The sequence below is a fragment of the Lygodium microphyllum genome, chromosome 22, assembly GCF_053477565.2.
Source record: "Lygodium microphyllum isolate KBCC chromosome 22, Lygodium_microphyllum_v1.1.10, whole genome shotgun sequence".
Taxonomy (NCBI): domain Eukaryota; kingdom Viridiplantae; phylum Streptophyta; class Polypodiopsida; order Schizaeales; family Lygodiaceae; genus Lygodium; species Lygodium microphyllum.
In genome coordinates, this window is record NC_141156.1 from 11,298,750 (window position 1) to 11,587,107 (window position 288,358).

Here is a 288,358-nt window from a genome sequence, read left to right on the forward strand (position 1 = left end):
GCCGTTCTTCAGTCACTCCTGATGAAGTGGACGCAACCCTCTGTCCCCTCAAACCCCCCCTCTAGCCTTGATCTCTTATCCTCTATTTTCCACTAGCGACAATGGCGAGGTTGGTCTTGACACATGGTCTTTCCACCATTCCCTTGCTCAATTTGACGAAAAAAAAAAACAAAACATATCGGTCATGGGAGAAAAGGACTTAGGTCCCTGTCATGCCGACCTATTCTTCGAGAAAAGGTGGAAACACCCTCAGGAATAGGGGAAAACAAGAAAAAGAGAAAGAAAAAAGAAAAAAGAAAAAAAAAATCTGTTATGAGAGAAAAGGAAGCAATTCCCTGTCATAGCAGGCCTCGTTCCAAGAAAAGGTGGTAAACATCCTTGGGCGGGAAGCTGGCTGTGGAAAAGGTGGTAACACCCAGCAGTCCAGAAAGTGGATTCATTAATTGATATTCCTAGGATCCAATTCCGAAGCTACCTCCCTTGGTACGCTTTTTCCTGGGTCTCTCTGTAGAGTGTCTAACTGTCCTCTAGCAGACGACATGTTCCTGTCCAATAAAACGTTCGATTTGATAGCTACCTCCATGGGTACGCCTCTTCAACAACTGATGACGCGATCTTCATCAACAACCCCTTGAGTGATGTGAGCTTTCATCCTAACTGGATGGGTAAGTGAGTATGGTTGCCCTCTATAATTATCAACAGAGCGTGAGACAGAGGATGGGGCGAGAGACCAGTCTTTTCCCTTCAAATCAAATGAGAGGTGAGTAGTGTGAATGAAGTGTTGCACGCACGGGATGGGCCTCTCAATGCACAAAGCACAATTTGTTTCTGTGCACTGCATCATAAGGCTCCCTAGCCTTCCTTCTTGCACCGTATGCCGGCACAAGGCGGGATGCACTGTTGCACCATCAAATGCGCACAAGGCATACAACCTTTGCACAAGTGACCGTGAGGATTACATCAATGGGTTTCAGGAAAAGGCTGCCCTCCTGTAACTATCAATAGAGAGTGAGACAGAGGGTGGGTTGAGTGTGACTGGAGTTTCTTCAATCAATTACCGAGAGGTGAGATTGAGGGATGTTATGACACTTGGAGTCAGGTATGTTCCACTTTCCCTGTGCACCCACGGGATGGGTCTTTCCCGTCATCACAAGACACGTCACCCTATTCTGTACACTGCACTATAAGGCTCCCTTGCCTTCCTTCTTGCACCTATGCCAGACGGGTTGGACGCACTAATGCACCATCAATTGTGCACCCTGGCATACTCCTTCTGCACCATTCATCCTTGTCGATTCCTTAACCAGGTATGAGATAGGGGTTTCCATTTTTATTCCTTGAGTGGTATTAGTCATGGGGCGAGTGACTGTTCTTTCATTCCAATTGAGTGACTGTGAGTTGGGTGTAGTATCCCTCATCATCATCGACGAATTTCCTGCGATTCCTTCAACCAGCTACCTCCCTGGGTGCTGTCGCGTGGCCCCTGCCATGACAAACGTGTGCCGAGAAGATGCCTTGGTCCCTCCAGCACCGACAACCACACTGGACGTGCCATCGACGCTCAACCTTGCTTTTTGACGAAATAGGCCAAGTTTTTCTAACCCTACAACTTCTGTTTCTTAGTGATGTTCATGTTTTAAGTGTGGGGTAGTTAGTGGATGGTCTGTGGCGTGGTCCTAGGTCCGTGTTGCTCGGTTAACCCTATCCGTTAAGGTCTTAAGTATGGGGACGCGTCCCTGCGCGTCTATATTGCATACCCCTTTGCATATGCCTTACCTTGCTCATGCATGTATGCCATGACTTGCTTTTACCCTCATGGGGTCCCTTCCCACCCACCCGGTTATGTTCCACCCACCTTTGGGGCTGTTCCCTTGCAGTTTTCCTTCATTCCTTGATTTTGAGGTCCTACTATGTGAACGCACCCTACGTTCACTGAAGTCCAAATCCAACCTTATAGCCCTGTTCCTTCCTTTGCACTGACCATTTTTCCTTTTTACCTACCCTTGTTCCGGTGCACGGTTTTTGAGTTATTAATTTTTGAAGCATTTTGCGCAATTTAGCCGGTTTTCCATGTGAACGCGCTTTTCTTGCTTCCGAATCATGCTCTGACGTCATAGCCCTGACCACCACTTTTTCCCTGACATTTTTCCTTTTCCCTCTGCATCATTCCAATACACGGTTTGTCCGTTATTAATTTTCCGGTTTTTTACAACCTTTTTCGTGCGTATTTTTGACATTTTTCCATGTGAACCTGCCCTGTTTGCATCGAAATTCCAATTTGATTTGACAGTCGTGTCCCCTGTGCCTTCCCCCACCTTTTTCCTTTTTCCTCCACTCTCTTTCGACTTCTGGATTTATTATTATTAATTTTTAAATGTGTTTTCGGGAGTATTTTTTGTGTTTTTCACATGTGAAGCCCTCCTATTTCCACCGGAACTGCGATTTAACGTGATAACCCTGTGTTCCCCATTTTTGGGACATTTTTCCTTCTTACTGCATGTCATTCCGGTGAACGGTTCGTCCGATATTAATTTCTGATCCCATTTTCGGGTTTGTTTTTTGGGTTTTTCCCATGTGAACGCATCTTATCTCTGTCGAAATTATGTTTTGATGTGATAGGATTGTCGGACATATCTTTTTGCATAGTTTTCCTTTTTTCTGCACCTCATTCCGATGCACGGATTTTTTTATATTAATTTTTAATTGTATTTTTGGTTTATTTTTTGTGTTTTTTGCACGTGACCGCCCTTTCCCCCTCCCGAAACCTCCGTCATATATTTTTCTTGTTTTCCATCTGTTGTCCTACCCACTTTTTGTTTTTACGCTATTTCATTTTGACGTCCGGATTGGGAGTTATTAATTTTTCTTTATTTTTACGTGTATTCGCGCACCCGTTTTGCGCATGAACGCGCCCTTTTTCGATTTTACGCATCTCCACGCGCCCTGGTCGTGTGCGCATGACCCGTACCGTCATCCCAGCGCCATTTCAATCCCATCACGGCAAATTTTTTTACCCCGCCCCGTGCACGTGCGCGGGACGAGGATACGTGCCCTTTTGGCCCTGCCCACCCCCCTATTCCCCTTGACCCTGCCCACCCCAACCCTTTGACCCTGCCCAACCCCCTATTCCCCTTGAGCCTGCCCACCCACCCTGCCCACCCCTTCCCCCCAACCACCCGACCCCTTCCCTACAACCACCTCCCTCTCCTTGCGTCCCTGCGTCCCTCCCTCCTCTCCCTCCCTCCTCCCATCTTCATCCTCTCCCTCCCTCCTCTCCCTCCCTCCTCCCACCTTCCTCCTCCCTCTTCCTCCTCCCCTCCTCCGACTCCTCCTTCCCCTTCTTCTTCCTCTTCTTCCTCCCTCTCCCGCCTCCTCCCACCTTCCCCTTCTTCTTCCTCTTCTCCCTTCGTCCCCCGCCTCCTCCTCCCTTCCCTTCTTCCTCCCTGCTTTCTCCTTCTTCCTCCCTCTCCCCTCCTCCTCCTGCATTCCCCTCCCCCTCTTGCATTCCCTCCTCCTCCTACTCCTCCTTCCCCTTCTTCTTTCCCTTCTTCCTCCCACTCGCCTTCTCCCTCCCCTCCATCTTCTCCTCCTCCCTACTCTTCCCCTCCCTCCCCCGCCTCCTCCTCGTCACTGTGCCGCCGAGCTCCCTCCCCCGCCTCCTGCCCGTCACTGTGCCGCCTCCCTCCCCCGCCTCCTCCTCGTCACTGTGCCGCCGACCTCCCTCCCCCGCCTCCTGCCCGTCACTGTGCCGCCGACCTCCCTCCCTCGCCTCCTGCCCGTCACTGTGCCGCCGCCGTCGTTGTGGACCGCGCAGCTGCCGTGTGGACCGCCTGCTGCCGCCTGAGTAGAGCCACCGACCAGCCGACTCGCCGCTGTCGCCGCCGGAAGCTGCCCGTTCGTCGCCGCCAGGAGCCGTGTGGACCGCCGCTCGCCGGCCGTGCCACCTGCACCTCCACCTCCACCTCCACCTCCTCCACACCTCTCTCCTCCTCCTCCTCTAACCACCACCTCCTCCTCTAACCATTCCCAGGTTAGCCCTAACCTTGGTTTAGTTAATCACTAACCTAAGTTAAGTTAAAACTAACCTAGGTTAGGTTAACAAATAACTTAACTTTAGTTAGCCACTAACTTAACTCAAGTTAACCACTAACCTCACTAAATCCCCTTTAGTTATCCTAACCCCATTAGAGTTAACCTAACCTACCTAGGGTTAGGACCCCTAACACTAACCCTAACCCTAACCCTCACTAGGATCCCACTAACCCTAACCCACCTTAGGTTACCTAACCCCCTTTAGGTTAGTTTCTACTAACTGGACTTATCTGACTTATCCAACCTGACTAACTTGACTTAACTTGACTTCCTGTGACTTACATGACTTACCCAGACTAACCAAACTTAACTGACTTACTTCTAACTGACTTATTTGATTACCATGATTTATGTGATTTCATTAATTTCTACATTAATTTTTCAATTGAAAAAATTCAAAAAAATTTCTAAAAATTCCCTTTGCTTTTTGCCAATTTTTGGGAGTTTGTTCGCTGGAAATTACCCACCCTACAATTTCTGAAAATTAAATATTTCCTAAATTTACCTCTAAATTGCCAATAAATGTAGAAAATTTATTTAAAAATAGTAAAAAATTCTAAAAAAATTCTCAAAAATTATAAAAAATTTCCCTCACCTCCCTTGATCATTTTCCATTTATTCAACCATAAATAATCACAACTTAACATAGAAAAATAAAAATTAAAAAAATAAAAATAAAAAACCAACACAAACCAAATCCACACATCCGCTAAGGTGTTGTCGTTGTTGTTTCATCAGTGGTCTTTAATTTTCCTTTACTGGATTCACTTCTTTTGGGAGACTCTTCCGTGCGCATTTCTGCATTACATACATACCCCTTCCAGGTATTTATTTTATGTGTTTTATTTATTTTTATTTCCCCCTTAATCACAAATTAATTGTTAAAATGAACTCTTTAATTCACCCACAGTTTCCACACGCATTCGCGCTCAACATACACATTCTTTTTAATTAAAATAAACCCGCCGTTCACTTAGCACGTGCTACGTGCGCTACAGAGGCACTTTAACTTTTTATTTAAAATGAACCAGCCGTCACATGAGCTCGCGCTGGCAAAAAAGCGCTCCACATCACTTTAATTTGTAATCAATGAACTTGCATTTAGAGACCCAGTCGGGTATCGCAGTCCAGGATTCGAATAAAAGTACTGTTTTAACCTAATAATTGGTAATTAAATTTATAATAAGGAACCGTCGTTTTCTTGCTAAGTTTTATCACCTAATAAAAATTCACCCATTCTTAATAATTTATTAAAATCAACCCTTCATTAAATTAATTCCCCCTCACTACACTTAATTCCCCTTTTTAATGAACCGTTTCGTGGGATGGGTATGCGCAGTCATTAGAGTTATTTTCCATGGTCCAGTCTTGGTTTATCACCGACGTAGTATTGATATGTGTCGGATATGGTATTGTTTTGGTTTACTGTCTTTGTTTTGGTTACGGGTATGGTATGCAGTTTTTTTTTCTTTTATTGCCTGTTACGGGGTTCTAGGTATTTGTTTGATGCATCGCATGAAGCTTTCGGTCGCATATGTCTCAAGGTCATGTCGAATTTTTTCTAGGATGTGGTTTGCTTGGGGTTAGTTGGTCGAGTCACATTTTATTGTTTTGATTGTTTTCTTATCCTTGGTTTTTGTCTGTTGCTTTGCAGGCATTCTCCTTGATTGTCTGTTTTTGTGGTGTGTGTGTAACCATCTGAATGGTGCCTTCTCATGCTCCTCCCCCTATCCAGTACGTCCCACTAGTTAGTAGCGATTACTCTTCCCTACTTACTTTTGAGCCTCTCACGAAGGCGGGACTTGCTGCTTTTGTGGCTACTCCTTTTCCCCTACTTCCAGAGGATCCGTTGTTATGTGATGAGTTTCTGGCCTCTTACAGCAAGAAGACAGGACTAGTCCAGGGACTTTCTATGACTTTGACACCTCGAGGCTTAGGGAAGGCTCTGTCTCTACCCTTCAAAGGTGAACCTTTTGTGACCACTCGTCAGCTTTTCTCTAATGAAGAGATTCTAAAGCTGTTGCAAAAGCAGACAAGGGAAATCCTCGATGTTAAGAAGGTGATAAAATCTTCAGGAGTTTCTTTTTCTATGATCACTGATCCTGTATGGAAGACGATCTGCCAGTTTCTTCAGGATAGGTTTATGTCTGCCAAAACGCCATCCCACTATTTGTCCAAAGAGCTTTTCACAGCTTTCAGGATGGTGCTGAAAGGAGTTGCTATTGATTGGAGCACTTACCTCCTCACTAAAATGGATCAGCATTTCGTTAAAGTCACTAGGGGTAATGTTACCAATGTCACATATGGATCATATTTGTTTGCTTTCTTGACCTATTCAGGTTTACAGAAGACTATGCCTCCACCTCCTCCATCAGATCCAGTACCTCCTTCTCCACCTTCAGATGAGTCAGAACCCATTGACATAGAGGATGATGATTCTCCGCCTCCCCTGGTCATACAGCGCAAACGCTTGAAGAGGGTAGCGGATAAAGCTCCTTTCGTACTTCCTTCAGTGCCCATTCCTGCTACTTCTGGCAGTGAACTCCCTGGGTATCTCACTTGTACTAACCTATTCAGAGCACATCGAGAAGGATCATTGGACATCTCAGTTCCCTCCCTGAACAATCTAGTCTCAGGAGATGCCATTCCTTTCCTCTGTAAAGATATTCAAAGTTCCATTGAATTGTTAGTGACAGCCTGTGTTCAACAGTTGTACGTGTCCTTTTATGAAGAGCTCATGCAGTCTAAGGACCAGTTGCATAAGGCAACATCTGAGTTAGCTTCTGTTAAGGATACCCTAGCAGATTTATTTAAGCAAATGGAACAGCAAACCCAACTGGTTGCCACTCAAAGCGATGAAATTTCTTCTTTGAAGGTCCAGTTACTAGAGGCTCAATCCCAGGTTACTAGCCTTTCAGAAGAGAAGGAGAGGATGTTCAGAGAAGCATAGGAATTCCAAGCTATCTTAGATGACAAACTTTCAGCTTTACAGACTACTAATGACACAGTGGCCAACCAAGCCTCCCAAATCCAGCAGTTGCAAGATCAACTGGCAAAGTCCCGCTCTGTTCCTCCAAGCCCTAATGTTCCATTGATTCCTTCTCTTTCACAGCAGGACTTGGCTGCCCTTCAGAGACAGGCTACTTTGTGCCCTCTATTCCAAAATAAAGTGGAAAGATTGCAGTCCCGAATGGACTTGTTATGGTCTACATTTGAGCAGTTTTAGGAATATGTTCTACCAGACCATTCTTTCGTTGTCCACTACCACTTACAGAAGTTGGTCTTCTACATGAAGCTTTCCACGATGGATTTACCTTTTCCAAAGGATGGCTGAAGTGGGGCTTGGTCTGCTGAGTTGTTGACAGAGGTAGTCAGAATGGTCTTTGAAGATTCTGTCACACCAGACACCATGTTGATGTCGTACATGTATCTACGAGGAGACTTGTTAATTCCAGATGAGGTGGATATGGCATGGTATGTGGGAGATGTGGTCTTACAGGCTGTTTTGTATGTCAATCATTTGGAGTTGCGCATAGCTGACATGTTCCAAAGTTATTCCTCCAAAGTAGCTGATTGTCATGATAATTCGTGGCATCCCATGATTGATTCTGTGGTCCTAAATCAAAGACAAAACACAGCTCCTACCTTTGCCCCGAGTACTAATCAACTGAGGATGGATCTCTTAGCCTATCTTTCAAAACATAATCCGTTTGAATCTACCTTCTTTGATGCCTATCATAGACGATCTCTCTTAGGACCTTCTGTTCCTACCCTCCTCTATTACCAACAAATGGCTCACCGCTATGCTATATATCTTTCCCTTTGTCAATCTAATTCCACAATTATTTTACCCCATCTTTTCCAACCTTCATCTTTCCCTCAAATTCCTATTTTCACTTATTGTTCCTTTATTGAGGATAGGGTATTTTCCCCTTCTCCACCCTGTCCTTCTCCCTCCATTAATGTACCCTCCACATTTCCTATTTATCAGTTAATACCGTTCCTTAGTGATTCCCTCCAAATTTTTGCCACTCCTTCTTTAACCTTTTCTTCTTTTTATGATTTTTCCTATCCTTCCCTTCATCCACTTTTCCTTATTCCACTACCCTCTCCTAACACTTCTATATCTCAACCACCTCAGTTGGTTAGTGACTGTGACGGGTTTGATAATCAGATTTCCAAAAGAAGGGGATGGAGTTTGGATGATTGCCTTACAAGACCGCAGATCAATTGGCCAGTAATTCCAGGAGAATGGACAGCTTCCAGTCAAGCTTATCAGAACTATGTTCATTTTGCCCAGCAGTATTCACAGTCTACAGATCCTTCAGTGAGATTAACTGCTCACTTTGCCTGGTACCTGGCGTACATGCATAGGCACTCTCATAATGATTCCAAGCCTATTCCAAAGTTGTGCATGAATGTCAATGTAAGCATTGATTCCCAGTAGCTGGATATATTGTATTTTCATGCCCTCTGTTTGCCTAGCAGATACCTGGTCCTGTTGGAAAGGATGTGCTGTCTCTAATTTTTTCAAAATCCTCCCAAAAACTTTGTAGATGAATCCTTATCTATGGATCGTTTCCGACAACATCAATCTTTCAAGAGGGATCATCTTCATTGATACCTTTTCAATGTATGGTGGAAGCTTTTTAATGAAAATCTCTCTTTTTGAAGGAGTCATTCAGATGGTTGTGTTGTGTGTAGTGTTTGTGTTATGAGTTCATTTATGTCAAACGAACGTGGTGGTTTCTTATTGGATTGGATTTCGTGTACGAGCTACATTTTTGAGATTTGTGGTGATGGGGTTGTGGATGCAGAATTGAAGCACATGCAACTGAAGAAGAAGAAAATTTTTATATCCTTTACAAATTTGTTGTGATTTTTTGTTTGCTAAGAGGTGTTAATGAATAAAGGGTTTTCCTTTCTTTGTATTTTTATATTAGAAACAGATTCTAAGTTGGGGTCGTGGTGGATGGATTATTTTTTAGAATATATTGAAGATCAAAGTTGAGCTTTTCCCTGAACTTGTATTCCCTTTTTCCTGGGTCGCGAGGACGCTTCCTTGTTAAGTGTGGGGATATGTTGAGTGTTGAAATGACATATTTTTTGGCTCATTTTTGTTGTTTTTGAGAGCTGAATGGTTGATTTTATGAGATGATTGATTGATTTGGAAGTAGTTTGAGAGTGTTTTGGATGATAATGATGGTGTTTTGAAAGTTCATGATGTTTATTGGTGGTTATATGATGTTCTAATAGGTTCTGTATACCTTCTGTTTTGTTCTGTTTTGCTCTATAAACGTGGGGCGTCTATAAACGTGTGTAATTGTATATGCGCAGATAAAACATATTACACGCGCTGATAGATGTGCAATTACAATTAAACTTATTAAATGCTAGCTTATGGTTGTTTTTGGATTAACATAACTTTCCTAGTCTTTCAATATCAAAATGTTTATCTCCATGTTGTGAGTATCAAAATATTTAGGGAATATGACATATATACAAAATGAAATCATATATGTCCTTATGATTCAGGTGTAATTATGTCGTCATCTTCTACTAGTATGGGACATGCTGAGCAAACAAACAGTACATCCTCCAGTGAGGAGGAGACATTGCATCTTCATAATCGAGATGCTTGGCTACGACGGAAAATCAAATGCATGTGTGATCGTTGTCGAGGATGTTTTTTTTCGAGCATGTCGAATCATAATGTCACACCTCAGCATGTATGGACAGTGGGACCAAGAAAAATACCCAGTAATTTTTAATACTTTATTTGCACAAATATTGTTGGTCTATGTTGCATCTTTGCCATTAAACAAAACCTCATTTTTTTATTGAGCAAGATGTGGTACCACATCCTCAAATGGTCCCTCCAGGGCGTGGAGAGGCTGCGAAGCGTTGATGCGAGAAGGCAGAGTCCCTAAAAAGAGTAAAGACTGATGACAACGATAGTAGCCCTCTTCAAATGCCCCATCAAGTTTTGGAGGAAGAGATTTTGGACAACATGGTGCATGATGTATTTTCCCATGAGGTTCTGGGGGAGGGTGCCACTAGAGAGACAAATGACCCGCTGCACATAGCGTCAGAAACTCTATTGTACGAAGGTTGCACATCTTCCATTCTACGTGCATCTCTCAAGATACTGAACTTACAAACCATTTATGGATGGAGTAATGCTAGCTTGAATGCATTATTGAAGTATGTATCATTCGATATTAATTCATAAATGGTTCTAGACAATATTCGCGGTTTTGTTAACTCTGTTTACACAATATATGCAGGTTATTGTCACAAATGCTTCCAAATGGAAATAAATTACCAACTAAAAGGGAGCAAGCAAGGCATTTCTTGACATCTCTTGGAGGTCTCAATTACGTTAAAATCCATGCATGTGTCAATGATTGCATCTTGTTTCGTGGGGATCATGCATCTGCACGACAGTGTCCTATTTGTGGTGAACCAAGATACAACTAGGAGATGAAATCAATGGATGTGCCTCCTAAGGTTTTGCGACATTTTCCTATCATTCCACGTATTCAAATTATGTCTAAGTGTGAATCTATTGCGAGACTCATGTCATGGCATGCTAGTCACCATTCAAGTGATGGAAAGTGAAGAATTCCTTTAGACACACCAGCTTGGCAACACGTAGACAATTTGTGGCCTACTTTCAAAGAAGAGCCGATAAATTTGACATTTGGTCTAGGATTAGATGGAATAAATCCATTTGGCATCAAAAGCACCTCATATAGTGTATAGTCAGTGGTATTGGTGAACTATAATATCCCTCCATCCATGGCAATAAAAAAAGACATGTAATGTTGTCCCTTTTGATTCCTAGAAAACACAAAGTAAAAAACATGGATGTTTACTTAGAGCCTTTGATCGAGGAGCTAGAAATGCTAAGGAGAGATATTGGTGCAAGATGTAAGTGCATCATTTTCCTCTAGAGATTTCAATTTAAAGGGCATGTTGTTGTGGACCATGCATGACTTTCTAGGCTATGGAGAGTGTTCAGGTAGCTGCATACTCTATTTTATTAATTCTTACCCTTAATCAAATATATGTCATCATTAATCCACTTGTTTTTACAGGTTTAACTACATCATGATATCATGCATGCCCAATTTGCAGTCCCTCTCTAGTTTCTTATAGAACGGCACTCTTGAAGAAGGTTAGCTATGACAATCATTATCGTTTTTTTTCTATTGACCACCCTAAATATGCACCCCCCACTAATGGAAGAACTCCACAATCTCTGACCATTCAAGATTGGAAGGACACTTGGACACATGCCAATGATCATCCTCCACTCGGCATGAGTCGGGTAACTAGTTTACTTCTTTTGTTTGTCTTTAAAGTACACTCCATTATGAGAACGAGAAATAATATACTGTTTGTGCCTTAGATTCTCTATATTTTTTCATCTCCCATATTGGACTGAACTCAAAATCAATCACCTATTGGATCCCATGCATATATTCAAGAATGTTGCCTCTACATTATGGGATCATTTAATCGCAGCTCCTGATTCTGTCAATGTAAGGGAGGATTTACGTAGCATTGGATGTATGAGACGAGCTTGGCCACACATCAGACCGAGAGGAATGATCGAGTTACCGCATGCACCTTGGATGTTGTCAAATATCGAAGAAAAGATGGTGAAGCAGTAGATATGTAGCTTTCGAACTCCCATACGATATATGAGATGCCTCAAGGGAGCCTTCATAAAGAAAAAGAAAAGAGGCGTGGAGCAACTATCCGGTGTGAAGTCTCACGATTGGCACAAAATGATTCAAGTAAGGATTTTCATAGCCATAAATATATTAATTAGTGGAGTAACTACGTAGACTAGTTAACAATGTAAGAATATTTACATATAGTTCATCCTTCCTACTAGCATATCTCATTGTGTTTTGAAAGATGTGCATGATATCATTTACAAGATGGGTGAGCTCGCGAGGTATGTATACATTATACTTATTTTTTAGTTTATATATTACGCACATCACATAGTAAACCCACTTGAATTTATGGACAAAACTAATTATCATTCTCAATTTCATGTTGGTGGATTGTGAGTTTGAAGGAAATCGATCCAAATACGTTGCAAGAGGCTCGAGTCTTGTCCATTGAGGTGGTTTGTTTGGTGGAGGAAACTTTTCCTTGCTCCATTTTGACTACTCAAGTACACTTATACATCTGATTGATGAGATCGCAATTTTTGGGGTAGTTCATGGAAGGTGGATGTTTTTTCTAGAGTACTTTATGAAAACCCTAAAAGATTTTGTAAGAAAAAATGCACGGCCCGAGGGAAGCATGGCTGAGGGTTGGTTAGTGTAATCATCCCTTGTATGAATCTCTGAATATCTTACTAAAGTGGACCCCTCTTTACCAGGACTATTGAAAGATGATGAAGATTTGAGGTTGACCTCTATAATACCTCAAGGAAAAGGAAGGAGCAAAGTGCTAATGAAAGAGGAACTTCCTAAGTTAAATGTATTTTGTGTGCTTAATAGCGAAGTAATGAGCAAACGCGTGACACTATATAAAGAAGTAAGGGTAAGAAGAGCAAGCAAAAGACGAGCATTTCGTGCTAGACATGGACGTAATGTCCCATATCCAGAACATTTCAGTGTGCTTCCATGTCATATTGATATATATTGGCTACATGATGAAATGGAAAATATGGAAAAAGAGGAGGCGATGGATATATCGCAAGAGGAGTGGGAATACGCACGAGCTTGCTTATCAAAGGTGAGACATACTTATAATTAAATTAGCTTTAGTTATATATGATGTAATAATTTCACATGTTTCATATTTAACTAAATCATTAATATGATCTCAATAATGTACTACCAGTGTACATTGTTCAATACTATTTGGTGTGAAGGCAAACATTTTCGAACTCAATGTATAGATGATAAGAGAAATACCGAGGATTGTGGTATCCTTGCAAACTTCTAGAATACCAATGATGGCACCATGGAAGATTATTGTGGCTTGATCCAATATATTTTGAAGCTTGACTTTAGGCGATTTTTTCATATATGTACTAGATGTGAAGTGGTTTAAAGTAGTAAAAACGGGTGAGCATTGCACAATTAGACGTCATCCAAGTGGTTTTGTAGTGATTGACTCTACAAAATTTCACCAAGGTAAGAATGATACATTCATACTACCTCAACAATGCGAGCAGGTATATTAGAAGCTATTTATTTTCATATATATTACTTCTTGATACATTCTGAAAATACAATAAATATCTAAGTTGCTTACTTTTTGTTTTTTAAATGCAGGTTGTGTATCACCCAATGGTCAACAATAACCGATGGTGGCATGTCATCCCCATATCTAATCATTCAAAACCAATATATGGCAATGCTATCAACATAGAGATAGTTGATGATAATCCAACAATCAATGATGATGCACATGATGATGCCATGATTGATGATATACATGATGCAGTGCAAGATGATCCCCGCAAGAATGTTTAAGGAAGTGCAGAAGAGGATAACAGTATGGTTGTAGACGATGATGAAGAAATTGATCATAGCAATACAACTGACAAAGGGATAAACTTATTTGTTTCATTGCCTATTGGTAACAAAGACCTATAGGTAGATAGTCTAGCAAGGGCCGATCTAATTGAAGATGAGATTGATCATTCATTGTAGCATATAATTAGCTTTGAATGATTGGATATATATTTGTAATAATAAAAAATAAGTAAAGTTGGTAATGTATTCTAGAAAATACTAGCTGTTAAGATGTTTGGTCGTATTTTGGGACTTTATGAGAAATAAAAATAAACGCACATATTTTTCATTTCTCATAAAGTCACTAAATATGACCAAACATCTTAACATCTTACATGATTTAGTTAAAGATGAAACATGTGAAATTATTATATCATATATAACTAAATATAATTTAATTATAAGTATGTCTCACCTTTGATAAGAAACCTCGTGCGTATTTCCACTCCTCTTGCGATATATCCATTGTCTCCTCTTTTTCCATCTTCTCCATTTCTTCATGTAGCCAATCTATATCAATATGACGTGGAAGTATACTTAAATGTTCTGGATATGGGACATTACGTCCATGTCTAGCACGAAATGCTTGCCTTTCGCTTACTCTTCTTGCCCTTTCTTCTTTATATAGTGTCACCCATTTGCTCATTACTTTGCTCTTAAGCACACAAAATGCATTTAACTTAGGAAGTTCCTCTTTCATTAGCACTTTGCTCATTCCTTTTCCTTGAGATATTATAGAGGTCAACCTCAAATCTTCATCATCTTTCCATAGTTGTGGTAAAGAGGGGTCTACTTTAGTAAGATATTCAAAGATTTGTACTAGGGAAGATTGCACTAACCAACCCTCAGCCATGCTTCCCTCGGGCCGTGCATTTTGCCTTATAAAATCTTTTAGGGTTTTCATAAAGTGCTCTAGAAAAAACATCCACCTTGCATGAGCTACCCCACAAATTGCGATCTCATCAATCAGATGTATGAGTAAGTGTACTTGAGTAGTCAAAATGGAGTGAGGAAAAGTTTCCTCCACCAAAAAAACCACCTCAGTGGACAATACTCGAGCCTCTTGCAACATATTTGGATTGATTTCCTTTAAACTCGCAAATCTACCAACATGCAATTGAGAACGATGATTAGTTTTGTCCATAAATTCAAGCGGGTTCACTACAACAAAAAGGCCTCATACACGCACATTTAGACGTGATTTTTGAATACAGAGAAAAACTTACGGGTGTGTCTATCCGCCCGTCTATTTGCGCGTCTATCATTACGCATCTATAATCACATGTATCAATGAATTTACACGCACAAATAGACGCGCAATAGACGCACATATACACGCGCATATAGACACGCTTTTAGACGCGCTTTTATAAGCACTGATAGAAATGTATCTTACGGGCACGACAATTGAAAGTGAAAGTCCATGTATTCATTATATATCAAAGCATTTACAAGGGAAGTTTTGAGTGCTTGCGACCTAAAGTGTGGCCGCAAGCAGTAGGCTCAAAGAGATATCATACATATACAAGAAAAGAAGGCCTCATGAGGAGGTATGGTGCTCCTCTATGAATCTAAAGAGGAAACATCCTCGCTAGTACCACCATGGCTACTAGTAATGCTATCCCCCTCCTTGCTGTGCTCCACATCCGGAATCGCCTACACACACAAAAGATCAGGGTTGCTTACATAGACAAGGTGGAGAAAAAGTTATAATTAGTTATACTTTTAATAGGAAAGTAAGAAAAATATATCTCCTCTGGCTGTCGAATCCTCATGGCCCGGTTGTATTGGTCCTCAGTGATGAGACCCTCCTCATAAAAGTGAAGCCATGTCGCTGCGCGATTATGGCCTCGATGGTAACCTACCTCTCTAGGGGTAGGTGTCCTACCAACAATGGTAGTCTACAAAACATTTAGAGATATACAAACAATTAGATGTCACAATATATTAGACTAAAATATATAAAGAATTTAAAGAAATATACATTTAAAACAACTAGAAATCAAAATATACTTACAAACTCCGCCTCCCACGACTCTCTGCTGCCCGATCCGTACTGCGACGATCCCATAGTTTCCATTTGGATCCGTCGCGCCTCTGTGTGCTGGCGACTCTTCACTTTCTCAACTGCTTTCTTCTTGGCTTTCTTCCACTCTATGCGGTGGCACATAGATGGTTGGCTGTAGGCTCCACGCCCCTCCTCCAGCCTCAGCAGTAAGTCCCTGGCCCGTGTCATGAGATGGGATCTTTTGTTGTGAAGCATATCCCTCACTTTTGTACGTCCCCAATCATCCGAGAATCATTGACCCTCAAGATTTGGGTACCTCCTATGGACTGCCCTCAACACCTTTTGCCACAAGCCGCTTTTCTGATTTTTGAAGGCAATGAAATAATCTTTATACGTCGCATGCATGACGCTCCTCATGTACGCCATTACATCCCTTCCCTCGTCATCATGAAAGATGCCACCGACATCTGTAACTCTATAGTAATGGTGTACAACCTCCTCTACATGATCTATTTGTGAGGGTGATCGCTTGCCACCTCCTAGGCAACCCCCACACAACCCTCTTCCTCCCCCTCGACTCTCCCTCCTCCCTCTCTATCGACTGTCCTCTGCCTCACTAGGCGCATGAGCTTCTGTAAATACACGTGCTTCTGTAGATGCTTGTGCTTCAGACGATGCACGTGGAGCACGTGGAGTACTTGCAAATGGAGTACCTACATATGGAGTACCTATATGTGGAGTACCTGCATGTGGAGTCTGGGAAGTAGTGCCAGGAAAAGACGCTAGAGGCATCCCAGACATGACACTGAACACCTCGTCCGCTGTGGGAGAGCGGCCAAGGTGTCTGGTCATCTCTCCCATGAAGTCTTTCCTACTAGGAAAACCTCCAAAAAATACATTGACCCCCTACCAAAGGAGGCCAATATATCATTCATGCGATCCACATCTGGGTCATTGCTAGATGAACCATGATACCACATCTGCAAAAAAAACACAGGAAAAAGACAAATTTATTTGCATACAAAAAATATAGGAGGATATTGTGCAGTACAAGCAACTCATGGATGAGGGGTGGAGGTGACTATCTATTTTGACTACTCAATTACATTTACTCATACATTTGATTGATGAGATCACACTTTGTGGGGCAGTTCATGTAAGGTGGATGTTTTTTCTTGAGCGCTTCATGAAAACCTTGAAAGATTTTGTGAGGCAGAAAGCACGGCTTGAGGGAAGCATGGCTGAGGGTTGGTTAGTGCAATCATCCCTTGTTTATATCTCTGAATATCTTGCTGAAGTGGATCCCTCTCAACCACGACTATGGAAAGATGATGAAGACTTGAGGATGACCTCTATAGTACCTCAAGGAAAATGAATGAGTAAAGTGCTAATAAAAGAAGAACTTCGTAAGTTAAATAGTTTTTGTGTGCTCAATACTGATGTTATGAGCAAATGGGTGACACTATATAATGAAGCAAGGGCAAGAAGAAAAAGCGAAAGACAAGAATTTCACACTAGATATGGATATAATGTCTCATTTCCAGATCATCTAAATGCGCTCCCACGTCATATTGACATAGATTGGTTACATGAGGAAATGGAGAGAATGGAAAAAGAGGAGGAAATTAATATATCTCAAGAAGAGTGGGAATACGCACAAGGTTGCTTATCAAAGGTGAGACATACTATCAATTAATTTGTTTCTATAAGTTTTATTTTATATAAATAATTGACATGTTTGAACTTTTATCTTTTACTACTACTGCACATTATTCAATGCACTTTGGTGTGAGGGTAAACATCTTCGAACTCAACGTATAGATGAAAAGAGAAATACCCAAGATTGTGGTGTCATTGCTCACTTCGAGGCTACCAATGGTACCATGGAAGGTTATTGTGGCTTGATCCAAGATATTCTGAAGCTTGACTTCAGACAATTCTTTATATATGTAGTGGATGTGAAGTGGTTTAAAGAAGTGGTAACAAATGGTGAGCATTGCACAATCAGACGTCATCCAAGTGGTTTTGTAATCATTGACTCTACAAAATTTCACCAAAACAAGAATGACACATTAGTACTACCTCAACAATGCGAGCATGTATATATGCAAAGGCTACTTTTTTTATATGTATACATGTGATACATATACACAATATAATAAGTACTTAAGTTTTTCGCTTTTGTTTTTCAAATACAGGTTGTGTATCATCCAATGGTAAACAATAACCGATGGTGGTATGCCATCCCTATATCTAATCGTTCAAAACCAATATATGGTAATATTATCGACATAGAGATAGCACATGACAATCCAACAAATAATGATGATGTGCATGATGACACCATAATGGATGATATGCGTGATATAGTACAAGATGAACCTTGCGATGATGTTCAAGGAAACACAGAACAAGACAATAATGTGATTGTCGATGATATTGATGAAGTTATTGAGCAATATAGCAACACATCTGATAGTGGGATAGACTTATTTGTTTCGTTACCTCTTGGTAACATGATAGACCTAGAAGTAGATAGTTTAGCAAGGGCTGATCTCATTGAAGATGAGATGGATCATTCACTGTAACATACTTAATTTTCTTATTGATTCAATATATGTGTATTCCTAATTCTATGCTTTTTATCATGCGCACACGTGCATATTCAAGAATCAATAGTCAATTTTAAAGCAAGCATTGAATTTTCCATAATAAAAAGGAAGTATCTTTTATCATCTTCAAGTACATAGAGAAATTACGAGATACATATTGCAATGCTTGCTACTAATTGTAAGGTTTCTGTCGCTTGCCGCTAATTACTTATATCAGGCTTGTCAACTAGAGGAACTGCCATTCATTAGAGAGCAATGAAAAAGTAAATATTAACTCTATTTTTTTAATTCAATGATTCAATCTGTATTCTTAATTCTATGGTTTTTATCATGCGCACATGTGCATGCTCAAGAATCAATTTCAGGTGGTTAAATAATTATTAACTTTAGTTTTTCAATTATGTGAATTGCTAATTTTAGGTGGTTAAATAATTGTGTATCTAATAGAGCATCTATATTAGCGTCTATTTGCACGGATATATAGACGCAAAATTCGTGTCTATTTACACGCACGTTTACACGCATTTATAGACGCTCTGATAGACGTGCCCGACTTTGCGCATCTAACGTGCACGTCTATGCCTCGTTTCTGTTGTAGTGGTTTACTACGTGATGTACGTAATATATAAACTAAAAAATAAGCATAATGTATACATACCTCACGAGCTCACCCATCTTGTAAATGATATCATGCACATCTTTCGAAACACAATGGCATATCCTAGTACGAAGGATGAACTGTATGTAAATATTCATACATTGTTAATTAGTCTGCATAGTTACTCCACTAATTAATATATTTATGGCTATGAAAATCCTTACCTGAATGTAATATTTCTACCGAAAATATATTATGAGGCCATGTGAATTCTCGGCAAAAGACAATGCCTGCATTGGGTCCCGGACAGTACGAACTTAGATACAATGTATTATTATCTTCTTTGGCAAAAACCGGGACTATGAAACCGCATATGTCGCATGAATCCCCTCTTGGGAAGAGGTCATGGGGATAACATTTGAATTGGATAATGGAAAATTTTATTATTATTATTCCCCTTACCCCCCAGCCGACTGTCGTATTCCCCTCCCCTCACCTATTTAATCTACACAAGAAGGAGAGTGAAGGGAGGTGGAAAAATGGAGAGATGTTGATTCTAAAAATTGAGAAGGCAATCGTGAGAGGGAGTAGTAAGTCGGTCGTCGCTGCAGTCCAGAGAGAGGCCGTGAGGTTGGGAACATTGCCACCAACCATCCACCAGTTGATGCACAAAACACCATCTGGCACCAGTCGCCATCTGCCGCAGGTCGCCACGTGGGGCTTTCACGTTAATTCATAAGCTTAGAAGCTTCTTAGGAAGCTTCTAAAAGCCTCCTAAGAAGGTCCCCCTCGTATGGCCTACTTAAGACCCTCCCCCCCCCCCCCCCCCCCATACAAAATTCCCTCCTAAGGGCTCTTTAAGCCCCTTTTTTCCTTCCCACACAAAATCCCCTATTTCCTGTGGGTCTTAAAAAAGCCTTTCAAAGTGGGTCTGATAGATTCCCCTCCTCGGGACTTAAAACCCATCTCGTGGGTTTACCCCACCCACCCCAATCCAAAGCCCCTTAATCCTTTTCTTGTGGGCCTTTCCCAAAAGCCCCTATCATGGTTCTTATACCCCCTGCCCTTTGGGATTTTTCCACCCATTTCCATGCAAATTCCACCTAATCCCCTTCCCGTGAGGTTTCCCACAAGTCCTCAAAGCCTTATTGTGGATTTTTCCTCCCTTAGTCGGTTTTAAGGTCTTCTAAAGCCAACTCAGAAAGGGAGTTGAGGTACAAAGGAGACGGACAAGATCATAACTCTGCGTCCAAGGCGAAAAGGGTGAATTCGCAATGGCTCCTAAGAAAGCACAAGGCACAGCCGTAGGAGGATTGTCTCCTAACATCCATGTGGACATTTCACCACAAGTCCAGGTTCTTCTTACTAAAGTTGATTAACGTCATAATATTTTAAATTATGCATGGATAATTTTTGGAGATAGGATGCATTTTTTTATTTCAATACTTTGGTTAATTTAAAAAAAATAGCTCACGATGGAAGAGTTCGGTCATTAGTATATTTTTCAAAATTTTTTAAAAATAAAGCAAGCATAATATTTCTATGCATTTCTAGCAAGTGGCTTTATGCATTAATTAGATTGATTAATGCCCATCCTTACAAAAAGGAATTTTGATAGTGCACTTCGACTAGGCATGGGAGTATAAATTGCATATCGCATTATTAAGACATACCTTCTTCGCAATGAGTCATTATAGTAGGTGCTAATAATCTGTAGGAAATTGCAAGGCATGAAATGGTTCTTGAGCTGCATAAATTTAGTCAATTGGTATAAATATCGTTTCAACTGTGTAATTATTAGAAAAGGCTGCATGGTTCAAACAAAAAAACGCTAAAGTTTAAAAGCATGAATGCATGCTATAAAGAGGTCAAATAGAATTATGCTATAACTTATCATATGTTTTGATTTTAATCCAAAAAGATAGGGTTGTAATTCAACTTATATGTAGGCAATGAATCATGTGGTTATGAAAATGGCAGCATAATTATCTTCAAGAATAGACAAGTTGGTTTAAACCTAAACACCTAAAAATCGCGAAGGGACTCATTTAGAAAGAGTTAATTCAATGCAAGATATTCCAAAGAACTAACTAGGATTTAACACGTGACCTAGTCGCTCGTATTGCCAAAGCTAAAACTCCTATACCCTAAAGACTTGTCCACATTCACAGAATGTAGGGGCATTGGAACATAGTTGCGAGAAGTGATCTAGGGTTTTCCCTAAGAATCTCTCGCTAAAAAGATGGAAATTGGAACCCTAGGACTGACAATGTTAGCCTAATGTAATCACGAACAAATTGTTTCGTGACTCCATTCGATGGGTAAATAATCCCATAGCTTGATGCGACACTAGTGCAACAAGTAGTAGAGTCGCACGATCTTGTGAATTGATCACAAGGGAATGGCCAATTTCTCAGAATGAGATTGGCAGATTCTTATGCAAGTTTATCTTGCAAGAGAATGAATAATTGTCATGATATAGTACATTTCTTAGGTAAAGATAATTGCTTGGAAGCAAAAGACCACTCAATAAATTGGAATAACATATGAACTTAAGGTATTGATAAAGTTGGGTTAATAGGATATGGCCCTAACCCATGATATAGGGGATCTTGCCAGGTCGCAATTAATCCCGAATCGAGTGCTAGATGCATTCGGAAAGAAGGATTCACTCCTTAGTAGTTGGCCAAAAATAACGACCAATAGAATTGTTTGTGCTTGTAACAATTTTAAGAGCATTGTTTTGCTTTGTTTTCTCAAAGAATTAAAGGATAAATGGATATCTAATGCTTTAGGTTAAAGGCCTGAAGGGAGAGGCAGCTTCTGTTACCCCCGACTGCCTGCCTGACCCTAACCAATGGGGTTGTTAACCGCGCCGGGAAGGTGGACTGAACCCGCTGCGAGAGGTCTCTCCATTGAGTGTTACTTGGACCAGGATGACGCTTGGGTACCAAGGGGGCTCTGGCCGTAAATCCCTCGCCTTCCAGGCCTTGCACAAGAGGCCAACGTGACTCGAGATTGGATCTCAAGGCCCGCATACTAGTTTACGAGTGTAATCTTGGATTGGTGAGCCCTATGGATTGCTGGATAGCCTTCAAGCGGACTTTGGATAAGCCTACGGGCTGGACTTTATGTATTTCAAAGATAAATATGATAACCTGTTAAAAAGGAACTTGTTTGACATTTCTTTTCTATGTCAAGTGCTATGACTACGTGAAGGAACCAGTGCCTAACGGGCTAATTAAGGAAGCTGATTGATACATGTCCAAGTAAATGTGTTAGGTAATTAAATAACTAAAAAACTTGAGGAAAGTGTGAGGGACATGGCCATAGGTCCGTCCTATGGATGGGTGGTTCCGATTGGTCGGGAACTTTTCTCAAATCACGATGGACAGTAGGAAGGTCGTTCAAAGGACACAAACAGCAAGAGCGTTGACCTAGAGTCTAAGTTATAAAATCCCGATTTACGTTGTTTTAGGGGAATGGAATGGGACTATGCCTTATGGCAGAGAGGTTGAGCTTCGCATCCCTCTCGTTTCCCATTCTCCCTGAACCAAGTGCAGCGTGAATCTGCTTCAGACCTGGTGTTTCTGCGTAAAGTAGTTCACTCACGTTCGACACTAGTTACCGTTAGGAAATGACCAGTAGGGAAAACCCTAATTCAAGTCGAGTCCTAAGTCGAAACGGCTGAAATAATTCCGCTACATGGCAGACGCGGAGAGTCCTAGATCACAAACCCCGTAACATTCCATGGGAGCGCCGGCTGGAGCTTTCTAGACATCCTTTCCGATGGGTTGCTAAGACGTGTCCTGAAGATAACAGGTGGACACGTTACAGTGAATCATTTTGTGCCAATCGTGAGACTTCAAACCGGATAGTTGCTACACACCTCTTCTCTTTTTTTTAATGAAGGCTCCCTTGAGGCATCTCATATATCCTGTCGGAGTTTGAAAGCTACATATCTGCTGCTTCACCATCTTTTCTTCGGTCTTCGACAACATCCAAGGTGCACGTGGTAACTGGATCTTTCCTCTAGGTCTGATATGTGGCCAAGCTCATCTCATATGTCCAATGCTACGTAAATCCTTCCTTACATTGATAGAATCATGAGCCCCGATTAAGTGATCCCGTAATGTAGAGGCAACACTCTTGAATATATGCATGGGGTCCAACAGGTGATTGATCTTGAGTTCAGTCCAATATGGGAGACGAAAAAATATAGAGAATCTAAGGCACAAACAATATATTATTTCTTGTTCTCATAATGGAGTGTACTTTAAAGACAAACAAAAGAAGTAAACTAGTTACCGACTCATGCCAAGTGGAGGATGATCATTGGCATGTGTCCAAGTGTTCTTTCAATCTTGAATGGTCAGAGATTGTGGAGTTCTTCCATTAGTTGGGGGTGCTTATTTGGGGTGGTCAATAGGAAGAAAACGATGATGATTGTCATAGATAACCTTCTTTAAGCGTGTCAGTCTAGAAGAAACCGGAGAGGGACCGCAAATTGGACATGCATGATATCCTGATGTAGTTAAACCTGTAAAAACAAGTGGGTTAATGATGACATATATTTGATTAAGGGTAAGAATAAATAAAATAGAGTACGCAACTACCTGAACACTCTCCATAGCCTAGAAAGTCATGCATGGTCCACAACAATATGCCCTTTAAAGTGAAATCTCTAGAGGACAATGATGCACTCACATCTTGCACCTCAATACCTCTCCATAGCATTTCTAGCTCCTCGATTAAAGGCTCTAAGTAAACGTCCATGTTTTTTACTTCGTGTTTTCCAGGAATCAAAAGGGACAACATTACATATTCTTTTTTTATTGCCATGGACGGAGGGATATTATAGTTCACCAATACCACTAGCCATACAATATATGAGGTGCTTTTGATGCCAAATGGATTTATTCCATCTAATCCTAGACCAAATCTCAAAATTTTGGGTTCTTCTTTGAAATTAGGCCACAAATTGTCTACATGTTGCCAAGGTGGTGTGTCTGAAGGAATTCTCCACTTTCCATTACTTGAATGGTGACTAGCATGCCATGACAAAAGTCTCGCAATAGATTCACACTGAAACATAAGTTGAATACGTGGAATAATAGGAAAATGTCGCAAAACCTTACGAGGCATATCCATTGATCTCATCTCTTGGTTGTAACTTGGTTCACCAAAAATAGGACATTGTCATGCAGAAGCATGATCCCCACGAAACAAGATGCAATCATTGACACATGCATGAATTTTAATGTAATCGAGACCTCCAAGAGATGTCAAGAAACGCCTTGCTTTCTCCCTTCTAGTTGGTAATTTATTTTCAGTTGGAAGCATTTGTGATAATAACCTACATATATTGTGCAAACCGAGTTAACAAACTATGAATATTGTCTAGAAGCATTTATGAATTAATATCAAATGATACATACTTCAATAATGCATTCAAGCTAGCATTATTCCATCCATAAATAGTTTGTAAGTTCAGTCTCTCAAGAGATGTACGTAGAACAGAGTATGTGCAACCTTTGTACAATGGAGTTTTTGACGTTATGTGTAGCGGGTCATCTGTCTCTCTAGTGGTGCGCTCTCTTCCAACCTCATGGGAAAATAAATTTTGCACCATGTTGTCCAAAATCTTTTTCTCCAAAACTTGATGGGGCATTTGAAGAGGGATGTTATCGTTGTCATTAGTCTCTACTCTTCTTGAGGACTCTGCCTCCTCGTGTCGACGCTTTGCAGCCTCTCGATGGCCTGGAGGTACCATTTCAGGATATGGTACCGCATCCTGCTCAATTAAAAAAAGGAGGTTTTGTTTAATGGTGAAGATGCAACATAGACGAATAATATTTATGCAAATAAAGCAGTAAAAACTACTGGGTCTTTTTCTTGGTCCCACTCTCCATACATGCTAAGGTGTGACATTGTGATTCGACATGCTCGAAAAAAACATCCTCAACAACGATCACACATACATTTGATTTTCCGTCGTAGCCAAGCGTATCATACTAGTCTTCACAGAGGATCCAATATGAAAAAGTTTTGGTCATTAAATGATGTCGTGGATGATCCTCTTCAGGGGAGTATTTGATCATTAAAGGATGCCGTGGATGATCCTCTTCAGTGGTGTGTCGTTATTACAAGAGGAGCATCCACGGCATCAATTCATAAATACTTGGCGGTGTGTCGTTATTTGTTCATATAATTGTTTCCTTATTAGGCATGTAATAACGACACAATTTCATGCTTCATGGATGATCCTCTTCAGCGGTGTGTCGTTATTTGTTCATTTTCCTCACTAGAGCATATTTCCATTATTGTGAAGATGTAATTTCTTGTCCTCACTAAAGGATGTATTGTTTGTTGACTCAGCATGTCCCATACTAGTAGAAGATGATGACATACTTACACCTGAATCATAAGGACATATATGATTTCATTTGGTATATATGTCATATTCCCTAAATATTTTGATACTTACAACATGGAGACAAACATTTTGATATTGAAAGACTAGGAAAGTCATGTTGATCCAAAAATAACCATAAGCTAGCATTTAATAAGTTTAATTGTAATTGTACATCTATCAGCGCGTGTAATATGTTTTATCTGCGCATATAGATACGCAATTACACACGCTTACAGACGTGTCACGCGAATATATATATATTTTAAAAAAAATTGTGGCTTTCTTTTCAAACAAGTGCTTTCCCACGTTTTTTGCAGGTTTCTTGCAATTCGAGCTCGGCATCACTAATCATGTCTATCTATCATTTCATGAAGACAATGAGGAAAGGAAATTAGAGTAAAAAGAGGATAGGAGGAAGGAAGAGCCAGAGAGTAAATAACAAGAGCCAAACAGCAAGGAAGAGAAGAAGAATTAAGCAACCTACCAAGGGAAGGGAGAAGGAGGACAAGGAGCTTGCCACCTAGCCACCACCCGTCGGAACAAGCAAAGAATGTGAGTTCTTCTTCTCTCTCTCAATCTTATTTTCTTTCTCTTTGTCTGTTTGTCTCTCTCTCTCTCTCTTTACATGCTTTAGACTGTCATCTATGGAGGTTTTTTGCGCGTTTTTTATAACAGTTTGCAAAATTTGGTCCGACTTTGTGCATCTCTGTAGACGCGTCTAGATGACAGTGTAGACGCATTTTTAGACGTGTATACAAATGCACTGACAGACGCGGATATAGATGCATGTATAGATGCAGTGTGTAATATGTTTTATTTGCATAAGGTAGTAATGGATGTTTGCTTGTGTAGATATGGAATCTTGGATCTTCCAGCATTGATCCTGAGTTGGAACGCATGAACAACACCTTAGTGGAGTTTTCTAGAGGTGTTAGTGGTTTTTTTGGAGGATTTTTGAACAAGGAGCAATTCATGGGGGAGATGACCAATTACCTTGGTCACCCTCCCACTCCAGAGGAGGTTTTTAGTATCATGTCTGCCAAGCACTGCTGCACAAACACCAAACGTTGGCACACCAAACCTTGGTACACCTCTACTAATAGGTACTCCATGCACTATGCATACACACAGATCAGTTGATGCACAGGGATCAGCTGAAGTACATGGATCGGCCAAAGCACGTGCATTTGCAGAAGCACGTGCATCAAGTGAGGTAGAGGATAGTGCCCATCGAGGGAGGAGGGAGAGTCATGCAGGAGGACGAGGAGGTTGAGGGCTTTGTGGGGGTTGCCTAGGAGGTGGCTCTCAATCACCCTCACTAGGAAATGAGAGAGGTGACCCTCCACAAATGTAATACTCTATCAGAGATGTTGGTGGTATCTTGTATAACCCTCAGGGGAGGGAAGTGATAGCCTACTTGAGGAGTGTCATGCATGCCACATATAAAGATTGTATGATTCTCTTCAAGTACCAAAAGAATGGTTTGTGGCAAGAGGTGATGCGGGTAGTACATAGAAGATACCCTAATCCTGAGAATTCACGATTCTCAGATGATTGGGGATAATCAAAGGTGAGAGACGTGCTTCATAACAAGAGGTCTCACCTTATGAAGCGTGCGAAGGAGTCACTGCGGAGATAAGAGCAGGGACGCCCTTGATATGGCCAACCACCCAATTGCCACCGCAGGGAGTGGAAAGAGGCCAAGAAGAGAGCAGCAGAGAAAAGGACAAGTCGCTAGCATACAAAGGTGCGACGTATCTAGATGGCAACCATGGTTCGTTACATTATGGATTGGGTGGCAGGGAGTCATGGGAGGCTGAGTTTGTAAGTATTATTTGATTTTTTTTTAAATTAAATTTTGTAATTTGTTTCAATTCATTATATAGTGTGTTCTAATACGTTGTATGTTAAAATTGTTTTGTAGTATCATATCATTGGTAAGATGCCTACCCCTAGAGAGATAGACTACCATCGAGGTCATAACCGGGCGTCCAGTTGGCAGCATTTCTATGAGGAGGGACTGATCATGGAGAAGCAATATAATCGTGCCTTGAGGATTCCACAACTAGAAGAGGTATGCTTTAGTTTTTACATGAAAAGTATAGGCAACTCTAATTTATTGTTTGTAATTGTATTTATATACCTTAATCCTTTGTGTAGGCGAACCCTGATGTAGTTGAGGATAGTGAAGGGGGGACTAGCAGTAGCCGTGGTGGCAGCGACAACGTCATCGACATCGGTGGTAGTAGCATGTATGCCTCCCCTTGGCTTGTAGTTTTCATTTTTGATATGTATTACTTTTAGCTAGTGCTTGTGACCATGACCATGCTTGAGGTCATAAGCACTAGAACTCATCATGTAAAAACATTTCATCTATATATATGAAATTTTGTGTTCTACATATATTGTTTTTTTTTTTAGTACAAAAATCTTCGAAATATGTACAAATGTTTCAGCACAGTACACTCATCATGTGTTATTATCAATATATGGACTTTGGCTCTCCACATTCTTTTGCTTTCAGTAAAATAATCTTTCTCTGTTTTCCCTAAGCATACAATTTGATGTTGATGTGGAGAAAAAATCCAGAGAGCATGTGGCATGCAAAGCCACATGCTCTCTGGTTCTTTTTTCATCTCTGTTTTGCACGTCTATCTGCGCGTCTAGATTGTAGGAAAAATACACGTCTATTATCGTCAAAAAATTACAGGGTACACGCCTTTTTAGACGTGCAGTTACACGTGTGTATAAAGGTAGAATATGAATATATCTACTTTTTAATAAATATGATAATTTTTTACGAAGCGTGTCAATAGGCACGTCTATATGCGCGTGTAGTTTTCAATATAAGTACACTTGTAGACGCGAAATTTTAGATGCACCAATAGACGCGGTAATAAACGTGCCCGACATTTTCAAACACAGTTCGAATATTACATCTACAAGTGCATCTATGGAGCCTTTTTATTGTAGTATGAGAGAATGTGCCAGGTGGCTTTTTTTTTTCTTGATGTGTTGTAACAACTTCGAAATCCGAAATTCTCATACGAAAGCCCTCATAGGGATTTTTTTTTTGAATTAAGCAAATTTTTTTAAATTATTCCCTCCTTGCACTAGCTGATTGTTGTGCTCGGGGAGAGGGAGGAAATGGTGGATGACTAAGCATCCTTGTTGGATGATCTGGAGGGAGAAAGCTCATGCCCACTGCCACGTAGGGGAGGGAGGATCCCCCTCCCCTTACCTATATAAATGGGGGGGGGCGGGGGGGTGCAAGCAGAAGAAGAGGGAGGCACTGCCGTGAATGCTATAAGGGGAGGCTACCGAACGGCATAAAGAGGGAGAGAGGAGGCTCTGTGGGTAGGAATCGTGAGGGAGGGAGAGGTCAAAGAGGTCGCCGCCCTGTGCTACTGCTAAAGATAAAGCTGTGACGTTGGGCGAGAGAGAGAGAGGTGGACATCGCTCTGCTGGGAGAGGCCGTGAGCTACAATAGTAGCGGACACTGGTTGCCATCGAGGAAGATCGTCGCCGCCTGAGTCACACGCCATCCCGAGAACCCATCTCTCATCTGTCCCCCCCCACACATGATCTCTAGAAGCTTCTAAAGCTTCTAAGGGGGGCTCTATAAGCCCCGTTTCCCCCCAAAGTTTCCTTGAAAGGCCTTAAGTAGTCTTTAAGGCCCTTTTTTTTCCCTCCCCCCCTCAAATTTCCCCCTTGAAGCTCTATAAGTCCCTTTTTCACCCAAAAGATGTTACCTTAAAGCCTTTTTCTTCCCGGATCTTAAATCCCCTTAAGGGCCCCCTTAGGCCATGCAAAAATAACCCTTCTAGCTCTCTCATACCTTGTTTCCCCCCCCCCCCCCCCACACGTAAAAGAAAAGAGAGTGTTAAGGGTTTTTTAACACCTTCTTTCCCCATACAAAAGCCCTCGTAAGGGTTCTACACCTTTTATTTCCCGTTCTTGTGAGTCTTTAAAAGGCCATTAAGCCTTTCCCATGGCTTTAATGGGACTTATTCGTGAAGGATTTTGAACACCCCCTTTCCGGTTTTGAACCCTTTTCGTGGTTTTTTCCCTCCTCCACAAGTATCCCTTCAAAGAGCTCCTACGAAAGGAAAGAACAAAAGACTCATAAAGGATAGTGGTATTTCAAAAAGGGAATTCACAAAACTGCATCCACGATGGAAAGGCTGCATTCACGATGCCTCCTCAGAAAGCCCAAGGCGCAGCCGCCACAGGAGGATCGTCTCCTGACATCCACGTGGACATCTCACCACAAGTCCAGGTTTTTCAAAAAGGGAATTCACAAAACTGCATCCACGACGGAAAGGCTGCATTCACGATGCCTCCTCAGAAAGCCCAAGGCGCAGCCGCCGCAGGAGGATCGTCTCCTGGCATCCACGTGGACATCTCACCACAAGTCTAGGTTTTTCTTCCAAATTTTATTTTACGTCCTTATAATTCAATTGGACATAGATGATTTTTGGAAATAGGATGCATTTTTCGTCTTAATGCTTTAAAAAAAAAAACAAAAACTCGCGAGCGAAGGAATTCAGTTATTAGTATTTGTAATAAAATGAACAAAATAAAGTGAGCAGAGGATTGATATGCGTTCCTAACAAGTATTTTTGTGCATTCAATGAGCTAAACTTAGATTATTGTCCATATTTACAAAATAGAATTAAGATAATGCATTCCGTTTAAGCATGAAAGCATAAAATCATGTCGCATAATTAGGTCATATCTTCTTCGCAATGAGTCATCATGGGAAGTGCTAAGAATTCATAGGAAAGTGTAAGGCATGAAATGATTCCTAATTTGCGTAAATTGATCAAATTATTGTTTGTGAATTGCATAATTATTAGTAAAAGGTTGCTTGTTTAGCATGAATCTTGTTCGCAAGTTATAGGATGATTAATTGGAATTAGGTTATAACCTAACCTATGCTTGATCTTAAATTGATAAGTTAGGGTTGAAAATCAATGTACGCATAGACAATGAGCCATGTGTTTATGGAAATGATAGCGTAATTATCTTTGAGGATTAAACAAATTCGCATAAACCTAAACACCTAAACCCGTGGAGTACTCGTTTTAGAAAGATTTAATTCAATTCCAAAGAACTCACTAGGATTTAATACGTGCCCTAGTCGTACATTGCTAAAACTGAAACTCGTATACTCTAAATACTTGCCTCCATTCACCGAATGTAGGGACAATGGAATATATTTGAGAAGTGATCTAGGGTTTGTCCCTAAGAATCTTTCGCTAAGAAGATGGAACTTGGAACCCTAGAACTGACAACGTCAGCCTTATGTAATCGGGAACAGATTGTTTCGTGACTCCATTTGATGAGTAGAATAGTCTCATAGTTCGATGCGACACTTGTGCAACAAGTGCGGAGTCATATGATCTTGTGATTGGATCACAAGGGAAAGGCCAATTCTCTCAATGAGGTTGGCACGTCCTTACGCAAGTTATCTTGCAAGAGGATAAATAATGATACTAATAAAGTATCTTTCTTGAGTAAAGATAATTGCTTGGAAGCAAAAGACTCGCCGATAAATTGGAATATTGTATGAACTTAAGATTTGACCAAGTAGGGTTAATAGGATACGCCCTAACCCACGATATAGGGGATCTTGCCAAGTCGCAAGTCATCCCGGATCGAGTGTTGGATGCATTCAAAAGGAATGATTCATTCCTTAGCAGTTGGCTAACAATAAACAACCAATGGAAGAGCACTATTTTACTTTCTTTGACCAATGAATTAAAGGATAAATGGATATCTAATGCTTCAGGTTGAAGGCCTGAAGGGAGAGGCAGCTTCAGTTACCCCTGAATGCTTGCCCGACCCTAACCAAGGGGATTATTAACCACGCCGCAAAGTTCGACCAAACTCGCCGCGAGAGGTCTCTCCATTGAGCGCTACTTGGAGTAGGAGGACGCTTGGGTGCCAGGGGGGCTCTCGCCGTAAATCCCTCGCCTTTCGGGCCCTTCAAAAGAGGCTAACGTGACTTGGGATTGGATCTCAATGCCCACATACTAGTCTACAGGCGGAATCTTGGATTGGTGATCGCTGTGGATTGTTGGATAGCCTTTGGGTGGATTGTGGATAAGCCTACGGGCTGGACTTTTTTTGTATTTCAAAGATAAATATGATAACTTGTTAATAAGAAACTTGTTTGACATTGCTTTTCCATGTCAAGTGATATGATTATGTGAAAGAACCAGTGCCTAATGGGCTAATCAAAGAAGCTGATTGTTATATATCCAACTAAATGTGTTAGGTAATTAGATAACTAAAACAACCTGAGGAAAGTGCGGTGGATATGGACATAGGTCCGTCCTACGGATGGGTGGTCCTGGTTGGCCAGGAACTTTTCTCAAATCACGATGGACAGCAGGAAGATTGTCAAAGAATACAAACAACAAAAGCGTTGACCTAGAGTTATGATTGATCCCAATTTATGATGTTTTAGGGGAATAGAATGGGACTATGCCTTAAGGCAGAGAGGTTGAGCTTCGCATCCCTCTCTTTTCCCATTCTCCTTGAACCAAGTGCAGCGTGAATCCACTTCGGACTTGGCGTTTCTGCGTAAAGTAAATCGCTTGGATTCGACGTTAGTTGCCATTAGAAAATGATCAATAGAAAAACCCTAATTCAGGTCGGTCCTAAGCGGGAATGGCCAGAATACTTTCGCTACGTGGCAGACATGGAGAGCCCTAGATCGCAAACCCTCTAACATTCCATGGGAGTGCCACGCAAAGCCTTCTAGATATACTTTCCGATGGACTGCTAAGATGTGTCCTAAAGATAACAGGTGGACCTTGAGGGCTGAAATGATGAACGGGTTGCCTCTTACCCATCCAACCTCCAATCCTCACTAAGAGAACTAAAGAGGGGCACCACCTAGCCAAAGGGAGGATGGGCTAGGACATCCTTTTTCTCAAAGAGAATCAAGAGAACCAAGATACAAATTTACAAGAGAGAATATATGTACTAGACACCATATTAGAATATGAGAGAGAGATGAGAGGAGAGGGAGATAATAGGAGAAGAGATAGAGGAAGCTTGCCATTATGCTACATGAAATGAGAAGATGAGAAGAGAGGGAGATAATAGGAGAAGAGGTAGAGGAAGCTTGCCATTATGCTACATAATAAAAGAACTCACTCATAGCTCACCTCAAAGAGATGAGGGTATTCTAGAGTGCTCTCATGGGCTTGTCATTGTAGAGCATACATAAGCCATAGTAAGGGAAGGAATTGCATAAACTCATGAGAGAGAATGGGGAAGGCTCAATAGGGCTGAAGAAGGCCTCTTGGCTCTCTCTCTTCTTGCAAATTACAAAGGAGAATGCCTCTTTATATAGGCCTTGAGGGTGTTTAGGAAGGAGGTTAAGATATAATAGGAATTAACACCACCAAAGCTGCATTAAGGCGGTTCCACCAATGTGGAAGCTCTATCTAGATGTTTTATTGACCAATTTGTACTTAATCAAGCTCCATCATAGGTGAGTTGTCTCCATTCTCCCCCCCATAGATTGAGTCCAAGAGCTCTCCTATAAAAAAATATAGAGAATCTTCATAAAATAAGATCATATCTAGAAATAATAGAGAGAGAGAGTAATGAGAGGTGGTCTCCACTGTAGTTGGAAAAAATTGGCATCCACCATTTTGGCCATATCTCCCAACTCGTAGCTTCAAAAAAGTATAAAAAAATACCAGCCAAAATTTCAGCTCACGACCTACAACTTTGATGTTGAAAAGATTTTTTGAATTCGAGTGGAAGTATTTTTTAAAAATTATACAAAATCATGTGCCTGATTTTTCTTCCACTAATACTTCCAAGAAGGGTCCCATTTGGTTGAATTATCATAAGGCTCCAAAGTCATGACATTATGAGCCTCACATGCCCTTTGGATGGCTCCAAATCCATTTCATATCTTTCCTTTTCACATTATACATTTTCCCTTCACCTTCCACCATTGATCTTTACTATTTACCCCCCTTGGTAAACCGGTCCATGAAATATTTTCATGCAGTGATTTCTTGGATTTCCCAAGAGGTTGTTCCCACCCTCTTCTTTATTTCAAAGCTCCAAATGTACAAAAAATCAACAAAGTGTTAGACAAATATTTTTTTGTGATTTTATCGGATCATATAGCCCCCCCAACATGGCTAGAGGTATTTATGCCTGTAGACACTCTTTGGTATCTTGAGCTAACCCCACCCTGATGTGATAGGGTTTTAAGTGCCATCCATTTACCCTAGTCTTGTGAACTTTTCCCTCAATGTCTTGAAGTTTGTGGGAGCCATTGTTGAATTTTTTTGTGACAAAAAACGGTCCCTCCTATCGGTAGAGAAACTTGCCATCCTTTCTTTTATCAAAGTGATTGTCATATCGAAGCACTAAAGATCCCTCCTTGATGTTTTTATCTGTTAGCTTCTTGTTGAACTTTTCTCTACGCTTCTCAACTTCCTGGGAGTAGTGGTTGATTGCTTCTTTACGATCCAATTGTAGCCTCTCTAGGTCCAGTAATCTTTGATGTAACTTCTCCTTTTGAGAGCCTACTGTGCCACCTAATACCCGAAGGCTAGCTAATTTCACCTCAATAGACAAAAGAGCCTCTTGTCAATAAACTAGATGAAAATGTGTGAACCCTACAATGGTTTTGAAGGAGGTTCTGTAAGCCCATAGAGCTCCACTAAGGTGCTTGTCCCAATCCCGGGGCCTTGAATATACCTGTTTGCTGATGATTTTACAAATCATTCCATTTACCTTTTCCACCAATCCATTGCATTGAGGGTAGTAAGGGGTAGAGTGTCGTCGTTGAATATTTAGCTTTTTCTTGAGTTCACCCACCACATTAGCTCTAAACCCTGGTCCTCTATCTGATAGTATTTCAAGAGGGGTACCAAACCTACAAATGTGGTCAAAGATGAATTTACTCACTTCCTTAGCAGTGATTCTTCTAGTTGGCATAGCCTTGGCCCATCTAGTCATGTAATCTACCCCCATGATAATATACTCTTTCCTGATGGAGTGCGTGGTAGAGGCCCTATGGCATCAATTCCGCACTTCTCAAAGGGTTCATAGACCTTGATTGGGGTTTGGGGTTCTGCTATGAGCCGTCGTGGTCCTGATTTCTGACATTCTTCACATGTTTGACACCAATATTTGACATCTCGGTGTAGACTGGGCCAAGTAAAGCCGGCTTGTAGAACCTTTCTACTTGTGATGTCGTGTGCAAAGTGGCCTCACACACATCATCATGGCAAGCTTTTAAGATTTCTTCAATTTCCCATTTTGAAGGCACTTTCCTAAGCACACCATCCTTACCAAGACAATACAAACTGCCATTTACCATGCGATATCTTGTACCCTTCTGAGCTAGCTACTATCTTTCTCCCTTAGTCAGGTGTTTGGGAGCTTCTCCTTGGTCTAAGAGATTTAGAATATCTTCTAAGTCTTCCTTACCTTGTTGAAGTGGGGGTTTGATAGCCACTGCTCCCACCATTGACTCATTCAGCTTTGATGATGCTAGATGGTTGGTATCTCTGTTCTAGTCTCTTGGCACATGATGTACTTGTGCCTTCCTAAGTCTTCTCATAAGAGATTTGGCCTCTCTCATTTTACTAGAGAGGTTTGTATTTTTGCATGCCCATGTACCTTGCATCTGCCTTACCAATAGCATGGAGTATCCAAAAGCATTCAATCTCTCGATTGAATTACTAAGACACCAACAAAGACAATGAATTAAAGCTTGATATTTTGCCTCATTGTTAGAGTGGACACCTTCCAAGACGATTCCTTCACAATAGATTTTCTCTCCTAAAGGAGAGAAAACAACGATGCCTGTGGTTGCCTTATCCTTAATTCTCTTCTATGCACCATCAAAGTAGACGCTATAAGCATCTACAAGAGTTTTTATGGATGGGGGTGGTGGAAGTTTCTTTCTTTTCACCATGAGATTTTTCTCATAGCACCTATTTGTCAAAATATCAGCCAAGCATGCCCAAGTTGTTTTTTCAACCTACACTGTATAGTCAAACTCTTGAAGTCGGACCACCCACTTTGCTATTTTGTTAGAGATTTCCATATATTGTAGTGCATAGGGAAACATATCCTCCACAGTGATGATCAAAAACCTCTTTGGAAGAAAATATGGCCGAAATTTGGTTACTGCAAGCATGAGGGCCAACACTAGTTGTTCCATGGAGGTGTAAGCCTTCTCTGAGGCTTTCATGAGGCGGCTCGCAAAATACACAGGCCTCATGAAGGATGTTTTTGGATCTTTTTGTAGGAGAGCAGCACCAATGGCCTCTTTTCCCACACTAGGGTTTACAAAGAATGTTTCTTCCCAACAAGGTTGGAGGATTATAGGAAGTGACCCCAACATTTTCTTTATCTCCTTAAAATATCCTTCACTTTGTTCACTCCATACAAGTGTTTCTTGGCGTGTTAGTTGCTACAGGGGATATATGGCCTGAGAGAGTAAGTGTATAAATCTACCCAAATATCTTAGCTTTTGTAAGAAGGAGACCAATTGTTTGATGGAGGTTGGGGAAGGTAGAGCTAGCAATGTTTCTACCTTATTTGGATCTACCTCAATTCCTTCAATTGACACTACATGCCCTAGTAGTGTAACCTTGCTTTCCCCAATGTGACATTTATCCTTATTTAGTTGTCTACCCAACCTAGCTAAGCGAGTAAATCCTTCATCAACCTTGCGTAGATGTATGTTCCTTGAGCTGTAAATACAAAAGTCATCTATGAAAACCCTTATGGACTTTCCAAAGTAAGGTTGGAAAACCATATTCATGAATCATTGAAAGGTTGTTGGGGCATTTGTAAGACCAAAGGGCATGACCCGAAAGGCAAAACAACCCCATGGTGTGATGAAAGTGGTCTTCTTTTGATCCTCCTCTGCAATGCAAATCTGGAAGTAGCCAGAGTAGCCATCACACACTGTATACCGCTCATGTCCTGCTACTTCATTCAAGATCTCATCTTGAAATGGGAGAGGGAAGTGGTTTCTCTTTGTTGCAGCATTTAGTGGCTTGTAATCTATGCATACTTGCCACTTACCATTTTTCTTTGGCCTCACTACTACTGGGGAGACCCATTCTGAATCTTCCACTAGGTATATGAATCTTGCATTCAAGAGTCTCTTCACCTCCATCAATAGTGCATCCTGTTGCACAACTCCCAGTCTTCTCAATCTTTGTACTACAGGTTTGCTTCCTTCTTTGAGTTGGATGTGATGCTTCACTGCAGTGACACTTGTAATGTGCGTATAATCAAAAATAAACAATGATGCATGCTTCTTGAGAACATTCACATAACCCTACCTTTCTTCATCCTTTATATCCTTGGATATCATCTTCTCTAGGCAAGCATCCCACACATCTTCTCCTTGGATTCTTGGGTTGTCTTCTGATGAGGTAGGTTCCTTAAAGGTGATGCCCATAACTTCGAGAGTGCTATCACTCTCTCCACTTGAACTATCTTCCTCTTCTACCGATGAGGAACATCCACTTGAGCTCCACTCATCGGCAGACGTTTCTAGTTCAAGGTTCTCTTGACGCCCACTCTTCAAGTTGTAAACCACCTTTTGATCGTGGCCACCCACCTTATGTGGCCTCAACTCTAGATCTCTTGTTGCTCAATCTTGCCTAGCTCCGATGCCCATAAGCCAAGGTCTCCCTAGGATGAGGGGATATCCTTCCCCCTTTACTAGCATCACATAAACATCCACTTCTGTAGTGATTCCAAAAATAGAAACTCTCAAATCTTTCACTACACCCACACATGTGACCACATCATTGTTGGCCATCTTTGCCCTGAAGGTTGAGGATTCCATTACTTCTAAACCTAATTGATGCATAAGCTTTTCTGTCATGACACAAACCCTTGCTCCACTATCGATGTATGTTTTTCGAATCCGTTGACCTTTAATTTGAGCCTTCACTATAGGCACTATATCTTTGAGTCATATGCCTTGATTGCACTAACCATTTTACCTTGCCTTGCCCTTGTGCTTACCATTTTTTACCATTGTTGCCGTAGTTTTGGAGAGACATGAAGTAGTTGTGGCCAAGTAATTTTTGGCCCTTGAGAGCTCACATCTGCTACCAGATCATAAGGTTGTGTTCGAGAACCCAAAGGGAAGTCGGAGATATCAAGTTTAGACCTAGCTCGAGTCTTTCTCTTCTTCCCTTCATCTCTAGGTGCCCGTGATGTACTTGCCTCATTGGTTGCTTCCTTGCTTGCCTCAGTCTGGACACGTACCCACTTGATAGGCATGGTCTCTACTACATCTATCTTCATCTTATCTCTTGCTATTTCTTCTTGGAGCCTGCTATCCCTAACCACCTCCTTTTTTATGACATTAACATTTGGTTGAACATCAGGGGTTTCAACTTGAACATAAGGTGGTTGTAAAATTGCAGGTCGTGACCGCTCTTTCTCTTGAGTCCTAGCATGAGGAGGGCTTACTTGTTATTGAGGACCTCTGGCAGGGTGATCATATCTTCTAGGGTGAGGACAATTGTACATGCCATGTCCATTTTCTCCACAATTGTAACACAACATCTCCCTTGCTTGTCGCTGCATTTGTGGTCGATTCCCACCATTCCCTTCAATAGGTCTTCTTACACCTTGCATAAGATTCAATCTCAAACCCTCTAGTTGATTAGTAAGATTTTTTATTTGTTGGATCATGTCTTTTTGACCTCTAACAAGGCCTGGTGCACTAGATACATTTGGGGGAACTTGAGAGGCCTCCATAGTTGTGATGTTGTTTCCCAAAACTGCTTGGCTAGCTTTGGCTTGGTACAAAATCTTTCGATTCTTTTCCCTAGTGATTCTCAAAACATCTTCAAAAGTGTTTGAAAATTTCACCTTTACCTTCTCGCTGAGCAAGGGATACAAACCTGAAATAAATTGATCCTTTTAAAGGCAATTTGGAGCTCTCTCTCTAGGGTTCAGTGAGTCTGACCATTGTCCCCAAAGCTTCAAAAACCCTTCCTCATAAGTTGCATAACCATAAGGATCACTTTGATGGAGGGCCAAAAGTCGTTGCCATAACTCTTCAACTGAGTTAGTTTGTTGAAATCTCTGCAAGAAAGCTACCTTCAATCCTTCCCATTTAGCTCTTTGGGCCGGATTTAGAGTTTGGAACCACATTCTAGCTTCTTCCTTGAGCACCAAAGGAAAAGCCCTCAACTTTAATGCTTCATCATCCCTCCCAGAGACAAGTAAGGCCATCTCAAGGTTGTCCAAAAAATCCACTACATTTTTTTCATTGCGCCCAAAGAAGCTTGGAAATGCCATGTTGCCTTAGTAGAGTACAAAGATGAACACGTCTAGACTTAAGTTGTATTTTATGAGGGGAAGGATGAATGGGTTTACAGATGCATTGATTTCAGCAAGACGCCTAGGCCCCAGTATGCTTCTAATAATGCCTTGGAATCTAAGCTTTGTGCTGGCTACAATATGCACAGTTTGCATAGCAAGTGGCCGGATAGGTCTATACAACTCGTTGTGATTCATGAGAAACTATTATAATAAGATAAAAACATGTACATTGAAGGATGCATTATAGTCTAGCATTGGGAAGATTATAGGTTTTGGTGATACAAGAATCTCCCTTAATCTTTTAGCCCCAAAGTACATGACAAGACGCTGTTGGAAGAAAATCTTCCTACTGATGCATACATTAACTTGGATGTTTTGTACAGAGTGGAAGGTGTAGAAATTAGGGCCACTATTATTATTCATGAGTAGAAACTACTTAAGGGAGTAGAGGGAATGCACTTTCTTGAATTATGAAGGATTTTTCCCAAAATGTTTCTTTCTCGAACACACCAACTTTTCTATATGGCGAATTGGCTCACCAGTGATTGTTCTTGCCTTAGTGTGTCTATCCTCAGTGACATATATTTCATAAGGTGTGATGGCCACATTTTCAACCACACCCAACCTTCGAGCTAATAACAGTTGAAGCTAGTCTCCACACTTGCACTTCTACAAAACTCTACACCGTTCATGCATAGTTGTCCTCCTTTGATGTGGATTAGGCCAGAGAGAGAGAGGGATTTGATGATTTGGAGACGAGGACCTCCTGGAAGGGCCTTTACTTTGTTTGCAAAACACTCACCACAATTATGAGAACCTAGCAATTGATGGTAACACGATTTTTTCCGTTGTGAGAGAATGGAATTTCTAAGGTGAATACCTTTTACCCGCACATGTGCCGTCATCCGATAGGCATACTTCATTTCTTGGGATTCCTTGGGAGACCATTGTGGGAGTTGTGGACTTCGACCAGCATAAGAAAGAGTTGGTGAAGGCATTGGAGAAGAGACACTTTGAGTACTTGTTGTAGAGGATGCACCACCATGTGTTGTATCGTCCCGCATGGATGAGAATGTCCTAAGCGGGGGCACCAAAAATGAGGGCTGAAATGATGAACGGGTTGCCTCTTACCCATCCAACCTCCAATCCTCACTAAGAGAACCAAAGAGGGGCACCACCTAGCCAAAGGGAGGATGGGCTAGGACATCCTTTTTCTCAAAGAGAATAAAGAGAACCAAGACACAAATTTACAAGAGAGAATATATGTACTAGACACCATATTAGAATATGAGAGAGAGATGAGAGGAGAGGGAGATAATAGGAGAAGAGATAGAGGAAGCTTGCCATTATGCTACATGGAATGAGAAGATGAGAAGAGAGGGAGATAATAGGAGAAGAGGTAGAGGAAGCTTGCCATTATGCTACATAATAAAAGAACTCACTCATAGCTCACCTCAAAGAGATGAGGGTATTCTAGAGTAATCTCATGGGCTTGTCATTGTAGAGCATACATAAGCTATAGTATGGGAAGGAATTGCATAAACTCATGAGGGAGAATGGGGAAGGCTCAATAGGGCTGAAGAAGGCCTCTTGGCTCTCTCTCTTCTTGCAAATTACAAAGGAGAATGCCTCTTTATATAGGCCTTGAGGGTGTTTAGGAAGGAGGTTAAAATATAATAGGAATTAACACCACCAAAGCTTCACTAAGGCAGTTCCACCAATGTGGAAGCTCTATCTAGATGTTTTGTTGACCAATTTGTACTTAATCAAGCTCCATCATAGGTGAGTTGTCTCCATTCTCCCCCCCATAGATTGAGTCCAAGAGCTCTCCTATAAAAAAATATAGAGAATCTTTATAAAATAAGATCATATCTAGCAATTATAGAGAGAGAGAGTAATGAGAGGTGGTCTCCATTGTAGTTGGAAAAAGTTGGCATCCTCCATTTTGACCATATCTTCCAACTCATAGCTCCCAAAAATTATAAAAAAATACCAGCCAAAAGTTTAGCTCACGAGCTACAACTTTCATGTCGAAAAGCTTTTTTGGATCGGAGTGGAAGTATTTTTAAAAAATTGTACAAAATCATGTGCCTGATTTTTCTTCCACTAATGCTTTCAAGAAGGGTCCCATTTTGTTGAATTATCATAAGGCTCCAAAGTCATGACATTTTGAGCCTCACATGCCCTTTGGATGGCTCCAAATGCATTTCATATCTTTCCTTTTCACATTATACATTTTTCCTTCACCTTCCTCCATTGATCTTTACTCTTCACCCCCCCTTGGTAAACCGGTCCATGAAATATTTTCATGCAGTGATTTCTTGGATTTCCCAAGAGGTTGTTCCCACCCTCTTCTTTATTTCAAAGCTCCAAATGTACAAAAAATCAACAAAGTGTTAGACAAATATTTTTTTGTGATTTTCTTGGATCAACACGTTACAGTTGGTATTAGAGCGCGAACCAACAAGAATTGTTTTTATGAAATCTTAATAAGATAAAGTAAAGCAAATATTGTTGTTCGAAACATTTCCTTACTTTCAATGTTGTCTTGCAGAATTACGAAGCATGGAACAAGTTCTTAGTGTTTCGAGTCATGTTTATGATTGCGATGCATTTCCCTGATTATCGACAAAGGGTTGAGATGATGAACATCCTAGAGTGAATCTTTAATCGATCGCCTTTGTACATGGAACAAAGATGGACAGGTGCCTTAAGAATCTACTATATAGCTGCCCACTGGTTCGCATACCTCCAGACCAACCTAAAGAGGATCAAGTGGTTGGAATACCTAAAAGTCGTGAAGCTGTTTATTTTTGTGGAAGCTTACATAAATTCAACTTTACATATTAAAGGTCGGAGGGTTGAACTGAACTCATATGTATATGAGGAAGTAACCCATACTGTCGACAAGATTAAAGTGTTGGGGCGCCATGAGAAGAATGGGTTCCAATGGAAAGGATACCCTGAACATCCAATGACTTACCGATTCCTGAAGATCCATGACCCGAAACCATACTATTATACAGTTCCTGTAGATAAATGTAATACAACGTTATTCTTCCCAAACTAAATGTAACAGTTGGCTTCTCATCGCAAGAAATGTTGTATTCCGAAAGGGCTATGCCCATATAAATACCAATAAGACTTCTTTTTATCAATATCTGATTGTGCATGAGAATTTAAAAAAAGTTAAGTAGTTAGATTGCATGGATGATAGCGGAATTGAAGATGTAATATAAATCAATAACGATTATCATACAGTAACGTTAAGAAACCTTTATCCAGGCACAACCCCAGGTACAGATTCCTAGTTTCCCTCCTACATCAAGTACTGCTATAATCCAGGAGAAGAAGTTTCTTCTCAAACAGATTAAGCCGCCCGAATTTGACGGGAGAGGCAAGTTCGTCCAAGCAGATGCTCAAATTTGGATTGAATCGAATCCATGGAGGATTACTTCAAAGCAGTCAGTAATGCACCCGCCAATCAATCAGGCTATGCTCGCCAAGCTAAAGTTCATCGGCGAAGCCAGGCTTTGGTGGAAGCAATGGTGCAGGGATCAAGGGATTGCAGAAGGATCCGTTACCTGGGAGAAGCTGAGGAAAGCTGTGCAAGGAAGATATTTACCACCTGCATATCGCAAGCAGAAAATGAATGAGTTCTATGAGCTAAAACAACAGGGACTCACTCTTGACGCATACTACTCCAAATTTGTATCACTTTTAAAGTATGCGCCGTAGATAGACATGACATAGCAGGTGTCCAAATTTTGTGCTGGTTTAAACCCACCAGTGAATACCTGTCTCGAATCTATGCGCCCATCAGATCTTCAGGACGCTCGCATTCAAGCTGCGCCTATAATTTAGGAGGTGCATGCTAGACCAAGGGGTAACAAAACTTGGTCTTATAATGACCCAAACAGAGGAGCATTCAGGCCTCAAATGAAGAGAGTTTAAGGTCAAATCAGGGACAAAGAAAGAAAGCAAGAACTAACAATATCAACAACTTTGTTCCTACTCAAAGCAATGGCCAAAACCTCCGTTGTTTCCATTGCAATGAGCCCGGTCATTTCAAGAGGAAATGTCCCAAACTTGGTGGAGGACATCACCAAGCGCCTTTCCAAGGAATGGGCCATGGTTAAGGAGCCGCTATGCGAGGCAGAGGAAGAATTGCTTGCATTGCCAATAGGCAAATGTGCGAAGAAGAAGCAGAAGAAGATCCGACCATGGAAGTAGAGTTTGAAAGGGCAACAGTCCATGCCACTCTAAACAAGAAAGGCCCGAATCGCCAACTCTCGGTGATTTAGACACCGTCGGCTGGACTATCAAGGTAAAAGTTTCAAGACCTTGATTGATTGTGGTAGTACACATTCCTTTATCTCACAAGCTTGTGCAAAAAGGTTAGGAATGGCCACAATAGAAGCATGTACCTCGCTTCTGGAATTGGCAAATGGTCGTGAGGTTACTTGTACCAGGGCAAATTGCTAAGGTGGAATTCTTTCTGGGAGGAAAGATGACTTCAGTCAAATTTAGAGTCATGAATTTAGGTATCCATGAGTGCCTACTCGGAATGGATTGTCTTAAGCCTAATGACGCCCACATTCATTGTGGAAAGGGTCAAGTTTCCTTTCCGAACTCTGAAAGGGAATTAGTCACAACTCAAGGAGAGGCTGGAGTGCCAAAAATACAATTGGCCAAAGCATCTCGGATCATAAAAGGAGTCAGAAAAGGACTACCTGTCTACTTGATTAAGCTCAATAAGTTTGATCAGAAGAATGAGTCTAGTGAAGGACCTTCTTGGCTAAAGGAATATGCCGATGTATTTCCTGAAGAGTTGACAGAACTCCCGCCTCAAAGAGAAGTGGATCATGAGATCAAGTTAGTACCAGGAGCTGCGCCAATTGTAAAGAGACCTTATAGGATGTCTATACCGGAAGCAATTGAGCTGAAGGAACAATTCAAGCAACTGCTAGATCATGGCTACATCCGTCCTAGCAATTCACCATGGGGAGCTCTAGTATTGTTCCAGAAAAAGAAAGATGGAACACTTGGACTATGTATTGATTACCGAGGGTTGAATCAATCAACTATCAAGAACAAGTATCCTATTCCTAGAATAGATGAGCTTCTTGATCGTCTTCAGGGGGCAAAGATCTTCTCCAAGATTGATCTCAGGTCGGGTTACTATTAGATAAGGATCAAGGAAGAAGATATCCCCAAGACAACCTTCAATACAAGATATAGGCACTTTGAGTTCCTAGTTATGTCATTCGGGCTTACGAATGCACCTGCCACTTTCAACAGGTTAATGCAGGATATCTTTAGGCCATATCTTGATGACTTCGTGCTCGTCTTCTTTGAGGACACTTTATTCTATTCTAAACAGGAAGAAGATCATGAACCCCAACTTTGGATTTTCCTTGAGATAGTGAGGTCACATAAGCTATATGTTAAAATGAAGAAGTGTGCATTCTTCAAGCATCAGATTGAATATTTGGGATTCATAGTATCAGCGGAAGGAATCTCAGTGGAACCAGCCAAGGTCAGAGATGTGCTAGAATGGCCAATACCAACATTTGTCAAAGAAATACGTAGCTTTCTTGGATTGACAGGATGGTATAGGGTCTTCATAAAAAACTATGCTTTGATTGCAGCACCTCTGACGGACTTACTAAAGAAGCAAACTTCCATTGCATGGTCAACTCCCGAACAAACTAGCTTCAATAGGTTGAAGTAGAGTTTGGTATCAACACCTATCCTGAAACTTCCAGACCTCAATAAGGAGTTCGAGATAGTAACTGATGCTAGCACACTTTCCCTAGGTTGTGTGCTCATGTATAAAGGTCACCCTGTAGCTTACTCTTCAAGGAAATTGAAGAGTCATGAGAAGAATTATGCCACACATGATCTGCAATTGCTAGCTGTCATCCATGCTCTAAAGCTTTGGAGACACTACACGTTGGGTAATAAGTTTGCTCTAAACTGATCATAAGAGTCTCAAGTGGATCTTTACCCAGAACGAGCTTAACATGAGGCAACGTCAGTTGATTGAAGTACTAGAGGAGTATGACTTTGAAATCAAGTACTGACTTGGAAAAGAGAATGTAGTTGCCGATGCATTTAGTCGCAAGGCATTCCTTAATTCCCTAATCTTGCAAAATCCATCAACAGCTAAGTCCCTAGCTACAAAAGTATCTATGTCAAACAATCCAATACTTGAGTTAGTTAGAGAGGATGCATGCCATGATCCAGCCTACCAAACAATGCTAAGGAAAATCTCTATCAAGGATCACGACCAAAAGCTCCAGGACAAGTATCATTAATTATCTGTCCATAGTGGACTTGTCTACTATAGAACGAGGCTGTGTATACCGACAAGCCTGTCACTTAAGCAGAAGATATTATGGGAACCTCATGATTCCCCTTTTTCAAGACATCCTGGCTATGCCAAGACTCTCAATACAGTTAGGAAGAGTTACCATTGGGAGAGGCTTAAATGTGACATTCTCAAATATGTCACCGATTGTTTGTCTTGTCAATGCATCAAAGCCGAACATGTCAAGATACCAGGGAAGCTGCAACCGCTTGATATTCCCCAAATGAAATGGGAATTCATCAGCATGGATTTTGTTGTTGGTCTACCCCAAGTTCAGGGAGGATACAACTCCATCATGGTTGTGGTTGACATGCTTACTAAGGTTGCCCACCTTATTCTAGTGAAGACAAACTATAAAGCCTCGGACATTGCAAGATTGTTCATCACGGACATATTCAAGCTACATGGGTGACCCAGAAGAATCGTTAGTGATCTTGATTCTCTCTTCAAATCATACTTCTGGAGAGCCATCTTTGAAGCCATTGGGACTCAACTCTCTTTTAGCACAGCTTACCATCCCCAAACAGATGGCCAAACAGAACGAGTCAATCAAGTCATCGAGGATATACTTAGGGCATACTGCTATCGTGAACCAAAAAGGTGGATTCAATACTTGGCTTTGGTTGAATTTTCCTACAATGCTTCTTACCAACAAAGCATTCAAATGACCCCTTTCCAAGCATTGTATGGTCATGGCTGTCGAAGTCCCCTAAACTTCTCAGATCAAACCTTGAGGGTTTAAGCTTCAAGGCATATGTTGGAAGAGATGGATGACCAAATAAAGTCAATAAGATAGGACATTCAAGCTGCCAAGGATAGACAAAAGGCCTATGCGGATTTGAAGCATCAAGATAGAGTCTTCAAAGAACGAGACATGGTCTTCATTCATGTACACCCAAAGAAGAGTTCCCTATCCTTAGGAGATTGCAAGAAGCTAAGTCTAAGGTATTGTGGATTGTACAAGATCCTCAAGTGCCTAGAACTTAATGCTTATAAACTGCAACTCCCTGAGAACCTAAAGGTTCACAATGTATTCCATATTAGTCTATTGAGAAAGTATATACCTAATCCTAACCATGTACTTGATGACCAACAAGTTGTAATGCCTAGTCAAGGAGTCCTTGAACTAAGGCCTGACAGGATCTTAGATGTTAGGGAGAGACAAATGAGATCCAGAATCTTGAGAGAATGCCTCATCTAGTGAAAAGACTATCCTGAAGAGGATGCCACTTGGATAGATGAAGGCACTCTCAACCATCAATATCCCCAGTTTATCTCGAGATGAGGACATCTCGATTCCTCTAAGGGGGAGAGAATGTAATAACTTCGAAATCTGAAATTCTCATACGAAAGCCCTCATAGGGATAATATTTTTTTTTGAATTAAGAATTTTTTTAAAATTATTCCCTCCTTCCCCCAGTCGACTGTTGTGCTGGGGGAGAGGGAGGGAATGGTGGATGACTAAGCATCCTTGTTGGATGCTCTAGAGGGAGGAAGCTCATGCCCGCTGCCACATAGGGGAGGGAGAAGCCCCCTCCCCTTACCTATATAAATGGGGAGGGAGGGTGCAAGCAGAAGGAGAGGGAGACACTGCCATGAATGCTATAAGGGGAGGTTTCCCAACAGCATAAATAGGCAGAGAGGAGGCTCTGTGGGGGAAGGAATAGTGAGGGAAGGAGAGGTTAAAGAGGTTGCCGCCCTGTGCCGCTGCTAAAGATAGAGCTATGACGCTGGGCGAGAGAGAGAGAGGTGGACATCAGTGCTGGGAGAGGTCATGAGCTGCAGTAGCAGCGGACACTGGTCACCATCGAGGAAGATCTCCACCACGTGAGTCACATGCCATCCCGAGATGCCATCTGTTGTTTGTCCCCCCCCCACACGTGATCTCTAGAAGCTTCTAAAGCTTCTAAGGGGGGGCTCTATAAGCTCCCTTTCCCCCCAAAGTTTCCTTAAAAGGCCTTAAGTGGTCTTTAAGGCCCTTTTTTTTCCCTCCCCCCCTCAAATTTCCCCCTTGAAGCTCTATAAGCCCCTTTTTCCCCCAAAAGATGTTACCTTAAAGCCTTTTTCTTCCTAGATCTTAAATCCCCTTAAGGGCCCCCTTAGGCCATGCAAAAATAACCCTTCTAGCTCTCTCATACCTTGTTTTTTCCCCCCCCACACGTGAAAGAAAAGAGAGTGTTAAGGGTCTTTTGACACCTTTTATTTTCTATTCTTATGAGTCTTTAAAAGGCCATTAAGCCTTTTCCATGGCTTGAATGGGCCTTATTCGCAGAGGATTTTGAACACCCCCTTCCCGGGTTTAAACCCTTTCCGTGGTTTCTTCCCTCCTCCACAAGTATCTCTTCAAAGAGCTCCTACGAAAGAAAAGAACAAAAGACTCATAAAGAACGGTGGTATTTCAAAAAGGGAAGTCGCAAAACTGCATCCAGGACAGAAAGGCTGCATTTATGATGCCTCCTAAGAAAGCCCAAGGCACAGCCGTAGGAGGATCGTCTCCTAGCATCCACGTGGACATCTCACCACAAGTCCAGGTTTTTCTTCCAAATTTTATTTTATGTCGTTATAATTCAATTGGGCATAGATGATTTTTGGAAATAGGATGCATTTTTTGTCTTAATGCTTTAAAAAAAAACTCACAATGGAGGAATTCAGTCATTAGTATTTGTAATAAAATGAACAAAATAAAGTGAACAGAAGATTGATATGCATTCCTAGCAAGTAGTTTTTGTGCATTCAATGAACTGAACTTAGATTATTGTCCATATTTACAAAACAGAACTAAGATAATGCACTCCATTTAAGCATGGAAGTATAAAATCATGTCGCATTATTAGGTCGTATCTTCTTCGCAATGAGTCATCATGGGAAGTGCTAAGAATCCATAGGAAAGTGTAAGGCATGAAATGATTCCTAATTTGCATAAATTGATCAAATTATTGTTTTTCAACTGCATAATTATTAGTAAAAGGTTGCTTGTTTAGCACGAATCTTGTTCCCAAGGTATAGGATGATTAATTGGAATTAGGTTATAACCTAACCTATGCTTGATCTTAAATCGATAAGTTAGGGTTGAAAATCAATGTACACATAGACAATGAGTCATGTGTTTATGGAAATGATAGTGTAATTGTCTTTGAGGATTAAACAAATTCGCATAAACCTAAACACCTAAACCCGCACAGTACTTGTTTTAGAAAGATATAATTCAATTCCAAAGAACTCACTAGGATTTAATACGTGTCCTAGTTGCACGTATTGCTAAAATCGAAACTCGTATAGCCTAAATACTTGCCCCCATTCATCGAATGTAGGGACAGTGGAATATATTTGAGAAGTATTCTAGGGTTTGTTCCTAAGAATCTTTCACTAGGAAGATGGAACTTGGAACCCTAGAACTGACAACGTTAGCCTAATGTAATCGGGAGAAGATTGTTTCGTGACTCCATTTGATGAGTAGAATAGTCTCATAGTTCGATGCGACACTTATGCAACAAGTGTGGAGTTGTATGATCTTGTGATTGGATCACAAGGGAATGGCCAATTCTCGCAATGAGGTTGGCAGGTCCTTAAGCAAGTTATCTTGCAAGAGGATGAATAATCATACCAATATAGTATCTTTCTTGAGTAAAGATAATTGCTTGGAAGCAAAAGACCGGCTGATAAATTGGAATATTCAATGAGCTTAAGGTTTGACCAAGTCGACTTGATAGAGTACGCCCTTACCTAGGATATAGGGGATCTTGCCAAGTCGCAAGTCATCTCGGATCGAGTGCTGGATGCATTCGAAAGGAAGGATTCATTCCTTAGCAATTGGCCAACAATAAACGACCAATGGAAATGTTTGTGCTTGTTAGATATTTAAAAGCATTGTTTTGCTTTGTTTGACCGATGAATTAAAGGATAAATGGATATCTAATGCTTCAAGTTGAAGGCCTGAAGGGAGAGGTAGCTTCAGTTACCCCCCACTACCTGCTTGACCCTAACCAAGGGGGTTGTTTACCGCGTCGGGATGGTGGACCGAACCCACCGCGAGTGGTCTCTCCGTTGAGCACTACTTGGAGCAGGAGGACCCTTGGGTGCCAGGGGGGGCTCTAGCCGTAAATCCCTCCCCTTTCGGGCCCTACACAAGAGGCTAATGTGACTCGAGATTGGATCTCGAGGCCCGCATACTAGTCTACAGGCGGAATCTTGGATTGGTGATCCTTGTGGATTGCTAGATAGCCTTCGGGCGGATTGTGGATAAATATGATAACGTGTTATTAAGAAACTTGTTTGACATTGTTTTTCCATGTCAAGTGATATGATTACGTGAAAGAACCAGTGCCTAATGGGCTAATTAAAGAAGCTGATTATTTCATGTCCAACTAAATGTGTTAGGTAATTAGATAACTAAAACAACCTGAGAAAAGTGCAGTGGATGTGGCCATAGGTCCGTACTACGGATGGGTGGTCCCGATTGGCCAGGAACTTTTCTCAAATCACAATGGACAGCAGGAAGATCGTCAAAGAACACGAACAACAAAAGCATTGACCTAGAGTTATGATTGATCTTGATTTACACTATTTTAGGAGAACGAAATGGGACAATGCCTTAAGGCAGAGAGGTTGAGCTTCTCGCATCCCTCTCATTTCCCATTCTCCTTGAACCAAGTGCAGCGTGAATCCACTTCAGATGTGGCATTTCCACGTAAGGTAGTTTGCTTGGGTTCGACGTTAGTTCCCATTAGAAAATGACCAATAGGAAAACCCTAATTCAGGTCAGTCCTAAGTGGGAACGGCCGGAATACTTCCACTACGTGGCAGACGCGGAGAGCCCTAGATCGCAAACCCCTTAACATTCCATGGGAGTGCCGGGCTGAGCCTTCTAGATATACTTTTCGATGGATTGCTAAGATGTGTCCTGAAGATAACAGGTGGATACGTTACATGTGTGTTCATGTATTAGATACAAGTAAGAAATACTTTTACCCTGAACTAGTTGGTTATGTTTAGAGTATGACATGTTGATTTTGTTTTTATGTTTTTTAGATAGCTTTGATCTAAATGAAAAATGTAAGCTAAAATCTTTTCCTATTTTGGTTGATTGTGATATGAATGTATGCATGAAATTCATGCATGACCTAGGATATTTCCATGTGGGGGTATGGTATGTAGAGATATTTATATATAGAATGGGTACATTGGATGAAAAAGCTTGAAAAAAAATAATTTATTGTAAAAATAAATAAAATGAAAGCTCACAAAAATAAAATCCCCATTATACATCTTTGTCTTATCCATGTCTAGTCTCAACATGTATAGAAGTCTATAGGATGAGAGATCTTGCATGAAAGCAAATAACCTAGCTTTTAGGTTTTCTATTTTTGAACTCCTCAATGAAGCAACCATACTTGTTGAAGCTTAGTTGTAGCCCTTATTCAACCATTTGAGTAAGTAAATCAAAGTTTCTAGTGACAGTAGGTACATACAAGATATCCCCAAGCTTATTCTCTGTCCTATCTTTAGTCATAAAAGGAACACTACCAATATGAGTTGTCTTATGCAATATCTCATATCATGTAGCCACTTACTCTTTAGTTTGCATTTTTTGCTTTCTATCAAATAATTTTTTATGATGTATTATATTGTTTGTACGTCTTGATTCCAGAAACCAATCATCCTCTCTAATAGGATGCATCATACTCCTAAGTACATGTTCCATGGCAAAAAGATGACCTCTAGAAGATGAACCACCTCTAGAATCATAGCCATCACCACTATATCCACCTAGATAGTCCTCAAACTAGGTTCTTTCTCAACTCCTAAACGTAAAATTATGCTTATGAAAGGACACTCTCTTAGACTGACCAAATTTCCCATAGTAATGACATGCACCACCTCTATGTGGACTAGAACGTCCTCTACCTCAAGTAGGATCTCCTCTTATGTGTCAGCATTAAATCACCACATCCAAAGGTTCTCTAACCATGTGCAAAGCTATTTTCACAACCATATAATGATACCTTAAGTTTACAGGAGTTGCCATGACCTCTCTGATAATAAAATACATTATCTTGACTGACGTTCTTTCCATTGCTCGATGCATTGAGACCAAACTTAATTTCTTATGTAAGCAACGAAGCAATAAAATCTTCAAAGTCAAGCATAAATCCTCCTCTAGTAGAAATGGAGGTGTTAAGAGACTTGTATGTAGGTCCAAGTCCATTTTAAGTAAGAGATACAGAATCATCATCTGTTGCAACTATTGAAGTAAGATCCTCTTAACCTATCTTATTTTTGTCACATTGTCACTGATGCTTCTATTTTTAGACCACCATGCACCATGCAACCTCTACTTTAGTTATATGTTTTTGGCCTCTATGAAAGTTTCACACACTTTCTCAATAATCTTCCAAGCATATTTAATGCATGTACTGCCTTTTTTACTATGTAGAATCAATGTCTTTGAGATACATATAGATATCCAATGTAAGACCTTTCTATTTTCACATGTGCAATCCTTGTATGCTTTCTTTTTTCCTTGGTAGGCTCATCACTATGCTCATTGCATGTATATTCACCTCTAATAAGATCCTATAGATCTCTCCCCATAAATAGCTCTCCATTTGGTAAGAGCATCATATACTATAACTCTCCCTAGTCGATTTGTCACCCACTATTTTCATAATTTATGCAGTTTTTGACATTATAAGAGTTGTAAATTCTGAAAAAACTAATAGTAACACCATATTGGGGAATATGGGAATTTCCCATTAGTTTAGGACACGTGGTCAAATCTTTGGATTTGTCATAACTTGAAAACTATAACTCCAAATCGAGTGCTCTAATTCCATTTTCAAGTGCTTTGCAATGATAGGTCACATCATATGGTTTTGAGAAACTTATGAGTATGTTATCCGAGTGCCACATTTTTAGTATTCAAAAAATGGAAATTGGGATATTCCCAAACTCACTAATATTGTGTTTAGTATGTAATGTACCAAATCACTATTCAAGTATGTGAACAAGTCTAAGTGTCAATCTCTCAAAGCCAAGATCAAAAAGCATTTAAAAATACCCAAGACAATATACATAAATTGAGCTCCACTACTATGGCTGTCACACCAATTGTTGTTACATTCAATTATACATCATGCCCTCAAGCGGTTCTTGTAGAATCCAAAAAGCATCAAAATATGGGTCTTCAATTAATCATTTTTCCTACTATTTTTCTATAGTTTTTCATACAAGAAATGAAGTTTCATGGAAGCTCAATCTAGAGTTATTTTCTTGGAATTTTTTAAATAAAAATTTGCCTTCAAATTGGCACCCAAAAATGGCATAGAAACTAGCATTTTACCTTTGAAACTAGTTTAATTTGATTATAATGTGAACACAAATATTTTGAACTACTTCATGAAATAAAAATTTCAAGCTTTTCGTAGTGTGAAACCAGAGTTGAAAATAACTGAATCTTCTCTTCTCAGTTTGAACACTCAAAAATGAAAACTAGTTCAACATTGACCCATGTGAAAAGGGTTAATTGTGTTGAGGATTAGCATAAGACTTAATAAGCCTTAGTAATGAATATATTTGGGGCTAGAAGGGACATATCTTTTCTCCTGAAGCTAAGTTTTATTAGGCCTTGAGGTCGTATTTGATGCCCTTGACTAGATTGAGAACATATTCTTGTCCCATTCAATGAGATTCAAAGCTTTAAACTCATTCTTATCCCATTGACTTGAGGTCATTTTTTATGCCATTGATTAGATAGAGAACCTATTCTTGTCCCCTTTGATAAGATCTGAAGATTCAAGCTCATTCTTATGGCCAAATCACAAATCAATCTCCTTATCTATCTTTGTTAAGTAAACCCCCCTCCCTTTCTTTGAAAGAGGCCATGGACTTATTCCACAAGTAGTCCTTATGCTTTAATTTGGGCTCAAGCAAGCCTAAAGCTAAAGCCACCCCCTCGCTTTTGACAATCGATACATGAGTCAACCCAAAAGTAAAACCAATCAAGACCTTGCTATCATACCTCCATTTGCAACCTTTGATGGCTTCTAAAATGCATTCAAAGTGAGCTCAGTAGCTCCCAAATCCAAGCTACAATAGCTCTTGCATCTATGTAGTTACTTTTGGATGGGATTAGATGAGGATTTATACTTGATTTAATGGCAAATAGTACGCTTTCAATTTGATATAGACCTTAATTTATCACCCTCCTTGATCTAATATTTTGTTCCTACACTTACACTTTGATACCAACTCAAAAGAATCAAAATGAATAGGCAATGGATGGGAAAATGGCATAAGATATGGAGGCTCAAGTAGTCTTTTTATTTTTCATTCTACTTATTCTCTTTCTTCCATTGTTAATAGTTTACATACGAAGTATATTCTTTTGACCGTTAAGTTTCTTCACACATAGCCTCAACTTTATTTATGCATACATAACATTTGGACTTGACCTATGCCTTATTTCTCAACAAACCACACACCCCTCTCTAAATCTCTTATTCCCCCCCCTCAATCTCCCACTCAAGTTCATTGTGTCTCACTCTCATTTAATCTTTCTTTTATATGCTCAATTTCATACCACCTCCCTCTATTTTTGTCTCTCTAATCTTATCTGCCTTCTTCAATGATATCTCTCACCTCTTTTGTATACATTCTACACTATAACATAGCTAGAAATGTTAAAGAAAGCAAAGGTTAAAAATATAGGAAGCATTAAATCTCTCCCCTTATTTCTCTCTTTCCTCTCATCTTCTTTCTCTCTAAGATACAATCTACATCAATGTCAAAGAAAAAATGGTGTAGAATAGCTTATACTGATATTTCTCCTTCTTCGCTCAATCTCATATACTCACACATACTTCCTAACTCAAACTATAGCTCTCATGAGCATGCAAGCTAGTATCTATAGATAAGGAACTCTACATGGAAGCCATGCTTTCTTTACAACAAAGTTTGGAAGAAAGAGAATAAGTTGGAGATAAGCAACAAGACAAAGTGAGAATCAATACAAAATGGACAATGACAAGATGCTCTTATCTCAATGTTTTTATTGTGCACACCTACCTCCTGACTCACGGTATACTTTTGTCCAAAGACCGTGCAAAGAAATGAGAAATTTTAGCCATAGTGTTATTATTGCATTGGTATATGTATTGGAACAAATGTCACTATTTGCATTCGTATAGGCACTAGTATGTATCTTTTAGAGTACATTGGTATTTGCATTTGCTATATATATCAAGGTTATAGCAATACACCTATTGGTGCATATACCCACATCTATCCTAAAACGATTATATTGAGGAGTATACCAATGCCTGCTTCTTTTTGGAAGTAGGATTGAAACCTAATGCCTGAATACCCCTCATCCCTTGTAGTGATTTCATGTGTCATAATGAATATTCTATCAACATTCTACACTATATTTGTTTATAAATTGCATCATGTGATGATGGTGATATCATATTGCATGTGATAAGATCTTTTAATACTTTCCATTGTTTTCAAGATCACACTATGTTTTTAATTCCACTTGAAATTCATGATATGATAGTCCATGATGGTATGGATACATCATATGCTATTGAGCAAGCATTTTTTTGTTGTGGGATCATTATTAGTACAATGTAAAATATGGACATTTGAAAATGTTATTTATATAATAACAACACTTGAATAAAGATAAACGATACATCGGAAAGTGGTTCTTTTGTCTTTGTGTAGATAGGCATAATCTATATGTTTTCTTTATTCATTAAAAATGATGGGTGCAACATGGTCTTTCAAAATGTTGTATTTAGTATTAAGTTAATCTATTCTAATTTTCTAGCTCTATGGATGTCATCTATTAATTGTAGTATTTCATAAGTTAAATCATCTTTGAAGGGCTTCTATGATAATATATGATGGCAATATTGACAAGATTTAAGATGTGATTTGTGAAAACTTATTTGACAATGTCAAGCCATGCCATTAGAATATGCATTGACAAAAGTTGTAAATGTACCCATGTGATCCATTGTTTGACATCATTAGGATATTTTGGGGATCAGTGTGATGATGTATTGAGTGTATTCATGTGACGTATGTTTAGATGGGTATGGGCGGGTATGTAATTCTTAAGACTACAAGTAAAATATGTTCTAGAGGCCATGGTAGTTTAGCTCTCAAGGGGAGCCTAGTGTTATGGTATGGTGACATAGTCACCCATATGTTTAAGAATCTAATATCTTGGCTTTGAGATTTGTAAATGTTGGGTTAGTAGTTAATACGTTATACTTCTACATATATGTATGTTTATGTGTGAATACATATACTTATGCCTTGTCTATACATATAGATGCACAGACATGCAATATAGATGTATCCACATAAGTAATGCATAACTTATGTGTGTGTGTATGTGCATACCTATACATATGCATATGCAACATATAATTCAATATGTATATCATCATAAACATTGATGTAAATACCACTCAATATCAATTCTAAATCATTTAAAACCATGTGAAAGACCACATTCACTATCTAGAAAAAACCCATTCTCTACATGAACTCGGTGACCAAAATCTTATTTCTCAAATCATTAATAAAGGAACAAAGATTCATAGTGTAACGTGTCTACATGTTCCCTTTCAGGACATGTCTTAGCAGTCCATCGTGAAGAGAGTCTAGAAGGCTCCACCCAGCACTCCCATGGAATGTTACTGATCCGAGAAAATCACAAAAAAATATTTGTCTAATACTTTGTTGATTTTTTGTACATTTGGAGCTTTGAAATAAAGAAGAGGGTGGGAACAACCTCTTGGGAAATCCAAGAAATCACTGGATGAAAATATTTCATGGACCGGTTTACCAAGGGGGGGTGAAGAGTAAAGATCAATGGAGGAAGGTGAAGGGAAAATGTATAATGTGAAAATAAAAGATATGAAATGGATTTGGAGCCATCCAAAGGGCATGTGAGACTCATAATGTCATGACTTTGGAGCCTTATGACAATTCAACCAAATGGAACCCTTCTTGGAAGCATTAGTGGAAGAAAAATCAGGCACATGATTTTGTACAATTTTTTAAAAATACTTCCACTCTGATCCAAAAAAACTTTTCAACATGAAAGTTGTAGCTCGCGAGCTGAAATTTTTGTTGGTATTTGTTTATAATTTTTTGGAGCTATGAGTTGGGAGATATGGCCAAAATGGTGGATGCCAACTTTTTCTAACTGTAGTGGAGACCACCTCTCATTACTCTCTCTCTCTCTATTATTGCTAGATATGATCTTATTTTATGAAGATTCTCTATATTTTTTTATAGAAGAGCTCTTGGACTCAAGCTATGGGGGGGAGAATGGAGACAACTCACCTATAATGGAGCTTGATTAAGTACAAATTGGTCAACAAAACATCAGGATGGAGCTTCCACATTGGTGGAACCGCCTTAATGCAACTTTGGTGGTGTTAATTCCTATTATATCTTAACCTCCTCCCTAAACACCCTTAAGGCCTATATAAAGAGGCCTTCTCCTTTGTAATTTTCAAGAAGAGAGAGAGCTAAGAGGCCTCCTTCAGCCCTATTGATCCTTTCCCATTCTCCCTCATGAGCTTATGCAAGTCCTTCCCTTACTATAGCTTATGTATGCTCTACAATGACAAGCCCATGAGAGCACTCTAGAATACCCTCATCTCTTTGAGGTGAGCTATGAGTGAGTTCTTTTATTATGTAGCATAATGGCAAGCTTTCTCTACCTCTTCTCCTATTATCTCCATCTCTTCTCATCTTCTCATTCCATGAGACATAATGGCAAGCTTCCTCTATCTCTTCTCCTATTATCTCCCTCTCCTCTCATCTCTCTCTCATACTCTAATATGGTGTCTAGTACATATATTCTCTCTTGTAAATTTTTGTCTTAATTCTCTTGATTCTCTTTGAGAAAAAGGATGTCCTAGCCCATCCTCCCTTTGGCTAGGTGGTGCCTCTCTTTAGTTCTCTTAGTGAGGATTGGAGGTTGGATGGGTAAGAGGTAACCCATTCCTCATTTCAGCCCTTAGTTACGAGGTTTGCAATCTAGGACTTCTCGAGTCTGCCACGTAGTGGAAGTAATCTTGCCATTCCCACTTAGGAACTGACCTGAATTAGGGTTTCCCCCTAATGGTCACTTTCCTAAACAACAGCTAGCGTTGAATCCCAGGTGAACTACTTTATGCAAAAATGTAACCAGATTTATGGTACACTTGGTTCAAGGAGAATAGGAAACGAGAGGGATGCAAAACTTGACCTCTCTGCCCATCGCGGGCATAGTCCCATTCTGTTCCCCCAAAACAACATAAATCGGGATTATGGTAACCTAAACTCTAGGTCGGCGCCCTTGCTGTTCATTTCCTTTGAGAAGAGCTCCTTTCTGTCCATTTCAATTGAGAAAAGTTTCGTGGCCAACCGGGACCACCCATCCGTGGGACAGACCCATGGTCACATCCACCGCACTTTCCTCAAGGTTGCTTTAGTTGTCTAATTACCTACCACATTTAGTTGGACATGCATCAAGCAGCTTCATTAATTAGCTAGTTAGACACTGGTTCCTTCATGTAATCTTAGCACTTGACATAGAAAAGCAGTGTCAAACAAGTTCCTTTACAACACGTTATCTTATTTATCTTTGGAATACATCCATAAAGTCCATCCCACAGGCTAATCCCTAATCTACCCGAGGCAATCCATAATCCACCCGAAGGCTATCCATAATCAACCCGAAGGCTATCCAACAATCCACAAGGATTACCAATCCAAGATTCCCCCCGTAGACTAGTATGTGGGCCTCAAGATCCAATCCCAAGTCACGTTGGCCTCTTGTGCAGAGCTTGAAAGGCGAGGAATTTACGACCAGAGCCCCCCTGGCACCCAAGCATCCTCCTGCTCCAAGTAGTGCTCAACAGAGAAACCTCATGTGACGGGTTTGGTCCACGTTCTGGGCATGGCAAACAACCCCCTTGGTTAGGGTCAGGCAAACAGTCAGGGGTAACTGAAGCTGCCTCTCCCTTCAAGCCTTCAACCTGAACCATTAAATATATTTCCATCCTTTAGTTCCTTGAGCAAACAATGCAAACACTGCTCCTAAACTACTACAAGCATAATCAATTCTGGTGGTCGTTTATTTGGCCAACTGCTAAGGAGTGAATCCTTCTCTCCGAATGTATCCAGCATTCGATCCGGGATCAATTGCGACTTGGTAAGATCCCTCAAGGGTTTGTTTGTTTACCCTTTTGTCCTTGGGTTAGGGCCATACCACGTTAACCCAACTTATCCAATACCCTAGGTTCATAAATTAACAGGAAATTTTGGCGACCATGTCGCTCTAATTGATTGATCCTTTGCTTCCAAGCAAATACCTAACTTTCCTTAACTTTGCAACTTTCTCAAAGAAAGGTGAGGTAATAGGATGATTATTCATCCTCTTGCAAGTTAAAATTGCGCAAGAACTTGCCAATCTCATTCCAAGGAATGGCAAGACTCCCTTGTGATCAAACCACAAGACCGTGCGACGTTGCAACTTGTTGCACAAGTGTCGCGTCTATTCCAAGAAATCATTTCTCCCATTGAACGGTGTTTTCTGGTCAAGGAATTATGATTATACAAGAAGCAGGGTTTAGAGTGTCTTCTTACCCAACCTAATCCTAATTGCACTAGGCCGACAAAGGTCCTAGGGATTCCAAACTCAAGCTGAGCTTTAACATTTGAACGGATGATCCTTAGGGTAGAAACCCTAGATCGTTACTTGCATGAGCATCCAATTAACCCAACATTCCACGAATGTGGGTAGGACTTTTTGGGTTTGAGGGTTTCAACTTGGCAACTAGTGCGAGACTAGGCCAAAACGAGCTAAACCCTAGCTAGTGCTTGGGGTATTTATTGTGTCGATTCAACCATGCCTATATGAATCCCTTGCGGGTTAGGTAATTCAGATAATTCAATCTACTTGTCTTACGACAAGGATGAACCATTTCTAGAGATGTTAACTTGATCTAAAAGGAGAAAGCTAGTTGCAACATGTCACAATTCACGTAAACATGCGATTCATTGCTTCTACGTACCACTAAATTTGCAATAACCCTAACTTTACTTGTTACAATCAAATCGCATGATAAATTTTAGAATAACTTCCATTGAACCTACTAGGACTTAAATTCAAGAATCATGCCCGCAATTCTTTTTCTAAGCTTTTAAGATTTCATGGTTTAATAAACCATGCAACCTTTCCCTAAATACCACTCTTGATGAATGAAAATTTTCTTTTTTTGCGCATGACGAATGTGCGACATGCAATCCTTTCCTAACTACAACATAGTGAAATTCATGCCAAACAAAGCTGGAGTTAACCTATTCCAATTTACAAGCACATGCCACACACAAGTTCATAGAATCATTTCCGCGCTCTACTATTTCCTACGGGGGTTAACGACTTTCCATAATGAATCACTACAATGAAGATTTGTCTAAAAATGCAACCTACGCTTAATCTTTCCATGTCTAGTCAAAGGTGCACTTAATAATTCAACATTATAATGATAGGCAATAAGTGTTCTAGGCTTGTCACTTTGAAATGCACGAAAGGGCTACTATTGATAAGGTCGTGAGATGCATAGACAATTTACGTTTTTTCGTTCATCATCTTGAAAATACCAATGACCCAATTTCATGTCATGAATTAATTCTAGTAATTGTTCAAATAGTTGATTTATTTCCAATTGCATTTGACATGCATAGGTGTTTCCTAGTCCATGAAGTTCTCATGCTTAATGCATTACTTTTTGCGTGAAATCAAAATAGTTAAAACCTGGACTTGTGGGCTCAGGGAAATGTCCACGTGAATGTTAGGAGAAGATCCTCCTGTAGGCATGCCTTGTGACTTCTTAGGGGCCATCGTAGGCATAATTACAGACTTTCGGTTTGGCCTTTACCCTTACACAATCAGTGAAACTCCTTAGCCTTCGCAAGCATCCTCAAGATCTTTCCCTTCTCCCCCGTACCTTGGGGATCCCTTCCGAAGTGCGGACCCTTGAGAATACCGGTCTTGCGGGATTTGGGCTTATGGGAGGCCTTGTGGGGTTGGAGTTTGGATTGTGGAGATGGGCCTTTTATGAGAGAGTTGTGGGAATGGAGGCTTTATGAACTTCTTCTTCTTCTTTTAAAACGCGGGATGGCTAGGAATGGACTTATGAAGGCCTTGTGGGAATGGGGTGTAAGAAAGCCCCCTTATAAGCTTCTTAAAAGAAGCTTCCAAGAAGCTTCTGGCTATGGTCAAAACCCACGTGGAAGAGGGAGGGGGTAATAATGAGGTGGAAGATGACGTCGATCTAGGGGGAATTGAATTTGTCAGGGAAATGGCGGCGGCTTTACAGCCTATGGCAGCCCAAGGCGGCGGTGCTGGCAGACTGGACTGGGCAGCGACCTCCACGGCTGGTTCACCGTCCTCCCCTTCTCTCCCTATTTGTGACATGGCAGCTCCTTCCTCCCCTTGTGCAGCATGGCATCAATAGCAGCTTCCCTCTCTCTCTCCACACCCTCATCACGGTGTTGTCCTATGATCTCTCCCTTTCTCACCTAAGCTAAGGGGGATTTATATAGCCCTTAAGGGGTGGGAGGAGAAGCTCCCCAAGTGGCATCTTCATGGCTTCCCCCCCTCCTCATGCAGCCTACATATCCACCTAGCCCATCCCTCCCCACACTCCCTCTCCTCCAACCATGCATCCGCTGGGGGAAAGGGATAACCATAAAATATTTTGTATTTAAAATTATCCATTTTGCCCCTCCCAAGATGGTGTTTCCCTGCGATTATACGGATTTGAACCCCTGGGCTCTCTTTGCCAATGCAAAGGTCTGGATTTCACCCATGCGGGTTACGGATTAAAACTGCCAGCAATACCAATATGAAAGATAACCTTTGCACGAGTTTTATGCGGCATGTGGGGAGTCAGTTTTAGTAATATTTTTGAGCAAGAATATTATATTCTCTCCCCCTTGGAGGAATCGAGATGCCCTCATCTTGAGAAGAACAGGGGGTATTGTTGGTTGAGAGTACTTTCTTCCATCCAAGTGGCATCCTCCTTGGGATAATCCTTCCACTGGACGAGGCATTCTCTCAAGGTTGTGGATCTACGTTGTCTCTCCCTAAAATCTAAGATCCTATCAAGCTGTAGCTCAAGGACTCCTTGGCTAGGAATTAAAACTTGTTGGTCATCAAGTACATGGCTAGGATTAGGTACATACTTCTTCAGTAGTCTGATATGGAATACATTGTGAACCCTTAGGTTCTCAGGGAGTTGCAGTCTATAAGCATTGGGTCCTAGGCACTTGAGGATCTTGTATGGTCAACAATACCTTGGACTTAGCTTCTTGCAATCTCCTAAGGATAGGGAAATCTTTTTTGGGCGTATGCAAATGAAGACCATGTCTCCTTCCTTGAAGGTTCTATCTTGACATTTCAAATCCGTGTATGCCTTCTATCTATTCTTGGCGGCTTGGATGTCTTGTATTATTGACTTCATTTGATCATCTATCTCTTCCAGCATCTGCCTTGAAGGTTCAACCCTCAAGGTTGGATCTGAGAAGTGTAAAGGACTTCGATAGTCATGCCCATACAATCCGTGGAAAGGGATCATTTGAATACTTTGTTGGTAAGAAGCATTGTAGGCAAACTCAACCAGTGGCAAGTATTGAATCCACCTTTTTGGTTCACGGCAGCAGTGTGCCCTTAGCATATCCTCCGCTTTCTTATAAAGACAAATCATTTGTTGGTTCGCTCTGATACCAACTGTAACGTGTCTACTTGTTCCCTTTCAGGACACGTCTTAGCAGTTACTCAGGAAGAGAGTCTAGGAGGCTCCGCCCGGCACTCCCATGGAATGTTACGGGGTTTTCAATCTAGGACTTCCCGAGTCTCCCACGTAGCAGAAGTATTCTAGCCGTTCCCACTTAGGACCAACCTGAATCAGGGTTTCTACCTAATGGTCACTTTCCTAAACAATAGCTAGCGTCGAACTACTTTACGCAGAAATGTCACCGGATTTATGCTGCACTTGGTTCAAGGAGAATGGAAAACGAGAGGGATGCAAAACTCCACCTCTCTGCCCATCGGGCATAGTCCCATTCCGTTCCCCTAAAATAGCATAAATTGATATTATAGTAACCTAAAATCTAGGTCGGCGCCCTTGCTGTTCATTTTCTTTGAGAAGAGCTCCTTTTTGTCCATTTTGATTGAGAAAAGTTCCCGGCAACCAGGACCACCCATCCGTGGGACGGACCCATGGCCACATCCACATCATTTTTGTCAAGTTTTCTTTAGTTTTCTAATTACCTATCACATTTAGTTGGACATGCATCAAGCAGCTTCATTAATTAGCTAGTTAGACACTGGTTCCTTCATGTAATCTTAGCACTTGACATAGAAAAGCAGTGTCAAACAAGTTCCTTTACAACATGTTATCTTATTTATCTTTGGAATACATCCATAAAGTCCAACTCACAGGCTAATCCATAATCCGCCCGAAGGCAATCCATAATTCACCCGAAGGCTATCCAACAATCCACAGGGATTACCAATCCAAGATTCAGCCTGTAGACTAGTATGCGGGCCTCGAGATGTAATCCCGAGTCACGTTGGCCTCTTGTGCAGGGCTCAGAAGGTGAGGGATTTATGGCCAGAGCCCCCTGGCACCCAAGCATCCTCTTGCTCCAATAGTGCTCAACGGAGAGACCTCACGTGGCATGTTCAGTTCACATTCCCGACGTGGCTAACAACCCCCTTGGTTAGGGTCAGGCAGACAGTGGGGGGTAACTGAAGCTACCTCTCCCTTCAAGCCTTCAACCTGAAGCAATAAATATCTTTCCATCCTTTAGTTCCTTGAGCAAACAATGCAAATAATGCTCCTAAACTATTACAAGCACAATCAATTCCAGTGGTCGTTTATTTGGCCAACTGCTAATGAGTGAATACTTCTCTCCGAGTGTATCCAGCATTCGATCCAGGATCAATTGTGACTTGGCAAGATCCGTCAAGGGTTTGTTTGTTCACCCTTTTGTCCTTGGGTTAGGGCCATACCACGTTAACCCAACTTAACCAATACCTTAGGTTCATAAATTAACAAGAAATTCTAGTGACCATGTCGCCCTAATTGATTGATCCTTTGCTTCCAAGCAAATGCCTAACTTTCCTTAACTTGGCAACTATCTCCAAGAAATGTGAGGTAACAAGATGATTACTCATCCTCTTGCAAGTTAAACTTGCGCAAGAACCTGCCAATCTCATTCCAAGGAATGGCAAAACTCCGTTGTGATCAAACCACAAGACCATGCGACGTTGCAACTTGTTGCACAAGTGTCACATCTATTCCAAGGGATCATTTCAACCATTGAACAGTGTTTTCTGGTCAAGGAATAATGTTTAGACAAGAAGCAGGGTTTAGGGTGTCTTCTTACCCAATCTAATCCTAATTGCACTAGGCTGATAACGATCGGTCCTAGGGATTCCAAACTCAAGCCGAGTTTTAACATTTGAACGGATGATCCTTAGGGTAGAAACCCTAGATCGTTACTTGCATGAGCGTCCAATTAATGCAACATTCTGCGAATGTGAGTAGGACTTTTTGGGTTTGAGGGTTTCCACTTGGCAACTAGTGCGAAACTAGGCCAAATCCTTAACGAGCTAAACTCTAGCTAGTGCTTGGGGTATTTATTGTATCAGTTGAACCATGCCTATACGAATCCCTTGTGGGTTAGGTGATTTAGATAATTCAATCTACTTGTCTTACGACAAGGACGAACCATTCCTAGATATGTTAACTTGATCTAAAAGGAGAAAGCTAGTTGCAACATGCCACAATTGACGTAAATGCGTGATTCATTGCTTCTACGTACCGCTAAATTCTCAATAACCCTAACTTTTCTTGTTAAAATCAAATCGCATGATAAATTTCAGAATAACTTCCATTGAACCTACTAGGCCTTACATTCAAGAATCATGCCCACAATTCTTTTTTCTAAGCTTTTAAGATTTCATGCGTTAATAAACCATGCAGCCTTTCCCTAAATACCACTCTTGATGAATGAAATTTTTCTTTTTTTGCGTATGAAAAATGTGCGACATGCAATCCTTTCCTAACTACAACGTAGTGAAATTCATGCCAAACAAAGCTGGAGTTAACTTATTCCAATTTACAAGCACATGCCACATGCAAGTTCATAGAATCATTTCCGCGCTCTGCTATTTCCTACGGGGGTTAACGACTTTCCGTAATGAATCATTACAATGAAGATTTGTCTAAAAATGCGACCAATGCTTAATCTTTCCATGTCTAGTCAAAGGTGCACTTAATAATTCAACATTATAATGATAGGAAATAAGTGTTCTAGGCTCGTCACTTCGAAATGCACGAAAGGGCAACTACTGATAAGGTCGTGAGATGCATAGACAGTTTACGTTTTTTTGTTCATCATATTGAAAATACCAATGACCCAATTTCATGTCATGAATTAATTCTAGTAATTGTTCAAATAGTTGATTTATTTCCAATTGCACTTGACATGCATAGGTGTTTCCTAGTCCATGAAGTTCTATGCTTAATGCATTACTTTTTGTGTGAAATCAAAATAGTAAAAACTTGGACTTGTGGGCTCAGGGAGATGTCCATGTGAATGTTAGGAGAAGATCCTCCTGCAGGCGCCTTGTGACTTCTTAGGGGCCATTGTAGGCATAATTATGGACTTCTGATTTGGCCTTTACCCTTACATGATCGGTGAAACTCCTCAGCCTTCACAAGCAGCCTCAAGATCTTGCCCTTCTCCCTCGTACGCTGGGGATCCCTTTCGAAGAGCCGATCCTTGAGAATACTGGTCTTGTGGGATTTGGGCTTATGGGAGGTCTTGTGGGGTTGGAGCTTGGATTGTAGAGATGGGCCTTTTACAAGAGAGCTACAGGAATGGAGGCTTTATGAGCTTCTTCTTCTTCTTTTAAAACTCGGGATGGCTAGGAATGGACTTATGGAGGCCTTGTGGGAATGGGGTTTAAGAAATCCCCCTTAGAAGCTTCTTAAAAGAAGCTTCTAGGAAGCTTCTGGCTATGGTCAGAACCCACGTGGAAGAGGGAGGGGGTAATAAGGAGGTGGAAGATGACATTGATTTGGGGGGAATTGACTTTGTCAGGGAAATGGTGGCAGCCTGACGGCCTATGGCGGCCCAAGGCGGCGGTGCTGGCGGATTGGACTGGGCAGTGACCTCCACGGCTGAGCGGCAGTTCACCATCCTCCCCTTCTCTCGCTATTCGTGACACATTAGCTCCTTCCTCCCCTTGTGCAGCATGATGTCAATAGCAGCTTCCCTCTCTCTCTCCACACCCTCATCATGGCATTGTCCTCTAATCTCTCCCTTTCCCCCTTAAGCTAAGGGGGTTTATATAGGCCTTAAGGGATGGGAAGAGAACTCCCCACGTGGCATCTGCATGGCTTCCCCCCTCCTCATGGAGCCCACATCTCCACCTAGCCCATCCCTCCCCACACTCCCTCTCCTCCAGCCATGCATCGGCTGGGGGAAAGGGATAACCATAAAAAAATTTGTATTTAATATTATCCATTTGCCCCTCCCAAGAGGTTGTTTCCCCGTGATTATGCAGATTTGAACCCCTGGGCTCTCTTTGCCAATGCGGAGGTCTCGATTTCACGCATGCAGGTTACGGATTAAACTGCCGGTTATTCCAATACGGAAGATAACCTTTGCACGAGTTTTACATGGCGTGCGGGGAGTCGGTTTTAGTAATATTTTTGAGCGGTAATATTACACATAGAACCAAAGTAAGAAGACTCCATACCTCTAAGGTGGAAGCGAATGGCTACTTCTTGCTCACCAAATGCTCTCTCTCTCTCTCTATGTGTGTGTGTGTGTGTGTGTGTTTTCACTTTTCTTTGTTTATTTATCTTTTATGTTAAAATTCCATGGTATCTCTCGAGTTTTAAAATTGGTCATAGATATATATGCATTTATTTTTTCAAAAGAAAAGCCATTTTCAACCATGGATATGCTCATGTTTACAAAATTATGATTTTTTCATTCCATTCCATAAAGTTTAATGAGATTTTCCATGCAGATTTTGATGCTTGTGCACAGATTAATGGGCTTTTACACACAAACTTTGACATGCAAATAAATTTGTGCTACGCTTCCATGTCTCTGATTCAATTCTATTGTAGTGTACAAGGGGATGATTCCCTATTTTTCTTTCTTTGTGTCCTTGGTATATGCATCAATAAGTTTTCCTACACATGTTGATATATGCATTGGTAATATCTTCAATATATGCTTAGCCTATGCATTATCCATGCATGTAGAGTACATAGCCTAGCCTATGTATGGCCAATGCATAGCTTATGCATGGCCCAAGTCTGCACATGGGCTATGTATAGCCTATGTATGGGCTATAGTGAATATATTGCATGTGTGTAAGATATGTCTATTTGGGCTATATCCTTGTACATTATGTTTGTAACATATGCATATATGCATACATAATGTTATGCTACTAACTCTATTGAAAATATTGATATGGATGGTATTTTCATCTCAAAATCCTGGCCCTAACATTAACAAAGAGAATGCAGCTCGTGAGATATTCATGACATTTGTTAATGCAAATATTGATATGGATGGGATTTTCATCTCAAAATCCTGGCCCTAACAATAACAAACAGAATGCAGCTCGTGAGAAATTCATGACATTTGTTAATGCATTTTTAGAATGAACCCCTTTTTTATCCAAGTTTTGAGTATATGACTAGTCGACCTTCTTAACCCCACAAAAAGCTTCATAGTCCCTAGCTAGATAGACTCATACTAACTTGTCAATCTCCTTTTTATCAAAATTGTGGAATACAACTTGAATAGAAAAAAATAAAGAAAAAACATTGGCTAATTTTTCATTAGAGGACCACTTATGCCCGAAGGCTCCCCTTTAGAATCTATACATTTCTTATCAACCTATAGCTGACACCCAACATCTTCCTCCTTTCCATAATAGGGAAGAAATCAAGTAGGCTCTTCTTTGGATCAAGACCCCGCTAAGCTCCAAGTTGTGATTTCTCTTGTGAATGAGAAGTCTTCTAATCCCATGCGTTTGAGATTTTACTAGTGGTCACAAGAAAAGGTTCAAAAAAACATTGCTAACAAGAGGGACTTAGTTAAAACTAGAGTAGTAGAAAAGAAGAGGTGAAAAGAACAAGGCTTAGGTCCTATATCTATGCTAAAATTTGCATATGGTCAAGACTCAATTGAAGCAAAAAGTAAGGTGGAGCATGGGGTCTTCAGCTCATAATTGAAGGATGCATGATGAATCCAAATGGGGTGATTTGGATCATCACATTTTGGTTCAGGAGGTGTTGATACATAGGAGGTGGAGTTTATAAGTATTTATATTTGGTCTTAAGTTTTCTTGGGATTGAATTTGCAATTGGTTTTATCATTACTCATGGTGTTTTTATTTTTTATTTTAACATATCGAAATCCTACTCGCTATGAGACAACCTATACATGGCATCACATCAAGCTTGACATATGGAGACACTTATATGTAAAGGGAGTCATCACTAAGTGGATGTGCAAAATAATTACTATACTTAGAAATAAACCCATAGTGATTCAAAAAAGTGAGATACAAGTACTATATTTGAAAGCACCATACATATCGATGTAGCAAAGAAATGCTCCTCTGGACTACAACATCCAGAAAATGTAAAGCCTAAGTAGAGTACATAAACATATTTTATGGAAATGACAGACCGGGTGCAAAATGGGAATGGATTAATAGTGGAATGCCAGAAGGAACTTGATAATAGAATAACCTGTAAAAATTACACGGTGCAATGAACAGAATCTGAGAAAGAGATAGAGATCGAGAGTACACAATAGATAATAAGAGAATTAGAAAATGTCTTTAGCTCCAAAAAACTAATACAGAGATGGCTTTGTCCACCCGTGCTCTTCGACAGTGAAGCTTACATGGAGATCTAGATAGAAGATAGGTGAAGAGCTTAAGGCTAGCTAAAACAAGTCTATTTGGGTGAAAGATAGATGATCGATAGCTATGAAGGGGTTTAGCTTTTATAGCCTATGAAGGAAGTTAGGTCGGCATGAGCGACCTACCATATGAGCCTCCACTAGTTGACCAGGAAATATTCCCTTTACTGTCGGCCAGGGGGTGCTGCCCCCGAACCCCCGCCCGCCCCCTTGCAACCCCTCAACCAGGGGCTGCTTTCACAGAACTAGACCCCAAAATAGGGGCCCCTTTTAACTCCCTTACCCTCTAACTCGATGCAATGTGCCTCGAGTTGCTACCAGCTTAAGTACTCAGTCCAACCCAAAGATTAGACCAACAATGGTCACCTTTTTGCCATCCCGTCACATAGACCTCATCTGATATACAAGTCAGGACTCAGCCAATGTCTGGGCTCACATTTGGCTTCTCCTTATAATGGGGGCCTTGCAACTTTGAGCACCATGGATCATTGGTGGCACCTTATGAGGGTGGGGCATTGAGCATATCTAACACCCCGCCTCAATGTTCACCCATAGGTAAACTATCTCCTCAGCCCAATGCTGAGTCTCTCAAGATGAACTTGAAGCACATCCTTCGTAAGTGCTTTGGTGAAGATATTTGCTCCATTCTCCTCTATTGGACAATAGACCAGTTCCACTATCCCATCCTCCATCAAATCACGCACATAGTGATACTAGATCTCTATATGTTTGGTGCGTGCATGGAAACACTAGATTTTTGGCAATGGTGTTGCAACTCTGATTGTCACATCTCAACACAGTTGGTTCTTCATCCTGCACTTCCATATGCCATAGGATCTTTCTCAATCATACTGCTTCACACGTAGCAAAATAAGCTGCATATACTCTGCTTCGGTAGAAGACCATGCCACTGTTGGCTGCTTCTTACTAATCCAAAAGGAAATTCCTGAACCTAAAGAGAAACAATAACTAGAAATTGACTTCCTAAAATCATTGTCTCTTGCCCAATCTGAGTCACCATTTTCTACAAGAGAATTTTCGGAACTGTATGTGATACCATAGTCAAGAGTTTCCTTCAAGTATCTGAGCACTCGCATCCCAGCCTTCCAATGACTCTCATGAGGTTTGTTTGAGAAACCACTCAAAACACCAACAGAAAAGCTGATATTTGGTCTGGTATTACACAAGTAGATCAGACTCCCACCATCCTCTTGTACCTCCCAATGTCTGCCAGTGCTGATGTATCCTGAATGGATTACTTTGCATTCACCCCCATAGGTTTAGCTATCTCACACTCGGTCATGCCAAATGCCTTCAAGATCTCCCATGCATACTTCTTCTAAGAGATGAAGATCTTTCGTGGCTCTTGCCAGACTTCAATTCCCGAATAATAGTGTAGCAAGCCCAAGTCTGTCATTTCAAACTCCAAACTCAAAGCCTTTCGAGTTTGGTTGATGATATCTTCATAGTCACCTGTAATAAGAAGGTCGTCCACATATAAGACAATCACTACAGATTTTTCACCATTCCTGTAAACATATAAGTTAGCATCTGAGGCACATCTTTTGAAGTTTAAACTTAAAAAGAACTTATCTATCCACCGGTATCATGCTCTAGGGGCTTGTTTCAACCCATACAATGCCTTCTTCAGCTTACACACTTTGTTCTCTGAATGGGGGGCCTCAAACCCTAGTGGTTGAGCCATGTAAACCTCCTCCTTAAGGTCACCATTTAAGAACCCTGACTTAACATCCATTTGGTAAACTGGCGCCCACTACTTGTGGGCGGCCACTACAAGTACTATGCAAATAGTGGTCATTCTGGTAGTTGGGGCAAATGACTCTTAAAAATGAAACCCTTCAATCTGTGAAAAACCATGTGCAACCAATCTAGCTTTGTACTTTTCTAAATTACCATCAGCCTTGTACTTTACCTTCCAGATCAACTTGGTGCCAATAACTTTCCGCTTTGCTGGCCAATCCACTAGTTCCCAAGTTTCATTCTTCATTATGTTGTCATCCTCGACTTGCATAGTTGCCTTTCATGCTAGATCTGTAAGTGTTTCCTCTAAATCAGTTGGCTCCTTTACTTCTCTCATAATCTTAGCCATCAAGGTCATATTGACTATGTGATCAGAAGCCCTCCTTTGCTCCTCTATTCTCTGAGACCTCCTTGGTTCGTCTACCTTCTCCTCAACAGATGTGGACATAGGATTATTGTGGTTATAGAGCTGCTTCACCCAATGTGGCAATGGCTTTTCCGGTGGGGTGATGTCAAGTTGGTGAACTTTTTCCTCATCATCTGAAGATGATGCTTCCTCCTCCTTAAGGATAGGGACAATTCTCGAGACAGGTTCATAGTGGACTACTTCTTTGCTTGATGATAAAGTGGAAGAACTTGCCTTCTCCTCCTCCACGGTATGTAGCTGCTCCTTAAACACCACATCACGGCTCATGATGATCTTCTTTGCCTCTTGGTCATATAATTTGTAAGCCTTCTACTCATCACTATAACCCAAGAAGATACATTTTCTACTTTTTGGTTGTAACTTGATTATCTTCTTATCTAGAATATGTGCATAACATTCATATCCAAAAATTCTGAAATGTGAGATAGATGGTTTCCTACCAGCGTAAGCTGCATCAGGTGTTTTTCCCTTCAGAGCCTTTGTGTACCTCCAATTGAAAATGTAGACTGCAGTATTAACAACTTTAGCCCAAAAATGGTTAGGCAATCACTTACCCTTTAGCATGCATCTTTTCATCTCCACAATGATGCGATTCTTGCATTCCACAACACTGTTTTGCTGAGGAGTGTGAGGCATTGTCAATTGACACTTGCTCCCTTTGCTCTTGCAAAAGTCTTAAAACTCCTTTGAGTTGAACTCACCACCACCATCTATTCTTAATTTCTTCACACTTTTCCCTGTTTCATTCTCAACAAGTGTTAGCCATTCTTTAAACTTACCAAAAGCTTGAGCCTTATCATGAAGCAAGTACACCCACATCAACCTACTGTAGTCGTCGACAATCAACATAAAATAAGAAGATCCCCCCAAGGCCCGTATAGGCATCTTTCCGCACAAGTCAGCATGCACCAACTCTAGAGAAGCCTGTGCTCTATTCTTGCTTTCTTGTGGAAATGCATTTCTTTGTTGCTTGCCCATCATACAAGCTTCATAGGGTTCCTTCAATTCAGTCATTGTAGATAGGTGAGTAGCCATACCTTACTTGTGCATCTCCTTCAACACTGCAAATCCAATGTGTCCAAACCTTTCATGCCAAAGCTTACTTGTGCCCACTCCAACATTGGCTGTAAGAGCACTTAGCTCACATAGGTTGTTTCTTCTTTCTCCTTTGCCAACAACTTTGCCATCAATGTCAAGAATTTTTGCACTTGTCTTCTTGAACCTCACTTCATGACCAAGATCAATTATGGCAGCAACTAATAACAGATTTCTCGTAATTTCGGGAACATACAACACATTTGAGAGCTTTTTGACATCACCATTTGCAATAACAAATCAAATAGTACTTGTGCTTGTAGCAGGGCATTTTGCATCATTTCCAACCATCACAGTGATGGAGTCTTGTAGAGGTTCCATAGAACTGTATAGACCTTTCTTGTTGGTTATGTGATGGGAGGCCCCACTATCCAACATCCATGAGCCAGTGGTACATTCTTCTTGCGCTGAGGAGCACACCTCCTCAATGGTTGCCATGAATAAATCCAACTCTACTTCAGTTGTATTGGCTGTCTCTTTTCCTTTACTTTTAAGGGTACCATTCTTTTCATTTGCCTTCTTGACATGACAATCTGCGATTGCATGTCCTTTCTTCTTGCAGTAGAAGCACTCTCCTTGAAACTTATTCTTACTGCCCTTCTTCTTTTTGTCACCATCATTTTTGGTGGAGGAACCACCTTTGCCTTTTTCATTGGCAGAGAATGCAGCATCTCCATTGTTGCTTCCTTCTTAGGCTTTTACTCTCAAATCCTCCTCCGTCAATAATGCACAAACTCCTCATAACTCAAAGCTTGAGGTATCACCTGAGTATTAAGGGCAGTTACTAGTCCATCAAACTTTTGTGGAAAAATGATAAGACACCTCCGAGCTAGCGCTTTGCTAGTCTTTTTTATCCCAGTACCAGCCATCTGGTAGAGCAAATTCTTAATTCGAGTGATGAATGCTTCAGCTGTCTCTCCTTTAGCAAACTTCTCCATTGCTAGTTGATTCTCCAAGTTTTGAATTCTTTTTTGGTTTTGTGTTTCATACTGACTCCTCAATACATTCCAAGCCTCTAATTGGATTGTATGCTGAATCAAAGTCAAAACACTATTAGAACAACTTGTAACTAAGGCACACAATACATCTGCATTCCTTCGTTTCCAAGCTCGTAGAAGATCTACATTCAGAGGAATCATCACACTAGGATTTGATGGGTCGGGGATAGGTTGTGGTTCTACATGAGTCCCCAACACATTCTCCAAAAGCTCATAAGAATCAACGATAACTGTAATTTTGAACTTCCACAAGGTATAGTTTGTACCATCTAACTTGTCTTCACTGAAGGTTGGTCGATAAATTCTCAGTGTTTGAATAGCTGGTACAACAACACCACCTCCTGTACTGCTTCTTGATGTGCCCAATCCGCTTCCAGAAGACGACATTGTTCATCTTTATTGTTGAAGCCTTTTTCTCTTGCACTCTCCTCATAATGGGGGCCTTACAACTTTGAGCACCACCATGGATCATTGGTGGCACCTTATGAGGGTGGGGCATTGAGCATATCTAACATAACCTTACTTGCATATATGGCTCTACATGGTGACCTTAGCTATTTGAATAAGAAATTTAAGAATTTTTTTGAATGACCATTTATATTGAATGAGCACCAATATGTTTATATGCATTACCCATAAAATGACTATTGTACTCGCACAATATATGTGTCAAGATTAGTTTGAGGAGGTTTATTGAATTCCCTCCTTCCACACTCAAAATTGTGTAAAAATCATAGAGAAAGATAAAGCACTAGAATCAAAGGTACAAGGACGAAGTGAGTATTTCAAGAAATGGTATACTATATGATCTTTCATTGTAACTCAGAGCTTGATTAATTATTATCATGGAGAGAAAATGAGTTTTTTGAGATTCTAGGAATTGATTGAATGTATGTATCTCCCACTTCATATGAGTAATGTAACTATACGAAATGTCAAATTAAGCAAGCCTCCCTCACTAAGGTGAGATTACTTGTATATGAGCTTTTAAACTTGCCACTTTTAGGCACCCAGATCCAGGGGTTTCCCTCGTAGTATCCTTGTGCTCGCAAGAGATCTTTGGGGATCCATCGCAGCGTGGTTGTGTGTCTACGTCGATAGCATCTAGGCTGCCTCTTAGGCCATGATGGCTGATTATTTTGGCGTTTAGAATCACGTTTGGGTGGTCTACCGGGATGTGGTCTTTGCCATTTTGGCACCCATATAAGCTTGGACTCCTTGGCCTTGTGAGCACTCTTGGTGGGTTTGGGCCTAGGGTCGAGAGCCTGGTGATCCGGTTTTTTTACAACCCGGATTATTACCACAAAATTTGACCAAAGCCCCTATCAAGAGCTTACCATATCACTTTGGATTTACTCTTCAAGCACTAGGTATGCTACATTGCTTCTCGATTATGATAACTCTAGAAAATGGGGGGAACAAGCTCTTAGGAGGCATGTCAATGTAAAGGGTAAAAGGGATGATTATCTTAGTGAAGATGAAAATGGATTACACCTAGGAGTTGAGTGAGTGCATAGATTTTTCAAAGGACTAGCCTCCAACTACACATGGGCTCCGCCTACATCACTAAGATTTGGAATCTATCGCCATCATTAGAGGACACCTCACCCTAGCACACAAGTCAATATCTACATCATGGTGTCACTTGGATCTTGCACAAAAGCTTACAAGCATGGACCTCTTCTGTCACATGCTTATATGCATTTATATATATATGGGAGACTAAAGTCAAAGCAGCTTTTGAAAGCCATTTTTTATAATCTCAATAACTCCCAAGAAAAAGCTTATTTCAAGAAAATTCCCGCTATCCTTGATCGGTTTCGACCTGGTCTACAAAGTTGCTAAAGAAACTTTTTTCAAATTCTTCACGGATTTGAAGTTAGGAAGGCACAGACTATTGGCTATATGGGATTTGCTTCTCTCTTTCACCACACTAACTTTCCACTCTATCCTTCTTGTAAATATATTATAATAATGTGCATTGGGCACTCATCTCTTGTAATCTAGCTCCATTTCTCTATTTTGTCTACCACCACCCTTGGCTTCTTGCATGATGACCAAGGTGGGGACTTGTCCCATCCACTATTCTCCATATTTTCAAAGATGCCATATATCATCTAGGATTATGTTAATCAAGAAGATTAGCTTAATATAATCCCTCATGGAGGCTATATAAAGAGCCCATGGAGAATGAAGAAAAAGGAGGAAGAAGAATGACAAGTCCATGAGAGCACTCTAGAATACCCTCGTGCTAGTCCATCTCTTTGAGGTGAGCTATGAGTGAGTTCTTTTATTATGTGGCATAATGACAAGCTTCCTCTACCTCTTCTCCTATTATCTCCCTCTCTTCTCATCTTCTCATTCCATGTAGCATAATGGCAAGTTTCATCTACCTCTTCTCCTCTTGTCTCCCTCTCCTCTCATCTCTCTCTCTCATATTCTAATATGGTGTCTAGTACATATATTCTCTCTTGTAATTTTGTCTCTTGGTTCTCTTGATTCTCTTTGAGAAAAGGGATGTCCTAGCCCATCCTCCTTTTGGCTAGGTGGTGCCGCTCTTTGGTTCTCTTAATGAGGATTGGAGGTTGGATGGGTAGGAGGCAACCTGCTCATCATTTCAGCCCTCATTTTTTGTGCCCCCACTGAGGAGTTCTCAAGCTACGCTCTACAACTTCCATGAAGAAAGAAACATCTAAGGAGTTGTCCTCTTGTTCAACAAGTGTTTGTCAAGAAATCACTAAGGAGGAATCTTCATCAAACCCTTTTCAAGGGATTCACCGCTCAAGAGTACTGCTATGGTCTCCAAAAGAAGCTCAAGAGAATAAGGATCTTTATCGACAAACGGCACGTATGCGGGTAAAGCAAGTTAATTACACACATCCTTCTTTGCTTCATAAGAAATATTGCTCTCATCAAGTCTCTAGGTCAAGTCATTGTGTTGAGTGCTTGGTGTCTAGTGTAAAGACACTCCCTAAAGAGCTTCTTCTTCAAGTGGTGAAGGTGCTTTCAAATTCCAGGATTAATAAGTTTTTGGAAGGGGAGTTACACATCAATGGTGTGCGGTATTGGCGAGAGGCTTCATATGGTGATGCGCTTCAACTACTACTAGCAAGAAGACTCAAAGTAATTGAGAAGGTAGGTATCGAAGCCTATGAACTTTATAAGGCTGATGATGGTCACACAAAAGCTATGCTAATCAGGGTGAGCAAATCCTTCGCATCTCTCGAATGGTGGGATCTAAGAGGCCATAGCTTCAACAACACGCTTCATGAAAGTTTGTAGTGAAAATTTGTAGTTAATGCATAAATGACTACTCCTACTTTCTACAACTTTCAATCGGTTCAAAACATTCGGGTGGATGTGTGCATTAGTAGAAAGATACATTTTCAACAAAGATTGGTCTTCTATTTTGAAGCTGAGAGGTTGAGAGAGATCTTGTTGTCCCCTGATCCCATAATACTCCCTATTTTGGATTATAACATCTCCTTTAATGTGCACATATTCATTCTACTCTAATTATATCCCATGAACCATAGGGATTTGTACGGATCTATCCATCCACTTGCTAGACAAATCGTGCATATAATCGTTAGCACAAAGCTCAGGTTTCAAAATATTATAAGGGAGCTTATTGGGCCCTCGTCGTCTTGCTGAGATTAATGCATCTATAAATCCATTTATTCTACCCTTAATAAGATATGACTTGGGCCTAGACGTGTTCATCTTTATTTTTTATTGAGCTAGATCAACATCTTCCTATCATGGCTTTTCCAAGTTTTTTTGGGAACAAAGGGGAGAAATATCTCAACTTTTTGGATGACTTAGAAATGGCCTTTCTAGTCACAGGCTAGGATGATGAAGCAACCAAAGTACGGGCCTTCCCTTTAGTTCTAAAGGGTGATGCTCGAGTGTGGTATCAAGCTCTCTCGGAGGCTACAAGAGGTAATTGGGAGGATCTCAAGACCGCATTCATGCAGAAGTACCAAGATACAGAGCCACCTGAAGATATTTGGAGACAACTCTTAGATCTTCGCCAAAACTTACCACGGGAGTACCAAGCATATGAAGGCATGTTTATAAAATTGTGGGATAAATGGACAACCTCCTTAGCCGAGGGAGAAAGAGTACCTGATTGCCTCAAGAAAGATTGTTTTCTAGCTGGACTTCATCCTCTACTAAGGGAGAAGGCAAAGGAAAGTTTCCCACATCCTATGAAGAATCAGTCACTTATACCAGGGAGAAATATAGAAAATTTAAGTATCAAGCCCAGTTAAAGGGGGGAGTTGAGCCAATGCACGTTTTACCAACCATGCCAAGGTCTAGAGAAATAGTAGAGGCCCCACCTGAACCGAAGATGCCACAACAAGAGCTCCTACAATGCATTACTAATCAACTTGAAAGCCTTTCGTTAAATTTGGTGCAAGGAGTACGACCCCCTCCCCTCATAAATGAAGGCAATCGAGGTCCAAGGAGACAAGAAAGAGAGTATGTTTGCTATAATTGTGGGGAGACTGGCCATGGTATGTACTTTTGCCCTCATCCTAGGCGTTTTCCAAGAAATGGGTTCCAACCAAGAAGGAGGGGACAACAAGTGACACCACCTAGGGAAATGTTTGTTCCACCAAATCCAGGGCCTCCACCACCAGTTCAAGTTCTCCAGCATCCTCGACCACGCCCTTGCCTGTCCAGCCGCCAGAGAATCATGATGTCAGGATAATTAGTTTAGATGAGAGTGATGTCAAAGGGAAGGCCAAAGTAGTAGAGGTTGAAGCAATGCCGGTGAAGAAAGCCCGTAGAATTGAGAGAATGGAGCCTACACCACCAAAGGAGGTTGAAAATATGGAAGAGGAGGCAGAGTCATCAATGGCTGCAAAGACACGCAACATTTAAAAGAGGAGGGCTCACTCACCTTGACACATTGAGCCAGATGATTTTTCCCTGGGTAAAGGTACTAGAGTTTATGATTTGCTTGCTGGTGTGAGGAATCAAGGGCCAAAAATTCCATGGCCACAATTACTACATCTATCTCCAACAGTGCGGCGACAATGGCCCAAGATGGTAAGCATTAGACCCATGAAGAATAGACATGTGAATGCAATCCAGGCTAGAAAGATGAAAGATATTGTGCCTCTAGTGGAAGCTGAAATCAATGGGCAGAGAGTGTCAAAGACATATGTGGATAGAGGTGCAGAGATTTGTGTCATGACAGAAAAGTTGATGCACAGTTTGGGATTAGAGGTAAATGAAACTACTAAATTTGGGGCCAAAATGGCTAACAATGTAGTAGTAAATTGTTTAGGAGTTATAAAGAAAGTCAAGGTAAAGGTGTGTGGAGTGCAATTGGAGCTTGATATGTATGTGATGCCAATGAAGGGGGATGGCTATCCACTCATTCTTGGGCGACCATGGCTAATGGGAATGAAAACCAGACAAGATTGGGAGACAGGGGCTTTAGAGCTAAGGCCACAAAAGGGGCTGCAGAAAAAAAGAAAGAGCACTATCTACAACATGAAGGAGGGCTGACATGAGGATCTTGTGTTAGAGACCACCATTGATGAATGAAGTTCCAGTGAGGGTTGGTCATCTATGACAGAGGGAGAGTCTTCTAATGAGGAGGAAGAAAGCTCTCTAGAAGTGATGGGGATTACATTAAACGGGCCTTCTAGTAGTGAAATTCCAAAGCAGCTTCCAAAGGTCGAGAATGAGGGGTTAGAAAAAATATTGGCTAAGGATCTATCAGTTAAGGAGAAGGCAACCTATATGGAAGTGGTGATAAAACACTCTGCACTTTTTAGTTATGATTATAAACACATCACAGGTGTGATAGCAGTACAACATCACATTAATCTAAAAGAGGGAGCACGGCCAGTGGTACAGCGACTACGACGATTGGGAATAGTTCAACAAAACGCTCTACTCACTGAGGTGCAACGACTTTTGAAGGCATGCTTCATCTATCCAATAGGGGACTCAGAGTGGGTTTCACCTGTGGTGGTGATACCCAAGAAGAATCGAAAATGGAGGATTTGTGTGGATTACAAGCCGCTAAATGCTGCAACAAAGAGAGATCACTTTCCTCTTCCCTTTCAGGATGAAATACTCAACGAGGTGGCCGGGCATGCGAGATACACTGTTTGTGATGGGTATTCAGGTTATTTCCAGATCCAAATAGCTGAGGAGGATCAACTGAAGACCACCTTCATTACACCTTGGGGTTGTTTTGCTTACAAAGTAATGCCCTTTGGATTAACAAATGTCCCAACTACCTTCCAACGATTCATGAATTATGTCTTCCAGCCATATTTTGGGAAATCCATCAGGGTCTTTATTGATGATTTTTGTATTTATAGTTCTAAGGCTCTACATCTAGGGAAGGTGGATGAAGCTTTCAACCGACTCGCACAAATGGGGGGGCAATTAAACCATGAGAAGTGTTGCATTGGCAAAAGCAGTGTAACTTTGTTAGGGCATGTCGTAAGTGAGAGGGGAATTAAAGTAGATCCAAACAAAGTTAAGGCCCTATTGGCGGTGCCATCACCATCTTCTGTGAAGAAACTAACCTCTTTCATTCAGAAGGTGCGACATATGGGGCGGTTCATTCATCTCCTCTCCCAATTAATATTTCCACTGCAACAATTAACCCACTCTGAGGAGCTCCTGTGGAGTGATGAAAGCGAAAGGTGCTTTCACGAGGTGAAGAAGGCTCTTAGCACCCTTCCTATAATTTTACAGCCTTGCTGGGATCAATAGTTTTTTTTCACCCCGAGTTTTGGGGAAGATGCTCTAGGGGCAGAACTAATACAAAAGGATGCTAAAAATGGCCTAATGAGACTAGTTTACTTTTCTAGTAGAGTAATGACAGCATCAGAACGAGGGTACAAGATGGTCGAGGTGATGGTTTTGTCTCTAATGTTTGCTATAAGAAACTTTCATCCTTATCTTCTCCCTAGGCCATTCATAATGATCATGACAGAAGAGCATTTTCCCTATGCCTTACAGCACATGGATGTTTAAGCCAGAATCGCTAAGTGGGTGATACAACTCCAAGAGTTTGACTACACTTTCAAGGTGGAGGATTCTACTTGAGCTTGCCTAGCTGATTTGTTGACCCATAGATGTCATCAAAAGAAGGAAAAAGAGAAGAAAAAATTAAAAGAGGAGACACCTCCTCTTGAGTAGCCGCCACGGGTGGAGAATGCCCATGCCCTCTACTTCAATGGGGCCTACAAGTGTATTAAAGATAGAGCGGTAGTAGGAATAGTGGTGTTCCGTCCCGAAGGTGACAAACTTTATGGAGAAGGCATCAGCTTGGAGGATGTCCATTCTAACAATGAGGCAGAATATCAAGCCTTGATTTTAGGTTTGAGGTGGTGTCTTTCACATGATATCATACGACTTATTGTTTTTCGGGATTCTATGCTAATTGTTCATCAAATGAAAGGAATGTGGGCTTGTAAAAATGATAACTTAGCAGTGAAAATGAGAGAAGCTAAAATTCTCATGAGAAAGCTATAGAAAGCCCAAATCTATTTTGTGCCAAGGCGCACAAATGGCGATGCAGATGCTCTAGTAGCTGAAAAATTGAAAGAGGTAATGGTGGGCATCATTGTAGTAAAGCTTCCCTTGTTTCAGGGTAAGTTTCAACTACAAGATGTGCTTTATTTTCTTAAGCATGGTGAGGCGCCTACACATATGAGTAAGAGTGAGAAAAGATGGTTGGCTACTAAGGCCACTAAATACCACTTGATAAATGATGTGTTGTATTGCAAAGGAAAGGATGCATTGCTTAGAAGGGTGCCAACAGCAAAGGAGATTATGGATGTGATTAAGAGTTGCCATGAGGGGGTTTGTGGCTGACATTTTGCTCAAGAAATAACCAGCAGGAAGATTCTCCAAGCCGGTTCTGTGTGGCCTAGTCTACATCGAGATGTGCAACATTGGTGTCGCACTTGTGATGATTGCCAAACGGCTGGACCAAGGAAGCTAGTGCATGAGGAACAAAATCCCATAACTACATATGGCCCATTTGAGAAATGGGGGATTGATGCAATAGGGCCACTCCCATGAACTCAATCTGGCAAGGAATACATCATAATGGGTGTGGACTACATGACGAGGTGGGCAGAGACTTCAGCAACTAGTAGGATCACAGCCCAAGAAGTGGGAAAATTTGTGTTTGAAAATATTTGTTGCAGGTTTGGCACACCTTTGGAAATTATCTATGATCGGGGTCCTGGTTTTAGGGCGAACCTAGTAGGGGAGCTAATGGAAAGGCTAAAAATCAAGCAGAGGCACCCACAGTGTAATGGTTTGGTCGAAAAAGTGAATGGGCTGATTTGTAAGATAATTACCAAGCAAGTACACATGCACCCTAAGCACTGGGATAAAAAATTGAGTGCAGCTCTTTGGGCCTACAGGACTTCATTTAGAACCTCACTTGGCTATACTCCATTTCACCTCATCTATGGCCAAGAGGCTTTACTTCCTATAGAGGTGGAACCGGCCAGTTTGCGTGTTTTAGTATCCAGTCAAGAGAAGAATCAAGATAAGAAGTTAGAGGAAAGGATCTTGGATCTAGAGAGGCTGGAGTTAGACAGAGAAGTAGTATTCCAACACTATTCCATGCAAGCTGAAGAGAGAAGAAAGACATTTAATAAGAAGCTGGCTAGCAAACGCATAAGGGAAGGATCACTTGTGCTACGTTATGATAACCACTTTGATAACAAAAAGGATGCTAAACTTGTGTTCAAGTGGGAAGGGCCATTCATGGTCATAAGGAGATATCCAAATGGCAGCTATAAGCTAGGGGACATGGATGGGAAGGTTCACAAGACAAGGGTAAATGGATGGCGAGACTGAAGCCTTATTGTCAAAGAAAAATGAACACTTTGGAGCAGTCATTCAATGAACAGCCACCAATGAGGGGGTGTAGTCCTCCTTGCTCTATTGGACCATCATTATCAAGCTAGAGGCATGAATACCTCTAGCCTAAGGGGAGGGCTAATGATCCAGGTTTTTTACAACCCGGATTATTACCACAAAATTTGACCAAAGCCCCTATCAAGAGCTTACCATATTATTTTGGGTTTACTCTTCAAGCACTAGGTATGCTACATTGCTTCTCGATTATGATAACTCTAGAAAATGGGGGGACCAAGTTCTTAGGAGGCATGTCAATGTAAAGGGTAAAAGGGATGATTATCTTAGTGAAGATGAAAATGGATTACACCTAGGAGTTGAGTGAGTGCATAGATTTTTCAAAGGACTAGCCTCCAACTACACATGGGCTCCGCCTACATCACTAAGATTTGGAATCTATCACCATCATTAGAGGACACCTCACCCTAGCACACAAGTCAATATCCACATCATGGTGTCACTTGGATCTTACACAAAAGCTTACAAGCATGGACCTCTTCTGTCACATGCTTATATGTATTTATATATATATGGGAGACTAAAGTCAAAGCAGCTTTTGGAAGCCATTTTTTATAATCTCAATAACTTCCAAGAAAAAGCTTATTTCAAGAAAATTCCTGCTGTCCTTGATCAGTTTCGACCTGGTCTACAAAGTTGCTGAAGAAACTTTTTTCAAATTCTTCACAGATTTGAAGTTACGAAGACGCAGACTGCTGGCTATATGCAGTTTGCTTCTCTCTTTCACCACACCAACTTTCCACTCTATCCTTCTTGTAAATATATTATAATAATGTGCTTTGGGCACCCATCTCTTATAATCTAGCTCCATTTCTCTATTTTGTCTACCACCACCCTTGGCTTCTTGCATGATGACCAAGGTGGGGACTTGTCCCATCCACTATTCTCCATATTTTCAAAGATGCCATACATAATCTAGGATTATGTTAATCAAGAAGATTAGCTTAATCTAATCCCTCATGGAGGCTATATAAAGAGCCCATGGAGAATGAAGAAAAAGGAGGAAGAAGAATGACAAGTCCATGAGAGCACTCTAGAATATCCTCGTGCTAGTCCATCTCTTTGAGGTGAGCTATGACTGAGTTCTTTTATTATTTAGCATAATGGCAAGCTTCCTCTACCTCTTCTCCTATTATCTTTCCTCTACCTCTTCTCCTCTTATCTCCCTCTCCTCTCATCTCTCTCTCTCATATTCTAATATGGTGTCTAATACATATATTCCACTAGGAGATGAACCCCCTACAAGTGTGCCTTGTGACTTTTTAGGGGCCATCGTAGATGTGATTTCGGCTTCTGGTTTGCCTTCACAGTTTACAAACTTACTCGCCTTGGTTTGCAGCCTTAAGATCTTTTCCCGTCTCCCTCGTATGCGGAGATCCCCTTTGAAGTACGGATCCTTGACATAAGTACCAACTTGCGGAATCTGGCTTATGGAAGGCCTTAGGGTTTGGAGGTTGGGCCTTCTTTTTTTCGGAAAAAGAGGGGGTTCGCGAAAGGGTTCTTGTGAAGGGCCTTGCGTGAATGGGGACTTTAAATCCCGGGCTAGGAATGGGCTTGTGGGTGATTGGTGGGAAGGGGGATTTATAAGCTTCCTCTTCTTCTCTTCAAAGTCTCGAGCTAGGGATGGTGGGCTTGTGGGGGATTAGTGGGAAGGGGGCTTTATAAGCTTCCTCTTCTTCTCTTCAAAGTCCCTGGGGGGGGGGGGGGGGTAAGGAATGGAATGTATCTTGGTTCTCTTGATTCTCTTTGAGAAAAGGGATGTCCTAGCCCATCCTCTCTTTGGCTAGGTGGTGCCCCTCTTTAGTTCTCTTAGTGAGGATTGGAGATCTGATGGGTAGGAGGCAACCCATTCATCATTTCAGCCCTCACCTAGCATGAGGCCTTAGTTTTCTTCTATTTAAACTTGGGCTGAAGCATGGTCGTAGGGATTTCTACCGGTTGAATTGTTATGGTGGAGGAGTTAGGATAGCCCTTGCTGAAAGTCGTCACTATACGCACAGTGCCTATAGCAAGATGAATGCGGTTTAAGTTGTAATCCACATTACAGTTCATTTGCTAACTTTCAGACTCGATAGAAATGACTACCTTGCACTTCCCTAGGAGTGAATAAGCATTACCCCCAAACAGGGTGAGTTTGGCATTAGTGGGCTGTAGTTTCGGTTGACCAATGCATGTCCAATGGTCATGCATTAAGATGTTTTAGTCGGAACCTTCATTAATCAAGGCATCGATAGAATACGTCGCTCCTACTATGATTGTGATTCGTAGATACGCCGGTGCCACTACTTCTTCGTCCTGATATGTAAGGTTGGTTATAGTAGCCATGCAGACATTCATTGGGGGTTCTAGCATGGGTGTCTCATGTAATGGATGGGAAGGAGGATAGTACTTGTTTATGCAGCTACCATTAAAAAAGCCTATTTCTCTGCCTTCAAGTGTCTCTAACTCAACATTCCCTGTTCTACCAATCATGCATACTCTGAAAGGCCCTAGCCCCCAAAACTTCATCTTCTGTTTATGTCATTTTACAGAGTATAGCAGAACAAGGTCCCCTTGTTCAAAGTCTCGCTGTTTGACATGCTTGTCAAACCACATCTTTCGTGGAGCCTTCTCACAAATCAAAGAGTGAATGGCGAGGAGTCGGTTAGGCGCTCTAACTACACTAAGCGATTGGTCCAAGCCTCTCTTCCCTCCCAACGCTTCTGGACTGCTATCCTTAAGCTAGGGATGAAGAATTCTAAGGATAAAATGGCTTCAGTTCCGTACTTCAGCCTAAAAGGCGTCTGTCCTACAGCCGTTTTATAAGCTGTGCGATAGGCCCACAAGGCCGCCATTAGCTTGTTGTCCTAGTCACTTCTTGAAGTGGACACTACCTTTGTAAGCACGTTGACTACGATTTTATTCATGGATTCGGCTTGGCCATTAGCGTGAGGGTAATAGGGAGAGGACTTCCGATGAATTATTAGGAAGGTAGAGAGCAGGTGGGAAATCACCTCATTAATGAAGTGCGTGCCTTGGTTTCTTATAAGTTCAATTGAACAGCCAAACCGTGAAATGACCTACTCCCACAAGAACTTTACAGTGGTTCTAGCATCATTCTTCCTTGTGGCTCGTGCCTCTGCCCACTTCGTTAGATAATCGGTTGCCACTATGATGTAGCGATCTTGGGAATATTGTGCCGCAGGACTGATAGGTTCAATAAAATCATTGCCCCATTTTTCAAAGGGTTGTCGCGCTATGACAGGGGTTAACTCCATCTTGTCTTTCCACACAGGCACTTTGGTCCTTTGGCACTCATCGCAGTGCTTTACGAATTTAGTTGCATCGCGGAAAAGGGTGGGCCACCATAGTTGGGATTGTAGCACCTTTCGGGTTGTTGTGTCCCCGTTAAAGTGTCCTCCAGTGATTCCACCATGTGCTTCTTTCAATGCATCGTGCATCTCATGCTCACATATGCATCTTCGCAATAAACCATCTCTTGTCCCAACCTGCAGAGTTGGCTGGCTATCAATTGGTATGGTTGAATTTTCAGGATAAGTCTTCTCAGCCTGGCCTTCTCAATGGGTCTCTCATGTAGTCCGCTCTCTAGTACTTGCACTATGTCATCGGCCCAATACGGCATCAGATGAGCTTTAAATAATTCTCTCTTGCTAGACAGGTTAAACAAATGAGCATTCAGTAAATTTCAAGTATGCCTTGTCCAGCGGCTTCTTCTGTGGGTATGCGGGACATGTGGTTAGCCATGTAATGCTGCTTTTCTTTGCGTACAACCACAGAGAAGTCAAACTCTAGTAGAAGGAGTAACCATCTAGCTATGCGTCCCGTAGCGCAAGGCTTGTTCACAAGATATAGCAAGGTTTGATGGTCAACAAAGAAGACAAAGGGAGTGGCCAACAGGTAATGCCTAAATTTCTTTACCGCAAATACCATGGCCAACCCCTCCCTTTCTGTCGTGGAATAGTTCATCTCGGTCTCTGTGAGCTGCCTGCTGGAAAAACTCATAGGGTAATCTAAGTTATGTTCACTAGACTGGCATAGCACGACTCCAATAGCGAACTTAGAGGCGTCTATGTGTACATGAAACATTATGTTCTAGTCTGGGGCTTGTAATATTGGTGCAGTAGTAAGATCCTTTTTCAACTCCTCATATGAGCGTTGGCATTCCTCAGTCCACTCGAATACTATCAACATCTTGTACAATGGTCTAGCAATTAGTGCGTAATTTAGTACAAAGCGTCGATAATATCCAGTGTGTCCTAAGAAGCACTGAAATCCCTTGTAGTTATCGGGTGGCGATAAGTCAACAATGACTCTAACTTTAGAAAAGTCAGAGGAAATGTCATTCCTTGACACTATATGCCCTAAGATGCATCCGTGTTTCACCCAGAACTGGCACTTTAAGGGGTTCAACGAGAGGTGGTACAACCTACACCTTTCAAAGACAGCTCTCAATTTCTCTAAGTGTTTGGCCCAACTAGAGTGTATGCATAAGTCGTCTACAAACACTTCTAGTTCCCGCCTAAGCATGTCCTTAAAGATAGTGCACATTAGGCGTTGAAAAGTCGCAGGTGCATTCATTAGCCCAAAAGGCATGACAATGTAGGAAAATACACCCCATTTCGTGGCAAAGGCGGTTTTGTGCTTATCGTCGGGGTGCACTTGCACTTGATTATAGGCCGAGAAACCATCCAAAAAACTGTAGGCTTCTTTACCTGCTACCCTCTCAAGCATGTGCTCGGTGTAAGGTAAAGGATAGTTATCCCTCTTTGTAGCCGCATTCACTTTCTTATAGTTCACGCACACTTGGATTTTTCCATTTTTCTTCATGACAATCATGATAGGCGATACCCAGTCCGTGTGCTCGATCTCATATATGAATCCTGCCCTCATAAGTTTATCAATCTCCTCTTTTACTGCATGGGCGTGTTTGGGATTCATGGGGTAAGGTCATTGTTTCATTGGCACTACATCAAGGACCATTGGGATATTATGAGTCACAACCCTAGGGTAGACTCCCTTAAGTTCATCCAATGTCCAGGCAAATACGTCCCTTTTCACCTTTCCCAACCAAGTTAACTTCCTTGACTTTGGCGGGTCCCTTGATCGGTTCACTAGTTTGGCCTTGTCTTTTCGCACCTAGCAGAATCACCACTCTGTCACCCTTTTTAAATTTTGTAAACCGTTTGGGTAGATCCTGCAGTTTCTTTTGCCTTTTTGCTTCTGAGTCCTTTGCTTGCTTCCTAGCCTCCTCCTTTAGCCTCCTGCGTCTTAGGTGGATTGGCAAGTCTCCCTTGGTGCGTTTGACTTTAGAAGGTTGTGGTATCTCGAGATCACTCTCAGTGCTGACTTCCAACTCTGAGTTAAACTCGCATCCCTCACTTGAGGAAGGTGTTTTCCTAGGGGGTCGTAGTTCAGTAGGTGCATCCGTCTTGAGCACTGGGATTACCCATGGTCGTGCCACTCCGGCTTACTCGTAATCCATGGCTCCTATGTGTTCTAGCCAGGATCTATCACACTCCATTCGCATGACTCCTTTTTCATTCTGACTGATCCTTTCTCTCCTAGGCCTTGAGTCTGCCCTAATTTGTTCTATCGCTTTTCCTTCCATGTCATATTCTATTCTATCTGTCTCTTCTTCACTCTCCTCTCCCGTAGAGCGACAATCCTCATACTCCTCGTCATCAGAGTCCTGTCCTTCAGACTGCTCATCATCACCTAAGCTTTCCTCTCCAATCTCCTTGTCATCAGTAACTAAAGCCCAGTTATATAACAAATTCAGGTCGTGGACCTTGGTCCATTTCCATTCTGGCTTAGCTAATAGATGACATAGAGGTTTTAAGTTAGCAACCAAGTTGCCTTCCAGTTTATTGGTCACATACTCTACGATTTCCTGAAGCTCTAGTTTGTTGTTAGGGATATGGAATGAGGCTAGTTTGCCTGGGTTGAGTGAGCTTCCTGCCATCATGCAGAGTAACACAATTGGCTCCTCAATTGGCATGGTTGCGGCTTTAGCAGCCTGTCGATATAGTTCTTCCTCATCCGAAAATGGTAGGTCAATGGTTGCCAAAAGGTGCATCCAATCCCTCTCATCCTCAGGGCAAGGAATATATTTAGTGAGTGATCCATAGGGTTTGGTCGTTTGAGTATCGCCTTTCAGCATAGTTGAGATGGCATCTAGGTCAACAGGGGTCATCTTCCAAGTGTCCATCTCTACCCTTATTGCACTAGTTCTGTTCCCTAGGAAAATCAAACCATTTTCCTAGTCCTCAATGACACGCGCATTCCTCATCCAAGGTTGGCCTAATAGTATGTTGTAATTCACTCCCTTCATGACAATGAAGTTTACGGAAAATTGCACACCGGCAATCTTTACTGGCCAATTCTTTAAGACCTCGAATGGTCTTACCTTTATTCCATTTGCTAACGTGATGTTAAACCTGGCACTTCCCCATGCCTCTAAGAATGCATGGCTTAGTACACTAACACCTATGCCTGTGTCTAAAATTCCTTTTCGCATCATATCTCCTAAGGCTAGGATGGGCAAAACTGCATGCATTTCAGTGCCTTCCCAAAAAGTATTGATGTGCAAAGACTTAGGAGTTGAGTGTAGAGTTAGACTTGGGATCTGTGTAACCGCATCATGATCTTGCAGATCAGCATCCGCAAGTCCTGTGTGTCCCTCCATCAAGTCTTTTAACTTCTGCTATAAGGAATGATTTTGCCTAAGCAGGTCTTCCAAGCTTAGAGTTACTGGAGTAGACAACAAGGTTGTGAGGAGGCTACTGGGCTCTTGTCTTCCCCTAAGGCTAGTCTAGGCCATGCATTCTATCTGCCCTGGCAAGTTTCCCCTTGGCCTTGCTGTTGAGTTGCCCCCAGTGATGCAGGTATGCCCGCAGCTTGTGGTTTTGAAGGTGAGACTGGTGTGCTCACGCTGGAGAAATCGTCAATAGGATCTTCTAATATGGGTTCCGCATCCTTGAGGTGCTTTTGGGTGTGCTTGACCCACTCCTTGACCTTAGCTATAGCCTCGAGGTGCTTTTGGGCATCTTGACCCAATTCTTGACCTTAGCTATAGCATTGAGCTGCCGTTTGGGATGGGGATATTCCCATACCTTGGCACTCCCTAGCTCGGCAATCTTCGGAGCCGAGGTCTCCGCCTTTGCGTCTGTGATCCTCTTTCCCGTTACTAACGTAGTCACTTCCTCGGTTTTAAGAGTTATCTTTGCATCGGTTCTCTTTTTCCGTCTCCTCCAGCTTTTCTTTCCTATTGAGGTTGCGTCAAGGTTACTTGGCCCTGGCAAAGAGATGCCTGCCTAAGCTCGCGTCATAACATGTAGTGGGATGGGTGTATCCTCACTGTCAAAGGTTTCCACTCCAAAAAGCCCCAAAGGCACTGATGGCATGTTGGCAGAGCTGGTTGATGGCTTCTTCCTAGGACAGTTAGGAAACACATGTGTGATTCCACACTTTGTGCATCGGAGATCCGCTTTGTCCTTGATAGCTTGTTCTCGTTCTGGGCAGCGTGATGAGATGTGGCTTGGGTGGCCGCAAGTCCAGCATGTGACTAGATCTTGGCTTGGCCCTCCAAAGCCTCTGCCTCTTCCTCTTCCTAAAGCCATCACCAGCACCGGCCGATAGTCCATCAGGACTGGTTTTCCCTCCTCGTCATAGGATATGTACGGGTTGACATATGTTTCTTCCTCATTAGGCTCCTCCACAAAGTGAACAGGAGCATCGCTAGATGGGTGGGTTACAAAAGGCCTTGGTGGTCTGGGTATACCAGTTGGGTTCATCTCCAGCCTAGGCACGACAGGTCTTGAGTCAGTCAGTGTTGGGAGAGCTAACTGGGCTCCCCTCCCAAAGAAATTGGGTGGCCTATTACCTAAGTATGGAGGGTTGTACTGCTGCGCATATGGAAATCTCCTCGGCATTCTGCAATGCACTGCATCATGCCTGAATCTACCGCAATTTGAGCACGACCGAGATCTAAGATCTTGGCACTCAACCGGAAGGTGATTACTGCCGCAGTATATACATTGTACATGCGATCTCACAGGCTTTCTTACCAGCTCTTGCAACCGTGCAATCTACATTCTCATTTCTGCCATCCCCTGGTCATGGTCTACACTCTTTCCCTTATCCTGCACACTAGTAGTTGCTTTCCCCCCCGAAGTAGTTGATCTCTCAGGGTCCCTCTGGTTTGCACTCTCTAGGTTGGTAGTCCTCATGTTGTGTTCCCTGAGTTGATCATCTACACGTATTGCCTCCTCGAAAACTCTAGCTAGCACATCTCATTGCAAGGTGGAGTTACTGGCCAAAGCCTTCTAGAGCTCCTCACTCTGAATCCCGTTCATGAACATTGTAGACACTGCCCTCTCGGTAGGTCGCTCATTGGCAGGGATTCTCTTGTAGAGGCTACGCACCTGAGTGACGTAATCCCTAACGTCTTCCTTATTCCTTTGACTGATATTCATCAACCTAATGATGAGGTTATCCGAATACCCTACCTCTGAAAACCTCTTGATGAAAAGGCCCTTTAGGTGAACAAAGTTTGTACGTTTTGCATCATCTAGACTAGAATACCAGGTCCTCCCCTTATCGCCTAAGCACAGGCCGAAAGCTTGAGCTCGCTGCGCAGGGTCAGTAAGACCGTTTGCCTCACATACTTGCTCGAACTGCTCCATGAAGCTATACGGGTCACTGCTAGGTTCGTATCTAACTAGTTGTTTTTCTATGATGGGGATTCTAGCCTGCCCTTTAGCCCCTTGCGTGACTCCCAATCCCGATAGTAGTGCAGTGGCTAGGGCAGTAGTGCTTTGTTCAACGGACGTATTGTCCAAGAGTTGCTTTGCTACCAGTTCGCTCAATGTCATGTCAGCCTGTGCTACCCGTTCCCTCTCTACATTCGGTCTAGATTTGGCTGCTCCAGCTAGGTCTAGCACTCGTCTAGCCTCGTACATATCTACATCTTGATGTAGCCTTCTAGCCCTTTGCTCATGGTTGTAGGCAATTATGCCTTCTAGCGCTCTCTTGATTGCTCTTCTCTCTTCTTCCAGGTTTGGTACCACTTCCTCTATAGGTCTGCCCTGGATCACAGTCCTAGTGAGTTGATCATAGTTGTGGACCAGTTCCTGGACTAAGGTTGGAAATTCTTCTAAGTCTAATTGGTCCTCTCCTTGTTCGCCTCTTGATCCCGACATTTTTTCTGCTTCCAGCTCCATGAGGTTGTCAATAAATCCAAGCAGCTCTGGCAGTGTCCAATCCTCTATATTGTTGCTTTCCGTGTCTTCGTGTCTTCTCCAGGTCCTACTAGTAGGGCACTCAGGCACCTGTCTAAGTCTTGGGGTCTTCTCCTACTAGTGGGTTTCTTAATTTTATTAGATATCCTGATGTGTTCCTTGTTATTTGAAAGCAGCTGCAATCCTTATTCACACGTTCACACATTATGCTTAGTGCTTTCGTGGTGCTTGGTGGGAAAACAGGCTTTTCTCTTTTCTTGTAGTGCAAACTTAGTGGAACACAAGAGTGAAGTTCTAATGCAGAAAGCGTTTAATGCAAACTCCACTCTGTTTCTCTCCACATTCTTAGCCTGATTTGAGTTCTAAGCTCGGTTCCCGGCTATTCTATGGTCTTTCTGAAGGTATGTACTGTGTTTTCTATTTTTCTCTAAGTTCGATTGGTCTTTGAGGTTCTAATGGTCAAATTGGGTCTTGGGGGTGTTCAGGGTTGTGTCCTGGGGGTCAGGTCTGTGGCAAGGTTAACTAAAGATCCTTATTTTTCCTTCTGGCAGGATGGTCCGATTCCCAGAATCGGACTGTCTGATTTTGTGAATCGGACAGGGCTAGTCTGACTCTAGTAGTCGGACGGTCCGATTCTTGCAGTCAGACAGAGTGGTTCGAGTCTAGTAGTAGGACAAGGCTGGTCCGATTTCTAAAATTTGATGGTCCGACTATGATGGGCAGTTCGAGTGCCACGTGGCACGTCAAATTGGAATGTCCGATTCTGGGAATCGAACACGGCTGGTCCGACTCTAGTAGTCGGACGGTCCGATTATTGAAATTGGACGGCGGTTTGACTCCAGGACTCGGGTGGTCCGATTCTAGGAATTGGACCAGTGAGACCTGGTCTGACTGCATCTAGCGGCAGGCGCGATTTCAACGCGTTTCGATCCCACTTGATGCCTGCTACACACAATCACAAGAGACTTTCCAAATATGATTAGGGCACTACTAAGAAGCACCAGACTCACCTGGAGTAGCACAAATCAATGGCACCTAGAATCGTGATAGCGGTCCCTCTTCCTGGTAACCAAAAGCTCTCTCTCTCTCTCTCTCACAAAGCTAACTAGTGAAATGAGGTTTACCCTGGCCTCCCAAGTCTCTTAAGGTCCTTTCCTAGCACTACAAAACCTTAAAGCGAGTTTCCTTTTCCTTGTTTTACCCAGAAATTTAAATCTAGTCCCTTGTTTCCCTATTTCCAACAGCAGCCAAAACCTTTTGTTTTCTCTTTTCTTAACCTAATCTAACCTTAACCTAGTACAGCCAAAATGCAAAACAGAGATGCATAATGGTAGTCCTACACTAATGCTTCCAAGAAACCAAAACACTTACTTGTTTCACGGATTAAAATCTCCTTAATCTCCTAGCTATCTCGAGCACCGGTTCGGGCTGCAAACCCTACTTCTATACTCGATTTGATGCGCGCGGCACTCAAGGCTCGATCCCGTCTATCCCGGCAACGGAACCAAAATGAAGGGGAACTACAAGCTCTACCCCAAGACCTATAGACCACTTATTGCTCAAGTGTTTCGAACCGAGTGGCCATGGCTACCTCTCACATAGCCGACGCTCAATGCCTACCTTACGGGTGTAGTGAGCTTACCTTGATGCTCGATCGAGTACCCTCCTCTTTCTTGCACACCGGTAGCTCCATGATCCTTGAGGCAAGCTCAAGCAACCTCAATCCCTCTCCCATGAGCTTCATCCTCCATAGCCACGTGCAAGACAAGAGAAGAGAAGAGAGGAGGGGAAGATGAAGAGAGAAGATGGAGAGCTTCTTCTCCAAGATCCCTCACTCTCACACAATCACTCCCTCACTCTCTCACACTCTCTCAATCCCTCTCTCAAGCACAAGCAAGAAGGCAAGAAACAAGAGAAGAAGAAGAAGAAGCTTTGGCCACACACAATAATGATCAGCTCATTCACTTTTTGAACTTTATATACATGCCCTACTTTTCATGGGCGGTCATTCCCTTTTTTACATGGCCGGCCATTAGCCTAGGCCCATTTCTCATTTCCCACCGTTCTAATCTATCCTATTCCCAACTAATGCATACAATTTGCACAAGAGTGAGCCTGGCGCTCTTTTACAAGGATTCGGGAGTGCTTTCACACTTAATGGTGCGCTTTTGACTCTTTTACTTTCCTTGGGTGACTCTAAGACTTCCTAAGGGTCGTGCCCGTGCTTTTAATTTTTTCAGGGTCTGGTTACCGGTTAAGGTGCCTTTTTCTTCCTTTTGTCCTGCACCTTTTGCTATTTCCTTTTTTCCATTTCCCGCTCCTCTGTGTTGCAGTTAAGGCGCCTTTTTCTTCCTTTTGTCCTGCGCCTTTTGCTATTTCCTTTATTCCATTTCTCGCTCCTCTGTGCTGCGGTAAACAACCATAGCTTCTCCATGATCATATTTGAGCTATAGTGGTTTAAAGTGGTATTTTAAGGATCTGGAACAACCATTTGGTGAGTTCCATCTGGATTTGTAAAGCTAGATTTCGAGAAAAGATGAAATGATCTACATGACACATTTGTCTTGGCCGGTTCATTGTGAAAAAGTGTATGACCTTTTTTGTTGATTTTTCCACAATATAAGATTCACAAATATTGATTCACTCTTTACGACACACTTATACATGATATTGAACATGTGATCTTCTATCCCAATCCCTAGCAACCTTGATGGTGGTATGTTTTGTTGTCAATACCTTAGAGCATGTGAGTGCATGATGAAAGCAATGTCCCCAATGTGGGTAAGGAGACTATTCAGGTAGAGGAGTCCATGGTATGGAGGGTGGAGGGTGAAGCGGGCTTGGAGCATGTGGGGAAGACATACACAGGTAATGTAGATGAAGAGAGAGAAGGCCAAGAATTTTTCGAGAATGAAGTGGACTTATGTGTTTATGGAGACCTATGTATAGGCCTTCTAGTGTACGCTAAGCTATGCCAAGAGCTTGACATGGAGCCATAGGCCTGGTTGTATTTGCGTTTTCTTGCTTATTTTGTTGATAATTTTCTTTTAAGAGTACTTTAGTATATGTGTTTTAATTAAGATCCTTTTTTGCAGAGTTATGTTTTTATACTTTACCTAAATACTTATACTGATTATGCCAACATGGTTTTGTGACTATGCAAGTTATCTTTGATGATACCCAGAGAGCAGGATGAGTCAAGGAATGACACATGAGGAGCTACAGGAGATCTCTGATGTTGCTAATCAGACAAATGATTAAAAAGTAAAAATTTTGGGGCATTAAAAAAAACACCACTCCCCCTCTTCCCAAGTTTCGTGAAATGGTGCATCTTTTCATTCCTAAGTTAAAACTAGCCTAAGCTTTGATTTTAAAAGTACCTATTCAAATTTTAAAAGAACCTGTTCAAATTTTTGTGCTCACACTCTTTGCCAAGTGGTTTTTTTAAATTTCAAAGGGGCAAACGAGCTCGGATTTGAGATCCGTCTGACGACTAGCTTTGTGGCACTGAAATCTATAAACTTTCCACCGTCATGAACTTTCTGGCTCCCATATCACATAGATGCTCCATAACATAAAACCTTGCGAGGATTAAATGGGGAGTCAAATGGACTCCAATATCGATGAACCGAGACTCGCATTGGGTTCCTGGCATTAGACTCCATCTAGGAAAACTCTAGCACATTGATCCGCAACCGTTGCATTTTGCATGAAAATTTGGTCTTTTACGTATTGTGGAATAATTTCTTACTCACACTACATGAATACATGTCATTCTTGTTGAATACGAAGTTCAAATTAAGTAGGCCACAAGTTGTTAAGGACTTCTTCACATAATGCTTCCCATGAAAGAGGGCAATAAGCTCTCTTGCAAGTAACATCCCACTAAAGTAAAGCTTTGTTGATGAGGTAATAAGAAGCACACTTAATTTTATCACTTTCAAAATATTTTTTACTATCAAAATATGACTCAAATTGACTGGACCCATGACAAAACCTTGTGACTATCTCTAATGCCATCATAAGTATTAAATTTGAAATTACACTTTCTTATGTTTGCTTCCTTTCAAAGAGATTGAGCTTTGAGTGTGGCATTGATGGTGTGGATCATGGAATCATTATCCAAAGAAGAAATTTATGAGGCAAGATGCTTTAGGGATGAGATTTCTTACTCAAGTTGCACTTGGTATTGATGTTCTTCATCTAGTTGCATGGCTAGGAGATCCATATACTACTCTATAGTTGTCTTGGGAAGCGATGCAATTGAGTCAAAATTTGTATTGGCCAACAATCCTTCTTGGGTCATCTTGGTTGCCCACAAATAGGTTCATAAACCCAATTAAGAGAAACTTGTTACCATTAAGCCAAAGGATAAAGAGTTGCCTTGACTATGCAATGAGTCCAAATTAAGAGAGAAACTTTGTGAAAAAATATGGATGTTGATTGAGAACAATTGCATGACTTTTTAATGGAGTTCTAGCAAAATTTAAAAGACCTACGTAGATTACACATGAACCACCTCTTATACAGACATTAAGTCAATATTGACTTATGTAGACCAAGAATATCCATGTGGGACATAGTGTGAAGGAGGGTTAGTTTGAGAAGTAGGACAATAATTAGCTAAGGCTAATAAGCATTTTGAAAAAACTTGAATTTTGGTAAATAAGTATGCCATGCTATTGATCGTCGAAAAAAAAGTCCCCCCCCCCACAAAATTGATGGAGAGCTTAAGCTCTCTTAAGCTTAAGCTTAAGCTTAATTAGGTAAGCTTAAGTAAGCTCTCTTTGGCCTTAAAGCTCCAAGATGAAGGTGCCATGAAGTAGGAAGGGGAGATTTCAATGTCAATGGAAATTGAGAAATTTCCACGCATGGATAGGGGGTTTTGGGGTTTCGAGATGCCAGGAATTCATTTGTGTAGTTTGTTTTTAGACTGTAGATTTTGATTGCTATAGAGAGCTTATCTTCATGCAAGAGGGTAGGTGATTAGAAGCCCCAAAAATAATCTAGCTCTAATACCAATGTTGCATAGATGAGATGCAAGATGCTCACATAGCCAATGAAAAAAGCTCTCCCTCTCAATCTTTTCCAATAAAATAAATAGCACGAGTCACATAAGCCAACATTAGACAAAAGAAGACAAAAAAAAGTAAAGTAGAATGAGATGACATAGTATTGGGAACAATTTTCCCCCTATACATAGAGTGGGCTACTTCTCCATGTATATATTTATAATATTTTTATAGAATCTGAATTTGCCCACAAAGTAGGCCCTTTATAACACTCTTTTGGTAAAAGATTCTAAGTTTACTAAATCAGACGTTGTTACTAGTTGCATATCCCTTTAGCATTGAGAGCTCTCCATTTATAAAATATATTCATACAATATCTAATCAATCTAACATATCAATAAATAACTACAAATGATTGTGCACATGTCATATGCTAATTGATGATGTGGCTTATCAAACAAATACTAAATAAGAAAGTATCCTTTAGATGAAATTGCATGTGCCATGCATATCTAGTTTTCATATTTGCTCTCCACATTAGTAGCTCTCACAAATTCAAAATTTTATTGTTAGTAAAATAATTAGCTAAATTAAAACAACTAATTATAAATCACCAATAATGAGAATTCCATTAAATATCAAAACATATAGATGTTAACACTTGTGATGTTGATATTATGGAATCACCTAGACATATCCACCTGTGTTCACACCTTCAAGTCTCACACCTAGAAAGCATAGGCATCCCAATCAACCTTCCACTTAAGAGGAAATGCATCCACTCTCTTAAGAACACACCTTGCATTGAAGGATAACCATTTAAGGTTCTCATTACTTCAATGTGCACATAAGGGAGAACCATTTAAGGCACTCATCCCCTTGTGTAAGTGCTCCCTAGAAATAGAGCGTAGGTGGACAAGGCATCACTAAATTATGAAATATCAAGAGAAGAAAGTGCAAGCATGTATTCGTCATCAAAATCAATCTACATGATATTAATCTCTTCAAACTTGACGTTGGAATTGCTAGGAACGATAATATGATCATCAGAGTTATCCTACACTTTGCCATTTTCCTTTTCCTTGTGCTTGTCATCATGCATTTTATGGCATTGTGGGAAAACATGACCCTACTCCACAATACTGGCAAGAAAATGCAAACTTATGGCCATGGGACGTACTATGAAATTATTCACATGATTGGGAACAAGACTTTCAAGAATCTCTCCCATGATGGTCATTAGCACTCCTACCATTATTACCTCTGATGACCAAAGCATGAAAGGTGCGGGAAGCATCTATCTTCTTTGAGTTAACCTCTTCATTCAATAGCGCACCCTCTACATCTGACAATTTCTATCCATGGACAAGCATATTTGTATACATGGTAGTATGGAATGTGTCCCATGAATCACGTATGTAACCAACAAGAACATGAAAGGAAAATTGTCTTTAAAATCAATTCCCTAATACAAAGACAAGTGGCAAAAAATATAATGAAACTCATTCAAGTGGAGGGACATTGAGGTCCCCTCCTTTATATGAAGGTTCATAACTTGCTTCAGCTTATACACTTGAGAGGTACCACAACATTCTAAATCCTATCCCATAACTCCCATATACTTTTCCCGTCAGAGACAACATTACAGTAGTTTTGTTTAGAGAGTGAAAAAATGATTGTATATTTGCATAACTCATCTAGTTCAACCCAATCCTATGCATCAAAGCATTCATGCTTTACACCCTCATGTCTCAATGGCTTAATCTATAATTTTCACACTAGAAATTGTCAGATTTGTGCCTTCCAATAGCTGTAATTTGTACAATTCAACTTCTCAATGTGAAAGATAGCATTTTCATATTGGAGAAGTTAGTATATGTATATACTCTATATCATGTGCATTCAAGGCCTTTCTATAAATATCCTTATCTGTGAATTTTTCCTAAATAAAACATAACCTTTTTCTATTCAATCTATAAATAACCCCTTAATATTACACTCTTTTGTATGTAAAAATTGTATAAAAATGGTATTTTAAAAATACCTTGTTTTGAACCCAAATGATGCACACATATATTCATGATTAACTTACCCAATATTTTCATTCAATCCACCAACCATAATGCAAGATTTGAAAGCGTAATCTAAGATAAACAAGGTATTGTAAATGATAGCAAACTAGTCCCAAAATCACTGCCAAATCAAGGGATAAGTAAGAGAAACTATCAAATGATGCACTGCTTGGAAATTATAATTAAGTAACTATAAGATTCAAGTGAATACCCTCAGATAGAATGCATAAAACTTAAATGACAAGCTACTGTAATAAACTAGATTAGTATGCCAATAACCAGCTATGAGCACCCAAGGAAGAAAGACTACGAATAACTAGCAGTAAAAACTATCACAATTGTAGTGTGTCAATAAGCTTACATATAGTAGGTGTAGGCATCATGTACATAAAAGATCTCAAGGTAAAGAGAAGAGAATTTCCACATGCATAACTCACTAAGTAAATCTTAATATATAACCCATAAGCATATAAGTATCACTAATAACACATTGATATACATAAGTTCCAGGTTCCAAGTAATCAATTTAGCCCACTGTAAGATAATTGTATTCAATATGTATCAAGAGAGCATGTACATGAAGTAAGTGACCCACAGTCTTACTAAAAGTAAGCTCAAGCTCAACTACATAAATCTAAAGCTCTATGTAACATCCAAAATAGTGTAGGTAACTACCACTAGAACAAAATCAACTGCCAAATGACCAATGCAAGCTCAAAACATCAAGCACATGATATCCGAACATCCAAGATACATGAATCATAATTTGAGAGCATAAAACCTAATAGATTTTTCAAGCTTGTAACTACATAAGCCACTAAAGTAACAAGGCATGTAACCACAGCCAAGATCAATGTAATGGAGCCCAAATTTCAACTCAAAATCTCGGAGGAGTCCACCTTAAAGAATATGTAAGATCTCACTTAAATTTAAAGGAATTGGTATTTTATTTAGTAAAATTTACATGATTATATTTATGAAATATATTTTTAAATTACAAATTGAAAAAATCTATAAGTTTAGTAAAATCAAAGAGGTCATTTTATGGACTTATAGCATGTAAAAAAATGATATTTCTTAATATCCTTTGAATGCATGTTATATGGATGATTTTTTATAGATGTGCCCCTAAATTCAAAATCATTTCATAGCATATCAGAAAGTATACATAATAGTTAAAGTAATGGTATATCCACTGAGTCATCTTATAAAGCATCAATGAGTATTCAGCATAATATTTTTGTTGATAAATGTTTGCTTCCCTATTATTATAGCATTGAAATGTTAATGAAAACTAAGCTATTTCAATATCAAATTAGTCTCAAAATCATAACCATACCATTTGGGCACCAAAATAGTATCCTTGAAGCATCAAACATATATTATGAAATTTATTATTTGTTGTTCAAATCACAATTATTGTATTTTGTGTAAAATAGAGAATAGAAAAAGTTAGAGCCCAAGTGGAAGCACATAAGCAAAAGAAAGAGTAAAGAAAGAGCTATGGTGGACAAAGCAAGAGAGAAAGAGAGAGAGACATCGTATGTGGGAACTCCAACAATCATAATGTGTGACTGGCCTTCTCTTATTAAAATGTCACCTAAAGAATAAATAATAAAGTGATAGTGATGGGCTCCCACTACTTGTAGTGTGTATGCATGCGAGTATTGTCAATGTAATGAAAACACGGGTTGTTAGGCACAAGTGCCTTTACCCCCAACAAGAACCCTTTAGCCTATTCTCTAAGTGTAACTCAGCTCTAAAAATTTAAATCCATCTCTCTCTACTCTTACTGTAGATAATACATTATGCCAAATGTTTCATACACTTCTTTCTTAAGAAATGAATATGATTTTACCATTCCACAACAATAATTATTTTTTGTTCCATTAACTTCTTCCTCAAGCATATTACACAAAGCTTTTCCTTTTTATATGTCCCTTTGTTAGGACTCCAAAATGCTCATTAGTTTTTTATACTCCACATGATTTTGGAATCTATCATTTCATAGCACATTAGGTTGACTTTTGTGTGTCATTCTATAACTCTAAATTTAGAAATGTATATCATAGCTTCTCTATGTTCTATTCATAATCACATTAATTCTTCAACTAAATCCCATGTATTTTGAGCATTTATTGAACTATCTCTGTCTCCTCTAGTCATTACTAATGTACTTACTCAAAGAAAACATATATTCTTAGAAATAAACCTAGAAATCCTCAACATTAGTCATCATGAACATGAAATATACATAATTGGAGTTATGACCTTGTATTAACTATCAAGGAACACAAAAAAACCATTCTCCATATCTAAAACTAATAAATAGATAATGAATAAAATAACATGAGTGAAAAAAAATTATAGCAAAATAAGTCTTCTCATTTCAATTGGAAAGTCAAAAAACTATAGCTCAATGGAATGGTTCACATATTTACTGTAAAGAAGAAAATACCCATCCAACTATGCTCCTAGAGTATCTAGTCACATGCATAAGCAACAAGCCTTCATCTCTCATCAGATTTGTCTCCAAATAACGAGAAGAATAGGATAACCTTGTCTTTTGCCATTGGTGGATAGCTAGTTCATTTGAGATTGTTTGTAGCACAAGCTTGCCTCTTTCAACACTATTCTGTTTACCCTAATAAGAAGCAACTTGCCATTGGATGTGTAGGCTACACTTCAATGTCTTTGAAGGTTTTTGATCCAACTCGGTTTGTGATTTGAATGCTTTAGTTTGCTAGAGCTATCAATTGTTCCATATATTGTCTATCCTAGTGTACCAATCCTACCCCCCTCCAAATCTCATTAATTAGTCTTGCCACTTTCTTCCTCTTGCTTGTAGTAGTTTTCATCCTATATAGTTGAATTTTCTTAAAACTAGCACATGGCTTGCATCAACATTTATTCCATTAGCATGTTGATTGGAGATTTCACTTGCCAATCATCTCAGATCATGGATCCTTGAGCACACCCCAATGTCCCTCTATCCTTTACAAGCCAACAACTTTTTCTCCTTACAGCAAATGTGTACACAAACAATTGCGTGTGTAGTGCATTTTTGTAACATGCCCGCCCCTCAAATGGAGGGACATGTCTTAGTAGCCCATCGAGAAGAGGGTCTAGAAAGCTCCACCTGGCACTCACAAGGAATGTCATAGGGTTTGCGATCTAGGTCTTCTCGAGTCTGCCTTGAGTGGAAGTGTCCGTCCATTCCCACTAGGATCGATCTGAAGTCCAGGTTCCTAGTAGTCAGGCTCACCTAACAGCCTTCTAGCATTGGTCAAGAGATGCTCCACTTTGTGTGGATACAACTGGACCAAAGCAGACTCATACCGCACTTGGTCAAAAGAGAGTGGGAAACAAGAGGGATGCATCACTCGGCCTCTCTGCCCTTAGGGCATAGTCCCATTCCGGTCCCCTAAAATGGTATGAATCAGGGTTCTAACCAACATTGTCTAAGGTCATCGTCCAAGTTTTTCCAATATTTCTCCTTAATATTTCCTTTTAGGAAAGCTCTCGGCTAACCTAGACCACCCTTCCATAGGATAGACCCATTGGTCACATCCACCACGATCCCTCGAGGGTTGTTTTAGTTATCTAATTACCTACTACATTATGTTTGACACATAAAAGCAGCTTTCTTAATTAACTTGTTAATCACAAGTTCCTTTACGTAATTTAGGGCACATACATGAAGACAAGATAACAAGATCAAATACTTCCTTAACTTATCTTCAGATTAATGTTTGTCTCCTGCCCATACAGGAGAATTAAGTGTCCCTTTGTGCCGTTGCAAAAAAATCCTTCCATCTCCTGGCAATAAAAACCGGAAGGTTTATCCTACCAAGATTCTACCTTGTAACTAGTATCAAGGCCTTGAGATCCTATCTCGAGTTACGTAGAACACTTGTGTAGGGTTCGGAGGCATTGGGATTTACGACCAGAGCCCCCCTGTCACCCAAGCATCCTCCTACATCAAGTAATTTCCAGGGAGAGACCTCTCGCGGTAGGTTCGGTCCACATTCCTGGCATGGATTCATAACTCCCTTGGTTAGGGTTTGGCAGTTCACGGGGGGTAGCTAGCGCCATCCTTCCTTAATTATCCCTTTAGGAAATCATCCACAGCTGAAGCAACTAGCCCAATAACATTTTCCAAGGAAACATCCCTTTTGTTCCCATGGCAATTTATCCTTACAATTCCCGCCATGAAAATATAATCACTTGGATATTCATCCAAAACCACAACCAATCCTTAAGTATCCTTTCGGAAACAATCAAGCTGAAACAACCAGCCTAACATCCTTTGACTAGGAAATCATCCTTTCCTAATCTAGCAAGTAACCACTCTGCCTAGCAATCACTTTTTCCATCTTTAGCAAGATCAACCTTCGTTGGAACCATTTCAATAGTTCCCTTAAGCCACCATTGCATTGGAGCTTAGCTTATCCCTATTAAATCATTTCCATCCTTGATATGCCACCTCCCTAGGGTTTACTCTCCCCCTTGGGATCTAGGGTTGCTCAAGGGATAAGTTTAACAGTTATCTTCTATATCTTTTTAATGATCTATATGATTTCACCTTGGCCTTTGTTAATCAAGGCTACCTATTTAGGGTAAAAGATCAACCCATCTTAAGCCCTTTAATAGCGAATACATGCACTTATGTTTTTCGTGATATGTCAGATTAGGTCTAACTTGCCCGTCTTCTCTCTAAGACAACTTATAACTTTATCCTACAATTTCAAGCCTATCATACAAAACTTGAATTTAGGCACTTCATTGGACGTTAAAATTGATGCAATCTTTCTATGCAACCTTGACATGCTTCTTGTTATACTTTATGCAATTTTCCTTCAATGCATCATGTATCGTTACTTGCTTTTTGGTCTCCTTTCCTATTCTCATCTAATGTAATACTAATGAATTTTACCTATTTTATGCATGCAAATCTACCTCTATTTAAGAATTTAAGATGCGTGAGAAGAATCTAAGTCTTGGTACAACCTAGATATGAACTAAAGTTGCCAGAGCGTTGGCGGTATTCATGTCTTTGCTTGCTTTGGATATGTTCCTAGCTCCTTTTGCAACTTTTGCACTTGTGCTCCTTGTAACTCATCTCTTGGGTGCCATCCTTGTGCCTTCTTCGTCTTGCAACCCTTGAGATAAATCGACTACTCTTGCATTGGCAAAAGGAAGTGGTACGAGGGTTCACAAGGAATCTAAGGCCAATCAAAGTGATTTCAAACATACATAACTCTTCTCCTTCTCTCCCTCTTCTTCTCATTCTTTCTTCTCTCTCTCCCTCTACTTCTTCTTCTTCTTCTTCTCCTTCGCTCTCTCTCTCTCTCCCTCTTCTTCTTCTTTTCTTCTCTTCTCCTCTTTTCTTTTCTCTGTCTCTCCCTCTTCTTCTTCTCTTCTTCTTCTCCTTCTCTCTTCTCCTTCTTCTTCTTCTTCTCCTCTCTCTCTCCCTCTCCTCTCTCTTCTCTCTTCTTCTCCTTCTTCTTCTTCTCCTCTCTCTCCCTATTCTCTCTCTTCTCTCTTCTTCTCCTTCTCTCTCTCCTCCTCTTCTTCCTCTTCTTCTCCTTCTCTCTTTGCCTCTACTTCTTCTTCTTCTTCTCCGTCTCTCTCTCCTCCTCTTCTTCCTCTTCTTCTTCTTCTCTCTTTGCCTCTACTTCTTCTTCTTCTTCTTCTCTTTCTCTCTCTCTCTCCCTCTCCCTCTTCTTCTTCTTTTCTTCTCTTCTCCTCTCTCTCCCTCTTCTTCTCCTTCTTTCTCTCCCTTCCTCCTCTTCTTCTTCTTCTTATCCTCTCTCTCGCTCTACTTCTCTTCATAGCCAAGGGGCACTGAGATTACCAGTGGGGGAGAAGCTTGATGACGCAGGCTAGGGAGGAGAGGCTGCAGCCTGGCACGAAGGGGGGGAGGGATCTACACTGTTGCTGTTGATCACGGGGGCATCCTGGCTGTCGACGAGGGGGGGAAAAGCTTGTTGAGGCCAAGAGGTGGGGAGGCGGTGTGCTCACCAGGGAGGAGGGGGTATTGTTCTCAATGGAGGGAGGGGGGAGGCTCCTATAAGGTGGGGGGAAGAGGTGGCTTATGGGGGGGGAGATGGCGCATCTTGCCATCTGGGGGGGTTGCATGCCCCCCCCTTCTCTATCTCTTACTCACTCACTCACACACACACTCTCTCTCTCCCCTCCATGCACACGCCAGGGGGAGAGAGAGGAAGAATTAAAAAAGTTGCAAAAGAGTTTAAAAATTTTGAGGGGGGGTTCTCATGGGGGAGGCACAGGGGTCAAGGGGGGCAGGGAGATGAGGGATGAAATGATGAATGGGTTGCCTCTTACCCATCCAACCTCCAATCCTCACTAAGAGAACTAAAGAGGGGCACCACCTAGCCAAAGGGAGGATGGGCTAGGACATCCTTTTTCTCAAAGAGAATCAAGAGAACCAAGACACAAATTTACAAGAGAGAATATATGTACTAGACACCATATTAGAGTATGAGAGAGAGATGAGAGGAGAGGGAGATAATAGGAGAAGAGATAGAGGAAGCTTGCCATTATGTTTCATGGAATGAGAAGATGAGAAGAGAGGGAGATAATAGGAGAAGAGGTAGAGGAAGCTTGCCATTATGCTACATAATAAAAGAACTCACTCATATCTCACCTCAAAGAGATAAGGGTATTCTAGAGTGCTCTCATGGGCTTGCCATTGTAGATCATACATAAGCTATAGTAAGGGAAGGAATTGCATAAACTCATGAGGGAGAATGGGGAAGGCTCAATAGGGCTGAAGAAGGCCTCTTGGCTCTCTCTCTTCTTGCAAATTACAAAGGAGAATGCCTCTTTATATAGGCCTTGATAGTGTTTAGGGAGGAGGTTAAGATATAATAGGAATTAACACCACCAAAGCTGCATTAAGACGGTTCCACCAATGTGGAAGCTCCATCTAAATGTTTTGTTGACCAATTTGTACTTAATCAAGCTCCATCATATGTGAGTTGTCTCCATTCTCCCCCCCATAGCTTGAGTCCAAGATCTCTCCTATAAAAAAATATAGAAAATCTTCATAAAATAAGATCATATCTAGCAATATTAGAGAGAGAGAGAGTAATGAGAGGTGGTATCCACTACAGTTGAAAAAAGTTGGCATCCACCATTTTGGCCATATCTCCCAACTCGTAGCTCCAAAAATTTATAAAAAAATACCAGCCGAAAGTTTAGCTCACGAGCTACAAGTTTCATGTGAAAAGTTTTTTTGGATTGGAGTGGAAGTATTTTTAAAAATTTGTATAAAATCATGTGCCCGATTTTTCTTCCACTAATGCTTCTAAGAAGGGTCCCATTTGGTTGAATTGTCATAAGGCTCCAAAGTCATGACATTATGAGCCTCACATGCCCTTTGGATGGCTCCAAATCCATTTCATATATTTTCTTTTCACATTATACATTTTCCCTTCACCTTCCTCCATTGATCTTTACTCTTCACCCCCCCTTGGAAAACCGGTCCATGAAATATTTTCATCTAGTGATTTCTTGGATTTCCCAATAGCTTGTTCCCACCCTCTTCTTTATTTCAAAGCTCCAAATGTACAAAAAATCAACAAAGTATTAGACAAATATTTTTTTGTGATTTTCTCAGATCATATAGCCCCCCGCAACTTGGCTAGAGGTATTTATGCCTCTAGACTCTCTTTGGTATCTTGAGCTAACCCCACCCTGATGTGATAGGGTTTTAAGAACCATCCATCTACCCTAGTCTTGTGAACTTTTCCCTCAATGTCTTGAAGTTTATAGGAGCCATTGTTGAATTTTTTGTGACCCAAAACGGTCCCTCCCATCGGTAGAGAAACTTGCCATGGTTTCTTTTATCAAAGCGATTCATATCGAAGCACTAAACATCCCTCCTTGATGTTTTTATCTGTTAGCTTCTTGTTGAAATTTTCTCTACGCTTCTGAGCTTCCTGGGAGTAGTGGTTGATGGCTTCTTCACGATCCAATTGTAGCCTCTCTAGGTCCAATAATCTTTGATGTAACTTCTCCTTTTGAAAGCCTATTGTGCCACCTAATACCCGAAGGCTAGCTAATTTCACCTCAATAGGCAAAAGAGCCTCTTGTCCATAAACTAGATGAAAAGGTGTGTATGCTAACATGGTTTTGAAGGAGGTTCCGTAAGCCCATAGAGCTCCACTAAGGTGCTTGTCCCAATCCAGGGGCCTTGAATGTACCTGTTTGCTGATGATTTGACAAATCATTCCATTTACCTTTTCCACCAATCCATTGCATTGAGGGTAGTAAGGGGTAGAGTGTTGTCGTTGAATATTTAGCTTTTGCATGAGTTGACCCACCACATTAGCTCTAAACCCTGGTCCTCTATCTGATAGTATTTCAAGAGGGGTACCGAACCTACAACAAATGTGGTCAAAGATGAATTTACTCACTTCCTTAGTAGTGATTCTTCTAGTTGGCATAGCCTCGGCCCATCTAGTCATGTAATCTACCCCCATGATAATATACTCTTTTCCTGATGGAGTGCGTGGTAGAGGCCCTATGGCATCAATTCCCCATTTCTCAAAGGGTCCATAGACCTTGATTGGGGTTTGGGGTTCTGCTATGAGCCGTCGTGGTCTTGATTTCTGACATTCTTCACATGTTTGACACCAATATTTGACATCTTGGTGTAGAGTGGGCCAAGTAAAGCCGGCTTGTAGAACCTTTCTACTTGTGATGTCGTGTGCAAAGTGGCCTCCACACACATCATCATGGCAAGCTTTTAATATTTCTTCAATTTTTCATTTTGAAGGCACTTTCCTAAGCACACCATCCTTACCAAGACAATACAAATTGTCATTTACCATGCGATATCTTGTAGCCTTCCGACCTAGCCACTGTCTTTCTCCCTTAGTCAGGTGTTTGGGAGCTTCTCCTTGTTCTAAGAGATATATAATATCTTCTAAGTCTTCCTTGCCTTGTCAAAGTGGGGGTTTGATAGCCATTGCTCCCACCATTGACTCATTCAGCTTTGATGATGCTAGATGGTCGGCATCTTTGTTCTGGTCTCTTGGCACATGATGTACTTGTGCCTCCCTAAATCTTCTCATAAGAGATTTGGTCTCTCTCATTTTACTAGAGAGGTTTGTATTTTTGCATGCCCATGTACCTTGCATCTGCCTTACCAATAGCATGGAGTCTCCAAAAGCATTCAATCTCTCGATTGAATTATTAAGACACCAACAAAGACCATGAATTAAAGCTTGATATTCTGCCTCATTGTTAGAGTGGACACCTTCCAAGATGATTCCTTCACAATAGATTTTCTCTCCTAAAAGAGAGAAAACAACGATGCCTGTGGCTGCCTTATCCTTAGTTCTCTTGTATGCACCATCAAAGTAGAGGCTATAAGCGTCTACAAGAGTTTTTATGGATGGGGGTGGTGGAAGGTTCTTTCTTTTCACCATGAGATTTTTCTCATAGCACCTATTTGTCAAAATATCAACCAAGCATGCCCGAGTTTGTGTCAACCTGCACTATATAGTCAAACTCTTGAAGTCAGGACCACCCACTTTGCTATTTTGTCAGAGATTTCCATATGTTGTAGTGCATAGGGAAACATATCCTCCACAGTGATGATCACAAACCTCTTTGGAAATAAATATGACCAAAATTTGGGTACAAAGTAAGGTTGGAATACCATATTCATGAATTGTTGAAAGGTTGTTGGGGCATTTGTGAGACCAAAGGGCATGACCCGAAAGGAAAAACAGCCTCATGGTGTGATGAAAGTGGTCTTCTTTTGATCCTTCTCTGCAATGCGAATCTGGAAGTAGCCAGAGTAGCCATCACACACCATATACCACTCATGTCCCGCTGCTTCATTCAAGATTTCATCCTGAAATGGGAGAGGGAAGTGGTCCCTCTTTGTTGCAGCATTTAGTGGCTTGTAATCTATGCATACTCGCCACTTACCATTTTTCTTTGGCCTCACTACTACTAGAGAGACCCATTCTGAATCTTCCACTAGGTATATGAATCCTGCATTCAAGAGTCTCTTCACCTCCATCAACAGTGCATCCTATTGCACAACTCCCAATCTTCTCAATCTTTGTACTACAGGTTTGCTTCCTTCTTTGAGTTGGATGTGATGCTTCACTGCAGTGACACCTGTAATGTGAGTATAATCAGAAATAAACAATGATGCATGCTTCTTGAGAACATTCACATAACCCTCCCTTTCTTCATCCTTTATATCCTTGGATATCATCTTCTCTAGGCTAGCATCCCACACATCTTCTCCTTGGATTCTTGGGTTGTCTTCTGATGAGGTAGGTTCCTTTAATGTGACGCCCATAACTTCAAGAGTGCTATCACTCTCTCCACTTGAACTCTCTTCCTCTTCTACCGATGAGGAACATCCACTTGAGCTGCACTCATCGGAAAACATTTCTAGTTCAAGGTTCTCTTGACGCCCATTCTTCAAGTTGTAAACCACCTTTTGATCGTGGCCGCCCACCTTACATGGCCTCAACTCCAGATCTCCTGTTGCCCAATCTTGCCTAGCTCCGATGCCCATAAGCCAAGGTCTCCCTAGGATGAGGGGATATCCTTCCCCCTTTACTGGCATCACATAAACATCCACTGCTGTAGTGATTCCAAAAATAGAAACTCTCAAAGCTTTCACTACACCCACACACATGTGACTGCATCATTGTTGGCCATCTTTGCCCTGAAGGTTGAGGATTCCATTACTTCTAAACCTAAATGATGCATAAGTTTTTCTGTCATGACACAAACCTTTGCTCCACTATCGATGTATGTTTTTCGAATCCGTTGACCTTTAATTTGAGCCTCCACTATAGGCACTATATCTTTGAGTCCATATGCCTTGATTGCACTAACCATTTTACCTTGCATTGCCCTTATGCTTACCATTTTTTACCATTGTCACCGTAGCTTTGGAGAGACATGAAGTAGTTGTGGCCAAGTAATTTTTGGCCCTTGAGAGCTCACTTCTACTATCAGATCATAAGGTTGTGTCCGAGAACCCAAAGGGAAGTCAGAGATATCAATTTTAGACCTAGTTTGAGTCTTTCTCTTCTTCCCTTCATCTCTAGGTGCACGTGATGTACTTGCCTCATTGGTTGCTTCCTTATTTGCCTCAGTTTGGACACGTACCCGCTTGATAGGCATGGTCTCTACTACATCTGTCTTCATCTTACCTCTTGCTATTTCTTCTTGGAGCCTTCTATTGATGACCACCTCCTCTATTTTTATGACATTAACATTTGGTTGAACAGCAGGGGTTTCAGCTTGAACATAAGGTGGTTGTAAAATTGCAGGTCGTGACTGCTCTTGCTCTTAGGTCCTATCATGAGGAGGGCTTACTTGTTGTCGAGGACCTCTGGCAGGGTGATCATATCTTCTAGGGTGAGGACAATTGTACATGCCATGTCCATTTTCTCCAAAGTTGTAACACAACATCTCCCTTGCTTGTTGCCGCATTTGTGGTCGATTCCCACCATTCCCCTTGATAGGTCTTCTTGCACCTTGCACAAGATTCACTCTCAAACCCTCTAGTTGATTAGTAAGATTGTTTATTTGTTGGATCATGTCTTCTTAACCTCTAACAAGGCTTGGTGCATTAGATACATTTGGGGGAACTTGAGAGGCCTCCATAGTTGTGATGTTGTTTCCCAAAAGTGCTTGGCTAGCTTGGGCTTCGTACAGAATCTTTCGATTCTTTTTCCTAGTGATTCTCAAAGCATCTTCAAAAGTGTTTGAAAATTTCACCTTTACCTTCTCCCTGAGCAAGGGATACAAACTTGAAATAAATTGATCCTTTTGAAGGCAATTTGGAGCTCTCTCTTCAGGGTTCACTGAGTCTGACCACTGCCCCCAAAGCTTCAAAAACACTTCCTCATAAGTTGCATAACCATAAGGATCACTTTGATGGAGGGCCAAAAGCCGTTGCCATAACTCTTCAGCTGAGTTAGTTTGTAGAAATCTCTGCAAGAAAGCTACCTTCAATCCTTCCCATTCAGGTCTTTGGGCCGGATTTAGAGTTTGGAACCACATTCTAGCTTCTTCCTTGAGCACCAAAGGAAAAGCCCTCAACTTTAATGCTTCATCATCCCTCCCAGAGACAAGGAAGGCCATCTCAAGGTTGTCCAAAAAATCCATTGTATTTTCTCCATTGCGCCCAAAGAAGCTTGGAAATGCCATGTTGCCTTAGTAGAGTACAAAGATGAACACGTCTAGACTAAAGTTGTATTTTATGAGGGGAAGGATGAATGGTTTTACAGATGCATTGATTTCAATAAGACGTCTAGGCCCCAGTATGCTTCTAATAATGCCTTGGAATCTAAGCTCTGTGCTGGCTACAATATGCACAGTTTGCATAGCAAGTGGACGGATAGGTCCATACAACTCATTGTGATTCATGAGAAACTATTAGAATAGGATAAAGACATGTACATTGAAGGATGCATTGTAGTCTAGCATTGGGAAGATTATAGGTTCTGGTGATACAAGAATCTCCCTTAATCTTTCAGCCCCAAAGTATATGACAAGACGTTGTTGGAAGAAAATCTTCCTACTGATGCATACATTAACTTGGATATTTTGTACAGAGTGAAAGATGTAGAAATTTGGGCCATTATTATTATTCATGAGTAGAACTACTTAAGGGAGTAGAGGGAATGCGCTTTCTTCAATTATGAAGGATATTTCCCAGAGTGTTTCTTTCTGGAACCCACCAACTTTGCTATACAGAGAATTTGCTCACCAGTGATTGTTATTGCCTTAGTGTGTCCATTCTCGGTGACATATATTTCATAAGGTGTGATGGCCACCTTTTCAACCACACCCATCCTTCGAGCTAACAACAATTAAAGGTAGTCTTCATACTTTACACTTCTACAAAACTCCACACTGTTCATGCATAGTTGTTCTCCTTTGATGTGGACTAGGCCATAGAGAGAGAGGAATTTGATGATTTGGAGATGAGGACCTCTTGGAAGGGCCTTTAATTTGTTTGCAAAACACTCACCACAATTATGAGAACCTAGCAATTGATGGCAACATGATTTTTTCCGTTGTGAGAGAATGGAATTTCTAAGGTGAACACCTTTTACCCGCATATGTGCCATCATCTGATAGGCATACTTCCTTTATTGGGCTTCCTTGGGAGACCATTGTGGGAGTCGTGGACTTCAACCAACTTCAAAAAGAGTTGGTGAAGGTGTTCGAAAAGAGCCACTTGGAGTACTTGTTGTAGAGGATACACCACCATGTGTTGTATCGTCCCACATAAGGAGGTAGAGAATTGTGGTTGAGAATGTCCTCAGTGGGGGCACCAAAAATGAGGGATGAAATGATAAACGGGTTGCCTCTTACCCTCCAACCTCCAATCCTCACTAAGAGAACTAAAGAGGGGCACCACCTAGCCAAAGGGAGGATGGGCTAGGACATCATTTTTCTCAAAGAGAATCAAGAGAACCAAGACATAAATTTACAAGAGAGAGTATATGTACTAGACACCATATTAGAGTATGAGAGAGAGATGAGAGGAGAGGGAGATAATAGGAGAAGAGATAGAGGAAGCTTGCCATTATGTTTCATGGAATGAGAAGATGAGAAGAGAGGGAGATAATAGGAGAAGAGGTAGAGGAAGCTTGTCATCATGCTACATAATAAAAGAACTCACTCATAGCTCACCTCAAAGAGATGAGGGTATTCTAGAGTGCTCTCATGGCATTGTAGAGCATACATAAGCTATAGTAAGGGAAGGAATTGCATAAACTCATGAGGGAGAATGGGGAAGGCTCAATAGGGCTGAAGAAGGCCTCTTGGCTCTCTCTCTTCTTGCAAATTACAAAGGAGAATGCCTCTTTATATAGGCCTTGAGGGTGTTTAGGGAGGAGGTTAAGATATAATAGGAATTAACACCACCAAAGCTGCATTAAGGCGGTTCCACCAATGTGGAAGCTCCATCTAAATGTTTTGTTGACCAATTTGTACTTAATCAAGCTCCATCATAGGTGAGTTGTCTCCATTCTCCCCCCCATAGCTTGAGTCCAAGATCTCTCCTATAAAAAAATATAGAGAATCTTCATAAAATAAGATCATATCTAGCAATAATAGAGAGAGAGAGTAATGAGAGGTGGTCTCCACTGCAGTTGGAAAAAGTTGGCATCCACCATTTTGGCCATATCTTCCAACTTGTAGCTCAAAAAAATTATAAAAAATACCAGCTCATTAGCTACAACTTTCATGTGAAAAGTTTTTTTGGATCGGAGTGGAAGTATTTTTAAAAATTTGTACAAAATCATGTGCCTAATTTTTCTTCCACTAAAGATTCCAAGAAGGGTCCCATTTGGTTGAATTATCATAAGGCTCCAAAGTCATGACATTATGAGCCTCACATACCCTTTGGATGGCTCCAAATCCATTTCATATCTTTTCTTTTCACATTATACATTTTCCCTTCACCTTCCTCCATTGATCTTTACTCTTCACCCCCCCTTGGTAAACCGGTCCATGAAATATTTTCATCCAGTGATTTCTTGGATTTCCCAAGAGGTTGTTCCCACCCTCTTCTTTATTTCAAAGCTCCAAATGTACAAAAAATCAACAAAGTATTAGACAAATATTTTTTTGTGATTTTCTGAGATCAGGAGATATTACAATTTTGCATGGATAAGTAATAATAACTCTCAAAAGTCTTGATCATCCCTCTAGCATAGGCATCCACCCTTTTTTTATGTGTCTTCTTTGTTAGACCTCCCTTTATGATTACTATGACTTGCAATGAAAGAAAAAAAAAGAGATGAGTGCTTGTAGCATGGTTTGAAGCCCTATTATACTTGTAGCACTCTAGCTGAAAATCCACCTCCTCTCCCAAATGTCAATGTGATTCCCTTTTCCAAGAAATTGAGGCTTCCCTGAAGCAACCCAACTCCATCTTCGTCCATGACCTTCCTTCCTTTTTTCCACATTATTGCATGGAACCCTCTTTTATTGTGGATAATATGTACTTTAGGCCTTATTCACACCCATGCTCAAACATATGCATATACACAAATGGGCACTCACATAGGCATAAAAGCATTTATACATATAAACCAATATACATATATCATTATCAAGGCATATGAGTTTGAGTAGTAGTTGTTGGGGTTAAAGGTGCATGTGCCTATGTTGACCTATATTTACTTTACACACCATGAGTGCACACTTGTAAATCTTGAAAGCTAGTACAACCTGACAATGAAGGAATCATAGACAATCCTTGACTCAAGGAATCTTTGTCATCCTTGATAGTTGAGTGAACAAAGGTTATTCCCACCTCTTCATCAATCCTAATCTCTTGGACTAGCGATAGATAACCACGCCTTGTTTCCCCCACGATGATTGATTCTTTTGTTTTGTGCTTCACATCCCCCATCTCCATGGCCACAACTAGGCCACATAAGTGATTAATGTGAGAAAGTGGAGAAAAAGTATCATTTTTTAGGAAAGATATGAATTGATAATTGATTTGAAGAGATGGCACACTTGGATCATAATGCAAAGGGATTTCATAAAATGTCACCCTTGATTGTTGGGTACTGCCTCTCTAATTGCAAGATACCACATATTTAGCTAGAGTGTCTAACAAAACCACCTTCTTTATCCTACATCTGTTAACTTCATTCTACGGAAATTTATCTAAAAAATCATATAAGACAAAGGTACCCTAGCTCACATCTTAGTGACAATATAGGGACTAGAATAGTGAAGCTTTAATTTACCAAGGTATCTACCAAGCTTGGAATTACAAAAATACACAAAATCACCCCTCTCTCTCATTAAACCAAGTGTGGTGCTTGCCTATCTCAAGACTATGGTTGAGTGTGCAATAGTGATCCATCGTAGCTTGATGCTAGATTTCCCTTAGAGACCTTAGTCGAGTCTTAGAAACCCATAGGTTAATTCTCAAGGAATGAAGCTAGAACACGTTGCTTGTGAGGTAGACCTAGCCTGGGATCCCTAGTTGTCTAAATCTAAATGTGCATTATTGCAAATAGAGTAAGGATGACTCTGGGACTAATTCCCTAGAGGACTATCTATAGTCATGACCTCTTATCATGGGTTTCTATGTTTCAGGAGGGCTCGATATGATTTTTTTTTTAGTAAGGCTATATCTATCCTAAAAATTTCCAGAATGGGTCCTTACATGACATGAAAGTAGCAAATATAGGCATGCAAAAAAAGTATCTATAGAACTTGTATTTTGGGTACTTATGCATTAGATGGCATTTCTTCATCGTGTGATGCATGGCACGAGCACAAAGCTAATCATTGATCTTCTCATTGCTCGTGATCTCTAACAATACATCAATGAGTGGACATTTAGTTCACTACTTGTACCAAACCATTGAAGTTTGACATTGTACCCTTTTTTGGCTTCAATCAATTGTCCCTCAAAATCGAGTATAGGGTGGATATGCCATCACAACTAGCATCTAATTACTGGATAGAAAACACCTAAGAGACACAATGATATAGAAGGAAGGTTCTTTGCAACTAGTGCTTGTGTTTAACTAGTCTTTTGTAGGAATAGAGAAGATGAACTTGAAGATAACTCAAGCATAAGATTGATACTTGAGGTATGTTCTTTCTATCTATGAACCTAGCACCCACTATGATTACACTATGCAATTGATTACACCTAGTATTTTATGCATTAGCATAGCACAAGGCCCACTCAGGCTATATCTAGTAAAGGCTTGGATGCATGTGTACATGACAAAGCACTATCATATTACACTCTGCTTTGGCATCGTACATTGGGATATACTTTTATTCAATAGGAACCCTGGGAAATATATAGAGGGGAAAGGGAGAATCGAGGGCCATGGAGGACTCCATCAACTGAGAGCAGGATTCTATTTACTCAAATTATCATCACGAGTGTTTGAAAGAGTGGGGGAAAAGTGCCATTTTTTGATCCTATGAGGGGTAAGTGCTTTAGAGTATTAAAGGAATATAACCTAATCAAAGAACCTACATGTATACATTGATGCATAGGGCACAAGCACAAGATTAAGCTAGGCACATGATCTTCTTTGCATCCATATTTTCTATGTTCATCAAATGATTGAAGTGCACTAGCATATATTTCATAATTTCATTATCTCTAAAGCATAAGTGACTAGAGCACTTCCTTCAGCTCAAAAGCAAGTAAAGATGTTTCACATGGTGGACTAGCAACAACACAACATTCACCCCTATGAATCTACATATCCTCTTGATGTGACACATCTACTCATATCAATACTTTTTACTTGATTCTTAGCTCTCTAGTTGTATTTTTGTGAATCCTTGAAGATTAGACCAATTAATTTTCAATCCATGCAGAGTACACTCTGCCCCTTTCCACCACTTGGTAATTTATAATAAGTCCCATTTTTGTTTTTGAGGACAAAAAAATTTGAGTAGAGATGAATTGTAAAGATGGAATCAGGGGCATATAAAAGGGAAAAGGACATATGTACAAGCTATCAATTTTTACACAATAGTACAACTTTGTTCTTCTTCTCTCTCTTTGTGTCCTTTTATGGATTCTAGCCATCTCTCTTCTTCTTTCCTATCTTTCTCTCTCCTGATCTAGAATTTCTCTCTACTCTACACTCTCCTTCTCTCATTCTTGCAATATCCTCTCTCCTCTCAAGTCCCTTCATGGCACTTTTATGTAGATATTTCAGTCTCTTATCAAAAGGTTTCTCATATGTCAAAAACTATCGTGTAGTACATGTGCAAAAGGAGAAAGATATTCAGGGAGATAGGTACTTTACAAGATGATGAGGATATAGATGGCTTGTTCGATGTTTTATCTTATGCAAATACAATTGTAGAACTTGAGGCCATGCTAAAAACTAGTGACTTGGTGTAATGTCATTGTGCACTCTTTGGAGATGTACTATGAGATTATTACATTAATGTAGGTAGAGGCTGAGATAGCTCAACCAAATGAGAATTGGGATATCAATTTTCAAAACATAGATTTTTATGGAATTCCACATTATATGAGAGGACAAGAACAGATAAATGCTAGGGTATCCACTAAGTGTAAGATTGTGGATAAGAAAGTTAAACCTGTTGCAAGTTCACTACCCTTAGATAGTGAGGATCTGAGGAAGGCCATAGGACATCCAAGTTTGTGATATCTTAGACACATTGGTCAAAAGTTCTCAATAAAGACTTTACCAGATTTGAAAATTAGAAATGATGAGTTTTTGCTTCTTGTAGAGAAGCAATGATTAATGGATATGTTGGAAAATCATGGTAGAGAATTTGCCTTTTTGCCTAAGTAGATGGGGTGTGTTGATCTAGAGCTAATAGCTCCGATGATTATTTTTAATATTTTCCATATTCCCTATCATCTTTGGCCCATTTGAGTGCCAAAGTGAATCTACCAAAGTTGATCGAGTTGTTGAATGAGAAGATTTGAAGGGGCATTCTTGAACCTACTTCAGTGCCCTATTTGAATTAATGGTTTATTGTTCCTAAAAAGAATGATGCTTTGAGATTCATATAGAATTTGTAGCCAGTAAATAAAGTGATGATAAGGAATGTTGGTGCTAGTGTAGTTGCGGGACATTGTAAAGGCTTTTGCTACATGAGCTATTTATTCTCTTGGAGATTTAGATTTTTGATATGATCAATTTGAGCTTGCTTTGGAGAGCAGAGACTTGACCACTATGAAGACACCATTGGTCCTATTTTTAGATGTGTACTCTACTATAGGGAGTCACAAATTTAGTGGCTCATGTGATGAATGCCATGAACAAGGTCATGTGTGACTTCATTCCATATCTAAGTATGCCTGTTTTGGAGTCAATGAGGTGCTCATAGTTGGACATATGTGTGGTGATTATGGCAAGAAGCCATCTCTAGCTAAGATGGTTGCCATAAAGAAGATTGTAAGTTTTTGAACATTAGCTTCTATGTTGAGAAGGTTTCTTGGTGCATGTGTGTTTTATATAATATGGATTATGCATTTTGCATTTGTTGCAAATGTCTTGTATGAGGTTCTTTACAAATGAGCAAAAATTTCTTTTGGACTGAAAATCATGCTAGAGCTATGAACACTATACCAGGGAATTTGGGAATCTCCATGCACGTTGGGGACCCCCAATACCATTATTATTTGAAAACATGGTCAAATATTATTGTCTTACTTAAAGGTGGAGTCTATCCCTGATACTATCTAAGCTACCTTTCCAAATCATACTTTCAAATATGGATCAAGATTTAGCCAGGTGGTCAAATATTTTTCATTTGTTTGAAATTAGGACTTGGGAAATTTTCAAATGATCTAAAATAATGTTTATGAGAAAACTCAAAGTTATTGCAAGTGGCTCCAACACTTAGGAAGATAGATTATGCTTGTGGGAGACCTATCATTGTCATAATTTACACTAGACCTATTGGGATAGGATGGGCTATCGGCTAGGATGATGAGGAAGGATATAGGTATGCAATTCACTTTGGAGAAAATGTCTTGAATGAAAGGCAACGTAGGTATCCACAAATCAAGTGTGACCGTTGGAGTACTGTCATCACACAAATTTTCATAAGGAGTAGTGTATTGATGCTTCAGTGGTTATCGAAAATGATTTGTTGCCTCTTTTGCAAAAGATTACTAATTATTCTACTCCCTATATAGTGACACTTTGTTGGATTGCCTACATCAAGTCGGTCAATCTAGAATTCAAGCACATTGCAGGAAGAGAGAATTGAGTGACTGAAATGCTTTCAAAAGCCACGTTTGATTATGAGGAATTACTTGTTATCAAGGATAAAGAGGCTAAAAATTAAGCTAGGGTTCATCACTCGTGCACTGTATCTTCTTTTAAGGGTTTTGCAAGAGAGCTATACTCAAGTGAGTGGTTACAAATTGGATGGTATTTGAGTATGCACACTGAATTTGATGCAGAGTACATAAAGATTAAGTGTAAGGCCTATGGTTATTTTTGCAAAATGGATTGCTTTGGAAGCATCCTAAGAAAAGAGGTGGAATTCCTTTGTGTAATCTATGACAAAGTTATGCAGTTGCAATTCATGCATGAGTTTTATGAAAGTGTAGGTCATAGAGATGTATGGGCTACTTATGAGAAGATTATACTCTTCAATGTGGCATAGGGATGAATTGTAGCCAATGTATCTACTTTGTATGCACTATAAGTAGGTCATTGATTTGATTACCATGCTAGTAAGACTTTGGAAAATGAGATATATTGTGCTTGCAAGGGAGGATCTTACCAATCGGGAGGATCTTTTATAGATATGGCTGTGTGGGTGAAATCACTGTTGATTGTGGAGAGTTGGATGTAGATGAGGTTAGAGATTTTTTCTTTAGACATGGTATTAAACTTGCTTTAACTTTAGCATATAACTCATAACAAAATGGGAAGAGTGAGAGAGCTCATCCACCTGTAGTAAAGGCTTTAGCCGAAGCTTATGGTGGAAAGATTGACTGATAATGTTGCCTAATGCTCTTTGGGTGGATCATACTACTCATGATGTTACCAGAGGTTATTGTAACGTGTCCACTTGTTGTCTTCACGACACGTCTTAGCAGTCCATTGGAAAGGATATCTAGAAAGCTCCGCCCGGCACTCCCATGGAATGTTATAGGGTTTGCGATCTTGGACTTTCCGCATCTTCCACATAACGGAAGTATTCTGGCCATTCCCACTTAGGACTGTGACCTGAATCAAGGTTTTCCCTATTGGTCATTTCCTAAACGGCAACTAGCATCGAACCCGAGTGAACTACTTTACACAAAAACGCCAGGTCCGAAGTGGATTCACGTTGCACTTGGTTCAAGGAGAATGGGAAACGAGAGAGATGCAAGGCTCGACCTCTCTACCTTAAGGCATAGTCCCATTCCGTTACCCTAAAACTGCGTAAATTGGGATTATTATAACTTAGATTCTAGGTCAACGCCCTTGCTGTTCGTGTCCTTTGAACGATCTTCTTGCTGTCCATCATGATTGAGAAAAGTTCCCAGCCAACCGGGACCACCCATCCATAGGATGGGCCTATGGCCACATCCTCCGCACTTTCCTCAGGTTGTTTTAGTTAATTAATTACCTAACACATTCAGTTGGACAAGTATCAATCAGCTTCCTTAATTAACCCATTAGCCACTTGTTCCTTCACGTAATCATAGCACTCGATATAGAAAAGCAATGTCAAACAAGTTCCTTTTCAATAGATTATCATATTTATCTTTGAAATACATAAAGTCCAGTCTCGTAGGCTTATCCATAATCCGCCCGAGGGCTATCCAGCAATCCACAGGGATTACCAATCCAAGATTCTGCCTGTAGACTAGTATGCAGGCCACGAGATCCAATCCCGAGTCACGTTGTCCTCTTATGCAGGGCTCGGAAAGCACAGGATTTACGGCTAGATCCCCCTATAGCACCCAAGCCTCCTCTTGCTCCAAGTAGCACTCAACGAAGAGACCTCTCGCGGCAGGTTCGGTCCACCTACTCGGCGTAGTTAAAAACCCCTTTGGTTAGGGTCACGCAAGCAATCGGGGATAACTGAAGCTGCCTCTCCCTTCAGGCCTTCAACCTGAAGCATTAGATATCTTTTCATCCTTTAATTCTTTGAACAAACAAAGCAAAACAGTGCTCTTAAAACTGTTACAAGCACAATCATTTCCATTGGTCATTATTTGGCCAACTGCTAAGGAGCAAATCCTTCTTTTCGAATGCATCCAGCACTCGATCCGAGATCAATTGCGACTTGGCAAGATCCCCAAGTGTTTACTTGTTAACCCTATATCCTTGGGTTAGGGCCGTACCCTATTAACCCGACTTAATCAATACCTTAAGTTCAAATAGCAGTACATATGTTATTCCAATTTATTGATTGGTCTTTTGCTTCCAACCAAATATCTAATCCGCGTATCTTGGTCACTTTACCCAAGAAAGGTACTAAATCAGGATGATTATTCATCTTCTTGCAAGATAACTTGCGTAAGAATCTACCAATCTTATTCCGAGGAATTGGCCATTCCCTTGTGATCAAATTACAAGATCAAGTGAATCTACAACTTGTTACACAAGTGTCGCATCAAATATATGGGGCTATTTACCCATCGAATGGAGTCTTATAATCACGAAATCATGATTAGATATAACGATCCGTTCCTGATTGCATTAGGCTTGACATTGTCGATCCTAGGGTTCCAAGTTCAAACCGAGTTCAATCTTTTTAGCGAGAGATCCTTAGGGTAAAACCCTATATCATTTCTCGCAAGTATGTCCTAATATCCCTACATTCAGTGAATGTGGGAAAGTCTTTAGGGTATAGGAGTTTCAGCTTTGGCAATAAGAGCGACTAGGTCACGTCCTCAACGTGTTAAATACTAGTTAGCTCTTTGGGATATGTTGCATTGAATTAACCCTTCTTAAACGAATCTCTCGCGGTTTTTAGGTGTTTAGGTTTAAACCAATTTAACTTGTCTATTCTTGAAGATAATTACACTACCATTTCCGTAACCACATGATTCATTGCCTACGTATAAGTTGATTTACAAACCCTAACTTTTCAGGTTAAGATCAAAGCATTGGTTAAATTATAGCATAATTCCAATTGATCATCCTATAACATGAAAACAAGATTCATGCTACTAGGCTTTAGGATTTTATGTTTAAATATGTAGCCTTTTTCTACTTTCATTTCCGAATGAATTTGTCTTATGCAAAACTTACAAAACCTTTCGTTGATTTGAGTTTTTAGGCCACTTGCCTAGAGTTAAATCTTCTTCATGCAGCCTAGCAATTTCCTACGGTTGCTAGTAACTTTCTTTTTAAGAATCATTTCTAAAAAGATATTCAATAATGCGATATGTGGTTTATTTCTTCCATGCTTAATCGAAGTGTACTATCATAATTCCGTTTTGTAAAAATGGACAATAATCAATCTAATTTCATTTCTTTGCAATGCATAAAAACCACTTGCTAGAAATGCATAGGAATCTTATGCTCACTTTATTTTGTTTGTTTTATTGAAAAAAAATACTAATGACCGAATCCCTCAATTGTGATCTATTAGCCAAAGTATTTTCAATCTAAAAAGCATGCATCCTTATTCCTCAAATGATCCATGCATAATTGAAATATTACGACGTTAATCAAATTTAGGAAGAGGAACCTGGACTTGTGGTGAAATGTCCACATGGATGTTAGGAGACGATCCTCTTGCGGTTGCGCCTTGTGCTTTCTTAGGAGCCATCGCGAATGCGGCCTTTCCGTCTTGGATGCAGATTTATGATCTTGGCCAATCTTCTTTGAACGCGAAACTCCCTTTGTGGCCGATTGCACCGTCTTTCAGAGTCGGCCTTAGAAAGCTTAATAGGTTTCCTCCTTAAATTTGGCTAATGGGAACTTGTGGGGAACCTAAGGGGGGAAAGGGTGTTTGTGAAGGCCAATAGAAAGGGGGTTCTAAGGGACCCGAAGGTTAAGATGAACCTTTCTGTATGAACACAAGGGGGGGAATAAAAACTTAATGGGGTTATAAAAGCTTGGATGGGACAACAGGAGGAAAGGGGGCTTTGAAGGAGGCCCACAAGAAAGGATTAAGGAGGCTTGCAATATGAAAGGGGCTTAAAGGACCGTAAAGCATTTTGTTGGGAAAAGAAAAACCCAGGGGGAGGGTTTTAAATCCCGGGGAGGGGGGTAGAAAAATCTCTCAAGAGTAAGGCTTATTAAAGCCACGGGAAGGGGGCTTTTTTGGATCCCGAGGGGGGGGTACAAATTCCACTTAGAGAGGGCTTGTGGAAGCCCACAAGAAGGGGGACTTCCTTAGGGGGCTTTAGAAGCTTCCTAAGATTCTAGAAACATCCTAGAGATCCCATGTGGTGGGAGAGGAATTGACTAAGGGCTTACAGGCGGCAGCAATGTGGACGGTGCTGGAGCGACCTCTACCTTAGGCGGTGACGCGAAAGCAGCAGAAGCTGGTGGCCTCAATCTCCCTCTCCACGGCATCGTCACGTTCTAGCCCTCCTTTCTGCTCATCGTCCTGTCTCTCTCCCTTACAAGGTTTATATAGGGAGAGGGAGAGGTACCTCCCTCCCTCCACGCGCCATTACGCATGGCCTCCACCCCCTTGCAAGCTCTAGCAAGGAGCTTAATTGCCCTTGCTATTTCCTTCTCCTCCAACACGACAGCTCGCTGGAGGAGAGAGGGATAATTAATTTAAAAAAATTGCCATTATTCCCCCATGAATTATACTTTTGGCCTCCTAAGAGGCGGCTCATATGAAGAATGTGTGTTTTTAGAAAATCAGGAATGTAACATTCTGTCCCCCTTGGAGGAATCGAGATGTCCTCATCTCGAGATAAACTGGGGATATTGATGGTTGAGAGTGCTTTCATCTACCCAAGTGGCATCCTTCTCAGGATAATTTTTCCAGTGGACGAGACATTCTCTCGAGGTTCTGGATCTCAGTTGTCTCTCCGTAACATCTAAGATCCTGTCACGCCTTATTTCAAGGATTCCTTGACTAGGTATTACAACTTGTTGGTCATCAAGTACATGGTTAGGATTAGGTACATACTTCTTCAATAGGCTGATATGGAATACATTATGAACCTTTAGGTTCTCAAGGAGTTGCAGTCTATAAGCATTAGGTCCTAGGCACTTAAGGATCTTGTATGGTCCACAATACATTGGACTTAGCTTTTTCCAATTCCCTAAGGATAGAAAACTCTTCTCTAGACATACACGAATGAAGACCATATCTCCTTCCTCGAAGATTCTATCTTGATGCTTCAAATCCGCGTATGCCTTTTGTTTATCCTTGGCGGCTTGGATGTCATGTCTTATTGACTTTATTTGGTCATCCATCTCTTCCAACATCTGCCTTGAAGCATCAACCCTCAAGGTTGGATCTGAGAAGTTTAGGGGACTTCAACAATCATGACCATACAATGCTTGAAAAACATCTGAATGCTTTGTTGGTAAGAAGCATTGTAGGCAAATTCAACCAAAGGCAAGTATTGAATCCACCTTTTTGGTTCACGACAACAGTGTGCACTAAGCATATCCTCGATGACTTGATTGACTCGCTCTGTTTGACCATCGGTTTGGGGATGGTAAGCTGTGCTAAAACAGAGTTGAGTCCCAATAGCTTCAAAGATAGCTATCCAAAAGTGTGATGTGAAGAGAGAATCATGATCACTAATGATTCTTCTGGGTAACCCATGTAGCTTGAATATCTCCTTGATAAACAACCTTGCAATGTCTGAGGCTTTATAGTTTGTCTTTACTAGAATAAGGTGTGCTACCTTAGTAAGCATGTCAACCACAACCGTGATGGAGTTGTATCCCCCCTGAGCTTGGGGTAGGCCTACAATAAAGTCCATAATGATAAATTCCCATTTCATTTGGGGAATGTCAAGTGGTTGCAACTTCCCTGGCATTTTGACATGTTCGGCTTTGATACGTTGACAAGACAAACACTCAATGACATATTTGAGTACATCACCTTTAAGCCTCTCCCAATAGTAGATCTTCCTAACTGCATTGAGAGTCTTAGCATAGCCAAGATGTCCTGAGAAAGGGGAATCATGAGCTTCCCCCAATATATTCTACTTAAGTGATTGGCTTCCCGGTATACATAGCCTCGTTCTATAGTAGACAAGTCCACTATTGATAGAGAATGCATGATACTTAGCATGTAGCTTTTTCTCCTAGTCCTTGATAGAGATTTCCTTTAGCATCATTTGATAGGCTCGATCATGGCATGCTTCTTCTCTAGCCAGCTCAAGTATTGGATTATTTGGCATGGACACCTTTGTAGCTAGAGATCTAGTTGTTGATGGATTTGGCAAGATTAGAGAATTAAGGAATGCCTTGCGACTGAGTGCATCGGAAACTACATTCTCTTTTCATGGTCGGTATTTGATTTCAAAATCATACTCCTCTAGCACTTCAATCCACCGACGTTGCCTCATGTTGAGTTCATTCTGGGTAAAGATCCACTTGACACTCTTATGATCAATCACTAGAGTAAACTTGTTACCCAATAGGTAGTGTCTCCAAAGCTTTAGAGCATAGATGACAGCTAACAATTCTAGATCATGGGTAGCATAATTCTTCTCATGACTCTTCACTTTCCTTGAAGAGTATGGTACAGGATGACCTTCCTATATGAGCACACATCCTAAGGCAAATGCGCTAGCATCAACTATTACCTCGAACTCCTTTTACTGAGGTCTGGAAGTTTTAGGATAGGTGTTGATACCAAACTTTGCTTCCATCTATCAAAGCTAGTTTGTTCGAGAGTTGACCATGCAATGGAATTTTGCTTCTTTAGTAAGTCCGTTTGAGGTGCTACAATCAAAGCATAGTTTTTTATGAAGACTCTATACCATCCTATCAATCCAAGAAAACTGTGTATTTCTTTGACAATTGTTGGTATTGGCCATTCTAGCACATCTCTGACCTTGGCTAGGTCCACTGAGATTCCTTCGAGACATTTCCTCATGTTCTTCATCTTCCATTGCTCCAAGATAGTTGATATGGACAGGTGGCTTCTTCGATTGGCAATTGGCTGCGAGATGTCCAAGTTGATGGCATTTGTAACACACTATAGGTTTGGCTTTAGATACATTGTTTGCAATGGTAGGAAGTCTAGGAATATTAGGATTTGGTTGTGAAGATGGCTTAGTGTTTTGATTTGTATTTGATGGCAAAGCAGGTGGTTTTGTCCAAGACTTACGGAAAGATGATGAGGGAAATCGATTTTGATTGAATGTTCTAAAATTTGAATTGAATTTCTTAGAACCATAGTTATCATCTGCTTGAAATTATTGTGGATGCTTGTCTCTTCCTCGAATCTTGTCTTTAGTGTCATGAGCTAAAGAAATTGCATCTTCAAGAGTTGCAAGCTTGAACATATTGACTTCAGTGTAGTAATGCCCAAGTAATCTAGACATATACTTGCGCTTGTGAGTCGCTTCAAGTATGTCTTCAAGCATGCGTAACTGAAGTAAGGCATTCCAAAAGCGTTCGGTGTACTAGGAAATAGGCTCACAATCTCTTTGCTGAAGAAGGTCCCATTGCTTTATGGCTTTTTCATGAAATTGTGGAGGAAGGAAATTCTGCATAAACTTCTTTTTGAAACTCTCCCAAGTAGTGGGACAATCTATGCTCTTACGAACCACGGTCCACCAAAGAGATGCTCTATCCACTAAATGATTAGTGACACACTTGATTTTATCTTTTTCAGCATATATCTCTTCATGAAAGTAATCATCAAACTGACTGATGAATGCAATAACAGTTTTTCCATCTCGAATGCCATTGAAAGTACGAAATTTAAAATTTCTTTTACTTATCTTTGTTTCTTTGCGGATGGATTGAGCTTCGAGAGTCGCATCGATGGTTCGTCGGATAAGATCTTCGGGTTGTGGTCCATCTTTGTCGGTAGTCGATCTTTGTAAATTGGCCAATTGAACTTGCAATGCTTGCCGGGCTCTTCGTTCTTCGTCCAACTGCATTATAATTAAATCCAACTTTTGTTCCATGGTAGGTTCAGGAAGATCGCCTTCAACCATTAAATCATCCATATTTTGTTCCGTCATCCTGTAAAAATTCAAAAGACCTCACACTCTCAAAATCCAATTAGCGGGATTAGCGTAGCTCAAAGTCGGGTGTACAAGGCTTATAGATTTTTGTTTGGATTCCACAGTCTTTGACTTTTGCGGTTGTGGGATTTTGAAATCTTCGTAAAATTTGTGTATGTCCTTCTACATGTGCTAAAATTGGTTTAGCAAGTCTGCGTATGCGAACAGAGTCTTCCAGGGATTAACTTTGCAGTTGGTAGAAGGCGAATTGGTAGAAGGAGATGTTGACATGGTCTTCCGCCGTTTTAGGCCGGTCCTTCGCGATCAAAGGTTGTAAACAAAGGTTCTTAACCACCAGGAATCCACATGTATTGACCGTTTGCGATGAGAATGACCGTAGAGCTCGATTGTTCCAAGAGCTCCTTCGCATAAGATGGGTAGCGATTGGAAGCTCTCGATCTCAGCTTCGCTCTGATACCACTGGTGCACAGATTGGATGTTATATGCTCACGTAGTGAACGCTGGAAGGTACCCAAGAACAAAAGAACTCTACTTTTCGCACAAAATATGCATGACATGAACAAGAGACCAATTGGGTGCAATCTCCCCCCCATGCCTTGTGTGAGCGCTCCACAAAGCATGTATTTTATCTATTAATCATCTTCAAGCTCAAATAATAGCCCAAATTACAAAATAGCACGCTTTTGGTTTTTGAGTTTGCTTTAGCACAAAATAGAAATAAAGCTAATGGGCAGACGCCCAAAGAGTCAGGCATACCCAATACAATGTCCAAATATAAATATCATAATCCTGCACCCATGCACATACAAAATAATAAATAAATATCCAACGCCTTAATAAATAGGCGAGACAAAATATAAGCGCCATACCTAAGGTATGCGCCCATCAAAATATAAGTGATAACTCGAATACACGCTATCCTCCAATGCTTTCCTCCACCACTGCTACTGTCTCTACACATCAACTAAAGCATTCACAATCATTAGTAAAATAATACAATTAAATCGATAAAAGTGAATACCTAGCAGTCTTCAGCTACATAAATAAATCAACTGGTTAAAAATCAATCCTAACCTTAATTTATCATGAGTGCGTACTCCAAACTCATAAACGTTTATTAATTTAATATGTATTTTGCGGAATCACCCATGTACACACTAAATTAATGAAACGCCCGAAAAGAATACACGTCCCCATCAACTTCTCGCACAAAGAATCCACTTTGTGTATGAGCCCCGTTCAACAAAGTTTACGGAATCCAGCGTGGCACGAAATCCACCATGAAATATGCCTCATGGCATCAGAATTTGACCAATGTTGTCTTTCCTCCTAGAAAGAATTCCACCTTAGCAGTTTGCTTGGTACAAGTAACCTCACGACCATTTGCCAGTTCCACAAGCAAGATAGGTGCTTCTACTATGGCTATTTCTAATTTTTTGCACAAGCTGGTGAGATAAAGAAATGTGTACTGCCACAATCAATCAAGGTCTTGAAACCTTTACCTTGGTAGTCCGGCGATGTCTGAATCACCAAGAACTGGCGATTCAGCCCTTTCTTGTGAAGAGCGGCATGGACGGTTGCCTTTTCAAACTCTACTTCCATGGTCGGATCTTATTCTTCATTGCACATTTGCCTATTAGCAACGCAGGTGGTTCTACCTCTGCCTTAGGTAGCGGTTCCCTGACCATGGCTAGTTCCTTGAAAAAGTGCTTGGAAATGTCCTCCTCCAAGCTTGGGACATTGCCTCTTGAAATGACCGGGCTCGTTGCAGTGGAAACAACGAAGGTTTCGACCATTACTTTGAGTAGGAACAAAGTTGTTGACATTGTTAGTCCTTGCTTTCTTTCTTTGTCCCTGATTGTGACCTTGAACTCTCTTCATTTGAGGCCTAAATGTTCCTCTGTTCGGATCATTATTATAAGACCAAGTTTTGTTACCTTTTGGTCTAGCCTGCACCTCCTAAATTATAGAGGCAGCTCAAATGAGTGCATCCTGAAGATCTGATGGGCACATAGATTCAAGACGGGTATTCACTGGTGGGTTTAAACCAGCACAAAATGTTGACACCTACTGCGTCATATTCATCTCTAGCACATACTTAAGAAGTAAGACAAATTTAGAGTAGTATGCGTCAAGAGTGAGTCCCAGCTGTTTTAGCTCGTAGAACTCATTCATTTTCTGCGTGCGATACGCAGGTGGTAAGTATCTTCCCTGCACAGCTTTCTTTAGCTTCTCCCAGGTAACGGATACTTCCGTGATCCCTTGATCTATGTACCATTGCTTCCACCAAACCCTGGCTTCGCCAATGAGATTTAGCTTGGCGAGCATAGCCTGATTGGCGGGTGTAGTACCGGCTACTTCAAAGTAATCCTCCATGGATTCAATCCAAATTTCAGCATTTGCTTGGACGGACCTGCCTCTCCCGTCAAATTCAGGCGGCTTAATCTGCTTGAGAAGAAACTTCTTCTCCTGGATTACAGCAGTACTTGATGTAGGAGACAAACTGGGATTCTGTACCTGGGGTTGTGCCTGGATAAAGGTTTCTTAACGTTATTACTCATTAAACGTTACGATTTATATTTCATCTCCATTTCAACTATCAACCAAGCAATCTAACCACTTAACTTCTTATCAATTCTCATGAACATAATAGATATTGATAAAAATAAGTCTTATTGTATTCATATGGGCATAGCCCTTTCGGAATACAACATTTCTTGGGATGATAGGGAAACTGTTTACATTTAGTTTGGGGAGAATAATGTCGTATTACATTTATCTACAAGAACTGGATAATAGTATGGTTTCGGGTCATGGATCTTTAGGAATTAGTAAGTCATTGAAAGATCAAGGTATCCTTTCCTTTGGAACCCATTCTTCTCATGGTGCCCTAATGCCTTGATCTTGTTGGCGAGGATTACACAGGTCACTTTCTCATATACATATACTTACACTACAACAGAAACGAGGCATAGACATACATGTTAGACGCACAAAGTCAGGCGCGTCCATCATAGCGTCTATAAGTGCATGTAAACGTGCATGTAAATAGACGCGAATTGTGCGTCTATATATCCACGCAAATAGACGCCAATATAGACGCACCAGCAGACACACAATTATTTAACCACCTAAAAATGCTATTCACATAATTTAAAAACCAAATTTAATCATTATTTAACCACCTGAAATTAATTCTTGAGCATGCAGGTGTGCGCATGATAAAAAACCATAGAATTAAGAATACACATTGAATCATTGAATTAAAAAAATAGAGTTAATAATTACTCGAAGTAGCATTGGCATCCTTGAAGTGACCAAGGACACCACAATCTTGGGTATTTCTCTTTTCATCTATACGTTGAGTTCGAAGATGTTTACCCTCACACCAAACTGCATTGAATAAGGTGCACTAGTCGTAAAAGATAAAAGATCAAACTAGACATGCTGGACCCTCACGAGGTGTTCAAATAACTAGACATGCTGGACCCTCATGAGGTGTTTGTAGCAAAATATACTGGGTAGATGAAAGAGCCCTTAAGCTATGGTACACTTACTTGGGCCTTAAAACAAAGATCAGCATTACTCCTACTCTAGACTTGGATAAAAGTGCCAGTGAAGACTCCAGTTTTTTATGGCTCGGGACTCAATCTATGAATGGAAAAACATCATGTCTACATCTAGGTTCTATCCCACCCTTCAAGTTCAAAAAGGGCATGGGGTTTGGAATTCCTGGCTTTTTTAAAAGCAAGCCAAAATCATTGAATAGTTTGATGGAAGGCCCTCCCTTTTTCTATTTTGAAAATGTTGAGAACGTTCCCAATTCAAAGAGGGAGACCATCAAATGGCATTTTAATGGCATAGATCTAGAGTTAAGAGACTCTAGATATTTTTCAGCATGCTTTAGGCTGAGGTGGTATGTTTATAACCTTCCAGTAGATGGAAGAAGGTTGATCCTTCCCCGTGCTCCCATGACAATCTTTGAGGTGCTTCCGAAAACAAAGAAGTCTTGGCCCCCATGGGATCCGAGAGAGAAGCTGAATTGCATAAACACACGGGGTGCCCCTAGCACTATATGTGGATTGATAAAAAAAATATTTTCTTCCCACAAAGAAAGCAAGATACCTTCTTATCTTCAACATGAGATTGTCCTAGCATGCAAAATATGGAACTTGGTTTGGGTCAACCCAGGCCAACCTGCCCCACTTGAACCCCATGAGATTGAGTTGGTGCTTGGATATGATCGTGACCACACTTGAGGCTACTCTACCCTTTCAGATCGGTATGATGCATTAGGCAACTCATTTCAGGTCAATACTATTGCGTACAGTCTTTTACCATTGAAAGGATTATATCCGCAAGGTTTAACAGTTCTGTCCTTATTCTCGAGCCTTGGTGGGAAAGAAGTGGCATTGCACAAATTGGGTATAATTTTGAAGGCTGTTGTTATTGTGGAGATCAATGATAAATGCAAAAACATAATAGCCAGCTAGTGGAACAAAACCTTCCAAACAGGCGGATTTCAAATGGAGGATGATGTTAGAGATCTTACTGATGATAAGTTGGCTGAGATTGTGGATGTAGTGGGAAAGATTGACCTCATTATTGGGGGAAGCCCCTGCAACAATCTCTCAAGCAACAATAGGGTAAGCAGGGTAGGCTTGGGTGGCAAAGAATCCTATATTTTCTTTAAATTTCCCAAGATTCTGAGTAGTTTAAAACATATCATGCAAGCAAGAGGTTACCTGAATATGACCAAACCTCTTAACAGCTAGTATTTTTTTGAATAGGGCATGATTGGATAGGGCATGATGATTGGATGTATATATAAATCAAAGGTTGACTTTTGCATTTGCAATATATATATATATATATATATAGAACTGATCAATACACTCACATGTCTCATTTAATGTTGTGCACTTAACCTAGCCATGCATGCCAATTCATAGCATGAGTAGATTGATGTAAATCTGTTGGCTTATGCATATGCAAGCTATTCCAATCATGTCAAGGTGCACTTATAGCTCACATATCTGTGATTGATTGATGGATAATATGCCTTTCTCTATCTCTTTCATGTACACCTTCATTGCATTATCTTTCTCTAGCTAAAAACCATTCGTGCTTTATCCACCTATTGATACGTAAGTGGGATAATATGCAATTGTAAGTGGGATGGTCTAGTAAGTCACTACATATATATGTGCCAATTGACTTGCCAATGTGTTATCTCTTATCCTCAAGCTTTGTTATATATGTCACCACATAGGTCAATTGATTCCCTAAATGCATGCATTGATTTCTTAAATTGTTTCTGCGCGTCTATAAGCACGTGTAATAGGAATTATATGCGCATATACACACGCTATTACACGCACTGACAGACACGCCACGCAAGTATAGAAAAATTTAAAAAAGTTGTGGCTTTCTTTTCAAACCTGTGCTTTCCTGCGTTTTTTGCGTATTTTCTGCAGTTCGAGCTCGACATCACTACTCGTGTCTATCTATCACTTCATGAAGACAATGAGGCAAGGAAATACGAGTAAAAAGAGGACAGGAGGAAAGAAGAGCCAAAGAGTAAAGAACAAGAGCCAAACAGCAAGGAAGAGAACAAGATTGAAGCAACTTACCAAGGGAAGGGAGAAGGAGGACAAGGAGCTTGCAACCTAGCCACCGCCACTCGTTGGAACAAGCAAAGAAGGTGAGTTCTTTTTATCTCTCTCAATCTTGTTTGGTTTCTTTGTTTATTTGTCTCTCTCTTCTGTCTCTTCACATGCTGGATCTTGTCATCTATGGAGGTTTTTTAGCTTTGTTTTTTAAGCAAATTTAAGAGGAAATGATGCAACTGTGCACGTCTGTCAGCGTATCCAGATGACAGTGTAGACGCAGCTATAGACACAGAAATAGACGCACTAACAGACGCCCACAGAGACGCACTGACAGGCGCTCACAGAGACGCAGGTATAGATGTGCACAGAGACACAGGTATAGACGTACGTAATATGATTTATCTACATAGGGTAATATGATTTTTCTTATGTAGATGTGGAATCTTGGATCCTCCAGCACCCCATTCAACAAGGAGCAATTCATGGGGGAGATGACCAATTATCTTGGTCACCCTCCCACTGCAGATGAGGTTTTCAGTGTGATGTTTGGGACACCTATCACATCTTTGCCTACACAGGGATCAGCTGAGGTACATGGATCAGTCGAAGCACGTACATCTGCAGAAGCACATGTATCGAGTGAGGTAGAGGGTAGTGCATGTCGAGGGAGGAGGGAGAGTGGTGTGGGAGGATGAGGAGGTTGAGGGCTTTGTGGGGGTTGCCTAGGTGGTGGCTCTCGATCACCCTCACTGGAAAATGAGAGAGGTGAGCCTCCACAAATGTACTACTCTATCACTGATGTTGGTGGTATCTTGCATGACTTTGAGGGGAGGGAAGTGATAGCCTACTTGAGGAGTGTCGTGCATGCTACATACAAAGATTGCATGATTTCCTTCAAGCACCAAAAAAATGGTTTGTGGCAAGAGGTGCTGCATGCAGTACATAAAAGGTACCCTAATCCCGAGAATTCATGATTCTCAGATGATTGGGGATGGTCAAAGGTGAGAGACGCGCTTCATAACAAGAGGTCTCACCTTATGACGCGCGCCAAGGAGTCATTGCCGAGACAAGAGCAGGGGTGCCCTGGATATGGCCAACCACCCAATTGCCACCACAAGGAGTGGAAAGAGGCCAAGAAGAGAGCAGCGAAGAAAATGACAAGTCGTCAGCATGCAGAGGCGCGACGTATCTAGATGGCAACCATGGGAATGTCGCATTATGGATCGGGTGGCAGGGAGTCATGGGAGGCTGAGTTTGTAAGTATTATTTGATTTCTTTTTTTAAATTAAATTTTGTAATTTGTTTCACTTCATTATGTAGTGTTTTTTAATACGTTGTATGTTCAAATTGTTTTGTAGTATCATATCGTTGGTAGGATGCCTACTCCTAGAGAGGTAGGCTACCATCGAGGTCATAACCGGGCATCCACTTGGCAGCATTTCTATGAGGAGGGACTCATCACGGAGGAGCAATATAATCACGACATGAGGATTCCACCACTAGAAGAGGTATGTTTTATTTTTTGCATGAAAAGTATAGATAACTCTAATTTATTGTTTGTAATGGTATTTATATACCTTAATCCTTTGTGTAGGCGAACCCTGATGCAGTTGAGGATAGCGAAGGGGGGACTAGCAGTAGAGATGGTGGCAATGGAAGTGGCATAGGCAACGGTGGTGGTAGCGATGATGATGCCTCTTCGGAGGAGATATAGAGGAGCCCCATGCATGCATGCCTCCCCTTGGCTTGTAATTTTCATTTTTGATATGTATTACTTTCAGCTAGTGCTTGCGACCATGACGTCACAAGCACTAGAACTCATAATGTAAAAACGTTTCATCTATATATTTGAAATTTCGTGTGCTACATACATTGTTTTGTTTTCAGTATCCAATCTTCGAAATAATCTTTCTCTATTTTCCCTAAGCATACAATTTGATGTTGATGGGGGGAAAAAAACCAGAGAGCATGTGGCTTGCAACATGCTCTCTGATTTTTTTTTCATACCTCTGTTTTGCGTGTCTATCAGCGTGTCTAAATTGCAGGATAAATGCACGTCTATTCTCGTAAAAGACTTTCAGAGTAAACGCAGTTTTAGACGCGTAGATACATGCTTGTATAGACGCACAATATGAATATGTCCACTTTTTTATAAATATGATTATATATTTACGTAGCGCCTTTATACGCGTGTCTATAGGCGCATCTAAGTATGCGTGTAACTCTGATCATAAGTGCGCTTTTAGACACGATTTTGTAGATGCGCAAATAGACACGTTAATAAACACTTTCGCCATTTTTTTTCACAATTCAAATATTGTGTCTACAAGCGCTCTATGAACCCTTTTTGTTGTAGTGATATGAGTTCAGCTCAACCCTCCGACCTTGATCCTGTCAGTGGGAATTATACAGGTCACTTCCTCATAGTAGATTCTTGAGGCACCCGTCCATCTTCGTTTCATGTACAAAGGCAATGGATTATAAATACGATCTAGGATATTCATCATCCCAAACCTTTGTTGATAATATGGGGAATGCATCGCAGTCATAAAGATGACTTGGAACACTAAGAACCTGTTCCATCTTCATAATTCTGCAAAACAGCATTGAAAGTAAGGAAATGTTTGGAACAACAACATTTGCTTTACTTCATCTTATTAAGATTTCATAAAAACCAATCCTTCTTTGGTTCGCTCTAATACCAACTCTAAAGTGTCCACCTGTTGTCTTCACGACATGTCTTAGCACTCCATCAAAAAGGATATCTAGAAAGCTCCACCCGGAACTCCCATGGAATGTTATGGGTTTTGCGATCTAGGACTTTCCGCTTTTGCCACGTAGCGGAAGTATTCTGGCCGTTCCCACTTAGGACAGACCTGAATCAAGGTTTTCCCTATTGGTCATTTCCTAAATGGCAACTAGCGTCGAACTCGAACAAACTACTTTACGCAGAAACGCCATGTCCGAAGTGGATTCATGCTGGACTTGGTTCAAGGAGAATGGGAAACGAGAGGGATGCAAGGCTCGACCTCTCTACCATAAGGCATAGTTCCATTGCGTTCCCCTAAAACAACGTAAATCAGGATTATTATAACTTAGATTCTAGGTCAGTGCCCTTGTTGTTTGTGTCCTTTGAACGATCTTCTTGCTGTCCATCATGATTGAGAAAAGTTCCCGGCCAACCGCGACCACCCATCCGTAAGACGGGCCTATGGCCACATCCTCCACACTTTCCTCAGGTTGTTTCAGTTAATTAATTACCTAACACATTTAGTTGGACATGTATCAATCAGCTTCCTTAATTAGCCTGTTAGCCACTTGTTCCTTCATGTAATCATAGCACTTGACATAGAAAAGCAATGTCAAACAAGTTCCTTTTCAACAGGTTATCATATTTATCTTTGAAATACATAAAGTCCAGTCCATAGGCTTATCCATAATTTGTCCAAAGGTTATCTAGGAATCCACAGGGATTGCAAATCCAAGATTATGCCTGTAGACTAGTATGTGTGCCTCGAGATCCAATCCTAAGTCACGTTGGCCTCTTGTGCAAGGCCCAGAAGGTGAGGGATTTATCGCCAAAGCCCCCTCTGGCACCCAAATGTCCTCCTGCTCCAAGTAGTGCTCAACGGAGAGACCTCTCATGGCGTGTTCGGTCCACCTACCCGGTGCGGTTAAGAATCCCTTGGTTAGGGTCGGGCAGGTAGTCGGGGGTAATTGAAGTTACCTCTCCCTTCATGCCTTCAACCTGAAGCATTAGATATATTTTCATCCTTTAATTCTTTGAACAAACAAAGTAAAACAGTGCTCTTAAAATTGTTACAAGCACAATCATTTTCATTGGTCGTTATTTGGCCAATTTCTAAGGAGCAAATCCTTCTTTCCGAATGCATCCAACACTCGATCCGCAATCAATTGCAACTTGGCAAGATCCTCAAGGGTTTATTTGTTAACCCTTTATCCTTGGGTTAGGGCCATACCCTATTAACCCGACTTAATCAATATCTTAAGTTCAAATAGCAGTACATATGTTATTCCAATTTACTGATTGGTCTTTTGCTTCCAACCAAATATCTAATCCCCATATCTTGGTCACTTTACCCAAGAAAGGTACTAAATTAGGATGATTATTCATCTTCTTGCAAGATAACTTGCGTAAGAATCTACCAATCTTATTCTGAGGAATTGGCCATTCCCTTGTGATCAAATCACAAGATCAAGCGAATCTACAACTTGTTGCACAAGTGTCGCATCAAATCTATGGGACTATTTACCCATCGAATGGAGTCTTATAATCACGAAATCATGATTAGATATAACCATCCGTTCTTGATTGCATTAGGCTTGACATTGTCGGTCCTAGGGTTCCAAGTTCAAACCGAGTTCAATCTTTTTAGCGAGAGATCCTTAGGGTAAAACCCTAGATCATTTCTCGCAAGTATGTCCTACTATCCCTACATTCAGTGAATGTGGGAAAGTCTTTAGGGTATAGGAGTTTCAGCTTTGGCAATAAAAGCGACTAGGTCACGTCCTCAACGTGTTAAATCCTAGTTAGCTCTTTGGGATATGTTGCATTGAATTAACCCTTCCTAAACGAATCTCTCGCAGTTTTTAGGTGTTTAGGTTTAAACCAATTTAACTTGTCTATTCTTAAAGATAATTACGCTACCATTTCCGTAACCACATGATTCATTGCCTACATATAAGTTGATTTACAAACCCTAACTTTTTGGGTTAAGATCAAAGCATAGGTTAAGTTATAGCATAATTCCAATTGATCACCCTATAACATGCAAACAAGATTCATGCTACTAGGCTTTAGGATTTTATGTTTAAGCATGCAACCTTTTTCTACTTTCATTTTCAAATGAATTTGTCGTATGTAGAACTTATACAACCTTTCGTTGATTTGAGTTTTTAGGCCACTTGCCTAGAGTTAAATCTTCTTCATGCAGCCGTAGCAATTTCCTACGGTTGCTAGTAACTTTCTTTAAGAATCATTTCAAAAAAGATGTCCAATAATGTGATATGCAGTTTATTTCTTCCATGCTTAATCGAAGTGTACTATCATAATTCCGTTTTGTAAAAATGGACATTAATTAATCTAATTTCATTTCTTTGCAATGCTTGAAACCCACTTGCTAGAAATGCATAGGAATCTTATGCTCACTTTATTTTGTTCGTTTTATTGAAAAAAATACTAATGACCGAATCCCTCAATTGTGATCTATTAGCCAAAGTATTTTCAATCGAAAAATCATGCATCCTTATTCCTCAAATGATTCATGCATAACTGAAATATTACGACATTAATCAAATTTAGAAAGAGGAACCTGGACTTGTGGTGAAATGTCCACATGGATATTAGGAGATCCTGTAGCGGTTGCGCCTTGTGCTTTCTTAGGAGCTATCGTGAATGCGGCCTTTCTATCTTGAATGCAGATTTATGATCTTGGCCGATCTTCTTCGAATGCGAAACTCCCTTTGTGACCGATTGCACCGTCTTTCAGAGTCGACTTTAGAAAGCTTTATAGGTTTCCTCCTTAATTTTGGCTAATGAGAACTTGTGGGGAACCTAAGGGGGAAAAGGATGTTTGTGAAGGCCAATAGAAAGGGGGTTCTAAGGGACCCCGAGGTTAAGATGAACCTTTGTGTAAGAATGCGAGGGGGGAAAAAGAACTTAATGGGCTTATAAAAGCTTGGATGGGACAACATGGGAAAGGGGGTTTTGAAGAAGGCCCACAAGAAAGGATTAAGGGGGCTTGCAATATGAAAGGGGCTTAAAGGACCCTAAAGCATTTTGTGGGGGAAAAAAAAACCAACGGGGAGGGTTTAAATCCCGAGGAGGGGGGTAGAAAAATATTTTGAGAGTAAGGCTTATTAAAGCCATGTGAAGGGGGCTTTTTTGGATCTCGAGGGGGGGGATACAAAACCCACTTAGAGAGGGCTTCTGGAAGCCCACAAGAAGGGGGCTTTAGAAGCTTCCTAAGAAGCTTCTAAAGCTTCTAGGAACTTCCTGGAGATCCCACGTGGTGCGAGAGGAATTGACTAAGGGCTTGCAGGCGATAGCAATGTGGACGGCACTGGAGCGACCTCTGCCTCAGGCGGCGATGCGGAAGCAGGAGCTCTAGCGGCCTCAATCTCCCTCTCCACGGCAGCGTCACGTTCTAGCCCTCCTTTTTGCTCATCGTCTTGTCTCTCTGCCTTACAAGGTTTATATAGGAAGAGGGAGAGGTACCTCCCTTCCTCCACGTGCCATTACACATGGCCTCCACCCCCTTGCGAACCCCAGCAAGGAGCTTAATTGCCCTTGCTATTCCCTTCTGCTCTAGCACGACAGTCAGCTAGAGGAGAGAGGGATACTTAATTTAAAAAAATTGCCATTATTCCCCCATGAATTATCCTTTTGGCCTCCTAAGAGGCAATTCATATGAAGAATGCATGTTTTTAGAAAATCGAGAATGTTACAGTTATATGCCTTTAGAGTCAATGTATGGAAAAAATTCAATTATGACGATAGAAGTTTGTACACTTGGAGTGTTTTACCCCCATGGAGTCCACCTTATAGAATATGTAAGATACCATGTGAGGTCAAAGAAAATGGTATTTTGTTTAGTAAAATTTATAAGATTATATTTACAAAAGAAAATTTCAAGTTATAATTCGAGAAAAAACTTATAAGTTTAGTAAATTAAAAGGGGTCATTTTATTGCTCTATAGCATGCAAAGAAATTAATTTTTTAATATCCTTTAAAGGCATATTATATAGATGAATTTTTATAACTGCACACCCTAGGGTTTTACCTTGGTAGTGAGAGCTGAAATGATGAACGGGTTGTCTCCTACCCATCCAACCTCCAATCCTCACTAAGAGAACTAAAGAGAGGCACCACCTAGCCAAAGGGAGGATGGTCTAGGACATCCCTTTTCTCAAAGAGAATCAAGAGAACCAAGACACAAATTTACAAGAGAGAATATATGTACTAGACCACATATTAGAATATGAGAGAGAGAGAGGAGAGGAGAGGGAGACAAGAGGAGAAGAGGTAGAGGAAACTTGCCATTATGCTACATGGAATGAGAAGATGGGAAGAGAGGGAGATAATAGGAGAAGAGGTAGAGAAAGCTTGCCATTATGCTACATAATAAAAGAACTCACTCATAGCTCACCTCAAAGAGATGGACTAGCACGAGGGTATTCTAGAGTGCTCTCATGGACTTGTCATTCTCCTTCCTCCCCCCTCTTCATTCTCCATGGGCTCTTTATATAGCCTCCATGAGGGATTAGATTAAGCTAATCTTCTTGATTAACATAATCCTAGATGATGTATGGCATCTTTGAAAATATGGAGAATAGTGGATGGGACAAGTCCCCACCTTGGTCATCATGCAAGAAGCCAAGGGTGGTGGTAGACAAAATAGAGAAATGGAGCTAGATTACAAGAGGTGGGTTCCCAAAGCACATTATTATAATATATTTACAAGAAGGATAGAGTGGAAAGTTGGTGTGGTGAAGGAGAGAAGCAAATTGCATATAACCAGCAGTCTGCGCCTTCGTAACTTCAAATCTGTGAAGAATTTGAAAAAAGTTTTTTCTGCAACTTTGTAGACCAGGTAGAAATCAATCGGGCATTGTGGGAATTTTCTTGAAATAAGCTTTTCCTTGGGAGTTATTGAGATTATAAAAATGGCTTCCAAAAGCTGCTTTGACTTTAATCTCCCATATATACATAAATACATATAAGCATGTGACAGAAGGGGTCCATGCTTGTAAGCTTTTGTGCAAGATCCAAGTGATACCATGATGTGGATATTGACTTGTGTGCTAGGGTGAGGTGTCCTCTAATGATGGTGCTAGATTCCAAATCTTAGTGATGCAAATGGAGCCCATGTGTAGTTGGAGGCTAGTCCTTTGAAAAATCTATGCACTCACTCAACTCCTAGGTGTAATCCATTTTCATCTTCACTAAGATAACCATTCCTTTTACCCTTTACATTAACATGCCTCCTAAGAACTTGTTCCCCCCATTTGCTAGAGTTATCATAATCGAGAAGCAATGTAGCATACCTAGTGCTTGAAGAGTAAACCCAAAGTGATATGGTAAGCTCTTGATAGGAGCTTTGGCCAAATTTTGTGGTAGTAATCCGGGTTTTTAAAAACCCGGATCAGTAGTAGAATATGTCTAGAAAGGAGCACTTAGCTGTTTGCATTTAGTGGCATAAGTGAAGGTTGAAGAATATACAAAGTGTACTGGAAAATCTCAAAGACTTTAGGTTGTGAAATAAGGAGAGATTTGATTACAAGAATAGTGTAAGATGTCCGCTCGTCCGCTTGTGTGACACGTCTTAGCAACCCATCGAGAAGAGGGTCTAGAAAGCTCTGCCTGCTGGCACTCACAAGGAATGTCATAGGGTTTGCGATCTAGGTCTTCCTGAGTCTGCCCCGAGTGGAAGTGTCTAGCCATTCCCACTTAGGATCAACCTGAAGTCAAGGTTTCTTTTTTATCATGAAGGTCTCCTCGAGCTCCAAATGAACCACTTTGTGTGGGAACAACAGAGTCGAAGCAGATTCATGCTGCACTTGATTCATGGAGAATGGAAAACAAGAGGGATGCGAAGCTCAACCTCTCTGCCATAGGGCATAGTCCCATTCCTTTACCCCAAAATAGCATAAATCGAGATTCTAAATCTACTGATGCTAGGTCTTCATAGTCTGGCTATCTCGTCTTTTGAGAAAAGTTTCGAGCTAACCAGGACCACCCTTCCGTAGGATGGACTCAAGTCACGTCCACTGCACTTTCCTCAGTTTGCTTAGTTATCTAATTACCTACCACATTACATTTGACATGCAAAAGAAGCTTCCTTAATTAATCCATTTAATCACTGGTTCCTTCACATAACTTAGGCACTTACACAAAAAAAATGTCAAGCAAGTTTCATTTTCTCAAATATCTGATCTTTATTTATCATAATCCTAGAGTACATCAAGTATCATGCCCGAAGGCTATCCCAGCAACCTACAAGAGTGTTGCTCCAAGTTTCGCTTGTAGACTAGTACACAGGCCTCGAAACCCCATCTTGAGTCACGTCGGCCTCTTTTGCAGGATTTGAAGGCAAGGAATTTATAGCTAGAGCCTCCCATGGCACCCAAGCGTCCTCTTGCTCCAAGCAGCATCCGCGAAGAGACCTCTTGCGGCGGGCTAGGTCCATATACCCAGCGCAGCTAACAACCCCCTTGGATAGGTCCAGGCAGACAGTCGGAGGTAACTGTTCCTACCTCTCCCTCCAAGCTTTTAACTTGAAGTATTAAGTGTTTTTCCTTAAATTAGTTCCTTGAGAAAAGGAGTACAAATAATGTACCTAAGTGTACAATCCGAACATTTGAGAGGCCGTTTGCACGACTAACTACTCAGGTATGATTTCTTTTTTTCGGATGCTCCCAGCATCCGATCCTGGATCATTTGCGACTTAGTGAGATCCCAATAATCTCAAACAAGATCATGCAAGCAAATGTTCTTGGTAAGTTAACTTATTTTGACTGGCTTTTTTCCTTGGGTTTTACCTTATGGTATCTTAACTGTACTCAAAGCATTAACTGGACAATCCAAGGCAATGGACATGCCTTATTCACAACCCAACCAAGGGTCTTTTATTCTTCCAATTCTTTACTCATCTCCCTCCAACCAAGTTCAGTTAACACACTTGGAAACTCAAGACTCTTCATCTAGGCCTTCAAGATACAATCTAGATGCATGCGTCCCTTCCATCTCTCTTAGTGTGGTACTATGCAGAATTTTCCAATCAAACTTACCCATCATGCACATAGTGCGTTTAATATATTAGTATATCCTAAATGACCTTTAACTCTCTTAATACCTAGAAATGAATACTTAATCCTAATGCACTGGATCTCATGTGCCTTGCACATATGAAAGTCTAGGTTTCTATCCATTAGTGCAATTGCACCCTATAAACGGAACTAACATTTCATGTGTTTATTTTAACCACATTTGCGAAGCATGAATTCTAGATGGCTATTCATGCACTGAACTAGTTTAAAAGTATTATTTTATGTGAAATAATGCAAAAACCTTATCATTCTATGTGTGTAAAAGCTATCATTCTATGCATATAAACTTATGCGAACTCCATGCTCTACCATTTCATGCATGCAACCTATCACTTGGAGTAAACAAAAATCCTAAGGCTCGTTCTTGTTCCATGCATGTAACTACCACTTTATTTCTTCTTCTTGAAATAATACAGAATTAATTATAAATCTTAGGATATCAAAAGAACTTGGGTTTGATTCGTGATCGTAGGGCCATTTGTTGCATTGGTCACTTTGCTCAGCTCTCTCGCATTAATGGTACCATTGGTAGCTCTAGCACTTACACTTCCCGTAACTCTCTTTTTGGGAGCCATTTACCATGAGGAGTTTGGATAGTCCGCACCTTAACGGGCCTTCAAGATGACAAGCTTGGAAAGGAAAGGTCATGAGTAAGGTGACCTTCGCCGATGAGGGGGTGGCTTGAAAAAAGATGGCTTCTCGAACCGGCTCCTCAAACACGGCTCTCAACACCTTCTCTACTCACCAACTCTCTCTCTCTCTCTCTCTCTCTTCTTCTTCTTCTTCTTCTTCTTCTTCTTCTTCTTCTACTCTTCTCCTTCTCTCTCTCTCTCCCTCTTCTTCTTCTTTTCTTCTCTCCTTCCCCCACTCTCTCTATCCCTCTTCTTCTTCTTCTTCTGTTCTTCTTCTCCTTCTCTCTCTCCCTCTCCTTGTCTTCTTCTCCTTCCCTCTCTCCCTCTCCTTCTCTTCTTCTCTCTCTCTCTTTTTCCTCTTCTTCTTCTTTTTCTCTTCTTCTCCTTCCCTCTGTCCCTCCTTCTCTTATGCTCTCTCTCTTATTCTCCTTCCCTTTCTCCCTCCTTCTTCCTCTTCTTCTTCTTCTTCTCTTCTTCTTCTCCTTCTCTCTTCTCTCCTTCTTTCTCTTCTTCTTCTTCTTCTTCTTCTTCTTCTTCTTCTTCTTCTCTCTTCTCTCTCTCTCTCTCTCTCTCTCTCTCTCCCTCTCTCTCTCTCTCCTCTCTCTCTCTCTCTCTCTCTCTCTCTCTTCATGGGGGGGTGTCTTCGCCTAACAAACGAGGAGGGGAAGGGGGTTCTTGACGAAAGCCCAGGCGAGACGGGGGTGTCTTTGCCTGACAAATGAGGAGGGGGGGTGTCCTAACAAAAGTCGCTGGGGGGGGGGGGGGTCTCCGCCTGTTGCGACAATGGAGGGGGGGAGGTGGCGAAGCACAAGGGGGGATAGGACCTAGCTGCAAATGACTAAGGGGGCGCTACCTAGACCAAGGAGGGAGTCTCCTATGGTTGCCGCAATGGAGGGGGGAAGTGGCAAAGCACGAGGGGGGGAACGACCTGCCGCGCTTAGCGCAAGGAGGAGGGGGAGCCTCCCTTATATGGTGGAGGGGGGGAAGATGGCCACCACCCCCCTCCCACTTGGGGGTTGCATGCCCCCTTGAACACACACTTCACTCCCTCTCTCTCTCTCTCCCCGACGTGCTGTCAGCGGGGAGAGAGAGGAATAAAAAAATTTTGCATTAAAATTAGAAAAAAAAATTAAGGGGGGGTATATTACATCCTCTCCCCCTTACAGGAATCGAGATATCCTCATCTCGAGAAGACTTGGGGGTATTATTGATTGAGAGTACCTTCATCTATCCAGGTGGCATCCTCTTTGAGATAATCTTTTCACTAGATGAGGTATTCTCTCAAGGTCCTTGACCTCAAATGCCTTACTCTAACATCTAGGATTCTATCAGGCTGTAGCTCAAGGACTCCTTGCCTAGGCATTACAATTTTGCTGGTCATCAAGTACATGATTCGGATTTGTAATATTCCCGCTCAAAAATATTACCAAACTTGACTCCCCGCATGCCGCGTAAAACCTGTGTAAGGTAATCTCCCGCATTGTATTTACCGATAGTTAATTCGTACCCTGCACATGCAAAAACTAGGCCTCCGCATTGTGAATTTGAACTGGGTTTCAAAACTACCTAAGTGCAGGAAAACACCCTTTTTGAAGGGGGAAAAATGGATAATTATGATAATAAAGTAATTTTTTTTTACTAATTCCCCTAGCCAATGTATGGCTGGAGGGAAGGGAATGGGAGAAGGAGGAGATGTGGTGAGTTGGGTGTATGGGGGGAGAGCCATGCACCAACCACGTGGTGGCTCCCCTCTCCCCTCCCTTGGGCTATAAACCCCCCCCTTAGCCTTGGAAAAAGAAAAAAAAAAGAGGGAGGGCTGCGTGGAGGAAAGGAGGATAGGCTACCATAGCTGCCACCGTGCTACGTGAGGGCTGCCACCTGTTGTGGAGGAGCATCAAGGTCGCCACCAGCTGCCGACACAGCCGCGCTGCCGCCATTACAATCCTCCTCTCCATCATTATAATCACCATGTCTTCGTTAATATTCTCCCCCCCCCCCTCCCCTCTCAAGCATTACCCACATGGATCCTGGAAGGTCAGAAGCTTCTCTAAGAAGCTTCTAAAAGAATAAGGCTTGGGCCTTGTTCCTACCCACCCTCCCCAGTTTTTAAATCGGGCTCATAGAAGCCCCAAATCCCACAAGCCTGCTCGCAAAAACCCAAATTCCGGCAAGCCCTCATAAAGCTCCGATTCCGGCAAGCCCTCGCAAAGCTCCTTTCCGCAAGTTCTCGTAAAGCCCCCATTCCCATAAGCTTTTTCGAAAAGCTCCATTCCCACAAGCTTCCTCGTAAAAGCCTCATTCCCATAAGAAAAGCCCCATTCTCACAAGCCCTCCCATAAGCCCAAATCTCACAAGCCCTGGTATTTTCTAAGATCCGCATTTCGGTGAAGGTATCTCTTGCATACAAGGGAGAAGGGCAAGATCTTGAGGCTGCTTACCAAGGTTGGAGGAAATTCACTAATCGTGTTGTCATGATGTTATCACGACATAGTGTGAAAATCTATGGAATGCATCATCATCCGACTTCTCTATTGATCTAGAGAGTCAATGTGATCTGAACCATTAGTACTAGTGCGAGTTGCATGAATTATCCAAAAATACTAGATTTTTGGATAATTTTAGTCTATTTTTTATATTATTTATTGTTAAAATTCGAAAAAATTTAGAAAAATATCTTAGATTAGGATGGCATGCAAAAAGCTAGTTGCTTTTTCAGCCAATTAGGTGATTTTCACAAGAAGGACAGATTGATTTTTCTGAGCAGCAGAGAAAGAGTTGATTTTTCTGATCCACGTTTTTGGTCTACGAAGGAGCTCCAGGAGAACTAATGCCTGGAGTTTGCTTCTGAGTAGAGCAAAGATTCCAGGTTCTTTCAATACATATTGTTTCAATTCATTGTGATTTGTTTTTGTCATGTTTACCACTTCAGTATTCTCTATCTCTCTTCCATCTCCTATCTCTACTTCCTTCTACTTCTGATCCCTGGTGGATTCGACCTTTCGACAAAAACCCCTCTGACATTGGTGAACCAGACGTGAAAGGTTGTCATAGAAGAAGGAAAGATAAGATGGGAGAACCTTCAAATACAATCTCCAGTGATGTTTTGCAACAGTTGGTGCAAAATATGAATATGCTTATGCATGTACAACAATAACAATAGGTGATGCAAGCTTCAACTCAAACAGAAAGTGTTGTGATGAATGCTTTGCAAGCAGTTGAGCGTGAGGTGAAGTTATTCAATGGCAGGAATGTATATGCATATGTACATACCTATGCTCAGAAGATGGAATTCTTTGGAGTGGCTCAATCTGCATGGAACTGATATTTTGTACGTGTTACTGTTCATGAACTGAAAGCATGGATTACTAAATTATACTTGCACGATGCTAACTGGGTAGCCTTCAAGAAGACACTCAGGGAAGAATTTTACATTGAGGACACTAGTTTGATTACGTGCAAGACTTTTCAGGAGTGGGTTATACAACCCAATAACGGTCTTGTGGCTACATAATTTTTAAGAGAATAGAAAAGTAGATTTGAGCAGTTGGATCTTGCAGCAACAAGCTCTTGCAAGTTAAAAAATTGAATTGTTTCTACAGGCAGCTGATCCTGGGCTTCAAGAGAAGCTTGATGATTTTTTGGAGGATTAAACTACAAAGTTAGGTTTGAAAACAGAGTGGCGACATGTCAAGGAAGCTGTTACTGCACTTGTGAAGAAACATAGAAGAAGAGAAAGATTGCATGTCAAAGGGATGCGCGATATTCAATTGAAGGTTGCAAAATTGGATGAAAAAGGACAAGAGGAAAGGGGACGGGCAGTAGCCCCTAAGCCTGGAAAAAGATGTATGTGGTGTGACAGTTTGTAGCACAAGAGAAAGGATTGTGCTGCCTATCAGGAGGCCTTGGCACCACAGCTTATCTTTTGGAAAGATGGCCAGATCCATGCATAAGAAACAGGATTGCCTCTTGCTTTGAATTTTGAAAAGGGAGGTATGCAGAAGTTGTTGGAAGACTTGGCTGTGTGAAATACTTATGTAGCGGTACATGCTTTTTCTTTTGGTCTACAGTTGGATAGAAATGCATGGCCAAGTGATGGTTGGTCAAAAGGCTGAAATATGGACACATGCTTTACATGTAGCTGAAAAGAGAAAGATCACTGATAGTGAAATGTCTCATGCAAGGCAAGACATTGGTTGCATAATTGGTTGGGAATCACCGGTAGATGCATATTCAGTGTATGCATATTTAGCAAAGGTACAAAACACGGATGTACTTGTGAAAGAAAAATGAAAAAGAGATGAAGATATTGCAGCGACATCTAAAAGAATTACAAAAAGAAGTATAGATCAGCCTAAAGCTGCAAATCAGCCACCTCCTGAGCATGATATGGAAGAGGTCAGTCAAAAGAAAAAACAGGATAACAAACAAGAGGGCAAAAAGAAGGGCAAACAACTAGGATATAAGATGCAATCTGACATTGAGACAGCCACAAATCTTAAGAAGGTTCTTAAAGAATGGATCTTAAATAGTCGGGTGGAATTTACCTTGAGAGAGGTGCTTGGCATTGCCAAGCAAGAATTTCATGATGAGATCATTGACATAATTAAAAGGAAGCGTTAGTTTCTTGGTGATACCACTAGTGCATTGCTACAATTTGAAGAGGAAACTAGTTTGTTGGGTATTCGGCTGAATATGAGCATGAAGTAAGTACAAGATTGTCTATGCAGGATGCTACTAATCAATGGACATCAAGGGAAAAAGAGAATAAAGTGGATAAAAATGCATTGTCTTATAGCAATATGCATGGTGGAGTAAGGCAAATGCAACAATATAGAGAAGAGACTCTAGGATTTATTCCTTGAAGTCACTACACAAGAAATCATTGGGCTAGAGCTACCACTGAAATGGTAGTGAAAATAGGGGAGCGTGAAACTCCTTGTGTTGCTTTACTTGACCATGGGTTTGAGATAAATGTCATTGAGCGGGGATTGTATGAAAATGGTGCATGGCCTGTGGACACTGATCATGGTTGGCGTATGAGGACTGCAAATGATTCTTCAAGGGAGCTCTATGCTGCATGTCCTAATGTAAAAGTGACGATTGGTGACGTACAAGAAGAGCAACACTTCTTTGTACAAGATAATTCCTCATATGCAGTGATTTTGGGACAACCCTATATTATAGGTGTGCATATGGAAACAAAGATACTTGATGATGGTTCTGCTTATGCAAGAGTTAGAAGCAAAGATGGGAGGAAAGCAGTCCAATTTCTTATTGTTTGTGTTAATCATCCTAGAGATTGTGATACGCTTCAAGAGACTCCTTTGGTTCCAAATGGCGCAAGGGAATTCAAAGACCTATATTTTCATTAAGCACTGCTATAATGCGGGGCTACAGTAGTGTTGATCAGAGGGTGTACTCGCCTCTTTATGAAATGAAGCATGTATTTACTATTGGTAATTCTCAGTTTACAGCAAACAGTTCATGTTGGTTTAAGCCTATGGAAGCTATGTGTAGGGATGAACGCATATCTATGAAACGGGTTATTAAGAAACTGAGATCTTTGGGGATGTTAATTGAAAATGATGGCATTTTAGACATCTTTTATGGGATGAATATTATTGACACTATGGCTGAAATTTCAACAACTATACATACGGAAAATGAGTCTAAAAATAGAGTGTTGTCAATATGTTCTTTGGATATGTATGATGTTATAGCATTGTTTGCTCAGCAGGAAGAATTACAATGGGCTTAAGCACTTGTGGAAACAAAGTATAAGACAATTGACAAAAAGGTGAAACCAATTGCTTTGCCACTTCCACCAGAGAGTGAGGGTATGTATGAAAAAGTGTCAAGGCAGACAAGCTTACGGGATCCTAAAGATATAGGTCATCAGTTTACATATGAAACATTACAGGAATTGAAAGTTGGTGCATAAGGGTTTCTTTTGCCTGTTGAGAGAAACTGTTTTATGTAGATGTTGGCTAGACATGGGAAGGCATTTGAATTTTAACCAAGTGAAATAGGTTGCATGGATCCAAATGCTATCTTTCCTATGGTCATATTTACTGTGCCACATGTACCATGGAACTTGAGGCCTATTCCATTGCCTAAAGCTTACTTGCCAAAGCTGATGGATTTGCTAAATGAAAAGATTCGCATGAAGATCTTGGAGCCTTCTTTAGCCATGTACTCAAATCTTTGGTTTACTGTGCCCAAAAAGAATGGGGCTTTGAGATTTATTCAAGACATGCAACCAGTCATTAACGTGACCATAAGAAATGTGGGTGCAGGTCCTGCGGTTGATAAATTTGCAGAGGCTTCTGAAGGCAGAGCAATCTATTCTTTGGGTGATCTTTACTCGGGGTATGATCAGTTTCAGCTTGCAATTGAAAGTAGGGATATCACAACCATGAAGACTCCTTTGGGGTTAGTACGGATGTGTACTCTCCCATAGGGTGCAATAAACTCAGTGGCACACATGACAAATGCTATGAATAGGGTACTCAAGGATTTTATACCACAATTGACTATGCCCTTCTTGGATGATGGTCCAATAAAAGGGTGTGCAGTGGATGAAAAGAATGAAGAGATGGATGCTCATGGATGCAGAGAGTTTGTTGCAGATCATATTGTGGATTGTGAGAGGATTTTGACACGTCTAGAAGAGGTGCATTTAACTCTTTCTCAGTCTTTGGAATTGAGGAGGTTTTGATTGGTGGGAATATGTGTGGGCCTTATGGGCGAAGTCCATCACCAGTAAAAATAGATGGGATTGATAGAATGTGAGATGTATGCACGAATGTATCAAAGGTCCGTAGATTCTTGGGTGCATGTGTGTTCTATTTGATATGGATTCCTCACTTTGCACATGTAGCTGATGCTCTTTATCAGCTTCTAAGGAAACGTAAAAAATTTCATTGGGAAAGGAAGCATTAGAAAGCAATGAAGAAATTGAAGCAACTCTTAAAATCTGCTCCAACATTGAGAAAGGGTGACTATTCACATGGAAAGACTATCATTATTACTGTTGATACAAGCCCAATCGGGATTGGATGGGCAATTGGGCAAGATGATGAGGAAGGGCAAAGATATGCAATATGCTTTGGTGCAAAAGTATTGACTGAACGACAGAGAAGATATCCATAGGTAAAAAGAGAATTATGGGGAATTGTGACAGCCCTTAAATGTGATAAGGAGTATTTTATGGGTGCTCATATAGTCATTGAGACTGATTGTTTGCCAGTATTGGATATGATTACTAGTTGTGCTACCCCGGATATTTCTATGCTCTGGTGGATTGCATACATCAAATCTTTGAACCTTGAATTTAAGCACATTGTAGGAAGAGATAACCCAGTGCAGACATGTTATCTTGAGCACGTTATGAGAATGAAGATGGGATGATGGATGAGGAGGAAGAAGATGACTTTCTTATGGTTGAAAATTATGTTGCAAGAGTGAATTTAGTAATGCAAAGTGTTGCTACAGCATTAACAGAAGCTTGGACAACAAAGAGAAGGCACTTTAGATGTTTTGCATCTTGTGCAGAAGTGTTTCTGGAAGACAAATATGCAGGAAAATGGCTGAGAATTCATCAATATCTCAGTACATTAACAAAGAGAAATGAATGGTTAGATGAGGAGTTTAAGAAGATCAAGAGGAAAGCCTATGGATTTTTCTTAAAAGATGGATACTTATGGAAACATGCTAAAAAGAAACAGGGTATGCCATTGCGAGTTTTGGGTGACAGAGCTTCACAAGTAAAAGTAATGCAAGAATTTCATGAAAGTTTGTGGGTTGGTCATAGAGGTGTTTGGGGTACTTTTATAAAGATCAAAGAAAGATATTGGTGGCAGGGTATGTATAAGGATGTTGCTCACTTTGTGGAAACACGTACGACATGTCAAATGTATTCAACTATGAGACATCGGGATGGATTGCAACCCACATATCCATTGTCTCTTCATTTTAAGTGGGTGATGGATTTGGTCACAATGCCTACATGTCTTTGGCAAATGAGGTATCTTGTGCTTGCTCATGAAGGCTTGACTAATCAAGTGGAAGGGAGAGCTCTACATACTAAGACGACAAATGCTGTATGTACTTTTCTCTTAGAAGAGATCTTTTGTCGATATGGCTGTGGGAAAAATTATAGTAGATAGGGGTGAGTTGGATGCAGATGAAGCTCATGATTTCTTTGCACAGTTGGGGAAAAATCTTGCTTTAACTTCAGCCTATAACCCTGAAGGAAATGGCAAAAGTGAAAGAGGTCATCCACCTATTGTAAAGGCATTGGCAAAAGCATGTGGAGAGAAGATAAAAGAAAGGCCACGATTGCTCCCTTATGCTTTGTGGGTTGAGAGAACAACTCATAGTGCTGTTACAGGATATATGCCTGCAGAATATTGATGTATGGTCAAAAACCTATCATGTCAATAGTGTAAAATATTACACGGCGCAGCGAACAGAATCTGAGAAAGAGATAGAGAGTACACAACAGATAAGAGGAGAATCAGTAAATTCTTTAACTCCAAACAACTGATACAAAGATAGCTCTGTCCACCCGTGCGCTTCCACTGTGTGAAGCTTAGATGGCGATCTAGAGAGAAGATAGGTGAAGAGCTTAAGACTAGCTGGAATAACAACTCTGACTGGGTGAAAGATGAGTGAGTGATGGCTGCGAAGGGGTTTAGCTTTTATAGCCCGCGAAGGTCATTAGGTCGGCCTACTGACGACCTACCATATGAGCCTCCACTAGTCGGCCAGGGAATATTCCAAGGAATATTCCCTTTACCATCGGGCAATGCGCCTCGAGTTGCTACCAGCTTAACCACTCCATCTAACCCAAAGATTAGACCCACAATGGTCACCTTTTTGCCATCCGGTCACATAGACCTCATCTGATATACAAGTCAGGACTCCACCAATGTCCGGGCTCACACTTGGCTTCTCCTCATAATGGGGGCCTTACAACTTTGAGCACCATGGATCATTGGTAGCACCTAATGAGGGTGGGGCAGTGATCATATCTAACAAATAGAAGAGATGACTATCACATAGAGTGTGTTACCTTGGGAGGAGGAGTTGAATTGAGAGGAGTTGTTGGCCTTACGCATTAGATAGTTGGAAAGAAAGTCAGAAGACATAAAGGCAGCAACTACATAGTTAAGGGTAGCAAGGATACATAACAAGAAACGGTTTGACAAAAGACATAGACTGAGACCAAGAACCATACAAGATGGGGGTTGGGTATTGGTTTATGATAGCAGTTTAGATAACTAGCATAGTGCCATGCGTAAAGTTTCCAATAGATGGTTTGGACCCTATGTGGTAAGACATGTGTTTGATAATGCTACTTATGCATTAAATGAGATAGATGGGACAGCCATAAAACTTTTGGTAGCAAGGAAAAGAATCAAATTATTTAAAAAAAGGCAGGAATCTACTGCTTATGAGTTGCCAGAATTGGAAGAAAATAGTGGCCATGATACAGGGGCTAGCCAGGAAGATATGGAAGATGAAGAAGTTAAGCATATGGTTGCAGAGGATAAGGAGGACTTAGAATCTGGTGACAACTAGGATTTTGGCACATATCAGAGGATGTGCAGGTTCAGAGGGGGTGGATGTTGTGATGTTATGAGGACATAGTGTGAAAATGTATGGAATGCATCATCATCCGACTTCTCTATTGATCTAGAGAGTCAATGTGATCTGAGCCATTAGTACTAGTGCGAGTTACATGAATTATCCAAAAATACTATATTTTTGGATAATTTTAGTCTATTTTTTATATTATTTATTATAAAAATCCAAAAAAGTTAGAAAAACCTTCTAGATTAGAATGGTATGCAAAAAGCTAGTTGCTTTTTCAGCCAGTTAGGGGATTTTCACAAGCATGACATATTGATAAAATCGCGCACATCGTGATCGCTGTAAACAGGCTGAAAACTGCAGATTGAATAGAAAGAAGAAGGAGTGATCTGGGAGATCCGTGAGCATGTGCCCTGTAGTTTTACCCCCTTTCGGAGTCAATGGAGCCATCAAATTTGGGTTCCGAGCAGCAGAGAAAGAACTGATTTTTCTTATCCACATTTTTGGTCTACGAAGGAGTTCCAGGAGAACTAATGCCTGGAGATTGCTTCTAAGTAGAGCAAAGATTCCAGGTTATTTCAATACATATTGTTTCAATTCATTGTGATTTTTTTTTGTTGTGTTTACCACTTGGGTATTCTCTATCTTCTCTTCCATCTCTTATCTCTACTTCCTTCTACTTTTGATCCTCGGTGGATTCGACCTTTCGACAAAAACCCCTCCGACAGCGTAAGGGTAAAGGCAAACCAAAAGTTTGTAATCATGCCTACAATGGCCCCCAAGAAGTCGCAAGGTGCGGCTGCGGGAGGTTCTTCTCCTAACATTTAGTGGGCATCTCCCCGAGCCCACAAACCTAGGTTTTTACTATTTTTGATTCCAAGCAAAAGTAATGCATTAAGCACGATAACTTCATGGATTAGGAAGCACCTATACATGTTCAAATTCACCTAGCCTAGTTAAATGCAATCGGAAAAATTTTGAGTATTTGAACAATTACTAGAATTAATTCATAACATGTAATTGGGTCATTGGTATTTTCCATGTGATGAACGTAAATTGTCTATCCATCTTACGACCTTAATAGTATGTTGCCTTGTTGTGCATTTCAAAGTGACGAGCCTAGAACACCTATAACCTATCATTATAAGGTTGAAATTATTAACTGCACCTTTGATTAGACATGGAAAGATTAAGCGTATGTCGCATTTTTAGGCAATATATTCATTGTAATGATTCATTAGGGAAAATCATTAACACCCATAGGAAATAGCAGAGCACAGAAATGATTCTATGAACTTGCATGTGGCATGTGCTTGTAAAATGGAATAGGTTAACTCTAGCTTTAATTAGCATGAACTTCATTTACCTACATTGTAGTTAGGAAAAGGTTGCATGTTGCACATTCGTCGTGCGTTAAATTCATTCATCAAGAGTTGCATTTAGGGGAAGGTTGCATGGTTTATTAAAGCATGAAATTCTAAAGCTTAGAAAAAGAGTTGTAGGCATGATTCTTGAATGTAAGTCCTAGTAGGTTCTATGGAAGTTATTCTGCAAATTATCATGCGTTTTGATTTTAACAAGAAAGTTTAGGTGTAACGTGTCCACCTGTTCCCTTCAGGACACGTCTTAGCAATCCATCCAAAAGGAGGTCTAGAAAGCTCCGCCCGGCACTCCCATGGAATGTTACGAGGTTTGCGATCCAAGAATTTCCGCGTTTGTCATGTAGGGAATTATTCTGGCCACTCCCACATAGGATCAACGTGAATCAGAGCTTCCCCTAATGGTCATTTCCTAAATGGCAACTAGCGTCGAACCCCAAGTGAACTACTTTATGCAGAAATGATAGGGCCGAAGCGGATTCATGCTGCACTTGGTTCAAGGAGAATGGGAAACGAGAGGGATACAAAGTTAGTTAGCCTGTTAGGCACCGATTGCTTCACGTAATCTTAGCACTTGACATAGAAAAGCAGTGTCAAACAAGTTCCTTTTCAATAGGTTATCATATTTATCTTTGGAGTACATTTATAAAGTCCAGCTCGTAAGCTTATCCATAATCCGCCCGAAGGCTATCCAACAATCCACAGGGATTACTAATCAAAGATTCCACCCATAGACTAGTATGCACGCCTCGAGATCCAATCTTGAGTCACATTAGGCTCTTGTGTAGGGCCCAGAAGGCGAGGGATTTATAGCCAGAGCCCCCCTGGTCCAAGTAGCGCTCAACAGAGAGACCTCTCACGGCGGGTTCCGTCCACCTTCTTGTCAAGATTGTGGGAGAGAAGGAAGGAGTCTCACTTGAAGCTTTCTTGCTTGCACAATGGGGGAATACACACAAGGGTGGAGGCTGAAAACAATTTTTCTCTTCTTAGTTGTGTAAGCCAAAAGAACTCAAGTACAAAGAAATAGAAGAACCCTATATATGGGTCTCAAACCAAACTCAACTAACTAAGGTGGCATACTAACTGAGCCACGAACTAGAGTAGATAAGGATAGCTATCATGTAGCTATTATTCATGGGTGGTGTACCAACCGCGTCTGCAACTGACAAGTCGGTGACATAAATACACAACGGTCACCCTGGTGTATCACGAGTGGAGCTCGATATCTCAACACTCCCCCTCGAGCTCAATCCCAATTCCTGCACACCAAGCAGGTCTCTAAACTTGCGCAGCTTCTCTGCGCCCAATGCCTTCGTGAATATGTCAGCTACCTGATCCTCTGTGCTGACATAAACTAGATCAATAAGACCTAGTAAAACCCTCTCTCGCACATAGTGATAATGCACCTCAATGTGCTTTGTTCTAGCATGATAGACTGGGCTATTTGCCAAGTGTATACTACTCATGTTGTCACAATAAATGACAACTGGCCCATCTGTAGACTAATGCATATCATAAAGTAGCTTATGCAACCAAGCTACCTCACATGCAGCCATTGCTGTACCCCTGTACTCAGCCTCTGTGCTCGACAAGGCAACTGTAGGCTGTTTCTTGCTGCTCCAAGTGACTGTAGCACTCCCAAAAGAGAACACATATCCACTGGTAGATCGTCTATCAGAAATACTACCAGCCCAATCAGCATTAGTGTATCCATGCAACTGTATCTGAACCCTAGTCTCATAAAATAGTCCATACTGCAATGTGGACTTCACATACCTGAGTATGCGTCTAGCCGCATCCAAATGTGGTTTCCTTGGAGCCTGCATATACTGACTTACCAATCCAACATCATAGCTCAAATCTGGCCTAGTAATAGTCATATAAATCAAACTTCCTACTATGCGTCTGTACATAGTAGGGTCTTCTAGAAGCTCACCTGCATTTGTGCTCAGCTTCACATTCTGCTCCAAAGAAACTGAAATAGGCTTACAGCCTGTCATCCCATATTTGGACAGCATGTCCAATCCATACTGCCTCTGCAAGAGCTGTATCCCACTTGGTGATCTAATCACCTCAATGCCCAAGAAATAACGCAGCTCTCCCAAATCCTTCATCTCAAACTTCTGCTTCAATAGCATTTTCACATGAAGGATATCTTCATCACTGTCACCTGTCATAATCAAATCATCAACATAAATGACAAGTAGCATAATACATTTCTCTGTTTTTCTCACATAAAGTGAGAAATCTGCCTTGGAAATTGGAAAGCCAATAGTGACAAGATACTGTCCTATCTTGTCAGACCATGCTCTAGGTGCTTGCTTCCCCAAACAAGGCTTTCTTCATCCTGCAAACAAACTCAGGATGAACATCATGCACATTACCTGGTGGCTGCTCCATATAGACCTCTTCTTGCAAATCACCATGCAAGAAGGCATTCTTTACATCCATCTGATGTACAGACCATCCCTTTGATGCAGCCATAGCAATGACTGCTCTTACGGTTGCCATCCTTGCAATCGGACTAAATGTTTCTTCATAGTCAATGCCATATGTTTGTGCATACCTTTTGACTACTAATCTTGCCTTGTATCTGTTCACAGAACCATCTGCATTGTGCTTCACCTTATAAACCCACTTATAGCCAATTGCATTTTTACCTTTAGGCAAAGGTACCAATTCCCATGTAGCATTTGCTTCCAAGGCATCCATTTCTTCATCCATGGCTTTCTCCCATTTTTCTTTTCCCATGGCTTGCTCAAAAGAAGTGGGTTCTGGTTCCTGTATCACTTTGACCATATATGCATAGTGAATGGCTGTAAATCCATCATATTTCAGCCTATCCACAGGATACCTAGCTCTCGTAGACCTGCGCAAAGTAGGTTCACTCCCAGGTGCTCTCAAAACATCCCTGGTCTTCCTTACTCCAGGTGTAACAATAGAAGGAATACCCAACTCATCATCAATGCTCTGTTCTAAGCCACTGGATTCACCATCCACATAAGAGTGACCTGCATTCACATCAAACATAGGCTGATCAACCTTCTCTTTTCCTTTTCGTGATACATGCATACCACTATCTGCATTACTTTGAGAAGATTCTCCTAATCTCAATCTGCCTGTCCGTGGCAAAGAATGTGAACCACTGCTAGAGGACGCTCCAGGTCCACTAATATTTTGTGACTGCTGTGAATTCTGTGCAGCATTACCATTTTGTGCATCTACATCATCAATCACATTTACTGGTTTATACCAGCTACTCATCTCATCAAAAACAACATCTCTGCTCACTGTAAACTTACGAGTAGAAGGGTTATAGCATCTATACCCTTTTTGCTGCAGAGAGTAACCAATAAAGATGCACTTCTCAACTTTTGGATCCAACTTGGATCTCAACTCATCTGGCACATGTGCATAGGCAATGCAACAAAAAATTTTCAAATGAGAAATATCTGGTTTCCTATCAGTATACCTCTCCTCTGGAGTCATTCCATGTATTGCTGCAGTGGGAGTCCTGTTTATTATGTAGACTGCTGTAGCATGTCTACATAATAAAAATCTAGTAAGTCTGGCAAGTCTTTTTCGTTGAGCATGGCACGAGATACCTCTCCAATATGCCTGTTTTTTCTTTCTGCAACTCCATTTTGTTGCGGGGTATGACTGCATTTATTTCATGCTCCTGCAGGAACCTTGCAAACTCATTTGAGAGGTACTTTCCCCCTCCATCTGACCTTAGGCATTTTATTTGCAGGCCTGTTTCTTTTTCAACCATAGCTTTAAGAGTTTTGAAATGCCCAAAAACTTCACTTTTCTTTTTCATAAAATACACCCAAACTTTTCTGCTATAGTCATCAATAAAACTGACAAAATAATGACAGTCTCCAAGAGATGCAGCTTTAGTAGTCCACACATCAAAGTGGATTAATTCCAATGGCTTCTTACTCTCTTGAACATGTCTAGGAAATGGTTTCCTTGCCTGTTTTTCAAACTGACATGCTTCACATACCTTATACATTTCTGCAACCTTAAATTTTGGGCAATCCTGCAACAATATTTTGGGCCTGCATTGATTTAAGTCGCTGTACATTAACATGACCAATGCGTTTATGCCAGATATCAATATCTGCAACTACACCGGTCCCATGTGCAAACATTGCTGCACTCAATTCAGACATGTCTGCATCCAACGTAAACATTCTGTCCTTCTTCTTTCCTTTTGCTATCAAGCGACCTTTATTTTTCATATCCTCAACAAAGCATCCATGAGGATTAAATCTGACCTGCAAGCCCTGCTCAACCATTTGACCAACTCAAACCAGATTCTTGGTGATATTCGGGACATGAAATACATTGAACAAGTATTTCTTTTTCCCATCCTGCATAGACAAATGAATTTTTCCAATCTGCACAATAGGATGTGCAGTATCATCACCAGTCTCCACAAATCCTGGTTTTTCCATTTTTTTTGCATCCTCCATCCATTTTGCATGACCTGTCATGTGGTTTGATGCACCTGAGTCAACATACCATACATAATTGCTTTCTTCTGCACTTGTCACAGAATTGTTCATGTGCTGCACCATAAACAAGTGCTCATTTCTGTCATCACCCTGTCTACTAGAAGATGCATAATTCCCTTGTTGCAGTTTTCCATTCATGATGTCATTCTGCTTTTTATAGCAGTCTTTAGCCATATGACCCATTTTACCACAGTAGTAGCATTCAACATTACTGTTTGCATTTTGGCCTCTTTGCCATCCACCACGACCTCTTTGGCTCCCCCTGCCTCTAGAGTTACCACGTCCTCCTCCATAGGACTGGTTTTCTTGAGTTTGCTACATATTTTGATTTCTGCCACGGCCTCCAAATCGGCCTCCTCTATGTCTGCCTCTACCTCTTCCAGCATTTGAGTAGAAGACAGCTTCTTTTGAAGTTCCTCCTGAAGAAGATACACCACCATTTCTCTACTCCTCAGAAATTAGAAGAGCAATCAACTCGTCAAAATCAGGAGATCTTTCATGGATGGAAATGGATGTTCGAAACTGTGCATAATCCTTTCCTAGACCATTCAAGGCCACGGAAACTAAATCATCATCTTCCACTGGCGACCCAATGGAAGCAAGTGCATCTGCAATCTTCTTCACCTTCATGTGGTAGTCGTTGATGCTCATACTTTCTCTTTGCACATTACACAACTCTTGCTTGAGCTGCATTTTCCTCGCTTGCGTATTTGTGCTATACATTTTTGACAAAGTATCCCATGCCTCCTTTGGCGTACTTGCATCCTGAATATGCACAATCATAGAGTCTGAAATACTGATAGACAGCCAATACATAACTTTCCTGGCTCTCTCATGCCATGTTTTGAATGCCTGCATTTGCTGTTGATTGGGAACATCAGGAAGAACTGGTTCTTCTTCATTTCCTGCAACAAATTCCCAATATCCTTTTCCCATAAGGAAATTTTTCATTCTAAACTTCCATGCTTGGAAGTTGTTCTTGTCAAGCTTTTCAGTGACAATCTGTGAAAGAGAATCAGACGCCATTACAGAACACTGCAAAAATTCTGTCACTGCAAAGAACACAGCTTCAGCCTCACAAGGGCAAATCTGCAAAACTGACGGAAGTGGTATTTGACCACACAGTCACTTCCTAGTGACGATTTTGCATCAACAAGCAACAGGGATGATTCTGTAACTCCCAATGTCTCTACGCATAGGCATACAATACAATTTCTACAGTAACTTTTCACCGACCTGCAGAACAGTGGTCGCACAGCATAAAACTGGGCATTTTTCTGAGTGCGTGCAGAAAACTTCCGCCTCCAAAATAGGCCCCGAAATGGCCTCAAATCAAAAAAACAAGGTCGCCAGGGGCTAAAGCCTTCTCCTGCCGCATATACTGCCCTCTTGCTTCACCGCGAAGGGCGTCTCAACCTGAGACAATGCACTCATGCACTTTCCGACTGTGCTACCTACAGAGATCTGCTCCCAAAACAGAAAATGAAAGCAACACTGCTCCTCTTACCAGAACACCGCGAGCTTGGCTTGCTTTCTTGAGCTCCTTACCACGAACAAGGCTCTGATACCATGTCAAGATTGTGGGAGAGAAGGAAGAAGTCTCACTTGAAGCTTTCTTGCTTGCACAATGGGGGAATACACACAAGGGTGGAGGCTGAAAACAGTTTTTCTCTTCTTAGTTGTGTAAGCCAAAAGAACTCAAGTACAAAGAAATAGAAGAACCCTATATATGGGTCTCAAACCAAACTCAACTAACTAAGGTGGCATACTAACTGAGCCACAAACTAGAGTAGATAAGAATAGCTATCATGTAGCTATTATTCATGGGTGGTGTACCAACCGCGTCTGCAACTGACAAGTCGGTTACATAAATACACAACGGTCACCCTGGCGTATCACGAGTGGAGCTCGATATCTCAACACTTCTCGGTGTGGCTAACAACCCCCTTATTTAGGGTCAGGCAGATAGTCGAGGGAAACTGAGGCTGACTCTTTCTTCAAGCCTTCAACCTGAAGCATTAGATATTCTTTCATCCTTTAGTTCATTGAGCAAACAAAGCAAACAATGCTCTTTAAACTGTTACAAGCACAATCGTTTCTAGTGGTCGTTTATTTGGCCAACTACTAAGGAGTGAATCCTTCTCTCCGAATGCAGCCAGCATTTGATCTGGGATCAATTGCAACTCGGCAAGATTCCCAAGGGTTTGTTTGCTAACCCTTATGTCTTTGGATTAGGGCATTACCTTATTAACCCAACTTAACCAATACCTTAAGTTCTATTAATATGTTGCTCCAATTTATTGGTTGGTCTTTTGCTTCCAAGAAAATATCTAATCCCCTTATCTTGGTCACTTTTCCCAAAAAAGCTGCTATATTAGGATGACTACTCATCCTCTTGCAAGATAAACTTGTACAAGAATCTGTCAATCTCATTCCAAGGAATCGGCCATTCTCTTGTGATCAACCACAGGATCATGCAACTCTGCAACTTGTTGCACAAGTGTCGAATCTAATCCATGGGACTATTTTACCCATCAAATGGTGTCTTCTAATCACAAGATTTACTATGTTTTCATATCCAATCCATTTTCGATTTCACTAGGCCGATATCGTCGGTCCTAGGATTCCAACTCAATCCAAGTTTCATCTTTTTAACGAGCGATCCTTAGGGTAGAAACCCTAAATCATTTCCTGCAAGTACCTCCTATTGTCCCTACATTTCGTGAATGTGGGCAGGACTTTAGGGTATGAGAGTTTCAATTTGGCAATAAGTGCGACTAGGTCACGTCATCAACGTGCTAAACCCTAGTTAGCACTTGGGGTATGTTGCATTGACTTAACCATCCTAAGAGAATCCTTTGTAGTTTAGGTATTTTGGGTAATCCAAATTACTTGTCTTACAACAAGGAAAAACTATTCCTAAAGATTTTTTCTTGATCGAAGAAGGGAAAAACTAGTTGCATTACGTCATAATTCATGTAAGCATGCGATTCATTTCCTCTAGATTCGCAATCCCTAACTTTTCTTGTTAAAACCAAGCACATGTTAAAATTTGCATAACTTCTATTGATTCTACTAAGACATGCCTTCACAATTCATGCCACTAAGCTTTTATGGTTTGTTAGAATATCAAGCTCATTTAGTGTGTGTTGACCGACATGAGCTGGACACAACTAGTCTAGCCATAGTAGTTAGATACGTCAAATAAGTCGGTGCCTTTGGTGTGAATGGTCTTATGACCATAGGTTGTATCTTTCACTATTGAGTGTGGTATGAATAATGGAGTGTGAGAGAGAAAGCTAGTTGCTTCACTCTGTTTGTCATCTATCTGCCTCTTTGAATTTGAACATGGTATCAGAGCCATGAATGGGCTCAGTGGTGGAATGCACTCAATAAGAAGACTTGAAGAGTGAACTGAAGAGCTGAAAAAAAGAAGAGGACTGACTGTCATTTCCATCAAAGGTCACACTAGAGGTATGTACTGTGAAGCATTGGAGTCTCATGGCTTGAAGAAGGGTTGTGGCTTGCTGAGAAGTCTTCCAAGGACTGATTGAGCATCACTGAGTGCATCATTGTCATGGTAATGAGCAAGATGTGCAGCAGCACAGATCTGCCCAGCCAGCGTGTTTGCGCCTGTTTCCAGGCTGAACTCCATGGCTGAGATTTAGCACATGGACTGCTTACCAAGGCTCTATTGAGCATCACCAGGAGTGTAACTTGTCTGGAGATTCACCAAAGCTCTGTTGAGCATCAACAAGTGGGTAAATCTAATCTGAATGTACTCTGAACAGTCTGTGTGGACTGTACCTATGAACAGGCTGCTCTCATTGGCTGAGATTCAAGGAGTATAGTACTTGTTAGGTGGCATAGAGCTTGGATGCATACCAAGGAAGGTTCTTGAAGGGTCGATCTTACTATTGCTCTTGTGGGAGCTCATGTGGAAGCTGTAATAGAGGTGTACAGATCTGAATACACAGGGCTGAACTGTCAGTGAACTTACACTGACATTGTACGCTTGGGAAGTTTGCATATTTGGATGCTCTTTGGCATGTACATTGAACTTGGATGTAGCACTTGATGCTTGGTAGAAGACATGTCATACTTCTTGGGTATTTTGACATAAACTTGGAGCTTGAAATGGCCTGATCTAAGAGCCTGTGATAGGCTGAAAAACTGGAAAAAATTTGCAGACATAAAGCACAAATTGGTTATTTCTGAAGAACTAGTTGGCTGGGGTTGTTCCACAGGTACTTGAAGACTTGGTCTATGACTGTTGAATGCTTGAGCATTGGAAACAGAAGTAATGCAAATGGTTTATGGATATTTGGGACTGAAATTAATCCCTGTTGGCAGTGCATTGGCTATTTGAAATCTGGGAATTTATTTACAATATTCATATATGCTGGTTATATACTATTTTGAGGTTCTATGCCTATGCATGGCTTGACACATGTACCCGCAGTCAACTAAGCAGTTTTGGAACATGCATTACGTGTATCCAGGTAGAGTTTGACTTTGGAAAGGCTGCTGTAATTGCAGTTTACAGGTTTGGACTGCATGCTTTTGGACCCTGGTAGTGGGTCTGCAGGAGTTAAATCTGAACCGAACATCAGGCATATGTATTGGCAGTTGTCTTTATGAGTTGAATCAACCAATTGTGACTTTTTTTGGGCTGATATTTGACTAAAATTTACTGGTTTTTTTCTGCAATTAATTGCAGAAAACTGTCATAAACAGTTCCGGACTGAAGTTGAACTGTTAAGAAGATCTTGGATTGCAGGTAGCCAAGCAAGGTCTGCAACATGGAAAATGCTGATAGAACTGATAATGTAACCCAGATTGTGGGAGAAAAGCTTGATAGCAACAATTATGCAATATGGAAGTTCCGCATGGAGAACTTTCTGATAGGCAAAGGATACTGGGACTTACTGACAAGTGTTGAGGCTGAACCTGAAGTTCCAGATAGGAATCCTACAGCTGATCAAAGACGAGCGCATTGAGCTTGGACGGAAAGAGCTCGTAGAGTTTTACATTGGCTATCATTATGTATCTCGGATGCTATGGTGATGCAGATCATGAACTGTAAATCCCCAGCAGATGCATGGAACATATTGGTCAGGTACTATGGCACAACTACGAGTGCCAGGAAGATACAACTAAAGCAAAAATTCAACAACATAGAGAGAAAGAACAGATCCATACAGGACTATGTCACGGAGATTAAAACCTTAGCAGATCAGCTCGCATCTGTTGGCTCACAGGTAGAAGATGAGGATATGGTTGCAGTGACCTTAAATGGCTTGGGTCCGGAGTACAAGTCTTTTGACACTTCAGTATCTGTGTGGGCTGAGATGCCTAATTTTAATGAGCTGGTTATGTTATTGATTCATGAAGAGGTGAAGCTTGGCTTAGTTACAGGGTCAAGCAGCTCAAAGAGTAAGGATGCATTTTTTTATTCAAATCAGCGTGGTCATGGTAGCCGTGGTAGAGGCTATGGATTTGGCAGAGGAGGCCAGCAAAATGCATCCTATAGTAATAGCAATCAGCAGTCATCAAATGCAAGAGGTAGTGGCAACTTTCGAGGAAGGGGGAGATCTAACTCCCGTGGCAGAGGCTCATGGCAGCAGCAGTGTCAGTCAGACAATCCAAATAAAGATAAGGATTGTCACTACTGCGGAAAGTATGGGCATATTGCAAAGGATTGCTGGAAGAAGTAGGAAAATCAGAAGGGCAAGCAGCATGGACATTATGCTACGTCCAGTCAGGCAGATGACTCTGGTGATAGACTGTTTGCCATGCAATATGTCAAAGATAAGGCTGCTGAAAAATCATCTGATGATGTAGTGTGGTACATTGACTCGGGGGCGTCGAATCACATGACCCCTCATGGTGATTGGTTCACGGATATGGTGGCTGAAAAGCATGGCTATGTATGCACAGGTGATGACACGCAGCATAGCATTGAGCATAAAGGCAAAGTGCATCTGGTTGTACATGATGGCAAGAAGAAGAATCTTCATGATGTTTTGCATGTCCCTTCGATTACGAAGAACCTATTGTCTGTGGGCCAAATGACAGAGCAGAACTTGCAGGTTCGCTTCAATAAGCATGGCTGCTTTATTGAAGAGTTTGGCAATGGATGCAAGTTGATCGCGAAAGGCCATAAAAATTGAAGAATGTTCACTCTTGATGCTACACTGCCAGAGCTGAATTCCGCTATGTTTGCCTAGGGTTTTGGCACTATCAAGGACCTAGAGATTTGGCACAAGAGAGTGGGGCATGTCAATTTGCAGAGGCTGCAGACCATGCAGAAGAAGCAGCTGGTAACAGGGTTACCTAGATTCCAATATTCAGATATTGGTCATGTATGCGAGGCTTGCTAGTTTGGTAAGCAGTCACGATTGCCGTTTGTCAGGCATGTAAGACAGAGTACACGACCACTATAGTTACTGCACTCTGATGTTTGGGGACCAGCTCATAATGCATCTTTGGGGGGTTCCAGATACTATGTATCTTTCATTGATGACTACAGTCGATATACCTGGCTTTACATATTGAAAACAAAAGATGAGGTCTTTGCTGTTTTTCAAAAATTTAAGGCACAGGTTGAGAAGGAATTTGAGTGTTACATCTCTTGCTTGAGATCTGATAGCGGTGGGGAGTATGTCTCCAATGAATTTGCTGATTTTTTAGCTGAAAATGGCATTCGTAGGCAGCTAACCTGCAGCTACACTCCGCAGTAAAACGGAGTAGCTGAAAGGAAGAACATGGTTCTGATGGAAGCTGCTAGGGCCATGATGAATGAGAAGCATATGCCGCTTTACTATTGGGCAGAGGCTGTTGTGATAGTCGCATATATTCTGAACAGGACTCCCACTGCAGGCATTCATGACATGACACCGTTTGAGAGGCTCTATGGCTATAAGCCGGATGTAAGACACATGAAGGTCTTTGGCTGTCTTGCTTATGTGCATATTCCAGATGAGAAAAGGAAAAAGCTGGATCCCAAAGCGCATAAGAGTGTGTTCATTGGATACTCGCAGGAGAAGAAGGCATACAAATGTTATGATCCCTCTACCAGGGAGACTTTGGTAAGCAGGGATGTCATCTTTGATGAGCTGGGCTCTTGGTATGTCTCACCAGTTGCAGTGCCATCTGATCTGCCTTCCACTCATGTCTCTACAGTTGATATGCAGCAGAGCACTGCTATGACAGGACCTATCAGTCAGACAGTATCCCCATGGACAGGAAGATTGAGGAGCTCACCGTCCACTTACACGGGTATGTCAGTGAGGGGGAGACATGATGTCTTGGATAGCAAAGGAAAAGAGAAAGCTATTGAGGATGGTATGATGACACCTGGCAAAATGACTTCGGGCTATGAGTCTAGTGATACTTTAGACAGCGAACTTGGTATTCCGACTGTCTATACACCTGGCACGAGGCAGAACAGGTACATTCCACCTCATGAGAGAGGTGAATCGAGTAGTGCACCACAGCCTAGACGATCGCAGAGGGTCAGATACCCTGTTGACAGGTTGACGTACTCTGGTTATTCTGCAAAGAATTATGCATACATGACAAAAGTGATGGAGATCAAAGAACCAGGTACTTATGCTGAAGCAGCAAAGGATGAAAATTGGTGCATGGCTATGGACGAAGAAATGAAAGCCTTGGCTGAAAATCAGACTTGGGATTTGGTACCACTACTTGAAGGGAAAAAGCCTGTTGGCTGCAAATGGGTTTATAAAATCAAATGTAAGTCTGATGGCAGTGTGGAAAGGTACAAAGCAAGGCTGGTCGCTAAAGGATATGCTCAGCAGTATGGGTTTGATTATGATGAAACATTCAGCCCGGTTGCAAAAATGGCAACCATACGAACTGTTATTGCCTTGGCTGCTGCAAAAGGCTGGAAATTGCAGCAGATGGATGTTAAGAATGCATTCCTCAATGGTGATTTAGCAGAGGATGTATACATGGTTCAGCCGGAAGGGTATGTGCACCCTGATTTTCAGCATTATGTATGCAGGCTGAAAAATGCATTATACGGGCTGAAACAGGCTCCGAGAGCCTGGCATGCTAGGATCAAGAGTTACTTGCAGAGTCTTGGATTTGTTGTTGGCAGGGCTGATCACAGCCTGTTTACAAAGAAGACTGACAGTGGCTTGGTAGTGCTGGTCATATATATTGATGACCTGATAATCACTGGAGATGATGACATGGGAATTCAACATGCTATGAAGATGCTGAAATCTGAATTTGACATGAAAGATCTGGGAGATCTGAAGTATTTCTTGGGTATTGAGGTCATACCAGCTGAAAATGGCTTATGGCTGATGCAGAAGCACTATGCCATGGAACTGCTTAAGAAGTATGGCATGGCTGAATGCAAACCACTGGATACACCTCTGGACCAGAATGTAAAGCTAGACGTGAACACTAGGGCTAAAGTAGAAGATGTGACTATGTACAGGCAGATGGTCGGTAGTCTGATTTACTTGACCATCACTAGGCCTGACTTGAGCTATGCAGTAGGGCTGATAAGCCAATTTATGCAGAAGCTGAGGAAGCCACACTTGGATGCAGTTAGACTCATCATGAGGTATGTTAAGTCTACTGTAGACTATGGGCTATTCTATGTCAGAGATAAGCCCTTGATACTGATTGGATACACAGATGCAGATTGGGCAGGATGCTCAACTGATAGACGATCTACGAGCGGCTATGCCTTTGTCTTTGGTAGCGGCATGATCAGTTGGAGCAGTAAGAAGTAGCCTACGGTTGCTTTGTCTAGTACTGAGGCAGAGTACAGGGGGGCTGCATTGGCAGCATGTGAGATTGCTTGGCTGCTCAAGCTTATGGCTGACTTGGATATTCAGGTTGATGCTCTAGTGAAACTGTTATGTGATAATCTGAGTAGTGTACTCCTGGCCATGAATCCTGTTTACCATGCCAGGATAAAACACATAGAGGTACACTACCACTTTATTCGTGAGATGGTCCTTACAGGAAAGGTTGATCTTATGCATGTGAGGATTGATGAGCAGGTAGCAAATATCTTTACCAAGTCTCTGGGTAAAGATAAGTTCTGTGGTTTTAGACAGCTACTTGGAGTACATATGCTGTCTTGAGCTTGAGGGGGAGTGTTAGAATATCAAGCTCATTTAGTGTGTGTTGACCGACATGAGCTGGACACAGCTAGTCTAGCCATAGTAGTTAGATACGTCAAATAAGTCCGTGCCTTTGGTGTGAATGGTCTTATGACCGTAGGTTGTATCTTTCACTATTGAGTGTGGTATGAATAATGGAGTGTGAGAGAGGAAGCTAGTTGCTTCACTCTATTTGTCATCTATCTGCCTCTTTGAATTTGAACAGGGTTTTGGATTACAACGAACCATGCAGCCTTTACTAACTACACCGCCATTAAATGATATTTGTGACAATTTAAAACTAGAGTTATCCTACTTCATGCAACTCTAGAATCATTCCATGCTTTGCAAATTCTATGGTTGATAATGAATTTTTAATGAATCATTACTAAGAAAGATTCTTCTAATAATGCGACATGTGATTTAATATTTCCATGCAGAGTCAAAGGTGTACTACAATAATTCTAACTTTGTAATGATAATCATTAGTTGTTCTAGATTCGTTACTTTGCAATGCACAGAAGAAACTTGCTAAAAAGGCATAAACATCCTTTGTTCATTCCATTAAAAAAATACAATTGACCAATCTTCATTTGTGAGTTATTTCCTTTAAAATAGCCAATGTATTTCAATCGCAAAAGTGCATCCTAATTCCATAAATTATCCATCCATAATTGCAATATTTCGACGTAAACCAAAAATAGGAAGAAAACTTGGACTTGTGGGTTTGGTGAAATATCCACATGAATGTTAGGAGATGATCCTCCTGCGGTTGCGCCTTGTGCCTTCTTAGGGGCCATCGTGAATTTGACCTTCTTGCCTTAGCCGCAATCTTATGATCTTGGCCCATCTCCCTCCCACGCACAGTTCCCTTTGAGGTACGACTTCCTTGACTGAAGCACCATCTTGCGGAATCGGGCTTTGGAAGGCCTTAGGGTTCGGAGCTTGGGCCTTCTTTCTTTAAAAATCTTGGGATTTTAGGGAATTTATGGGAAAAATCGAGTGGGAAGGGCTTTGTAGCTCCCTCTCCTTCAAAGCCCTAGAAAAACGTATTAGGGAACTAATGGGAAGGCCTTATAGGCTTCCACTACGAAGATTAAGAGGGAAAAAAAAGATTTGGGCTCTTGAAGGGTTCAAAAGAGAAGGGCCTTTAAAATCCCGATTACAATGGACTTAATAGGGTCTCCACGAGTAGGGCTTTAAAAGAAAACCGGGATAAGAAGGCTTGTGGGAGTTGCAATGGGAAGGAGGACTTTAAATCTGGAGGGTAAAGTGGACTTAAAGGAGATTCAATGGGAAAAAGAGGGGTTAAAACCCGACTAATATGGCTTTATGTGAATACATGGGAAGGGCCTTTAAAAACCCGGGGTTAAAATGGCTTAAAAGGGACTTGTATGGGAAATTCCACAGGAAGGGGTGCTTGGAGAGCCCCCTTAGAAGCTTGTAGGAAGCTTCTGGGGGCATGATGTAAGACCACGTGGACGAAGAGGAAGGCACGTCGATTTGGCAGTTGGCGGCGTGTAGATGGCTTTTGACGATGGCATTGGCGGCCTTAGGCTTTAGGCAGTGGCTCCTCCAGTACAACAACAGCTGGCGCAGCACCACGACAGCATCAACACCTCCACAGTCGGTGTCATTCTTCCTCTCTCACTCCACAGTCTTTCCTTCCTCACGACTCAGAATCCTCCACTCTCTCTTCCTCCAACCCTTAGAAGGATTCCTTTCTTCCACCTCCAACCCTTAGAAGAATCCTCCACTCTCTCTTCCTCCTACATGGCCCCCCTGCATCGATTCCTTTCTTCCACCTCCCCCATTGCGCAAAATAGCCCATTCCCTTCCCTCAGGTGCGCATCGTCTTGGGGAAGGTAAATAATTAAAAAAAATTGCAATAAACCTATTATTATCCTTTTGACCTCCTCCCAAGAGGATGTTTCCCTATGGTTATGCGGGTTTTTAAACCTCGGTCCCATTTGGCCAGTGGAGAGTCATGATACGTCATGTAAAATTTAAAGATCAAACGGTCCGTAATCTCAATGCCGGAATTGTCATTGCATGAGTCTCACGCGGGCTAGTAATATTTTTCAACAGGAATATTACATTCTCTCCCCCTTGGAGGAATCCAGATGTCCTCATCTCGAGATAAACTAGGGATATTAATGGTTGAGAGTGCTTTCATCCATCCAAGTTGCATCCTCCTCAAGATAATCTTTCCACTGGACGAGGTATTCTCTCAAGGTTCTGGATCTCAATTGTCTCTCCCTAACATCTAGGATCCTTTCAGGCTGTAGCTCAAGGACTCCTTTGCTAGGCATTACAACTGGTTGGTCATCAAGTACATGGCTAGGATTAGGTACATACTTCTTTAGTAGGCTGGTATGGAATACATTATGAATCTTTAGGTTCTCAAGGAGTTGCAATCTATAATCATTGGGTCCTAGGCACTTGAGGATCTTGTATGGTCCACAATACCTTGGACTTAGCTTCTTGCAATCTCCTTAGGATAGAGAACTCTTCTTTGGCCATACGCAAATTAAGACCATGTCTCCTTCCTCGAAGATTCTATCTTGACACTTCAAATCCGTGTATGCCTTTTGTCTATCCTTGGCGGCTTGGATGTCCTATCTTATTGAATTTACTTGGTCATCCATCTCTTCCAGCATCTGCCTTGAAGCTTCAACCCTGAAGGTTGGATTTGAGAAGTTTAGGGGACTTCGACTATCATGACCATACAATGCTTGAAAAGGGGTCATCAGAATGCTTTGTTGGTAAGAAGCATTGTAGGCAAACTCAACCAAGGGCAAGTATTGAATCCACCTTTTTGCTTCATGGCAGCAGTGTGCCCTAAGCATATCCTCGATAACTTGATTGACTCACTCCATTTGGCCATCAGTTTGGGGATGGTAAGCTATACTAAAACAGAGTTGAGTCCAAATGGCTTCAAAGATAGCTCTCCAAAAGTGTGATGTGAAGAGAGAATCATGATCACTAATGATTCTTCTGGGTAACCCATGTAGCTTGAATATCTCCTTGATAAACAACCTTGCAATGTCTGAGGCTTTATAGTTTTTCTTTACTGGAATAAGGTGTGCAACCTTAGTAAGCATGTCAACCACAACCAGGATAGAGTTGTATCCTCTCTGAACTTGGGGTAGTCCAACAACAAAGTCCATACTGATGAATTCCCATTTCATTTGGGGAATGTCAAGTGGTTGTAACTTTTCTAGCATTTTTTACATGTTCGACTTTGATATATTGACAAGACAAACACTCTGTGATATATTTGAGAACGTCACCTTTAAGCCTCTCCCAATAGTAGCTCTTCCTAACTGCATTGAGAGTCTTTGCATAGCCAGGATGTCCTCAGAAAGGGGAATCAAAAGCTTCCCACAATATCTTGTGCTTATTAAGTGATTGGCTCGCCAGTATACATAGTCTCGTCCTATAATAGATAAGTCCACTATTGATAGAGAATTCATGATACTTAGCTTGTAGCTTTTTCTCCTAGTCCTTGATAGGGATCTCCCTTGGCATCTTTTTATAGGATGGATCATGGCATGCTTCCTCTCTAGCTAGCTCAAGTATTGGGTTGTTTGGCATGGATACCTTTGTGGCTAGAGATTTAGCTGTTGATGGATTTTGCAAGATTAGAGAATTAAGGAATGCCTTGCGACGACTGAGTGTGTCGGCAACTACATTCTCCTTTCCCAGTCGGTACTTGATTTCAAAATCATACTCCTCCAGCACTTCAATCCACCGGCGTTGCCTCATGTTGAGCTCGTTCTGGGTAAAGATCCACTTGAGACTTTTATGATTTGTCACTAGAGTAAACTTTTTACCCAACAAGTAGTGTCTCCAAAGCTTTAGAGCATGGATGACAGCTAACATTTCTAGATCATGGGTAGCATAATTCCTCTGATGGCTCTTCAGTTTCCTTGAAGAGTATGCTACAGGATGACCTTCTTACATGAGCACACATCCTAAGGCAAGCGTACTAGCATCAGTTACTACCTCGAACTCCTTACTTAGGTCTGGAAGTTTTAGGATAGGTGCTCATACCAAACTTTGCTTCAATCTATCAAAGCTGGTTTTTTCGGCAATTGACCACATGCAATGGATGTTTGCTTCTTCTCAGTAGATCCGTTAGAGGTGCTGCAATCATAGCATAGTTTTTTATGAAGACCCTATACCATCATATCAATCTAAGAAAATTGTGTATTTCTTTGACAATTATTGGAATTGGCCATTCTAGAACATGTCTGATCCAATGAGATTCCTTTTGTTGATACGATGAATCCCAGATATTCAATCTGACGTTTGAATAATCCACACTTCTTCATCTTAGCATAGAGCTTATGTGCTCTCATTGTCTCAAGGACAATCCGAAGTTGGAGTTCATGATATTCTTCCTATTTGGAATAGACTAAGGTGTCTTGGAAGAAGACGAGTATGAAATCATCAAGATATGGCCTAAAGATATCCTGCATTAACCTGTTGAAGGTGGCAGGCGCATTCGTGAGTCCGAATGACATAACTAGCAACTCAAAGTGTCCATATCTTGTGTTGAAGGCCGTCTTTGGGATATCTTCTTCATTGATCCTTATCTAATAGTAACAAGACCTGAGATCAATCTTGGAGAAGATATTTGCACCTTGAAGATGATCAAGAAGCTCATCTATTCTAGGAATAGGGTACTTGTCCTTAACACTTGATTGATTCAACTGTATGTAATCAATACACAATTGAAGCTTTCCATCTTTCTTTTTTTGGAACAGTGCTCGAGCTCTCTATAATGAACTACTAGGATGGATGTATCCCTGATCTAGCAGTTGCTTGAGTTGTTCCTTCAGCTCAATTGCTTCCGGGATGGACATTTTATAAGGTCTCTTTGCAATTGGTGCAGCTCATGGTAGTAGCTTGATCTCATGATCCACTTCTCTTTGAGGCGGGAGTTCTGTCAACTCTTTAGGAAATACGTCCGTGTATTCCTTTAGCCATGAAGGTCCTTCAATAGACTCTTGCTTTTGATCTAACTTATTGAGCTTAATCAAGTAGACAAGCAGTCCCTTTATGACTCCCTTTATAATCCGAGATGCTTTGGCCAATTGAATTTTCAACTTTCCAGCCTCACCTTGAGTTGTGACCAATTCCCCTTCTGAGTTTCGAAAGGAAACTTGGCCCTTTCCACAATGAATGTGGGCGTCATTAGGTTTAAACCAATCCATTCCAATTAGACACTCATGCATACCTAGGTTCATGACTTTGAATCTGACCGAAGTCGTCTTTTCTCCTAGAAAGAATTCCACCTTAGCAGTTTACCTGGTACAAGTGACCTCACGACCATTTGCTAATTCCAGAAGCAAGGTAGGTGCTTTTACTGTGGCTATTCCTAATTTTCTTGCACAAGCTGGTGAGATAAAGGAATGTGTACTGCCACAATCAATCAAGGTCTTGAAACCTTTACCTTGATAATCCTATGGTGTTTGAATCACTGAAAACTGGCGATTTGGGCCTTTCTTGTGAAGAGAGGCATGGAATGTCGCCCTTTCAAACTCTGCTTCCATGGTCGGATCTTCTTCTTCGCACATTTCCCTATTGGCAACGCAGGCGGTTCTTCCTCTGCCTCAAGTAGTGGCTCCCTGGCTGCGGCGAGTTCCTTGGAAAGGTACTTGGCAATGTCCTCCTCCAAGCTTGGGACATTGCCTCTTGAAATGACCAGGCTTGTTATAGTGGAAACAATAGAGATTTCGGCCATTGCTTTGGGTAGGGACAAAGCTGTTGGCATTATTAGTCCTTGCTTTCTTTCTTTTTCCCTGATTTTGACCTTGAACTCTCTTCATTTGAGGCCTATATGCTCCTCTATTCGGGTCATTATAAGACCAAGTTTTGTTACCTCTTGGCCTAGCCTGCACCTCTTGAATTATAGGTGCATCTCGAATGAGTGCGTCCTATAGATCTATTGGGCACATTGATTCGAGACGGGTATTAACTCGTGGGTTTAGACCAGCACAAATTTTTGACACTTGATGTGTCATGTCCATCTGTGGCGCATACTTAAGAATTGAGATGAATTTTGAGTAGTATGCGTCAAGAGTGAGTCCCAATTGTTTTAGCTTGTAGAACTCATTCATTTTCTATGTGCGATATGTAGGTGGTAAGTATCTTCCTTGCAAAGCTTTCTTCAGTTTTTCCTAGGTAACGAATCCTTCTGCAAAACCTTGATCTCTACACCATTGCTTCCACCAAAGCCTGGCTTCGCCGGTGAGCTTCAGCTTGGCACGTATAGCCTGGTTGGCAGGTGCAGTACCGACTGCTTCAAAGTAATCCTCCATGGACTCTATCCAAATTTCAGCATCCACTTGGACAGTCCTACCTTTCCTGTCAAATTCAAGTGGCTTAATCTGCTTAAGATGAAACTTCTTCTCCTAAGTCACGGCAGTACTTGATGCAGGAGGTGAATTGGGGATCTGTACCTGGGGTTGTGCCTGAATAAAAGAATTCTTAACGTTATAACTCGCTAATCGTTTATTTATATTCATAACCAATTCAGCTATCAACCAAGAATCCTAGCCACTTAACTTTTTATCAATTCTCTTGGACAAGACAGACATTGATAAAAAGAATTCTTATTGCATTTATATGGGCATATCCCTTTCAGAGTACAATATTTCCTGAGATGATAGAGCAATTGTTACATTTAGTTTGGGGAGAATAATATTGTATTACATTTATCTACGGGAACTGGATAATAGTATGGTTTTGGGTCACGTATATTCAAGAATTGGTAAGTCATCAGAAGATTAGGGTATCCTTTCCTTTGGAACCCATTCTTCTCATAGTGTCCCAACACCATGATCCTATCAGCGAGGATTACGTGGGTCACTTCCTCGTATACATATGAGTTCAGCTCAACCCTCCAACCTTGAATATGTAAAGTTGAGTTTACGTGAGTCTCCATAAAAATGAACAGCTTCATGATCTTCAGGTCTTCCAACCACTTGATCCTCTTTAGGTTGGTTCAAAGATATGCAAACCGGTGGGCAGCTATATAGTAGATTCCTGAGTCACCCATCCATCTCCGTTCCACGTACAGAGTGATCTGAGAAAATCACGAAAAAAATATTTGTCTAATACTTTGTTGATTTTTTGTACATTTGGAGCTTTGAAATAAAGAAGAGGGTGGGAACAACCTCTTGGTAAATCCAAGAAATCATTGGATGAAAATATTTCATGGACCGGTTTACCAAGGGGAGGTGAAGAGTAAAGATCAATGGAGGAATGTGAAGGGAAAATGTATAATGTGAAAAGAAAAGATATGAAATGGATTTGGAGCCATCCAAAGGGCATGTAAGGCTCATAATGTCATGACTTTGGAGCCTTATGACAATTCAACCAAATGGGACCCTTCTTGGAAGCATTAGTGGAAGAAAAATCAGGCACATGATTTTGTAAGATTTTTAAAAAATACTTCCACTCTGATCCAAAAAAACTTTTCAACATGAAAGATGTAGCGTGTGAGCTAAAATTTTTGTTGGTTTTTTTGTTTTAATTTTTTAGAGCTACATGTTGGGAGATATGGCCAAAATGGTGGATGCTAACTTTTTCCAACTGCAGTGGAGACCACCTCTCATTACTCTCTCTCTCTATTATTGCTAGATATGATCTTATTTTATGAAGATTCTCTATATTTTTTTATAGGAGAGCTCTTGGACTCAAGCTATGGGGGAGAGAATAGGGACAACTCACCTATGATGGAGCTTGATTAAGTACAAATTGGTCAACAAAACATCTAGATGGAGCTTCCACATTGGTGGAACCGCCTTAATGCAGCTTTGGTGGTGTTAATTCCTATTATATCTTAACCTCCTCCCTAAACACCCTCAAGGCCTATATAAAGAGGCATTCTCCTTTGTAATTTGCAAGAAGAGAGAGAGGCAAGAGGCCTTCTTCAGCCCTATTGAGCCTTCCCCATTCTCCCTCATGAGTTTATGCAGCTCCTTCCCTTACTATAGCTTATGTATGCTCTACAATGACAAGCCCATGAGAGCACTCTAGAATACCCTCATCTCTTTGAGGTGAGCTATGAGTGAATTCTTTTATTATGTAGCATAATGGTAAGCTTCCTCTATCTCTTCTCCCATTATCTCCCTCTCCTCTCATCTTTCTCTCATACTCTAATATGGTGTCTAGTACATATATTCTCTCTTGTAAATTTGTGTATTGGTTCTCTTGATTCTCTTTGAGAAAAAGGATGTCCTAGCCCATCCTCCCTTTGGCTAGGTGGTGCCCCTCTTTAGTTCTCTTAGTGAGGATTGGAGGTTGAATGGGTAAGAGGCAACCCGCTCATCATTTCAGCCCTCATTTTTTGTGCCCCCGTTGAGGACATTCTCATCCATGTGGGACGATACAACACATGGTGGTGCCTCCTCTACACAAGTACTTCAAGTGGCTCTTCTCCAATGCCTTCACCAACTCTTTTTAAAGCTGGTCAAAGTCCACGACTCCCACAATGGTCTCCCAAGGAAGCCCAAGAAAGGAAGTATGCCTATCGGATGATGGCACGTATGCAGCTAAAAGGTGTTCACCTTAGAAATTCCATTCTCTCACAATGGAAAAAATCATGTTGCCATCAATTGCTAAGTTATCATGATTGTGGTGAGTGTTTTGCAAACAAAGTAAAGGCCCTTCCGGGAGGTCCTCGTCTCCAAATCATCAAATCCCTCTCTCTCTCTAGCCTAATCCACATCAAATGAGGACAACTATGCATGAACGGTGTGGAGTTTTGTAGAAGTGCAAAGTATAAAGACTACCTTCAACTATTGTTAGCTCGAAGATTGGGTGTGGTTGAAAAGATGGCCATCACACCTTATGAAATATATGTCGCAGAGGATGGACACACTAAGGCAAGAACAATCACTGGTGAGAAAATTCTCCGTATAGCAAAGTTGGTGTGTTCCAAAAAGAAATATTCTAGGAAAAATCCTTCATAATTCAAGAAAGTGTATTCCCTCTACTCCCTTAAGTGGTTTCTACTCATAAATAATAAGAATGGCCCGAATTTCTACACCTTCCACTCTGTATAAAACATCCAAGTTAATGTATGCATCAGTAGGAAGATTTTCTTCCAACATCGTCTTGTCATGTACTTTGGGGCTGAAAGATCAAGGGAGATTCTTGTATCACCAAAACCTATAATCTTCCCAATGCGAGACTACAATGCATCCTTCAATGTACATGTCTTTATCCTATTATAATAGTTTCTCATAAATCACAATGAGTTGTATGGACCTATCCGTCCACTTGCTATGCAAACTATGCATATTGTAGCCATCACAAAGCTTAGATTCCAAGGCATTATTAGAAGCATACTGGGGCCTAGACGTCTTGCTGAAATCAATGCATCTGTAAACCCATTCATCCTTCCCCTCATAAAATACAACTTAAGTCTAGACATGTTCATCTTTGTACTCTACTAAGGCAACATGGCATTTCCAAGCTCCTTTGGGCGCAATGAAGAAAATGCAGTGGATTTTTTGGACAACCTTGAGATGGCCTTCCTTGTCTCTGGGAGGGATGATGAAGTATTAAAGTTTAGGGCTTTTTCTTTGGTGCTCAAGGAAGAAGCTAGAATGTGGTTCCAAACTCTAAATTCGGCTCAAAGAGCTGAATGGGAAGGATTGAAGGCAGCTTTCTTGCAGAGATTTTAACAAACTAACTCAGCTGAAGAGTTATGGCAACGGCTTTCGGCCCTCCATCAAAGTGATCCTTATGGTTATGCAGCTTATGAGAAAGGGTTTTTGAATCTTTGGGGGCAGTGGTCAAACTCATTGAACGCTAAAGAGAGAGCTCCAAACTGCCTTCAAAAGGATCGATTTATTTCAGGTTTGTATCCCTTGCTCAAGGAGAAGGTAAATGTGAAATTTCCAAATACTTTTGAAGATGCTTTGAGAATCACTAGGGAAAAGAATCGAAAGATTCTGTACCAAGCCCAAGCTAGCCAAGCAATTTTGGAAAACAACATCACAACTATGGAGGCCTCTCAAGTTCCCCCAAATGTATCTAATGCACCAGACCTTGTTAGAGGTCAAGAAGACATGATCCAACAAATAAACAATCTTACTAATCAACTAGAGGGTTTGAGAGTGAATCTTATGCAAGGTGCAAGAAGACCTATCGAGGGGAATGGTGGGAATCGACCACAAATGCGGTGACAAGCAAGGGAGATGTTGTGTTACAACTGTGGAGAAAATGGACATGGCATGTACAATTGTCCTCACCCTAGAAGATATGATCACCCTGCCAGAGGTCCTCGACAATAAGTAAGCCCTCCTCGTGCTAGGACTCAAGAGCAAGAGCAGTCGACCTGCAATTTTACAACCACCTTATGTTCAAGATGAAACCCCTGTTGTTCAACCAAATGTAATGTCATAAAAATAGAGGAGGTGGTCAGGGATAGAAGGCTCCAAGAAGAAATAGCGAGAGGTAAGATGAAGGTGGATGTATTAGAGACCATGCCTATCAAGCGGATATGTGTCCAAAATGAGGCAAGTAAAGAAGAAACAAATGAAGCAAGTACATCACAGGCACCTAGAGATGAAGGGAAGAAGAGAAAGACTCAAGCTAGGTCTAAAATTGATATCTCTGACTTCCCTTTGGGTTCTCAGACACAACCTTATGATCTGGTAGCAGATGTGAGCTCTCAAGGGCCAAAAATTACTTGGCCACAACTACTTCATATCTCTCCAAAGCTATGGCAACAATGGTAAAAAATGGTAAGCACAAGGGCAAGGCAAGGTAAAATGGTTAGTGCAATCAAGGCATATGGACTCAAAGATATAGTGCCTATAGTGGAGGCTCAAATTAAAAGTCAACGGATTCAAAAAACATACATCGATAGTGGAGCAAAGGTTTGTGTCGTGACAGAAAAACTTATGCATCAATTAGGTTTAGAAAGTAATGGAATCCTCAACCTTCAGGGCAAAGATGGCCAAGAATGATGCAGTCACATGTGTGGGTGTAGTGAAAGCTTTGAGAGTTTCTGTTGTTGGAATCACTGCAGCTGTGGATGTTTATGTGATGCCAGTAAAGGGGGAAGGATATCCCCTCATCCTAGGGAGACCTTGGCTTATGGGCATCGGAGCTAGGCAAGATTGGGCAACAAGAAATTTGGAGTTGAGGCCACGTAAGGTGGGTGGCCATGATCAAAAGATGGTTTACAACTTGAAGAGTGGACGTCAAGAGAACCTTGAACTAGAGACGTCTGCCGATGAGTGGAGCTCAAGTGGATGTTTCTCATTAGTGGAAGAGGAAGAGAGTTCAAGTGGAGAGAGTGATAGCACTCTCGAAGTTATGGGCGTCACCTTAAAGGAACCTACCTCATTAGAAGACAACCCAAGAATCCAAGGAGAAGATGTATGGGATGCTAGCCTAGAGAAGATGATATCCAAGGCTATAAAGGATGAAGAAAGGGAGGGTTATGTGAATGTTCTCAAGAAGCATGCATCATTGTTTATTTTTTATTATACTCACATTACACGCGTCACTGTAGTGAAGCATCACATCCAACTCAAAGAAGGAAGCAAACCTGTAGTACAAAGATTGAGAAGACTGGGAGTTGTGCAACAAGATGCACTGTTGATGGAGGTGAAGAGACTCTTGAATGCAGGATTCATATAACGAGTGGAAAATTTAGAATGGGTCTCCCCAGTAGTAGTGAGGCCAAAGAAAAATGGTAAGTGGCGAGTATGAATAGATTACAAGCCACTAAAGGCTGCAACAAAGAGGGACCACTTCCCTCTCTAATTTCAGGATGAAATCTTGAATGAAGTAGCAGGACATGAGCGGTATACAGTGTGTGATGGCTACTCTGGCTACTTCCAGATTCGCATTGCAGAGGAGGATCAAAAGAAGACCACTTTCATCACACCATGGGGCTGTTTTGCCTTTCAGGTCATTCCCTTTGGTCTCACAAATGCCCCAGCAACCTTTCAACGATTCATGAATATGGTTTTCCAACCTTACTTTGTAACCAAATTTCGGCCATATTTATTTCCAAAGAGATTTGTGATCATCACTGTGGAGGATATGTGTCCCTATGCACTACAACATATGGAAATCTCTAACAAAATAGCAAAGTGGGTGGTCTGACTTCAAGAGTTTGACTATACAGTGCAGGTTGAAAAAACAACTCAGGCATGCTTGGCTGATATTTTGACAAATAGGTGCTATGAGAAAAATCTCATGGTGAAAAGAAAGAACCTTCCACCACCCCCATTCATAAAAACTCTTGTACATGCTTATAGCCTGTACTTTGATTGTGCATACAAGAGAACTAAGGATAAGGCACCCACAGGCATCGTTGTTTTCTCTCCTTTAGGAGAGGAAATATATTGTGAAGGAATCATCTTGGAAGGTGTCCACTCTAACAATGAGGCAGAATATCAAGCTTTAATTCATGGTCTTTGTTGGTGTCTTAGTAATTCAATCAAGAGATTGAATTCTTTTGGAGACTCCATGCTATTGGTAAGGCAGATGCAAGGTACATGGGCATGCAAAAATACAAACCTCTCTAGTAAAATGAGAGAGGCCAAATATCTTATGAGAATATTTAGGGAGGCACAAGTACATCATGTGCCAAGTTACCAGAACAAAGATGCCGACCATCTAGCATCATCAAAGCTGAATGAGTCAATGGTGGGAGCAGTGGCTATCAAACCCCCACTTCGATAAGGCAATGAAGACTTAGAAGATATTCTACATCTCTTAGAACAAGGAGAAGCTCCCAAACGCCTGACTAAGGGAGAAAGACAGTGGCTAGCTTGGAAGGCTACAAGATATTGCATGGTAAATGACACTTTGTATTGTCTTGGTAAGGATGGTGTGCTTAGAAAAGTGCCTTCAAAATGGAAAATTGAAGAAATCTTAAAAGCTTGCCATGATGATGTGTGTGGAGGCCACTTTGCACACGACATCACAAGTAGAAAGGTTTTACAAGCCGGCTTTACTGTAACGTGTCCACTAGGATCATCCAGGACACGTCTTAGCAGTCCATCGGGAAGGATGTCTAGAAAACTCCGCCCGGCACTCCCATGGAATGTTACGGGTTTTGCAATCTAGGTCTTCCCGTGTCTGCCCCGTAGCGGAAGTATCCTCGCCGTTCCCACTTAGGATCGACCTGAATTTGGGTCTCTTGTTTGGTCATTAGCTAGCAGCAACTAGCGTCAGACCCGAGCGAATTACTTTACGCAGAAACGCCAAGTTCGAAGCGGATTCACGCTGCACTTGGTTCAAGGAGAATGGGAAACGAGAGGGATGCAAGGCTCAACCTCTCTGCCATAAAGCATAGTCCCATTCCGTTCCCCTAAAACAGCGTAAATCGGGTAGGATGTAACTCTAGGTCATCGTTCTCATTATTAGCTTTGATGATGATGATCGTCCCGCTGCTCTTCTAGATCTTTGAGAAAAGTTCCCGGCTAACCGGGACCACCCATCCGTAGGACGGACCCATGGTCCATCCTCTGCACTTTCCTCGGTTTGTTTTAGTTATGTAATTATCTAACACATTAATTTTACATATAACAATCAGCTTCTTTAATTAACCCTGTTAAGCACTGGTTCCTTCACGTAATCTTATCACGTGACATAGAAAAACAATATCAAACAACTTCTTTATTATCATTTCATCATTTTATCTTTGGAATACAAGGAGTTCCGCCCGTAGGCTTGTCCATAGTCCGCCCGAAGGCTATCCAGTAATCCACCAGGGATCACTATTCCAAGCTTCTGCCCGTAGACTATTATGCGGGCCTTGAGATCCAATCCCGAGTCACGTTAGCCTCTTGTGCAGGACCCGGAAGGCGAGGGATTTACGGCCAGAGCCCCCCCTGGCACCCAAGCGTCCTCCTGCTCCAAGTAGAGCTCAACGGAAAGACCTCTCGCGGCGGGTTCGGTCCACGTTCCCGGCGCGGTCAACAACCCCCTTAGTTAGGGTCAGGCAGGCAGTCGGGGGTAACTGAAGCTGCCTCTCCCTTCAGGCCTTCAACCTGAAGCATTTATATATCTTTTCATCCTTTAGTTCCTTGAGCAAACAATGCAAACAGTGCTTTCTAAACTGTTACAAGCACAATCAATTTCAGTGGACGTTTATTTGGCCAACTGTTAAGGAGTGAATCTTTCTCTCCGAATGCATCCAGCATTCGATCTGGGATCAATTGCGACTTGGCAAGATCCCCAAGGGTTTGTTTGTTCACCCTTTTGTCCTTGGGTTAGGGCCATACCCTATTAACCCAACTTAACCAATACCTTAGGTTTTATTAATAGTAAATCCTGGCGACCATGTCGCTTCAATTTATTGATTGGTCATTTGCTTCCAGGCAAATACCTAACTCTCCTTTTTCTTGGCAATTATTCCCCAAGAACGGTGATGTAACAAGATGATTACTCATCCTCTTGTAAGTTAAATTTGCGCAAGAATCTGCCAACCTCATTTCAAGAAATGACAAAACTCTCTTGTGGACAAATCACAAGTCTATGCGATGTTGCAACTTTTTGCACATGTGTTGCATCTATTCCACAGGATCATTTCACCCATTGAATGGCGTTTTCTGGTCACGGAATTGCCTCCAGCCTAGTAGTAGGGTTTAGGGTGTCTTCTTACCCAACCCATTCCTAATTATATTGGGCCACGGTCCTAGGAATTTCCAACTCAGTCGGAGTTTCATCATTTGAATGAGTGATCCTTAGGATAGAAACCTTAGATCATTTTATGCATGAGCATCCAATTGACTCAACATTTCGTGAATGTGGGTATGATCTTTGGGTTTGAGGGTTTTGACTTGGCAACAAGTGTAAAACTAGGTCGACTCCTTATCGTACTAAACCCAAGTGAGCACTTGGGATATTTGTCATGTCGACTGAACCATACCCATGTGAATCCTTTGTGACTAGGTGATTTGGGTAATTCACTATGCTTGTCTCGCGACAAGGATGAATCCTTCCTAGCGATAATAAAGTAGATCTAAAGGAGGAAAAATAGTTGCAACTACCGCAATACATGTAAACATGTGATTCATTGCTTCTACGCATCACATGGTTCACAATAACTCTATCTTTCCTTGGTATAGTAAAAATGCATGATAATCTGGGTACTAACTTTCCTAGGACCTACTAGGACTTACATCAAATAACCATGCCTACAACCTTGTTGTCTACACTTTAGAATCTCATGTTTTGATAAACCATGCGACCTTTCCTAAAATACGGCTCCTGATGAATGAAATTTCTGCATGATGACTATGCAACACGCAACTTTCCCCTAGCTACAATGTAGTTAATGAAGTTCATACCAAACTAAAGCTAGTGTTAACTTATTCCATGTTACATGCTACTTGCAAGTCCATAAGATCATTTTCGTACTCTTCTATTTCTTTTCGGATAATATCTTATGGGTGTTAACTTTTCCTCATGAATCATTACAAGGAAGATGTTGCCTAAAATGCGGCACACGCTTATTCCCACCATGTCTAGTAACCAAATGCACTTATCAATTTCATTTCTTTGCCCTATATGTTTAGACTCATTACTTTGATAATGCTCCAAAATAGCAACATGCAGCTAGTCTTCTAAGGCGGACAACTCTGGAAATGCAACTGTTTCAATTTCATGACATGCATCAACCTTGTCTAATGTTTAAAGAGATAATTTATCAAATGTATTTTTAACGCTGCCACATGCATTAAAAATAAGCGTAAAATGCATTCTCCCTTATGGAATTAAGCGTGCCTAAACATTTCTTTGTGTGAGAATAAACTCGAAAAAACCTGGACTTGTGGGCTCGGGGAGATATCCACTTGAATGCTTGGAGATGAACCTCCTGCAGGCGCACTTTGTGACTTTTTTTTTTGGGCCATCGCAGGCGTGGTTTCGGCTTCTGGTTTGCCTTCGCGGTCTATGAATTGACTTGCCTTGGTATGCAGCCTCCAGACCTTTGCCTTTTTCCCTTGTACGCAGGAGATTCCTTTGCGGGACTTTGGATAAATGGTGCTTGGGGAAGAGGGCTTTATGAGTTCTTTAGGAAAAACCGGGTGGCTAGGAATGGGTTCACGAATGGCTTGTGGCCTTTGAAGTCTAATTACGGGAAGCCTCTTACGAAGGATCTTGCGGAAGGCTTTATAGCTTCTTCCTCTTCTCTTCAAAGTCCCGGGGGGGGTATGAATGGACTTATGGGGATCTAGTGGGAAGGGGGCTTAAGAAAGCCCCCTTAGAAGCTTCTAGGCTTCTGCAGCAACGTCGGGGGGGGGGGGGGGGGGGGGGGGGGGGGGTCGTGATCAAGGCGAGGTGGCGGTGGGCTGTGGCGGCCTGGCGGCTTCCTGCACGGCGGCGACGGCACCCTGGTCTCCCTCCTTTCCCCAACGGCAGGGCAGCAGCGTCCCCTCCTCCCTCTCACAGCACCGTCCCTTTTTTTTTCCTCTTCTCTCCCTAACGGGAGTTCATATAGGCAAGGGGGGGAGGGAAGAGAAAGCCTCCACACACGTAGCCAGTGCATGGGTTCCCCCCCTCCCATGCAGGCCACGACTCATCCATGGGCCATCCCCCCACACTCCCTCTTCTCCCGCCATGCATCGGCTGGGGAAAAGGAATTAAAGAAAAAAAAAAATTGCCTTGAATATTCAAAATTGCCCCTCCCAAGAGGGTGTTTACGCGGGAATTTCGATTTTGAACCTCGGCTTGCTTTTTCCAATGTGAATGGTCTCGATTTCTCACGTGCAGGTTACGCATTATACTGTCGGTAGATCCAATATGTGGGATAACCTTTGTACAAGGTTTACGCAGTGTGCAGGAAGTCAATATTTACGGTACGCAGTGTGCGGGAAGTCAATATTCACGGTTGGGAATATTACATTTACTTAGCCCAGTCTACACCGAGATGTCAAATATTGGTGTCAAACATGTGAAGAATGTTAGAAATCAAGACCACGATGGCTCATAGTAGAACCCCAAACCCCAATCAAGGTCTATGGACCCTTTGAGAAGTGGGGAATTGATGCCATAGGGCCTCTACGACGCACTCCATCAAGAAAAGAGTATATTATCATGGGGGTAGATTACATGACTAGATGGGCTGAGGCAATGCCAACTAGAAGAATCAATGCTAAGGAAGTGGGTAAATTCATCTTTGACCACATTTGTTGTAGGTTGGTACCCCTCTTGAAATACTATCAGATAGAGGACCAAGGTTTAGAGCTAATGTGGTGGGTGAACTCATGCAAAAGCTAAATATTCAATGAAGACACTCTACCCCTTACTACCCTCAATGCAATGGATTGGTGGAAAAGGTAAATGGAATGATTTGTAAAATCATCAGCAAACAGGTACATTCAAGGCCCCGGGATTGGGACAAGTACCTTAGTGGAGCTCTATGGGCTTACAGAACCTCCTTCAAAACCATGTTAGGGTACACACCTTTTCATCTAGTTTATGGATAAGAGGCTCTTTTGCCTATTGAGGTGAAATTAGCTAGCCTTTGGGTATTAGGTGGCATAGTAGGCTCTCAAAAAGAGAAGTTACATCAAAGATTACTAGACCTAGAGAGGCTACAATTGGATCGTGAAGAAGCAATCAACCACTACTCCCACGAAGCTGAGAAGCCTAGAGAAAATTTCAACAAGAAGCTAACAGATAAAAACATCAAGGAGGGATCTCTAGTGCTTTGATATGACAATCGATTTGATAAAAGAAAGGATGGCAAGTTCCTCTACCGGTGGGAGGGACCGTTCTTTGTCACAAAAAAATTCAACAATGGCTCCTACAAACTTCAAGACATTGAGGGAAAAGTTCACAAGACCAGGGTAAATGGATGGCTCTTAAAACCCTATCACATCAGGGTGGGGTTAGCTCAAGATACCAAAGAGTGTCTAGAGGCATAAATACCTCTAGCCAGGTTGGGGGGGGCTATATGATCTGAGAAAATCACAAAAAAATATTTGTCTAATACTTTGTTGATTTCTTGTACATTTGGAGCTTTGAAATAAAGAAGAGGGTGGGAACAACCTCTTGGGAAATCCAAGAAATCATTGGATGAAAATATTTCATGGACCGGTTTACCAAGGGGGGGTGTAGAGTAAAGATCAATGGAGGAAGGTGAAGGGAAAATGTATAATGTGAAAAGAAAAGATACAAAATGGATTTGGAGCCATCCAAAGGGCATGTGAGGATCATAATGTCATGACTTTAGAGCCTTATGACAATTCAACCAAATGGGACCCTTCTTGGAAGCATTAGTGAAAGAAAAATCAGGCACATGATTTTGTAAGATTTTTTAAAAATACTTCCACTCTGATCCAAAAAAACTTTTCAACATGAAAGATGTAGCGCGTGAGTTGTAGTTTTGGCTGGTATTTTTTAATAATTTTTTAGAGCTACGAGTTGGGAGATATGGCCAAAATGGTGGATGCAAACTTTTTTTAACTGCAGTGGAGACCACCTCTCATTACTCTCTCTCTCTATTATTGCTAGATATGATCTTATTTTATGAAGATTCTCTATATTTTTTTATAGGAGAGCTCTTGGACTCAAGCTATGGGGGAGAGAATAAGGACAACTCACCTATGATGGAGCTTGATTAAGTACAAATTGGTCAACAAAACATCTAGATGGAGCTTCCACATTGGTGGAACCGCCTTAATGCAGCTTTGGTGGTGTTAATTCCTATTATATCTTAACCTCCTCCCTAAACACCCTCAAGGCCTATATAAAGAGGCATTCTCCTTTGTAATTTGCAAGAAGAGAGAGAGGCAAGAGGCCTTCTTCAGCCCTATTGAGCCTTCCCCATTCTCCCTCATGAGTTTATGCAACTCCTTCCCTTACTATAGCTTATGTATGCTCTACAATGACAAGCCCATAAGAGCACTCTAGAATACCCTCATCTCTTTGAGGTGAGCTATGAGTGAATTCTTTTATTATGTAGCATAATGGTAAGCTTCCTCTATCTCTTCTCCCATTATCTCCCTCTCCTCTCATCTTTCTCTCATACTCTAATATGGTGTCTAGTACATATATTCTCTCTTGTAAATTTGTGTATTGGTTCTCTTGATTCTCTTTGAGAAAAAGGATGTCCTAGCCCATCCTCCCTTTGGCTAGGTGGTGCCCCTCTTTAGTTCTCTTAGGGAGGATTGGAGGTTGAATGGGTAAGAGGCAATCCGTTCATCATTTGAGCCCCCACAAAGGTGATGGATTATAAATACAATCTAGGATGTTCATCATATCAACCCTTTGTCGATAATCCGAGAATGCATTGCGGTCATAAACATGACTCAGAACACAAAGAACCTATTCCATGCTTCATAATTCTGCAAGACAGCATTGCAAGTAAGGAAATGTTCTTAACAACAACATTTGCTTTACTTCTTCTTATTAAGAAAAGAAAAACAAATCCTTCGTTGGTTCGCTCTGATACCAACTGTAACATGTCCACCTGTTCCTTTCAGGATATGTCTTAGCAATCCATCGGAAAGGATGATGGGACCTGAAATGGGCCGACACTGGCTATGGCACTAGCCGGGACCTCATGCTCATAATAGACAAACACACCCTCACGCTCTCGCGGACCAGGAGCATCTATCCACTACTAAAGGACAAACTGTCCTAAAGCCTAATCTATGCGTTTATAGTTTTATAGTTTTGTAGTCCAATGTTTCCCTTTCTATAAACTCCTCAGAGAGAGAACCCATACACATTGGCAATAAATACCACGATAATCACATACATGGGAGGCAGCCTCTCGGTAGAAACACCGCGGTGCCACTGCAACTCTCGTACATCGCAAGGATTAGCCGCTTGATGCAATGCTCAACATATAAAACAAACTAACAAACTCCACTCTTCTTTTCGAAAATTTTTCACGAGATACCATGTTTCCTCACTGAATCATCCCCCAAGAAATGAACGTCTATCCTATGGCTTAAGATGCCTTTCCACACTCAACGTGGGTCATTGTCATTGAGAATAGGTGCTATGCATCCAAGTTTTTTTTTTTTGACATCATGGTTTCATGCACATGCAATGGTGAATGATTCTAAAGTGCTCAAACATCATTTTCAAATCAGCAAGGTGCTTGTGCACAATCAGGCTTTTAATGCTTATTCTCTAACTCGTTGCGGCGATGAAAGGATAGCACCGAGATAACGCTCGTGCTACTATCCTCTTAATTAAAGTACAGAACTCTATATGTCATGGTATGTATCATAAAATCAGCAACAATTAGCACGCAAATCACACCATTTAAACCTCCCAACCCCTTACGTTTAGGTATTGCTTTCGTTGCATAGGTGTAGAGGATCATTTTGTCATGTTTTGATGTAGAAAAAGCAATAAATCACATACTTTGACAAAGAGAAAGGGCAAACTGAGGCTAAACCTCATGCTTTAACACTACCACACATCCACAAATAATCATTATATTTTTCCTTATTTTTCTAAGACGTATTTCTATTTTTTCTCTTATTTTTTTCATTTTCTTGATTTATTTGGCAATAAAATATGTTATTTTTTGGTTTTTCTTGTTCCAATCACTTCAGCATGCTAACATTCAATTTATCTTCCATATTCCCCCATGGGAACAAGTTTTACCCACCTAAAACGAAAAAACTACCATTTTACCACTTAAAGACCGCATTTCGGGTTTACGAGAATTAAATAAAGCATGTAAATCATTGCAAAATCAAGATTTTTTTATAAAAAAAATTACTCATAATGAAAACAGCTCTCAAACAAATTTTCATCCAATAAGAACATAATTATCATCATAAACTATCAAAAATCCTTCACTTTCTTCATAAAAATGGTCATACCGTGTTTTTACGTAACCCGAGACGCCTTGAATGAATGCATAACCAGCAAATAGAGCCTCCGTTGCTCTCAATCCAATGGTTTACTTCAATATTCAGCATCTCCATGAATTTGCATCACCATTTCCTTCATTCTCCTTCCTGATTCCTTCTTCAAGATGGTACACATGAATAGCCCATATAGGGAAGAGAGAGAGGAAGGAGGGAGAAAGACTAGAATCTATTCTCTTCATCCAGATAGCCATTCCTCGTGCGAAGACCGGTGATAGCATCAGCCAAGAGGGAGAAGTTGCCCCCCAATGTCGGTTGCAGGGGTTCTTTGCAGCCACACATCATGATGAGAGAGAAGGAGGGCGCAATTTTCGGCGCCTACAGACCATACCATCTTCATGATCTCTCTCTCCATGTTTTTGCTTCAAAAATAAGGAGGGGGTTTAAAATTCCAAAGGACACCCCCCCTTTGGTCCTCTCAAATGTCCACCCTTTCGTATCTTGACCAATTTGTGGCCTCTTCCCCGTCCAGACTTCGATTCGAGCTCTAAAAACTCTTGCGCGTCCGGCTTGACATCCCGCACGGATTGGAAGTTCCTGACATCCCGTGGGGCAGTCGAAAAAATTATCAAAAATCCACAAGTGTCACTCGAGCGCCTTTTAAAAGCCGTCTTTCACTTAGTGCTTAAAATCGTCCTAGTTGGAGCCGCCGCCTTCAATGTTAAATATTTTTCCCCTAAATTTCCAATTTTTTGGCAAATTTTAGGCTCATCTCGGGCTCAAAACTCCACTCTCATTGGTGACCACGGGATAGGGCTACTTAGCCCATCAAATTTCACAACAGATTTGCACAAAACAACCAAAGGAAGCATTAAGCTGATACAAAATAGATACATATTAAAACACAACACAATGCTCACCCTACCCCCTGACAAAACCAAGGCATGAAATCCACAGGGAGTAGGCCTAGCATAATCTAATAGAAGGGCCGAAGCTAGTCACTAACCAACTACTCCAACACGGCCAAACTTAAAAGAACTATCAAAGAGGTCACCCTAAGTGGTGATCTGAACTACCTACCTAACTAAGGACAACACAACCAGGAGCTCCTACTAGGCGAGGACTCCTATAGCCTGATCAAGAAGTATTTTCTTTAAGCACATTTCTTCTTTTAGTTCTTTTTTTCCATACTCGGGCATGTAAAAAGGAGGGAGCTGAGCGTAGTGACCCAAGGAAAACAGGGCATCGGCCTCAGGTCATGTCTCTGTACCCAAGAACCTATCAAGCCCTTGCGAGGTGACACTTAATACTTTTCTGACGCTCACTTTTATTTTCGCTCCAACCTTCCTTACTTTCTTCTTTTCCAGTGAGATGCCACCTCTAGGAAGACAATGCATCAGCCCCAGGTCTGACTCATCCCCACAAACCTACTAGGCCTTCGCTAGGCGATGATCAACTGCTTATAAATTTGCATTTCTTTTCTTTCTATTTTTAGAGGGGTAGAACCCCTTTTTACACACCTTTGTATATATTTATTTTCTTTGGGACATTCAGGGTTTTTTCCTCTTTATCATCATCATTTTCTTTCGGCAGACTTCTTTAACTGCCTCACAACTAACCAACAAGAAAAGAAAAATCCCCTACAAGCACACAAACACATATAGCATAAAAGCACGATACGCGAAAATGAGAAATATCACCTGGATAGGGCCATGAGAAGCTTCCACGCGACAAAGGCTCCTTCCAAGCTCTTCTTTGAACGTGTCTAGCATAGAACTAAAATAAGAAACCATTAACCGCACCTGTACTAAATAGACGACTAGCCCTCTTGGCCTAACGAAATAAAGCACTTCACTAAAAAAGACTAATCGGTCCTCTTGGCCTAACGAAATAAAACAGTTAAAACCTCCCAAAACTGGACCTCTTGGCCTAATGAAATCAAACAGAATAGCACCTATACATCCCTCCCCGAAATAGTGCAGATATACAATAAAATACTTCTTTCCAAGGAGAAAAAATAGGGCTCGCAGCCCTAGACTAAATGCATAAGATTATGACCCATCCCTCCTGCATATATATCAAGAGGCATATGCATAACATGTTGTCTAATCAACCTATGGGTCCAGGATAACAACGGTAGATTGGTCTCGGATACTCTTTTCATCACCCATATCAACCATTGCCTGCCATATATTGCATGCTTTGATAACATTCCCCAGAAGCGACTGGGTCCTGTCTCATTATTGATAGCAATATCCAAACTGGGACCACAGTTGAAGAACAGGTCTTCTTCATAAGCAAGATTTGCCAGTGAATCCGCGAACTGATCGTGGAATCAGCTGAAAACACACTCCCTCAAACTTCTTAAGTAGGGTCATCACAGTTCGATGATACATACAAAGGATGGGGTTCCTCACCGTATGTGTCTCATCTAGCTGATTCAAAATCAACTGGGAATCCCCTTTCACTAATAACTGCCAAATACCACCTTGCTTGGCAATATGTAGTCCCATCATCAAGGCTTTATACTTCGCCATATTGTTAGTGAATCCTACCCCGAGATAAGCAGCTAACTTCATCGTAACTCTACGTCCACGATCTTGAATTACTACTCCAACACTCCCTTTTTTTACTAGGGTCCTTGGAAGCTCCATCAAAATAGAATGTGTACATCCACAATGGGTTTACACAGCTTGCCATCACAAACTCCTCTATTCGTAAGTATGATAGTCAAAATTTAGCATGTTTTAGAGGATGAAGTGACGGCTCCATCCCACCTTCTTCATTAAACTCAACAGGGATACTTGTCAACATTCGTAAGCAGTGATGGCAGAAGACTTTGATCTCCCACATAAAGGTTCTGTCTTGTTGCTCAATCACTTTGTATCCTTTGCTCCACCAGATTAGTTTCCCCTAATGGTATCTCTGCTCCAGATATGGGTGCTCCAAATAAGGAATTAACCGCCCCATCAACCAGCTTTAAGCTCTTTTGCATGTGTCAAATCAACCCCAGCATAGACCTGCAATGCATTTTCCTGTGTTAGCATACTTAGATATAATAAGGTTTAATCTTATTAAGATTTTCTTATTTTTAAATTCTACTCCCTGCAGATCAGCTAGTAGTGTCATAAACCTATTTTTCCCTATCTTGACAATCTTTTAGGGGCCATTCCATCTAGGTTCGAGATTCCCTGGAAACAACTCCCTATGCGCATCATAGTACAGAACTAATTGCACTTTTTTAAAGGTATACCTCTTTGCTTTAAGGTCGTGTAACTGCTTCATCTGACGTTTAGCTACCTCCTGGTGTAATAAGCTCTACAATTTTAGTTCATCCAGGTGGGCTATGGTCGTAAAATGTTCAAAGAGAGAATCCTCATCTCCCAAAGAATGGTTAATTGAAAACCGTATGGTTGGCAACTCGATTTCAAGGGGTAACACACACTCTTCCCCATAAACTAATTTAAATGGAGTATGGATGGTAGCTCGCTTGAACGTTGTATTGTACGCCCATATTGCCACATACAACTTCCTGTCCTAGTCTCGTTTCTTCTCAGAGACTATTTTAGACAAGATACCCACAAGCTACTTATTAGTACTTTTGACTTGTCCGTTTGCTTGCGGATTATAGGGGGTCATTGTATTATGCTTGATTTGCCAAGCTTCAGTCAAGCTTTTGATTACTTTATTCAAAAAATGGATTCCACGGTCTGACACTAGTTCCTTCGGTGGACCGAAACGGCAGATAATCTGCTCTAAAAGATAATTTGCAATCTCTTTTGCATTGTCCTGCCTCGTCGCCCGCACTTCTGACCATTTGGTAACTGTGATCAAAGAAAACTTCAAAGCCTGTTGTCTGATTTTTCTCTTTTCAGATTTTGATAAACCAGCTCCAGTCTCTCCCGTTGATAGATAATGTGTGATAGCAGCATACCAAGATGGAATAAAAGTTGTAAACATTTCTTCAATATCACTTCCTTCAGCCAAAGTCTCTTTCGGCTCCCCAAAATCCACAAGGCATTCCACAATCCCCTGTAACCTCGGTGGCTTACTCTTAATCTCATAATCAAACTCCTGAAAAGTGATTAACCACTTTGCTAAATGATCAAGCGGTTGTAGCTTGTTCATAAGAAATCTAAGCCCTTCCGCCTTCGTATAAAAAACTACCTTCTCATAGAGGATGTAGTGCTTGAATTTTTTAGTCGCAAAGACCGTCGCAAGGCACAACTTCTCCATGTAGGTATAGTTAATTTTTGAAATGCCCAATTTTTAACTAGCAAAAGCTATTGGATGATACCACTTTTCTTCCCAGATTTGGGCTAAACAGCAGCTAATACTATGCATGGTGGCTGCTAAACATATTAAAACACCTTGCCTCTTTTAGGTGCTTTTAAAACTGGTGCTTTTACTAGCTCCTATTTCACATCCTCGAAAGCTACCTTACAAGGGTCACTCTATACAAATAGAGAGCTAAAGGATAATAATTTTGTTAGTGGCAATGTCCTTTCTACCAAGGCATTTATAAACCTCCCATAGTACCCTATCGATGACAAAAAGCTATGAACCTCTTTCGGAGTGCGTGGTGGACTCATAGCGACTATAACCTTGATTTTTTCAAGGTTAGTTTACGATTCCTACTGAACTGACCACATGGCCTAGCAATAGCCCATAAGGCACTCCAAAGACACACTTCCATGGGTTAAGAGCGATACAAAATTGTTTGCAATGCTCAAAGCACTTTCTTAAAATAATCAACATCCTTTCCCTTACAATGGCTGCCCCCAGGTCATCGATAAATACTTTCAACTCATCTGGGGAGATGTCACCAAAGGTCTTGTCTGCTGTTCGTTGCCATGATCCAGGTGCATTGCACAAACCAAAGGCCATCACATGGTATGCAAAAGTACCAAAGACACTAATAAAAGTTGTTTTCAACTTGTCCTCTTCTGCAATTGCCATATGGTTATATCTTGCAAAGCAATCCATGAACGAATGTATTTCCCTACCCACTAATTGATCCAAAATCTGGTCAATAAACGGCAATGGGTAGTAATCCTTAACCGTCTGCTTATTCAAGTCTCTAAAATCTACACATAGTCAAATCTGGTTGTTTTTCTTCTTCCTGATAACAACTGGTGAACACCATTCTGTGTGTTGTACAATGAAAATTAAACCAGCTTTCCATAACTTCTGTAACTCCTCAAACATCCCGTCCCTCAATTCAAAAGGCATACGCCTTACTTTCTGACACACAGGACGACTGCCTTCCTTTATAGAAATAGTATGAACATCCAGGCTAGGAGGAATGCCTCTCAACTCATTATAACTCCAAGCAAAGATATCGCGGAATTCTTGAATCAAGGACACATAGTCCTCCCTTTTTGCTAAACTGAGCATGGAACCTAATTTAATTGGCCACGAATCATTCGGCGTGCCAAGGTCTAACTCAATCACATCTGTATCTCTTATCCTATCTTGCGGGTCTATCGGCTCATTTAGAGTTATCTGATAAATATCCTCTATAGTGGACCCCTCTCTAGATTCATCATTGGATGATGTCTCACTACCAGATGGATCATTTGCTATTTCTAATTCAGTAGAGGACAAAGGAGCTCTCTCACTCTGAGGTGACTCAGGGTAAGCATTGATTATTACTCGATTAGCACCTCTACCTAGAACCACGCGACCGGTGGGTATATCAACTTGGCAGTCTGTTCGTAAAATCCACGGCCTACCTAGCAAGACTCGATAGCTAGGACGTCCTCCAAATCTTATTACCCTAAAGTCCAAGAAGCATTCTACACTTGCAACTGTAACATGGACTTCAGTAACGCAACCTTTTGGTTGCCTTAGGCTATCATGAGCCATTCTAAGAAGGGTGGAACCTCTCCATCAACTCTAAACTCATGATATTGATGGAGGACCCAGTGTCTATGATGGCATGCTCTACTAATATTCCATCTACGTATGCTGGAACCCTAGGGCAATTCTTTTTAGCATGATCAAACCAATCTTCCCCTACTCGGACTATGCCTAAAGGTTCTATAGTATATCCAATACAGAGGATCTTCTTGAATTCCTTGCATACTCCTGGAGATAATTTAATCAACTATAAGAGGTTTACATCTGGTTTGACTTCGCAAAGAGAACTTGCTAAATCAAAATCATGATAGGTAGCCAAAGCTCTCTTTTCTTGCCAAACCATTCTCTCTTTTGGTCTCGGGACCGGCTTTGGTGCTTCTTTTTTAGCTCTTTCCTTCTTTCTTGGCACTTCCTCATCCTTCTTAGGATCGACTTTTTGTCAAAAGGTCTTAGAGGTCCACTTTCTAAGCCAGGATTCAGGACTTGCATCCCCTTATCCCCTTGCTTAGGGTTTTCCCCAAGGGTTTCCCCCAACCGGTTTTGCATTATCTTTATCACCCTCTTTAGCCTTTTGGTCTCTTGGCTCGTAGGTTAGAGGTTTCAGCGCCATTGACGTGTACAGCCTCAATAAGGCTAACTCCATTTCCTTGTGGCAACTCCTCTATAGTAATCTTTCCCCTTTGCAATATTTGTCTTGGTCCATCATTTTGCTAGAGGTTATTACCTTGCGCTCTATGATTAACTGGACCTGGCTATTTGCTCCCTTGTTGGAGGGAACTAATCTTACTCCAACAGGTAGCCACTAAGTGGCCCGACTTCCCACAAATATCATATTTAACATTTGGACATTTTCTAGGGAAATGTTGTCCACCACACCACTTACACCTGAATCTTGAGGGTCCACCCTCTTCAGGGTGTCGACTCCCTATAAAATTCTATTGCTTCTTCAGGAAATTGACATCAACAGCTCTTTGCTGATATTGTTCAGAAATCATGTCAATGTAGTGCTTCATCATATCCTTAACTTCGCTAAGGACATTCGAGGCACTCGAATCATAGCCTTGATCGTCTATCCGTCGTTCCATTGGCCTAACAATTTGATTGGGAATTGGTTGTTGACTCATAGGAACAACACTAGAGTTTGAAACGTGGCCTCAAACATTTGGTAGAGCCAACTCACTAGCCATAGGCATAGTCACACTGGGAGGAGCTCGCAGGAAAGGTACATTTTGGACCATGCTTCCTCTCCCATTATCGTTATTCATAGGCATCCCTTGACTTCCATTTATCAATGGTAAATTGCCTCCAGGTACTAGGCCCGCATTAAGATTTATTCGAGAGGAGTAGGCCGTTTGTAATCGTGACTCTACTCCTTCTGCTCGCATGATGGCGGTGTCTATATCAGCCAAAGCCACACTGCTCAATTGTACTTGAATATTTAAATCCAATCCATGCAAGAAGTATTGCAATTGGGCAGTCGGCGAAATAGGAATGTAAGTTTGTAACTTACGAAACACTTCCTTAAGCTTCTTGGCATAGGCTTTCACATTCTCATGGGGTTCTTGGCGTGTTACATTCAAAACATGCAACCAATATTGGCCACCTCTTTCAGGGGCATATTCTCTTCAAAAAGCTGCATAAAATTGATCGATTATGTTTATGGTTCCAGTCTCTATGCTATGATACCATATTGCAGCTCTTCCTTTTAATGTCATGTTAAAGAACATCATAAGATGTCCCTCATCTTGGATACGGTAATTAAACATTAATCTTTGGAATTCACAAATGTGAAACTCCATATCTTCTTTGGCTAACCCATTAAAAATGGGCAAAGGAACTCCTAAAGTTGGTAGATCTGGTGTCCCTACAGGAATTGCAATGGGTTGTGCCATGATGACAATCGGATTAACAATAGGAGTTTAAACTGATGGAATCACACCCCCACTTAAAGTGGGTTGAGTTGGTGGAAGAGAGGAAGAACTTGCGCTTCCTTCTGCACCTAAAGGACTATGTGCAGCATTTCGGTTACTAAGACCACTTCCTCTTATACGTATGGGGCTACTCCTTTAAGGAGAATAACGACTTACAATCTCCAACCGCCGTGCAGCCCTCTCAGCATGTTTTGCTTTTTGTATTTTGGCTTGACGGTCCTTGTCAGAGGACATAAACCAATTTTTTGGTCCCTAAAAACCCTAGATTCGAGAACCACCACTTGTTGGCAACTCCCGGCAGACGCACCACTGATGGGACTTGAAATGGCTCGGCACTGGCTATGGCACTAGCCGGACCTCATGCTCATAACAGACAAACACACACTCACAGCCTCGCGGACCAAGAGCGTCTATCCACTGCTAAAGGAAGAATTGTTCCAAAGCCTAATCTATGCATTAATAGTTATATAGTTTTGTAGTCCAACGTTTCCCTTTCTATAAACTCCTCGGAGGGAGAACCCATACACATTAGCAACAAATACCACGATAGTCACATACATGGAAGGCAGCCTCTCGGTAGAAACATCGCGGCCCCAGTGCAGCTCTCCTACATCCTCGAGGGAGTCACTCATGAATATATGTATATATAATGTGAGTTCAAAATAAAGGGTTTTTAAAACACCATTTTTATACATTTTTTCCATACAGAAGGGTATTATAAAAATGGATTATTTATAGATTCAATAGAAAAGGGTTGTGTTTTATTTAAGAAAAATTCATAGATAAGGATATTTATAAATAGGCCATGAACGCACGTTATATAGAGAATATATATATATAGTAAACCCCCCGAGCCTACATCGTAGGGATTGGCCCCTTCATGCACTGCTCAACATATAAAACAAACGAACAAACTCCACTCTTCATTTCGAAAAGTTTCCAAGAGATACCATGTTTCCTCACTGAATCATCCCCCAAGAAACGAACGTCTATCCCACGGCTTAGGATGCCTTTCCACACTCAACGTGGGTCATTGTCATTGAGAACATGTGCTATGCATCTACTTTTTTTTTTTGACACCATTGTTTCATGCACATGCAAAGGTGAATGATTCCAAATTGCTCAAACATCATTTTCAAATCAGCAACATGCTTGTGCACAATCAGGTTTTTAATGCTTATTCTCTAATTCATTGCAACGATGAAAGGATAGCACCAAGATAACACTCGTGCTACTATTCTCTTAATTAAAGCACATGAACTCTATATGTCATGGTATGCATCATAAAATCAGCAACAATTAGCATGCAAATCACACCATTCAAACCTTCCAACCCCCTACGTTTAGATATTGCTTTCGTTGCATAGGTGTAGAGGTTCATTTTGTCATGTTTTGATGTAGAAAAAGCAATAAATCACATATTTTTACAAAGAGATAGGGAAAATTGAGGCTAAACCTCATGCTTTACAACTACCACACATCCACAAACAATCATTATTTTTTTCCTTATTTTTCCAATACGTATTTCTATTTTTTTCCTTATTTTTTTCATTTTCCTGATTTATTTGGTAATAAAATATGATAATTTCTTGTTTTTCATGTTCTAATGACTTTAGCATATTAACATTCAATTTATCTTCCATATTCCCCCCATGGGAACAAGTTTTACCCACCCGAAACGGAAAAACTACCATTTTGCCACTTAAAGACCACATTTCGGGTTTACGAAAATTAAATAAAGCATGTAAATAATTGCAAAATCAAGATTTTTTGTTAAACAGCAATTACTCATAATGCAAACAGCCCACAAACAAATTTTAATCCAATAAGAACATAATTATCATCATAAACTATAAAAAATCCTTCATTTTATTCATAAAAATGGTCATACCGTGTTTTTACGTAACCTGAGACGCCTTGAATGAATGCATAACCAGCAAACGGAGCCTCCATTGCTCTCAATCCAATGCTGTACTTTAATCTTCAGCATCTCCATTAATTTGCATCACCATTTCCTTCATTCTCCTTCTTGATTCCTTCTTCAAGATGGTATACATGAACAACCCATAGGGAAGAGAGAGAGGGAGGAGAGAGAAAGAATAGAATCTGTTCTCTTCATCCGGACAGCCATTCCTCGCACAAAGACCAGCGATAGCATCAGCCAAGAGGGAGAAGTTGCCCCCCAATGTTGGTTGTAGGGTTTCTTTGCAGCCCCACATCATGATGAGAGAGGAGGAGGGCACAATTTTCCACGCCTATAGACCATGCCATCTTCATGCTCTCTCTGTCCACGCTTTTGCTTCAAAAATGGGGGGGTGTTGAGATATCGAGCTCCACTCGTGAGATGCCAGGGTGACCGTTGTGCATTTATGTCACCGACTTGTTAGTTGCAAATGCGGTTGGTACACTGCCCATGAATAATAGCTAGATGACAGCTATTCTTATCTACTCTAGTTCGTGGCTCAGTTAGTATGCCACCTTAGTTAGTTGAGTTTGGTTTGAGACCCATATATAGGGATCTTCTATTTCTATGTACTAGAGTTCTTTTTGGCTTACACAACTAAAAAGAGGAAAATTGTTTTCAGCCTCCACCTTTGTGTGTATTCCCCCATTGTGCGGCAAGAAAGCTACAAGTGAGACTCCTTCCTTCTCTCCCACAATCTTGACATGGTATCAGAGCCTTGTTCGTGGCAAGGAGCTCAAGAAAGCAAACCAAGTTCGCGGTGTTCTGGTAAGAGGACCAGTGTTGCTTTCATTTTTCTGTTTTGGGAGCAAGTCTCTGCACATAGCACAACCGGAAAGTGCAAGAGTGCATTGTCTCAGATTGAGACGCCCTTCGCAGTGTAGCAAGAGGGAAAAATATGTTGTGGGTAAGGGCTTTAGGCCTTGGTTGCTCTGTTTTTTTTATTTAAGGCCATTTCAGGGCCTGTTTTGAAGGTGAAATTTTTCTACACGCACTCAGTAAAATGCCATGTTTTATGCTGTGTGACCACTATTCTACAGGTTGGTGAAAAGTTACTGTAGAAATTGCATCGTATGCCTGTGCACAAAGACATTCGGAGTTACAGAATCATATTTGTTGCCTATTAATACAAAATGGTCACTACGGAGTGACTGTGTGGTCAAATACCACTTTTGTCAGTTTTGTAGATTTGCCCTTGTGAGGCTGAAGCTGTGTTCTTTGCAGTGACAGAATTTTTTGCAGTGTTCTGTAACGACGTCTGATTCTCTTTCACAGATTCTCACTGAAAAGCTTGACAAGAACAACTTCCAAGCATGGAAGTTCAGAATGACGAATTTTCTTATGGAAAAAGAATATTGGAAATTCGTTGCAGGAAATGAAGAACTAGTTCTTCCTGATGTTCCCAATCAACAGCAAATGCAAGCATTTAAAGCATGGCATGAGAGAGCCAGGAAAGTTATGTACTGGCTGTCTATCAGCATTTCAGACTCTATGATTGTGCATATTCAAGATGCAAGTACGCCAAAGGAGGCATGGGATACTTTGTCAAAAATGTATAGCACAAATACGCAAGCCACGAAAATGCAGCTCAAGCAAGAGTTGCACAATGTGCAAAGAGAAAGTATGAGCATCAATGACTACCACATGAAGGTGAAGAAGATTGCAAATGCACTTGCTTCCATTGGGTCACCAGTGGAAGATGATGATTTAGTTTCTGTGACCTTGATGGTCTAGGAAAGGATTATGCATAGTTCCGAACATCCATTTCCATCCGTGAAAGATTTCCTGATTTTGAGGAGTTGATTGCTCTTCTAATTTCTGAGAAGCAGAGAAATGGTGGTGCATCTTCTTCAGGAGGAACTTCAAAAGAAGTTGTCTTCTACTCAAATGTTGGAAGAGGTAGAGGCAGAGGTAGAGGAGGCCGATTTGGAGGCCATGGTAGAAATCAGAATATGCAGCAAACTCAAGAAAACCAATCCTATGGAGAAGGACGTGGTAACTCTAGAGGCATGGGGAGCCAAAGAGGTCGTGGTGGATGGCAAAGAGGCCAAAATGCAAACAGAAATGTTGAATGCTACTATTGTGGTAAAATGGGTCATATGGCTAAAGACTGCTATAAAAAGCAAAATGACATCATGAATGGAAAATTGCAACAAGGAAATTATGCATCTTCTAGTAGATAGGGTGATGATAGAAATGAGCATTTGTTTATGGTGCAGCACATGACCAATTATGTGACAAGCGTAGAAGAAAGCAACGATGTGTGGTATGTTGACTCAGGTGCATCAAACCACATGACAGGTCATGTAGAATGGATGCAGGATGCAAGGAAAATGGAAAAACCAGGATTTGTGGAGACTCGTGATGATACTGCACATCCTATTGTGCAGATTAGAAAATTTCATTTGTCTATGCAGGATGGGAAAAAGAAATACTTGTCGGATGTATTTCATGTCCCGAATATCACCAAGAACCTAGTTTCTGTTGGTCAAATGGTTGAGCAGGGCTTGCAGGTCAGATTTAATTCTCATGGATGATTTGTTGAGGATATGAAAAATAAAGGTTGCTTGGTAGCAAAAGGAAACAAGAAGGATAGAATGTTTACGTTGGATGCAGACATGCCTGAATTGAGTGCAGCAATGTTTGCACACGGGACCGGTGTAGTTACAGATATTGATATCTGGCATAAATGCATTGGTCATGTTAATGTACAGTGACTTAAATCAATGCAAGCCCAAAATATTGTTGCAAGATTGCCTAAATTCAAGGTTGCAGAAATGCATAATGTATGTGAAGCCTATCAATTTGGAAAACAAGCAAGGAAACCATTTCCTAGACATATTCAAGAGAGTAAGAAGCCATTGGAATTAATCCATTCTGATGTGTGGATTACTAAAGCTGCATCTCTTGAAAGCTGTCATTATTTTTTCACTTTTATTGATGACTATAGCAGAAAAGTTTGGGTGTATTTTATGAAAAAAAAAAGTGAAGTTTTTGGGCATTTCAAAACTCTTAAAGCTATGGTTGAAAAAGAAACAGGCCTACAAATAAAATGCCTAAGGTTAGATAGAGGGGGAGAGTACCTCTCAAATGAGTTTGCAAGGTTCTTGTAGGAGCATGGCATAAAGCAACAATATTCATGTAGTCATATCCCACAACAAAATGGAATTGCTGAAAGAAAAAATAGGCATATTGGAGAGGTATCTCGTGCCATGCTCAATGAAAAAGACCTGCCAGATTTTTACTGGGCTGAGGCAGTTGCTACAGCAGTCTACATAATGAACAAGACTCCCACTGCAGCAATACATGGCATGACTCTAGAGAAGAGGTATACTAGTAGGAAAACAGATATTTCTCATTTGAAATTTTTTTATTGCATTGCCTATGTTCATGTGCCAGATGAGTTGAGATCCAAGTTGGATCCAAAAGCTGAGAAGTGCATCTTTATTGGTTACTCTCTGCAGCAAAAAGGGTATAGATGCTATAACCCTTCTACTCGTAAGTTTACAGTGAGCAAAGATGTTGTTTTTGATGATATGAGTAGCTGGTATAAACCAGTAAATGTGATTGATAATGTAGATGCACAAAATGGTAATGCTGCACAGAATTCACAGCAGTAGTCACAAGATATTAGTGGACCTGGAGCGTCCTCTAGCAGTGGTTCACATTCTTCGCCATGGACAGGCAGATTGAGATCAGGAGAATCTTCTCAAAGCAATGCAGATAGTGGTATGCATGTATCATGAAAAGAAAAAGAGAAGGTAGATCAGCCCATGTTTGATGTGAATGCAGGTCACTCTTATGTGGATGGTGAATCCAGTGGCTCAAAACAGAGCATTGATGATGAGTTGGGTATTCCTTCTATTGTTACACCTGGAGTAAGGAAGACCAGGGATGTTTTGAGAGCACCTGGGAGTGAACCTACTTTGCGCAGGTCTACCAAAGCTAAGTATCCTGTGGATAGGTTGAAATATGATGGATTTACAACCATTCACTATGCCTATATGGTCAAAGTGATACAAGAACCAGAACCCACTTCTTTTGAGCAAGCCATGGGAAAACAAAATTGGGAGAAAGCCATGGATGAAGAAATGGATGCCTTGGAAGCAAATGCTACATGGGAATTGGTACCTTGCCTAAAGATAAGAATGCAATTGGTTGTAAGTGGGTTTATAAGGTGAAGCACAATGCAGATGGTTCTGTGAATAGATACAAGGCAAGATTAGTAGTCAAGGGGTATGCACAAACATATGGCATTGATTATGAAGAAACATTCAGTCCCGTTGCAAGGATGGCAACCGTAAGAGCAATTATTACTATGCCTACATCAAAGGAATGGTCTTTACATCAGATGGATGTAAAGAATGCCTTCTTGCATGGTGATTTGCAGGAAGATGTATATATGGAGCAACCACCAGGTTATGTGCATGTTGTTCATCCTGAGTTTGTTTGTAGGTTGAAGAAAGCCTTGTATGGCTTGAAGCAAGCACGTAGAGCATGCTCTGACAAGATAGGACAGTATCTTGTCACTATTGGCTTTCAGATTTCCGAGGCAGATTTCTCACTTTATGTGAGAAAAACAGAGAAAGGTATTATGCTACTTGTCATTTATGTTGATGATTTGATTATGACAGGTGACAATGATGAAGATATCCTTCATGTGAAAATGCTATTGAAGCAGAAGTTTGAGATTAAGGATTTGGGAGAGCTGCTTTATTTCTTGGGCATTGAGGTGATTAGATCACCAAGTAGGATATGGCTCTTGCAGAGGCAGTATGGATTGGACATGCTGTCCAAATATGGGATGACAGGCTGTAAGCTTATTTGAATCCCTTTGGAGCAGAATGTGAAGCTGAGCGCAGATGCAGGTGAGCTTCTGGAAGACCCTACTATGTACAGGCGCATAGTAGGAAGTTTGATTTATATGACTATTACCAGGCTAGATTTGAGCTATGCTGTTGGATTGGTAAGTCAGTTTATATAGGCTCCAAGGAAACTGCATTTGGATATGGCCAGATGCATACTCAGGTATGTGAAGTCCACATTGCAGTATGGACTATTTTATGAGACTGGGATTCAAATACAATTGCATGGATACACTGATGCTGATTGGGCTGGTAGTATTTCTGATAGATGATCTACCAGTGGATATGTGTTCTCTTTTGGAAGTGGTGCAGTCACTTGGAGTAGCAAGAAAAAGCCTACAGTTGCCTTGTCGAGCAGAGACACTGAGTACAGGGGCACAGCAATGGCTGCATGTGAGGTAGCTTGGTTGCATAAGCTACTTTATGATATGCATCAGCCCTACAGATGGACCAGTTGTCATTTATTGTGACAACATGAGTAGCATACACTTGGCAAATAACCCAGTCTATCATTCTAGAACAAAGCACATTGAGGTGCATTATCACTATGTGCGAGAGAGGGTTTTACTAGGTCTTATTGATCTAGTTTATGTCAGCACAGAGGATCAGGTAGCTGACATATTCACGAAGGCATTGGGCGCAGAGAAGCTGCGCAAGTTCAAAGACCTGCTTGGTGTGCAAGAATTGGGATTGAGCTTGAGGGAGAGTGTTGAGATATCGAGCTCCACTCGTGATATGCTAGGGTGATCGTTGTGCATTTATGTCACCGACTTGTTAGTTGCAGATGCGGTTGGTACACCGCCCATGAATAATAGCTAGATGACAGCTATCCTTATCTACTCTAGTTCATGGCTCAGTTAGTATGCCACCTTAGTTAGTTGAGTTTGTTTTGAGACCCATATATAGGGTTCTTCTATTTCTATGTACTAGAGTTATTTTTTGCTTACACAACTAAGAAGAGGAAAACTGTTTTCATCCTCCACCTTTGTGTGTATTCCCCCTTGTGCAAGCAAGAAAGCTACAAGTGAGACTCCTTTCTTCTCTCCCACAATCTTGATGGGGGGGGGGGGTTAAAATTCCAAAGGGCACCCCCCCTTTGGTCCTCTCAAATGTCCACCCTTTCGTATCTTGACCAATTTGTGGCCTCTTCCCCGTCCGGACTCCGATTCGAGCTCTAAAAAATCCTCCGCATTTGGCTTAACATCTCGCACTAAGTGGCAGCTCCTGACATCCCCTACAGTAGTTGAAAAAATGATAAAAAATCCACAAGTGCCACTCGGGCACCTTTTAAAAGCCGTCTTTCACTTGGTGCTTAAAATCGTCCTAGCTGGAGCCGCCGCCTTCGATGTTAAATATTTTTTTCCTAAATTCCTAATTTTTTGGCAAATTTTAGGCACATCCTAGGCTCAAAACTCTCCTCTCAAAGGAGTTCTAGAAAGCTTTGCCCGACACTCCCATGGAATGTTACGGGGTTTGCGATCCAGGACTTTCCACGTCTACCACATAACGGAAGTATTCTTGCTCTTCCCACTTAGGATCGACCTGAATCAGGGTTTTCCCTAATGGTCATTTCCTAAACGGCAACTAGCGTCGAACCCTGATCGAACTACTTTACGCAAAAACGCTAGGGCCGAAGCGGATTCACACTGCACTTGTTTCAAGGAGAATGGGAAACGAGAGGGATACAAAGTTTGATCTCTCTGCCATAAGGCATAGTCCCATTCCATTCCCCTAAAATAGCGTAAATCGTTATTATTATAACCTAGACTCTAGGTCAGCACCCTTGCTATTCATTTCCTTTGAAACGATCTTCTTGCTGTCCATTATGATTGAGAAAAGTTCCCGGCCAATCGGGACCACCCATCCGTAGGACGGACCCATGGCCACATCCACCACACTTTCCTTAGGTTGTTTTAGTTGTCTAATTACCTACCACATTTAGTTAGATATGCATCAAGCAGCTTCCTTAATTAGCCCGTTAGGCACCGATTCCTTCATGTAATCTTAGCACTTGACATAGAAAAGCACTGTCAAATTAGTTCCCTTTCAACAGGTTATCATATTTATCTTTGGAATACATTTATAAAGTCCAGCCCTTAGGCTTATCCATAATCTGCCAGAAGGCTATCCAGCAATCCACAAGGATTACTAATCCAAGATTTCGCTCGTAGACTAGTATGCGGGCCTCGAGATCCAATTTCGAGTCACGTTGGCCTCTTGTGCAGGGCCCGAAAGGTAAGGGATTTACGGCCAGAGCCCCCCTGGCACCCAAGCGTCCTATTGCTCCAAGTAGCGCTCAACAGAGAGACCTCTCGCGGTGGTTTTGGTCCACTGGCGCGGCTAACAACCCCCTTGGTTAGCATGAGGCAGACAGTCAGGGGTAACTGAGGCGGCCTCTACCTTCAGGCCTTCAACTTGAAGAATTAGATATCTTTTCATCCTTTAGTTCATTGAGCAAACAAAGCAAACAGTGCTCTTTAAACTATTACAAGCACAATCATTTCCAGTGGTCATTTATTTGGCCAACTGCTAAGGAGTGAATCCTTCTCTTCGAATGCATCCAGCATTCGATTCGGGATCAATTGTGACTCGGCAAGATTCCCAAGGGTTTCTTTGTTAACCCTTATGTCCTTGGGTTAGGGCCCTTACCTTATTAACCTAACTTAACCAATACCTTAACTTCTATTAATATGTTGCTCCAATTTATTGGTTGTCTTTTGCTTCCAAGAAAATATCTAATCCCCTTATCTTGGTCACTTTTCCCAAGAAAGATGCTATATCAGGATGACTACTCATCCTCTTGCAAGATAAACTTACACAAGAATTTGCCAATCTCATTCCAAGGAATTGACCATTCTCTTGTGATCAACCACAGGATCATGCGACTCTGCAACTTGTTACACAAGTGTCGCATCTAATCCATGGGACTATATTACCCATCGAACGGTGTCTTCTAATCACAAGGTTTACTGTGTTTTCATATCCAATCCATTTCCGACTGCATTAGGCCGATATCGTCGGTCCTAGGGTTCCAACTCAATCCAAGTTTCATCTTTTTAACGAGCGATCCTTAGGGTAGAAACCCTAAATCATTTCCTGCAAGTACATCCTATTGTCCCTACATTTCGTGAATATGGGTAGGACTTTAGGGTATGAGAGTTTCAATTTGGCAATAAGTGCGACTAGGTCACGTCCTCAATGTGCTAAACCCTAGTGAGCACTTGGGGTATGTTACATTGACTTAACCATCCTAAGTGAATCCTTTGTAGTTTAGGTATTTTGGGTAATCTAGATTACTTGTCTTACGACAAGGACAAACTATTCCTAAAGGTTTTGTCTTGATCAAAGAAGGGAAAAATTAATTGCATTACGTCATAATTCATGTAAGCATGCGATTCATTTCCTCTAGATTTGAAATCCCTAACTTTTCTTGTTAAAACCAAGCACATGTTAAAATTCACATAACTTCTATTCATCCTACTAAGACATGCCTTTACAATTCATGCCACTAAGCTTTTAGGGTTTTAGGTTACAACGAACCATGCAGCCTTTCCTAACTACACCGCAATTAAATGATATTTATGCCAATTTAAAACTAGAGTTATCCTACTTCATGCAACTCTAGAATCATTCCATGCTTTGCAAATTCCTATGGTTGATAATGACTTTTTAATGAATCATTACTAAGAAAGATTCGTCTAATAATGCGACATGCGATTTAATCTTTCCATGCATAGTTGAAGGTGTACTACAATAATTCCGACTTTGTAATGATAATCATTAGTTGTTCTAGATTCGTTACTTTCCAATGCACAGAAGCAACTTGCTAAAAATGCATAAACATCCTTCGTTCATTCCATTAAAAAAATACGATTAACCAATCTTCATTCGTGAGTTATTTCCTTTAAAATAGCCAATGTATTTCAATCGCAAAAGTGCATCCTAATTCCATAAATTATCCATGCATAATTGCAATATTTTGACGTAAACCAAAAATAGGAAGAAAACCTGGACTTGTGGGTTTGGTGAAATATCCACATGAATGTTAGGAGATGATTCTCCTGCAGTTGTGCCTTGTGCCTTTTTAGGGGCCATCGTGAATTTGACCTTCTTGCCTTGGCCCGCAATCTTATGATCTTGGCCCATCTCCCTCGCACGCACAGTTCCTTTGAGGTACGGCTTCCTTGACCGAAGCACCATCTTGCGGAATTGGGCTTTGGAAGGCCTTAAGGTTCGGAGCTTGGGCCTTCTTTCTTTAAAAATCCCGAGAGTTTAAGGAATTTATGGGAAAAATCGAGTGGGAAGGGTTTTGTAGCTCCCTCTCCTTCAAATCCCTGGAAAGGCGTATTAGGGAACTAATGGGAAGGCCTTATAGGCTTCCACTATGAAGATTAAGAGGGGAAAAAAAGATTTGGGCTCTTGAAGGGTTCAAAAGGGAAGGGCCTTTAAAATCCCGATTACAATGGACTTAATAGGGTCTCCATTGGTAGGGCTTTAAAAGAAAACTGAGATAAGAAGGCTTGTGGGAGTTGCAATGGGAAGTAGGTCTTTAAATCCAGAGGGTAGAGTGGACTTAAAGGTGATTCAGTGGGAAAAAGGGGGGTTAAAACCCGGCTAATATGGCTTTATGTGATTCCGCAGGAAGGGCCTTTAAAAACTCGTGGTTAAAATGGCTTAAAAGGGACGTGTATGGGGAATTCCACGGGAAGGGGTGCTTGGAGAGGAAGGCCAATTGATTTGGCAGTTGGCGGCATGTAGATGGCTTTTGACGATGGTAGTGGCGGCCTCAAGCTTCAGACTATCGCTCCTCCAGTACGGCGGCAACTGGCGTAGCACCACAGTAGCATCAACACCTCCACAATTGGCGTCGTTCTTCCTCTCTCACTCCACAGCCTGTCCTTCCTCACAACTCAAAATCCTCCACTCTCTCTTCCTCCACTCCTTAGAGGGGGTTTATATAGGACAAGGGGGGAGAGAGGACCTTCCCCCCTACGTAGCCCCCCTGCATGGATTCCTTCCTTCCACCTCCCCCATTGCCCAAAATAGCCCATTCCCTTCCCTCAACCATGCATCGGCTCGGGAAAGGCAAATAATGAAAAAAATTTCAATAAACCTATTATTATCCTTTTGACCTTCTCCCAAGAGGATGTTCACCTACGGTTATGCGTGTTTTTAAACCTCGGTCCCATTTGGCCAGTGGAGAGTCATGATACATCATGTGCAATTTAAAGATCGCACCATTTGTAACTTCAATGCCAGAATTGTCATTGCATGAGTCTCACGCAGGCTAGTAATATTTTTCAATAGAAATATTACAGTAGGGTTATTGCGAATCTAGTGGTATGTAGAAGCAATGAATCGCATGTTTAAGTGTATTGTGACATGTTGCAACTAGTTTTCTCCTTTAGATCAAGTTTATCATCTCTAGGAATGGCTCGTCCTTGTCGCAAGACAAGTAGATCAAATTATCTAAATCACCTAACCCACAAGGGATTCGTATAGGCATGGTTCAGTCAATACAATAAATACCCCAAGTGCTAACTAGGGTTTAGCACATTAAGGATTTGGTCTATTTTCGCACTTGTTGCCAAGTTGAAACCCTCAAATCCGAAGGTCCTACCCACATTCACGAAATGTTGGGTCAATGGGACGCTCATGAAATTAACGATCTAGGGTTTCTACCCTAATGATCATTCGTTCAAATGCTAAAACTCGGATTGAGTTGGAATCCCTAGGACTTGAACATTGTCGACCTAGTGCAATTAGGATTTGGTTGGATAAGAAGACATCCTAAACCTTGCTTCTTGTCTAAGTATAATTCCTTGATAGGAAAAACCTGTTCAATGGGTGAAATGATACCTTGGAATAGATGCGACACTTGTGCAACAAGTTGCAACATCGCATGGCCTTGTGGATTGATCACAAGAGAGTTTTGCCATTCCTTGGAATGAGGTTGGCAGGTTCTTGTGCAAGAGGATGAGTAGTCATCCTGTTACATCACCTTTCTTGGGGAAAATTGCCAAGTTAAGGGAAGTTAGGTGTTTGCTTGGAAGCAAAGGATCAATCAAGTTAGAGCGACATGGTCGCTAGGATTTACTGTTGATTTATGAAACCTAAAGTATTGGTTAAGTTGGGTTGACATGGTATGGCCCTAGCCCAAGGACAAAAGGGTGAACAAGCAAACCCTTGGGGGATCTTGCCAAGTCACAATTGATCTCGGATCAATGCTCAATGCATTCAGAGAGAAGTATTCACTCCTTAGTAGTTGGCCAAATAAACTACCACTGGAATTGATTGTGCTTGTAACAGTTTAGGGGCACTGTTTGCATTGTTTTCTCAAGGAACTAAAGGATGGAAATATATTTAATGCTTCAGGTTGAAGGCATGAAGGGAGAGGCAATTTCAGTTACCCCCGATTGTCTAGCTGACACTAACTAAGGGGGTTGTTAGCCGTGCCGGGAATGTGGACTGAACCCACCGCATGAGGTCTCTCCGTTGAGCGCTACTTGGAGCAGGAGGACGCTTGGGTGCCAAGGGGGGCTCTGGCCATACATCCCTTGCCTTTCGAGCCCTACACAAGAGGCCAACATGACTCGGGTTAGATCTCGAAGCCCACATACTAGTCTATGGGTAGAATCCTAGATTAGTAATCCCTGTGGATTGCTGGATAGCCTTTGGACGGATTATGGATAGCCTTTGGGCGGATTATGGATTAGTCTATGTGTTGGACTTTATGGATGTATTCCAAAGATAAATAAGATAACTATTGAAAAGAGACTTGTTTGGCACGGTTTTCTTATGTCAAGTGCTAAGATTACGTGAAGGAACTAGTGTCTAACTGGCTAATTAAGGAAGCTGTTTTATGCATGTCCAACTAGTTGTGGTAGGTAATTAGACAACTAAAGAAACCTTGAGGAAAGTGCGGTGGATGTGGCCATGGGTCCGTCCTACGGATGGGTGGTCCTGGTTGGCCGAAAACTTTTCTTAATCTAAATGGATAGCAAGGAGCTCTTCTTGAAGGAAATGAACAGCAAGGGCGCTGACCTAGTGTTTAGGTTACTAGAATCTCGATTTATACTATTTTAGGGGAAGGGACTATGCCTTATGGGTAGAGAGTTTGAGCCTTGCATCCTTCTCGTTTTCCATTCTCCTTGAACGAAGTGTGGCATGGATCGGCTTTGTCCCTAGTGTTTCTGCGTAAAGTAGTTTGCTTGGGGTTTGACTCTAGCTGCCGTTTAGGAAAGTGACCATTAGAGGAAACCCTAATTCAGGTCGGTCCTAAGTGGAAATAGTTGAAATACTTCCACTACGTGGTAGACGCGGGAAGTCCTAGATCGCAAACCCCGTAACATTCCATGGGAGTGCTAGGCAGAGCCTTCTAGAATCTCTTTGCGATGGACTGCTAAGATGTGTCTTGAGAGGGAACAGGTGGACACGTTACAGTTGGTATTAGAGCGAATCAACGAATGATTTTTCTTTATAAGAAAACTTAATAAGAAGAAGTAAACCAAATGTTGTTGTTAAGAACATTTCCTTACTTTCACTATTGTCTTGCAGAATTATGAAGCGAGGAACACGTTCATGGTGTTCCAAGTCATGTTTATGACCACTATACATGCCTCAGATTATCGATGAAGGATCGATATGATGAACATCCTAGACCACATTTACAATCCATCACCTCTGTATGTGGAATGGAGATGGACGGGTGACTCAGGAATCTATTATATAGCTGCCCACCGGTTTGCGTATCTTCGAATCAACCTAAAGAGGATCAAGTGGTTGGAGGTTCTGAAGATCGTGAAGCTGTTCATTTTTGTTGAGGCTCATGTAAACACAACTTTACATGTCGAAGGTCAGAGGATCGAGCTGAACACATATGTGTACCAGGAAGTGACTCGCATAATCCCCGCCAACAGGATCAAGGTGTTGGGATGCTACGAGAAGAAGGGGTACCAAAGGAAAGGATACCCTAATCTTCCAATGACATATTGATTCCTGAAGATCCATGATACAAATCCATACTATTACCCAGTTCCCAAAGCTAAATGCAACACAACCTTATTCTCCCTAAACTAATGTATCAGTTTTCTCTACCATCCTAAGAAATATTGTACTCCGAAAGGGCTATGCCCATATGAATGAAATAAGACTTCTTTTTATCAATAATTGTCTTGTCTATGAGTATTGATAAAAAGTTAAGTGGTTAGCTTTCTTGGCTGAAAGCTGCATTGGGTCTGAAATATAATGGTAACAATTAGCGAGTTGTTAACGTTAAGAATCCTCTACCCAGGCACAACCCCAGTACAAGTTCCCAGTCGGACCCCTACATTAAGTACGGCCGTAATTCAGGAGAAGAAGTTTCTTCTCAAGCAGATCAAGCTGCCAAAATTTGATGGAAAAGAAAGGACTGTCCAAGTTGATGCTGAGATTTGGATAGAGTCCATGGAAGATTACTTTGAAGCAGCCGGTGCTGCAACTGCCAACCACGCAATGCTTGCCAAGCTGAAGCTCACAGGCGAAGCCAAGATTTGGTGGAAGCAATGGTGCAGAGACCAAGGGATCTCGGAAGGATTTGTTACCTGGGAAAAGCTGAAAAAAGCTATGCAAGGAAGATACATACCACCTGCATATCGCACGCAAAAAATGAATGAGTTTCACGAGCTGAAACAGTTGGGTTTGACTCTTGACGCATGCTACTCAAAGTTCGTCTCTCTTCTAAAGTATGCACCACAAATTGATATGACACATACTACTCAAAGTTCGTCTCTCTTCTGAAGTATGCACCATAAATGGATATGACACAACAGGTGTCGAAATTTTGTGTTGGATTAAACCAGCCTGTGGATATCCGCCTCGAATCAATGCGCCCAACAGATCTTCAGGATGCACTCATTTGAGCTGCACCCATAATTCAAGAGGTGTAAGCTAGGCCAAGAAGTAACAAGACTTGGTCTTATAATGATCAGAACAAAGGAGCATATAGGTCCCAGACGAAGAGAGTTCAAGGTCAAAATTGGGGACAAAGAAAGAAAGCAAGGACCAATCATATCAATAACTTTGTCCCGACCCAAGGTAATAGCCGCAATCTCTGTTGTTTCCACTGCAATGAGCCCAGTCATTTCAAAAGGCAATGTCCCAAACTTGGCGGAGGACAATGTCAAGCTACTTTCCAAGGAACCACCTGTGGCCAAGGAGCCACCACCCGGGACAGAGGAAGAACCGCCTGTGTTGCCAACAAGGAAATATGTGAAGAAGAAGACCTGACCATGGAAGCAGACTTTGAAAGGGCAACAATCCATGCTACCCTTCATAAGAAAGGCCCGAATTGCTAGTTTTTGGTGATATAGACACCATCGGACTATCAAGGTAAAAGCTTCAAAACCTTGATTGATTATGGCAGTATGCATTCCTTTATCTCACCAACTTGTGTAAGAAGATTAGGAATAGCGACAATAGAAGCACCTACCTTGCTTGTGGAATTAGCAAATGGTCGTAAGGTCACTTGTACCAGGCAAACTGCTAAGGTGGAATTCTTTCTGGGAGGAAAGTCGACTTCAGTCAGATTCAGGGTCATAAACCTAGGTATCCATGAGTGTTTGCTCGGAATGGATTGGCTTAAACCTAATGATGCCCACATTCATTGTGGAAAGGGCCAAGTTTCCTTTTGAAACTTCAAAGGGGAATTGGTCACAACTCAAGCAGAGGCTGGAAAGCCAAAAATTCAATTGGCCAAGGCATCTTGAATTATAAAGGAAGTTAGAAAGGGACTACCTATCTACTTGATTAAGCTTAATAAGCTAGATCAGAAGCATGAGTCTAGTGAAGGACCCTCATGGCTAAAGGAGTATGTGGACGTATTTTCTGAAGAGCTGACAGAACTTCTGCGTCAAAGGGAAGTTAATCATGAGATCAAGCTAGTACTGGGAGCTTCGCCAATTGCAAAGAGGCCTTATAGAATGTCCATCCCGGAAGCAATTGAGCTGAAGGAGCAACTCAAGCAACTGTTAGATCAGGGCTACATTCATCCTAGCAGTTCACCATGGGGAGCTCCAGTGTTGTTCCAGAAGAAGAAGGATGGAACACTTTGGCTGTGTATTGATTACAGAGGGTTGAATCAATCAACCATTAAGAACAAGTATCCTATTCCTAGAATAGATGAACCACTTGACCATCTTCAAGGTGCGAAGATCTTCTCCAAGATTGATCTTAGGTCTATATACTATCAGATAAGGATCAAGGAAGAAGATATCCCAAAGATGGCCTTCAACACAAGATATGGACTCATTGAGTTCCTAGTCATGTCATTCGGGCTAACGAATGCACCTGCCACCTTCAACAGGTTAATGCAAGATATATTTAGGCCATATCTTGAAGACTTTGTACTCTTCTTCGACGATACCTTAGTATATTCCAAACAGGAAGAAGATCATGAACCCCACCTTCGCATTGTCCTTGAGACAATGAGGGCACACAAGCTTTATGCTAAGATGAAGAAGTGTGCATTCTTCAAACGTCAAATTGAATATCTCTGATTCATCGTATGAGCAGAAGGAATCTCTGTGGATCCGTCCAAAGTCAAAGATTTTCTAGAATGGCTAATACCAACAACTGTCAAAGAAATACACAGTTTTCTTGGATTGACAAGATGGTATAGGGTCTTTATAAAAAACTATACTTTGATTGCAGCACCTCTGATGGATCTACTGAAGAAGCAAACATCGATAGCATGGTCAACTGTGGAACAATCTAGCTTTGATAGATTAAAGCAAAGTTTGGTATTAGCACCTATCCTGAAACTTTTGGACCTCAGTAAGGAGTTCCAAGTAGTAAGTGACGCTAGCACGCTTGCCTTAGGATGTGTGCTTATGCAAGAAGGTCATCCTGTAGCATACTCTTCAAGGAAACTGAAGAGCCATGAGAAGAATTATGCTACCCATGATCTAGAACTGTTAACTGTCACCGATGCTCTCAAGCTCTGGAGACACTACCTATTGGGTAACAAGTTTACCCTAGTGACGGATCATAAAAGTCTCAAGTGGATGTTTATCCAGAATGAACTCAACATGAGGCAACCTCGGTGGATTGAAGTGCTTGAGGAGTATGATTTTGAAATCAAATACTAGCCTGGAAAGGAGAATGTAGTTGCCGATGCACTCAGTCGCAAGGCATTCCTTAATTCTCTAATCTTGCAAAATTCATCAACAACTAGATCTCTAGCCACAAAGGTATCCATGCCAAACAACCCAATACTTGAGCTAGCTAAAGAAGAAGTTTGCCATGATCCAACCTATCAGAAGATGCTAAGGGAGATCCCTATCAAGGATCAAGACACGAAACTACAGGCTAAGTATCACGAATTCTCTATCAATAGTGGACTTGTCTACTATAGAACGAGATTATGTATACCGGCAAGCCAGTCACTCAAGCAGAAGATACTTTGGGAATGTTGAGTGTTGAAATGACTTGTTTTTTGGCTGATTTTTGTTGTTTTTGAGAGCTGAATGGTTGATTTTATGAGATGATTGATTGGTTTGGAAGTGGTTTGAGAGTGTTTTGGATGATAATGATTGGTGTTTTGGAAGTTCATGATGTTTGTTGGTGGTTCTGTGATGTTCAGATAGATTCTGATTGGTTCTGTATACCTTCTGTTTTGTTCTGTTTTGCTCTGTTTTGGTCTATTTTGTTCTGATTGTCTTCTGTAAGGAGGGATGGAGTATTGATTGATGAAGATAGAGATATTGTGAAAGTTTATTGAATGGTTTATGAGAGTTTGGAATAGTTTGAAAGTGAGTTATGTGGTTTTGATGACCTTCTGTAACCTTCTGTAGGTCTTCTGTAGAGCCTCTGTCTCTGTTCTGTTCTGCTCTGTTCTGTTCTGTACTGTAGCTGTTCTGGTACTGTTCTGTAGACTGTTCTGTATGCTTCTGTATGTGTTCTGATGGATGAGAATGTAGCTTGGGAAAGTTTTCTAGCCTTGGAAAGAGGTGAATACAAGTGCAAAAGAGCTGAAAGAAGTGGAAGAAGTAGCTGCTGAAGACTCAAGAGAAGACTAGAGTGAAGTGACAGTAGTGAGCTATGAAAGGACACTGTAGTGGCTCTGGTGACTTTTCATATCAGACATACCTCTTGGGAGGGGTATCCACGACCTAAGAAGGATTATTGAGAGTAATTTTTGAGAGATTGTAGTGAGGAGATGATGTATTATTGATGGAGAGAGAGAGAGAGAGTCAGAGATAGCCAATTCTACTCCAACAAAGTGATTGTATATGAGAGATTGAGAGAGAAGACTATGAAGATATTGAAGATGAATACTATGTGATGTATTTCCATTCAAAGATGGTGTATTCCTTTGCTTTCTTTGTTCTATTGATGGATTTTATGAAGATATTGAAGAATATGGTTAATTCTATTAAAAACCGTGGGAGATCTACATGATGCTGCATGAAGATTTGTTGTGCCTGGTGTTCTTTTCTTCATTGTGATCATATGAAACATGATAAACAAGCTTGTTGATTTTACAAGATAGATTTTCTTGCAAGAGAATTTCCTTTTCCTTGGTGTTCCTCTCGGGGCTCCATGTTTTTGGTGCGCAGCCGGGGAAACTTGCCATCAACAAGCACTAGAAGAGGCTGAAAATGAAGGAATTGGCATTGCGAAGAAGAGAAGAATTCAATGGATGTTTGTAAAGTTCCTTCTTCCATTGAGGAGTTGGAATTTCTCATAATCAAAGCCACTTTCCACAAGAAGTTCATCCCACAATGGCGGAAACACATCACCATCATGATGCATGCTCTATGTGGTGGACAGTTTCCTCTTCCTATTGAAGCAACATAAACTTGCATCTTGGTGGCAAACTGTTTGGGAACAAACTGAAGAGCAGAAACAGAGAGAATTACCATCCATGGAAGATTTGGCATTTATTGAAAAGTTTCCAGACAACATCAAGTGGGAGATTGTGAAGAAGCTTCAGGAGTCTTGGTTTGTAGAGGTTCACAAAGACAAGAAGGAAAAAAGTTGGAATTTGTTCGTGGACGCTCAACAGCAAGATACATGGGATACTTGGTGTACTGATAATCTTCTGTTTGTTCAATTAGCAACCCACTGGAAGTTGGTAGACAGAGTGTTTTTCACAACATACACTATTGAAACCATCAGAAGCTGGCATTACTATGATGATGGCACCACCACAATGCTCAGACCTATGCATTTTGACACCTTCAGAACCGAATACCTTCCCCTGTGCAGTGGCATGAAAGCAGAATTCAGGGACATTGAAAAGAAAGAAGTAGAAGAAATGTTGGCAAGAGAGTCCTCCAGAGACTGAAGCCTTCTGTTAACCCTCTATGGAGCACTAACAACCTAGTGGAGCCACACCCCTGATGAATGACACAATAAAGAGGCAAGCGTTAGAACGAGTCCAGAGGTACGTGAGAAGAGAGAAAGCAAAAATCAAGGCTGAGAACGAGTTAGCAGCAGAAGCCACCTTTGACGCCCTTGCGGAACTCTTTACAGAAGTCCCAATGGCACATCAAGCCCTTCCTCCTGCTGGAGGTCCACTTCCAAGCCAGATCCGTCCTGGAAATATTGATGACAGGCCAGTGAATGTGGTCCCATTGCCAGTTTTTAAGGGAGAGTACAATGAAGACCACGATCTTCATATAGCAGAGTTTATGGTAGCGTGTGTGGCTAACAATGCCAGAACCCCTGAGCATTGGTTAGCAATTTTTCCCGCCACTTTCAATGGCGCGGCGTTTCAGTGGTATGAGAGACAAGCAGCAGGAACTTTTGGCACATGGGACGACCTGAAGTTGGCCTTCCTCACTAAATTCAGGCGTGAAGGTTTTGAAGAGCGGATGCGAGAGGAATTTATGAACCTAAGTCAGTCTTCTGGAGAAAGAGTAGAAGCCTATGTCTCACGAATGGAATCCATCCTGAAGAGATGGACTAACCATAATCTAGATGATGGTATTCAGAAGGGGGTGTTTCTCAGAGGATTACAACCAAAAGTCCGTAAGTTTGCGGAGCTGCAAAGACCAGCCACCCTGCAAGCTGCAACAGAAGGTGCAAGACTACCTCCCTGGGTACTGCTGCGTGGCCCCTGCCATGACGAACGTGTGCCGAGAAGATGCCTTGGTCCCTCCAGCGCCGACAACCACACTGGACGTGCCATCGACACTCAACCTTGCTTTTTGACGAAATGGGCCAAGTTTTTCTAACCCTGCACCTTCTGTTTCTTCGTGACGGTCATGTTTTAAGTGTGGGGAAGCTAGTGGATGGTTTGTGGCATGGTCCTAGGTCCCTGTTGCTCGGTTAACCCTATCCGTTAAGGTCTTAAGTGTGGGGACGCGTCCCTGCGCGTCTATATTGCATACCCCTCTGCATATGCCTCAACCTGCTCATGCATGCATGCCATGACTTGCTTTTACCCTCATGGGGTCCCTTCCCACCCACCCGGTTATGTTCCACCCACCCTTGGGGCTGTTCCCTTCCAGTTTTCCTTTATTTCTTGATTCTGAGGTCCTACTATGTGACTGCATCCTACGTTCACCGAAGTCCAAATCCAACCTCATAGCCCTGTTCCTCCCTTTGCGCTGACCATTTTTCCTTTTTACCTACCCCTATTCCGGTGCACGGTTTTTGCCTTATTAATTTTTGAAGCATTTTGCGCAATTTAGCCGGTTTTCCATGTGAACGTGCTTTTCTTGCTTCTAAACTATGATATGACATCCTATCCCTGCCAACCACTTTTCCCCTAATATTTTTCCTTCTTACTGTGCATCGTTCCGATACACGGTTTGTCCGTTATTAATTTTCCGGTTTTTCAAGACTTTTTCCTACGTATTTTTGACATTTTTCCATGTGAACCTGCCCTGTTTGCATCAGAATTCAATTTGATTTGAGAGCCGTGTCCCCTGTTCCTTCCCCCACCTTTTTCCTTTTTCCTCCACCCTCTTTCGACTTCTGGATTTTTTATTATTCATTTTTAAATGTGTTTTCGGGAGTATTTTTGGTGTTTTTCGCATGTGAACCCCTCCTATTTCCACCAGAACTGCGGTTTAACATGATAACCCTATGTCACTCCTTCCTACGGACATTTTTCATTCTTACTGCATGTCATTCCGGTGAACGGTTCGTCCGATATTAATTTCCGATTCCATTTTCGGGTTTGTTTTTTGGGTTTTTCCCATGTGAACCGTCTTATCTCCGTCGGAATTATGTTTTGATGTGATAGGATTGTCGGGCACATCTTTTTGCATAGCTTTTCTTTTTTCTGCACCTCATTCCGATGCACGGATTTCCCGCTATTAATTTTTAATTGCGTTTTTTGGTTCATTTTTTGTGTTTTTTGCGCGTGACCGCCCTTTACCCTTCCCGAACCCTCCGTCGTCTATTTTCCCTGTCTTCCGCCTATCGCCCTGCCCACTTTTTGTTTTTACGCTATTTCGTTTTGATATCCGGATTGGGAGTTATTAATTTTTCTTTATTTTTACGTGTATTTGCGTGCCCGTTTTGCGCGTGAATGCGCCTTTTTCGATTTTACGCGTCCCCACGCGCCCTGGTCGTGTCCGCATGACCCGTACCGTCATCCCAGCACCATTTCAATCCCGTCACGGCAAATTTTTTTTACCCCGCCCCGCACTCGTGCGCGGGACAGGGATACGTACCCGTTTTTTTTTCGACCCTGCCCACCCCCCATGGGCACCTACCACCCTATGACCCTACCCAACCCCTGGACACCCTCCCCCCATGGGCACCCTCCCCTACCCTTGCCCACCCCCTACCCTCTTGACCCCTACCCAACCCATGGCCCCCCTCCCCTATTCCCCCACCCATTGCCCCTGCCCACCCATCCTGCCCACCCACCCTGCCCACCCCTTCCCCCCAACCACCCGACCCCTTCCCTCCAACCACCTCCCTCTCCCTGCGTCCCTCCCCTCCTCTCCCTCCCCATTCTCCTCTCCCTTCCTCCTCCCACCTTTCTCCTCCCTCTTCCTTCTCCCCTCCTTCCACCCTCCTCCTCCATTCCCTCCCTCCTCTCTCCTTCTTCCCTCCTTCCTTCCCCTTCTTTCCTCATCCTGTTGTCCTTCATCCTGCCGCCCTCCCACGCTCCTCTCCTTTCCCTTCCTCTTCCCCCACAGCGCCGCTGCCATCTGAGCCTTCCCTCACAGCGCTCGCCGCCACCTCCCTCGTTGTCGCCTGGGACTGTCGCTGCTGACGCCGTCGTCCCGAGTCGCCGCCGCCTGTGGACAAAGCCGTCGCCGCCGACCTCGTCGCAGCAGGAGGCCGCCCCGTCGAGCCGCCGGATGCAGTCTGCGTGTAGCCTCCAGCCGCCGCCGCGTGGACTGCCACTCCCCGGCCGTGCCGCCGCTCCCCCACCACCTCCACCTACAACCACCTCCTCCTCTAACCACACCTAGGTTAGTTACTAACCTAATCTTAGTTAATCACTAACCTTAGTTAATCACAATTCACTTAACATTAGTTAACCTCTAACTTAACTCCAGTTAACCCCTAATTAACTAACCCTAGTTAGTTGTCCCTAACCCTAACCCTAACCCTAACCCACCTTAGGTTACCTAACCCCCTTTAGGTTAGTTTCTACTAACTGGACTTATCTGACTTATCCAACCTGACTAACCTAACCTGACTTGACTTCATGTGACTTACATGACTTACCCAGACTAACCAGACTTAACTGACTTACTTTTAATTGACTTATCTGATTAACATGATTTATATGATTTAATTAATTTCTAAATTAATTTTTCCATCAAAATAATTCAAAAAAATTTCTAAAAATTCCCTTTGCTTTTTGCCAATTTTTGGGAGTTTGTCCGCTGGAAATTACCCACACTAAAATTTCTGAAAATTACTTATTTCCTACTTTTACTCCCAAATTGCGAATAAATGTAGAAAATTCATTTAAAAATAGTCAAAAAATTCTAAAAAAATTCTAAAAAATTCTAAACAATTCCCCTCACCTCCCTTGATCATTTTCCATTTATTCAACCATCAATAATCACAACTTAATAGAAAAATTAAAAAAATTAAAATACAAATAAAAAACCAACACAAACCAAATCCACACATCCGCTAAGGTGTTGTCGTTGTTGTTTCATCAGTGGTCTTTACTTTTCCTTTACTGGATTCACTTCTTTTGGGAGACTCTTCCGTGCGCATTTCTACATTACATACACACCCCTTCCAGGTATTTATTTTATGTGTTTTATTTATTTTCATTTCGCCCTTAATCACAAATTAATTGTTAAAATGAACTCTTTGTTCACCCATAGTTTCCACGCGCATTCGCGCTTAACACACACATATTTTTTAATTAAAATAAACCAGCCGTTCACTTAGCACGCGCTACGTGCGCTATAGAGGCACTTTAATTTTTATTTAAAATGAACCAGCCGTCACATGAGCATGCGCTGGCAAAAAAGCGCTCCACATCACCTTAATTTGTAATCAATGAACTTGCATTTAGCGACCCAGTCGGGTATCGAAGTCGGGATTCGGATAAAAGCACCGTTTTAACCTAATAATTGGTAAGTTAATTTCTAATACGGAACCGCCGTTTTCTTGCTAAGGTTTATCACCTAATAAAAATTCACCCATTCTTAATAATTTCTTAAAATCAACCCTTCATTAAATTAATTCCCCCTCATTGCAGTTAATTCCCCTTTTTAATGAACCATTTTGTGGGATGGGTATGCGCAGTCATTAGCGTTATTTTCCTGGTCCAGTCTTGGTTTATCATCGATGTAATATTGATATGTGTCGGATGTGGTATTGTTTTGGTTTCCTGTCTTTGTTACGGTTACGGGTACGGTATGCAGTTTTTTCTTTTATTGCCTGTTACGGGGTTCTAGGTGTTTGTCTGATGCATCGCATGAAGCTTTCAGTCGCATATGTCTCAAGGTCATGTCGAATTTTTTCTAGGATGTGGTTTGCTTGGGGTTAGTTGGTCGAGTCACGTTTTTCTTGTTTGGTTATTCTCTTATCCTTGGTTTTTTGTATGTTGCTTTGCAGGCATTCTCCTTGATTGTCTGTGTTTGTGGTGTGTGTGTAACCATCTGAATGGCGCCTTCTCATGCTCCTCCCCCTATCCAGTACATCCCACTAGTTAGTAGGGATTACTCTTCCCTACTTACTTTTGAGCCTCTCACGAAGGCGGGACTCGCTGCTTTTGTGGCTACTTCCTTTCCATTGCTTCCAGAGGATCCATCGTTATGTGATGAGTTCCTGGCCTCTTACAGCAAGAAGACAGGACTAGTCCAAGGAATTTCTATGACTTTGACACCTCGCGGCTTAGGGAAGGCTCTGTCTCTACCCTTCAAAGGTAAACCTTTTGTGACCACTCGTTAGCTTTTCTCTAATGAAGAGATTCTAAAGCTGTTGCAAAAGCAGACAAGGGAAATGCTGGATGTTAAGAAGGTGATAAACTCTTCAGGAGTTTCCTTTTCTATGATCACTGATCCCGTATGGAAGACGATCTGTTAGTTTCTTCAGGACAGGTTTATGCCTGCCAAAACGCCATCCCACTATTTGTCCAAAGAGCTTTTTACAGCTTCCAGGATGGTGTTGAAAGGAGTTGCTATTGATTGGAGCACTTACCTCCTCACTAAAATGGATCAGTATTTTGTTAAAGTCACCAGGGGTAATGTTACCAAAGTCACATATGGATCATATTTGTCTGCCTTCTTGACCTATTCAGGTTTACAGAAGACTGTGCCTCCACCTCCTCCATCAGATCTAGTACCTCCTCCTCCACCTTTAGAAGAGTCAGAACCCATTGACATAGAGGATGATGATTCTCCACCTCCCCTGGTCATACAGCGCAAACGCTTGAAGAGGGTAGCGGATAAAGCTCCTTCCGTATTTCCTTCAGTGCCCATTCCTGCTACTTCTGGCAGTGAACTCCCTGGATATCTCACTTGTACTAACCTGTTCAGAGCACATCGCAAAGGATCCTTGGATATATCAGTTCCCTCCCTGAACAATCTAGTCTCAGGAGATGCGATTCCTTTCCTCTTTAAAGATATTCAAAGTTCCATTGAGTTGTCAGTGACAGCCTGTGTTCAACAGCTGTACGCATCCTTTTATGAAGAGCTCATGCAGTCTAAGGACCAGTTGCATAAGGCAACATCTGAGTTAGCTTCTGTTAAGGATACCCTAGCAGATTTATTTAAGCAAATGGAACAGCAAACCCAACTGGTTGCCACCCAAAGCGATGAGATTTTTTCTTTAAAGACCCAGTTACTCGAGGCTCAATCCCAGGTTACTAGCCTTTCAAAAGAGAAGGAGAGGATGTCCAGAGAAGCGAAGGAGTTCCAAGCTATCTTAGATGACAAACTTTTAGCTTTATAGACTGCTAATGACACAGTGGCCAACCAAGCCTCCCAAATCCAGCAGTTGCAAGATCAACTTGCAAAGTCCCGCTCTGTTCCTCCAAGCCCTACTGTTCCATTGATTCCTTCTCTTTCACAGCAGGACTTGGCTGCTCTTCAGAGACAGGCTACTTTGCGCCCTCTATTCCAAGATAAAGTGGAAAGATTGCAGTCCAGAATGGACTTGTTATGGTCTACATTTGAGCAGTTTCAGGAATATGTTCTACCAGACCATTCTTTCTTTGTCCACTACCACTTACAGAAGCTGGTCTTCTACATGAAGCTTTCCACGATGGATTTACCTTTTCCAGAGGATGGTGGAGTGGGGCTTGGTCTGCTCAGTTGTTGACAGAGGTAGTCAAAATGGTCTTTGAAGATTTTGTCACGCCAGATACCATGTTGATGTCGTATATGTATCTACGAGGAGACTTGTTAATTCCAGATGAGGTGGATATGGCATGGTATGTGGGAGATGTGGTCTTACAGGCTGTTTTGTATGTCAATCATTTGGAGTTGCGCATAGTTGACATGTTCCAAAGTTATTCCTCCAAAGTAGCTGATTGTCATGATAATTCGTGGCATCCCATGATTGATTCTGTGGTCCTAAATCAAATACAAAACACAGCTCCTACCTTTGCCCAGAGTACTAATCAACTGAGGATGGATCTCTTAGCCTATCTTTCAAAACATAATCCATTTGATGCTCGCTTCTTTGATGCCTATCATAAACGATCTCTCTTGGGACCTTCTGTTCCTACCCTCCTCTATTACCAACAAATGGCTCGCCGCTATGCTATATATCTTTCCCTTTGTCAATCTAATTCCACAATTATTTTACCCCTTCTTTTTCAACCTTCATCTTTCCCTCAAATTCCTATTTTTACTTACTGTTACTTTATTGAGGATAGGGTATTTTCCCCTTCTCCACCTTGTCATTCTCCCTCCATTAATGTACCCTCTACATTTCCTATTTATCAGTTAACACCCTTCCTTAGTGATTCCTTACAAATTTCTGCCACTCCTTTAACCTTTTCTTCTTTTTATGATTTTTCCTATCCCTCCCTTCATCCACTCTTCCTTATTCCACTACCCACTCCTAACACTTCTATATCTCAACCACCTCAGTTGGTTAGTGACTGTGATGGAGTGAGCATGGTACCTAGCGAATATGCATAGGCACTCTCATAATGATTCTAAGCCTATTCCAAAGTTGTGCATGAATGTCAATGTAAGCATTGATTCCCAGCAGCTGGACATATTGTATTTTCATGCCCTCTGTTTGCCTAGCAGATACCTGGTCCTGTTGGAAAGGATGTGCTGTCTCCAATTTTTTCAAAATCCTCCCAAAAACTTTGTAGATGAATCCTTATCTATGGATCGTTTTCGACAACATCAATCTTTTAGGAGGGATCATCTTCATTGATACCTTTCCAATGTATGGTGGAAGCTTTCTAATGAAAACTCTCTTTTCGAAGGAGTCATTCAGATGGTTGTGTTGTGTATTAGTGTTTGTGTTGTGACTTCATTTATGTCAAACGAACGTGGTGGTTTCCTATTGGATTTCGTGTACGAGCTACATTTTGGAGAATTGTAGTGATGGGGTCGTGGATGGAGAGTTGATGCAGATGCAGATGAAGAAGAAGAAACATCTTATATCCTTTATAAATTTGTTGTGATTTTTAGTTTGCTAAGAGGTGTTAATGTATAAAGGGTTTTCCTTGCTTTGTATTTTTATATCAGAAATAGGTTATACGTTGGGGTCGTGGTGGATGGATTCTTTTTGAGAAGATATTGAAGATCAATGTTGAGATTTTAAATGAACTTGTATTCCCTTTTTCCTGGGTCGCGAGGACGCTTCCTTATTAAGTGTGGGGATATGTTGAGTGTTGAAATGACTTGTTTTTTGGCAGATTTTTGTTCTTTTTGAGAGTTGAATGGTTGATTTTATGAGATGATTGATTGGTTTGGAAGTGGTTTGAGAGTGTTTTGGATGATAATGATTGGTGTTTTGAAAGTTCATGATGTTTGTTGGTGGTTCTGTGATGTTCTGATAGGTTCTGATTGGTTCTGTATACCTTCTGTTTTGTTTTGTTTTGCTCTGTTTTGCTCTGTTTTGTTCTGATTGTCTTCTATACGGAGGGATGGAGTATTGATTGATGAAGATTGAGATATTGTGAAAGTTTATTGAATGGTTTGTGAGAGTTTGGAATAGTTTGAAAGTGAGTTATGTGGTTTTGATGACCTTCTGTAGGTCTTCTGTAGAGCCTCTGTCTCTGTTCTGTTCTGCTTTGTTCTGTTCTGTACTGTAGCTGTTCTGGTACTGTTCTGTAGACTGTTTTGTATGCTTCTGTATGTGTTCTGATGGATGATAATGTAGCTTGGGAAAGTTTTCTAGCCTTGGAAAGAGGTGAATACAAGTGCAAAAGAGCTGAAAGAAGTAGCTGCTGAAGACTCAAGAGAAGACTAGAGTGAAGTGACAGTAGTGAGCTATGAAAGGACACTGTAGTGGCTCTGGTGACTTTTCATATCAGACATACCTCTTGGGAGGGGTATCCACAACCTAAGAAGGATTATTGAGAGTAATTTTTGAGAGATTGTAGTGAGGAGATGATGTATTATTGATGGAGAGAGAGAGAGAGAGTCAGAGATAGCCAATTCTACTCCAACAAAGTGATTGTATATGAGAGATTGAGAGAGAAGACTATGAAGATATTGAAGATGAATACTATGTGATGTATTTCCATTCAAAGATGGCGTATTCCTTTGCTTTCTTTGTTCTATTGATGGATTTTATGAAGATATTGAAGAATATGGTTGATTCTATTAAAAACCGTGGGAGATCTACATGATGCTGCATGAAGATTTGTTGTGCCTGGTGTTCTTTTCTTCATTGTGATCATATGAAACATGATAAACAAGCTTGTTGATGTTACAAGATAGATTTTCTTGCAAGAGAATTTCCTTTTCCTTGGTGTTCCTCTCGGGGCTCCAGGGAAGCTCATGACTCCCCTTTCTCAGGACATCCTGGTTATGCCAAGACCCTCAATGCACTCAGGAAAAGCTACTATTGGGAGAGACTTAAAGGTATCGTTCTCAAATATTTCACTGAGTGTTTGTCTTGTCAACGTATTAAAGCCGAACATGTCAAAATGCCAAGAAAGTTACAACCACTTGACATTCCCCAAATGAAATGGGAGTTCATCAGTATGGACTTTGTTGTAGGCCTACCCCAGGTACAGGGAGCATATAACTCCATTATAGTTGTGGTTGATATGCTTACTAAGTTCGCACACCTTATTCCTGTTAAGACAAACTATAAAGCCTCAAACATTGCAAAGTTGTTCATCAAGGAGATATTCAAGCTACATGGGTTTCCCAAAAGAATCATTAGTGATCATGATTCTCATGTCACACTTTTGGAGAGCTATCTTTGAAGCCACTGGGACTCAACTCTGTTTTAGTACAGCTTACCATTCGCAAATCAATGGTCAAACGGAGCGAGTCAACCAAGTCATCAAGGATATGCTAAGGGCACACTGCTGCCGTGAATCAAAAAGGTGGATTCAATACTTGCCTTTGGTTGAGTTTGCCTACAATGCTTCTTACCAACTGAGCATTCAGATGACCCCTTTTCAAGCATTGTATAGGCACGATTGTCGAAGTCCTTTAAACTTCTCGGATCCAACCCTGAGGGTTGAAGCTTCAAGGTAGATGCTGGAAGATATGGATGACCAAATGAATTCAATAAGAGAGGACATCCAAGCTACCAAGGATAGATAGAAGGCATACGCGGATTTGAAATGTCAAGATAGAACCTTCAGTGAAGGAGACATGGTCTTCATTCACGTACACCCACAGAAGAGTTCCCTATCCTTAGGAGATTGCAAGAAGCTAAGTCCAATGTATTGTGGATCATACAAGATCCTCAAGTGCCTAGGACCCAATTCTTATAGATTGCAACTCCCTGAGAACCTAAAGGTTCATAATGTATTCCACATCAGCCTACTGAAGAAGTATATACCTAATCCTAGCCATGTACTTGATGACCAACAAGTTGTAATGCCTAGCCATGGAGTCCTTGAGCTACAGCCTGACAAGATCTTAGATGTTAGGGAGAGAATGCCTCATCCAGTGGAAAGATTATCCCGAGGAGGATGTCACTTGGATGGATGAAGGCACTCTCAACCAACAATACCCCCAGTTCTTCTCAAGATGAGGACATCTTGATTCCTGCAAGGGGGAGAGAATGTAATATTTCCACTCGAAAATATTACCAAACTTGACTCCCCGCACACCGTGTAAAACCTGTGCAAGGTTATCTCCTGCATTGTATTTATCAACAGTTAATCCGTACCCCGCACGCGCAAAAAAGAGGCCTCCGCATTGTGAATTCGAGCTCGGGGTTTCAAAACTGCCTAACCGCAGGGAAACACCCTTTTTGATGGGGAAAAATGGATAATTATGATAATAAAGAATTTTTTTTTTACTAAATCTCCCAACCGATGCATAGCTAGAGGGAAGGGAATGGGAGAAGGAGGAGATGTGGTGAGTTGGGTGTATGGGGGGAGAGCCATGCACCAGCCACATGGTGGCTCCCCTGCCCCCCCCTTGGGCTATAAAAACCCCCCCTTAGCCTTGGAAAAAGAAAAAAAAAGAGGAAAGGCTGCGTGGAGGAAAGGAGGATAGGTTGCCATAGCTGCCGTCGTGCTACGTGAGGGCCGTCACCTGTCATGGAGGAGCGCCAAGATTGCCACCAGCTGCCGACACAGCCGCGCTGCCGCCATCACAATCCTCCTCTCCATCATTATAATCGCCCTGTCATCATTAATATTTCCTCCTCCCCTCAAGCATTACCCACGTGGATCCTCGAAGGTCAAAAGCTTCTTAGAAGCTTCTCTAAGAAGCTTCTAAAGGAATAAGGCTTGGGCCTTATTCCTACGCACCCTCCCCTGCTTTTAAACCGGGCTCATAGAAGCCCCAAATCCCACAAGCCTGCTCGTAAAAACCCGAATTCCCGCAAGCCCTCATAAAGCTTCAATTCTCGCAAGCCCTCGTAGAGCTCCATTCCCGCAAGTTCTCGTAGAGCCCCCATTCCCATAAGCTTTTTCGAAAAGCTCCATTCCCGCAAGCTTCCTCGTAAAAGCCCCATTTCCACAAGCCCTCCCATAAGCCCAAATCTCACAACCCTCGGTATTTTCAAATATCTGCATTTCGATGAGGGTATCTCCTGCATACGAGGAAGAAGGGCAAGATCTTCAGTCTGCTTACCAAGGATAGAGAAAATTCACTGATCGTGTAAGGGTAAAGGCAAACCGGAAGTCTGTAATCATGCCTACGATGGCCCCTAAGAAGTCAGAAGGCACGGCTGCGGGAGGTTCTTCTCCTAACATTCACGTGGACATCTCCCCAAGCCCACAAACCCAGGTTTTTACTTTTGATTCCACGCAAAAATAATGCATTAAGCACGATAACTTCATGGATTAGGAAGCACGTATGCATGTTCGAATTCACCTAGCCTAGTTAAATGCAATTGGAAAAAATTTGACTATTTGAACAATTACTAGAATTAATTCATGACTTGCAATTGGGTCATTGGTATTTTCAATGTGATGAATTCAAATTGTCTATCCATCTTATGACCTTAGTAGTATGTTTCCTTGTCATGCATTTCAAAGTGACGAACCTAGAACACCTATTGCCTATCAGTATAAGGTTGAAATTATTAAGTGCACCTTTGACTAGACATGGAAAGATTAAGCGTATGTCATATTTTTAGGCAATATCTTCATTGTAATGATTCATTAAGGAAAGTCGTTAACACTCGTAGGAAATAGCAGAGCACGGAAATGATTCTATGAACTTGCATGTGGCATGTGGTTATAAAATGGAATAGGTTAACTCTAGCTTTAATTAGCATGAACTTCATTTAACTACGTTGTAGTTAGGAAAATTTTTCATGTTGCACATTCATCGTGCATAAAATTCATTCATCAAGAGTTTCATTTCATGGAAGGTTGCATGGTTTATTAAAGCATGAAATTATAAATCTTAGAAAAAGAGTTGTATGCATGATTCTTGAATGTAAATCCTAGTAGGTTCTATGAAAGTTATTCTGAAAATTATCATGCATTTTGTTTTTAACAAGAAAGGTTAGGGTTATTGCGAATCTAGTGGTACGTAGAAGCAATGAATCGTGTGTTTATGTGTGTTGTGACATGTTGCAACTAGTTTTCTCCTTTAGCTCAAGTTTATCATCTCTAGGAATGGCTCATCCTTGTTGCAAGACAAGTAGATCAAATTATCTAAATCACCTAGCCAGCAAGGGATTTTTATAGGCATGGTTCAATCGATACGATAAATACCCCAAGTGCTAACTATGGTTTAGCACATTAAGGATTTGGTCTAGTTTCACACTTGTTGCCAAGTCGAAACCCTCAAACCCGAAGGTCCTACCCACATTCATGGAATGTTTGGTCAATGGGACAATCATGAAATTAACGATGTAGGGTTTCTACCCTAATGATCATTCGTTCAAATGCTAAAACTCGGATTGAGTTGAAATCCCTAGGACCGAAGGTTGTCTTCCTAGTGCAATTAGGATTGGGTTTGGGTAAGAAGACACCCTAAACCCTGCTTCTTGTCTAAACATAATTCCTTGACCAAAAAACGCCGTTCAATGGGTAAAATGATCCCTTGGAATAGATGTGACACTTGTGCAACAAGTTGCAACGTCGCATGGCCTTGTGGTTTGATCACAAGAGATTTTTGCCATTGGAATGTGGTTGGTAGATTCTTATGCAAGTTTAACTTGCAAGAGGATGAGTAGTCATCTTGTTACATCACCTTTCTTGGGGAAAATTGTCAAGTTAAGGGAAGTTAGGTATTTTCTTGGAAGCAAAGGATCAATCAAGTTAGAGCGACATAGTCTCCAGGATTTACTATTGATTTATGAAACCTAAAGTATTGGTTAAGTTGGGTTAACATGGTATGGTCCTAGCTTAAGGACAAAAGGGTGAACAAAAGAACCCTTGGGGGATCTTGCCAAGTCCCAATTGATCCCGAATCGAATGTTGGATGCATTCGGAGAAAAGGATTCACTCCTTAGTAGTTGGCCAAATAAACGACCACTGGAATTGATTGTGCCTCTAACAGTTTAGGGGCACTGTTTGCATTGTTTGCTCAAGGAACTAAAGGATGGAAGGATATTTAATGCTTCAGGTTGAAGGCCTGAAGAGAGAGGCAATTTCAGCTACCCTCAACTGTCTACCTGACCCTAACCAAGGGGGTTGTTAGCTGCGACGGGAACGTGGACCGAACCCACCGTGTGAGGTCTCTACATTGAGCACTACTTGGAGAAGGAGGACGCTTGGCTGCCAGGGGGGCTCTGGGCGTAAATCCCTTGCCTTCCAGGCCCTGCATAAGAGGCCAACATGACTCGGGATTGGATCTTGAGGCCCGCATACTAGTCTACGGGTGGAATCTTGGATTCATAATCTGTGTGGATTGCTGGATAGCCTTCGGACGGATTATGGATAGCCTGCAGGTGGATTATGGATTAGTCTATGGGCTGGACTTTATGGATGTATTCCAAAGATAAATAAGATAACATGTTGAAAAGGAACTTGTTTGGCACTGTTTTTCTATGTCAAGTGCTAAGATTACGTGAAGGAACTAGTGTCCAACTAGCTAATTAAGGAAGTTGTTTTATGTGTGTCCAACTAATTGTGGTAAGTAATTAGACAACTAAAGCAATGTTGAGGAAACTGCGTGATTGTGGCCATGGGTCCGTCCTACGAGTGGGTGGTCCTGGTTGGCTGAGAACTTTTCTCAATTGAAATGGACAACAAGGAGCTCTTCTCGAAGGAAATGAATAGCAAGGGTGTTGACAATGAAGTTGATCATTGTCTATCCTTGATTAGCAAGAGTATTTGTCATTGAATATGGTATTGTCTAAGGAAATGAATAGCAAGAGTATGAAGTTGAGTCTATCCTTGATTCCAAAAACTCTTGCAGAAGGCTTGAATACCATATTCAATGGAGGGGCTATGATGCTAGTGAGAGAACATTAAAACTAGCCTCCCACCTTCACTGAGTATTTGGTAAAGTAAATGAGTTTCATCAATGACACTCATTGAAGCCAAGAATCTTGCTAAGAAACTCTACTACTCCTTGTGGAACTTGTCTCCAAAGAAACGTGTAATGTTGTGGACACTAAGAAACCTTATCGCTCCTTGTGGAACTTGTCAATAAAGAAAAAGTAATGTCATAGAAACTAGCACGCCTAGTTTCTTCTAGAAACTTCTAAAAGATTTGAGAAAGTTTTAAAGATTCAGGAAAATTCTAGAAGATTCTAAGAAGGTTCTAGAACATCCTTTGGATAGTTCTAAAAACATCGCTTACATCAATGCTTTTACAATAGCATTGCTTATGTCATCCCTTATGTTACTAATGCTTATGTTAATAATGATGTTATAATCTAGAAGCTTCTTCACAACCTCCTCAACTCTAGTATAAATAGGCGGTCTTGCGCCACAAGCCCTTCAATCTTGCTAACAACGGGAGTTTTGAGGCTCCCATTAGGTAAGTCCTCTCTAGTTCTAGTCTAAGCCATGTATCTCCAGTTCTTGTCTTATCTTATATTCAATATAGTCTTATATTGGGGTGTTAAGTTCTTATTGCCCTCTCATAACACTCACCTTCTCTATCCCACCACTACACCCTAGTTATCACAAGCTTCCAATTATGTACTACATCATGAGTAATTGTCAATGCAGGAATCTTTATTTTTCCATCCATTAATGTAACGTGTCCACTCCTTAAATCGTGGGATACATCTTAGCAGTCCGTCGAGAGATATATCTAGAAGACGCCTCCCGGCACTCCCAAGGAATGACATAGGGTTTGCCAACTAGGGTCTCTCGAGTCTGCCCCGCAACAAAACTTATCCGAGTGTTCCCACTATGATCGACCTGAAGTTTGAGTTCCTTGTAATCGGGTCTTCCTAATAGCCTTCTAGCATCCGTCAACAGCCGCTCCACTTTGCCTAGATACAACTGGACCCAAGAAGACTCATATCACACTTAGTTCAACTGTATCTACTTAAAGTGGAGCGGCTGTCGATCGATGCTAGAAGGCTGTTAGGAAGATCTGATTACAAGGAACCCGGACTTCAGGTCGATCCTAGTGGGAACGGTCGGATAAGTTCCGTTGCAGGGCAGAATCGAGAGACCCTAGTTGAAAAACCCTGTGTCATTCCTTGGGAGTGCCAGGCAGGGTCTTCTTGATATATCTCTTGATGGACTGCTAAGAAGTGTCCCGCAATTGGATGATTTCATATGTGGCTCCCCTAACAACACTAGTTGGATTTCTCAAAAGAGTGGTATGCTTTCCTTCCTCTTCTCTCAAGACAACGCCCTCCTCCTCCATTTCCCTTTCTAACAGTCATCCATCAAGCTACCATTTCTACCAGTTTATTAAGCAACGTAACAAACCTACCCACATCTTAACAAAACACGCCTTTCTACTATTTTTTGAAGCTACCATTTCTACCTTTCACCATGATTCCTGTCAATGTCAAACATTCCACATCCACTATTTCCAATCAAATATTTTATGTCCAAAATCTTCCATCCGGTCCCTTTGATGCCTCAAATCTTCAATGGGAGGCACGCTGAAATCCATCATCAAAATTTGACATCCAGAACATCATGAACATTCCATGGGACCGATTGGATGATTTCATCTGTGGTGAATCTCAAAGAAAGGATGCTCCAACTGGATTTTGCAAGTAATGAATGGACCTCAAAGAATGCACCAAGAAAACTTCTACATCCGATGCTCGATAGTCATATGTAGCTTATCAGGTAAATCCATATTTTAAAAGCCAAAAGTGGCATACTCTAATCAATCTAAAATAATTTGTGCAATACCATTGAATGTTATATTTTATTTTGATTCTATAGGTTTTGGTGTAACTTTGGTCCGATTGATGCTTGTGATAACCCCCCATCCATGAAAATCCAAAAGAAGGTCGGCAAACAAAGGGTTGAGTCCCAACGAGACCTCAGTTGTCAATTTAGGACCCCGAGCTTGTAGGTTGATCCTTGTGGGGACGACCGGTACCTTTCAATACGGGGGCACCATGACTGGCATTCGAGCATGGCTACTGGCCTTTCGGGATCAAATGTCTGATGCAAAAAAATCATGGCAGCCTAATGCATTTGTGGTAGATGATGCGCTTGCAGAAATACAAGCTATCAAGTAAGCCATCTATAAAGCATTCCTCCATATTAATTGTTTATTTATGGCACTTTTATGTTGCATTATGCATGGGATTGGAGGTTCATTTGGTAGTTCATGGGATTGGAGGTTCATTATATTTTATTATTTGCAATAGGGAGGTCTTTGGCTTGCCAATATACCTTTGAATTTGGCATGTCCAACGAGCTTGGTTAAAGAACTTGATCAAGAAGGTTTCTGATACTTACCTGAAAACGGGCAGACATGTTTAGGACGCTAGGCCAAATAATGAACATGCGAAGGCAAGTACACACCGATCACGCGAATATAGAGCAAGAAGCTAGAGATCTTATGGATGAGTTTTTACATAGGTACAGGGAGGAGGAGGACTTCGTTAAGTACTTTAAGGACCAGTGGATGGCATCAATAGGTAATGATTTGTGGCCTAGTTAATTCTTTTCTCTCTCTTATTTGCCTAAGTTTTATTGTTTACTTTCTAAGGAATGTGGATTCGAGCAACTCATATTTTTCCACACTCAAATCAAAAGACAAATGGTAGCATTGAGTCCTACAATGGGATTCTAAAATCACGATTTCTTACTAGACGTAAGACAATTCATCGTCAGATGGTAGATTGGCTTCTACAAAAGCTATTGGACCCTTGTCATTCTTATTATTGGTATCAGGATATGTTGAAGGAGGCCGAGTTCAAAAAAAACTTTAATATCTTGGATGTTGTTGCAAGCTCAGTGCAACGCGCCAAAGGAATCCTAGATGATAATGTAAGGCTCTTGGATGTTGATCACAAGGTTGCCTTGGTGAAGAGCCAAAGTAGAACCGATCTATGGCACAAAGTTGAGAATGCAAATTGCGAGTATGCATATTGCTCATGTGAGTGGGCCATGCGTGGCAACCTTTGCAAGCACCAAGCAAAGGTGTTGATGATCGGTGGTTTAAATTTTTTCCACGTCATCAAGGCATCCATGGACTTGTATGACTTGTCCAACAAAGATGTACCACATGAGTCATTCTATTGTTGCTAGAAGTTCCTTATTGTGCTTTTTACAATCTAAGTTGCTAAGTTATTGTGATTCGAGAATTTTGATAGGTCATGGATTCTTATGCCACATGGACCCAACTGATGTTGAGGACCCACTTCCCATGTCTCCCCATGGGGTTGCTGTAGGTACAAATAACTCTAATCTATCATTGTTACATTGTTGCAAGTCAGTATTCATTGATTATTGGAGGTTTATTCTTAGGCTCATCGATGACATCAAATGAGGATAAGATTGCACAAATACACTAAATTGTTGATGAGACACTCTTCTAGTGTGGTAAGTGTTGGATATGATCAATCTTGGCTTTGACCACCTATAAATATTATGGTTGTCTTAAAATAATGTGCGATTGGAAGATGGTGATGTGGAACTACTAGAGTTTGCTCGACACCTTGCTCTTCAAATGCAGATATCTGTCCAATAAGCGAAGGTGTCAAAGTCGCAACTACCACATCCACTTATTAGCTTGCAGCCTGTCGAGGATGGTTTTGGGAATCACTAGTTAGGGCATGTCCATTCTTTGAGGCAGGTTATTGCAAGAAAGTTTTGAGGACTAAATCACAAGTGAGGAAGCTCCCCTCTTTCCCAAAGCCTCCTTAAAAAATCAAGGTCACAATGCAAGGCAAATTACACAAGGCATGTGAGGAGGAAGAAGCAGGGAAGGCTTCAAGTTGATTGACATTTTGGTTACTTGGCACATAAGATGGACGAATCTTTTTATGGAAAGCCTTCAACAAAACCAAAGTAGATGGGGTTGACAAGATGCATGATGCATGTTTCAACATTTCTTACATGAGAAGGTTCTTGGGGACGTGTGTCTTTTAATATGGATACCACATTTTGCCCATGTGGCTAATGATTTGTATCAATTATTACTGAGGTTATTACATTAGGGATAGAAGTTCTAATGGGATAGAAAGCACACCGAATCCATGAGGAAACTAAAGAAATTTCTTAAGTTTTCACCAACATTGAGGAAGGCTTATTATTCTAGGGGAAAGACTATTATTATTGCAGTGGCCACTAGCCCAATTGCTATTGGATGACTGATTGGTCAAAATGACAAGGGAATAGATATGCAATGAGATTTGATATAAAAGTGTTAAATGAAAATTAGAGAAGATATCGATAAGTCAAGATGGAGCTATGGAGTACTATGGCATCCCTTAAATGTAACAAGAGTACTTTGTAGGTGCACATGTAATTATTTAAATGAATTTTTTTCATTATTGGGAATGATTACTAGTTGTGCCACTCCAGATATTGCCATCCTAAGTTGGATTATGTATGTAAAGTCACTAAATCCTAAATTGCACCACATTACAAGGAGAAATAATTTGGTTGCAAACATGTTGTCATTTGAGGATGAAGATGGGATGATGGATGATGAAGAAGAGGGTGAATTTAATATTGAAAATACATATACTACTACTGGGGCTGAATTGGGAGCTCCTATAATCACAGATAGAACGCTCAATAATGCTTGCACAATGTTAATGAATACAGCCAATATAGCAAATAAACTGATAGGGATAGCTTATGTAATAGTAAATAAAATAGTAAATAATGTGTGTGCATTTATGAATAAACCTTGAATAGGATAGAAAAAGCACTTTACATGTTATGCTTCAATTTTAAAATTGTCAATTGGAAGACTTATTTGCAATGAAATTGTAGAAAATAGGGTAGTACATCAGAACATTGTCTCAGAATGATGAATGGTATGAAAAGAAATACCAAATAATTAAAGAAAAGATCTATAGTTTTTTTTTGAAACATGGATATCTTTAGAAACATGCAAAGAAGAAAAAAGGAAATCCACTACAAGTCATTTTAGTGATAGGGCTATGCAAGTATAAGTAATGAAAGAATTTCATGAGAGTTTGTGGTCTAGCTATAGAGGTGTTTGAGGCACATTTGAGAATATGAAGAAAAGATATTGGTGACAAGGAATGTATAAGGATGTTTTACACTATGGAATCATGCAATACTTGTCAAATGTATTTAGCAATGAAACATAGAGATGGGTTGCAACCAACCTATCCATTGTCTCTTCATTATAAATGGGTAGTAAATTTGGTCACCATACATATAGGACTTTTGTAGATGAGATACCTCATGTGAGGATTTGACCAATCAAGTGGAAAGGAGAGCTCTACACATTAAGATAGCATATGCTATATGCAAATTTCTTTTGCAAGAAGTCTTTTGCTACTATGGATGTGTAGACAAGATTACAGCTTACAAAGGGGAATTGGATGTAGAGGAGGTTTGCGTATTCCCTTAGTTCAGAAATAAGCTTACATTAACTTCAACATATAATCTAGAGGGTAATGGGAAGAGTAAGAGGGTCCATCTATCTATCATCAAGGTGTTGGCAAAGTCATGTAGAGGCAAAGTAAAGGAGTGGCTATGGTTATTACCATACACATTATGGACTAATCAAATCGACACGTGGTGTAGTGATTGGATATATGCCTGTTGAATTGATGTATGGAAAAAATCCTATTATGCCAATTGAAGAGGTGGCTACCACATGGAGTGTATTATCTTGGAAGAAAGGGTTGAGTAGTGAAGAATTCCTTACTCTACATATTCGACAATTAGAGAGAAGACTAGAAGACCTTGAAACAATAGTTACAAGATTGAGGGCAGCAAGGCTTTATGATAAGAAAAGGTTTGACAAAAAGCATTGAATCAAGCCAAGGGCGATATAGGAGGGGTTTTGGGTGTTGATTTATGACAATAGTTTAGATAATCAGCAAACAACTATTGAGAAGGTCACAAAATAGTGGTTTGGTCCATGAGTGGTGAGCCATGTACATGATAATGCTACCTATTCTCTCCGTGAGTTTTATGGAATAACATTAAGAATTCCAATTGCAGGAAAGTGAATCAAAGTCTTCAAGAGATGTGAGTCAGTCTCACCAGTTCTTCCCAAGATAGTCTAAAGGATACTAGGTAGATTTGGAGGGGTTGGATGTCATATAATTTTATGTCCATAATATGAAGGTATATGAGAACCTACAGTGCTATCCATTAATAGGTCTATACACATGACATGACAAGACAAGTTGTAGGAGAATATGACTACAAAGTCTTAATTTAATGATTTAGTCGCAAGCATTGAGGTTGGACTCAAGGGGATAAGGGAAATTCAAGTAAGTCCATGAACAAGAGTAAGAAGGTATGTGATCTCATGTAGGGAGTAAGTGGGGGACTTTGGAAACTTTCCTATGGAGCAAGAAACGAAGGAAAAAGGAGAGGAAAGGGAAAATATTTTAGCATGGAAAAATGGGCCGAACTAGCATGGAGAGAGTAGCATCATTTATGGAGAGGAAACCAAAGGCCAGGCCACAAAGTGGGCTCTAACATATTGTGAAATAGCAACCTAATGTAACCGTATCACAGAAAACCCTACAGATATCAATTAACACCAGTTCATCACTATGGCATGCAAGGTCTTTGTGATAATTTTTTGGTTAACATGGTCTTGTGCATCAATTGATTTAGAAATCTTTCCAATTTATAGGAGAACTTGATGTAGTACATTAAATAATTTTACAATATCCCTAGGTAACTTGATGCATCACATCAAGTTTCATTGCCTTACAAAGAAGGCCTTAATCTTAGGGGTAGGGAAGGGGGCATAGTGGTGGAATTCATGAAGGTTAACACCATGAAACCAAAAGCTAGGCTATAGAGTGGGCTTCCACATGTTGTGAAGTAGTTGCTTGATATAATCTTGTCATGGGCATGCATGTAAAAATGAATGTTCACCAACTCATTACTATGGCATCTCAGGTCACCCACTACCTAAACATATGAGTGACTTACACGGCCGCTGCGTCTATACAATCGGTCGATCAATATAGTGAGACCGTACCTCTCTGCATATCGAGTCTCAAGGCCAGTGGGATCATGGTTTATAATGGAGTACTGCAAAGAAAAAAAATACAACTGTTAGAAACACGATTGTCAGTTCAAAGGATATTGCAAAAAAACAAGTAAGCAGAACAAAATAAAAACTTACAAAGTCCTCTAGATATGTCCTGTGGCCGCCACTCCCAAGATGATGGACCACTCCGGCCTCTAATCATGCCTTGCCTCCCCCCTAAGTCAGTGCCAATCGTCCACCTCTAGCCACTCGGGATTTGAAGCCCCACTCTTGAGTGCCTTGCGTGCGTACGATTGTTTGTGTGACATGTATGCACGCATGCACTCCATCAACCAGCCTGTAGAAAACTTATCTGCTGCGGCTGGTACCAGAAACTCTTTATGCAAGGATGCTACTATGTAGTCCTTGCTCCCCTCTAGCATGTTCTTCTAATGATCCAAAACGTTGTGCCAAAAAGCTTCTTGGCACAACTCTCTCATATGAGCCATTACCCTAGCTCCTCCCCTAATCATTCATGATGATGGCTCATGTCCTATAATCTACAACGTAGGCATACCCCTCAGGGGTATGCCTAAGATGGGTACTCTCCCACCTGTGACCACATCCTGGGCATATCCACCAGGAGACCCTTGTATATCTGGTGTACAGATGCGGGTAGTATCTCTCGGAGTAGCACCCATAGGGGTGCCACCTGCGTGGACAGCTGAGCAAAAGCCGGAGTGATTGGAGTAGATGTCCCCACAGGTGTGAAAAATCCTACGAGTGATGCAACTCCAGTAGAACGACGAGATGGAGACGCTGTGTCGATACCTCCACAGAAACCACCTAAGCCACCCTCTCTCGAACCTGCACGAGAACGAGGAGTAGCACTTGTATCCCAAGGCAACCACGGGCTAACTGCATCCACGTCTCCACAGCATCCTCTAGAACCACTTCCTCCTTCTGGCCCAAGTCTGGAGCGTCGACCTCGTCTGCTGAAAACTGAAGCATCGGAACACGCCAAAGTAAATCTAATAGAACAGCGTGATGGTGTCTGAGACAGCTCCCAGTCTGCCATATCTCTGAATCTCGCCATCTCATCTAGAGACATACACGTGAAGATCTCCTGTAGCTCCTCGTCGCTCATCTCTCGACTCATCCTGATAATCTAAATATCAACAAAGGTCACCTGCACAAATAAAAATTGATGTTAGTGTAATCAATATAAATAATACAAAGCACGGTAATATAAATCTTTAAAAAATTATCTTACTTAAAATGCATATCTTATGTACCCTTATAAGCGATTCGTCAACGAATTGAGTAGGTGGATGCTCTAAGTATGAAGTACCCTAATATGGTTCCATGTCAATCTCCTGATACAACTCCGCATACACTGGAAGGTCGATAGACATGTCGGCACAAAAGGATGAGTCCATCTTATTCTCAAAGAATTCTTAGACTCATGTATTTCCATCATTGTTACCCGATGATGGTTCCTCTACATGCTCCAAGGTTTCAGTGGCCTCCACCCCTTGCAATATCGACCCCTCTATTTACATATTGTCTTCATCTATGCTCCGAACATCGCTTTGATCATATACGCTTGTACTTCGGGGAACTGAAGGTATAATGTACCACCATTGAGATTGTCGGGGGTTTGGATAGAAAATAACCTATTCACAATCACGTATAAGAGAGATTTAACTATTGTAACATGTACCATGTCAAAATACAATTAAGAAACACATGAGTTCATGCACCTGTTCACAATGGGCCGGCAACACAAACGTGTCATGCAAAGCCATCCATTTTTTTTCGGAATCTATTTCAAGAAATCCAAATGGACCTCTTCGAATTGTTGCTCCATCTCCTTTAAGTACCACTTTGAACAACTGCACATCGAATAGGATCATAGAGAAGCTATAGTAATCCACTATGACAATACTTTGCAAGTTCCTAAAATACTCCATCTCATGTTTAACCATGTTTGGATCTATTACTTGTCGTCGGCTCTCTTGCTCAAATCTTGATGCCAGGAGGCATATTTCACGGTGGATTCCATGCCACGGTGGATTCTGTAAACTTTGATGACCGGGGCTCATACACAAAGTGGATTCTTTGTGCGAGAAGTTGATGGGGACGCCTATCCTTTTCGGGCATTTCATTAAATAGTGTGTACATGGGTGATTCCGCAAAATGCATATTAAATTAATAAACGTTTATGAGTTTAGAGTGCGCACTCGTAATAAATTAAGGTTAAGATTGATTTCTAACTAGTTGATTTATTTATGTAGCTGAAGACTGCTAGGTATTCACTTTTGTTGGTTTAATTATATTATTTTACTAACGATTTTGAATGCTTTAGTTGATGTGTAGAGATAGCAGCAGTGGCGGATGAAAGCATTGGAGGATAGCGAGTATTCAATTTATCACTTATATTTTGATGGGCGCATACATTAGGCATGGCGCCTATATTTTGTCGCGCCTATTTATTGAGACGTTGGATATTTATTTATTATTTTGTATGCGCATGAGCGCACGATTATGTTATTTGTACTTGGACATTGTATTGGGTATGCCAGACTCTTTGGACACCGCCCACTAGCTTTATTCCTATTTTGTGCTAAAGCAAACTGAAAAGCTAAAAGCTTGCTATTTTGTAACTTGGGCTATTATTTTTTATCTTGAAGATGATTAATACATAAAAATACATGCTTTGTGGAGCGCTCACACAAGGCATGGGGGGAGATTGCACCCAATTGGTCTCTTGTTCATGTCGTGTATGCTTTTTACCTTGAGTTTTGTGCAAAAAGTAGAGTTCTTTTGTTCTTGGGGACCTTCCGGCATTCACTACGCGAGCGTACAACATCCGATCTGCGCACCAGTGGGATCAGAGCGAAGCTGAGATTAAGAGCTTCCAATCGCTACCCATCTTGTGCAAAGGTGGAGCTCCTGGAACGATCGAGCTCTACGGTCAATCTCGTCGCGAACGGTCGATACGAGTGGATTCCTGGCAATCAAGAACCTCTGTTTTCATCATGAGATTGCGAAGGACCATCCTGTAGTAGCGGAGGACCACGTGGATATCTCCTACATCAAGTCGTCAAGAAACAGAGATAAGCTCTCATAATCTCAAAATTTTAAAAGCTTAATCAAGCTTCATAAGCTTAATAAGCTTGGTTTAAGCTTAAAAAGCTTAAACTAAACAAATCATCAATGCCTGGTATAAGAAAATGTCCGCGGAATTTTCGGCGTCAAAAAAACAATGCCCCCCCCCCCCCCCAACGATTCGACGTTTTTAAAATTACTAAGCTTAAAATCTTAGTTACTTAAGCTCCAATCACATAAGTCCTATTAATTCTGCAAGTCACATAAAAGCTCTCAAGTTCTGCAAGTCTTCCAAGTCTAAATCCAGCAAGTCATATAAATCAACCAATTTCTGCAAGTCTTGGTACTCTACAAGTCACATAAGTCTGCAACTCTGCAAGTCAAACAAGTCATCTGAAGTCAAAACTGACTTATGTTCAAAACTCATAGAAGGGTTGTTCCTGCGCAGAAACTCCGAACTGCAAAGTTGTTCATTGGAAGGTACTCTTCTCATACACAGGTTTGCTGAACCATTTTTAGCACATGCAGAAGGATAAAACACAAATTTTTCAAAGGTTACAAATCCCGCAATAGCCAAAGATGAAGATTGTGAAAGCCACACACAAAAATATATAAGCCTTGTATACCCGATCTTAAGCTACGCTCATCCCGCTAATTTGATTTTGAGAGTGTGAGGTCTTTTGAGTTTTGCAGGATGACGAAATCACATATGGATGATTTAATGGCTGAAGGCGACCTACCTGAACCTACGATGGAGCAAAAGCTAGACTTAATTATGATGCAGTTGGATGAAGAATGACGAGCTAGACAAGCATTGCAAGTTCAATTGGCTAATTTACAAAGATCGACTACCGACAAAGAGGAACCACAATCTAAAGACCTTATTCAACGTACCATCGATGCAACTCTCGAAGCTCAATCCATCCGCAAGGAAACAAAGATAAGTAAAAGAAATTTCAAATTCCGTACTTTCAATGGCACTCGAGAGGGAAAAACTGTTCTTGCATTCATTAGTCAGTTTGATGACACGTTTCATGAGGAAACATACGTTGAAAAAAAAAATCAAGTGTGTTACTAATCATTTAGTGGATAGAGCATCTCTTTGGTGGACCGTGGTTCGTAAAAGTATAGATTGTCCCACTACCTGGGAGAATTTCAAGAAGAAGTTTATGCTGAATTTCCTTCCTCCACAATTTCATGAAAAATCCATAAAGCAATGGGACCTTCTTGAGCAACGAGATCGTGAGCCTATTCCTCAATACATCGAATGCTTTTGGAATGCATTACTCCAGTTACGCATGCTTGAAGATGTACCTGAAGCGACACACAAGCGCAAGTATATGTCTAGACTACTTGGGCATTACTACGCTGAAGTTAACATGTTCAAGCCTGCAACTCTTGAAAACGCAATTTCATTAGCTCATGACACTGAAGACAAGCTCCAAGGAAGAGACAAGCGTCCACAGCAATTCCAAGCCAATGGTGACTATGGATCTAAGCAATTCAACTCAAATTTTAGAAGATTTAATCAAGGTCGTTTTCCTTCATCATCATTCCGTAAGAATTGGGCAAAACCACCTGCTTTACCATCCAATGCCAATCAAAACCCTAAGCCCACTCCATAGCCAAATCCTAATATCCCTAGACTTCCTGCCATTGCAAACAATGTAACCAAAGCCAAGCCTATAGTATGTTATAAATGCCACCAACCTAGACATCTAGCAGCAAATTGCCATTCGAAGAAGCCACCTATCCATATCAACTACCTTGGAGCAATGGAAGATGACGAACATGAAGAAATGACTGATTTCACGGAAGATGAAGACGACATTACTACTCCTTCAAATACTTTACCAGGTATGCCAACTCCACATTCTTTATTGACAATGAAATGTTTAGTGCCTGGAAAGGAAAAGATTATTTTGCATGATGATGGTAGTACTCATAATTTTATTTCTCCAAAGCTAGTAAAAGAATTGAAATTACAGACTGTACCTACGCATTATCGCATTAAAGTAGCATTCTTAGGCACTAGGTACAATGGTACATAGGAAGTGCATAATTTAGAAATTCAAATTGGTGAATACACTGAAAGAAGGAATTTTCTAGTTTTACCATTACAGTCCAGTGACATTATTTTAGGTATGCCTTGGCGTCATTAGCATAACCCTGATATAGATTATTCCACACATTTGATTAATATTCAATTTCAAGGAAAACATATTACATTGTATGGTATGCATGCATCTAATGCTTTTCCACTGCTTTCGCATACTCAAGCTAAATGTGCATTACGCAAAAGTAGTAAATCTTATCTCATTTGGATGAATGAATTGCAAGTTAAAGAAAATCATATGCACCCTAGGCATAAAGAATTTCTTGCACACTTTAAAGACTGTTTTGCATAAGATCTACCACTTGGTTTACCTCTTTCACGTCCAGAAGACCATAAAATAGATTTGATTCCTAGTACACAACCACCTTGTAAAGCACCATATAGGCATAACCAGATAGAGAAAAAAGAAATTCAAAGTCAATTTGAGGAATTACTAAATAGAAGATTGATTAGACCTAGTAGTTCTCCATTTGGTACACCTGTTCTGTTAGTAAAGAAGAAAAATAATACCTATCGTATGTGCATTGACTATGTGCTTTAAATAAGATCACTGTAAAGAATAGGTATCCAATTCCTATAGTTGATGACCTTATGGATAAACTGTAAGGTTCTACCATATTTAGTAAAATAGACCTTAAATCTGGTTATCATCAGGTAAGATTAGATAAGTCAGACATATCCAGTTTGAAGTCTCACGATTGGCACAAAATGATTCAAGTAAGGATTTTTATAGCCATAAATATATTAATTAGTGGAGTAACTATGTAGACTAATTAACAATGTATGAATATTTACATACAGTTCATCCTTCCTGCTAGCATATCTCATTGTGTTTCGAAAGATATGCATGATATCATTTACAAGATGGGTGAGCTCACGAGGTATGTATATATTATACTTATTTTTTATTTTACATATTACATACATCACGTAGTAAACCCGCTTGAATTTATGAACAAAACTAATCATCGTTCTCAATTGCATGTTGGTAGATTTGTGAGTTTGAAGGAAATCGATCCAAATACGTTGCAAGAGGCTTGAGTATTGTCCATTGAGGTGGTTTGTTTGGTGGAGGAAACTTTTCCTCGCTCCATTTTGACTACTCAAGTACACTTACTCGTACATCTGATTGATGAGATCACAATTTTTAGGATAGTTCATGCAAGGCGGATATTTCTCTAGAGCGCTTTATGAAAACCCTAAAAGATTTTGTAAGGCAAAATGCACGGCCCGAGGGAAGCATGGCTGAGGGCTGGTTAGTGCAATCATCCCTTGTACAAATCTCTGAATATCTTAATAAAGTGGACCTCTCTTTACCACGATTATGGAAAGATGATGAAGATTTGAGGATGACCTCTATAATACCTTAAGGAAAAGGAAGGAGCAAAGTGCTAATAAAAGAGGAACTTTGTAAGTTAAATGTATTTTGTGTGCTTAATAGCGAGGTAATGAGCGAATGGGTGACACTATATAAAGAAGCAAGGGAAAGAAGAGTAAGTGAAAGGCAAGCATTTCGTGCTAGACATAGACGTAATGTCCCATATCCGGAACATTTAAGTGCGCTTTCACATCATATTGATATAGATTGGCTACATGAAGAAATGGAGAAGATGAAAAAAAGAGGAGGCAATGGATATATCTCAAGAGGAGTGGGAATACGCATGAGGTTGCTTATCAAAGGTGAGACATACTTATAATTAAATTATCTTTAGTTATATATAATATAATAATTTCACATGTTTCATCTTTAACTAAATTATTAATGTGATCTCAACAATGTACTACTAGTGCACATTGTTCAATGCTATTTGGTGTGAAGGCAAATATTTTTGAACTCAACGTATAGATGATAAGAGAAATACCCAGGATTGTGGTATCCTTGCAAACTTCCAGGATACCAATGGCACCATGGAAGGTTATTGTGGCTTGATCCAAGATATTTTGAAGCTTGACTTTAGGCGATTTTTTTATATATGTAGTAGATGTGAAGTGGTTTAAAGAAGTAGTAACAACAGGTGAGCATTGCACAATTAGACGTTAGCCAAGTGGCTTTGTAGTAATTGACTCTACAAAATTTCACCAAGGCAAGAATGACACATTCATACTACCTCAACAATGCAAGCAGGTATATTAGAAGCTATTTATTTTCATATATATTACTTCTTGATACATTCTCAAAATACAATAAATATCTAAGTTGCTTACTTTTTGTTTTTTAAATGTAGGTTGTGTATCACCCAATGGTAAAAAATAACCGATGGTGGCACGTCATCCCCATATCTAATCATTCAAAACCGATATATGGCAATGCTATCAACATAGAGATAGTTACTAACAATCCAATAATCAATGATGATGCACATGATGATGCCATGATCGATGATATACATGATGCAGTGCAAGATGATCCCCGCGAGGATGTTCAAGGAAGTGCAGAAGAGGATAACAATATGGTTGCAGATGATGATGAAGAAATTGAGCATAGCAATACATTTGATAGTGCGATAGACTTATTTATTCCATTGCCTATTGGTAACATAGACATAGAGGTAGATAGTCTAGCAAGGGCCGATCTCATTGAAGATGAGATTGATCATTCATTGTAGCATATAATTATGTTTGAATGATTGGATGTATATTTGTAATACTCAGAAAGAAGTAAAGTTGGTAATGTATTCTAAAAATTACTAGCTATTAAGATGTTTGGTCATATTTAGGGACTTTATGAGAAATGAAAAATATGTACATTTATTTTTGCATCTGTAAGCGTGTTTAAAAACACGGGTATATAGACGCGTTATTCACGTCTATATACAAGCACCAATAGATGCACTGATAAACGCGCCCGCTATTTTGCGTGTATAGTGTGCGTCTATAGGGCATTTCTCTTATAGTGAGTTGTCATATTAGTCATTAGTGTTAGTGTCCCAATTATGGATGGTTCAATCTTATAGGATTTTTGGAAAATTTTAGTACATTTTTGATATTTTTTGTAAATATTCTAAAAAGGTGTAGAAAACTTCTAGAATAGGGTTTCATGCAAAAAATCAAGTTGCCCTTTAGCTAGTTTTGGAGATCTCATGCAAAAAAGAAGGGTTCTCGAATTTGTGGGATGTGCAATCACAATTTTTAGGTAGCAAATAGCACTTCGAATGGGGAAGAGGGAGAAGGAGCTATCCAAGAGAATTCTGAGCAGGTGTCCCATGTCATGGTATTTTACCCCCTTTTTGAAGCCAAAAGGAAACCATTAGATTCGCCGTCTAAGCAGCAGAGTAGAAGCTAGTGTTTGGTGTGAGTTTCTAGATATAGTGGGGTGAAATAGGACACGCTTCAGATTATGTTTCGCGAGACCGAAAGAAAAAGGTGGAAAAAAGAATGAAAAGCTTAGAAAAAGCTTAATGTTTAAAGCCTTTAAGGCTTTCCAGTTTAATTCAATTAAAGCTTTTAAGCTTTATTGAAAGCATGAAATGAGTAGAAAAGCTTTAGCTTTTCAAAAGTGCAACGTGTAATAGAGAGAACTAAAACTATATAAGGGGTTAGAGAAAAGTTGTAAGGGCCCTTCCCTTAATATTCAAGTTTGTACCTAGTGTGAGAAGAGTGAAGGGTCGCATGAAAGTATGAGGAGACTTCTCTTGTTGGTCAAAGTGATGGAAAGCTTGGATGCAAAAGTTTCGAGTGTTGTAAGCAAGTTCTATGAGGTATGAGAAATTAGTGCATTTGTTTTTTCTCAAAGTTTGTGTTTTTTTGAACATTGTGAAAGGTGTCATGGACATGCCATAATCAAGTGTACATATTAATTCTTGCTCATGCCATAAGAATCCACGCTGCATGTGAATGCACCCTTAACAACAGGACATCCTCAACCAACCATATTAACCCACCCTTGCCATGTCATCATAGAACCTTCTAGAACATATACCATGTCATCACCTACATCATCGATGATATCATCATTGAACGTTCTAGAAGATCTTTAGCCACCCTCCAATACCTATAAAAGGAGGGGCTCAACATAGAGCTCCTTAGGTCTTGCCAATGCTTGTCTTGGAGCCCAAGGAATCTAGACCTCCAAGTAAGTAATACTCCGAGTTCCAATTCTAGTTCTTGTCTAGTCAAGGTATCTAGTCTTGTCTTATCTTCCATTATACTCTTGTTTTCATATCACCTTGTAATCTCATTGTATGAGATCTTGTCTAGTACTATCTTGTATCTTGTTCATCCCTGTTGAGGAAGATCTTGTAATTATGATATCTCGTATCCATACCTACGGTCTCGGCTTGTGGGATCCCTCATATCCTATCGATGCTTGTTGTCTATACCTACAATCCAGATTTGTGGGATTTATCGTATCTTGGTAAGTTATCATTGTATCTTGTGCCCCTACTACGTGGGATTATCTTTTAATTGGAATTCTTGTAATAAATCTTGCATCTAGTCTAGTCTCTGGAGCATAGTCTCGTACTCCCATAATAGTTTGGCGAGACTACTTGCTAGCCCTATTGAGCACCATGGAGGTAACCCTTGAAAGAATGGTGGCCTCCCTTCAAAAGCTCCAACAACAAATTCAAGTCTTGAATGAATGAGAAGCACAACTTCAAATAGAACACCCTATGCATCTAGGCCATGTGCTTCAAGAGATGCAAGACTAGATTCGAGACTTGCAAAACAAGAGAGAAAGTGATCAGATGACTCCACCTGTTTATCAACCCCCAACAAGAGAACCCAAGATTAACATACCAAAGAAGTTCAATGGTGACCATTCAAAGTTCAGGGGATTCTTGTAGTAAGTAAAGCTCTGTATCCACATGCAATTGGATAGGTATATGGATGATGCTTCCAAGGTGGGACTCGTTGGGACTTTTCTTTGGGGTCAAGATTTATCATGGTTCATCCCAACCTTGGAAAAGAATAGTCTAGTCTTCATAACTATGAAGCATTTCTTTGCAAGCTCACTTCCACATTTCGAGATATAGATATTGGTTAAGTAGGAGAAACAAAACTTCAAAAGCTACGACAAGGTAATCACCCTACCTTTGCTTATGCATTTGATCAAGGACCTCATGCTATTATGCCTGAGGCAAAAACAGTCACAATGATTATATCATGCAAGCCATCCAGTGTGATAATAGATTGTTTGTGAGGAAGAAAGAGAGAAGAATTAAGGCACTTCATATCATATATTTATTTATAAATGATCACCTTGCAACTTGCTCAAAAGGTACCATGCACTAATTTTAAAATGCTATATTTAAACTAGAAAAAGAATGATAAAAAATATTTCCTTTCACCCAAAAAATAATGCCATAAAAGTGCCATGACGTCAGGAAAGGTTAGTGACACGTGGCATGAGTTTCAAGGCAATAATGGTATACTTGCTACACATGTGGAATAAATTGCTCATTATACTTCGAGAAAATGTCTTTTAAAAAAAAATATTCAAACCACAAAGCAAATTTTCAAACCACTAAGTTCCTTTCTTGCTCCAACTTCACCAACACGAGACAGCTTCATCACAAGGTAAAATTTTTCAATACCTAACACACAAGGTAAGGTTAAATCACACAAATGTCCCATAATGAACTTGGGCAGGATAAAATATTGCTTTGAGGAGTGGTTTGATGAAGTATTTTCTATAGTCTTGGGCTAAATAGAATATATTTTCTTCATAGTAATAAAATTTTGTCTTTTATAAATCCTAGCTAGTTGTTTTTTCTCTATAGTGATGTAATTTTCTTTGACAGATCCTGGCTAGTTCTATATCATTTTTTTAAATGAATTTTCTCTGAAATAAAATCAAAATTTATTTTTTGACGTATGAAATGTGAAAAGGTGGCTCTCTCTCATGGATAGTTCTTCATTTTGTGTTTCAAGTGTGTTGTCATGCAATTTGAAGCAAATCATAGTGTCATTCAAGTATCTCATGATACTCTATATTGCCTTCTAATGCTTTTTGCCAGGGTTTCTCATATACATGTTAACCACTTTCATTACATAGGCAATGTAAAGATGTGTAGCAACTGTGACATACATTAAGCTAACAACTCTGGATGTATAAGATCCTTGGCTATGTCAACCTTTTACTTTTTTGTCCTAATTTTGAGGTGTTTTTGTTTTTTCTAGAGATTTCAGATGGTTAGAACTAAGTCTATTGCATGAAAGTAGAAAGTTGATCCAAGAGACCTTGCTTCAAAGATCCATCAGTCCTCCAAGCCTTCTAAACTTCCAAGGAAATCAAAGCCACAGAGAAAGTTCTCACAGCATGTTAGATGCTTGAAGGAGATTAGAAGTGCAGTGAAGGCTCTCGATAATGTAATTCCAAAACTATCCTTTCAAAGTCATGTCAAAGAAATTTGTGCCAAACATAGTCTTAATAGGTTTAGATGGGTAAGGACAGCTCTCAATTGCATTGAAGGGGCTACATAAGATTTTTTGATTGAGTTTTTTTAAGATTCATACATCTGTGCTGCTCATCCAAATAGGCTTACACTTATGGACAAAGACATGATAATTCTTAGGAGGTTGAGATACAAATTTTCAAAGGCCCTTCAGCCAATCTCCCTTACTGATGAGAAAACTTTTAATATTTTAAATGTGCCTCCATATAGAAAAAAGAAAAGTGATCCACGTCCTAAGGTTGAAGATGCCACCCATGAAAAAGACACATGACAACATGAGAAAGAGGAAAAGACCATAGAAGAGCAAGCAAATAAACGGAAGGAGTATAGAAGGAAAAAGGCAGAAGAAAAGGAAGCAGAGTAGCTACTATCTTTTGAAAAAGAGCTATCTACCCTTCTTGAAAGGGTTGATCCTGAGGGCTTCAATGTCTCTTGCTTTTTACCTAGTGATATTAATAGAAAGTAAGTAATTTGATATTTTGTTAGATTTTAAAAGATCTTATTTTGCTAAATTATTGAAGTGTGATTGTTTTCAGTTCTCATTGGAGCCTAATTGGAATAGACTATGTGGACAAGCAATATTTCCTTGCATGAGCTACTCATAAATATATGTGTGCATCACATTGTCATGACGTTGCACGTCCACCACTGCAAATCTAAGAGCGGAGTTTTCCACCAAGAAATTGATCACATTAGTCAGCATCATTAGGAGTTTATTTTCATTGTGTATATCTTTTGTGTTTGCATTTGCATGACGCACGAGCACCTGCAGTTAGGCTAGGCACAATTTCTCCAATGCATTCATAATTTTTTGTAAACATCCCTTGATTGATTGTATAGCATGGATTCTAATTTGCAAACTGCATGAGTGATTGGGCACGAAATTATTTTCGAAATCATGTTCTTGATAGGGCACAATGCGGAACCAAATGTCGCACAAAATAATATGCACGGGGGTTCGTGAATGTCGCTCGTCATAGGGACGCTAAGCAGGATGAAGAGAACTCAAGATAAATTCATGGATGTATACTTGTTGTATATATTGAAGACCATAATAAAGAAGATGTTTGATTGTTGTTGATTGGGAGTAAAGTAAAGGCAAAGATATCACTTTCGAACTGCTTTTATGGCTATGTGGAAGGGCTTAATCGTGATGGAGTTCAAGGACCTCAAGATGAAGCTCATAAGGGACACAATAGAGAGAAAAGACAATGCTTGTGGATTTGGTAGGCAGATAGTAAGGACGTGAGATGAAGATGTGAAGGTTAAGAAAAAGAAAGTACGATATCACATGAGTTTCTTAATGTGGCAAGTCTCTATTACACATACATGTCATGTCCTCAAGAAGCATCTATCACAGATCTCCTTTGATAATGATAGAATTATAAACGTTGTGATGCTTTTAAGATTGCATGAGACATAGTGTTAGCTATAGCATCTAAAGGAGCTCCAGCAACCCTTCAGCTTCTCGTCCTCCTTTGACTTCAACTCCTTCTTCATCGTCACCTTCATCACCTTCCTCGTCGCCACAACTTTGCTACGTCCTTGGTCTCCTCAGCTTCTTTGGCTATCTTCTCGTCACCCTCTTCTTTTGCCTCGTTTGCAAGCTCCATGGTCTTGATCTGTTTCATCTCCCCTGTTCTTCTTCTACTGCCGTCACTTCGTCACCTTCAACTTCAGGTTCTTCTGCTTCCTCCTGTTGTCACCTTCAGTCATCGCCTTTGCTGCTCTCCATTGTTCGTGTCTTCAGCTTACTGTGCTCGCTCCTCTCCCCATACGCAGCCTCTTGGTTGCCTTTTTATATTTGCCCGCCACCTCAAAAACTTTAGGAAAGTATCATTGGAGACATTAATTGCCAACAAAAGAATTTTTTATCATAATAGCTTTTAAGCTATTAATCTTTCCATTCCCCCCTTCTTTTCTCGTCACATTCTTTTGTCGCCATGTAAAAGCGGACTTCTGCTCCCGTTGTCTGCGTAGGATGAGTTGGACGTAATTAATGACATCCGTTTTTGCTTTCGCCAACTATCTTGAGAAGTTCTACTGCTTCTTTCTCCATGTCTCATCAACATATACAGTGAGTAAAATGATGTAAGCCATTGGAGTTTGATACTGTAAGGGTTTCAAAATATCTTGTGGCTTTTTTTGTCCCATGAACATTCAATATAAGTTCTACTCTAATAATATAATCCATTTCTTTCAAACTATAGGGTTTCTCTGTTATGACCCAATCACATAACTCCAGAGCTTGATAGTACTTTTTCCACCTCCGCAAATAGTTATGCTGAAAACAATCATTCCCCTTGTTAATGGATGTCCTTCATCCACCTAAGCCTTTATAACACTCTTCATACTCTGTTTCTGTACTCATTCATCTTGTTTTGAATTTGCTGCCTCCTCTATTCTAATCCATAATGGCCGCTTCATATTCCGATGGAAACACCTTGAAAGTGGCATAAGGATACATTGTGGTTATCCTCACAAGCATCATAGAGCTGTACTAATTTGTCATGCCCTAATAGTTCCCTCAGTATTTTTACTTCCCTTTTTGTGTCCTTGATGGCAATGGATGTTGTCATCTTGGCTTTGGCTATCACTTTGATAGCTACAGTCTATCCTTTCATTTAACCCTTCTTGACTCTTGCAAAACAAGTATGGCCAAAGTGCCCATGGCCAACCTCATGTGAACCTATTTTTCTATGCATTGTGCCCTATCAAGAACATGCTTTGGAAAAGAATTTCATGCCCAATCACTCATGCAGTTTGCAATTTAGAAACCATGCTATGCAATCAATCAAGCGATGTTTACAAAAAATTATGAATGCATTGGAGAAATTGTGCCTAGCCTAACTGTAAGTGCTCGTGCGTCATGCAAATGCAAACACAAAAGATACACACAATGGAAATAAACTCCTAATGATGCTAACTAATGTGATCAATTTCTTAGCGGAAAACTCCCCCTAGTGGTACCTAGCAAAAATCGAGTTCTCCTACTAGAAGAGGGGAATCCCTCAAGGAATCTTTATTGTGCTGATGATTAATAAAAACAGTCATGAACTGAACAACTCTCTTCCCATCCTTGCTTCGGATCTGAGCATAGGCAGATCCATCATCCAGAACCTTAGTCTCCACCATCCGAGACTCAACAATAAATGGCTGCCCCAAAATAATAGGATAAGAACAAGAGTTTTGTACAAAGAAATGATAGGACTCACCCATATCTCCAATGGAAATCTTGAGATTTGGGCAAGCAACATATAAATCCCCTACAGTGTTGTTGGCCGCACGCATGCGCCAACCATGATCAATATCAACTGGCCATCTACTAGTCTCATATAAACCTCACACAATTACATTAATCTCGGAACCATGATCCAAAAGTGCAACACAAGGAGTTTCAGTCTCACCAAGCTTGACGACAGTTTCCATAGTCGCACGAGCCTAGTGACTTTGAGAAAAATGACTACGAGACACCAATCTAGGTACATCTTCGCTCTCATCATACTACACGGGCTGAAGTAAAGGATGAAGAGACTTCTTAGACTACGTACATAGAGATCCTTCTATAGATTCCTCATTGATCTCTTCTTCAGAATCAACCTCCTCAATCTGTAATCCATAGAGAACAGCCTTTGCAATAGCTAAAACCTCTCAATGGATCATATCTTGCGATGGTTCTTCAATAATTTTGCGCTTTCTTTTTATGATATCTATAATAACATCATGGAACTCTCTTGGCAATCCCCAAAACTTCTCCAAGTGTAAATTCAATCTTGCAATTAAGAAGTTTATCTTCAAGTACCTTTTTCAAATCCTTGGAAGACTCGATGTCAGATAGTAGTTTGAATCCAGGTTGCTTCTTTGGCTTTGAATACTTTAACTTCAGGGCCCTTTGGTCTTCTTGCATCTTTGGCTTTTTTACATCAGCCATGCTTTGCTCCAATGAAGAAGAAGGCTGAAGAACTGGCTCACTCTTCCTAGTTGCTTTCTTTGATCCTTCATGTTGATCATTGCTGCTTTTGCACTTTTCTTCAACAAGTGCTTCAAATCCTTGAGATTCTGCAATATAAGCATAGATAGATAAGACATCTATGCAATCATTCCATCCGGTTCCTTTTCTAATTGCATCTCCTATGAATGAAAGTTTAGATGAAGAAGCTTTAACTTTGTTTTCCGCATACAGTGCATAGGACCATAAAGGAGACTTATCTTTCGGTAACTACTCCAATTGAAGACCATAGGCAGTAGCTTCTCTTGCCGCCTCTTGCTTTACATAAGAAGAATGTAAAAAAATTTTCTCCAATAATTTCTTCATACCTCCTTTGCCGAAATTTGTTTTGAGTGGTTGCTCTAAGTCTCTGAAACATATCATCCTATCCTTCCACACCACCAACTTCAATCTTTTCCCCTCTTCGAAGTCTTGATAGTCCTTGCACTCATGGTCTAGACTATCACACCATATGCAACGGCAAACACGATCATTTCTGGAAGAGTTCATAGGAGTAGAAGAAATGGAAATAGAAATTGGAGCTGGGTTAAGTAGTGGTTGATATCTTCTGGCTATCTGTATCTAAAGATCCTTCAGGTTCTTTGAAATTTCTTCCACCATGTCTTTGAGAGTTGGTTTGGCAGATGGCCATATAACTGACAGAGGAATAGGCATAGGCATAGGCATAGAAGTAGACATAGACATGGGATAGGAGGTAGAAGAAGTGGAAGGAGCAGTAGGAGAAGTGGGAGAAGTAGAGGTAGGAGAAGAAATCGTTAGAGGTGTTTGCATACCGTTTTGTAAGCGAGCCTTCCATCTCCGCCTCTTCATTAATGTGAAAATAACATCAACAGCATCTTGCGAATCCGTCTTCCATCCCATAGACTACGTTCGGTCTTTAGGGCTCTTTGTTCAAGTGTATCCAACTGGTTGTAGCGTTCTTCAAACTCACGCAATAACTTGGAAGCAACAAGTCCTTTGTTGGGCTGATAGACCCACTCTCTGAACATCTTCCGAGTAGCAATGCCATAATCCTCCAAGAAATATTCATCTTTGAGTGCCTTTTTGAAGACATTTCAATTTGAAGCTTGCACAAATAAATCAGTCACTCTAACTCACAAAGTAGGCGTGACAAGCCGTAAGAAATAACTGGTCCAGTTGGTAGGAACTTCAAAAAAGCGCATTCGTCTTTCAAAAGTTTTAAGATAAGTTGAGACATTCCGGCCATCAAATAATTTACGTTCACTTACCATGGCCTCGATTGCTTTGGTTGCTCCATGTGTATGCTCTTATTCTTGATGTAGCATCCGCTGTTGATCCAATTGTTGTTGATGTAGCTCCTACTGATGTTGCATAGATAACTGCATCTATTGATTTTGCATCATAGTAGCCAAAGATAGAGTTTGCAATAAATTCTTCATTTCGTCGGTTGAAAAGGAAGAAGCACTCGATGATGAAGTGGGTTGAGTATTTGAAGAATCTCCCATCTCGGCAAACATAAGTGACGCTTTCATGTAGGATTCACAAGGTGTTGCACGAAGTTCGCGTGGGGGGTTCTTGAAAGTCACTCGCCATAGGGACGCTTTGAGATGGGAGAAATGATGAAGAAGAGTGCTCAACTCAAAATAAACACATAGAATCTGAAGACATCAAAATCTTTTCTCAAGAGGAATCAATAAATTCAATGGAGGCACTCATGTTTGCATTATGTGCTTTGGATTCTTCTAAGGCTTCTTGTGCTTTGGCTGGAATATAAGGAGTATCATCTCAATATAACATCACACAAGATAAAATCCTTGTCTTGATGTACTCAAGGGATAGTTTAGAATAAGCTCAATGTTTCTATTATTAGGAGATCTTCAAAGCTTGGACACAAGAGAGAGTAATTTGCCATGGATTTGGCATATCCGAGAGATATCCACAAGTAAGATATTGTATACTTGTTGTATGAAGAAGATGTTTTGACTATTATAGATTATGATTGGGAGCAAAGTGAAGGCAGAGAGATCACCTTCCTTTCTTACGAGTTGCTTTTGCATTTATCTTTCACAAAAGATAATCAAAGATTCTTGCTTATAAGAGAAGATATATTGTCATGGATAAGCATGAAGTGGGGTAATAGAAGTGATGGGACTTCCAAATGTGATCCCAATGGAGATGTTTCATTTGAATACCTTCAAAATAAGGCTCACGATGTAAGAATTGTCATATAGATTAAGATATCAATCTCGTTGTGTGCTCCTTTGAATTCCGTCTTCAGAGTTCATCGTTGTCACCTTCTTTCTCAGGTGATAGTATTCAAGGTGTTCATACTGCTGATGTCGCTGGCAGGGATGCTGGGGGCGTTTTGTGGGTGTATCAAGCAGCACCGGTCACATACACCAAAATTAGGGTAGCTCCATCTTCAGTAGTCCACTTGCGAGATGTTCATTAACAATGAGTATGATTTGAATGATCGTCCTTATAGACAAACTCGTCGTTGTTGTTGCCCTCTTCCGATATCAGAATAAGCCGCGACACGTCGAATACCGCGTAGTCTTTGTTCGTCGTCGCGATCTTGCGTCCTTCAGCAGATCAGTCACTCGCCACCTTCTCTCCCCCCTAGCTACGTTGTATGTTGTGTCCCATCCTTCATCACCTTCAACTCTCCTTCGTTGTCGCTTTAGGATACACACAAACCTAGTCTAAGGTAACATGGTTCAGTGCAGGCTCTCCAAGTTGGTGCAGCTGTCGAGGATGCATCGGAGCCCTTCAATTGTCAGGCTGTCAGATGCTAAGATCAGGTGTGCCTCATCGTTGATAGGCGACAGCTTGAAATTTCGAGATGGGTAAGGTGGGACAGGCATAGAGCGACCTTTTGCAGACACTCTCCAGATACTTGAATACTATTCGACATCTGAGGTACTCGAATACCTTACTAGTCCTGTGGCCTGCTAGCAGCCCTTCATCTTTGTTACCTTCATCACTCTCCAAACTCACCGCCGTTTTTACGATTTCATGAGCAACGCTTCGTCTTCCGACTCGTCAACTTTGGCTTTCCGTCCCCCGACTCTCCCGTCGTCGCAGCTCTTCTTCCTTGTCTTCAGCTTTGTCTTCTTTTGTCGCCTGCCGTAGCTTCTTACGGTACTCCTCCAGAAAGCATAATCATCGATGCGTTCACGATCAGATGATGGTGCCTATCTTCATCTCTGTCGCAGCAGCAGTCGTTTTCTGCCTCGAGCTTTCATCCTCCTTGACCGCTTCTTCAGCTGTATCGCGGCCTTATACTAGACTTCTGTGTTTCCTTCAGCTTCTTTCATCTTCTTCTCTTTTGATGCCTTCCTCCCTACTTATATAATTATCCGCCACCCCGTTAGCTTTAAAAAAGCTGAAATATTATTCGTGTGTTTTGCTTTTCCTGCGCCAATCGTAAGCTTTTACGTTTTTACTGCAAAATAAGCAGACCACATCAAAAAAACCTGGAAGCCGCTCTTTCTGTCATACGTCTATTGACGTAATCAATGACATTTATTGCTATTTGGCATACTGAAATATAGGCCAAAACAGCCGATTCTCATTAGAGAATGGAGTTAGATAAGTTTAATCTCCACCAATCAATAACAAATCCCCTCCTAACGGATGAATAATATTATCGACTTGAAGCGTAAATTCTCAACCAACAGTATTTTGTGCTTCCTCATCTTTGGAAACAAATGTCAACTTAACATTTCAGCTCTTTTAATGTTAGATAGGGACTTTAAGGATTCCTTGCCGTTTTTACAATTGCTTCCTCAATGTCTTAGTTGGAAATTGCATCTTGACCATAGTGAGATTCATCACCATATATCAGTTGAGCAATTCAAACTTGAGTGCATTTTCAATAGCTCTCCAGTTTGTTATTATCTGCACTTGGTAACATCCAGTTTATAAGTTTCATGAGAAATGTCCAAGTGAAGGGCCAACATTGCATTTGTTTCCTCAAATCCTTGAGTCATCAAAACATAAATCTCCATGTGAATCCATTTTTCATGTAATGTGCCCTATCAAAGATCATGCTTTGGAAAAGAACTTCGTGCCCAATCGCTCATGCTTTAAGGAAATACAAAATTTTTGATCTATGATATGCAATCAAGCGAGTGATGCTCCACACAAAAAATTATGAATGCATTGAAGAATTTGTGCCTAGCCTAACTATATGTGCTCGTGCCTCATGCAGATGCAAACACAAAAGAAACACACAATAGAAAATAAACTCATAATGACGCTGACTTAAGAGTTCAAAATCTTGGCAGAAAATTCCGCCCTCAGGTTTGCAATGGTAGACGCGCAGTGTCATGACAGCGTAATCAAATTGGTATCTTCAATGTGAAATTCTTCCCTGAGTGTATTCTTGAAAGCTACCCAGTCAGCATCCTGTATGTATAATTCAGTAATTGGCACTTTCAGTTTATGTACAGTAACACGTTGTCGAAGGATTTGTGAAAACAAAGTCGCGTCTTCAGAAGATCTTGATAAATTTCAGGATAAGAGATCGAACAGGTGAATAATCAAGATGAGAAAATAATGTCAAGACTCTGTTTTATTTCTGCCAATAGCAAATACAAGGTTCAAGAAGAAGAAACTCGAGTGACCTCTTCGAATCCAGGAAAGAAAATAGCAAATCCATTAACTCTTCATCTTTCATCATTGTTCTAGCCTCTACAACTTTCCCTCGAAAAGATCGGGACTTATTGGTGATGGTAAGGAATCAAGAATATGTTGTCCTTTTCCAACCGTCAAAGAATGTATTAGAGTTGATTTGAAATCTGGATCCTTAAAAGCATGATGGAATAGCTTCCCAATAAAACTAGGCATTGACAGTTTAGCTACAAGTGTTGACTGTGACAATCAAGACCCTGCTGGAAGAGTTTTTACAGCATTAGCTCATGTCTCTGAGGAGTTTGCCTACAGACCTTTAAACTTATCAAGCTGTATGATCTTCAGATATACATCCCAATGCTTAGAATAAAGAAGGTGCTTTTGAACTGAAAGTAAAGTCTTCTGGGTACAACAATAGTTTCAGCAGGTCTATATTCAAAGATTCAGATTGCTTATAGTCTGTTTGCCCTTCCACAGTATTTTCTGTGTAATAATCCTGCTGCTTAATATTGACACCATACTATTGAAGTGCTAATGTCAAGTCTACTATTTCTGGGGAAGCATCCTCAAACACCGTACGGCTTCTGTACTTAGTAGGCCCTCTCTCAGGATCTCTGCGCTATGCTTGATAGCTTATTCCAGAAGCTGCCCTTTCCATCAACAAGTCCCAATGCAGTCCTCCATCTTTGTAAAGAAGTCTTCGTTGAAGGTCCTTCAAATCCTCCTCACTGATGGGAGACTTGGTTGCACAATCAGCTGTTTGGACTGGCATTCATCACTTTGTTCCGACGGTGCAACAAGATGGGTGCCGATGGCCTTATTACTCTAAGGTTGTTCCTCCAGCGCAATAGAAGTGCGTATATGTCTCGAGCTCCCATCAATTGCTGATCTTTTTCCTTGCGTATCGACTCCTTTCTACAGGCCATTTCCCCCCATTGCACAGGTCGCTGCTCTGGCCTGTCCGCATCGGCGTCCGGGCCATCATATTCTTTGTCTTCGAGCACTATTGGATTCATGTCTTCTTCATTACTCCCCCTTCTTCTCCAGATTGCCGAACACTTCCCTTCTTCTCTCTCAGCATCCGAAGGGGCCTGTTTTAAATTCAATCATCTACAGCAGGCACGGAGTTCAACTTTCTGGTTCTGGGTTTGGGTTTCAGCGATCCTGACGGAATTCCTCCTCATCATCAACACTATTGCAAGGGATTTTCTCTCTCTGTGTTTTGCTGGTGCCGCCCTTCTTTGCGTTCAGCTTTTATTCGGCTCTCCCACTCCTTTGATGCTTCCTCCCCATCGTTTTTGTTTTAACCGTCGACGTTGTCTGAGCTCGTCATCATATGTGTCTTGTAGTGCATCCTTGTATTCATCATCTTCGCCACTGCAACTTCGTCCACCACCTACCGTCAAAACGCCAACTTGTTCACCATCTTTAATGATCTAATATCGCATCTCTTTGCCAGTCGGATTATGCCGGCCCACATTGATCACCGCTTGGAGGCCGCAGTCAGTTCAGAAGACAATGTGCTTCTCCATCTTCATTGTCATCTCGTCTGTCGTCGCTTCAGCTTCCTCATCTCTGCCTTCATCATCACAATTTTTTTTTTTTCCAATCCTCTCCCGTGCCCCAAATTGGCGAGCTCCTTTCCTTCCGTGTCCACCCTTCTTCCCTTCTCGAATTCTCTGTTTTTTTTTTTTCCCCCCAAAAAGCCTCCTTTTAAAAATAGCTCAAAAGCTTCTCCTTTTTCCCCTCAAAGCACGGCTCTCCTTTTCCCTCCTTCTTTAGCCTTTCAAAATCCCCTCTTTAGCCTTCGTAGCTCTATTTCCCAGTTACAGAGATCCGCCCTGTTTGTGATTCCCTTTTTCAAGTTAAACCACATTCCAAGCTACATGGGAAAGGTCATCATCGTTATTCTGGCAGCAAAGATACGATTCCTGACTTGGAAAATCTATGTCATCGCATGATTCATGCATTCGACATGATGAGGCAAAAGATCACTACAGAATTATAACGTGGCCTTTCAAAAGTTGTGCATATCCTGTGATTAGGACATTCCATGTGCCTAGATCTCGATAAGGAAACATATCAAACACTGCTTGTGCCTCTACCAGCCAGCCACATTTAGCATACATATCAATTAATGCAATGCCCACATTCACATTTGTCTTCAATAGCCCTATCTTATCAATCTCAGCATGTATTTCTTGGCCCTTGTTTATAGCTCCAGCCATGCCACAAGCTTTTAAGGTGCAGACAATTGTGATACTATCCAAAGAGATATCCTCCTCATGCATTTGTTTGAATAATTGTAATGTCTTGTCTCCTTGATCCTGTTCAACATAGACTGAAAGCAATCCTTCATACTCGCTACTATACTCATACGCAGAAAATAAATGTAATCACAACAACTAAGTATGTACAAAGTACCAAATCCCATGCACAACTTTTGGGTGGTTTACACACCTCGAATGCGCAGTAATACAACATCCACCCCCTCTAATCCTGCGCATCCTCCGGATGGGCCAACTACCCATGATCATTATCATCAAGATCCACAAATAAATCAATCTCTTCGTTATGCATTTCCGGTAGATCAACAAGATTTTCAGCCATATCATCTGTCTCTTCCATTGGAGTTTCTTGTCGTTGCTCTTCTCTCGAAAATTCTTCGAATGCATAATCCTCATCATCTCTTTTCTTGAAAATCTTGATTCTTTTTCCAGTAATAGGCACTCTAAGCACTGTTCCATCCAATTCTGTCAGCTCATATGTTGCATTATCAAAGACATGTCTGACTATGTATGGCCCAAACCATCTTTTCACCATCTTCCGAAGTGCAGTATGCTGATTTTCAAGGCCGCTATCAAAGATCAATACCCAATCTCCCTCTTCTATTGCTCTAGGCCGCAAGCGATGCCTGCTATCAAACCTGTCCTTGTTCCTTAGTCTAGCAACTTTCAACCTGTCAATAGCTAGCTGAATATCCTCAGGTCTCCTCTCCAGCTGTCGAATCCGAAGAGCTAAGAGCTCCTCTCTCGTCAAATCCTCCTGCCAAGGTAAAACTGACCAAGTCAAAGCACAAGTCTCAATCGGCATAACAGGTTTCTGACCATACATCAACTCTGCAGGCATATATCCTGTGGTAACACTATGGGTCGTACGATCAGCCCACAAAGCAAATGGTAGAAGTTTCGGCCATTCTCCAATCCGTCCTCTGCATGCTTTGGCTAATGCTTTCACTATTGGCGGATGCCCTCTTTCACTCTTCCCATTTCCCTCTGGATTGTATGCTGTGGTTAGAGCCAATTTGATTCCTAGCTGAGAGAAAAACTCCCTAGCTTCATCTGCATCCAATTCACCACGATCCGCAGTGATCTTACCCACACAACCATACCTGCAGAAAATTTCCTCCAATAAGAACTTACACACTGCACTAGTGGTCTTCGTTCTCAAAGATCTGCCCTCAACATGATTGGTAAGATCCTCTCTAGCCAAAACAATGTATCTCATCTGCCATAGACCTATAGGCATGGTAACCAAGTCAACTACCCACTTATAATGAATGCATAGTGGATAGGTCGGATGAAGTTCATCTCTATGGCGCACTACTGAATACATCTGGCAGTCTCTGCAAGTCTCAACAAAGTGAGAAACATCTCTATACATGCCTTTCCACCAAAATTTCTCCCTGATTTTCTCATAAGTAGCCCATACTCCTCTATGACCAGCCCAAGGACTCTCATGAAACTCCCTAATCACCTGTAACTGTGTCTCTCTATCGCAGACAACCCGCAAAGGTAATCCGCCTCTTTTCTTCGGATGCTTCCAAAGAAATCCGTCCTTGAGAAAATATCCATAGGCTTTCCTTCTAATCTTCTTAAACTCTTCATCCGTCCATTCATCTCTTTTGTTTAATGTACTAAGGTACCTGCCAATCTGCAACCAATCTCCAACATAGAGTTCTTCTATGAAAGCCACAATATCATAGACATGACAAACATGATCAACCATAGTGGCTAAAATTTCTGCATCATCCTCTTCTGCAAGTAGAGTCTCCTCATCATCATACCTGGCTCTAGACAACATATCTGCCACTGGATTATCCTTCCCTGCTATGTGTTTAAATTCTGGATTTAATGACTTGATGTATGCAATCCATCTCAACATAGCTATATCCAGAGTAGAGCAACTCGTGATCATACCAATCAATGGCAAGCAATCTGTCTCTACCACAACTGAAGCTCCAATAAAGTACTCCTTGTCACATTTGAGAGCTGTGACAATCCCCAATAACTCCCTCTTGATTTGCGGATATCTTCTCTGTCTCTCTTTTAGGACTTTCGCCCCAAACCGAATAGCATACCTATTTCCATCTGCATCATCTTGACCCACAGCCCAACCTATGCCAATTGGACTAGTGTCAACTGTCAATACAATAGGCCTATCACAATTATAATCCGCTTTCCTGAGAGTAGGAGCATTCTGCAATAACTTCTTCAATTTCCGCATGGCTCTAGTGTGGCTCTCATCCCAATAAAATTTCTGCCCCTTTCGAAGCAGCTGATACAAACAATCTGCAATGTGTGCAAAATGAGGTATCCAAATCATATAAAACACACAAGCACCAATGAATCTCCGTACCTCAGAAGTGGTAGAACAATACTCTGCAATCTTGCCTATAGCATTCACCTTATTAGGTGAGGTTTTCCTGCCATAATATCCACACATATGCCCAACAATAACAACCTCATTCACTCCAAAAACAGATTTTTACCCTGAAAGTGTCAAGTTCACTTCTTCTAACCTGGCCAAAATCTTCTCACATGCTGAAATATGATCAGCCACAAAGTATCTGCATCCCTGCTCATTTAGGCTCTCATTCTTCTCTTCTTCTGCACACCCCTTAATGGGCACATCATCCAAGAAAGGCATAGTAAGCTGAGGTATGTAATCACGAAGGACCTTATGCATGGCATTCATCATATGCGCAACAGAATTAGTGGCACCTTGAGGCAAGGTACACATCCTGACAAGCCCAATGGGAGTTCTCATGGTGGTTATGTCCCTGCTTTCCAAAGCTAGCTGAAACTGATCATAACCTGAATACAAATCACCCAAAGAATAGATGGCACGTCCAGCAAATGCCTCTGCAAACTCATCCACAACTGGACCTATACCAACATTCCTGATAGTAACTCTGTTCACTGGCTGCATGTCCTGAATAAATCGAAGAGTACCATTCTTCTTTGGAACTGTAAACCACCTGTTTGAGTATGGTGCAGATGAAGGCTCAAGGATTCCCATCCTGATTTTCTCATTCAATAAATCAATCAGCTTTGGCAAGTGTGCTTTAGGCACTGGAATAGGTCGGAGATTCCATGGAATATGAGGAATAGTAAAAATAACCATAGGAGCAACAATATCAGGATTCACACATCCAATCTCATGTGGGACAAAAGCAAATCCCCTTCCATGACACTCAAGCATCTCCTGAAAGCATTGCTTCTCCATGGGTAACAAGAAATTACCATTTCCAATTTTCAATTCAGCAAGTGTCTCTGCTGAAAATTTATGACCAATATGCTCCGGATTCCTCAAAATTTGCTGTTTAGCAGCCCTCTCTATTTGCTGATCACTGTCAGGTGGAAGCGGTACAGCAACCGGCTTCACCTTCTTATCCACAGTTTTGTACTTCGTGTCAACCCTGGCTTCATTATGCTCTTCTGCATTACATAAACCTTGCTGTAAATCAGCAATTCTGCACTCCAATGGCTGAATATTCTCAGCCCTCTGCTCTATGGACTGCATAGAAACAGCCCCAAACTCTGAATGCTGAAATATTTCAGCAGTAAACTCTGTTGGCTGAAAATTTTCAGCCCTCTGTCTCTCTGAAAGCTGATCATAACCAGCTCAAAACTCTGTTTGCTGAATTTCTTCAGCACTCAACACTCTTTGCTGAGTTACCTCAGCCTCTGACTCAATCTGTGAAACAAAATCTGCAATTTCTTTAAACATATCCAGGGATTGCACTAATACATTACCATGACAATTCAGCATATCAGTTTTCAGCATATTTCCCATCTCTGCCATCGTATCTGCATAAATCACACTGTCCTACATCCCATCTATGTGCTCATCATCCTCCAAAATTCTGCATTTTTCAAATTTTTCTCCTTCCTGCATATATACTGCCTAGCAGCTCTAGGCAACCTAGAAGTCTTCTGATAACTCATTGAACTGTTTGCTGAAATCCCAACATAATCGGAGGAGAAAACACTGCTGCCAGGAGGCGAGAACTCCAATCTTCTCTCCTCTGTACCACCGTCGTCTCGCGAAACGGCGGTACCTAATGAAAACCCGAATCCCTCACAGTGGGCAAGGGTGCATCTCTGAGAGTATCCCTGTTTCTAACATGGTTCACACATACAGTCATAAACTGAACTGCTCTCATACCATCTTTACTGGGAATCCGTGCATAAGCAGATCCATCATCCATGACCTTTGTCTCCATGCGCATCTCTGTAATGAATGGCTGTCCAAGAATTATGGGATAAGAGCATGAATCCTGCACAAAGAAATGAAAATCCTCCTCTACATCACCAATAGAAACCCTGACACTAGGGCAAGCAGCATATAAATCACCTGCAGTGTTATTGGCGGCTCTCATACGCCACCCATGCTCTACATCCATAGGCCATCGGTTACTCTCATAAACTCCACGAACAATGAGATTAATCTCTGAACCATGATCAACCAATGCAACATAAGGCACCTGTTTCTCTCCAATCTTTACCATCGTCTCTGTAGTTGCCCTAGCCCAATGGCTCCGCGAAAAGTGACTACGCGGTATCAAAACAGGCTCATCAATTTCAACATAATGCATAGGCTGAACCCTCTTCTCTACCTGCGGCAAAACAGAAGCATTATCAACCATAACCTCATCATCATCCTCATCCAACTCTCCAATCAAAACTCCATGTGTATCAGTGGTAGCTAATGCATGTCTCTTCCTCTTCAGGACCTCCTGAAACTCTCTTTTTGAGATGCCCAAAATCTCAGAAATAGTGAAAGTCACCTCACTGCCAAGTATCTTATCATTAAAGATTTTCTTCATGTCTATAGATGTCTCAATATCGGACATCAATCTGAATCCTGGCTGCTTTCTCTCTCTAGGCTCTTGCCTCTTTTCTCTCTTTTGAGCATCCTCCATCTGTCGATCTGGCCCTGGTCTTGAAGACGGTCCTGCAGTAGGTGGAGTAACAAACTCACCCCCTCTAGTCTTCTTAGCTGCACTTGGACTTTCTTCATCCCTCTTACGCTTCTCCTCAACAAATACATCTGCACCATGAGATTTAGCCAAATAAGCATAAATAGAATACCTGTCAACAGGCGAGTCCCAACCTGTCTCTGATCTGATGCTAGAGCCTGCGCTAGTCAAAACAGTTTGCTGAATTTTCCCTTTGTTTGCAGTCTCCATAGCATAAGTCCATAGTGCGGACTGAGTCTCTAATCCCTTCTCAATCTGTACTCCATATGCAGAAGCATCACCTCTAGCCGTCACATAAGAAGTACGTGCAGCCATGTCCTCCACTAACTTCTTCATTCCACCTTTACCAAAGTTGGTAGCAAGTGGAGCTCCTGTCTCAGTCAGCCAAATCTTACCATCTTGCCCCCAATATACCAAATTCTGCCTCCTTGCATCCTGGAAAGAGTCACAATCCCTACAATGCTGATGCTCCGTACTATCACACCAAATACATCTCCGATCTCTCCTAGGAGCACTAGGAGCACTCCTAGGTGCAGTAGGAGCACTAGAAGAAGTAGTAGGCACAGTCGAAGCAAACTGCTCCTTCAACTTACCCACCAACTCCGCTTTGACTGACTCAAGTGTCAAATTTGTGATGCCTTTGATTATATCATCAATAGAGGTAGGCACCGATGGAGCGGATGGTTTTGGAGCAGAAGGTGTAGGCATCGGTCGTGGAACAGGAGGAATAGGTGGAGTAGAAACAGTAGGCACTGGCATAGGCCAAGAAACTGGCGGAGGAGGAGGAGAAATAACTGGGATAGAAGTAGGCATAGGAGCAGATGATGGTGTAGGTGTCATGGAACCATTCTGTAGGCGAGTCTTCCATATCCTCCTCTTGGTCAATGTCGAGACTGCATCCTGAGCATCCTGCCAATCAGTTTTAAGACCCATAGGCTTCGTGCGATCTTCAAGAAGCTCACCCAATTCTTCTTGAAGAGCAGGATCTGCAGCTTGCAAGAAAAGCTCAACTTTTTCAACATCCAACGCTCTTTGTTCAATGGCATCAAGCTGACTATACCTCTCTTCGAATTCTCGAATCAACTCCGAAGCAGCAAGACCCTTGTTTGGCATGTAGACCCACTCTCGGAATGACCACCGAGTAGCCATATCAAAGTCCTGAAGGAAGTATTCTTCTTTTAGAGCCTTCTTAAAATCTTGCCAATGTGTATTTTGAATAAATAGATCAGTCACTTTTGTTCTCAAAGCAGGTGTGACAAGACGAAGGAAGTACTTACTCATAAGTCCAGCAGGAACTCCAAAAAACCCCATCTTGATCTCATATGTCTTCAAATATGCCGAAACATTACGCCCGTCAAATAGCTTCTTCTCACTCTCAACTGCTTCAATAGCCTTAGTCGCGCTGTTTGCATTCTCCTGCTCCGAATAGAGTTGCCTTTGCTGAGACAACTGCTGTTGATGCAATTGTTGTTGCTGCTGCATATACATTTGTGTTTGCTGATTTTGGAGCTGCATATACATGGACATATTCTGCAAAATCTGTTTTAGATCCTCCGTTGAAGTACTTGACGCAACAGTCATAGATGGAGCTGAAGTAGACGCAGCTGGAATTGTAGAAGAGGCTGAAAAAGAGGCTGAAGAATCTCCCATCCTGAAATTTCTGCGACGCTTTCACGTCGGGTTCACCAAAGATGTCGAAGGATTTGTGAAAACAAAGTCGTGTCTTCAGAAGATCTTGATAAATTTCAGGATAAGAGATCGAACAGGTGAATAATCAAGATGAGAAAATAATGTCAAGACTCTGTTTTATTTTTGCCAATAGCAAATACAAGGTTCAAGAAGAAGAAACTCGAGTGACCTCTTCGAATCCAGGAAAGAAAATAGCAAATCCATTAACTCTTCATCTTTCATCATTGTTCTAGCCTCTACAACTTTCCCTCGAAAAGATCGGGACTTATGGGTGATGGTAAGGAATCAAGAATATGTTGTCTTTTTCCAACCGTCAAAGAATGTATTAGAGTTGATTTGAAATCTGGATCCTTAAAAGCATGATGGAATAGCTGCCCAATAAAACTAGGCATTGACAGTTTAGCTACAAGTGTTGACTGTGACAATCAAGACCCTGCTGGAAGAGTTTTTACAGCATTAGCTCATGTCTCTGAGGAGTTTGCCTACAGACCTTTAAACTTATCAAGCTGTATGATCTTCAGATATACATCCCAATGCTTAGAATAAAGAAGGTGCTTTTGAACTGAAAGTAAAGTCTTCTTGGTACAACAATAGTTTCAGCAGGTCTATATTCAAAGATTCAGATTGCTTACAGTCTGTTTGCCCTTCCACAGTATTTTCTGCGTAATAATCCTACTGCTTAATATTGACACCATACTATTGAAGTGCTAATGTCAAGTCTACTATTTCTGGGGAAGCATCCTCAAACACCGTACGGCTTCTGTACTTAGTAGGCCCTCTCTCAGGATCTCTGCGCTATGCTTGATAGCTTATTCCAGAAGCTGCCCTTTCCATCAACAAGTCCCAATGCAGTCCTCCATCTTTGTAAAGAAGTCTTCGTTGAAGGTCCTTCAAATCCTCCTCACTGATGGCAGACTTGGTTGCACAATCAGCTGTTTGGACTGGCATTCATCACTTTGTTCCGACGGTGCAACAAGCTGGGTGCCGATGGCCTTATTACTCTAAGGTTGTTCCTCCAGCGCAATAGAAGTGCGTATATGTCTCGAGCTCCCATCAATTGCTGATCTTTTTCCCTGCGTATCGACTCCTTTCTATAGGCCATTTCCCCCCATTGCACAGGTCGCTGCTCTGGCCTGTCCGCATCGGCGTCCGGGCCATCATGTTCTTTGTCTTCGGGCACTATTGGATTCCTGTCTTCTTCATTACTCCCCCTTCTTCTCCAGATTGCCGAACACTTCCCTTCTTCTCTCTTAGCATCCGAAGGGGCCTGTTTTAAATTCAATCATCTACAGCAGGCACGGAGTTCAACTTTCTGGTTCTGGGTTTGGGTTTCAGCGATCCTGACGGAATTCCTCCTCATCATCAACACTATTGCAAGGGATTTTCTCTCTCTATGTTTTGCTGGTGCCGCCCCTCTTTGCGTTCAGCTTTTATTCGGCTCTCCCACTCCTTTGATGCTTCCTCCCCATCGTTTTTGTTTTAACCGTCGACGTTGTCTGAGCTCGTCATCATATGTGTCTTGTAGTGCGTCCTTGTATTCATCATCTTCGCCACTGCAACTTCGTCCACCACCTACCGTCAAAACGCCAACTTGTTCACCATCTTTAATTATCTAATATCGCATCTCTTTGCCAGTCGGATTATGCCGGCCCACATTGATCACTGCTTGGAGGCCGCAGTCAGTTCAGAAGACAATGTGCTTCTCCATCTTCATTGTCATCTCGTCTGTCGTCGCTTCAGCTTCCTCATCTCTGCCTTCATCATCACAGTTTTTTTTTTTCCAATCCTCTCCCGTGCCCCAAATTGGCGAGCTCCTTTCCTTCCGTGTCCACCCTTCTTCCCTTCTCGAATTCTCTGTTTTTTTTTTTCCCCCCCCAAAAAGCCTCCTTTTAAAAATAGCTCAAAAGCTTCTCCTTTTTCCCCTCAAAGCACGGCTCTCCTTTTCCCTCCTTCTTTAGCCTTTCAAAATCCCCTCTTTAGCCTTCGTAGCTCTATTTCCCAGTTACAGAGATCCGCCCTGTTTGTGATTCCCTTTTTCAAGTTAAACCACATTCCAAGCTACATGGGAAAGGTCATCATCGTTATTCTGGCAGCAAAGATACGATTCCTGACTCGGAAAATTTATGTCATCGCATGATTCATGCATTCGACATGATGAAGCAAAAGATCACTACAGAATTATAACGTGGCCTTTCAAAAGTTGTGCATATCCTGTGATTAGGACATTCCATGTGCCTAGATCTCGATAAGGAAACATATCAAACACTGCTTGTGCCTCTGCCAGCCAGCCACATTTAGCATACATATCAATTAATGCAATGCCCACATCCACATTTGTCTTCAATAGCCCTATCTTATCAATCTCAGCATGTATTTCTTGGCCCTTGTTTATAGCTCCAGCCATGCCACAAGCTTTTAAGGTGCAGACAATTGTGATACTATCCAAAGAGATATCCTCCTCATGCATTTGTTTGAATAATTGTAATGTCTTGTCTCCTTGATCCTGTTCAACATAGACTGAAAGCAATCCTTCATACTCGCTACTATACTCATACGTAGAAAATAAATGTAATCACAACAACTAAGTATGTACAAAGTACCAAATCCCATGCACAACTTTTGGGTGGTTTACACACCTCGAATGCGCAGCAATACGACAACGTACAAAATACCAGCTCCATGCAAGTTGAGCCACTCCAAGGAATTCCATCTTTTGAGCATAGGTATGTACATATGCAGACACATTCCTACCATTGAATAACTTCATCTTACGCTCAACTGCTTGCAAAGCATTCATCACAATACTTTCTGTTTGAGTAGAAGTGTGCATCACCTGTTATTGTTGTTGTACTTGCATAAGTATATTCATATTTTGCACCAACTGTTGCAAAACATCACTAGAAATTGTGCTCGAAGGTTCTCCCATCTTGTCTTTCCTTCTGACGACCTTTCATGTCGATCTCACCAATGTCGGAGGGGTTTTTGTCAAAAGGTCGTATCCACCGAGGATCAGAGATAGAAGAAAGTAGATATAGGAGATGGAAGAGAAGAAAAAGAATAAACAAGAGATAAATACGATAAAGACAAAGCACAATGAATTGAATCAATATGTATTGACCGAACCTAAAATCCTTTGTCTGGCACTACTCAGAAACAATCTCTAGGCATTAGATCTCCTGGAGCTCCTTCATAGACCAAAAACGTACATCAAAATATCACCTTCTTCTCTACTGCTCGGAACCCAAACCGGATGGCTCCATTGGCTCCGAAAGGGGGGGGAAACTCCAGGACACCTGGTCATGGATCTCCCATAATACTCCTTCTTCCTCTTCCAATTCAAAGTGCAGTTTTCAGCCTATCAACAACGATCACGACATGCACAATTTTGCCCATCTTTCTTTTTTATGAAAAATCCAAAACTGGCTGAAAAAGCCACTTACTTTTTGCATGTCATCCTAATCTAGAAGCTTTCCTAACTTTTTAGGATTTTTACAATAAATAATATCAATAATATGCTAAAATTATCCAAAAATCTCATATTTTTGGTCCATCTATGCCACAGTCACTAGCACTAATAACTTAGATCACATTGACTCTCTTCATCAATAAGAAAGTCGGATGATGATGTACTCTAGAGTCTTTCACATAATGCCCGCATAGTGGCATGACAATGTAGCACCTCAATATAAGTCTATATTGAATACAAGATAAGACAAGAACTAGATATACATGGCTTAGACTAGAGCTAGATTGAACTTACCTCATAGGAGCCTCAAAACTCCCATTGGCAAGATTGAAGGGCTTGTGGCCCAAGACAAGTTGCGAAGAAGCTTCTAGATGATGACATCATTATTAACATAAGCATCACTAGCATAAGGGATGATGTAAGCAATGCTATTGTGAAAGCATTGATGCAAGCAGTATTGTAGAGGATGTTTTAGAACCTTCTTTGATCTTCTAGAACTTTCTTGAATCTTCTAAACTTTCTCAAATCTTTTATAAGTTTCTAGAAGATACTAGTTGTACCAATTGGAAGCTCTCTGGGTCTACTCAATAGCTATAAATTAATTGTGCATATGTACATACAATATCATTGCGCTAGTAAGCACCCAAAAATGTAATAATTCCATTCTACCAAGTATTCAATCGTAAATCATCTCTACACATTAGAATGGGCTTCCTTTGAAATATTTATCTTGTTTACCTCCGTCTAATGAGGTGCTCACTACAATACAAAAGACATTAGTATCATTCTATCTATCTACCAAATATAATGGATGAGTGTCTATATGGCACTAATTTAAAAATAAAATAAGAATAATTTTATTTTCATAGTAGATTCCAATAATTTTCATAATATTTTCTAGGGGTTAAGAAAAAACTATTCTTAGCTAACAAAACAATCAAAAGTACATAAGTAATCAACTACATTATTGTATGAATTGTGAAAGGAAAAGACCCACCCATACACGAAAAACAAAGAAAAAGGAGCACAAATAGAGTCAAAGGCTTTTTTGATCCTGAGGATATTAGTAAAAAAAAATTGAGTGTATTAGTCTAAAGACAAAGGACAATATTAGTTTGAGGATATTGTTTTAAAGTATGCTTTAAAACATTTTGTGCTCCTTTGTCTTGACGATATGCTTTTAATTTTTTTTTAATCTTGAGGATATTCATTTGAAATGAAAGAAGCAAAGGGAATAATGAAAATGAAAAATGGCACCTATATGCTACCACATTCCACATTGGATATGCCCAAATTCTATGCAGATGGACTGTATTTAACCACACTGCTATGCTTGGGATATATGCTTCAATTCTTGAAAGAAAAGACTCCCATCTTATTACTCTTGAAGATTTGACTATAGCAAACATAATGCTAGGCTAAAATCTAAATTTTTTGTGTATAATATCTACTCTATCCCGCCCCCATGCTCATCGATTCTCCTATTTTTATAATAGCTAGTTCCTTCATTCAAATTTTCAACACTTAGTGATCTCAAGCTTTTGTACTTGAGTTTAAGTGGAACCTTTACCTTTTCTACTTCATTCATAACCATTTCTTTTAGTTGCATTAAAATTTTTACCCTTTCCTTTATAAATTATTTGTTTTAAAATGAATTAAGAAGTGTTCGCATGTTTTGACAACCCTAAAAACGTTATTTGAAATTGCAAAAAAATTCAACCGATTTGTATACACATTACACATTGTTGCCCTATTTTTGAATGAATTTAATACGTGTGTCACAATTGTTGTCTTTAAAGGATGCATCTCTGCAGTCGAGCAAGGAAAGGAGGGTGAGATGAGTATATTGTTATAGGTAGATTTAGTATTTTAATCATAGGGGTATTGAGCAGGAAGGTGCCTACAAAAAGGCCTAGTTTAACAAAGAACAAAAAGCTTCTACTTGGCTACTTTAGAGAGAGAGATTTCCTTGTGAAAAAAACATGAGGTATAAATATATTGTAGGATATATTGATAGGGCCAAAGATAGTATATTGATAGCACCAAAGATGATATATTAGGATACCTTATATATTTTTGGAATATGTTTCTAAGCGATCTATCCAGGTCATGTTTTAGAGATTTGGAAGATATTTGAGTGAGCCATTAGTTTGAGTCTATATAAGGAAACTATTTGTGAGTCTCAATGCTTGCGAATTAATGTAGGGGTCCATTCTATTTAGGTGGCACTCAAAGTTATCAAAGAAAACAATTGTGGAAGGTATGTGGATTTGATATGACCATTTGCTATTTTTCATATGCCTTTAGTAAACAAAAAATTGATCCTTCAATAGATTTTTCTAGCTTTGTGATGAGAGTACATAGATTCCCATGGCAAAAATAGGCCTTACATGATACAAGAGGAGGGGGGAAACAATAAGGTTTTAGAATAGGTAATATTTGAAAAGAATTAATGATTTGAGAAGGGGAGGGGATATAAAATCATGAAGTGCTTGTGATGAGAGGGGTTGCTTCTCATGGGAAGTGAACTGTGTGAAATTTTTGTGGCTAAATGATGTGAGAGAGGAGGAGACACAACGAAGAAAGACATCGCCATGATTGTAAGAACATGAAGATTATTTTTGCCAACCATCATCACCATCATGCTTCTTCTTTTCATCTTTCTCATTGATGCCCTCTTCCATTAAGAATGTCATATTCTCCATCAATCTATCTCTTTTCCATATCATCATTTCCTAATCTTGACCATTGCCTCAATCAAAACCATCATTCTCCTTCCCTATTTAAAAGACATCATCATGGGAGTCTCGATTCTCTAGTTGATAGAGAAGAAAGAAAAACATTTAGTAGACTTTAAACCTTTGTAACAAAGGTTGAACTTAGGAGTAATAATGCTCATTTACTTGCATATCCAAAATGCAATAGTAAAGTGCAAAGCATTACGAAAAGGAAGAAGGATAAAGAAATTATTGATAAGATTGCTAATATAATAATTTCCTTATCTAGGACTACAAGATAGGATTCCATAACACACAACATCAAACATGGGACTTGTAACTGATCACCCCATTTATTTATTCATTATGAATTATGAACTATGTATGTTTTTCATGCTAGAAAATTTTCTCCACTACATAAGAGCCTAATTTTCTACTACCTATATTTGATCATGTTTATTGATTCCTTTTTAAAATTTCCAAAAATGCAAAAGTACTCATAACACTTCAAAACACCTAAAAATCTATTTCAAAAGCATCTAAGAAATAGTAGGATGTATACCTATCAAGAGTTATGTTTTTCAAAATTTATTTCATGATACTGATTTTTTTATTTTATTTATATTTTTCAATATATATTTATTATACTTAAAATTTTAGAAATAATCCATTTCTACTAAAAACTATAGTTTTTAATTCAATGAAATTTATTGAAAATTATTGGAAATTTTAAAATATATGTGGAAATGTTTTTAACACCATTTTCTTTCTTTTTTAATTTATTGATAAATAATTGTATTTATTTTTAAAGGACTATAGTAACGTAAAAATATTTGCAGCATATAGTTTTGCTACATTAAAATATAATTAATTTTTCAATATGTGTTTCACATGTACATTACTTGGATGACAATTAGGTATGGGGATTTAAATTAGTTTGATATTTTATTTTTCACAAAGAAAGAGAATAATAGAACATGATTAATGCTTTTTGTATGTCACATTAAGAAATAATTTCTCTATTTACACATATGACTCAGTATAATGGGTTTAGCCGCACTAGTGCATCTTAATTCAAAGAAATAACTTTATTCTCTAAAATTGAATTTCTTATGTGTGTGAGTTGAGTAGAGGGCTCATGGTATAGAGTTTTAACCTAGTGAAAAATATATGGGGTTAAAATGAATTTTTTTGTATGCACATGAGAGATCATGAGCCACTTGATTTATTGATTTAATATAATTTCTATGTATTTATTTTAAAGGATTATATAATTTCATTAATTATTAATGAGCAATGATGCAAGTATAATGCAATGTTAAATGTAGTGAAGTTATGAACACAAAAGGTTAAATTCACGGGATTTTGATTGGATAATAGGATGAGTATTCTAATCATTTTCATTTTAAGATTATAGAAAAAACTTTAGTTGCTTCAAATTGGATGAAATTTTAACAAGGAAATCAAATGGTGGTCCTACTCAGATTAGTTGATTTGATCTTTTGGAACCAATTCAAACGTTCAACACAAAGAAAATCCTAGATATGCCATTATAAGCAGCAATATAGGAATGCAATTATGAGGAATGGACCCTACAAGATGGGAAGAATTGATAGCTTATCTAGTGTAGTTTGAAAGTTCCAAGCTAAAGATCTAGTCATGAATGTTTGTTTAGAGTTAGTAATAGAGATTTTGAGATCAGTTAAAACTTAGCAATTTGATTTGTTAGAGTGATAAAAGTTAAAGTGTCAGTACTTGTCTTCTCTATGCCCATCCCAAGCTCATAATACTCTCAAGAAAAATTAACAGTGTGATGTAGACGATGAGAAAAACCCCTGCTTGTAATTGCTAGAGACCTTTACATCTCTCCTTCTTACATTCCTCCTTACACACTCCACACAAGGTTCCTATTGTGTGTTTGATATTCCTATGTGTTTCCTACTATATGTCGAATATTCCCATGTGTGTGTGCAAAAATGTGTGTGAAATTTAAGGGTGTTCTTTCTTCATGCATGTGTAACTAATTGTATTTCATATAGATATAGCAAGCCTCACATTGTGTAGTGCACAATGATGGTGCAAAAGTACATAGACCCTCACTTTGATATGGAATTTATTCTAGAAGGACTAGAGATTACCCTTGAAAATGCAGTGACAAGAGAAGAGTACTCATGAGGATATATGTGACTATATCACATGAATTACATTTGGGCAAGAGTAAGAAGATACATACGTGATTACCAACTTTTCAATTCTCAATCATGGCTTCCAATCTATGTGAAAATATTAATGCATTCTTGGCCAATGATTATTTATTGCAAAATGGAAGACCTTATCAAAAGTATGTAAGAAAATTTAACCTAGTACAACAAAGAGAAACCTAGCTTACAAAAATCAAAGTATCCTATAGTACATGCAATCAATGAACAAAAATTCACATGGTTCTTGCATATCTAGATGTTTTTCTTGTTTCTCGCAAATGAGTGACATATTTAGTTCTTTGATTTTTGCTATTTACATGTAATTTGTTCTTCCCTTTGCAACCTAAGAGGAAGTAGTCTTGAAACATATTTCTTTAAGCAATAATCATTGATCCTTTGTTTATGTGCTTTCCCATTTAAATTTTCTAGCACATATGTTCCATTTTGGAATGTTTCCTTTCCTTTAAATGGCCCTTTCTATTTAGTTTGAAATTTTATTTGAAATGTATGGTCCTATCTATTAGTTTATCCTAAGACATATTCTTCTTTTGTGATGTTTTTGTCTTTGATTTTGTTGTTGAATTTTTGAATATTTCTCTCTTGAGTTCTCTTATAAAAGTAAAATGCTTCCTATCTATACAATTAGGCTTCTAACTCAAGTGTTTCTCTTCCCTAATAAAATGGATCATTCACTTGTATAGCAAAAAATTGGCACATTGTGGCTTGAGAAGCATTATGCGCTTCTTGGTTTTCTTCTTTCATGATGTATCTTAATATCAAAGTTCAAAAATGAGTTAAATGTAGAGCTCAAGAGACAACATTAAGAGAATGGGGAAAACAATACAAGAAAATTTATCTTATAACACCAACAAGCATCTTGTGATCCTATTTATCTCAACATAGAAAGAAAATAGAATTTAAACAACTAACTTCACAGAGCATCATAGAATAGTTCTCCCATGGATTTATCTAACAAAAAACAACTAACTTCACAGAGCATCATAGAATAGTTCTCCCATGGATTTATCTAACAAAAAACATGATGTTCTTCATTATCATGAACAACAAGGAAAAAAAACTCCACAATGGTTGCTACAAAGATTTTGCACAAGTTTGAGTGCAAGTTGACCAATTGTTGGTAATATGGAGCAACAAACTCTAGAATCATAAAAGATATGTTCTTTCAGTCATGCTAGATCATGCATTGTATTTGAGGCTTAAACAGCTCTTATAAGATGAAAGAACTAAATAGAGATTGAAAATTTATTGGCAAGAGATGTTATATCCATAGGCTAGATTAGTGAGGAGATTAGCAGTGCATAGGCTATGTGTGTCAACTAAGTTTGTTTACTGGTCGTAATTGCAACGGCATTGCCCACTTCGTAAAGTGGGTGGCCCAAAAAAGTGGTGTTTAATAACAAACAGTTTTTATTAGGTCCAAAAATTATGAATGTGTGCTTACTATTTAGCTATGGCAGAAAATATTGTATTTATTAGTATAGTTTTCATTTAAAGGTAGGTTTAGGCAAGTCAAGTTTCTGATGCACCAATTTTATTATAATATCGTAGCTTTAGCCGATATAAAATAGTTAATGATGTTAGAAGGTGCAAAATTAATTGGAGCAGGAGTAGCTACCACGGCCTTGGCGGGAGAGCAACAATTGGTATTGGAAATGCATTTGGTTTCTTGATAACTTCTGTGATGTGAATTTTTTCATCAGTTAAATAACTATCCAGTTATGTGATTATAGGTTTTGTCTTGACAAAAGCAATTGCCTTGTTTGCTTTGATGGCCTTTTTGACATTATTTGTATTTTAAGTAAATGAACAAAATAACGAATGGATTGTACCTGGAGCAAGGATAGGGGCTTGACTAATTCCTTCCTTCTTTTTGGTTTGGCCCTTTTGACCGAAAAGGTTAAGCATGGTAATTGATCATTTAATTTTAAATCAATAGAAACTAAGGTGTCTTTGAATTTTTGGCTGACAGATTTGAACCATGTAAATGAGGCACTTTGTTGACTGGGCTAATTGCCTTCATTCTTTGAGTTGATTGAATAGAGTTTTTTATTTTGTTCAATGGTAGTTAGGATGTAAGGATAGATTCGTTTCCTCCTCAAAAGACTACACCATGATATAGTCTATTTTTTCGTCTTTTGGGACTCAACTAATTATCAATGCCCATGGCATTCATTGGGATCGTTGGAGCTCAACTAACTAAACTATCAATGCCTATGGCTAACAAATTCATTTTATGCCCAAGAAAACACGTATACATGAGGATTTTTATTTATTTTGATCAAATGGATAAGCAATGTTAGCATTAATAATTAAAATAATCTATTGTATTAACCTTGGCTGTTTTTCTATCTCAGAGCCAAAGCAACTATGCAATTATTTATGTTATCATAGAAATTTTGCATTTACTTTATTTTCGAGATGCTATCTATTTTTTTAAATTTTTTTTTTGGCATAAGGTAGATAATGAATTTATTTAGGATTTCGTATGTAGGAATTGAAAATGTAATCTGGCTTGTTTCAAATGGACAGTGCAATTTTCATAAATGTTGAGTATATACTTTGTGCTGGCAAAGCTGACGCAAGTTCCTTTTTTAAGTGCTAAAGCATTTTAGCCTTTTGAACTAAAGCCAATAGGATGTAAATTAATCAACCTTTATCACCCCATATTATTATTTATAAGCCATAACTTACTTCGATCTTATTTATCCTTCATAGAATCTTTGGAACTTTTTTGGCTGCTGCAGTGTGTTTATTGGTTTTTCCTATTTTTGAAAGTTGGTCATTTTAGCCTTATTTTTGAAAGTTATTATTAACGTGCCTTCTTCGTTGGAAAGCATTTCCATTGATTTATCTTAAGCCTAGTAAATTTCATTTTTTAGCTTTGTCTTATTATATGAGTAATGGGGTTTGTTATTATGGTAAGATTTTAGATATGTCTTAAGTTTATATTTTTGGAATCGTGATGTTATTAGTTGTGATTTTTTTGACTATTTCAAAATTGATTCAATTTTTCATTTTGTAAGCGCATGAGGTGTAAGCTAACCTCCCTAGACAAAGATTCTATTTTGACAAACTAAGCCTCTGAATCAAAAAATTTAAAAAAATTGAAATTGATCCTGGCTATGATGGTCTATATGTTGATGTATTGTTTCTATATCTTACCAATAAATAAGTTAATGGACTGTTTCACAATGTCCAACGTATTGATGGACTATTTCTCTATCTCATAATACTTACTAATAAGTTGTTGATGGATATATATAACAATGTGAAAAAGGGATAAGAAAGAACTAAAGGACATTTTTTTAAAAGAAAAAGAAGAAGATCCAATGTATTGGTTATGGTTTCAGTAAATGCATTATACCATGTTTCTTTCTTAATAAAAAAATATGTTTCTAATTAAAATATTTATAAGAGTTAAATGGGACAAATACATTGGTTATGGTTTTGGTAAATGGCTATGTTTTTTATAAATGCATAGGTTTTGGTTTCAGTAAATATATTATCTATGGTAAATGCATAGGTTCTGGCAATGATAAAATCATATCAAATATGTCTTTCATATAGCAAATCTTATTTTAAAGTAAATACATCTTTTTGAATGCATTGGTTCCAAGGAAAGCACTAGTTCATGAGACTATATCAAAAACTTGAAGCAAAGCCACTAAAAAACAAATAAAAACAATTTTAATGACTATCATACTTACCTAAAGCTAATGCACATAGCTTAAGTTTTGTTTAATTCATAAACACACCTAGGATTAATAAGGAAATCATTATTGCATCCTATAGACATCCTCCTAGTGTGCTTATGGGATTCCAGTCGTGAGCTCTCACTACTCCTTCGAAAGAGACTGGAGTAGGTGTGATTGCAAACATCTCAATACCCCTCCTCAATCACAACCAGAAGTACAAAGTGTGTAGAGGCTTTAGTGAGCAACCACCTGAAAAGTGTGTGCACACCACAAACTTGGTAAACACTGGAGGATGTCACAGAAAAGGCTAAGTGTGGGTACCAAAGACATGGTGGACATCTAGAGGCTCTAACAGGGGCCTCACAAAGTGTATAGAGGTTGTAGTACAAGGTTACATGAGGAGTTTATAAGGTTATGTCAGAAGCATTAGGGCTAGGAAATACAAGGCTAAAAAAGTCTATCAGAATAGAAGGACTGATGAGGTTTGTCCTTCTCCTGGTGGTCTTCTTCTTCTTTTGCTCCATGGTCTTCTTCTTCTTTATCAAAAACTAGATAGGTCTTTTGGGACCTCTTCCTAGCATGATAGAATTTCTCCATGTACTCGATCGTTTTGCAGAAGTCACATACCAGCTGCTCTCTCTTGCCCTTGTACCTGTTGCCAATATACAGCATTTGTTCATCTTTAGAGGTGCTTGGTTATTCATTTGACTTTATCTTCTTTTCCTCCTCTAGCAAAGAAGCTTTAATGTCAACCAATTTAGGGTTTTCCATGCTGATTAAAGTGGTTGAAACATTGTCATAATCACGATGCAAACTTTTTAGCAAGATACCAATACAAATATCTTCATTCATTTTTAGATTTATTCCTACAAGCTAGGTTAAGAGACTTTCCATATAATTCAAATGGGATGCTAGGGATGCATGAGACATCATATCAAGTCGAAAAAATTTAATCAGTAAACCATACTTAAACGACTTTGACTGTGCACTAAACAAAGTATCCAATCTGTCCCAAGTGTCATGCAACATGTCACAAGCATGCACATGATGGATGTAGCTATCATCCAACTCCAATTTGATGATGGCATGTGCTTTTTTATCAGCTTTGTGCTAGGTAGCTACTAGGGCAGCATCCTGGGGCTTCTTCTCTGGTCCATTAGTGATGGCCCAAAGGCCCTTCTTTATCAGGATGAGCTTGATGCAGGTTTGCAAGGTGTGAAACCCGACTCCTTTGAAGTGAGTTGTTGGAGAGTCTTTTCCCATGTTGGATGGCTGGAGTAGTAGCAAATCAGCTCCAAAAATCTCAGATTTTAAGCAACAAAGGAGTTGATTGTGTCACAAGACACAAGTGCTAAGAGCACTCAATGAGTGCCAATGGACACTATGTCTATATCTTCTTCCTTGATTCTTTCAAATATGCAAAATACTTCAAGATCTTCCAAATTCAAATATTTTCCTCCTTGATTTGATGCTATGTCTTTAGATTAGAGTGGCCTTGGCCTAGTTTAAGTGAAAGGAGAGAGAAAATTAAAAAATAGTTGAGCTTTAGCTCAATAGGCTATGGAGTCTCTACAACTAGGGTTCTGATCCGACTGGTTTTTGATGTAGTGCAGCTCGTATACATAGCTATAGCGCAAATGGTTTAGTGGAGAGTAAGCTTACAAGGTAGGCGTCAATTTCTCTAAGACCGCATGATAGATCTCGGCATGTGCTGGTCGCGTTGACTGTATGACCACGACATGGCGCAGGTCTGACAACGATGTCATATTTTCAAAATGCTGGACATATAGATCAGTAATGTTGTATAGGGAAGTGCCTTGAGCAGGGGAATAGATCCCTAGAAAAAGGAAATTTAAGATATGGCTTCTGGAGAGAGATCCAAGTACTCTAAGTGAGCAGGGTCTTGTCTGGCTATGGCAGCCATTGAAGCTTCATTGAAGGTAGAGTGAGAATAGAGATGCAACTGAAGTCATGAGCTGACCAAAAGTGAAGATGAGTTGAGTTGATCTAGGCCATGCCCAACTGGACTCTAATACCATGTTGAAACATGGATCTAGGACATGGCAATATAGAAGCTATGGAGGTTGAAAGATGAAGACCAAACTCATGAAGACATAGACAAAGACAAGACCAACTGTTACACAAGTGAATTAGGATCCAAGATTGAGACTTGGACTCATAAACACAATCTTATGTGTGGACAATGACACAGACACTTTACTCGAAAGAAAAGAGTACTATCATTACATTTAAAAAAGGAAGTAAGTACAATGCTTTATAGGAAAGCCTAAGTAGCACATCCTTCGACTGTGCTTATGGGATTCTTGTCCTGAGCCCTCACTACTCCTTCCAAAGACACTAGAGTAGGTGTGATTGGAAACATCTCAACAGCTAGATGGTTTTGGCTCACCTTTGGATCAAAGTGGTGCACACATTGTTTTACTTGTCACGAGGTTTTTTTTGGGTCTTGCTTTCATCTAAAGAAAAATACATTGGGTTTTGGTTCAGCTATTTGGCTTAAAGTGAGCCTTGCTTACATGCTCGCATGGCATGTTGATTTTACTCATGAGGAGATCTTGCAAATCAAATGCCCAATATGGGCTAGTTTCCATGGACTTCCTACTTTGCTAGATGGAGAAGTTAATGTGCTAGTAGAAGTGCTAGGTAAAGCGCTCTATGTTCTTACAACAACATCAACTAGTGGAGCAAGTGGCCTTTCATACTTTGGGATAAGAGGAAGAAGATCCTTGAGATGCTCTAGCTTTTTTATCCTAATGGGATTGATTTGCTGGTTGATGTCTGATTCTCCCTCTTCTTGGATACATGCTTGATATGCAAAGAAGATGGGTGCTTTGCAAAGGAATGCCCAAAAAGGTATTGAGCTAAGAAGAACCCAAGGTGAAAATAGTGGAGATAAGGAAGAACTTCAAAAGAAGCAAAGATAAAAAAGCTTATATATTGAGAAGGGTAAATTCAAGGTAACAAAAAAGCCTCAAAAGGAGGAAGCTAAGGAGCAACCTAATTATCAATCGCAATCCTAGAGATGTTGAGGTTAAAATAGGATGGAAACAAATAAATTCAACCACCAAATTCTTTGGTGAAGTCTAATGGAGGTAAGAAAGAAAAACTTTCCCTTTAAAAGCTACTTGCAAATTTTTTGTTGACAATACTATTTTTCTATTTTGGATTATGGACATTCTAACAAAGATATAATATTAATTAGCTGGCTCACTATGATGTCTTGGAATGTGAGCTACCTAAGAAGTCCATCCAAGAAGGATGTGTTTAGTAGGAGAAAGAAATGGAAGCCCCTGTCTTTCAACACCTCCTTTCTGGCTCGGGTAAGTTACTCATGCATATATGTGTGCATCACGTGGGTTCAAAATAAGGTATTTTTAAAATACTATTTTTATATATTTCTTACATATAGAAGGGTGTAATATAAAGGGGTTATTTACAAATTGATAGAAAAGGGTTATGTTTTATTCATGAAAAATTCATAGATAAGGATATTTATAAAGAGGCCTTGAACGCACGTGATGTAGAGGATATACATATAGTAACTTCCCCCAGCTTTCTGGAAAGGGAAGGATTCAACCTAGAGCTAAAGGATGCTTGGAAACAAACCAACAATCCAATGGCTAATCCAATATAGAACTAGATAAGATCCACAACGATCATCACTGAGATTGCCAAGATGTATGACAAAGATTAGGATAGACTTCAAAGAGGATTGCATGTTAGTAGTTAGCAATACAGGGAATAAATTATTATGACTCTTGCTAAGTGTTTTGGTAATGGGATGTTTATCAACTTCTCAAAGAAGTGGAGCATTACATGGAGAATTTGCAAAAACATAAAGGTGAACTTGTCAAAATTTAGTCTAAGCGAAATGGTATCTTATGGGCTGATGCTTCAACCAATTAATTCTATAAATTAATGAAGCAAAAGAAGCAACAAGAGTTCATCACTATGATAGTGATGGAGGCAGAATCATGAAATTTCTTTAGGGATGTTTCAATCTCTTTTAAATGTATTTGTAAATGGTCTATGCTTAGCTCCATTTGAGGTAGAAAGGTCGATGTGCCCCATTACTCTTTGCCATCATAATCATCAACCATTTTCTTTGGAATTTGAATTTGAAGCTACACATAGAGTAACCAAGGGGTTTCCTATACCATACACAAAATACTTGGTCTCCCAATTCTTTGCCAATAGTAACTGACCAATATTGTGCAAGTAGAGAAGCAATTAGTAGATGTATTTGATGAAAGTGTATGAATGATTTCTAGAGCTAACTAGGGTTGTGACTAATACGAGAAAAAGCAAGATTATTTACCAAGGATTGAATGAGTCAGCAAAGTTGCTAAGGGAGCGAGGCTTCCAACTAGCGGAATTGGAGCAAGGGTTTAGGTATTTGGGATGCCCATTGGGCATACGTAGTAAGGAACATGTAAAAGGTCACTAGACCTTGGGCAATGTAAGAGAAGAAAAAGAAAGATGCAAATAAAAATAGTCATTTTATTAAATGGGAGCTAAATGTTCCCCCAAGATTCAAGCAAATAGAAAAAAATTATTTGCTTCAAGAAAGGTCCATTCTCCCATGCATGACTAGGTCCCAACTATAGGCTTAATGAAGAATAGCAAATCATAAACATTGATTCTTGTGTTAGAGACTCCTTCGTATGAGCAAATCTTTTGACCTCCCAAGTTGAACGATCGTGACAAGAGCAAAAATTATAGAAAGTCATTTTTGTTGGAATTTTGTAGACACAACCAAAATGTTGTTTATTATGCAAACCATAGAATAGCTAAAAGTTGGCTAGATGGCCATAGTATACATCATAATTTGTGGCACAACAAGGAAGAGCAACAAAAGCTCATGGATATCATTGATGCAAATCATCACACTATTTTACCTCTTGAGTTTCCCGGAGCTTCTTACATATGGAAGAGAGAAGATATACATATTTATCTTTGGGAAACTTTGGTTGCATGTTGAAAGAATTAAAAGGCAAAAGCAAAAGCGACGAGTCTATTTTCAATAAGTCATTTATCTTACTTCTATATTATTGTTTCATAATATTTGAATTTCATAAATATATAGATTTTCCTTATACATGTAGGGAAAGTATATTACGAGACCCAAGGTTTCTATGCAAGAGGAAAGCTTACAAGAGCAAGTAGAGACTAATATCCATGAAAAATATATGTTGGATGATTAACTTATTCAAGAAAGTGTGAGTGATATTTTTAAATAAGTATTTTATTTTTTATTTTTATAATTAAATATATAAAATTCATTCATTCTGTAAAAAAAGTTATGCGAAGCAAATAATCTTTGGATTAAAGTAGTTACATCCCGTGAGACAGTGAAAGAAAACAATATGACTATAATGGTGTGTGCTTCCTTTTATGTCTTTGAATATTGAGCTTGTAAAATATGAACATGTCATACAATGACTTACATGAAAAGACAAAAATATATAGGATGCAACAAAGGATGTATATTGACTGCAATTTGAGGAACAAGTTGTTTATTATAATGAGGTACAACCATTTTTAAAATGCATAATCCCTATATTTAATCTTTAAAGTAGTCGACATAGATGATATTGATAACTTTCTTATATACTGTAGGATTCTTTGCTATCAGGAAGGACATTATTTATGGAGGTATTAAATGACTCTACAAAGGTTTGATGTCTTTACAATGTATATGTTTTAAAATAAAATTTACTTATATTTATAAAATAGTTTTTTTTCAAGTGATACATAATGATCATGAGCATGATATTATTAAGGATTTGCAAATTGAGAATGTAGAGATTGTTGTTGCGAGAAAAAGTAAAGGTAGTTTTACATTTCTAAGTTAAATATTGGCTTTTATCTTTGTAAGTCTTTTTTATGAAGTGTATTTATCTAAAACATTGATGGTATTTTGAAGCTGACTACAAAAATGCAATCCAGCATTGAAAGTAGAAAGATAAATCATGAGAACAGAAAGTCAAAAAAAAGGTGTGTGCTCTTATGAAAATTTATTGTTATTTTGATTGAGATTAGACACTACAAGGATATAGGGGAATAGTGACAGGCAATTCCGAAATATATTAGTGGCGTCATTATTTGCGTTGCAAATTGCAATAGTACTAAAAAAAAAAGAGAGGGGCCAAAACTCGAGTGCGGCATTCTGTCGCAAAGAGCGAAAGATAGAGCGAACTACATCGTGCGTTTGGGAGGGAGAGGGAGAGAGAGAGAGAGAAATAGAGAGAATGAGAGTTTCTCACCGCCAGCGCCACCGTTCATGAAGAAGAGAAGAAAGTGTACGAAGGGTGAAGAGGAGCCGCCATCGTGAAGAGAAGCCGCCGTCGCGATGCTGAGACAAAGAATCTATCCTCGGGCCTTTGCGGTGAGTGCATTGCTCCCTCTTTGTTTGTTCTTGTTCTTTCTCCTTTTCTTTTGTTTATTTTTGTTAAGGAAGATCGTTCAAAGAATACGAACAATAAGAGGGTTGACCTAGAGTCTAAGTTATAGATGATCCCGATTTACGTTGTTTTAGGGAAACGGAATGGGACTATGCCTTATGGCAGAGAGGTTAAGCTTCGCATCCCTCTCGTTTCCCATTCTCCTTGAACCAAGTATAGCGTGAATCCGCTTCGGACCTAGCGTTTCTGCGTAAAGTAGTTCGCTTGGGTTCAACACTAGTTGTCGTTAGGATATGACGAATAGGTAAAACCCTAATTCAGGATTCAGGTCGGTCCTAAGTGGGAACGGCCGGAATGCTTCCGCTACGTGGCAGACGCGGAAAGTCCTAGATCGCAAACCTCGTAACATTCCATGGGAATGCCGGGCGAAGCTTTCTAGACATCCTTTCCGATGGACTGCTAAGACGTGTCCTAAAGGTAACAAATGGACACGTGACAATTAATCCTTGAGGATGGAAAGGCCTAGAGATTTCCTTGGACTAGAGGTGCACACCTTGTCTTTACTTCTATAGTTGCACCTAGTGCTCCTCGTGCGAAGGACACTAGAGAAGTGCATATGATCAAGACTGTGATAGGTACCAAGAGGAAGGTATCTACTATGGCTGAGAGAGCCTACAATAAATCCATGCTCACTCCACAGCAAAGGGAGAAAGCAATGAGAGAAGGACTTTGTTACGGATGCCTGGGGTAGCATAAATTTAAGGCTTGTCCCAAGAAGGCAAGAGTCAGTGCTCAAATGGTGCTTAATCCAATGCAGGATGTGGATAAGGCGAGAGATGACCTAGATGATTCACTTCCACATGACTCTGGTTATCATGAATGGATCCTAGCCATCACAATAACCAAGAAAGTACCAACTGTGCCACATGCAGTGTTATCGCCTGAGACACAAAAGGGGTACCAGTTTGCAGACACTGAGCTCATTGTAATGAAAGGCATAGTCGTAGGAGGCATTGTGCGTATTTTATTTGATACGGGCTCTTCACATAATGTTATTATCTCTAGTCTCGTCAAGAAGCTAAAGCTCAAGACTACCCCATCAGAATATAGTTATTTGGTAGAGCTAGCTGATGGGATGGGTACAGAGACATGGGATGAGCGAGTTGTTGACCTCCCTGTACAGATCCAGTCCTATGAGGATAGATTGGATTTTGAAATTACATGGCTTGCAAGATTCGACCTAGTGTTGAGCAAGCAGTGGCACGCAAAGAAGAGACCTATCAGTGACTTCTCTTCTCATATTTATCAATTTGAGTATGAGGGCCGACGATTGTTGATTCACGGAGAACCAAATCTCTTTACCTTTGTTATATTTTAAATATTTCTAAATGTCTGTCAAAGGATGACCCGGATAAAGGTGGAAGTTCCACAAGTATCCCTTTGGCCTTATCAAGTAAAACAAGAGCCTACTTTTTTTATGAATTTAAATCTGATCTACCTCTTGGTTTACCTCCTCATAGGAACGTGGAGCATAGGATTGAGCTCGTCCCAGGAGCTAATCCAGCTAGACCCTCGTTCAGGATGAGTCTACAGGAGGAGAATGCAGTTCATAAGGTGGTGGATGAGTACTTAAGAAAATGTTTAATTAGACCTAGCTTTTCACCCTTTGCAACCCCTGTTTTACTTGTAAAAAAGAAAGATGGTTCATTTCGAATGTGTGTAGACTACATGGCTTTAAATAAAATAACTGTCAAGCATAGATATCCTATGCCTCGTATTGATGATCTCTTGGATGCTCTAGGTGGTGCTTCTATCTTTAGTAAGATTGATTTAAAAAGTGGTTATCACTAGATTAGAGTAAGAGATGAAGATATTTCTAAAACTGCTTTTAGAACAAGATTTGGTCAATATGAGTATTTGATTATGCCTTTCGGTTTAACAAATGGTCCTGCTACTTTTATGATGTTAATGAATGATTTACTAAGACCATACATGGGCAAGTTTGTTGTAGATTTTATTCATGATGTGCTTGTGTATAGTAAGAGTATCTATGAACATGAGTCACATTTGGTGACAGTCTTTGAAACTTTGTGGGAAGCAAAACTCTATGCTAACCCAGACAAGACATTAGCAGAGATAGAGTATTTAGGTCATATTGTATCTACTGATGGGATCAAGATGGACCCCAAGAAGGTTGTTGTGATACTTAGCTGGCCAACACCCTAAAATGAAACAACTCTTCGTTCCTTTTTGGGATTGTCAGGATTCTATAGGAGATTTATATACGCATACTCATATATAGCTACTCCTATGACAAATTTATTGCAAGATATGGTGCCCTATGTGTGGACATCAATGCAACAAGAAAGTTTTGAGGCTATGAAATAAGCAAGTTCTACGGCCCCTGTTCTCAAGATAGTTGATCCTGAGGAACCATTTGTTTTAGAAACAGATGCAAGTAGCATCGTGATAGGTGCAGTCCTTAGTGAAGAAGGCAAGCCTGTAGCTTTTGAAAGCAAGAAGCTTTCCCCAAGCCAACAAAATTGGCCAATTCATGAACAAGAGCTTTATGCTATTGTTCATTGCCTTAAAAGTTTGGCGGCACTATTTATATGGTGAAAATTTTAAAGTTTATACAAATCACCATACCCTTAAGTATTTTTGTAGTCAACCAGATCTTCGAGGGCATCAAGCTCGATGGGCTGAAATGATGTAAGAATTTCATATGGAAAATCTATAAAAAAAGGGTAAGGATAATGTTGTTGCTGATGCATTATCTCATATAATGTATCAAATGAGCTTTAGAATTTTAGAAAGCTCATTGATTCAAGAAATAAAGCACGCACAATTAGAGGACTCTTATATGGCAAAAATTTATCAGGCCATAGAACAAAACTCCTTTGGTTAGGGATGGACCACATACTTTTGTTTCATTACCTACTGTTATTTCTATTAAGGCAAGTTCATTTAAGAACTTTACAATTGAGAATGGGTTTCTTAAATGAAAAGGCAAGATCTGTGTTCCTAGTGCACGAGAACCATGAAAGAAAGTTTTGTTTGATAAGCATGATGTGCCTTGTGTAGGACATCCTGGTATTGATAAGACCATACAGCTTGTTAGAAGGACATTTTGGTGGCCAAAGTTGGCCAAGGATGTTTGCCAATATGTCCAACAATGCTTTCAATGTCAAGTTAATAAAGCAGAAAGGGTGAAGCCACCAGGTCTGCTAATGCCATTACAAATTCCAGAATCTAATTGGAAAAGTATTTCCATGGATTTCATTGTCGGCTTACCTAGAACCCAGAGACAAAAAGACTCTATCCTATTGATAGTGGATTGCTTCGATAAAATGGCTCATTTTATAGCCACTCATGAAACTGTGGAAGCTCCACAAGTCGCAGATTTGTTTATTGATCATGTGTTTAGGTTGCATGGTCTACCTATGTCTATTGTGTCTGATAGGGATGTCAGTTTTTTTGGTCATTTTTGGCGTCATGTCTTTGGTTGTTTAAAAGTGTCTTTAAACATGTCAAGTGGTGATCGCCCAGAAATAGATTGTCAAACAGAAAGAGTCAATCAGATACTAGAAGACATGCTGAGAGAATATGTATCTGATAAACAAACAGATTGGGATACGCATTTGTCTTTGTTAGAATTTGCGTATAACAATAGACCTCATAAGGCGACAAGTTTTTCTCATTTTGAAATAAATTATGGAATGAATCCAAGTTTTCCTAGTACAATAAGGTCAGATGAGAAATGCCCAGCTGTGGTAGAATTTCTTACTGATATACACGCTAATATTAAAATTGCTCAAGCCAAGTTACAACAAGCTGATGATAGGACTAAGCATTTTGCAAATAAGAAAAGGTCAAGTAGGATCTTTGAATTATGAGAAAAATCTTTTCTCCAAGTACCAGCCAAGTCATCTAGTTTATCGACTGGCAAATGTCTAAAGTTATCTCCAAGATATTGTGGACCGTGGAAAATTATTTAGAAGCTAAGTGATGTAGCTTACCGATTGGAACTTCCTCTTGGATGCCGTGTTCATCCAGTGTTTCATGTTAGCAAATTAAGAAAGTATATCTCACGTGATGATAATCTAATTGATGGTATGGTACCTTTGCACGAACAAGATTCAGTTGTTGACCATGGACCAGATAAGATACTACATCAGAGAGAGAAATGATTGCATAATCATACTCTCCACGAGTGTCTAGTTGCCTGGAAGGGTCTACCAGTTACTGATGCTACATGGGAATCAAAAACTCTGATTCAACGACACTTCCCATCACTTATCATTGAGAACAATGATTTTTGAAAGGGGGAGAGAATGTAAGACATAATAACCTTTGGCTAGGCAAGTAGCCTAAGACAGCCATTAATTAGTGTGTCCCAGACAAGGGCAAGAAGTGCCAAGGTCCCAAGCTTGGGGGATAGCCTCAGATTTCTTGCTAAATTGGGCAGGACTTGTCTATTTGGAAATGTAACATGTCCACTTGTTCACTCGTAGGACACGTCTTAGCAGCCCATCGAAATGAGAGTCCAGAAAGCGCCGCCTGGCACTCCCACGGAATGTCACGGGGTTTGCGATCTAGGTCTTCTCGAGTTTGCCATGAAGCAAAAGCATTCCGGCC

General features: G+C 40.7%; 1 pseudogene; it reads left to right on the forward strand.

The window, feature by feature from the left end:
• The first annotated feature begins 128,969 nt into the window (after nucleotides 1-128,969).
• On the forward strand, nucleotides 128,970-130,028 carry LOC148016902 (DNA (cytosine-5)-methyltransferase DRM2 pseudogene; annotated as a pseudogene).
• Nucleotides 130,029-288,358: the final 158,330 nt, after the last annotated feature.